The 288358-nt window shown below is 38.9% G+C and overlaps 1 protein-coding gene and 1 long non-coding RNA gene across 5 annotated transcripts; one reads left to right on the top strand and one right to left on the bottom strand.

Moving 5' to 3' along the window:
• The first annotated feature begins 57931 nt into the window (after positions 1-57931).
• On the top strand, positions 57932-285053 carry celf4 (CUGBP, Elav-like family member 4). Of its 4 annotated transcripts, none has more exons than XM_057845934.1 (14): positions 57932-58660; positions 102372-102454; positions 231268-231316; positions 238899-239024; positions 242625-242704; positions 245126-245266; positions 254221-254356; positions 254815-254967; positions 262584-262694; positions 263112-263174; positions 263487-263567; positions 269294-269437; positions 272022-272215; positions 278927-285053. In XM_057845934.1, the coding sequence occupies exons 1-13, from the start codon at positions 58366-58368 to the stop codon at positions 272147-272149; spliced, it is 1590 nt and encodes a 529-aa protein (XP_057701917.1). In that variant the 5' UTR covers positions 57932-58365; the 3' UTR covers positions 272150-272215; positions 278927-285053. The 4 variants fall into 4 exon arrangements, with proteins under 4 accessions (XP_057701917.1, XP_057701916.1, XP_057701918.1 ...); XM_057845933.1 differs by having other exon boundaries at positions 238896-239024; positions 263490-263567; XM_057845935.1 differs by having other exon boundaries at positions 238896-239024; positions 269294-269377.
• Positions 94866-95510, bottom strand: LOC130921715 (uncharacterized). Its single transcript, XR_009064395.1, has 3 exons — positions 95421-95510; positions 95090-95316; positions 94866-95004 (listed from the first exon to the last, which is right to left on the bottom strand). It is a non-coding gene; the product is annotated as an uncharacterized LOC130921715 (long non-coding RNA).
• Positions 285054-288358: the final 3305 nt, after the last annotated feature.

Raw genomic sequence — 288358 nt, 5'->3', positions numbered from 1 at the left:
CTTTTGACCACAATTGTATGTGAAAGGGGCTCTACTGATATGTTCAGAGCACTGGGCCATAATGTTGCACCACTGGCAGGGACCTAATACCTACTGTGTTAAATCGGTATCATATGTTCTGATATTGTCCAACAAATGCAGTCTAGCCATGTACAGTGTATCACAAAAGTGAGTACACCCCTCGCATTTCTGCAGATATTTAAGTACCACATATCTTTTCATGGGACAACACTGACAAAATGACACTTTGACACAACGAAAAGTAGTCAGTGTGCAGCTTATATAATAGAGTTAATTGATTTTCCCCTCAAAATATAGCCATTAATATCTAAACCCCTGGCAACAAAACTGAAAAATGAAAAAACGTACATCCTGAAATGTCAAAATTGAGTACTGCTTGTCATTGTGTCAAGTGTCATTTTGTCAGTGTTGTCCCATGAAAAGATACACTTAAATATCTGCAGAAATGCGAAGAGTGTACTCACTTTTGTGATACACTGTAGCAAGACTTTTTGATGTTGTTGTCTGACAAAATTACTATACCTCAGATTTTGTTGTTATTTAGTTCGTACCGGATCGCAGCTCTCGTATCTAGATATGTATCAAATGGTCCTTATGCCAAAGATTCCCAAGCTGAGTATTCATCTACACCAACATTTTTTAGAACAAAAACAGCTGTTCCGGCATAAGATATGACATGAATTTACATTAAAATGAGTCGTCTTCCTCGGACTCCCAACCAGGCCAACCTGCAGAAATTTGTCTCTATTCGTCTTAGAGCAAATTGTCATTTAACCAGAGAATGTACCTGCACGGGAAATGAAATGACACTTTCAATGTTCATGCCTTGTCATTGTCATAAAGACCAAAATCCCCTCAGCTGTTTCTTAAAGATAAAATAAGCCAACCAATATTACTTGCTATGTATTCTCCATGAAAAGTAAGAAATGTAAATGTTTCTTTGTAGAGAATAAGAAGATACTCATCTGTAATCCAAGTGTTTATCTCGAACAATAAAATATCAAATGCTTGTTCTACAAGGAGAGTGATAGAAAAACACCTGCAATTAGAAGGTGATTGAATGATTAAAATCTACATTCAATTAATTTTCAATGTCTTATTTTGGTTCAGCATGAGAACAAACAAAAACAGATAAAACCTTGGTTTTAAAGTAAAGCAATCACAGATATTTATTCAAATATGACGGACAATAACGAATAATAATAAGCCTACATAATTGTTACCTTAAAAATTAGGGTCTACAAATGATAGACTTAATGCTGAGAACCTTAGATAAAAAGTTAGTACTGATGTAGTTGGCTTTCATTCATTAGGTTTTGACTATATCACTTACACTTTTAATTGCCAGGGCAACCAACCAGCAGAAAGGATGAAAACAAAGCAAATTGTAGTTTGTGCCACTCAAGAGGGGATTTCTGAGATGCTCATACTGGACTGTTATAGTTGTCTGCCAATGAACAGCCCAGCAACAATAGTAACTGGTAATTCCTTGGCTTACCTTCTGTCAATGCTATGCCAAAGATTTTCTAAGATGCACAAAGCAGAGGTGTGCCACAGACTAGAACTAACCAGTATCCACTTGGCTTTCACCATAGTTCAATAGGGGATTTGAATAAGCAAGTTCACTGGTGCAAATGAAAATGGATAAGAGGAGATCAAGATCCTCCAGAGACATTGAAACCATTAACTCCCTATTGGGCATCAGCTTCTGCTAGGAAATCTATTTGCTAACAGTGTCCCCCTCACTCATAGATTAAACTCTATATGCATTCTAAAGTCATTTCAATATAAGTTCACCAATACCGTATTGGCCCGAATATAAGACGGTGTTTTTGCATTGAAATAAAACTGAAAAAGAGGGGGTCATCTTATATTCGCGGTCTAGACATTATACCCATTCATGACGCTAGATGGCGCCAGATATCTTTGAAGCGATGTTCTGTCATGACAGATCTCAGCTACGCTCCCCAATTACGACGCTAGATGGCGCCAGATATTATTGAAGCGATGTTCTGCCATGACAGATCTCTGCTACTCTTTTTAGTTTAACCATTTTGCATTATTTTATTGCAATGTTTTTCCTGATTCAGATTTGTTTCAAGACTACAGTTACAGTTAGACTTCACTTTGATGGTTAATGCAGTTATTGCAATTTTGTTGTTTTATCACAATAGATTGGTTTATTTACATTTCAAAAACCAGAAGCCATTCATTTATGAATGTGATTGCACTTTAGTTTACATATTTAAATGTTCAGATATTAAGATTTGAATGAGGCAAAATAACATGCTTTTTCTCTCAAATATATTGTTATAATCATTTGTTTCGGATGTACTGTAATTATTTTCTGTATAAAAACTAATTTGGTGTTCAAAAAGTCTTTTTCAAACTTGAGTCATGAAAAAGAGGGGGTCGTCTGCTAATCAGGGCCGTCTTATACGGTATACGGTAATATCCATTAAAAAGTTTCCTCCACATGCTGCATTTCCATAAAACCTTTTAATTTGTAAAATCAAACTTGGTTGTTCCAAAGGGATTAAATCAGGAAAACAAATCAGTCAAATACAGTGAAGAAAACAAGTATTTGAACTCCCTGCTATTTAGCAACCCCTCCCACTGAGAAATCATGGAGGGGTCTGAAATTTTCATCGTATGTGCATGTCCACTGCGAGAGAGATCATCTGAAAAGAAAAATCCAGAAATCACAATGCATTATTTTTTTTCACAATTTATTTGTGTGATAGAGCTGCAAATAAGTATTTGAACACCTGTATATCAGCAAGAATTCTGACCCTGAAAGACCTGTTAGTCTGGCTATTAAAAGTCTGCCTCCACTCCGTCTATTATAATGAATCAGATACCCTTGATTGAGGTCGATAAGCATAAAGACACCTGTCCACCCCATACAATCAGTAAGACTCAAACTTGTAACAAGGTTAAGACCAAAAATCTGTCCAAAGACACCAGAGACAAAATTGTTTGCCTCCACATGGCTGGAAAGGGCTACTGAGCAATTGCCAAGCAACTTGGTGAAAAAAGGTCCTATTGGAGCAATCATTAAAAAATGGAAGAAGCTAAACATGACGGTCAATCTCAATTGGGGTGGAGCCCTATGTAAGATATCACCTCGTGGGATCTCAGTAATCCTAAGAAAGGTTGGGAATCAGCCCAGAACTACACGACAGGAGTTGATCAATGACCTGAAAAGAGCTGGGACCACCGTTTCCAAGTTTACTGTTGGTAATACACTAAGATGTCATGGTTTGAAATTATGCATGGCACGGAAGGTTCCCCTGCTTAAACCAGCACGTCAAGGCCCGTCTTAAATTTGCCTATGACCATTTGGATGATGCAGAGTCATGGGAGAAGGTTTTGTGGTCAGATGGGAGTAAGATAAAACTTTTTGGACATAATTCCACTAACCGTGTTTGGAGGAAGAAGAATGATGAGTGCTATCTCAAGAACACCATCCCTACTGTGAAGCATGGGGGTGGTAGCATCATGCTTTGGGGGTGTTTTTCTTTACATGGGACAGGACGAATGCACTGTATTGGAGAGAGGATGACTGGGGACAATGACCCGAAGCACACAGCCAGGAAAACCAAGGAGTGGCTTTGAAAGAAGCATAACCAGGTTCTAGGATGACATAGCCGGTCTTCAGACCTAAACCCATTAAATAAAACTTTAGGAGGGAGCTCAAACTCTGTGTTTCTCAGCGACAGCCCAGACACCTGACTGATGGATGGGCCAAGATCCCTCCTGCAGGGTGTGCAAGCCTGATGAACAACTACAGGATATGTTTGAACTCTATAATTACAAACAAAGGCAATTGTTCCAAATATTAACATTTGTTTTCTCAGGTGTTCAAATAAATGCTCATAAAAATAAAGAGAACACTAACATAAAAAGTTGTAGATCTGAATAAATGAAATATTTTTATTAAAAACTTTTTTCTTTCCATAGTTGAACGTGCTATCAACAAAGTCAGACAAAAATTATCCAGGCAAATGAAATGTATCAACCCATGGAGGTCCGGATTAGGATTTATACTCAAAATGAAAGTGGGAAAACACTACAGGCTGATCCAACTTTGATGTAATGTCCTTTAAACAAGTACAAATGAAGCTCAGTAATGTGTTTGGCCTCTGCATGCTTGTATGACCTCCCTGCAACGCCTGGGTATGCTCCTCATGAGGTGGCGAATGATCCCCTGTGGGATTTCCACCCAGATCTGGACCAGGACATCACTGAGCTCCTGGACAGTTTGAGGAGCAACCTGGCTCTGCCGGATGGACCTAAACACAATGTCCCAGAGGTGTTTTATTGGATTTAGGTCAGGCGAACATGGGGGCCAGTCAATGATATCAATTCCTTCTTCAATCGGGAACTGTTGCATACTACAGCCACATAAAGTTGAGCATTGTCATGGACCAGGAGGAACCCAGGTCCCACTGCACCAGCGTAGTTTATGACAATGAATCCAATGATTTCATACCGATACCTAATAGAAGTCAGGGTGCCATTTTCTAACCTGTAGAGGTCTGTGTGTCCTTCCTGGGATATGCCTCCCCTGACCATCACTGACCCACCACCACACCGGTCATGCAGAATGATGTTGCAGGCAGCATAACGTTCTCCATGGGATCTCCGGACCCTTTCACATCTGTCGAATGTGCTCAGGCTTTCATCGGTGAAGAGCACAGAGCCAGTGGCATAGTTGCAAATTCTGGTGGTCTATGGCAAATGCCTCTTAAACTCTACGGTGATTGGCAGTGAGCACAGGGCTCTCTACAGTATGTCAGGCCCTCAGACCATCTTCATGGAGCCCATTTCTGATTGTTTGGTTAGAAACATTTACACATTTACGGCTAAACGTCACTTTGTAGGGCTCTGGCAGTGTTCATCCTATTCCTCCTTGAACAAAGTAGTGGATACCGATCCTGCTGACGGTTTATGGATCTTCTACGGCCCAGTCCAGCTAATCCTGGAGAAACTACCTGTCTCCTGGAAACTCCTACAGGACGGAGTTCCTAGGAGATTCCCTAGGACACCCTCCGTCGTCTCATTAGCAGCATGCCCAGGCGTTGTAGGGAGGTCATCCAGGCACTTGGAGGCCACACACACTACTATGCCTCATTTTGACTTGTTTACATGAAAGTTGCATCAGCCTGTAGTGTGTTTTTCCACATTCATTTTGAGTATAACTCCAAATCCAGACCTCCATGGGTTGATATATTTTGATTTTCCTCGATAATTTTTATGTGATTTTGTTGTCAGCACATTCAACTCTGGAATGAACAAAGTATTTACCGTATTTGCCTGAATATAAGACCGTGTTTTTTGCATTGAAATAAGACTGAAAAAGAGGGGGTCATCTTATATTCGCGGTCTAGACATTATACCCATTCACGACGCTAGATGGCGCCAGATATCATTGAAGCGATGTTCTGTCATGACAGAGCTCAGCTACTCTGAAGTTTAACCAGTTTGCAGTTTTATTGCCATTTTTTTCTTTATTCAGATTTGTTACAAGACTACAGTTAGAGTTAGACTTCACTTTGATCGTTAATGCAGTTATTGCAATTTTGTTGTTTTATCACAATAGATTGGTTTATTTACATTTCAAAAACCAGAAGCCATTCATTTACGAATGTGATTGCACTTTAGTTTACATATTTAAATGTTCAGATATTAAGATTTGAATGAGGCAAAATAACATGCTTTTTCTTTCAAATATATTGTTATAATCATTTGTTTCGGATGTACTGTAATTATTTTCTGTATAAAAATTAATTTGGTGTTCAAAAAGTCTTTTTCAAACTTGAGTCTTGAAAAAGAGGGGGTCTTCTTATAATCAGGGACGCCTTATATTCAGGCCAATACGGTAATAAAAATATTTCATTAATTTATATCTACAATGTGTTACATTAGTGTTCCCTTTATATTTTTTTAGCAGTATTTTGCAGCTGTATGACACAAATAAATTGTTAAAAAATCATGCATTGTGATTTCTGGATTTTTCTTTTTAGATTATCTCTGTCACAGTGGACGTGCACCTACGATGAAAATTTCAGATCCCTCCATGATTTCTAAGTGAGAGAACTTGCTAAATAGCAGGGTGTTGAAATACTTATTTTCTTCAATGAATGTGTTGTAGAGGCCCGCTATAGGGATACCGACCGAGCCAGGACCTTTTAGAATCCGCCATACAATTGATGGCCCCTAAAAATGATGTAATTAATGATATTGATACTGACATACTGTACATACTCTTGAGAGCAAAAAAATCTGAATTGTTTCGCTTGAACTACTGCTTAAAATCATCGTCATTTTCAGTTTTGATTAAAATTAACAATACTTTTTCTAAAAGAATAACTGTTCTAGGAGGACACCTGTCCTCAAATTTGGATTTGTGGGGTCATCCAACTTATTTGGGGCATTTAGGGAAAATCACTTTTCATACCAGAATTTCTGAGGTGCTGAGTATTGTGGAAGTCCCCTGTTGTGACCAAATTAAAAGATCTTCTTTTGTTTGACAAACTCCACAGGGGAGATCAAGCATAAGCACAAATCCTTTTTTGCCACTGTCTCTAAAATTTCTGTCTTTCTTTCGTGAAAGAAAGGGTGGGAGGCAGAGGCACAGTGAAGATGAGCCCCCTACGAAGAAGCAATTAAATGCTCGGCCTTGTGAAGGTCTCTCAGCAGTGCAACCAGAAAAAGAGCCATGTGGTCGGGCATGGTGGTAAAAGGAAAAGCTTCCAACAGTGGTTTGATGAACGTAGTTTTTCACGAGTTAACCACCATAGCAAGCGAGTTCAGTATGGGGCTCTCTCTCATGAATATTTATAAAATGAATGCAAATCTTCGACATCAAAAACGCTTTGGAAAATTGAGTTTTACTAGTAAGAGTTTATGCAACATGAAGAATAACTCTGCAATCCCAAGACATGAAATCCTTGTGCACCTTTGAGCAATCATTTTGGAAAGGGGAGCCTTTTAAAAGCAGACGTGCGCCTGCCTAGAATGTTGGCCGTGCTTTGCCAGGTTTGGTTTTAAAGGCCCTCTGCAGTTAAATCTGTGCTGCTGATGCAATCCATGGTAATGTTCGTCCACGCTGCATTTTAACTTGTCAGCTCCTTCCCGCATGGAAACGTGCTCTCCTTGGATATCAGTCTCTTTGTTTAATTTGTTTACACATGTTAGCCACAACCAAGAGAGCATGTAACTGTGCTCGCTTTGCTACAGTCATAATATCTACGAATTCCTCAGTACTGTATTGCATGATTTTGCAATGTCATTCACAGTTAAGCCGGAGTTATGCTCCCGCGTTGCGGTGACGGCACAGCGACTACGGCGTCATTCGACATTCGATGGTTCTCCGGCCAGGTGATGCGTTGCTCTGTAATTCACCGCCAAGCCACTAGATGGTTGTTGTGTTATGCTTGTACGGTTTTGGGGCATGCTTGTTGACTTCCTCTTGTCTAGTTTAACGGAGAAAAAATAAACAATGCAAGATAGAACCTTGAATGTGGATCTTCAGCTCATCAACATTGAATAAATGTTGATGTTTTCCGAAATTTCCAGGTTCGCGGTGAATCAGTAACAGGCACACTTTTGCTCAATAGACGATATTTATTGATTTTAGAAAATGCCGAATAAATGAGATTTATTGATCACAATCCCACAAGAGCAAGCAAACATATCAAAAACAAATAAACAAATGGTAACGTGATGCTAGATTTGAGTTTGTCAATCTCAGAATCCTCGCGTTACGTTACAGCACAACTAGTCGTCCCTTAGAAATGAAAATCGCTTACCGTGACAAATGAGTGGGAAGCCAACAACACTCCAGTAAAGCGGCAAAGGGGCAAAAGCCAGGCGATCCGTACGAGGTCTGCCAGCGGGTCACGTACGGATCACCTGGCTTTTGTCCTTTTCACGCTTTACTGGAGTGTTGCTGGCTTCCCACTCACTTGTCACGGTAAGCGATTTTCATTGCTAAAGGGACATTTTGTTTTGCTGTTACGGTTACGCGGGGATTCTGGGGTTGACAAGCTCAAGTCTAGCGTCATCGTTGACATTTGTTGATACTTGTTTGCTTGCTCTTGTGGGATTGTAATCAATAAATATCATTTATTCTGCACTTTCTAATCAATAAATATCATCTATTGAGCAAAAGTGTGCCTGTTACTGATTCACCGCGAACCTGGAAATTTCGGAAAACAGTTGATCATACAAATGTTGAGGTGCAGGCGACGCAGAAGACTGTTTCGAGGCGGTCTGTCCAACTTTTGATGCTAAGTTCTTCTAGCCTCGGATGAAAACAAGCTAGCTGTGGCGGCTAGCTTCAAACTGGCGTCAAGCACTGCGTCCAGCGTTTTGTCCGAGGTCTGCAAAGCTCTCCAACCCGATTTGTTTGCCGTGTCCTACAACCAGCCAGTGGGAAGCCATAGCAGATTTCTGGCGTCCATGGAACATCCCAAACTGCGTTGGAAGCCTTGATGTTAACGTTATCATAAAAAGCACCGAGGCACTCTCAATCAGTGAAGATGTATCATGTGTGAACTGTCTGTTATTGAAAATTAAAGATCAAAACATCTCTTTTGACACCAAACCTGTGCTATATTCTTCATATAGTTGATGTGTGACACGTAAATAAGTCACAGACTCACAGCAAACATATGTACACAATAAATAATGAAGTGCACCAACCAAAAATACGACATAAAGTGATAAAAAGCTGGCAGTTTTTGGCCGACTGGGTCACCGTTTCGTGTGGCCACTCGATTCCGAACACACACGTCTCGGTGGTTCTTCCATGTTTTTATTCAATCGCTGACCTTGCAATTTGTCAAACTTTATGATGTCTTGACGAGACTTGCTCCTCGATTCTCCCGTCGGCTTGGTCCATTTTTGCATCTAGAAAAATCATGTTTTACAATGGCGGTGATTTCGCGCTGAGCGGGAAACAACAGTCTGAGCGAACCAATCACAGTCCATTTCCGCCACGTCATATGCATCGACGTGACGCTAGGGTTTGAAAAATCAATAGGACCGCATCAGGCTACGGTGCAGGGTCGTAAATCGGGTCTTCCTTGACGGCGCAGGTCTGACGCGGAAGTATAACTCGGCCTTTAGGGTTGTCAACTGTCCCTTGAAAAACGGAATCGTTCTGTATTCAGAAATGAAAGTACGCATCCCGTATCGAGCTTTCAAGGAATGCGCTTTAGCCCGTATTATCACGAAACTTGAAAATAGTGTCTTTTTTGTAAATCAATGGAATACTAATATGATGCTTTTCAAGAATATGCAGTGAAACCTCTTGGGTTCTTGTTCAGGTATGAGGGTAGGACGGAGTAGGTGATCGACAGGCAGATCGGTGCAGCGTCTGCAGTGATGCAGACTCCCCATTGGTCCGTAGTGGTGAAGAAGGAGCTGAGCCGAAAGGCGAAGCTCGTAATTTACCAATCAATCTACATTCCTACCTTCACCTATGGTCACGAGCTGTAGGTCGTGACCGATAGGACAAGATCCCGGATACAAGTGGCCGAAATGAGTTTCCTCCGCAGGTTGTCTGGGCTCTCCCTTAGAGGTAGGAGCCGCTACTTCTCCACGTTAAGAGGAGCCAGTTGAGGTGGCTCGGGCATCTGGTTCGGATTCCTCCTGGACGCCTCCCTGGAGAGGTGTTCCGGGCATGTCCCACCGGCGGGAGGCCCCAGGAACAACCCAGGACACAATGGAGAGACTGTTAATTCTGATTTGCGCAGAAATTACGTTGCGGTTACGTCGCCAGCGTAGGAATGGAACCTGCAGTTGATTGCAGTCAGATGCTACATGTTTTAACATAGACTTTATTAGTTAAACTGTCTTTGCTGGATCGGTTGGAACAAAAACCTGCATCCACAGCGGCCCTTAACTCATTTGCTCCCAGAAACATATAAATATGTTCTATTTTTAAATGCTTAATTGTCCCAAAAACGTATTTATATGTCTTTTGCATTTTTTTTGTTTGTTTGTTTTTTTACAAGAACAATCTATAGCTTCCGATCTATCTGAGAAACAAAAAACAAGGCTCCAAATCCATTTTAAAGCAATAAAACTGGCCACTGGAGGGCAGTAGCACATTTTGTAAGATCGGCAACCCGATTCAACAGCAATGACCGGCCGGACAGGACGGTCGGAGAGCCGGCAGCATGATGCCAGGTGGCGTGCCAACTGAACAAAACAACCGAGAGGACGCCTGGGAGGCCCGGCGCTGGACGACCGAGAAAAACGAGTGGGACCCCCATTGCAGTGGCTCGCCGAGCAGACCCCACAGAGACGCAAAAAATAATCCATCTTTGTGAGACAGACAACGATGAGGGAAAAGTTTACACGGCTGACGCGGCGACAACAGCGTGATCTCGGCGACAAAGCGTCATCTCTCAGTAGTCATGCGTAAATAAATTGTTACTTTGCTATCAAAAGCTCTATTTGTCTGGTTGTTTGTGGTATTTTGTAAAAGGAAAACATTATCCAGGGTTCCGGGGTGGCGTGGCTCAGTGGTAGAGTAGTTGTCCCCCATACCAGAGGTTGTGGGTTGGATTCTCCGCCCTGATGAACTCGTCTAAGTGTCCTTGAGCAAGATACTGAACCCCACGTTTCTCCTGGTGCTGCGTCACCAGTAGGTAGATGGCGAGATCGTGTAAAGCGCTTTGAGCGCCTTGAAAGGTGGAAAAGCGCTATACAAGTGTAACACCATAACACCATCCAGATGTTTGGGATGTAACTAATGCAAAAAATAGCTTTGTTGAAGTCAAAGTTATGTTTGAAATGTATGCGTTTACAAAAAGCTCATTTCTCCGTTTTTTCATCAGAAATTGGAAAATTGCTCAAACTAAGCTATTTTCTAATGCTGATTTCTAAAGAATGAAAAAAGACACGATTACTTTTTTTTCTGCTGAAAGAAGAGAGTCTAATCTTTCTTTTGTTGGGTTCCATGTTTATATAGCAATAGAACAGAATTTTCTGTGAGCCTTGCAAAATCAGTCAAAATCCAGAAAAATGGCCGGGAGCGAAGGGCCTTGCTCTGGTGAAAATGACTGGGAGTGAATGACTTAAGAATCAGTTTGAAAACCCCTGACTTAGGTAAAGGAGATTTCGTGCACAAAACTCCAAAGTAAACCATGTCAAACTAATTTTATCCAGAAATGCAGAATACTCTCATTTATCATGCATCCCATCTGTTTTATATAAACATATGATGATTTTTTTTTTTTTTAATCGATGCAAATTCTATCACATAGGATTATATCCCAGTGAAGGCTTTTTTGCATTTTCTTTTGTGGTTTTCAACCTATTCTTGTTGAATTCCCGCCTCAGTTACAACATACTGTATCATATGCCTCAAAGAAAATGCTATGGCGCGGGGAGCAAAATTCACATTACTTTTTTGCGGTCCATGTGTCAAGTCGTTAATGGACGGTGAGTGGAAGTGAAAAGCTGGAGCATTTTCATCTCGCCTTCCTCTGTCTCTTTTACAACGGGCAAAGAAGCAAATGTAAATTGGCTATGAAAGGAGAGGTGGAAAACAATTATGGGAGTGACGCGCCTGAGAGAAATGAGTCTATTGCTTGACCTGTAATGAAGTGGAAAGTTGACAAGCTGGCTTTGTGCGACTCGCAGATTTGAATGCAAGGAAATGACTCGTCTGTACTGTCAACGAACAGGGAAAGATTGCCAATTATAAGTGCTGGCCTTCTAATGCAGCTTAGCAGGCATACTGATGGGCAAGGATGGACATGAATATTCAGTACAAATGAATATTGATGCTAACATTTTATCAGAGTGGCACCAATGAGACCATAACAAACTATTAGTGATTGATTAAACATGAGAAAAAAGCATTAATCATACAAAATATACATGGGGAAATTGATAATTCAAGATTTGTCTTTTACTATTTGTACTCATTCACCTGCCTTTAACAGTTAGCATAAGAGCGCAATTTTACCAACAACATTGTTGCCGTCCTCCCCGAAAACATGCTTAAGTGTCTCCTTGCAAACTTATGGCTTACTCTAAATCTCTCACAGATAGAATGTTAAACTCGGCACACACCGAGTTATTGAACTGCATAATCATAGACAAATTGCAGTCACTGACTGATACTCACACACCTGTCTCAAACACATAACTTGCTGCAACCGCAAAATTGTTACCTTTGACGTTTCTATCTGGAAATTACTGTCTTGGCAGAGTATTCAGATCATGATACAGTATGCTCTGCATTTTAATGTCTTGTCTATTTGCTGACTGATATACAGTCCCAGCCTCAAATATCAACAAATCTTAGCTGCCTCTTACATTCCTAACCGTAAAAAGGGACAAATTCTGCAGCAGTATGGTGTTCCATCGCATACTTCAATCTCTACCTCAAAGTTCCTCAAGGCAAAGAAGATCAAGATCCTCCAGGACTGGCCAGCCCAGTCACCAGACATGAACATCATTGAGCATGTCTGGGGTAGGATGAAAGAGGAAGCATGGAAGACGAAACCCAAGAAGGTTGATGAACTCTGGGAGGCATGCAAGACTACTTTCTTTGATGTTCCTGTTCCGGCAAGGATTCATTCAATTTATTGATGAAGACCATGGAAGTCATACAAAATATTAAATTTGGCTCACACAGCACCACTACTTAATTCGCTTATGTTATGTAACATATGTTTGTATTTGAAGTACATTTTTTGTTCAATTTTCACACTACTTTCTGTAGGCGACAAAACTTTTGTCTTGCCAAAATTTGACATTTCTGTCTTTATTAAATGATACATCTTTTTTCAGTGAAACAAATATATTTTTGTGCATTCAACATAATTTGGTAGGGTCTTAGCTTTCAAATGAGCCATTTCTGAAACCAATTGAATAATTAAAAGCCATGTTATTAGCAATTGTGTCTACAAAATGGATAAGTGACCAGACTTTTGTCAGGGACTGTATTTAAACAGTATGGTAATGGTCAACAAGGTAAAAGTAAATAATTTGTTCAGATAAAATTTAATTGGATATGTTTAGAGACAGTTTGATAGTGGTCTAGTTCTTTTCATATTTACATGATGCTCTATCCATCCATCATCTGCCGCTTAATCCTGGGTCAGGTTGGGGGGGCAGCAGCTTTAGCAGCGAACCCCAGACTTCCCTCTCCCCAGTGACTTCAACCATCTCCTCCAGCGGGATCCCAAGGCCAGCCAAGAGACATGGTCTCTCCAGCGTGTCCTGGGTCGTCCCCGGGGCCTCCCGGCAGTGGGACATGCCCTCTCCAGGGAGGCTTCCAGGAAGCATCCGAACAAGATGCCTGAGCCATCTCAACTAGCTCCTCTCAACGCGGAGGACTAGCAGTTGACACCGAGTCCCTCCTGGATGACCGAGCTTCTCACCTATCTCCAGGGAGAGGTTAGTGTTAGGGTTAATTTAACCCTAACCCGTAAATAAAACCACTGAAAAACCATCATACTGCTTCGGTTGCAATTTTTGTGAGCAAGAGCCCCGCCACACTCCTCTCTGGCACCCCTGAATAGACTTTACCGGGGAGGCTGAGAAGTGAAATCCCTCTATAATTGGAACACACCCTCCGGTCCCCTTTCTTAAAAAAGGGGGACCACCACCCTGGTCTGCCAATCCGAGGCACTGTCCCCGATGTTCATGCGATGTTGTAGGGGCGTGTCGATTTTACATGATGCTCTGCAACCAATTTATTTCATACAGAATTGATCAGGCACATTATTAAGACATATGTACTGTATTTGTTTACCGTATTTTAAGTCGCGTTTTTTTTTTTTTTTTTTTCATAGTTTGGCTGGGGGTGCGACTTATTTGTGAAATTATTAACATATTATGACATCATTTCACATGTTATTTTGGTGTTTTGGAGTGACACTAATGGTTTGGTAAATTTGTTAGCATGTTCTTTATGATAGTTATATGAATAACTCTTAATAGCTATGTTACATTACCATACCGCCCACGTTCGCATTTTGTTGTTCATGCATCATGTAACATTATCATACTGTACACTTATTCAGCATGTTATTTTCTATTGTATTTTTATTTTAAATTGCCTTTATAGATGACATATCTGTTCTATCTGTTGGATTTTATCAAGTAAATTTCCCCCCAAAATGTGACTTATACTCTGGTGCGACTTATGTATATTTTTTTCATTTTATGGCTGGCGCGACTTATACTCAGGTTCGACTTATAGTCCGAAAAATACGGTTATCTGGAATTCTAAATCTAGGATGGATCACCTTCAAATTGCTCATATTCAGTGTTGTCACAGATTACTTAAAAAAGTAATTTAATTACTGATTACACCTCAAAAAAGTAATCTAATTACTTTACAGATTACTTTATTATCAAAGTAACTAAGTTACTTTAAAAGTAACTTATCAGTTACTTTTTACCAATTTTTCTCCTTTTGCTGCCTCAACATAAAAATGACAGCAAAAAAATGTCATCACATGTAATTGAATTTTTCACATAAGGCTTAATCTTTGAGTTAGCGGGGGTTTAATTAGTCGATGGAGTCTATTTCAACCACCATTGACTCACGCTAGCTTAGCCACCCCGGAGCCCTGAAATTAACAAATAACTGACAAACTGCACGGAATTTGTTCAAATCAATTCCAACGACTATATAAACCCCCGCTAACTCCAAGATAAAGCCTGTTGTCAAAAATTGTTAACTTTCCCTTTAAAATAAAGCCCTAGCTGCTAAAATATTGTCTATAAAAGTTGTAAAGCAATAAAACAAACAACAAAAATTAATGAAATGAACAACCTATTTCATAATGGGTCAAAATCATTTTTTGAGCAGATCATTTGACTAGCACCTAAGACACTAGCTTTTGCTTTGCTAAGCCAAAACTACACCTGTGGAGGCAAGATGGATATTTAGAATTACTGTAGACCTAAGCTTTCAAACGCAACCAACAACAACTGAGCTTGAACAGTTTTATATACAGTATATGTATACATACAGTATTGGCCAAAAGTTTGGCGACGCCTCAAAGGTGGATACTTTGAAGAATGTAGAATATAAAACCTGTTTTCAGCTATTTCACTTTTTTGGCCATTCCACATGTTCGTTCATAGTTTTGATGTATTCAGAGAGGATTTGCAATAGTAGTGAAAATATATAAAACGTAAAAACTTGTTACCTGTAGGCTGTTTCGAGTTTTGTGGCGTTGTACTGTAATTCCAAGTGCTTCTTTGTTGATTTAGCGACCGACAGTCATTTTTAGCCAGCGTAAAGTTTGCAACGCACGGAGATATTTAATGTGAAGTAATGGTTGTATTTCCAGTGAGCAAGGGCATCCATTTGGGGTATAAATATCCTGCCTTTCACTGTTAGCCTCGCTGCCTCGTCAGAATGCTATGTTGTTGACCGCCGTGGCAGACAGCGCTCAGCCTCAGACAGCACCTTAATACACATGAACCCCCCCCCCCCGATGAGAAATGCTCTTCGTACATGACTACAGTATTCTTCATTCTACATACATTATGAGGCAAAAAAAAAATAGTAACGCACATGCACTAGGGAAACTAACTTTAATCGGATTACTGGCTTGGAAAAATGAACGCGTTACAATACTCGTTACTGAAGAAAGTAATCAGATTATAGTAACGCTTTACTGACAACACTGCTCATATTGTATATTAAAAGTACAGGTGGTTGCTTGTTAACAGTTGAGAAGAGTATCCTTCAGTCATGCACAGCTGGTGCCACCGCTGCTAACTGGATGTGGCGCTTGCCAAAGTCAACATGAGGCCCATTTTTATATGCCAAATTCCCATCTATGGAGCTCAAGGTAAAGCTTAATGAATGAAATCAAGTTTTAGTTCCTAAGGATATGAAGCTAAAATGTATGCACGACCCGCATTTTGTTGCAGTATCAATTATTGTATCATTTGTGACAGGGATTTTATAAATTAATTGATTGTGCTTTAGTTTCATTTTATTTCCTAACAATGATGTTAATATTCCATGCTGTGAAAATGTTCCAAAACAAAATGGCCTGGTTTTCAGCTTGATTGAAATAATGTGAAGGACATGTGGGTCCTTGCTGTTTGTACACCTCATCATGTGTCATCAGAAAAGTTGCAACATGCTGCCCTACAAGATGAAAGCCTTGTTGTTTCTCTCTGTAATGTGCTTACGCACAAACATTTGTTCAGCTTTAACGAATGTGCTTACTGCACGCTCCTGAGTATATCCTGTGCCCGTGCCACTGTCAGTCTCTCTGGCTGAGTGACTGACAAAAGACCCCGGGACGATGAAAGAATGACAATTGGTCACCCTTGCAGTGTCATTCAGCATAGTACAGAAGCCATTAACTTTTAAAACCAGCAGCAAACCCCATGCCATTTAGCCTCCCTTTCTGTGACACTTCAAATGGCTGTGATGGGCAGGAGTCCAGGCACCTCACCCTTTTTTTGTGAGTGGGGGGAGCGAAGCACCATGGTGTTGTCCCACACTGTGAAACGGTTGGCACAGTTGTTACACTGCCGTGCATGCTTGTCTGTACGTGTCCGTCTGTCAATGAGGTCGACAGAATACACCTTGATTGAAATCTCATCAGGCACAACTTAATGGCACCACCATCAACCAATTAGAAGTCATTAAGGTCCCCAATTGAAAGTGGTTTATAAATAATGTATATCCAGAGTAATACCACATAATCTGGATATCAGAAAGTCAAAGGTGGATGCATTATTAATGGGGCCAAATTGGACTTTAATAACTATTCCACCGAGTCCCACATCGCAGCAGAATTAACTTATGTTAATATGCCTTTATTATTAATGGGCAGGCTTTTTCTAAAATGTTAACTGACTGGGTTGCTCCGGAGGCAGTTGCCAAGATTGACGAGCCTCGCATCTGGGTTGAAGAGGGTGGGAGATGGCAGCGGGGGGTTGCTTATTTATTTATTCACCTACCTGTAGCATGTCAGCCCACATCATTGTGTCAATAATTCCCTGGTAAAGCCATTAGGTGTGATCACAGAGGCCCAATTAGCTCTGCAATGTGTGAGATGACAATCGTATATCATTACCTCCATAATGGCATGCAGGAGAAAAGCCTCTTTAAAAACAAACAACAAGGCTATTACTGGGAATATATGCTGTCGTCAACAGTGTTACCTCAACCGTTCTGACTTGTGCTCGAATGCGCTTTTTATGCACGTCAAGTGTTATGGGACATTAGAGTGAATGTATTCCAATGAACATTTCTGGCTTATTCACAATGAATGCGTCTTCATTTCGGCATATTTGTGACGCTCAATTGTCTCCTTTCAATGACTCCGCCAAACTTTCAGGAGATAATCTTATATGTTACTGTATACAAATGTTGCTGTTTAGATTATGAATCCTCGTTGTTGCAGAAGTGGGAAGAGGACTTTATGTCAAAATGACTGCTATGTCACCCTGATTTATATTCACTCATACCACAGCTCAGTGGCGGCTCACGCTGAGCTTCTGAGACAATTTGGTAGAAGCATCTCTGAGGGTAGCTGATAGACTAGCTAATATGTTCTCTTATGGCATTTGCATAATGTCCATGGTGCATCGCCAGAGCGCTGTTCTGCTCCAGTTCCTCCTTGTAATATATCTGGCAGCATTTCTAAAATGCAGATGTTACTGGCACTGGCTCACAATTCTGACGGTGAAGCTCCATCTGGAATATCAAAGGAAAAATACTTTCAAAGTATTCTCTTTGTTTACAATCTCTTTTAGAAGTCCTGCACAAGGCATGTTGAATAGGTTATTTATGGCGCGTGCAAGTTAGGGTCAGTCTTTTTTCATTGTATCAAATTTAGAAGAAAACCATCTGGCTCAACATAGTCCTATGCAAAACATAGTAGACGATGGGCACGTGTGATGAAGGCAGGAGATACCTGTCGAGACGTCAGGTAAAAAAACAAAACACCTGGACCTGTATGGATTATCCATCTAGATAGTTGGATTGGCATATAATTTATACTTTAAATCTATCCGATAATGGCATTCTCATGGTGGGAAGTCACCTTTCTGGTTTTGAAAGAAAAAAAAAAAAATGGACAATGATATATAAATGGCAGAAAACACTCAGGTAACTCGAAGTTCCGCTCTGAGACACCCAAATTGGCCAACTTTCAAAATTGTCCGATATGCATGTGTGATACATCCTTGGAAAGCGTAAAATCTCAATTTTCTGGGGGAAGAAAAATTTTGAACAGAAGGGCATTTAAAAAAAAAAAAAAATGTTTTTTAAACAGCAAAACCCGAGCACGCGAGAGCAGAATTACAGACGCCCTGACTTTAACGAGATATCATGTACTTACCTTGTTTCGATTCAAAACCTCCATATAGCATGTGTCACTGAGTGTCAAGATACAGCTGTGAATGGCCACAGCTGGATTTTGGTGGATTTTATGGGTGAAACATGGTAATATAACAAGGGTCGCGATGCAGAAATCGCAGACATTAAGGAGTGGTCGAGATTTTTTTTTCATATATTTACCCTTTTACACTTTTTTTTTTTCCAGTTTTTCTTTGTTTGGATCGTTTATTTATAATCTAACATATCGGAGAAAATGCGACAGTAACAAAAAAATACAATTATGCGATAGTTATGAGGTAGATATCCGTGACTTTTTTACAGACGCCATTTTGTTTCATTGTGACATAATTTTTTTCAGTTTAAAATATGTGAGTGAATAAATTTTATAAGTTGTTTGTTTTTGTTTTTTTTTTAAACAAAATATGAGACATCAATTAATGATTCTAAGCTAAAAACGACAGACATTTTGAGTAATAAATATAATTAATTACCTTCATTTTATGACTGGGTTGAAACAAAAGTGTTTGCGCGATGTCTGTAAACAGGGGTTTCTAGGGTAAAACGGACAAATTAAAAATAGTTCTAGGGCTTAATGCGCCATGAATCTGCTATGGCAGCATATAGACATATTGTTCTGTCAAACACAACAGTTGTTTTGGCTTAAAATACAGCAGTTTCTTTTAAACAGAAGTTCAAGAGCAGAAACTTGCTTTTTCCAGTCTTGTCTGTGTTTTCTGCCAGATATATACTGTATATACAGTGCCCTCCATAATTATTGGCACCCCGAAAAAGATGTGTTTTTTAGCTTCTAATATATATATATTTTATTTATTTAAATAATATGGGACCTTAATGGAAAAAAAAGAGAAAAATCCAACCTTCAATACAAGTGCATTCATTCAGTGGGGGAAAAAATCCCACATAAAGAAAAAATTATTTGACATCAAATAATGTGTGTCACAATTATTAGCACCCCTGGTGTTAATACTTTGTACAACCCCCTTTTTCCAACAAAACAAGGCCTGGGGACTGAGATGGCCATGGGAGGAGCTTGATTTTGTGTCTGGTGAACCATTTCTATGTAGATTTGGCCATATGTTTAGGGTCATTGTCTTGCTGAAAGACCCAGTGACGATCCATCTTCAGCTTTCGGGCAGAGGGCAAGAGATTTTGATTTAAAATGTCCTGGTATTTCAAAGCATTCATAATGCCATGCACCCTAACAAGGTTCCCAGGGCCTTTGGAAGCGAAACAGCCCCGCAGCATCACTGACCCACCCCCATATTTCACAGTGGGTATGAGGTGCTTTTCAGCATGCGCATCTTTTGTGGCACGCCAGACCCACTTAGAGTGTTTGTTGCCAAAAAGCTCAATCTTGGTCTCACACAAAAATACACACGGTCCCAGGCTTTAACTGGGACCGTGTGCTTTGGTCAGATGAGACTGAAGAGATTGAAGGTTGGATTTTTCTCTTTTTTTCCATTAAGGTCCCATATTATTTGAATTAAAAAATATATAAGAAGCTAAAAAACACATCTTTTTCAGGGGTGCCAATAATTATGGAGGGCACTGTATAATATTTGTGATTTATGTTCTCCTCATTGTTATCATAAGTAGATTTTGAAAACACTTCTAGAGTGAGAGCTTTTTTCTTCTAAAACAAAGGGAGAACAAATTCTCTCTCCTGACACAGTGACATCACAGATTTTCAATTGGATTTAGGTCTGGACTCTGACGGAGTCACGTTCCGGAGGCAGGTGGCAGGGTCTCCGGGAACTCAAAAATGCAATAATAATAGTTCACTAAACTTGCTGGGAAACTCAGGAACTTCAACCCGAGGGCTATGATGCAGGATTGGACAAAAAAATCGACAATGATGCAACAAGAAAATACAGCACATGGGGAAATTAACCCCTTCAGACCCGCATTTTTTTTTGCTGGGCAAAAAAAAAAATTTTTTTTTAATCTGCACTGATTTTTGCTCCACTCAAACACCAGAACAAATTGCAATTTTTTTGGTTGGGGATATTTAATGCTTTTATTGCTTATTTTTTATGTTAATGTTCATGTGTTTTTAATGCGATATGAGCACTTTAGTTTATCCTTTTTGAAGTGGTTTGTTCAGCCATTTTCAAAGAGCTAAAAATAGAGGGCGTGCTAAACCTCATGATTTGATTTCGATGGATAAAGTTTTATCCACTCATCTCCCAGAAGTGGCAATAGCAACTAAATTCAGTGTATTTATTAGTTTAGAGATGTGAACGTGTCAGCATGTTCAGCATCTTCGGCAGCATGCTTAGGTCTGAAGGGGTTAAATACAGACATGGGGTAACGAGACAATAAGGCACAGGTGGGTGACGCAAGAGACAGCGGATTGGTCAACACACAAAGGAGCAGGCCACAACAGGAGAAATCAATGGGTAATCACAATGACTAGACACACTAGGACACAAACTTAACTGAAACCATGACAGATGGTGCCTTAGGGCCATTAATAAATATATACATTTGGAGATACAATATGCTTTCATAGATACTGAACCCCACATTGCTCCTGGTGCTGCATCACCAGTAGGTAGATGAGGATATAACGTTAAAGCGCATGGAATGCCTTAAGGGTGGAAACGCGTTATACAAGTGTAACTCCATTTACCATTCATGCTAAAAGGGGAAAATTCACTTTAAGGGGTGTGTTTGCCATAGGCCCTTATATGTTATGTATGAACTTTATAATTTTTAAATCAAAGTGCGTTATGTGGAAGTGTCCCTGGAGAATTCATGGTCATGGTTTCAAAAAAGTCCTGCTGCAAAATATTACATAAATCTAGGGAGTTGGAGAGTTTCTTTGCTAAAAACTCATTTTGCCATTTTGCAAGTGTTTACTCATTCAAAAAACTGATGTTTGTGCTGATTCAAAGCAGCTTTAGATGACTGAAATAAAAATAATATAATCAATCATTGAAAAAAAAACTTCCAAACTTTCACAAAAAACAGAAACCTATACTTCTTAATATGGCACTTCATTTTGTTGTGTACTTGATGCTTTTCGACACATTTTGGGCACACAAACTTTCCACAACAGCTTTGTGGACAGCAGTGTTGGGAACAGTGTTGTTAATCTTACTGAAAAAAAGTAATTAATTATAGTTACAAATTACTTCTCCCAAAAAGTAATTGCGTTAGTAACTCAATTACCTGAATGTAAGAGTAATTAGTTACTTGGCAAAGTAATTGGTGATAATTACTTTTTTTTTTTTCCCTCAAAAAAAAAAAAAAAAAAAACATTGGCCACACTATGTGAAGTTTTTTGTGAAGGTTTTTGGTACAATTGGCCCGAGCCCAATTCTTTACCCTAATTTACCCTTTACCCTGAATCAACTGTTAAAAGTTGTTAAAATTGCTCCCATTATTGCATTTGTTCCCTTCTCTCTACTTTCGACATATGAAAGTTTAAAACTGTTCCATCATTTAAAGATAGATTCAAGTCAAGATTTTGCCGATTTAGAAGTATTTTACATAAAAAGTTACTTAGGTTCGCTAGGAAGGTTCTCTACAACAGAGCCATCCTAAAAAGTCTACTGCTTTAAGATGGCGGCTGTCTACTAACGCATTTAGTGCCATGCAGTGTTGTTAATTTTACTTTAAAAAAGTAATTAATTACAGTTACAAATTACTTCTCCCAAAAAGTAATTGCATTAGTAACTCAGTTACCTGAATGTAAGAGTAATTAGTTACTTGGCAAAGTAACTAGTGATTTTTTTTTTTTCTCAAAAAAAAAAAAAAAAAAACAGGTCACACAATGTGAAGCTTAAAGGGTTTGGGGGGAAATTGGCCCAAGCCCAATTCTTTACCCTCCACTTAACTAGACACAAGGGTATTGCGATAACTAGCTAGTAACCTTTGCTATGTGTGGAAGTCATTTAAAGTTGTGAATGAATCGTTAAAGTTGTTAAAATTTCTCCCGTTATTGCATTAGTTCCCTTCTGTCTACTTTAAACATGTGTAAGTTTTAAAACTGTTTCATCATTTAAAGATAGATTTAAGTTAAGATTTTGCCGATTTAGGAGCATTTTAGATTTTAAAAAATTACTTAGGTTCGCTAGGAAGGATCTCTACATCAGGGCCTTCCTGAGAGGTCTACTGCTCTAAGATGGCGGCTGTTTACAAACGCATGTAGTCCTTAAAACATGTTGCAATGCAGCAGTGTCTTTCATATGCATCTAGTTCTATAATATGATATCTACCGTGTCATGTGGGCGTAGTTTGTCGGCTATGGCTGCAGTCAGGTATTATTGGAGCCATCTAGCATCGCGGTTGCAACGGCGTCTTCCCCACTCCTGCTCTGCTCTCGTCCCCGTGAGTCCGTTTCTCTCAGACTTTTTTTTTATTTAACCAACTTAGTAACGCATAGTAACGCACGCCTTTCCCGCCTCAGTAACGGTAACGGCGTTGCCAAGATGAGAAAAGTAATTAATTAGATTACTCATTACTGAAAAAAATAACGCCGTTAGTAACGCCGTTATATTGTAACGCCGTTATTAACAACACTGGTTGGGAATAACGCCATTATAAATAACGCTGTTAAATAACGGCGTTATTTTTTCAATAACAGGGTAATTTAACTGATTATTTTTTCCGCCGTTACAACGCCGTTACCGTTACTGACGGTCAAAAGCTGTGCGTTACTTACTTTGAATAAATTGAAGAAACTACCAGCCGTAGCAAGTCTACTCTGCTCTGTTTATTTGTCATCCAAGACTTGGGGTGCGTTCATTTTCATGGCAATGAAAATAGTAAACACACATAGCCTACCTTCATAATGTGCAGGTCCTGCACCCATCCGCAGCAAAACTGTTCGTAGCTTTGTAGCGATTTGTAATTTCGGAATCGCTGATGTGTTTAGTAACATACACCAAACAATAAATACAGCAGAATGTCCATTTCGCATAATTGTGGAAGTCCGTCGACATGTTTACTCCATTTGTCTTCGGCTTGCTCGTAAGGGTCAAGATTGTTCACATCCTTAAGTATGATCACATATCTGTTCTGTTCTGTTATTGACCTGGCAAGTTCAAGTTTAATGTCCCGCGAGCCAGACCTGCTTCCAATATGGCTGCGTTGTTGTCAAATCTCACGTGACGTTAACGGTCGCGCCTAATAGCGCACGTAGTATTTGATGTTAATAAAGTTTGTTTAAAAAAAAAAAAAAAATTTCAAAAAAAACTTCAGAGCCAGTGTTTTCACACACAAACCGGAACAGCGCGTGCGGCAAACACATACACGCAAAACAGATGCAGAGGGATATGATGGCATAGCATTCAGAGGAAAATTTGTCCTTTACGAGGTGGAGATACAAACACTATTTCAAATTGGTCGAAATTAAAGGAAAGAATGTGCATGTAAAGTGTAATTTATGCCCCGGGGCAAAGCTTTTGTCGACATCTGTGGTAAGCAATTCAAATCTGTTTATTTTTGTTGCACTTCAAGTGTAGGATAAATCTGTTTCTGGTGAGGTGCAATAAATATTACAAGGTTCTATAACACAACTACCTATCTGTTCTTCTCTGTTCAACTGACTCGAATACTGCTCAGAAAATTTCAAATTCTTTGACATACAACAACCTCTTTTTAAAGTAACGGAAATAGTTACTTACCCTGGTAACTAGTTACTTTTACTATAGAGTAATTCAGTTACTAACTCAGTTACTTTGTGGAAGAAGTAGTGAGTAACTATAACTAATTACTTTTTTAAAGTAACGTGCCCAACACTGGTGGACAGTAATTCAATTCTGTTTGAATTCCCATATCAAGCAAGCATGAATACAGGACATCCAACTTTCCTCACCAAGGACGATCTGAACTATGCTTGAAGTATGTTTAGAATAGATGCTCACGCTAACAATGTCTGGTAGCATATCCAAAGAGAAATCCAGCAGCATTTAAACATCAGTGCATTAAATCTCACTCTGTGTGCTCTTCTCAACTTGCTTAGCCCTTAAACCTTGTTTGGTAATGCCTCATGTTTTTCTTCTGGTTGAAAAACAACCACAGCATTTACAAAATAATTGGCATAGCTTTCAATCTCCTCCTCAGTCACTCCCTCTTTATTAGTCATCTTGCCACGGTGCACAGTTGACTTTGTGCGTGCTGTCAATCGAGGCGTCTAATCGTCGAAGGTGGATGTTTTCTGCCTCAGTAATATAAATTTGCAGGCCTTTGGGGAAACAGCCATGGAATTAAATGTGCTGTAGAGATTATGTGTAACAAGGCTTGTGTAAGATAATGCGTTTTCCTAGTTTGTGACATACAGTCAATATATTGACAATGTTTTTTACAACAACGCTTCTTTGGTGGAGCAAGCACAGTGTCATCTCAGCCAGGTGACCTGTCATACTTCGATTCACTGTCACAGTGGATTTGGGAAAGTGACAAACCTAAAGCCTGGGGGGGTGGAAATAGAGATAGCATCTTAGCAGTTGCAAGCACTTTAAACCTTTTGGGTGCTTTCAGATAAAATGAGTGCCTGAAATTTTCAATTGAAAAGAATGTTTATCCTTTAAAGAAAACCCAAATTTATTTTGAGCAGAGATTTAGCATATCTACCCAGAAATTAGACGACCTACATAAACATACACGCACACACTCCTAAAAATAAATAAACAAATAAATAAACAATAAATAAACCATCAGATTAAATGGCAAACAATCTATCAAAATGCCCAACAGACAAGGGCCTTTGGTAAGACAAAAAAGTGGCCTATACCACCAGGAATTCTCCAGCCAGTTCAAAATTACTAAAATTATTGAATGGTCTGGCCAACTCCAAACGCTGTTGTTCAAAGCAGGCACAAAATTGGCTACACCTCTGTGAGAACAAAACCTGTCTTTCCTAATAAAACTACTATATCAAAATATTGTTGCAGATTTCTTATCCAAGAAGGACGAGTTGAGCATCTCTTTATAATCGACTTGATTTTTGCAAGACTAAATCCATCTATTTAACGTAATTTTCAGACTATAAACAGCTATTTTTTTCCTTCATTTTGAATCCTGCAGGTTATAGTCCAGTGTGTCTTATTTGTTGATTTATTTGGGTTAATAGGTAACTCTTTATTTGACACCGGTTATCATGAAACTGTCATAATTATGACATGACACTATCATGGGTATTACTGAATGCTTATTACAGACGTCACTCAGTGTCATCTGGCAAAATATGTCACTAACTCCATTTATGTCCAGCTTGGATCTTCTACTTCCATTCAAAAGTGAGATAATTTGCCGGACAATACTAAATGGCATCTGTTATAAGAATTTATTAATGCTCATGACAGTGTCATGTCACAATTATGACAGTCCTATGGCGCCACTGTTATATAAAGCGTTACCAAATACCATAACAAGCAATTAATGAAACAACTGGAACAGTAACTGAAGAAATAATCAGCACAGAACATGAATTTTGATTGTTATTTACATCTGTAGTGCTGCAATGCATGCTAAGAGGCATGTTGGACAACAACAGTGTTAAAAGCACGTGGCAGCAGAGGTTGACTGTCTCCCCCAAGAGAGCAGTGATGGCCAATGATGGTGGTTCATTTGGTCTAATGACAGTCGTATAATGCTGCTGACAAATAAGTGTTACCGGTTAATATCTTTTGGTGTAAATATCCCATAATACAGTGAGGACATTTGCGGTTTATAGTCCAGTGCGGCGTATCTATGAACAAATGCCGTTTTCGTGCCAAATTTGGTGGGTTGCGGCTTATAGTCAGGTGCACATTATAGTGCGAAAATTACGGTACATCTTTTGCTTAACGCTGTTCTGAGGGTGGGGGGGGGGACACAGCAGTAAACTTGATTCGAGGTTTTGTTTCGGCAATGTTTATTTATTATTTATATATTTTAACAATCAGATTTTACAACAATGAAATGTCATTATACAACGTTATATGATGTGAATTGATAAATAATATTTTGTTATTTATGATAGCGTTTTATTACTTACCGGAAATTGATATCTATCCCAGTGTTCCACAATGAATTTATCTTTTAAAAAGTATATAGATGTTAACTGTTGAACAAATATTTCATTGACATCTATCCCAACAATCGTTTTTAGGCTGAGGCACCCATTTTACATGAGAAAAATCCTTACGCTTCAGCCCCCCCAAAAAATGTAAGAAAAGTATATATACTTTTGCTGCATATATGCAACTGAAATGTATGTAATTTTTGTCATTTGCTTTCAAACCGACATACTCATAGATACTGAAATCTGAAACATTCCATTCGAAAATTAATCTGATAGAATTACAAGAGGCAATAGCCTATTCTCATTTGAGTGAGAACATGTGGCCACAGTTTTATTGAACCTTCTATTCTTCTCAGAAGAGCATTTGATTGTTCTGCCTGTCACTATACATCACTAGCAAAGATAAACAATGATAAATTGATAGTTAATGAATAATAATTTACTGTCAGATTAAAAATAATTTTCACGACACCCCTTGTGTGCCAATAAGCCATCCTGATGGGGAATCACTATTCTTTCTGACTGCAATAACATTAAAAAAAAATGTAAATATGTGGATGGTTGATATTAAAAGAAAGGTTTACATTGTAAAAATAATACAGAAACTGATATGTTTACATAAGGAGGTTGTAAAATAATCTTATTCAGTTAAGTCACTATTCTTTTTATAAGCAGCACCTTTTGCATCTTGCAAAGAAGAGTGTGGGGGAGATGCCAGGTATGTCACTGCAAGAGAAAGGTTGTCTTAGGCACAAGGATCTGTGTGTAGAGTCAATCAGAGCTGTACAAACCCTTGATTGCCATTGACATTTACTGGGGCCCCATTTCCAATTAATCTTCAAGGGCCTCCACCTCTTGACGCCTGATTACGATTCCCCCCCGACAAACTGGCTAATTTGTTTTGAGGCATGTGCCTGGAAGAGGAAGCGATCCTTCGGTGGCGGTACAATTAAGACATAGTGGGAAAGGATTTAAATAAAAGGGCAGCCTTTCTGTAGCCTTAAACAATTATAATGCATCTAGCATATTATTACAAAGCTTACCGTACAGAATACTTGAAAGTTGAAACAGAGGACATTTGTTTTACATGGTATATAGAATACCAAACAACAACCCGTTAACACATGGGTGAATGAAGGATGGAAGTCAATAGATCATCTTTACAACTATTTGTGGATCTACTAGTATAAGTGTAGAGCATATGACATGTCCAATTCAGGTTTACGGTTAGTTCAAATAAACTGAATTGGTACAATGCATTATTAATACAATGTTGCTGTTTGGGCAGACACAATAATAGGTGTGCCTGGTTAGTAATTGAAATACACAACCTTTTGACTAGCCTGAGCAATCAAGTTTATGCATGTTTTTACGCATGCAAACCTTTATGTGTGTTCTAGGCGATACGTACTCAAGCCTGTTTACATACACAAACATCATGTATGGATGTACAATTTATATTATGCATTGTATATATAGTGATGAATTTTGCATTGTATATATAGTGATGAATTTGTATATTTATTACATTATTATATTTTTATTTCAAGAGGAACAGCTTGGTCAAATCAGGAGCCCACTGGTCTCTTTCCCTGTTTTCTTCTGTTTTGTTACCTCACAATTGCAGCTAAACGGCAAGAGAGGGACATGTTTTTCCCAAACTGTCCCCTGGACCAGTTTGATAACACCCACCCTTCCATCATTCTCTCCTGCCATCTCCCTTTACTCCTCCCTCTGCCCCAAGCCTGTGTGCTCTACAGACCAGTGCCCACAGTGAAACCACCCTGGAATATTATCTTCTGGCCAGGCTCAGTCCTGGTGTCTGCCACTCTACTACGTGGATATCTACGTGTGGAGCTGAGTGTTTATTTTGATTTTTTTTCTTTTCTACAATTGTACTAATCAATCTTACAACCAGGGAACACACTATGGGAATTTTCACAGAATTCGAATGTGTATTTTCAAGCCAGCACTGCAGAGATGATTTATGAATATATATATACAGTGGTACCTCAACATACAAAGTTAATTTGTTCCATGAGCTTGTTTGTAAGTCGAAATGGTCGTATGTCGAGCAAGAATTTCCCATAAGGATACATTATAATTCCATTAATTTGTTCCACAGCCCGAAAACCTACACTAAATCCTTAATAAATACTGCTGGTACTATTACAAATGGCAATTACACAAATCAAAACAAATAAATTATAAATAAAAATTAGAATAACAATAATAATACCGCATAATAATAATAATAATGATAATAATTCCTGTAATAATGTAACAACTCTGGTTCTAATGTGGCGGATGTGTTTTGCGCACTGTACCTGAACGCACCGCGTGGCTGACGTGACAGTGAGAAAGGTGCGGTAGAGATATACCATATTGGCCCGAATATAAGACGGCCCTGATTATAAGACGACTCCTTCTTTTTCAAGACTCAAGTTTGAAAAAAAAGACTTTTTGAACACAAAATGAATTTTTATACAGAAAATAATTACAGTACATATGAAACAAATGATTATAACAATATATTTGAGAGAAAAAGCATGTTATTTTGCCTCATTCAAATCTTAATATCTGAACATTTAAATATGTAAACTAAAGTGCAATCACATTCGTAAATGAATGGCTTCTGGTTTTTGAAATGTAAATAAACCAATCTATTGTGATAAAACAAAAAAATTGCAATAACTGCATTAACCATCAAAGTGAAGTCTAACTGTAACTGTAGTCTTAAAACAAATCTGAATAAGGAAACACATTGCAATAAAATAATGCAAACTGGTTAAACTTGAGAGTAGCTGAGATCTGTCATGACAGAACATCGCTTCAATGATATCTGGCGTCATCTAGCGTCGTGAATGGATATAATGTCTAGACCGCAAATGTAAGATGACCCCCACTTTTTTAGTCTTATTTCAATGCCAAAAACACCGTCTTATATTCGGGACAATACGGTACTTTCTCTTTTAATTTTCTGTTGTTGCTGGTGTCAACTGTAGGGGGGACGAGTATTGATAAGAATATGCTTTTTCCCGTCTTCCTTTGTCTGTCATCTGTCTTTTTGGGCAAATTATTCCATATTTTGTGACTGTCAATGATTCTCTTTCTTTGGCCAAACTATCCCACATTTTGTAACTGTCAATGATACCGATGATGATGACAATAAACATTTCATTCATTCATTCATTCATAATGTAATTTTGCAGTATTGAGCACACACATAAAAGCCATGTTTTGTCTGATTTAATTCAAGCCGAGTGCATGAAAACTGAATGCAGGTGCACATTCTGTCATGTTAGGTTTACGCCCTAGTGTGTCTTGTCATGTGATTTCCCATTGATTTCACCTGTTGTGGCCTCTTCCTTGTGTCTTGACCAATCCGCTGCCTCTTGTATCAACCACCTGTGTCTCATTGTCTCGTTACTCCATGTCTGTATTTAAGTACCCCATGTGCTGTCAGTCTTTGTTACGTCATTGTCGTGTTCATGTTTCTCCCAAGGTCTTTTCTCATCTCATGGCTGTCCATGCTCCCATTGTGCCCGTATCCCACAGTTTGTTTCTTACCCAGTCTGTTGTTTGAATTTGGTTTGTACCTAGCTTATTTTGGCCTTTTTTTTGTACTTTGAGTTTTGTCAACCGATATTAAAACATTTTTGGAGTTGATCGCCACCCTGCCTTGCCTCCCTGTTGTTTTCTATGCGTTTGGGTCCTCCATGCTTTGCCACATGTTGACACATCATGCATAACATTTAATGCTCAAAACAGAACCCCAGGAAAATGGTGCTTAATACAGTGCTTCTAAACTAAAAGATTTGGGTTTCTCAATCCTTCAAACTTTTGGTGCACTTAAACCTTACTAAGTACTTTACTGCTGATACAGCTCTATTCTACCTATTGAAAATTTGGATTTATTTTCCATACAAATTAGTTTTTTTCCCCCATACTTTAAAATTAAAATCTAACCTGCACTTATTGAGGTCATTCCCTCAGGTGATTTCCACAGAGGATCACACATGAACATCCATTACTCACAGAGAGCAAATACGGTGAAATACATTGATTTCCACGGTGAAATACATTGATCACCTTGAAATTCCTTAGAAAATGAAAAAAAAAGAGAGCGTGAGAGAGAAATGCCCGACAGCGTCCATTTTCTAGCAATTGACGTGAGTAATAATCAACATCTTCTTCAAAATGCCATTTAAATCCCCTACCATCGACACCTTTGATATTGCTGGCGGCATTGTTAATTTGGTTGAATTTGGTTTGTACTTTGCTTTTTGGGGGGCTTTTGTTTGTACTTTGAGTTTTGTCAACCAATATTAAAACATTTTTTAAGTTGATCGCCAGCCACCTTGCCTTGCCTCCCTGTTGTTTTCTGTGCATTTGGGTCCTCCATGCTTTGCCACATCTTGACACATTATGCATTACATTTAATGCTTAAAACAGAACCCCAGGAAAATGGTGCTTAATACAGGGCTTCTAAACCTTTCTTAAGAGCACCAAGATTTGGTTTTCTCAATCCTTCAAATTTTTGGTGCACTTAAACCTTACTGAGTACTTTACTGCTGATACAGCTATATTCTAACTATTGAAAATTTTGATATATTTTCCATACAAAGTAGGTTTTTTTCACCTTACTTTAAAATTAAAATCTAACCTGCACTTATTGAGGTCATTCCCCTGGTTGACTTCCACAGAGGATCACACATGTACATCCATTACTCACAGACAGCAAATACGGTGAAATACATTGATCACCTTGAAATTCCTTAGAAAATGAAAAGAGAGAGACAGAGAGAGTGAGAGAGAAATGCCCAACAGCGTCCATTTTCCTAGCAATTGACGTGAGTAATAATCGACATCTTCTTCAAAATGCCATTCAAATCTCCTACCATCGACGCCTTTGATATTGCTGGCGGCATTGTTAATTTGTAGTTTCGCTTGTCCGTCATGCTGCAAGTTTCCCGCTACAAGAACACAGATCCCTGCTTACGAACCCCCCCCCCCCACTACCCCCCCCCCCCCCCACACACACACACACACACAAAGATGCATACAATTTGGATGTCTCCCCAATGGACTAAAATGACTATTGACATTTGGGTTTGGATTGGAAAAAATATGGCAGAGTGGGGGAGGTGGGCTTTGAACAGCCCAGTTACCGGACTGTTCTAAAGGGAAATTATATTTTTCCTGATGTTGTGGTTGGTTTACCTTGTGATTGTATTAATATAAAGAACCTAAGGTAAATCATCATTGTGGCAGTTGGCAATGGAGTTCTGCCGTGGTGATTTAGAAGCCTTTGTTTTCTTTTTTTTTTTTTCTTTTCCTTTTAGACTCTGAGTGGTAAACTTTGAGATGCATTCATCATTTGCTTTTCCTGTGTGCCTGCGGGATGAGGAAGGACAGGATTACCTTGTCCTTGTCTCATCTTGTCTGTTTATCTTCGTGATGGAGGTCATTCACATCATTTCTCAATCAAAACAGTGATCCCTAATATCTGCGCGCCCCGAGTTTCACTTCATTTAGCAACGATGATAAAGATTAATGTATATACAATTACACATTCCATGTGACAGGTTTTCACTTCGCTAATGATGTTTTGTTGACTGCATTAGATTGCCTAATTTTACTTTCACTAAATATTAAGGCAAATGGAATATTCATTTTTAACGCCTAATGATCTTGGTGGGGGCATGTTCATTTAATGATACATGAGAAGGTGACATTAAGCGCTTCATCCTAGTCAATTCCCTTGATTATTTTTTATTAAAGAAAGTCCATCACAGTTTTACTGTCAGGATAATTCTCAGTATTTGAAATTTCACAGTATCGAAAGAATGTTTTAATAGCAGAAACATTCCTTGTGGCATGATGGCTAACTATTTAGCATGTTGCTAATAGTTTAATACTTGTTTGCAATTGACTAACAACCAGTGTTGTTAATAACGGCGTTAGAATATAACGGTGTTACTAACAGCGTTATTTTTTTCAGTAGTGAGTAATCTAATTACCGTATTTTTCGGACTACAAGTCGCACCTGAGTATAGGTCGCACCAGCCATAAAATGCCAAACAAAGAGAAAAAAAAACATATATAAGTCGCACCGGTGTATAAGTCGCATTTTGGGGGGAAATTTACTTGATAAAATCCAACACATAGAACAGATATCTCATCTTGAAAGGCAATTTATTATAAAAATACAATAGAGAACAACATGCTGAATAAGTGTACAGTATGATGTTACAACAAAATGCGAATATACTGTCCTCACCAGGACGCTACGGCTCAGTCCTGGCTATACAGTGAGCTAAACTCCCAAATGACGATGCTGGACGTCCGTATAATTCGCTGAATCAATTTCGTCCTCAATACCAAACAGATTCGCATCAACGTAAATAAATGATAATTAGGTGCTATTACAGCAGAGGCACAAACGGTTAGCATGCGTTTGCTAGCATTAGCACATCGTTCAAACAACCACACAACTGGCTCTAAGTGTCCGATCGCGGGTGGAAAACACACAACAACAACAGAAAAGAATGATACACACAGGCGTTGCCTCTGTAGAGATATTTTACAAGCATAAACAATGAACGTAGGTTCGCAGCCGTGTTTCTCTCTCGCTAACTCGCCCACTCACTCAGAGCTGCGTAGCTGTCGGTCTTCTTCTGGCGTGTGAGCGCTCTTCTTCACGTAAACAAGTGTGAGTGTGCCCCCAAGTGGGCGTGAAAGCGCCACAAACTAAAAGCATGCATTTCATTAAAAAAAAGTCAATAATACAATTGAACACACATTGCCAAAGGCAGAACGTGGCCATAGCTACTAAGAGTTATTCAGATAACTATAGCATAAAGAACATGCTACCAAGTTTACCAAACCATCAGTGTCACTCCAAAACACCAAAATAACATGTGCAATGATAGCATAATGTGTTAATAATTTCACACATAAGTCGCTCCTGAGTATAAGTCGCACCCCCAGCCAAACTATGAAAAAAAAACTGCGACTTATAGTCCAAAAAATACGGTAATTACTTTTCTCATCTTGGCAACGCCGTTACCGTTACTAAGGAAGGAAAGGCATGCATTATTGTGCGTTACTATATTGGTTGAATGACTCGAGAAAAGTCTGAGGGAGACGGACTCACCGAGACGACAGAGCAGAGCAGGAGTGGGGAGGAGGCAAAAAAGTTGTGACGCCGAGCAAACGCGATGCTAGGTGGCTCCAATAATACCTGACTGTAGCCGACAGCCTACAAACTACGCCCACATGATATGGTAGATATGGTAGATATCACATATATATAGAACTAGACGCGAAATGACAGACACGGCGGCGTTAGCAAACATGTACAGTATAGGAACTAGATGCGTTAGTAAACAGCCGCCATCTTAAAACAGGAAACTTCTTAGGAAGGCTCTGTTGTAGAGAACCTTCCTAGTGAACCTAAGTAACTTTTTATCTAAAATAAATCGGGAAAATCTTGACTTGAATCTATCTTTTAATGATGAAACAGTTTTAAAACTTCCATATGTCAAGAGTAGACAGAAGGGAACTAATGCAATAATGGGAGCAATTTCAACAACGTTTAACGGTGAAATCAGGGTAAATGGTAAATTAGGGTAAAGAATTGGGCTAGGGCCAATTGTCCCAAAAACCTTTAAACTTCACATAATGTGACCTATGTTTTATTTATTTATTTTATTTTATTTTTATTTATTTAATTTTTTTTTGAGGAAAAAAAAACAAAACATGAAAATTATCACCAGTTACTTTGCCAAGTAACTAATTACTCTTACATTCAGGTAACTGAGTTACTAATGCAATTACTTTTTGGGAGAAGTAATTTGTAACTATAATTAATTACTTTTTAAAAGTAAGATTAACAACACTGCTAACAACCAGTTCAGAAAGGGATAGGCTATAGCATCCATGGACATTATAGTGAGGGGAAAAGTGGACCTAATTACCCAGAGGAGGTATTTTCATTTATAAATGAAAATACAGATTTATAGATGTAATAGTTATTATAGTTTTAATGGTTTTCATTTTTAAATTAATTGGAACTTCATATTAAAACCTATCAAAGACATTTTCTGGCTTCTAGAACACTTACCCTAATTTTCGCACTATAAGGTGCACCTGAGTATAAGTTGCTACCCACCAAATTTGGCACAAAAACAGCATTTGTTCATAGATAAGCCACACTGAACTATAAACTGCTGCTGTCCTCACTGTATTATGGGATATTGCCACCAAAAAGATATTAACCGGTAACACTTTATTTGACAGCGGCATCATACGACTGTCATAACACCAAATGAACCACCATGAACCACCTTTGAACCAATTGGCTGCAAAGCTTCATTGCTTCAAGAAGCTTCATTTGGTCATCACTGCTCCCTTGAGGGAGACAGTCAACCTCTGCTGGCACCTGCTGTCAACGCTCTTGTTGTCCAACATGCCTCCTAGCATGCAATGCAGCGCTAGAGATGCAAATAACAATCAAATATCATGTTTTGTGCTCATTAATTTTTCAGTTACTGTTCCAGTCGTTTCATTAATTGCTAGTTATGGTATTTGGTAGCACTTTATTTGAAAGTGGCGCCATATGGCTGTCATTAGATAATCATATTTATGACATGACACTGACATTAGCATTTATGAATGCTTATAAGAGATGTCATTTAGTGTTTTCTGACAAATTATCTTACTTTTGAATCGATGTAAAAGATCCAAGATGGATATAAATGGATATGTGACATAATTTGCCGGATAACACTCAATGACATAAGCATTCAGTAATGCCTATGATCGTGTCATGTCATAATTATGAGGGTCTTATGACAGTGTTATGACGCTGCTGTTAAATAAAGTGTTACCTATTCACCCAAATATATCAAAAAATAAGCAGCATTGGACTATAAAACGCAGGATTCAAAATGAAGGAAAAAAGTAGTAGCTTATTGTACGAAATTTATGGTATGTTTGGTACCAAAAAAATAAGTAAAGTATAAATACTTTTTTCGGTTTTTGGTTTTGTTTTGTTTTGTTTTTTGCAGTGGAGGCAATGCTTCACAGAAGTATTAACAGGGAGCGCAATTGGAATGCCCCCAAACAGCCAGCAGGTAACAGAATAGCATTGGATGCGCTCAGCTAGTATCAGTTTAAAATAAAAGGAGTTTAAAGGAGCAAGTTATAGGAGGAAGTTGAATGGCACAAACAAAATGGATGAATGAACGTAGTGAGCGTTTGGGTTATGCTGTATACTGGTCGTCAATGGGTCATCCTTGAAGGGTGCACAGAGTTTATATAGGCTAAAACTATGTGTTATAAGGAATTTGCACTCGCCTTCATGCACAAAAACATGCGTTCACAACCCCACACAGAAAGTCATGTATGCACATAATGTACATACGTGACATAGTTCAATTCCAACTTACGTATTTGAGTTCCTAACGTCATCATTTAAAATGGCTCATCGTGTTTTATTTGTAAATCATAGATTTTAATGTCAAAGACTATGTTTTTGTGTTGTTTATGTTGTGGTACAGTAGATAAAGCATTTTTTAGATCAGTGATTCTCAACCTAGGGATCCCAACTCCCAAAGAGGGTCTCCAAAGATCCACGGGTGTCGTGAGGTCCTCTTGATTTTCAGGGGATTAAAAGCCTTATCTGAATAATAACGCTTTTGAGAATATTCTGTTCCGATCAAACCAAACGAGAGGAGTGGTTTATGTCTGTTTATAATCCAATCTGCTCGCATCAAAACACTTATTGCAAAATAAGGGACCAAACCCTCTTTACCTTAAATGTCTGTGACGTCAGTATATGCGTCTCTGTTACTACAGGAAGCTAGACACTGAGCGGAAGAAGACTGAGCTGGTCTGTATCCGAGATGAACACGTTGCCGGGGAAATTAAACAATCTTACGATTGTTGAAAGATCTGATGGTAGAAAAACGTGAACAATGGGTGAAATAACTCTAACGTTTAAAGTAGAAATGGACGGAGTGAAGTTTTGTTGATACGGAAGTCACTACATCGTATTGTTCTACTATTTCCGGTACATTTAGTCAAATCTGCACATGCCTACAAAAATTTGTTCCGACTATCAGCGTGTCAATGCTCTCATTAGCCCTTTTCACACACATATGCATGGAAATTCCCGTGTAAAGTGACGCGGGATTTACTCGCATCATTGCTTTCACGCATGTAGAGATGTCCCGAGAATGACGCAGGTTGGACACCCGCTGGCTTTGTTTTGTTGTCTTATCGGCTCTCTGCCTACCGCTTAGGTTAGTATTTTATTGATCCCCGTCGACCTACTGTCACAGGCCCATTGTGTTTACCCCCTTTTCAGACAGCGATCGCGTGTATTTTGTATTTAATAAACCATTGAACGCTTCCCTCCGTTGTTTTCTGATTTGCAGGGGACGCTAACATCGGAAAGAAAATAAACCACACATTTCCAAAGATGGACGACTGAATCTGTTCCTCGGTTCTACTATCACGGACACATTGTGTAATTCCCCATTTTCAGTCAGCGATAATTTTTGTTTGCGGGGCAGCTGCGGGGAGAGGCTCGCTGTCTCCCCTCGCCTCAAGCGAGTAGGAAGGCGGCCGTGGTGCGCACGGAAGCCTTGCGGGCGGGCTCGACTGGAGCCCTTGGTGGTAGTTGCAAATACTGTATGTTTTTAATAAACCCTTGGACGGATCCCTCCGTTGTTTTCTGCATTGAAATACTGGACTGTGCCGGCTTTCGATTACCAGGTAGCCGGGCGTATCGGGGTATAAAATTGCATTGATGATTCAGTTGTTGTTTATTGCGATCCAGGCGTTTTCAAGCTTGTTCACAATCCAAATAATGGTGAGGGTTTCTTATTGCAAGCCACTTGAGTTTTATAAATGGACATTGGTCATAAGTCGTGGTCGTATGTCTTGTAAGAGTATTAAAAATGTTCAGATGGTTTAGGTGGTCAAAAACTGTGTGGCTACCCCGTACGTGTTCAAAACAAAACTAGCTTCTCACTTCCATTTAAACACACCTGATAGGTGTCAGTTGATTAGTGCACCATTTGCAACTGCCGTTCCATCAACTACAAAATGGGGACGCCATCTTTCCAAAATACAACAAACCAATACCGTGGGTGACCAATACTGAAATATGAACACAACTTTGCTAATGAATAATATGACTCTAACAACCTTGTTTCCAGTAGCAAAAGTAAAGTAGTAGAGGAACTGACGATCGGCCCGCCATGATATTTACGTCATCAGCCCTCGCCTGCTTTGCACACTGCTTCCCGGGAAAGTCCTGGACATTGTACTAAGACACGACCCGTGAAATGAAAACACTCAGGTGACTTGAAGTTCCACTCTGAGATCCCCAATTTGGCCAACTTTCAAAATTGTCCGATATGCATGTGTGATACATCATTGGAAAGCTTGAACTCTCAATTTTCTGGGGGAAGAAAAATTTCGAACAGGAAGGAGTTTTAAATTTTAAAAAACCCTATCTGGAGCTGAGAGCATGCGAGAGCAGAATTACAGACGCCATGACGTTAACGAGATATTATCGCGTACTTACCTTGTTTTGATCCAAAATCTCCATATAGCATGTATCACTGAGTATTAAGACACAGCTGTGAATGGCCACAGCTGGATTTATTTGGGATTTTATGGGTGAAACATGGTAACATAACAAGGGTCACGATGCAGAAATCGCAGACATCAAGGAGTGGTCGAGATTTTCTTTTTCATATATTTACCCTTTTAAACGTTTTTTTTTTTTTTTTTTTTTTTCTTTGTTTGGATCGATTATTTAATCTAACATATCGGAGAAAATGCGACAGTAACAAAAAAAAAAAAAATTACAATTCAGCGATAGTTATGATGTAGATATCGGTGACTTTTTTACATGACATAATTTGTTTAAAAGTTTAAAATATGCGAGTGAATAATTATTTAAAGTCGTTTTTTTTTTTTTTTTTTTATAAACGAAATATGAGACATCAATTAATGATTCTAAGCTAAAAACACAGACATTTTGAATAATAAATATAATCAATTACCTTTTTTTTATGGCCGGGTTGAAACAAAAGCGGTTGCGCGACATCTGTAAACAGGGGTTTTTAGGGTAAAACACACAAATTAAAAATAGTTTGGGGGCTTAATGCGCCTTAATCTGCTACGGCAGCATATAGACACATTGTTCTATCAAACACAACAGTTATTTTGGCTTAAAATACAGGAGTTACTTTTAAAGAGGAGTGCAAGAGCGGAAACTGCTTTTTCATTCTTGTCTGTGTTTTCTGCCATAGACAAAATGTACATCGGGGAAGGGGTTGCCAAAGTTTACAATGATAAAACTATGGGTCCCTGAAAACAAAGGTTGGGAATCACTGGTTTAGAAAGTTGAGCCTTCATAAGTCCCTCTTTTGTTAGTTTTTATATTTATATTTACACATTTATTATTTTTTTATTTTATTTTGCTTATTTTGCTCTTGCGGCTGTTGCACTGTCATCGACAGGGGCCCATTGACATTGACATTGTACATGGTCTACGATTTGGTTCTACGCCCCTGTTAGCATCCCTATGACTCTCGTGCGGGTAAGCAGCACAGATAATGAAGAAACTTTGCCTTATTTGAGAGGTTTTAGTACAGTCTTCCCCCATGTTCTCATGTTTTATGGTAATTTTGTGGAGATACTGTGTCCATACATGGTGAAGGAATCTGACCTTCTAGCCAGATCGCAGGAATCGCGCCAGCCAAACCACAGGACCCGCGCTGGCGCAGATCCAACGAATTGGGCAGGCAGGATCCCAGCAATCCGGCCAGAAGGGCAAACTCAGCACGTTCACCTTAGTCTTACCCCTTTGTACTGACTCCATTTTGAAAGGTTTAAAGAAGGCTCACCGAGAACAAGTTGACAATTTATTCAGGTCGACAGAGATCAAAACGGCAATGCGAAACAGAAACACCCAGGCGGGGAGGCAAGGTCAACCAATGTCAACAAAAGGTTCCTGAAAAAAATGACAACGCTTAGTTAAACATTGTCTTTTGAAAGCTCTTGTGGGGCGGACCGTGGGCAGGAAGAAGGTTATGTTTGGGATTATTTTCTGTTGGTGGATTGGACAGGAGGATTCGGGACTTACTGTTGTCCGGGCAACGAGAGTCGTGGATTTTGCCACCTCAGCGTCAAAGGGGCTCTTGGTTTCTTGTCAGTCGTGTTATCAGTTGGATATCTGGTGTTGTCCTGTGTTCCTTGTGTTAGGACTGACCCTCCCGCCATTTGTTGTGGACTGTCCGGGGGAACTGATTGCAAGACTTGGTGCGTCAATCTTGCTCATGACGCACAAGTTCGGTTTCCGTGATAAGAAGGTGTCTTGTATCTTTTAGGCCCTATATTCTGCTTGTTTTCCTTAAACTCTGGTATAAGTGCCATTTATTTTATAATGGCTGTGTTAGAGTAATACAAACAGTTAGACGGTGCCTACGACAAAAGGCACTATCTCCTTCAATGGAACTGTCCTGAACTTGTCATTTAGATCAACTGGGGCCCATTTGCAATTGTTTTTTCGTCCTGTTGCCATGAATCAGTTTTTTTTATTGTAATAGGCACTGTTGTTTCATATTACTGCAAAATTCAGCATTTAAAAAAATGGTTTGGATCTGTTTTACATTTACATGTTTCTCTTGTGAATATGTGGCTACACCAGCTTATTCCCAGTGGAGGTCAAATGTGCCTGTCCCAAACTAAGATGAATGGAAGATTTGCATAAGGAAGTGCGTCTGATGTATAAACTCATCACATCCTCATATTCCATGGTTAAGATTTTTTTCCCCCCATATACTACATCTCTTTTCATATTTCAATTGAAGTCAGTTTTACAGTTACTGTAAGATATTTTTAAATGAGTTGCAGATATGAATTATCAACCTGATGACATAGCACATTTAACATCCGCCTATTTCCATTTTAGCCTAGCAACATTTAAGAATTGAATTTCCACATGCATCTGCAGGAATTGGACCTCTTTTTTTCTGCTGGAAATAAATGAATGCGAATAGAAGCATCAATTCCAGCACACGCTTCAGAGACATCTGTTCCCTGCAGGCTTTGTGTCAGAGCTGCACTTGCAGGCAGGTGTTTTGCCTTTGTGTTTGAGACAGAGGAGCCAAGTAGTGCAGTGTCGGGGAGATCGATGCACCCTGGGAAGTGTTGTCTCTGCTTCTGCATGACGAGGTTTTACCATTAAGGTAGAGGTTGGCTTGTGTGGTCCGATACTTGTGTCCATTTGTGTGCAGTGGTGCGCTCACGTCCTAGCGCCATGGTTGTAATTATCGGCTCGATCTGGACATTTCTGACCACAAATCAAAAATGTATAGTGTGCTTTACTGTGTATGTTAATGGAATGAACCCTGGCTTAAGGATTTTTTTTAATATTACATCCAGTCTTTCATAACATATTTAATTAGGACTCGTCTATTTCTACTTTAGAGTAATTTGTATCCATGGCAACTTCATTGATCCTGCAATACCTTGGAACTAAATTTACTTTATTAAAAAATGCATCTTCACATCTTGTGACTGAATGAGTTTGAAAGTTGGCGCAGAATGGCAATACTGAACTTATCCACTTATGTGTCTTTCCCTTTGGGCCTACTATATCCAGATTAAAGGAGAGTTCACAGATAGGCAACAGGATCCAGCACCCATATCCAATCAAACGGATCCCTCAGGGCAACCATGTGGTGCACACATATGTGGTCACAACCACACAGCATGACACCCCTTGTCCTCCAGGAGTCCTCCACAAGAATCCTGAGATGTTATACACAAGAGTCAAGCATCATGAAAGAACTAAAATGTATTGGAAGATGAACTGAAGCAAATAAACACAAAAAAGACAAAGAGAAAGCGGTGATTTATTTGCTCGGTGCTGCATTTGCACAAATAGACAAAAAGAGGGGATGCTGCCAAATAGCTTTCGAAAGCCCACACTTGTCAGTGCTTCTCATTCTGCTCAATATGCCATTGTGAAATTCTATTTGTTAAAATGCTTACTTGTTGCCTGAGCCACTTATGGCTACACAATGCTGCTTTTTTAGGGTTTGCAGGAAATATGTGCATGTACTGCATGTTTAATAAAAATGTGGTCGACAGTGTATCATAAAAGTGAGTACTCCCCTCTCATTTCTGCAGATATTTAAGTATATCTTTTCATGGGACAACACTGACAAAATGACACTTTGACACAATGAAAAGTAGTCTTAGTGCAGCTTATATAATATAGTTAATTTATTTTCCCTTTAAAATAACTCACTAAACATAGCCATTAATATCTAAACCCCTGGCAACAAAAGTGAGTACACCCCTATGAAAAAACGTAAATCCTTAAATGTCCAAATTGAGCACTGCTTGTCATTTTCCCTCCAAAATGTCATGTGACTCGTAACAGAGGTGCTGTCAGCATTGCTGGGGTGAAGAGGTGGTTAGTGCTCAGACCATACGACGCACTCTACATCAAATTGGTGTGCATGGCTGTCACCCCAGGAGGAAGCCTCTTCTGAAGACGGTACACTAAAAAAGCCTGCAATTTCTGGAGAAATTACTTCTGGTCTTTGCCGTGTGGAGATACAGATCTTGGCCCCGCCCAGGTTGGTTTGGGGACAATTCGGGAACAATATCAGGTCACTTCCTGTTGATTTGGGCACATTTGGGGGCGTGGCTTGGTCATATCAGGTCATTTGGCAACATTTGGGAGGCGTGGCCTGGTCACATCAGGTCATTTGGGGACATTTAGGGGGCGTGGCCTGGTCATCAGGTCATTTGGGGACATTTGAGGGTGTGGCCTGGTCATATCAGGTCATTTGGGGACATTTGAGGGTGTGGCCTGGTCATATCGGGTCATTTGGGGACATTTGAGGGGCGTGGCCTGGTCATATTGGGTCATTTGGGGACATTTGAGGGTGTGGCCTGGTCATATCAGGTCATTTGGGAACATTTGGGGGCGAGGCCTGGTCATATCAGGTCATTTGGGAACATTTGGGGGGCGTGGCCTGGTCATATCAGGTCATTTGGGGGCGTGTCCTATTGATATCTGGTCATTTTCTGTTGATTTGGGGACATTGTTTTTTTTGCCATTGAAAATGAATGGGAAAAAATTTGGACATCCATGGCCGTTTAAAAAACCCGCCCGTCTCATCAGACCATGGAGATGGTTTCAGTAATCCCTGTGCTTTGTTGGCATGTCTTCAGCAAACTGTTTGCGGCCTTTCTTGTGTACTGTCTTCAGAAGAGGCTAACTCCTGGGGTGACAGCCATGTACACCAATTTGATGTAGAGTGCGCCGTATGGTCTGAGCATTAGCAGGCTGACCCCCCACCTCTTCTATCTCCTCAGCAATGCTGACAGCACTCCTGTAACGAGTCACATGACATTTTGGAGGGAAAATGACAGGCAGTACTCAATTTGGTCATTTAGGGATGTACGTTTTTTCATAGGGGTGTATTCAGTTTTGTTGCCACGGGTTTAGATATTAATGGTTATATTTTGAGTTATTTTGAGGGGAAAATAAATTAACTCTATTATATAAGCTGCACACAGACTACTTTTAATTGTGTCAAAGTGTCATTTTGTCAGTGTTGTCCCATGAAAAGATATACTTAAATATCTGCAGAAATGCGAGGGGTGTACTCACTTTTATGATACACTGTATTCTGTCTATTGTCCAAAATCAGACTGGAAGAAGTAATGCAGCTTTTTAGAAATTTAAGAATTTAATTCTCTATTTCTCAATTCCATAATGAAATATGTCTATTGCAGTACTGTTTCAAGTTCTTCACTGTGTAATATTTAATGAAACACACAATGACACTTGGATCTGGACAATCAAATCACACAGCAGCACTTCCTAAAGCCATCACACTTAATCGGCGTGTGAATGAATCACACGAGGCCACCATTTTCCTCTCATCTACCTTCTAGTCGGCAACAGGAGCAGAACGAAACTTTGGCTCACAATTTCACTGACAAAAGAGATGACAGCGAAGGGACAGTGAAAAGGCTATAATAAATGCTACTCTGAGATACAAGGAAGAGAGTGCAGTGTTTGAAAACGTTAACCTTTTTCAGATGCTGATTTGGTATTCATTATTAATGACCTTTCTATACCTGAGCTAAGCTGTAGCCAGGAAGCCCCTTTGTGTTATAGGCTGCCGTCAGCTAGGGGACAGGCGTGCCAGCCTTGTTCAGACTTGTTGCCTGATGGATTTGTTCATTCAGTATGCGTCTTTTTCAAACACACTGTTTAATTTGTCCTCCTGAGTCCACATGCTGAGTAAAGAATAGTAGGAACATATGTGGGCACAGAGTTAAAGTTCAGAGAAGCACGCTGGAAACAAATTAGGGGTCAGACAAGGAAGATTGGTCTTGTGGTATTTACATTGTCTGTCACTACCTGGCAGGGAAGAAGACGGGCAGACTGGAACACATAGAGCACCCTCCCTCATCCTCACACTCATCTTGTATTCAACATTCTCTCGATCTCATCAGAAGGCATTCTCATGCTAATCGAACTTGAAGACCAACCATGCATACGATGCATTTCCATGCGTGTGTTTGTGAGTTTGAACAATCAACTAAAATGTGCTCATCCATGCTCACTGTTCTATTCACGCTGCTTATACCCTGACATCATCTGAACACAGTGAAAGACATCATGCTAGGAGCATTCAAATTTCAATGCCAGTGAACAAACAGTGTACTGGGTAGGACTAAACAATTATTACTCCACCTGTTTCTTTATCTAGTGATCCCTTCACATCTATTGGTCATCCTTGTGTCTATGTTAGTGATTCTTAAACATTGTACTGGAAAATAATTTCAGTTTTGAATGTAAGCTGCGAGGGCCGGTATGTTACGGATGCTGCACACCGGGCGGATACTGTACTTTTGCGCAATATATGGGGTTGAAACGTTTTTTTATAAATAGCTTATTATTTGGCAGATGGTTTTCCTGGCTTACAAAGTTTGAATTGCGGATATGTAAGGAAACTAGCTAATGAAAATGCACAAAAAACATTCAACCGCTCTAAAAAAAACTCATGTGTTGACCCAAAGTAAACAACAATAATGCCAGCTGCATGTTGGACAGTTGAATGGTTGAAGTAAAGTGGTGCTTATGGTCATACTACTACAGCGATCTGTAGTTTTTCACGGTTAATTGGGTCCGGAACCCGCCGCGATAAGTGAAAAACCGCGAAGTAGCGCTCCCCCCCTGCACTAGAGCAGGGGTCCCCATCTGCCGGGCCGCGGACCGGTACTGGTCCGTGGCGCATTTGCTACCGGGCCGCACAGCAATAATAATTTAATAACGACCACATTCTGGCCGAATTAACCCTGTGCCCCTGCTTAACACACCAATATCCCTGCCAACTTTAGATATAATACTACGGGATAGATTAGAATGTCGTCATAGAAATCCATTGATTGGACTGCTAGCAGTACATCTTGTTTGTGTATATAATATATCTATGTGCGCTTGCCCTCGATAATTACGTATTGCTAGGCCGCGGGCGCAGCACATTTTTTCCCGGAAATAATTAGCCCCCACACGAGCGAAGATGACTGAAAAACAGACGTCTTTGGAGATATTTTTACGGCGAAAAGGGCACCTGACGAGCCTACAACCTCGAAGACCCACGAACTGCGAAGGAGTTTGTTTGTGAATAAACCGAGTAATTCGAGCATGTCTGTGCAACAGGAAGATCAACTTGTAAAGATCGCAAATGACAGCGAACTTATTAAACGTACATTTGAGACAACAACTCTACCGAGGTTCTGGATAAAAGTCATTCTGGAATATCCTGACATCGCTACAAGAACATTGAAAACCTTGCTACAATTTCCAACATCGTATCTTTGTGAAGCTGGCTCCTGTTTAACGACAAGGCGAAGTCGTTAACGGTGAGCGTGGTGTGCAGTTGTGTGCAGCTTACAAGGCAGGATGTATCTGAGGAGAACTTTTCTACAAGTCCTTCCATGATCAAATGTAAGTTAATATTCCTTTCTTTCAAGAAAGTTTGTAGTGTTTACTTTGGAATCGCTGCATTTGCGCATTTTGCGGCTATGTTTAACGTTACGCGCATGCGCAGAACCGCATCGTTGCAATTTTTGATGGGTTGCAAAATTTGTCAGAACACCGGTCCGTGAAAAAAAAAGACCCAAACAACACCGGTCCGTGGTGCAAAAAAAGTTGGGGACCCCTGCACTAGAGGATAGATCTTAAGCCCGAACCCGACTAGGTCGGGCCCAAAATGTTAATTATTTACGTTCGGGTCGGGTCGGGTCGGGCCGGACTTCTCTCTCGCTAACTTTTTTTTAATGAATATATATTAAACTGTATATGTATACTAAACGGTGTATGGATGTTAAACTAAGGAATACTTGTTATAAAAAAATAAATAAATTGGATAATCCCAAAAACATGCATGGTAGGCTGATTGAACACTCTAAATTGTCCGTAGGTATGAGTGTGTGCGTGAATGGTTGTATGTCTCCTTGTGCCCTGCGATTGGCTGGCAACCAGTTCAGGGTGTCCCCTGCCTACTGCCCGTTGTTAGCTGGGATAGGCTCCAGCACCTCCGCGACCCTCGTGAGGAAAAGCGACATAGAAAATGAATGAATGAATGAATGAAAACAGAGAAGGCGCTGTGCATGCCTGTGCACGTGAACGCCGTGGCCCCACCCTCTTTTTAATCTTCCCCTCCTGCCCTGGCGCCCTCCGCGAGTCCGCATCCTGGTATTTCCTTTTCGATATGGAGCAGCTAGAAGTGAAAAACAAACTAAAGAAGGAGGAATTTAAAAGGCAAACATGCACCGGGGATGGGGTATGCAAAGGCTTCAAATTGATTGTTAAACATGCAATACAGAAACCTGTGTTAGCTTCGCTGAATGTAAACTTTTTCAGCATTATTTCGTTGTTTAAATGCATTTATAATGATCATAAAAACATGTAGACTATATAAACATTGACATACACGTTTTTTTTTCTGACAACTCGAAGAGATTAAAATTAATTTCAATTACACTATCCACCTCATAGAGCAGACACACAAATATAAAAGATATAAATATTTATTGAATAGTCATCTTACAGTCTTGCTTAACTGGGAGAATTCGTTACAAAAGACAGGCTTTAATTTGTTATCATTATGCAAAGGCACAAATGTGATCACACAAAACGCAAACACGCATCGCATCTCCGCATTTCCTCCTTCTCCTGAGTCCTCACAAATAAAACATAACATTTCAGGGGGTTTTCGGGCTCGCACCTACAAGTAAAACATAACATTTCGGGTTTTTTCAGGTTCGGGCCTACAAGTTAATTGATCGGGCTCGGGCCGGGTCGGGCTTTAATACCCACGAGCCTGGTCAGGTCTGGCTGGATTTTTTAGGCCCAATCTAACCTGCCTGACCAAGAAAAGCGGAAGGAGTAAGAGTAAGAGACTACGTGATCGTATCGGGACAGCTTTATAAAATACTGTATTTTTTAATTGAAAAAAAATTCACATTGGACTGAGGGCGCGAGGTTTGAAGCATGAAGTAGCGAGGGATCACTATTCTGAGAATGCCTGATCTCATCAACTCTCAAGATATAACAGTTTAGGGAGGGGCTACAAACTGACTTCTGAATGCCCCTTGTATTGGTGATCCATGTTTGACAGGGATGGTAATTTGCTTATATAAAGGCAATTTATAAAATGAATGAATGTGATCAACATTACTGACTGAAACCTCAGGACAACTTAAATAAAAAAGTAAAAATATAGACCACATAAAATGACATAAATGCCACACTTCATCTCTACTCTAGACATTTAGTTTGCCCTGGGGCATACACATATAGTTGAGAACCAGGTGTTGTCACATTCCCTCGTGAGCCCCTATTTCCTCCATGTGGCAATTAATGGCTCCTGGGAGTCAGAAGCTCTGGTCTCAGAATGGCTACCTATCTAGAATGGAGGTGTCACATCACCCTGACAACCAGGTCAAGCCCTTTGAGTATCATCAGTGTGTGCCAACAAAATCGGGAGTCAGAGGTCATCTCACCCTGTGATCTCTCTGTGGGATTGATCCGTTGTAGTGGAAATGGGTTTTTTTGAGCTGCATGATTTAGACAGCAGCCAGACACTTTTTCATTCTTGTCAGACCTGTGTGAGAGGCCACATGGCTCGTGACATGGGACGCACAAAAGAACCGCAGCCTAATTAGGGTAGCTGTCCTTGTTCCCATTTGTGCATGTGTCTCTTTAAGTAACTTGCACTTTTGTTTATGTGCCCTGATGTCTGGGCGATGTGCAGAAAGCCTGTGTTTGTCAAGATGCCTGTGTTTTGTAGGCAGACAGTCAGTGAATGAGAGGAGCTGTCAGCACAGCTGATCTGTACAGCCGGTGCTCGGCACAAGCGGAGACGCCCACCCATGTCAAATGTCACAGCACTAATCTCTTTCCAATGCAGCCCGGCTATAACCGCAGGGGCCAGAGACTGACATAGCTCATTGCTTTGCACGACCAGCTTCCCAGGAAAGTCTTCTATCCCAAACCTACAAGCTTTCCTTAAAGTGCCCAAACATTGGCAATTCTTTAACGGTGCTGGATTTGAAAAACATGTCTGTAGAAAAAGCAATCCCTCCCAAAAAAGACTCATTATAGAATTTAGGATTGTTTTGACAGTTTAGTAATGGCCATATTGTCTTTTAAAAATCCGGAAGCGTGTTATTTACACTAAGGGAATGGTGCTATTCCCAACTGAACTTCACACACTTCATGTTTTTTTTTTTTTTTTTTTTTTTTTTTTTAATCACAGAATTGATTCATTTGAAATGCTTGGGAACAAACGTCTTGACCTTCTTGATTGGTCATTGTTTGTGAAGGAAAAGGAATGGAAACCTTGCTGTTACACGCAGCCGTAGGTGGCGTTGATTCATGCCAGTCAGTTCATATCCTGTTTTATTTTGGTGGGTTCCCTTTTGTTGCTCAGTGTTACCTTTGTCAGTCTTGTCTTGCCTTCCCCTTAATCACCTGAGTTCCCACACCTTTGTATCATTAGCCCTAGCCCTTAAATTCCCCTCTTTTGCCTTGTCTTGTGCCAGTGCGTTTTTCCTTTGATAGAAGCTGTAAGAAGCTAAGACACCATCGTCAGTAAGTTTTGTTCTTGTCATGTTTTGTCCCAAGTCTACATTGCCGAAGATTTTATGTTGTTACTTTGATTGATTTTGTCCCAAGTCTACATTGCCGAAGATTTTATGTTGTTACTTTGGTTTATTTTGAAGCTGGCCTGTGCTACATGCCAGTAAAATAAACTCATTGGAAACTGCGTTCCACCCTTTGTCTCTTGTATTTGAGTCCAGCCGTGTGTGCCCCCCGTGACACTTGCGATTTGGACCGATGAACAGAGTGGGTAAGTGTGCATTTTAATTTTCTTGCTTTTTATGTGCCGGGTTTCATAAACTTGTGCATATCATATACCCATGTCTTTGAAACCTAGTTGGATTAGATTAAAAGTGAGATGCTCTTATGACATTAAAGGCTATTAGGACCCGTGTTGTTAATAACGGCGTTAGGATATAACGGCGTTACTAACGGCGTTACTTTTTTTTTTTTTTTTTGTAGTGAGTAATCTAATTAATTACTTTATCTTGGCACGTTGTTACCGTTACTGAGGTCAGAAAAGGCGTGCGTTATTATGCGTTACTATGTTTGTTGATTGACGCGAGAAAAGAGAGACGGACTTACGGAAACGAGACAGCAGAGCAGGAGTGTGGAGGAGGCAAGGGAGTTGTGACGGCGTTGCAAACGCGATCCTAGGTAGCTCCAATAATAGCTGACTGTAGCAGATAGCCTACAAACTACGCCCACATGATGCTATGGTAGATATCACATATAATACGAACTAGATGCAAATGATAGACACGGCGGCATTATCAACATGTATAAAGAACTAGATGCGCTAGTAAACAGCCGCCATCTTAAAGCAGTAGACTTCTCAGGATGGCTCTGTTGTAGAGAACCTTCCTAGCGAACCTAAGTAACTTTTTATCTAAAATGTTTCTAAACTGGCAAAATCTTGACTTAGAGGCATCTTTAAATGACGAAACTGTATTAAAACTTACAAATGTCGAAAGTAGACAGAAGGGAAGTAATGCAATAACGGGAGCAATTTTAACAACTTTACCGGTTGATTCACAACATTAAATGACTTCCACATATAGCAAAGGTTACTATCTAGTCATCGCAATATCCGCAATACCACTGTGTCTAGTTAAATGTAGGGTAAAAAATTGGGCTAGGTCCAATTGTCTCAAAAACCCTTTAAACTTTACATTGTGTGACATGTTTTTTTTTTTTTTTTTTTTTTGTTATTGTTGTTGTTGTTGTTTTTTTTGTTAAGAAAAAATAAATGAAAATTATCACTAGTTACTTTGTCAAGTAACAAATTATTCTTACATTCAGGTAACTGAGTTACTAACGCAGTTACTTTTGGGGAGAACTAATTTGTAACTGTAATTAACTACTTTTTTAAAGTAAGATTAACAACACTGGTTAGGACCGACATGGACATGGACATCGTCAGATTTGATAGAGAAGCTTGTGCTCGTTCAAGGGAGTGGTGGCTATGTTTTATTCATTGCTGAACTAGTGATTGGACACCATTTTGGGGAACTGCTATATCAGTGTTGATTTGGGTGTGCAACGGTATACTTGCTGCTTGACATGAGTGGCGCTCTGAATAATCGAACAGCACTTTTCAACAACACTCCAAGCTTCTGAAGTTTAGTGTGTAACAAAGTGCATGCATTTCCAACCCACCCTTGGTGAAGAGACCAAGAAGTTACTGAGGCATCTAGTTCATTTCAGATTGCTCCAAAACAGATTGAATTTATTGGGAATTCATGTTACTTTCCTTTTCATGAGAGGAAAATACAGCTTGTTATTTGAAATTTGATATTTTTGATATACCTTTAAATAACAGCCATGACATAAACTGTTGCTTCTTTTATTAAAACATTAGCACAGTGGTTGTGCAATGTAAAACTTAAAAAGTTGGTGAGTGCATGCATTTTTTGTTTGACTTTGTTAGATATTTGTCTTGCTGTACCATGGACAGTCTTGAAATTGACTGCACTTTATTCTCTACATCAGGGGTCGGCCACCCAAAATGTTGAAAGAGTCATATTGGACCCAAAAAAAAAACAAAAAAATAATGTCTAGAGCCGCAAAAAAATAATGTCTAGAGCCGCAAAAAAATAAAAGCCTTATATAAGTCCTATAATGAAGGCGACACATTCTGTAAGTATCTATATTAGCTATATTAGCTTACAATCAAAATGACTGCAAATATACAATACAAATACATTATGTATTTGTAGATTTGTAGTCATGTAGTCAAGCCTTCATGATTAAATGTTTATTTTCCCTGCAGTGCATCCTGTAGAGAATGACCATCACCACGTGACAGCTCTGTTGTACAATGCCACCTCAAGTTTGATTTCAATACAATTTTAATGAATTAGAGGAATATTTGTGTCATGTTTGTCCTACAGAAATCATTTTAAAATCAAAACTATATATTCCCTTCCCCATCTTTTTCCATTTTCAAACATTTTTTAAAACCTCCAGGGAGCCACTAGGGCAGTGTTAAAGAGCCGTGTGCAGCTCTAGAGCCACGGACTGCTGACCCCCACTCTACACCATGCTTATCCAATGCCATTATGTTCTGGAAAAGCATAGATTTGATTACATTTGGATCCCGAGACAGTGGAATCCACATGAGTTAAGTCCAGTGCCATAGATAGCTGAACAGTGAGGGTGTTTTTTTTTTTTTTTCAGAACCATGGACAGACAAATTCATGTGTAGTTCATTCAAGAACCATGGACAGAGGAACATACCTTCTTTATTCCAACACCAAGGATAGAATGTCTTTTCAACATTGAGAGAGAGGCTGTATGTGTTGCTTCCTGGATCCAACAATAGTGCCAATTGTTTACCTGATTCCGCCCCCTTTTCTCATTTAATGCAGGCATATCCTTTTATGGGTATGAAATTATGATAAAAGTCCTAAGTCTTTTTCTTTTTCTTTCGGCTTTTTCCTTCAGGGATTGCCAAAGCGAATCAGTTGACTTCATCTAACCCTGTCCTCTGCAACCTCTGTTCTCACATCAGCTGCCTTCATGTCCACTTTAACTACATCCATAAACCTCCCCTTTGGTCGTCCTCTAGACCTCCTGCCTGGCATATGCAAATCCAGCATCGTTTTGCCAATATGGTCACTATCTCTCCTCTGGACAAGCCCAAACCATCTCAATCTGGCCTCTCTGACTTTCTGTCCAAATCCTCTAACATGTGCTGTCTCTCTGATATGCTCATTCCTGATGTTATCCATCCTGGTCGCTCCCGAAGAGAACCTCAGCATCTTCATCTCTGCCACCTCTAGCTCTGCCTCCTGTCTTTTCCTCAGTGGCGGTCTCCAGATCAAACAATATCGCTGTGGACAACAGTCAATCAGTAAAATATAACAACAGATAACATTTTTTTTTCATAACTACTGGTATGCCTCTGTACTTGAATAGCATGTTTTTAGAGATCAACAAACCTCTTAAGACCAATTCACGTATATATTCCGAATTTGTAAAATGAAAGCTCACACAATCTGTGTAATTCTGTATTGAAAATAAACAAGGTTGTAAAATTTCCCTGTATTTTGTTCAGTATGTGATGCGCTAATAATTTCAGTGAAATTTCATGATTTCAAATGGATTCTACCACCAAACGAAAGCTACATAATGATTAGGCAGTGCGTACATTAAATGAGGTGTGTTCCCATTACGCCACATTGTATGTAAAATATTGCCAATGGGAAGTCAGGCATGAGTGCAGGCCAGTCTGTAGTGCATAGTGAATGGGTAGAGGCCCTGAGGGAAAGCTTGGAGAGCAGAGCACAGTGTCATGCCAAAGAAAGCAAAGTTCCCCCCGCCCCACTGGGCCCGGTCATGCCGTGAAAACGAGATGACATTACCGGGCCATTTAGCTGGCAGAAGAGCAGAAAGAAATAGGTGAGAGAGGCACCTAGTGTATCGCTTTTGTTATATAATGGCTGGCTAATGTGTCATAGAGAAAAAGGAGAAGCCTCATGTTATAAAGAGTAAGAGAGTATCACATATGTACACTTTTCTCATAATTGAACAATGAATCAATGTGTGTGGACTATTTACATTACATTGTGCAATACTGCATAAATATCATTGAGATACATTGCCTCTTCATAGTGAAATGTGGTCCTGTATATGTCACGTTTTTATTCTTGTGAACTGTCACATCGCACAATGTTGCATTTGCTTGAAAACAGAAATTGTACTTATTCAAGTTTCTTTGTCTGATTGCAGATAAAGGTTTTCATTGATTTTTAGATGTGGTGTTATCCAACGCATTGTATTTAGTGAGGAAAAAATACCATGGAGACACGGCTCACAGCAAAGGAGGTAAATATACTGTAATCATTTGACCAAGAACATACTCTGATGTCACTATATACTGTATATTAGTGTGTTATTGAAATGATACGATGACCAGTCAGAGGTGTAGACTGCCTTCCCCCCAGTACAGAATTAACTGTGGAGAGAATGGATGGCCAAAGCAAGGGCGTAGGTTTGGTCTCAACATTGATTAGGGACGCTATAACAGCATAACGTACATGTTCACATTTTGCTGGGGACGGGACATTAATAAGACCAAACAGATTGGGTACATTTCTCAAAAAAAGCTGGTCCCTATGTAGAAATGAAAAAAGTTACAGTAAAATTATTTTCATGGGAGAAAGTAATTTTTCAAAATGGCATGCTTCATATAAAGGAAATTTACAGTGGTTGTGTTTTTGTTCTTTTGGGGGAGGGGGTTTAAAAAAATGTGCATCCGCTGCAAATATATATATATATATTTTTTTTAATGATGTAGAAAATACATTTTAATTTGGGAATAAATGCACAGTTGAATTAACGTTAAAAGTAGAAAAAGTACAGACAGACACGTCTCTAAGCAGCTTTCTACTCGAGTTTTACAGGTTAGCAAGTTCACACAGTTTAATGTTATGCTAACTCTGATGCAGGTCGGACTTTCAGTTGCAAAATTAGTGGTGTGTTCCCCACCTTCACAACATTGACATCTTTTTACATTACTTAAAGTGGCTGCTGCTGGCAGAAAAAAACCTAATATCCCTCCTCTTCAAAGGGGGCGGAGGAGGAGGCATGTCGACATGTATTTCTGTCAGGATTGTTTGAATGTGGTGGTTCTCGTCATCAGCCAATCAAACGTGCGTTTGAGGGGGGGGGGGGAATGGACCAGCACATTCAGTAAGTGAAAAGGGGTAAATGTAAGTCTGAACATAATGTAGGGTCTGTTCGATCCTTACAACTTATGGGAAGACAATCTGAATTACCTATATAACTGAACTTATTATATAATGCAAATAAGGTTGCTTAAAAGTTGGTGCGGACAATTTGAGCATCTTTAAAAGTTGGTGGTGTTATGTCCCTATACCGTCCCTATGCAAACCTCCGCCCTTGGGCTAAAGTAATACTGTAGAACTGTCATTAACCTCAATATATATTGTTACAAAGCTACAATTGTTATAATAATAAATATATCAGGGAGTAAACTCAAAAAAAAAAAAAAAAAAAAGAAACGTGGTTTCACGCAACTGCTTTAAGTAACTGTTAAGTTATGTAGTTAATGAAAAATGCCGAAATGATATAAGTAAGACTTAATAAACTACTTGAACAAGTTAAGCAATTCCTATTCAAACCTTTTAACATGCAAAATGTGTAAGCACCTCATGTTTTCTTACATAGGAGTGTTAATTTTAGATATTAATTGTGATGTTGTTAATGTTCTGGATGAATAGGGAACCCTAGTGCAGAACATGGGCCTAACTGGCAATTGTACCCTACTGTTGCGCTCGCGAGAGGTAACAGAGGGACTTTGCATCCCTTGGGTAAGTACAGAAGTCAGGCTCACTATTATGTGTTTTTTCAACCGAACACACTCCAGCTATTTATAGACAACACTACTTACAGTCGTGGTGTCACTTCACCCACAAGTCTTTGTGGCTGCTTTATTTTCTGACACGTGCATTTGAACTGGGTGTGGCCGATTTAACTCTGCTAGTACATTTAACTCTGCAAGGGGTGTCTGTGTTCAACTCACTTACAGTAATTGACCCCGCGCTTAACACTGTTAGTGTAATAACAACACCCAAATTAACACCAATTAACTCAAAAATAATTTACACTGAAACATCAACTCATTTTGCTATGTATGGCAACCTAAGGGGGACAAAAGTTTGAATTTGTGCAATCATGGTACATATACAGTATATTAAGCAATGTTTTTTCATTAGTGTTTAAATTGACTCTCTTACATGATAAATACATCAATGGGCTCAGTAATTTGTAAAAACACAAACCTAATGTGTATATAAAATGAAAAACACCTATTTAAAATTTTTTATTTTATTTAATCACATTACATACAGTGTTGTTAATCTTACTTTAAAAAAGTAATTAATTACAGTTACAAATTACTTCTCAAAAAAGGTAATTGAGTTAGTAATATAGTTACCTGAATGGATGAGTAATTATTACTTGGCAAAGTAACTGGTGTTACTTGTCATGTTTTGTTTTGTTTTTTTCATTCAAAAAAAAAAAAAAAAAGTCACGTGTATGTGAAATTCAAAGGGTTTTGGGGACAATTGGCCCTAGCCCAATTATTTACCTTAAACCTAACTAGACACAGGGGTATTGCGGATATTGCGATAACAAGAAAGTAACTTTTGCTGTTTGAAAGTCATTATATGTTTTGCATCAACCGTTAAAGTTGTTAAAATTGCTCCTGTTATTGCATTAGTTCCCTTCTGTCTACTTTCGACATGTGTAAATTTTAAAACAGTTTCATCATTTAAAGATAGATTCAAGTCAATATTTTGCCGATTTAGGAGTATGGTAGATTAAAAGTTACTTAGGTTCGCTAGGAAGGTTCTCTACTACAGAGCCTTACTGAGAAGTTTACTGCTTTAAGATGGTGGCTGTTTACCGTAGCATCATGTGGGCGTAGCTTGTAGGCTATTGGCTACAGTCAGGTATTATTGGGGCCACCTAGCATCGTGTTTGCAACGGCGTCACAACTCCCTTCCCTCCTCCCCACTCCTGCTCTGCGCCCTCCGTGAGTCCGTGTCTCTCAGACTTTTCTTGCATCCTTCAACCAACGTGGTAATGCATAGTAACGCATACTTTTACATCCTCAGTAACGGTAACGGCGTTGCCAAGATGAGAAATGTAATTATGTTACTCATGACTGAAAAAAAAAATTACGTCGTTAGAAACGCCGTTATACTCTAACACCGTTGTTAACAACACTGGTTACATATATATTAAGCAATGCTTTTTCATAAGTGTTTTAATTGACTCTCTTACATAATTAATACAACAATGGATTCAGTTGTGTGTAAAAACACAAAGTTAATGTGTATATACAATAAAAAACAAATTTAATAGTTAAAATCACACACGTACTGTATTTTTCAGACAATAAGTCGCAATTTTTTTCATAGTTTGGCCGGGGGTGCGAACTCTACTCTGGAGCGACTTGCGTGTGTAATTATTGACACATTATTATTTCATTTCACATGTTATTTTGGTGTTTTGGGGTGACACTGATGGTTTGGTAAACTTGTTAGCATGTTCTTTATGCCATAGTTATCTGAATAACTCTTAACAGCTGTGTTACGTTAACATACCAACCACGTTCGCATTTCATTGTTCATGCATCATGTAACATTATCATACTGTACACTTATTCACCATGTTGTTCTCTATTTTATTTTTATTTTAAATTGCCATTCAAGATGACATATCTGTTCTATGAGTTGGATTTTATCAAGTAAATTCCAGCCCCGAAATGCAGCTTATACTCAGGTGCGACTTAGATATGTTGTTTTTCCTCTTCGTTGGGCAATTTATGGCTGGTGCGACTTATATACGGTATATATTTAGCTATGCTTATTCCTAAGTGTTTTAACTGACTCTCTTACATGATAAATACAACAATGGATTCAGTAATGTGTAGGAACACAAAACTAATGTGCATATACAATGAAAAACACCTATTTAAAAGTTAGAAAAGTGCATGTGAACTTTTTTTAGTGTACACTAGCCATATGATTATCACCGCTTTCTCAATTGATTGGACTGATTTTGAAGGAAAGCTGTTTTTATCTGCATTAATGCTACATTTTGTTTGGCTATCTATGTCAGACAGATATTAATTGAAAATATATGACGGTTATTGTGGTTGTAGTTTGCAATGGTGTAGAACTGCAGATAATTTTTTTAGTGGCAGTATTTAGAGTCACACCTGTATGATATGCAGGTCTACACAACTGCACACTGTAATTAAACAATGCATTGTTACAGCATATTTTTTATGAAGCCCTCATATTGTGCAGGGTGTTATGTTATCGTCTGTCATTCTATGTCGGTTAGTTTTCTTTAAACAGCTACAGTATTTAAGAATGGATTTCTTTTTAACTCTAGTAGGTTTGACTATGCATTTTCTCATCCACTGGTACTTGATTGTCAACATTTTAAACTTGACTAATTTTCATAGTAGTCTAAACGATGATGATGAAAATTGTTGATGAAAACGACCGTGATGATCACAGTAAAATATAAGCAAAAATGCCATTGTTGAAAGTGAATAGTGTTTCTTTCAATATTCCGACCCACCCTTCTGTGCCCCCTCTGAACGCCACTCGGCGGTGCTCACAGACTTTCCCTTTCTGGGAGCACATGCATCCCGAGCACAAGGTTTCAGTGATAACACATTAAACTTACATAGTGATGTTTCCAAGCTCATCAATTGTGAACAAAGTCTGGGAAAGTTTAGAAGTATGAAAAAGAAAACCATCAATATAAAACAATTTTGTGGACTGTAACATATAGGCTTTTCCGTTCAGCACCGCGGAGCTGTCCGGACTCGACGTAAGTAGATAGATGCACGTGGTCAAACGAGATTTAAAACACAAGCAAATCGCTTGAGACCTTTCAAATTGTCCATCGAATTTAACATAACATTTTTTGACGTGGTATTAATGAACACGCTATATTCTTGTGATTGTGCTGTATTTCTCTGGCTGCGCGGGAGCACAAAGGACCGTTTTTCTCTTTATTTCTCTATTTATAGCCCCTCTCCCCTCAGTGGAGTGTACCATTTGGTCTCCCCGTAAGAAAATAGGGGGGAAATGGAAATGCTGTCTCTCACATCAGCCAAGATCTCAGTGAGTTTTATACTGAAACCTCCCCACCTAAGTAGCAGAGGTTGAGTCAGTCCCGCTCGTTTAAACCGAGAAGACACCCATAGCGACTCAAATGCAAAAAAATAAAAGGGTGCCAAGAAGCTGGGATGAGGGAACGTGGGTGTAAATAGGCAGTGAACACGCTCTCTCTCTTTCCCTCCCTCTCTTCTCTACCTCCCCCTCTCTATCTAGCTCTCTCTCTCTCTAAACTCCCTTCTCTCTCTGTTTCTTCTCTTTTATTATATCAATGAACGACTTTCAGAGTAGGACTTAACATAAGGAACCAAAAGCCTCCGTCGGGACCAAAGCGGCATCACGTTTCTGATATGCGACTTGGCCGCACGCTACATGTGTTTTCACATCAATGTAAATATTGGTTTTAGGACGAGAACCCAATCAGCTCTGGCGCGGCTCAAAATTTGACCAAGACTCGCACTTTGCCTTTTGATTTGCCACTACCACCACCATCGCCGTCTGCTGCTGTTGCAAGCAACCCTCAAGTCGCTGGCCGGTCCGAAAGAAGATGGCAACTTTGACCAACGGGCAGGTGGACGCCGCGGTGCACGGTGTCGGTGCACATGTCGGGGTCGGGGTGGTCTCCGCCAGCACCAACGGGCTAGTGAACGGATTAAGCCACAATCACAGCCCGGCGGGCTGTCCGGCCACCATCCCCATGAAAGATCACGATGCCATCAAACTCTTCATCGGTCAGATCCCTCGCAACCTGGACGAGAAGGACCTGCGACCCCTCTTCGAGGAGTTTGGCAAGATCTACGAGCTCACGGTGCTCAAGGACCGCTTCACGGGCATGCACAAAGGTGGGTGATGCTCCTATGGACCCGTTGGTTTGTCATCTGTCACACATTTTGGGGCGCCACTGACAGAATGACGTGCCAAATAAAGCCACAATGACTTGTCGTTGCTGTACTTCAGCGAATCTTCAATCCTTGGCTTTCTAAGCAAATATATGTCAGCGTAAATAGTGTCACAAAAGCGGAGTCACGACAGCGTGGATGCGTGCCGGCTGCTGTTAGAGGTTGTGTTCATTGTCCGGCTGTTGTAAACTTGCTTTCATTCACTTCACTAAATCTAGCCCATTAAACTCACGTTTTCATGTTGCAAATAGCTGGAGGCTGTTTTTGATTGCCTGCAGCACTATGTTGTGTGTGAGTGTGTGCGTGCGCTCAATGTGGGTCCTCGTGTGCAACTAAAGTAGGTCCATAATTAGCTGTTTGCTGTACACTTTAAAAATAATAATAATAGTAATAATAATAAAAATAATAGTAATAATAATAAATAAATAAATAAAGACACATCTGATACAATTAAAAACTGAATGGATTCACTTAACAACGGTGGCTATTAATTAAGATGGTTTAACTTAATGGCTCATTAAATGATGTCAAATGTATCCAACTGGTTAGACATGGCCTTTAAGATGTAATATTAATGGCCGCCTTTGTTTAGATGCAACAGGAATGATGGTTCCTCCCACTTGCACTTTATTTTCTTCTCTCTTGGGAAGGCAAATCACCATTTAATGAGAGGTCAGTAATTGATCCACTGTACCTGCAGGACATCTCCCAGTGGAGCAAAGTGCATTAGGAAAGAACATCACTTTTCTTAAAGCTGGTTTAAAATTGCCTTGTAAACATTGTTTTACATCCTGAAGTGTTTAGCAAATTAATACATTCAAAATATTTCTGAGGGTCTGTATGCATTGGAGAACAAAGAGACACGGGAGGACATTGTGCGTTGGGGGATATATTTTATTAATGGCACAGCTGTATAGACCCCCTTGTCGGACAGTTAATCACCAGTGGCCCCAGAACTATAGGATTGGCTCAGCAGCTGATTCTAAGAAGTGTCTCCTCACTCCGATATACAGCCATGCTTCTCACTTTCATTAGCGAGTCCCCGCTGCGCTCATATTTTAACTAGCTGGAGGCACTAGCTACTGCTTGACTCACTCACATTCCCCACACAGGCCTGACATCTTAAAGTCACATTTTATATGAGAAGTATTCCAAATCAGCAGAGAGAAAGTACAACTGTCACAAATAAGTGACTCAACGATTGACAGCAAACAAGACCTGAATAATTTTTTTAATGTATTTTATAGCTCTTTGTTTTCTTATCATAAAGTCTTCTACGCGTATATTCCTAATATACTATTTACGTTTGTTCAATTGTACTGTGAAATGTTTTTGTAGATTGCATGGAAATGAAGTTTCCCATTTCCATTTGGTATTTTGGTATTATCATGCTGTCCAAGCCTCTTACCAAAAGTTTGTGCCCTTAAAACACTCAACTATTTTGTTTTAAATCTAATCTGTTCTATTCGTTATTCATCTTTCGTCTTGAGTGTATATACTGTATATTATATACAGTATGAAGCAGAAACTAGATGCATTTGGTGTGCTTCCACTTTGTTCATCCTTTTTCATAAAAAAAAAAAAAAAAAAAAAAGAGGAAAGACTACTTAGTGGTGTCATCACTAACGATGTAGTGCCACACATTGGGATCCTGTTGGCCCCATTTAACTTAACAAGCAGGCACTTTTACAAAGAAATAAGCTCTGTTTCAGCTCACTGATCCAGAGCTTTTTTTCCCTGCTACTGCAGGTAATAAATGTTGCTTATCCTGTTCTACAGTATCAACAAGCCTAAAGAAGCAGCCTTCCCTATGGTAATGCTACCGCTGAAGAAAAAGACCCCTATTATAGCCATTGTCAGCTGTGCCTGTGATACTATTGCCATAACCCTCCCCATAATGACTCCATGTATCACTGGTAATCTAGTCTTTAGGATTCTGTCCCCTTGGAACAGAGGGCTGAGAGAAGGAGGGGTGTGGGGGACAGAGGTCTGCAGAGTCTGGGAGTCGGCGCTGGGACGCCAGTGCAGGCCTACATTCTCTCAATGATTTTATTTCTCTCCCCTCTGCGACCGAGCCATGCTAATAGAGGCCATTTATAATGGTCACCGGCTGCTGCTGCTGCTTCTCCTGCTGCTGCAGCTACCAAGCGCAGCGGGCTGGGAAACACAGTTAGCACGCAGAGGGAGCTTCCAAAGCGTATGCCTCTCTTTGGAAACGAAATGTATTCAACAAGAGAATATGGGGATGTAATTACAACCACCATTCAATCGGATTTTGTGTAAAAATCTCCAATTGATTTGCTGTGATGTCGGCAAAGCGTTGCATTAGTAAAGTCTTGTTGTATCCCGTCACAAACACAACAATCTGCAACTATTAGTTTCTATCTTTGACTGATTGTTTCTAATTTAATGTTTGTTATTGAGCCATAGCAGTAAATGGATGAATAACTGCTGTTTCACGAGCTCATTCGATTGGATTTGCAAAGCTATAGAAGCTAAAGGCTGTTAAGACTTCATTAAATTTGGGGTTATCCACTCAGTGTCGACCTACTGCGTGATGTAAACAAAGTGTCACAGTTTGTTCGCTCAGAAAAAAAAAGTCTCTTACTCAAAGAGTAAAACTGAAAGATAATATCCGCATTTCATGAACTAGGAATACTGCAAATGCATTGTTATAGAAGGCTCCTACAATCATTGCTGATCATAAAGGGAATTGCATATGTACAAATACATATGCCATGTTTTTATATTTTACCCTCTTTAACCCAAATATATCAGAGAAGAAAGCTCAGAACATATTATTAGGCATATCGTGTTTGGTAAGACCAGGAAGTCACGATGCCAAAAACATGAAAGACTCATGCTGTGTTTTATTGCAGGCAATTAGATGTTACAGGCTACCATTAGAGAAGTACCATCTGCAGAAAGGAGGATAAAACCAAATTTGCCTTCGAACAAAAAGTGAGGGTGTGTGTTTGTGTGTGTTTGTGTGAGTGTTTGTCCTGCAGGTCTACGTTAATGCAGCATGCGTTCCGGACGAAAAATTTCACTCCAGTTGCATCATCCTCTCTGTGGGATCCTTTTCTATCTCCTCTTGCATTAGCTTTGAGATCTTTGTGTGTGTTTGGTGGTGGGGCTGGTGGGGGTGCAGGGACTCCTCCCATAATACTACACTCAGCTTCTCTTTCAATGCATGCTCAGACTCCACATTGTGCCCTGTTTCTCTCAAGATGCATCTCTATCGATTTGGGGTGTTTTTGTAGGGAGGACTGCAACATGTGTCACAGAGGTCGTCGCTACTTACAAAAGTACACTTAACCAGCAGCGCCACCCTGCTTTCACTAGGCACACCGTGGAACAGTTTACAAGTGTCAGAAGGGTTAAAAAGGCTGGGACCATAACAGAAATATTTCTAACTCATTTGTAAAGAGGAGACGTATCTCAGGTGTCCAAGCTGGTTGTGGTGAGATAGCCGAGCAGAGAGTCACTTATGTCAATTCAGCAGTTGAAGGGGAAGACAAGTATTAGTATGCAAACAGCAGAAATGGAGACATGAAACTTGCCAGGTAACAGTAACCTTCCTATATCTGTGACCTCCGGTGCTCACTCATTAAAACCACTGAACTTAACATACTTTACACAATCGAGATAATGCAAAGTGATGACAGAGCTCAGAAAAGAAAATACCAAATACAGCGGTACTTCTACTTAAGAATGTCTCTACATATAGAATTTTCAGGTTAAGACACGCCTCAATGGGAAAATATTGCTACTTGTTAAGGAAGAAATTTCAGGATACAAAAGGCAAAAATACAGTATGGGTCGTTCTCGCAGCTCCCAGAGTTGACTAAACGTACCATACTTATAGCTGCTACGCCTAGCATTCCTGGCATGCAATTGGCAAAGACGGACCTCCACTGTATGTGTGTGTTTTTCCCAGCGTCCTCTTCATTCGCCCCTCGTGATCCGACAGCTTTACATGAGGATATTAACTTTGATTCTTTATTCTATTCTTGGTGTTTTACATTATGCACAACTCAGATTTTGTGTTTATTGTGCAATAATCTAATTGTAACATGTATTTTTTACGTTCATTTTTTTAATGCATTTTCATGCATTATAAAAGATTTATGTCTGAATTTTGGGGGGCTTGGAATGGATTAGAGCATTTTATTGGGGGGAAGAAAAAAAAAGAAACTTCTCTAGTTACAGAATTTAAGTTAGGAAACTACATCCAGAACCAGTTAATTTCATACAAAGAGGTACAACTGTACTGCATACGTGTTAGAATAAAATTGAACGAAAACTTTCACCAAGTTTGACAAATTTCATATTCTCTGCAGCTGTCAAAACTGCCGTTTTGTGCTTGGAATAGAATCACTGTATATATATATATATATATATATATATATATATATATATATATATATATATATATATATATATATATATATATATATATATATTAGGGCTGAACAATATTGGAAAAAAAACTTACATTGCAACTTTTTGGGGGTTTGCGATATATATTGCAATATTAAAACTAGAAGAATTTTCACCAGATGAGATGAATAGCCCCGTTTAGGAAGACTTTGGTTTCCCCCTTGTTTTTCTCATTTATCCTTGATATTCTTATTTTTGTTTCTTTATTTTATATTGTTTTAAACAATTTATCATATTCTTCAATATAAAAATAATTTTTAAAAAATCTTTGTTTCTGTAACTTTTTTATTGTTGCATTATTGATTAAAGGTGCTTCAATTTACTTTAATTATATTTATTTATTTATTTATTATTCTTTTATTTAAGAAGGGGCGGCCGTGGCGCAGTTGGTATCTGGAGTTGTCCTTGGACCAAAGGGTCAGTGCTTCGATTCCCGGCTACGACTACCCACTGTCGAAGTGCCCTCGGGCAAGGCACTGTACCCTGATTTGCCTCCAATGGGTTGACAGCGCCTTTCATGGCAGCAGCCCCATTGGTGTGTGAATGGGTAAACGTGTGCTACTGTAAAGCGCTTTGGGCATGGTAACCATGCAGATAAATACGCTATATAAGTACTGTCCATAAGAACTGAAAGTGCAAAAAATTGCAAAACCGCGCTATATGACTGTATTCATATAATACCGTTTAATCCATGCTGTGGACGATCAAGATTGCTGTGTATAAAAGGGATACAGCCATTTCTCTGCACACTTTTTGTTTTTATAAAGCAAACCAAAAGTTTACGTGTTCTAAAAATGATGATAATAATCAAACATCCTGCGATAGGACTATTGCGCATGCACACATCTTGATGGCAATATTCAAACGATATATTGTGCAGGCCTAATATATATTTAATCAAAATACATCCTGCAGTTTTTGTATTAATATAATACAGTCACTGTCATCTATTGTCGATGGATGTGCAAAGCTAAACTGTTGCGGTCTGGTGATGTAGGAGCATCTTCATCTACTAAGGTAGTTAGTCCCAGGCCCACTTTTTTCTAGAACAAAAATTAAAAAAAAATAACAATCATGCCAAAATGTAATGGTTTCTTCCTTGAACTATGTGCTCCTGATTCAAATAGTATGCATGTAGAGTTTGTTTCAAATCGTTAATTTGTGTATAATTTAGTAAACAAGTGTTTTTGTTTTCCATTGTGAAAAAGTGTATGAGGGGCCGTTTACATGTGACTCTCCGAGAATACGAAAAATTTCAAATTTGCATTTGCATTTACGTCTCCATTCGAACAATGTCGCAATTCTGCATGAAAACAATGTAGTATTCATGCCAGGACCTAGGGGGCAGTGTAGATTTACAGGGCGACAGAGAATGATGCACTTTGATCCCACGAAGCTCCCTCAGCCCGGAAAAAAATATGTCCGCCCACACGAAGTAATGTCATTTTTCTTTTGTTCAAAAAGGCACAAAAATGGAAACATTCAACATATTTAATTTAAAAATATTATTAGAACAGTAAATTAAAGCCGACATTCCGCCATATTTGCTGTTTTTAGTGTTTAGTAGCACCGCTGTGCACGGCCAATATGACGTGTACGAGTGCTGACGTTATCGGCACGGTCTCGCGTCGCGGGAGCCTTTGATATGCCTGCCGAGGAAGCCCCCCTCAATCCCCCGCAATCGGATTCTTCCACTTTGGAGGCAGGATTCAGAATTTCATCTGCACCTTCCGTGTTCGCCTTCGTCTTCCTATTCCACCATATGCACGCGAGGCCACTCCGCAACACAGTCATTGCGTCTTCGTGTCGCAGAGTCACCATGTAAACTGTCCCTGTATAAGATACTGTAATAGCTACCCAGAATAGACGTTTTGGGGCTACCTTTCGTTAGTATACTTACCATATTATACGCTGGTATAGTAGTTATTTGATGTTAGACTGCCCAAATCGGTCCGTAGAGATATTTCAACGCAAAAAAATAACATCACAAAATCCCCTTTCACATATGCCTAATCACCGTTAAAACCGCGGGATTTAAACGGGCAGCCCTTGTATGTGAAAGCAATTTCCCGGGTCGACTGGCACGTCATGTTAATGTTCGTTGATCATTTATTTTGCACGACGCCAAGGCATTTATCATTAGAACTACATTTCTTGTAGGTTACAGTGATGTTGTTTCAATGTTGTAATAAGCTGACATTATCTCAATATTCTAACACACATTAACTTAATTCAAATTTCCAACCACCCTAGGGTAAACTGACAGAATTATGCAACTTGGTGTAAACTAATGTTACCTCGTTTCATTTCAAGTTTAAAGATTTAGCTATTGTTACCTTACAGTAGTAGGCCAGTATAAAGACTTAGTGTTCCCATGTTGATGCATTGTAAAGTGTGGCTGTAAGAGGACTCAATTTCAGAATTACATTATCGTTGGAACCCACTTAATTTACCCACAGAAAACATTTAATGTTAACAGTTCAGAGATCACTCAGTGTCCGAGTGTATACTTGTGCATTAGTGTGTACTTAATGTCTCTACTTGGCAAAGGCACAGGTCTCAGTGGATGGCGGTTCTGACCTGTGGAGAAGAGCAGATGCTGATAGATAGAGCCTGTTTTTTTAACTGGTTTATTAGGTTTATATAGTCTACTGTGCAAATGTTATACAGTTTTTATGCTCACCTAAGCTGTTCAACCGATAGCCCAGAGTGGTTTAAAATGAAATCCATGTTTTATCAACATTTGGCCTTTCGTATTCCATATGGCTCCTAGTCTTTATTTCCCATGGTAATGTTAGTTGCATTGGTTGAATCTTTTAGTTGGCAGGAAAAAAACAGCATTTGCAATAAATGCTTCACATGTCAATATGTTCTATTTCCCAAGCTCTTGCATCACATGCACCATATTTTCTTTGCTTTACGTTGAACTTAAAACAACTTGATATCTTAGGTATACATTTTTTTCTTCCTTTGTGATTCTAAATCATGCTTGTCCTGTCTGTCTGCAGTACCGGTGGCCAGTTGTTCAAACGACGCGTGCAATACTTCTGAAATTTGTGAAAGTCTTAGAAGTCGTTTTTCAACTTCACCTTTGTTCTGTGTGATTGCATCTATTTAAGTCTCTATTGCAAATAATGTGAATTGAAACATGCAAAGTATTTAAATTACTTCAGATGATGAAACGTACATTGCAAAAAATATTCACCAAAATTCCTTGGGAACAACTTGAATGCAGTAATTTTGAGTTGTTCTTTCCTTTATGAGTTCCATTCCTGGCATCTGTCCTGTTATCACACTTGTATATGGATAATTTTCTTCATATTCTCTGTGCAGCAGTTAAAACTGTCGTTTTGGTGTGTGTGTCTGTATGTCTGTTTTATTTTCTTATAGTATTTTATTTTACATTTGTCATACATGTTCTCCCACATCTCTTTATATGTATATGCTCTGACTAGAAAGTATGTGTGATTATACCGCAGAGAATAGACCTGTGCAGGGTTCCCATTTAAAAAGGAATGCTCAATTGTAACTGTCTATGTTTAATAGGAATATTAATATTTAACGTGCAAGCGCAGATGGAGCCCTCTCTATGCACATGAATTTAGCACTTGCTGCAACCCTGCACTGCAGAAGCTTTGCATGAGGAAATAGCAGCATGACACAGCAGTAATATGAAAAATAGACCTTAATATTGTCACTGCTAACAGTGTCAGTAGCCCATTAATTCACGTCCAGCGCACAATAATTCTAGTTGTACTTTCTGCCCCGCATGTCGTGCATTTGTTTAGAACCGAATCTAATGGATTCCATTTTTGAATGCATTTATTCTAATAAATCTCCTCGTTTTTCTTTTACATAGTTTTCATGGTGAATTATTCTTGGGACACTCAGATTTTCTTTCAGTAAACCAGAAAGATTTATAATTCCCACAAAATGGCAAAATGTATCTCAAAGTGGTTTTGTATTATCGTGTACAAAATTGAGGATTGCATGTGTTTTGTACAACAAAGTATTTGTCCAGGACTGTATACATGTCATAGACCTCTGTGCATTGCTCAATGTGTTGGCGCAGACTCATATTTAGCCGTCTGTGAATGCATAGTATGCATTTCTGATCCTCTTAACTCAAGCAGTGCCAGATTTAAGACTAATTCAATCTACGTACTTTCTAACCATCTCTCCTTCATGCTTATTTCATGTTTACAATTAAAAATGCACCACATTGACTTGTAAAAGGAAGGTAGGGATGAGGGTTAGGGCTCTCCAAAGATCCCGTTAAATAATTCAAAAACCAAGGGCGATTCAGGATATAGTAGTTGTGTCGTAAGTCACGCAGACGTTCTCGAGGGTTTGGGTTTCAAATGCCATAAAAGATGTTCATCCTTTAGTTTGACATACATTCAGTCAGAATTGAGTCTATTCTCTAAATTAAGATGAAAGGCACTCAAAATATTTATTTAGAACACGTGCTATATAACCACAACTACCATAATTTTGGACTATAAGGCAGACCTGAAAATAAGACGCCACCCACCAAATTTGACACGAAAAAACCATTTGTTCATTGATAAGCCACACTGGACTATAAACCGCAGCTGTCCTCACGGTATTAAGAGATATTTACACCAAAAGATATTAACCGGTAACACTATATTTGACAGCAGCATCATAAGATCAAATGAACCACCATGAAGCTTTGAACCAATTGGCTGAAACGCTTCAAGAAGCTTAATTTGGCCATCACTGCTCCCTTGGAGGAGACAGTCAACCTCTGCTGTCAACACTGTTGTCGTCCGACATTCCTCCTAGCATGCATTGCAGCGCTACAGATATAAATAACAATCAAAATTAATGTTCTGTGCTAATTATTTCTTCAATTACTGTTCCAGTTGTTTCATTAATTCCTAGTTATGGTATTTGGTAACACTTTATTTGACAAAAGCGCCATAAGACTGTCATAAGACCATCATAATGAAATGACACTGCCATGAGCATTAATGGATGCTTATGACAGATGTCATTTTGTGTCATTCGGCAAATGATCTCACTTTTAAATGGATGTAAAAGATCCAAACTGGACATAAATGGAGTTAAATGCATAATGTGCTGGAAGACACTTAATGACATGTCATAAGCAATCATTAAGCAAGCATAAGCAATCACTGCTGTCAAATAAATTGGTTACCTATTAACCCAAGTAAAGCAACAAATAAGCCGCAGTATTTAAAATGAAGGAAAAAAGTAGCGGCTTATAGTCTGAAAATTACGGTAAATCAATTGTAGCCAACAACATTGGGAAAATGTAATATTTCTTTGTAACATGTCTGCAGTCCATCAATGGTGATTGCTTGGCACCATCTATGTATAGCATGTGTGTTCCGGAACTCAACTAAATAGAGATTTGTTGGCTTAAAAGTATATAGTCTTTTTTTATGGACTGTCCCACTCGCTGCAAGTGAGAGCACGTTGCAGATTTTAACTCCCAGAGTCAGCATCCTTCATTTAAAATATGGCCCCTCTTTAGCAGATGCAAAAGGAAAATCTGACGTTAGCAACTCACAACAGCTTTCTAATTCTTGCCTTTCATAACAACAGTAAATTTCCTCATGAGAAATGTGTGATGTTTGGTGCGTACCCAAGTGCTGAATGAGATCCACTTTGAGTGCATTTTTGTTTGTTTTTTTTCAAATCTTCCTTTTTTCTTCTATATTGCAACTATGCCATTCTGTTTAAAAATTGAGCATATTGCAGATCAGATATTATCATTCCAAGCATATTGGTATCCCATTCAGGAAGCGACTTCAAGGCCTTATCCTATTATGCTGGTTGGAGAGCAGATAGAGCAAAACATATCGTTGCACAGGGAGATGGTGCAAGAGCGCGTAAAATGACACAGGAGCTCAAAACGGAGGGAGATGTTGAAACAGGGTGATGTAAGAGAATGCGTGAAAGAGGTGAAGGGAGATCCACAGAAGAGAGTTAGAGAGAGGATAGGTGCGCACAAAGACAGAATATCAAAAGGTAAGGATTCCAAAAGAAAGATGTTCTGGAAGAGGTGCAGCCCAAACCATGGATATTGTACAATGACTGGCGCATAGGAGGGGGGGGGGGGGGGGCTTTGAGGAGGAGGCAAGGAAAGGAGTGAGAAGATTGAGGGAGTCCCAGAGACAGATGTGGCCCCAGCTGATTGATAGCTTCTGGCCTACTTCCATGCCAGGCTCTGACCTCTTTGCCCTCTGCTGTAATTTATAGGGTGAGTTTTGCCAGATTTAAGTGCTATACTCTCTGGCCATTGGTCCAAGAAAGGAAAATGACCTTCTTTGGAAGGGAGCTGAATTAGACCCCCACTGCTCTCAGACACCCCAGGAGCAAAGTGTGCCCTCCATATTAGCAGGATCTTACACAACTCATTAAGCGACACACTTTGGTCATTTTTTCTAGGTCATGAAGTTTTGTGTTAGGATTTAACCTCAACAGGATTTGTTTAATAAATGAAATAGCATTTTGGGGAATAATTAGATAATTTTGGTCGCTTGTGAATCTTTTTTTTTTCCCCTTTGTTTATTTCTTGTTCTGACAAATATATAGCGGAAAACACTCAGGTGACTTGAAGTTCCGCTCTGAGACCCTCAATTTGGCCAAATTTCAAAATTGTCCGATATGCATGTGTGATACATCATTTGAAAGCTTAAAATCTCAATTTTCCGGGGGAAGACAAATTTTCAAAAGGAAGGAATTTTAAGAAAAAAAAAATGTTTTTTAAACAGCAAAACCCTATCTGGAGGTGAGAGCACGCGAGAGCAGAATTACAGACGCAATGACTTTAATGAGATATTATCGCATATTTACATTGTTTCGATCCAAAAACTCCATGTACCATGTATCACTGAGTGTCAAGACACAGCTGTGAATGGCCACAGCTAGATTTCTGGGGGATTTTATGGGTGAAACATGGTAATATAACAAGGGTCGCAATGCAGAAATCGCAGACATCAAGGGGTGGTCGAAATTTTCTTTTTCATATATTTACTTTTTTTAAACATTTTTATTTTCAATTTTTCTTTGTTTGGGTCAATTATCATCTAACATATCGGGGGGAAAGCGACAGTAACAAAAAATACAATTTAGCGATAGTTATGAGGTAGATATCCGTGACTTTTTTACATACGCCATTTTTTCATTGTGAACCTAATTTGTTTAAAAGTTTTAAAATATGCGAGTGAATAATTTTTTTTAAGTCGTTTTATTTTTTTTAGGCAAAATATTAGACATCAATTAATGATTCCAAGCTAAAAATGACAGACATTTTGAATAATAAATATAATTACTTACCTTGCTTTCATGGCTAGGTTGAAACAAAAACGGCTGCGCAACGTCTGAAAACGGGGGTTTCCAGGGTAAAACGGGCAAATAAAAAATAGTTCGGGGGCCAAATGCACCATGAATCTGATATGGCAGCACATAGACATATTGTTCTATCAAACACAACAGTTGTTTTGGCTTAAAATGAAGCAGTTTCTTTTAAAGAGTAGTGCAAGAGCAGAAACTGCTTTTTCAGTCTTGTCTGTGTTTTCTGCCATAAACATTTTAAATTGATGCAGGTCGTACAAAATAATTCACAATCTGCACCATCTCCTGTTTAATATAATAGGAATTGTTCCACAAGATTTCGATCCAGGCTTGCTTTACTTTGGGCCACAGATGAAAGGAAACCATACAATATTTAATTTTGCGCATTTTTATGAAAACAAACAAGGTCTTACACATTTGCATTCTTACTCTGGTGAGCTCATTTAGTTGGTGTGTGGGCTCAGCTGGGTTAGTGCTTGACCATTTGGAGTGCTTGTGCAATGCACAAATCAAGCAGGGAAAGATCTGGACGGAGAGCCATCAGCAAATTATTTGAAAATGTGCAATTTAATAGCTTCAGAGATCTTTCCTCCACGAAGGTTCCCAATGAAGCAAAGTCTATTAGTTTGGTTCTTCAGTCACATAGTAAGGAAGGGGAAATCATGGTTAGACAGTTCAAGCGTGTCACTTGATGTGGAATGATTCCATGAGGTTTATAGAAAGAGGTAGGCATGTGTTTGTGTGTGGGTTCCATCCACATCACTCTGAGCATTCAATATTTGATAAATTTGGTTTCCCCTGGAGCACCAATTTGTGTGTATTTGTGTGCATGTGAGAGAGAGTGATTCCTTTACAGCTTATTCATCAATAAAATGTAGACACACTCATCGCGCAGCACAACAAAATGAGAAAGATGGCTTCCAGCATCATGTTTCAAAATATTACAACCACAGCTGCTGAAATTGAAAAAGAGATAGTTTACACCATCAACTAACAGATCAAATGCACCACAAAATAAGGAAAAGGACTATTTCTACAGTATATTACATTGAGGTGATACATTAAATTTCTGAAAGCAACTCGATGAGTAATTCTGGAGTGATCCCTTTTAATACGGTTCAAAACAACATATAAATTGAATGCTTTGTCACCAGGGCTCTCCCTGAACTTTTTACTTTTAGTCACAGTGTAAAATACAGTGGGGCAAATAAGTATTTAGTCAACCACTAATTGTGCAAGTTCTCTCATTTGAAAATATTAGAGAGACCTGTAATTGTCAACATGTTAACCTCAACCATGAGAGACAGAATGTGGAGAAAAAAAAAACAGAAAATCACATTGTTTGATTTTTTTATTTTTATGGAATTTATTTGCAAATCATGGTGGAAAATAATTATTTGGTCAATACCAAAAGTTCAACTCAATACTTTGTTGTGTACCCTTTGTTGGCAATAACGCAACGTTTTCTGTAACTCTTCACAAGCTTTTCACACATTGTTACTGGTATTTTGGCCCATTCCTCCATGCAGATCTCCTCTATAGCAGTGATGTTTTGGGGCTGTCGTTGGGCAACACGGACTTTCAACTCCCTCCACAGATTTTCTGTGGGGTTGAGATCTGCAGACTGGCTAGGCCACTCCAGGACCTTGAAATGCTTCTTACGAAGCCACTCCTTTGTTGCCCTGGCTGTGTGTTTGGGATCATTGTCATGCTGAAAGACCCAGCCATGTCTCATCTTCAATGCCCTTGCTGATGGAAGGTGATTTTCACTCAAAATCTCTCGATAGATGGCCCCATTCATTCTTTCCTTTACACAGATCAATCGCCCTGGTCCCTTTGCAGAAAAACAGCCCCAAAGCATGATGTTTCCACCCCTATGCTTCACTGTGGGTATGGTGTTCTTCGGATACAATTCAGTATTCTTTCTCTTCCAAACACGACAACCTGTGTTTCTACCAAAGGATTCATCTGACCATAACACATTCTCCCAGTCCTTTTCTGGATCATCCAAATGCTCTCTAGCGAACCGCAGACGGGCCTGGACGTGTACTTTCTTCAGCAGGGGGACACGTCTGGCAGTGCAGGATTTGAGTCCCTGGCGGTGCATTGTGTTACGGATAGCAGCCTTTGTTACTGTGGTCCCAGCTCTCTGTAGGTCATTCAATAGGTCCCCCCATGTGGTTCTGGGATTTTTGCTCACCCTTCTTGTTATCATTTTGACGCCACGGGGTGAGATCTTGCATGGATCCCCAGATCGAGGGAGATTATCTGTGGTCTTGTATGTCTTCCATTTTCTAATAATTGCTCCCACAGTTGATTTCTTTACACCAAGCTTTTTACCTATCTCAGATTCAGTCTTGCCAGCCTGATGCAGGTCTACAATTTTGTCTCTGGTGTCCTTCGACAGCTTTGGTCTTGGCCATACTGGAGTTTGGAGTGTGACTGACTGAGGTTGCGGACAGGTGTCTTTTATACCGATAATGAGTTAAAACAGGTGCCATTAATACAGGTAACGAGTGGAGCCTTGTTAGACCTCGTCAGAGGAAAGTCCGTGTTGCCCAACGACAGCCCCAAAACATCATTGCTCTAGAGGAGATATGCATGGAGGAATGGGCCAAAATACCAGCAACAGTGTGTGAAAAGCTTGTGAAGAGTTACAGAAAACGTTTGGCCTCCGTTATTGCCAACAAAGGGTACATAACAAAGTATTGAGATTAACTTTTGGTATTGACCAATACTTACACCATGATTTGCAAATAAATTATTTAAAAATAAAAAATCAAACAATGTGATTTTCTGTTTTTTTTTTCCCACATGCTGTCTTTCGTGGTTGAGGTTTACCCATGTTGACAATTACAGGCCTCTCTAATCTTTTCAAGTAGGAGAACTTGCACAATTGGTGGTTGACTAAATACTTATTCGCCCCACTTTAAATAAAAACGATAATAGACAGATGTAGGTGTCCTTTTGAAACGTTTCCTCTCTTTTCTCTCTCCCCTGCACCTTTCTGTATTTGTTGGGGTTTTGCCCTGGCCTTGCACCTGCACCAAATACAGCATTGGTGATCACCATTATATGCTGGTTATTTTTAGTAGGTCCTCGTCAATTCCTGATTATCTGTTTTTGGACTCTATTCCTCTTTGTCACGGCGCCTTGACCTGCAGTCGAGACAGACAGCTCCCCTACAACGCGCACACACGCCTAGTCTCACTTCTTTTCAGGATTTCTCCCTTAGAGGCAGTTGAAGGGGCTCCTTTTCCTTTCGTACGTGCTTCAGTGGAGTTCACATGGCTTTCTTTAATGCATGGGGAGCATGGTTCTAAACCTGCATGTGCCTTTAGCTAATTGTCTGATGTAAAGTGGCATTAAATAATACCATTGAATTGACTTAAATGGCAGAGGAATTCTCAGATGCTCAAAAGGTCCATCAAATTGAAATACACTGAAAGCGGTACTCATAAGTTTGTACAAGCATTTCAGAAGAATTTTATCGAGAGCTATACTTAAAAAGTTCCATTTATATGTGTGTGTCTGTGGAACGGCTGGGCAGATTTAGATGAGATTTTACACGGTTGTTCTTTATGTTTTTGGGAGTGTTCTTAGATGGTCTCTTGCGATTGCAATGTCGCAGTTTGCTTTCAAACTTTACTGTTTCATCTACAAATATAAATGTGTTGCGATGATACGGTGCGGTTTGAGTACTATACAGCCCACAAGAAGACGGTGGATTCCAAAAAAAATGGTCAATTTTCCGGAATATTACTAAGGGATTCATTTCGATTGGATAGTCATACTGTACACAGTGATGGAAAAGCGAATTCGCATTAACCCCATTAGGGTGTCATTCTATTATGACTACATTACAGTTGCATCTCTGAGGAAAGTACAGTCCCTGACAAAAGTCTTGTCGCTTATCCATTTTGTAGAAACAATTGCTAAAAACCTGACTTTTAATTATTCAAATGGTTTCAGAAATGGCTCATATGAAAGACCCTCCCAAATGATGTTGAATGTACAAAAATATATTTGTTTCACTGAAAAAAGATTTATCATTTACTGAAGACATAAAGGTCTAATTTTGGCAAGACAAAAGTTCCATGGGCTTGAAGGACTGCATCCATGCGGTTTGGCAAGGATTCATACAATTTATTGATGAAGTCATCAGGAACATAAAAAAAAAGCAGTCTTGCATGCCTCCCAGAGTTCATCAACACTCTTGGGTTTCGTCTTCCATGCTTCCTCTTTCATTCTGTTCATGTCTGGTGACTGGGCTGGCCAGTCCTGGAGGATCCTGATCTTCCTTGCCCTGAAGAACTTTGAGGTAGAGATTGAAGTATGCGATGGAGCACCATCCTGCTGCAGAATTTTTCCCTTTTTATGGTTAGGAATGTAAGAGGCAGCTAAGATATGTTGATATTTTAGACTATTTATGTTTCCTTCCACCCTACAGATCTCTCACACACCCCCATACTGGATGTAACCCCAGACCATGATTTTCCCACCACCAAACTTCACTGTTTTCTGAGTGGATCTCAGATCCATGTAGGCTCCAGTAGGTCTCTTGCAATATTTGCGGCAACTGTGGTGTAATTCAATAGAAGATTCATAGGAAAAACCTTTTGCCACAAAACAGTAATGTACTTACATGCCAGTTTACAATCTAAAAAGTAAAGGTTTGAGTTCAGAGGTGGGTATTAACACGTTACATTTACTTGAGTAACTTTTTGAGAAAAATGTACTTCTTAGAGTAGTTTTACCACAAAATCCTTACTTTTACTTGAGTATATTTATGTAGAAGAAACACTATTCTTACTCCGCTACTTTGGGCTAAACTAAAGTCGTTACATTTTTCCTCTATATTGTTTACCTGGTACACCAGACTCACCGCTGTTCCAGCTATTGAGTCTGGCCACCATTCAGCGAATACAATTTCCAGGGCGGAGCAAGTCACAGCAAACAGACAGCGGAGTGGACCAATCAGCGACGGGCAGACGTGATGTTAGTAAAACGATGAGGGCAGGACGAGGGACTTGCGCGCAGAACTAAACATACGAGGAGAGCGGAGTTTGTTCAACATGGCTAGCGCGAGACAGACTGTTGTCAATGACTCGTGTCGATGTGTTTTTGGTAATTTAAAACTGATTTTACCGTGGATTGGAACATATTCTCGGCTCTCCTGTTCACCATCTGTGTTGTTGTGGAGACGACTTCCGACGCGCAAGAGTGACTTGCTCGTTAAGAACACGTCACGCAAATAAACGAATCTGATTTGTCGATTGATTTTGTACCTGCTCGAGAGGCCGTTAATGGGCTGGTTCCCAGACCTTTCTCTCAGTGTTTGAAAAATACAGGGAGAACAGTCTGGCCGTGCCAGGCAACTATATTGTACATATTGAAATTATTTTTGCCAGAGATGCCGACAGTAGGGCCACCTGTTTCGCCAATGAGATGTCGCAACAATGACACCATCATACCATTCAGAGTTAACAATGTTTTTTTCTCCACTAGTGGTCACTCATGCCCTTTGGACGGGTAATAGGTCATAGTGTTCTGGTCTAAATTTGATGATTTATGTGTGTGACTTTTGGTATAATACGGTCATGTGATTGGCTCAGAAACTCAGCAGGGATCCCGTAACACTACTCTTACTTGAGTAAAATTATTGGCTACTCTACCCCCCTCTGGATGAGTTCTATTATTTACTTCAAACACATTTTCGACAATTAAACATTTTATTCAGATTCTCTGAATTAATAAATCAGGCTGTCTGAGGCTTTATAAGTATGTTATCTCAGGTTTTTGCTAGAGCTGTCAAACAATTAAAAATTTTTAATTGAGTTAATCACAGCTTAAAAATTAATTAATCGTAATTAATCGCAATTCAAACCATCTATAAAATGTGCCATAATTTTCTGTAAATTATTGTTGGAATGGAACGATAAGACACAAGTCGGATATATACATTCAACATACTATACATAAGTACTGTATTTGTTTAACAATAAATCAAAGACATGTCATTAACATGATTAACATTCTGTTAAAGCGATCCATGGATAGAAAGACTTGTAGTTCTTAAAAGGTAAATGTTGGTACAAGTTATAGAAATTTCATATTAAAACCCCTCAATGTTTTCGTTTTAATAAAATTTGTAAGATTTTCAATCAAAAAATAAACTAGTAGCTCGCCATTGTTGATGTCAATAATTACACAATGGTCATTGTGTCGAAACCCATAAAATCAGTCGCACCCAAGCGCCAGCAGAGGGCGTCAAAACACCAAAAAAAACAACTAACAAGTGGACATGACACTGTGCTGTCATTTTAATCCGAGCGGGGCATGTGCGCTAAATGCTACAAATATTTTAACGTGATTTATTTTTTAAAAAATAAATTACCGCCCGTAAACGCGATAATTTTGACAGCCCTAGTTTTTGCACAACCAGTGTAAATTTTTAGGTGTCTCCAAATAGTCTTTCCTCTCTGTATGTCATGTTGTAAATTTATAGGTTAAATATGGTTAGTGTATTGATGATAATTTAAGGCTACTGAACCAATATATGGGCTTTACAAATGTTTTTTCCCCAATGTTTGTTTGTTTCAGACAACAAAAAAGTTTTAATATACTTTCTGGAAAAGTGCAGGTAGCTTTTAGAGTGCTGTCTTCTGCAGCTCTGCCATGATCATCCTGATATGGAATTAGCAACCATTTAATAGGCTCTACTTGGTAATGGCATGTTGGTAAATTATAAAGTGATTCAAGAAATGGCTGGAGTATGGTTTGTTGGTTTTAGCCATTGACACGTTGTAGAGGACGGATAAGCGTGTTTACTCTATGTATGGAAATGCCCGAATGTCTTTCATGTGTCCTTTCTCTATGGCGAGTGACTAGTGGTCCATGTTAGCTTTGCAAACATCCTAATTGTGTTAAATGGGGAAAAGGAGGGGGGGGGAGAAGATTAAAATCCATTAAAGTGTTCTGTGAGGGTATGCTATTCCCGGGATGGTGCTTTTGTTCACTTTGGCAAGGCAGAGTTTCTCCTTGAAACCCTACAAACGTTGTCATTGTGTCTACCTAAAACGTTGTTGCTGTCGCTGGCTCTTGCTCTTTTATTCACTGTCACACTCGCTTTGCTCCTCTTTGCATTTCTTTTCGTGATTGCCTCTCTCCATCCTTCTTACTGTCTTTGTGTGTCACTCCCATTTTCTCTCTGTCTATCGCTCGCCTGCATTCCCTTTGTAGCCCTGTTTCTCTCCATCTCCTCTCTCACTCTCCCTCTGTCTGTCTCAGCGTCAGATAAGCTCACTGGGGGAGACTTTAGAGGACTCTCCATCTGTGTATAAATAGCTCTGGATGAATTATTGAGGGACCCGGGGTTGCTAATAATCCCGCAGGACCCATCTGACAATGACACAGAAGATGGAGGGAAAACAATTACGCAGGATTTCTCCTTCAGAAGAGAAGGAATGGGGGAGGGAAGGAGGAAGCCGGTGGCCTCTGGGAGCCTCTTCGCGGGGCCCAACATCTTGGCTAATAAACCCAATTAAATCTCCGGAATCAATCGGGGCCCCGAGGGCATCGTCTCTCTTCCTCCCCCGGACGGCATGCAACAACAGGAAGTGTAATGATTCATGTTCCCCCTCCTGCGTTTAGATTGTCCTCTCATCTCCATCTTGCACATTGGCAAGGAGGACAGGACAGAACGGGATGTCCGCTGAGGCAGGATAATAGGACATGGAAAGGGAAGGAGAAGACGGGCGGGCCGAGTGGAGAGGCGCACAGAAGAATATTAATGGGAGTGTTTATCCCGTAAGTGTTTTACCCAGGGGACAAGACGTGGGAGCGCTCCCATGCCCCAGACTTTGTGTTCTCTCTGACACATCTGATTCCTCCTCTCACAGACTTTTGAGTAATGGGCCCGACCCTCGACATCCGTTTCTGACATATACCGGGCATACATCTGTTTATCTGCCTCTAATTGGGTCAGAGATGGAAAATCACATTTCAATGTTGTATTATGAACAAGACTTGAAAGCTAAACATCTTTTATTGCTCTAGTTTGTATTATTTTCGAAGCACTGTGTGTTTATAAGCAGCATGGTTGGCCTACAGTATATGCCTCACAATTAGGAGTTCTAGATCTGGTTTGCCTATTCTCCCTGTGGTTTTGTTGGTTTTCTTCCAGTACTATGGTTTCCTTCCATATTCCAAAGTTTTTTTTTAGGCGAATTGAAAATTGGCATTGCCCAAAGCACAAATATGAATTTAACTGCTATTTATCTAATAGTGTTTATGCAGTGATTGACTAGCAACCAGTCTAGGTGTATTCCTTTTGCCCTAAATCAGCTTGGATTGGATTTAATAAAGATGAGAAATGTATCAAATTATATATACTTGGACAACTGTACAGTATTGCAAAGACATGGACCTGATTTTATTTCTACAGTTCTCAACAACGCCCAAAATCAAATTTCGAAACAAACACGGCTTGTTAGACATTCTTTAAAGTGCGTATTTAGTAAAGAGTAAATGTACTTGTACTTGAATACACTTAACGTTATATGTGATGATCATAAATTTACCATAATTAGGGAATCGCTGTGGGGGGAAAAAACATGTCATGTTCTGCTCTGATTAAAGTGTCCTATGTGCAGGGTACGGAATCTGGGTGACAGTCAGTATATTATGTCTTTTAAAAGAGCATAGGTAGCCAGAAATGGCATGCATTTAAGGAGTTGCGCTTTAAAAGGAAGGTTTCTGGTCTTGACACAACCGATAAGTTGTTATGATCTTGTATTGAATCCAGGGCCGGCCCCGGCCATTTCGGGGCCCTAAGCAAAAATAATGCCAGGGGGCCCATATTTTTGGCCCACCACATCGTCACAGTGTACTGTGAAACCCATACATGCCAACCCACACATCCATATTTTGTATATTAATCAGATTTTGTTGCACTGCATACTTCAAACTACTCACCCCAAATGATTGTCAGTACTTACAGTAAATAGCGCCAAACCTTTTTCAAAAAGAGGAAAAGAAAGAAGTTAAGGAAGAACTTTTATTTTTTAAGCTTGAAATTAAGTATCCAAACTCACATAAATCAACTAAAGCAAACTGTAGTAAACAAAATAAAATATAAACAATTCCAGATTGGGGACCCCCTAGTGGTCAGTGGCCCTAAGCAGCTGCATAGTCTGCGTATAGGCTGGGCCGGGCCTGCTGAATCTCATTAGACTGTGCAAGTATATGGCGGAAAACACTCAGGTGACTTGAAGTTCCGCTCTGAGACCCCCAGTTTGGCCAACTTTCAAAATTGTCCGATATGCATGTGTGATTTATCATAGTAAAGCTTAAAGTCTCAATTTCCAGGGGGAAGAAAAATTTTGAACGGGAGGGCTTTTTTTTGTTTTGTTTTGTTTTGTTTAAACAGCAAAACCCTATCTGGAGGTGAGAGCACGTGAGAACAGAATTACAAATGCCATGACTTTAATGAGATATTATCGCGTACTTACCTTGTCTCGATCAAAAACTCCATGTAGCATGTGTCAGAGTGTCAAGACACAGCTGTGAATGGCCACAGATGGATTTTTGGGGGATTTTATGGGTGAAACATGGTCATATAACAAGGGTCGCGATGCAGAAAACGCAGACATCAAGGAGTGGTCGAGATTTTCTTTTGCATATATTTACCCTTTTAATTTTTTTTTTTTTTTTTAGATCGATTATTTATCATCTAACATATCAGACAAAATGTGACTAACAAAAAAAAAATTACAATTAAGCAATAGTTATGAGGCAGATATCTGACTTTTTTTACAGACGCTATTTTTTTCATCGTGACATAATTTGTTTAAAAGTTTAAAATATGTGAGTGAATAATTTTAAAGTCGTTTTTTTTTTTCTTAAACAAAATATGAGACATCAATTAATGATTCTAAGCTGAAAACGACAGACATTTTGAATGATAAATATAATTAATTACCTTTGTTTTATGGCTGGGTTGAAACAAAAGCGGTTGCGCGACATTTGTAAACGGGGGTTTTCGGGGTAAAACGGACAAATTAAAAATAGTTTGGGGGCTTAATGCGCCATTAATCTGCCCTGGCAGCATATAGACATATTGTTCTATCAAACACAACTGTTGTTTTGGCTTAAAATACAGCAGTTTCTTTTAAAGAGCAGTACAAGAGCAGAAACTGCTTGTTCAGTCTTATCTGTGTTTTCTGCCACATACAGTCATAGTAGTAAACATTTCTATTTTACGCTCAAATATTTTTTTATGTACAGTTATATGTACTACAAATACAGTTGTTTGTGTTTTCCGCCATATCTTAAGAAAACTGCAAAGGTTTTATTCAGATGAAAACTTGGCATCATTTTTTTTGTGATCTATTATAGTCCCATTTAGCAGATTCAGGTCATAGGGGGCAGAAAAATACGGCACTATAGAAGGTGTCAAAGTCCAGGTGGTAGCTGAGTCATCACTTTAGTTCAGTAGTTTCTTGAATGAGACAATTGGGGCCATTCAAAACAAAACAAAAAAACAGGGCTTGGAAGGCACATAGACAAAAGCAGCTTGACCAGGAAAGACTGCAGTCATATCTCAACAATTTCTCCATGAGTATGCATAATAAAATCACATTTGTCTTGCATAACTGCATTTGATCTGTGAAATAGAAACAATAAATGTGCATTGGTGATAGTAGACTATTTTCAGTTTGGTGTAATGAAATAATTTGACTTGAATGCATGGCATGCTGAATGAATAGATTTACAGTAAAAAGGCACACTTCCTCCCTAGCTCATAAAAAGTCACATACCTTGACCGTGCCGTGAGCTATGAGTCAGACAACAAAAGAAGCTTGTGAAACGTGTGCAGAGGACAAGGAAAATGAGTGTGCTGTGTGTATCAGTTCTGGAAATAAAATAGAGACACAAAATGTCTTCGTCACACATCTGATTTTAACTTTCTACCATTAAATTAGCAGTTTAGTATTAATACACACTGAAAAATACAATATTGCTTAATAGGCTATAAGTGTCTAATTTTCACTACAATGTATACAGACCATAGCACAAAGTCATTTGAGATCTAAATCATGCCCGCCAACACTAGAACAATGTCATTCATTGTTCTGTGTTTATACTGTGCTATTTTGGTCTTTCTCTATCCCAGCAGGCCTATTGGAGAAATCATTTCCAAATAGGAAGATGATTTATATCTGAGAAGGCAAAGACAGATGTGATCAGTAAAATGTTCCTGTGGGAAATACTAAACAGCTTTAATGAGTTTGGCAGAAAAATTACAAAAGCCCACAAATATCCATGCTGCTTCACGATTGTTGAACTGTTCACTTGTGACCAGGGAGATCAAGGTGGGGAGTTCACCTCAGGAGTCATTTAGAATTTAATTATTCATGGAAAAGCTAAAAATGGGTCACTCAAATATTTCCTGACAAAATGGCTGAGGTAAGATACGGCAATTTGTCCAGCCCTGATATTTGGGACAAACACTCACGTGTGTGTGTGTGCACACACCCACACACACACTGCTACTAAGGAGGCTTTAAACGAGTGTGCATTTATGGGCCAAAGTACCTTTGTCTTCAAGAGCACAACTTTGTGTGTACTGTTGGACTTGACGGTTTAAACCTCACGTACACTTAAGTCCAGTTTGTGTGTTTTCAACCCTCACTGGACGAATACTAGAGGAGAAAGCGGGAGTGAATGGGTTTAGGTTGGCGGTGTGTGTGTGTTTGACACTGTCCTAATGATGCATTTTCTAGTCCATTGATTCCGAGGCTCTGCTCTCCAGTAAATCCTTCACATGCAACACATTAAAGCTCGCCCTTTTTCCTCCTTCGCCAATCGATTAGCACAGCTTAGAGACAGCCTCGCTGGGAAGCAGGGCAAGAGATGCCACTTGTTATCTTCAGGGACACACACGAGCACACATACACGCACCTTTTCAAGGGTCTTATTCTGTCAATGTGAGGTTGGTTGGTTTATTTACGTGCTACTTCCTGTCTACAGTTTTTGATATAGTAACCTGGATTTTATGGCTTATTTTCAAGGATGATTCCATAAAAATTTGCTGAAAATTCACACTGATGTCATTAAATGTATGATTTGGATGCAGTGCTAAAAAGCTGTGATGACACAAACTTAAAGTTATCGATCCATTTATTTTCAACACCGCTTACCCTTGAAAGGGTCCTGGGCTGATGATGGGCTGAGTCCCAGGTGGCATTGGTCGAAAAGCAGTCGACACCCTGGCGCAGTTGCCAGTTAGTCACAGGGCACATACAGAGACAGACAAGCATTCACACTCACATTCAAACCCTGAGCCAAAGTCAGACGAATGTATGTACCACTATGACATCGTTGAAAACAATTTAGACTTACAGTAGATTATATGATTCGAAATCTGCACTTGACAGGTATTTGTGACATACAGTGGGGCAAGTAAGTATTTAGTCAACCACCAATTGTGCAAGTTCTCCTACTTGAAAAGATTTGAGAGGCCAGTAATTGTCAACATGGGTAAACCTCAACCATTAGAGACAGAATGTGGGGAAAAAAAAAAACAGAAAATCACATTGTTTGATTTTTAAAAAATTTATTTCCAAATTAGAGTGGAAAAATAAGTCTTTGGTCGCCTACAAACATGCAGGATTTCTGGCTGTCAAAGAGGTCTAATTTCTTCTAACGAGGTCTAACGAGGCGCTACTCGTTACTTGTATTAATGACACCTGTTTTAACTCATTATCGGTATAAAAGACACATGTCCACAATCTCAGTCAGTCACACTCCAAACTCCACTATGGCCAAGACCAAAGAGCTGTCGAAGGACAACAGAGACAAAATTGTAGACCTGCACCGGGCTGGGAAGACTGAATCTGCAATAGTAAAACGCTTGGCGTAAAGAAATCAACTGTGGGAGCAATTATTAGAAAATGGAAGACATACAAGACCACTGATAATCTCCCTCGATCTGGGGCCCCATGCAAGATGTCACCCTGTGGCGTCAAAATGATAACAAGAAGGGTGAGCAAAAATCCCAGAACCACACTGGGGGACCTAGTGGATGACCTACAGAGAGCTGGGACCACAGTAACAAAGGCTCCTATCAGTAACACAATGCGCCACCAGGAACTCAAATCCTGCACTGCCAGACGTGTCCCCCTGCTGAAGCCAGTACACGTCCAGGCCCGTCTGCAGTTCGCTAGAGAGCATTTGGATGATCCAGAAGATGACTGGGAGAATGTGTTATTGTCAGATGAAACCAAAATAGAACTTTTTGGTAGAAACACAGGTTCTCGTCTTTGGAGAAGAAAGAATGCTGAATTGCATCTGAAGAACACCATACCCACTGTGAAGCATGGGGGTGGAAATGTCATGCTTTGGGGCTGTTTTTCTGCAAAGAGACCAGGATGACTGATCTGTGTAAAGAAAAGAAAGAATGGGGCCATGTATCGAGAGATTTTGAGTGAAACTCTCTTTCCATCAGCAAGGGCATTGAAGATGAGACATGGCTGGGTCTTTCAGCATGACAATGATTCGAAACACACAGCCAGGGCAACAAAGGAGTGGCTTCGTAAAAAGCATGTCAAGGTCCTGGAGTGGCCTTGCCAGTCTTCAGATCTCAACCCCATAGAAAATCTGTGGAGGGAGTTGAAAGTCTGTGTTGCCCAACGACAGCCCCAAAACATCACTGCTCTAGAGGAAATCTGCATGGAGGAATGGGCCAAAATACCAGCAACAGTGTGTGAAAGGCTTGAGAAGAGTTACATAAAACGTTTGGCCTCGGTTATTGCCAACAAAGGGTACATAACAAAGTATTGAGATGAACTTTTGATATTGACCAAATGCTTATTTTCCACCATGATTTGCAAATAAATTCTTTAAAAATTAAACAATGTGATTTTCTGGGTTTTTTTCCACATTCTGTCTCTCATGGTTGAGGTTTATCCATGTTGAAAATTACAGGCCTTTATAATATTTATTGAAAAAAAATCTGCAATGGACTGAGGGTGTGAAGTTTGAAGCGCAAAGTAGCGAGGGCACACTGTATATTATTGTAATCTGCTTTTTTTTCACTTGTGATATAATTGTTCCGATAAGTAAAGCTGGGATATATTCTCACTCAATTCCACATTCACAGCTGTCTAACCCATTTAATTATTTGAGGTAGGACACCTTATCCCACACTGAAAAGACAGAATGCAGATGGATGGAGAATAATATGTAAACGGTAATCTGATTGTTAAAGTAACATACTGTTTAATATAGATTTTGATATAAATTTTATTGCAAACTCCTTCTAACGCCATAGATCTGCCCAGACGTTTTGTAAGAAAATAAACCTGTTCTTCCTGTCCAAGAATACGTACATACAAAGTCTTCTTTATGTTACAGCCGAGTTGCTTCTCTCTTACTACCTCTCTTAGATTCTGACACATTAACGTGCAAGCACACAAATCACACACCCACACACAGTACAACTAGGCCACTTTTGTGAAGGATTACGGAGACTTAAAGGCATTGAATGGGACATCAGCTCCTTGGACAAACTATTACTTTCTATTAATCTGCTGCTAGCTACCTTTAAGCTAATTAAATAGCCATTTCATGGTGATATTTATAAAGAGAAACCCTGACCTTTAAAACCATCAGACTAAATAGAAGTGGTAGAACTGCATATTACAAAACACATTTTTAACAGTCTGTGAGAAACGATGAGCTGGAAATTACAGAATTCATCTTCAAGATTTATTTTCTCTACGATCTTAGATCTCACCAACTACTGTAGATTGATCGATATGGTTGTATTTATTCATTTATTTATTTTAACTGTTTTTTATTTAAATTCACTTACTTATTCCCATATATGCTATGCGTGTATACGAGTATATGCTGTATATACTGCATATACAGTGGTATGACAAAGTATCTGAACCTTTTGGAATTTCTCACATTTCTGCCTAAAATCATGAAAATTTAATCTGATCTTTGTCAAAATCACACAGATGAAAATACAGTGTCTGCTTTAAGTAAAACCACCCAAACATTTTTAGGTTTTCATATTTTAATGAAGATATCATGCAAACAATGACAGAGGGGGGGATAAGTAAGTGAGACTGCCTCAGGAGACTTAAAAAGCATTTGAAACAAATTTTTACCAAATATTTTAAGTCGGCTGTGTGCCCAATAACTTATGAGTGGTTAAAAGCTGCCCTGTACATTATAATATACACACTTGTGGTAAGAATTGTCTTGATGAAGTCAAACGAAAATGTCCAAAGACGTGCGATCAAGGATTGTTGGTTTTGTATCCATTCCCAGCTTTATACAAATCCACCTCTAAAAGTCTGGATGTTCATCAATCGACAGTCAGAGAAGTTATCTAAAAATTGAGAGAGTTTGGCACTGTTGCTTCTATCCCAAGGAGTGGCTGTCCACCAAAGATGATGCCAAGAGTTCAGCGCAGAATACTCAGAGAGGTAAAAAAAAAAAAAAAAAAAAAAAAAGAACCCTATAGTGTCTGCCAGACTGACAGAAATCCCTGGCACAGTCCAATATTTCTGTGCACACATCAACTATATGTAAAACTATGGTCAAGAATTGTGTTCATGGGAGGACTCAACAGAGGAAGTAACAGCTGTCTAAAAAAAAAAAAAAAAAAAAAAAAACATTGTTGATCGTTTAATGTTCGCAAAAAGGCACTTGGACACTCCACAGAAGTTTTAGCAAAATATTTTGTGGACTGATGAAACCAAAGTTGAATTGTTTGGGAGTAACACACAATGTCACATGTGGAGGAAAAATGAAACAGCTCACCAACATCAACACCTCATCCCCACCGTGAAGTATGGTGGCGGGAGCATCATGATTTGAGGCTGTTTGCTGCCTCAGGGCCTGGACAACTTGCAATCATTAATGGAAGAATGAATTCAAAAGTTTATCAGGATGTTTTGTAGGAAAACCTGAGGCCGTCTGTCAGACAGTTGAAGGACAGATGCTGCAACAAGACAATGACCCAAAACACGGAAGTAAATCAACTTCAGAATGGTTTCAGAAGATCAAAATACATGTCTGGAGTGGCCAAGTCAAAGTCCAGACTTGAACCCCTTTGAGATACTGTGGCATGACCTAAAGACAGCGATTCATGCCAGACATCCCAGGAATCTGACTGAACTACCGCAGTTTTGTAGAGAAGAACAGGCCAAGATTAGTCCTGATCGATGTCCCAGACTGATCTGCAGCTACAGGAAGCGTCTGGTTGAAGTTATTGCTGCCAAAGGGGAGGGGCCACAAAATATTAAATGTGATGGTTTACTTATGTTTCCTCTTCTGTCCTTGTTTGCATACTGTACTCATTAAAATACGAAAACCTATAAATGTTTGGGTGGTTTTAGTTAAAGCAGGCAGTTTTTTCATCTGTGTTATTTTGACAAAGATCAGATCACATTTGATGGTTATTTTATGCAAAAATGTGAGAAATTCCAAAACGCTCAGATACTTTTTCATACCACTGTACAGTATGTGTGTGTGCATGTTGGGGTACACCTAATTTCATGCCGCAAAATAGTAATATTTCAATTAATATTATTACAATACTGTAGTAGAGTTGCATCCATCACCTGCATATGAAGGATCATGGTTCTGTCTGACTCACTTCTTGCCTGTAATGAAGTATAAGTAATCTGCATTTAGTCACCTGTTGATGATCTAACTGCTATTACACTTCACCATAAATGTATTCCCCTCCTCTTTCATAATACTGCCCCTTATTTCTGCCCGCCTCGGCTGAAATCATATCATACTGAGGACCAGCGTTCATTAGTCATGAGAGTCGCTCCTGAATATCAAGCCAAGTTTTACACAATAAAACAAAATGTAGTGTGCGCCGAACTGTAATTAAAGTTTTCTTTATTTGGCTTCCCTGTCCACACATACTTTCGTCCAGTGCTCATACTCAAGTTCATATTGCTGGCTTTTAAATTAAGGTTTATTGAATCAGCCTTTTCACCTCACAATTTAAGATTTTCAGATGAAAGAAGGTAGAAGTAGGAATATATTTGTCCCCTGAAATAGCCTCCATCCTCTATATCTATTCACTATTGTGAGTAATGATCTGTGGGGTCAGTATAGGTGAAGGGTATATGAGGAATTGCTGCTCACTTTATTGAATTACTATTCTTCACAGAGGCACTTGTTTTGTTTTTCGGATGATATCAAAGATACCAGGAAGGATATTCAACTCAAATATGTATGCACTTTTAATTAAAGATGAAACCTTAGCATTACAGAAATTAGTTTCTGATATATGTGGTGTGTGTGGATGGCACATACGTATGCATGTACTTGGATATATGTGCGTGCATGACTTTTTTTTTCAGATGGTTTCGTTTTTTGATAGTGTAAACCAGTGGTGTTACCAGGATGCTAGGTATGGGTGGGCATTAGTCTTACCTGGGGGTAAAAAAAAAAAAAAGAAAAGCTACAATGCTCAAGTAAGTCAAAATCCAGAGTAGGGCTATTGCACCTTAAAACATGTTTTGTTTGCTCTTTGAGATAACTGTTGTTGGGATTTGGTCTAAACAAATAAAAGTTGATTAGATTTTATTTGAATTAGAACACATCCATAACTGAACAGTATGGACACGCAGGTGACAATGTTTTTTTTTTTTTTTAAGGTGACATATTGTGGTTCCTCGGTTTTATAAATGAAAATTTTAATCGAGTTAATCACAGCTTAAAAATTAATTAATCGTAATTAATCGCAATTCAAACCATCTATTAAATATGCCATATTTGTCCGTAAATTATTGTTGGAATGGAAAGATAAGACACAACACTGATATATACATTCAACATACTGTACATAAGTACTTTATTTGTTTATTATAACAATAAATCAACAAGATGGCATTAACATTATTAACATTCTCTTAAAGCGATCCATGGATAGAAAGACTTGTAGTTCTTAAAAGATAAATGTTAGTAGAAGTTATAGAAATGTTATATTAAAACCCCTCTTAATGTTTTCCTTTTTTAATAAAAACTATAACATTTTCAATCAAAAAGTAAACTAATAGCTCGCCGTTGTTGATGTCAATAATTACACAATGCTCATGGTGCTTAAAGCCATAAAATAAGTCGCACCAAAGCACCAGCAGAGGGAGACAAAAAACACAAGTAACAAGTGGACGTGACACAGTGCTGTCATTTTAATCTGTTTGAGCCGGGCATGTGCGTTAATTGGGTCAAATATTTTAACGTGATTAATTTTAAAAATTAATTACCACCCGTTAACACGATAATTTGACAGCCCTAATATATATCATTATTCTTTGTTCCGCAGCCCCTTTGAGCTCAATTTGACCCCCTTAGAATGCTTCAAAATGCACCAAAATCTGCAGGCAGGTCAAGACAGGTGCAATCTTTGATACTGTGTAAAGACAAATTCCAAATACACTATGTAGCGCCCCCTAGCAGTCATTCTTTGTCCCGCCGACGCTCTGAGGCCTACTTTGACCTACTTCAAAACTCACCAAACACAACAGCCAGGTGAACACTGGTGAAAAATTGGTGAAAAACTGGTGGAAAAAATAAAATAAAATAAATCCTAACTATGCGTAAATATGTGTGCAGCGCCCCCCTAGGAACAAAACCAACATTTTTTTTTTCTTTTCTTTTTGTTTTTTTTTAAGGCGAAAGAGGAGGTAACAACGCAAAGGTTAAAACTTAGAACACATCAGTATTATTATATGAATGAGATTACCATACACGGTGCCCAGACTGCAGTTAGTACTATATCCAGTTTTCTTTGGGTGGGCAGAGTGTGTCCATGGGTGGGCACTACCTACCCCTGCCACCCCTGGTAGCGCCCCTGGTGTAAACTACACTTCAGCAGTATGGACAATTTAATCACCCCATAATTTTAATATCTTTGCATGCAGAGTTTCAAGTTTTCCTGAATGATAAATGAACTAATTTCTCATGTTTACTGAGCATAAGTCCTATCTTTGGTCAACGCTTTTGAGGAAAAGAAAACAAACTGACATGCGGTGTCAAAATCTGTGCAGACAGATAGAAATTGGACAACATCAAACACAACTCCATGCCAGAAGATTTTCGAGGCAAAGATCCAGGGCCGGCGAGGAGGTGGTTCGGCTGTGCTGGGGATAAAGAGTTTAATGCTATTGACTCTTTTGAGGCTTTTACCAAGATGTTCTGAAATATTTAAATGATCACTGGGAGTTGCTTCCCATCTGTAGCTGGGAATAAAAGGATAGAGTGTGAGGATGGAACTTTTTTATGTCCGCCTTTTTACAATCCATGAATTAATGGGCGCAAGATAATTAGAGAATTCTCAGCAATAACTTGTCCCTTAGCTTTCTAGTCTTGGGTGGCGCAGAGGTGGATTCTACTGGCAAAAAGTAATTCATGTTTCTAGTAAGAGTATGACACTCTAATTCAGGGAGAGATTCATTGGGATTCATCTGACTTATAGAGCAATCCGCATTCCAGGGCCGATATCGCTGTAAAACTGATTTTATCAGCTTTCTATCATTTGAATACATTCAAATAAAAGTATGGAACAAACTTTAATATCACCTCATTTTATCTCAACAGATAAATTCCCCACTGTCATCAAAGTGTTAAGACATTATCTGCTGGTCGGTATCACTTCTCAGTCGTATTTTCCTGTTGTTTGGTGATATAAGGCCTTAAATCCACGGAAATGACATAACAAAGGGGCTGTCTTACAAATCAATATGAATTTTATTTTTAATACTGAGGTGTGATACAGTGCCTGAAAGCAGTCTGTCCAGGACATTGGTCCCTTAAATGTACTAGTGGCTATGGTTGCCATATAACAATCGGAGCACGTATAATCAAGTCCTATGTTACGCTGTATAATGAAGCAGCTATAATACCTAATTATTTTTATTCACATTTGTACTCATTAAATTAAAAAGAAAAATATCGCTAGTCTTCATTGAGGTCGCAACTAACCAGAGCCAGCAATGCACCTTACTCCGCCAATCAATCTTACACACATTTAGACAAACATTGACACAAAATGGAAATTAAGATGGCAGATATGCTTCTTAATTAACCTAAAATGCATGTTTTTGCAACGGGTAAAAAATAGTACCAATAAAAAACGTTTGCAAGCAGTGGCGTAGGTTTGGTCTCAATATTGATATGGGCGATATAACAGCATAACCTGCATGTACAGTTTTTGCTGGGGACGGGACATTAAAAAGAGCAAACAGATTGGGTGATCGGGGGTCAGGGCTACATTTCTCACCAATGTCAACCTAATTCATTGATAGGCTAAATGTTCAATGCCAAATAAATCTGTATTGACCTATACTAACTTTCACACTGCATATTTATAACGTCTTAATCTGATAATTTTTCTTAAATCTAATCAAATAGTTTTCTCCATCTCGTTTTGAGTGTTAAACACTAGATAACATATTAATGGGTCAGATTGTTCCACTTAATTTACCCGAATTTTCGGACTATAAGTCGCAGTTTTTTACATAGTTTGGCTGGGGGTGCGATTTATACTTTGGAGCAATTTATGTGTGAAATTATTATCACAAATTTTTATATCAATTCACATGTTATTTTGGTGCTTTGGAGTGACACTGATGGTTTGGTAAACTTGTTAGCATGTTCTTTATGCTATAGTTATCTGAATAACTTAATAGCTATGTTACGTTAACATAAAGGCCACGTTCGCGTTTCGTTGTTTATGTAACATTAACATACTGTGCAGTTATTCAGCATTTTGTTCTCTATTGTATTTTTATTTTAAATTGCCTTTCAAGATGACATATCTGTTCTATATGTTGGATTTTATCAAGTAAATTTCCCCCAAAAAAATGCGACTTATACTCCGGTGCGACTTATATATGTTTTTTTCCTTGTCGTTGGGCATTTTATGGCTGGTGCAACTTATACTCAGGTGCAACTCATAGTCCGAAAAATACAGTAGGGAAATATTACCATTTTTCTTATTAAGCCCATACAAAAATATATATATCATTTTTCACCTAAATCAAGAAAAATTGCTTTTAAATAATATTTTGAACAATATCAATTCTTGAATTGACATTTCTGACGATAAAAGCGTTGTTTGTTTTTTTTAGATTAAATATACTCACTGTTTGCTTAAAGTGTGTTAAGATTATTTCCAGCTAATTAGTTTTCTTATTTCAAGAAATCTAAGTGAGTAAAATTTACTTTAATTACTTTAAAATGTACTTGAAATTTACTTGAAGCAATGGCAGATAACGTCACTTATTTCTAGTAGATTTACACTGAAAACAAGGGAATTTAACTAGTCGTCAGCTAATCCAATGTGTTTTTGAGGGGGAAAAAATGAGGTAAATGTAAGTCTGAACATAATGAAAGTGCAGTAATTCACTTAATAAAGGTAGGGTCAATTCTATCCTTACAACATATGGGAAGAAAATCTAAATGACCTCGATAACTGAACTGCATGCACAACTGCAGAACTGAGCTGATAACTGAACCTATTGCAAATAAGGTTGCTTAAAAGATTGGTGGGGACAATTTGAGCATCCTGAAAAGTTGCTAGTGTTATGTCCCTATCATCCCTTTGCTAACCTACGCCCCTGCTTGAAAGTATTGTAGATTATGTCAACTACATGCAGAGATTCTGCATCAATACCGCTATTAGACTATAGTGCATCGCACGCTACAAGATATATATATATTTTTTTAAGTACAGTAAATAATTGTTTCACATCTGTTTCATCTGTAATATTGTAGAATTTTTAAAATGAAATTACTGAAAATGATAACGAAGTGTAGTGTTTTCCTAATATGTAGTACGGATGGTTACAGTGCGCCATCTTTTTTAATCTTGCTTCCGTTTTTTTTTTTCCCTCGTTACCTCGATTTACGAGTGCCACAACGTCTTGACTTATGAGCATAGACGATCAATCAGCCTGTTTTTAATAGGGGGAAAAAAACTAATCTGGAAAGGATTAGTGGGATTTAAAACAATTTCAATGGGAAAATACATTTTATGAGTAAATCTAGCTAAGTGATTGATTGCAGAAAATAAATAAAGGTAAGTAAAAGTATCGCTAAATTTTCTGAAAAAAGGGAATACTTCATGGTGAGGGTTTACTACACAGAGATAGAATAAGATATCATCATGTATCATTGGTAGATGTTACAATACTTTATTTCGAGCCTTAAGATACTGCCCAAACATTTTGTGCCTTCTCAGCTATCTGGCAGTAAGCCTAAAAGTGGGAGAGCAAAGACACTAATACTGTAGCTGGGAAGACTTTACTTCTCAACATGTTGAAGGAAGTGAGAAGCTTTGTGGCTTTCGGCTGCCACTATGACATAAATGAATCCATAGTCCGGTACATAATGAAGGACGCAATGAGTACAGGTATAAGGTTGACAGCTGTAATGCGCTTTCTGCATGTGGAGTACATACAACATCAGCATTGCCTTCAAATTGAATGTTTATACCCATAACGAATGTTATATGCGGTTAATATTATGTGCAGTATGTTCAAGAGTATACTTAAAGAAACAGCACAGTGAAAATACCGTATTGGCCTGAATATAAGTGGGGTGGCGTGGCTCAGTGGTAGAGTAGTTGTCCCCCAACCCAGAGGTTGTGGGTTCGATTCTTCACCCTGATGAACTCGCCTAGGTATCCTTGAGCAAGATACTGAACCCCACGTTGCTCCTGGTGCTGTGTCACCAGTAGGTGAATGGCGAGATAGTGTAAAGCGCTTTGAGCGCCTTGAAAGGTGGAAAAGCGCTATATAAGTATAACACCATTTACCATATAAGACGGTGTTTTTTGCAATGAAATAAGACTGAAAAAGAGGGGGTCGTCTTATATTCCCGGTCTAGACATTATACCCATTCACGACGCTAGATGCCGCCAGATATCATTGAAGTGATGTTATGTCATGACAGATCTCTGCTACTCTCAAGTCTAACCAGTTTGCATTATTTTATTGCAATGTTTTTCCTTATTCAGATTTGTTTCAAGACTACATCTACAGTTAGACTTCACTTTGATGGTTAATGCAGTTATTGCAATTTTGTTGTTTTATCACAATAGATTGGCTTCTGGTTTTTGAAATGTAAATAAACCATTCATTTACGAATGTGATTGCACTTTAATTTACATATTTAAATGTTCAGATATTAAGATTTGAATGAGACAAAATAACATGCTTTTTCTTTCAAATATACTGTTATAATCATTTGTTTCCGATTAATTTGGTGTTCAAAAAGTATTTTTTCAAACTTGAGTCTTGAAAAAGAGGGGGTCGTCTTATAATCAGGGCCGTCTTATATTTGGGCCAATACGGTAAATACAGGAAATTCATAAAGCTTTAAAATATGTTAGATAAAAATAGTAATAAAAGTAATTTTAAAAATCCCCACCGTATTTAAACATTTTGCCTATTGCTGGTGTGTTCATCGAGTAGATTCTCAGAAAACCAGAAGGTACATTGCAAGTAAGATGCAGGTCAGACCTCATCATAAATTGCCAGTTTCGACCACCGCTCAGCAATTTCTCCCCATACTTCTCTCATCAGTAAGGATTCATATTATCCAACATTCCCTTGCTTCTCTTTTTCATCCTGTCTTCTTCTGTCCCCTTGTTCCTCTTCTCTGCCGCACCCCCTCCGTGGCTATGTGTCCCTTTGGGGTGTCTGCACCAGTTGAGATAAGCAGCAAGTGTAGGACACATGGGGATGGTGTTCACAGAAGCTAGGTGATCTTATCTCCACTCTTCCCTTCTCTCCCTCTCCCATACCAAGCATCTCTCACAGTTTGGTGCCTCTGTCCCGCTCCAATTTCCCCCTTTCATTTTTCTTCCTCACCCTTTTTTCCTCCATCTCATTTTAGCTCTCAGTTCTCTGTTACTCTCCTTCACAGATATTATACACACATTCGCTGAGACCACCTCAGCACTGCAGTTGATTTGAATTTGATGTGATGGGAAAACAAATTGGCAACATTGACATCAGAAACAAACAGCTTATCTCCCTCTCCTGGGCCAATATTGGTCTAAGTCAGATACTAAAGCCCCTGCCAGCATTGAACTTGTGACAATGATGATAAATTCAATGTTTGTTGATTTTCATGGAGTGTACTGTATACGTGAAACCTGATGAGCATCTAGCATTTTACCACCTTAATGCAGGAAAGTGAGAAGTGGGATAGTTTTTTTCCAATAGTATTTCTACTTAAAGCAACACTTGGTAACTTTTCAGTTATGGTCAATTTTACTGACTCCAGTGAACAAAAGTGGTAGTGTTTTGCCTTAAAGAAGACTGTGTTTCCCATGGAGACCAGTACTGTGTTTCCCATGAGGACCAGCGCACACCCGCATAGTGTCGTAAAATCACGATGGTCACCTGCAGATGGATTAAACAACCCATTTCTGTTCCCAGCGGCTGTGTGAAGGATGAAAAGTGATATTATGATTAAACAATAGCATATGACGACTAGCAACCGTGTGGCTTAGTGTGGCTAATCCACCCCAGCTGAAGTCTTCAGTGCTGATGAGTTCGGTTCGTGGGGGCTTCACAGCAGCGAATGAAAGCCGGGACAATGTTTATTCTGTATGTCCTGGTAGCCTTTCTTTTTCCTCCTCAGTCAAAGCTTTTTGTATCATGTTGCTCTGCCATTTTTGCAAATTTTCGCACGAAAGTGTTAGCATCGACTTCCGTCTTCATCCTTCGTATTGTTTTGGGGTCAGCATTAACCTGTTTTCAAATATTCCGATGCAAAAATCAATAGTACTTTTGACATACTCAAACTTGAAAACGGGTCAATCACACAGTTGATTTCTTTACACCAAGCGTTTTACCTATTGCAGATTGTCTTCCCGGCCTGGTGCCGGTCTATAATTTTGTCTCTGGTGTCCTTCGACAGCTCCTTGGTCTTGGCCATAGTGGAGTTTGGAGTGTGACTGAGGTTGCGGACAGGTGTCTTTTATAACGATAATGAGTTAAAACAGGTGCCATAAATACAGGTAACGAGTGGAGCCTCGTTAGACCTCGTTAGAAGAAGTTAGACCTATTTGACGGCCAGAAATCTTGCCTGTTTGTAGGTGACCAAATACTTATTTTCCACTCTAATTTGGAAATTCTTTAAAAATCAAACAATGTGATTTTCTGGGGGGCGGGTTTTCACATTCTGTCTCTCATGGTTGAGGTTTACCCATGTTGACAATTACAGTTCTCTGTAATCTTTTCAAGTAGGAGAACTTGCACAATTTATGGTTACCTAAATACTTATTTGCTCCACTGTATGATTTTAAAGCCTATTTGTCATATTAGGTGCATAGTCATAAAATTCTAAAGCTTAGTGGGCACGCAACTATTAAAAAACATAATTTAAGAATTAAGGGATCATGAAAAATGTGAATAAATGAATTTCACACACACAAAAAAAATCCACTAAAGTAACAGAAAATGTCAATGACAAAAGATCAATACAGTATCTAAGCTCAATGTAAGCAAAACCAACAAAAGGTGGTGGCGGTAGCCACAGCAAAAAGGAGAAGCCTAATGAAAAACAAATCTCACAATTAGAACTTAATCAGCACAGAGTATGTGATAATATACAATGGAAATTGTAGCTGTACTGAGTAGATTTGCAAAAACAAGCACACTGGAGGATAATACTATACTAAACTCTGAATGCCACAAAGCAACAGCCAGCTACAAAATTGTGTAGATAAGCATTTGGTAAAATCCGATGTCTCTTTTGCCACTACTGAGCCTGAAAGCCAGCAGAAGTAACACAGATGGCTCTACCCATGATCATTTACAATGGATGCTGAGTAACAACACAGAAACTTGAAAACAATATTAGTTGCTGTTTACATGGTGACGCTTCGACTAAAACAACAAACCACGACACATTTTATGTTTGCATTTACATGGATCCATCTTGGTTCCATCTCCGTTCGAAAGATGTCGCAATTCTGTGTGAAAATGATGTAGCATTCATTTCAGGCCCGAAGTGGCAGTGCAGTTTTACAAGGTGACTTCCTTGACAACAACCTCCTCAACATATACGCACACTCGAAGCAATGGCGACCACGCGTTTTTTTGTAAAATGCCGCAAAATCAGAACCATTTGCTTCAACAGACAAAAAAACGCAAGCACACCACACAAAAACAAGCCGACGTTCCGCCATATTTGCTGTTGTGCCCCGCAATCGAACCGTTCGACTTTGAAGACCGGAATTAAAAACTTGCGTCTTCTTCTGAGACCCCCAATTTGGCCGACTTTCAACATTGTCCGATATGCATGTGTGATGCATCATTGGAAAGCTTAAAATCTCAATTTTCTGGGGGAAGAAAAATTTTGAACTGGAGGGCTTTTTTTTTTTTTTTTTTATGTTTTTCAAACAGCAAAACCCTATCTGGAGGTGAGAGCATTCGAGAGCAGAATTACAGACGCCATGACTTTAACGAGATATTATCGGATACTTACCTTGTTTCAATCCAAAAATCGCATGTATCATGTATCACTGAGTCTCAAGACACAGCTGTGAATGGCCACAGCTGGATTTTTGGGAGATTTTATGGGTGAAACATGGTAACATAACAAGGGTCGCGATGCAGAAATCGCAGACATCAAGGAGTGGTCGAGATATTCTTTTTCATTTCTTTGTTTGGATCCATTATTTATCATCTAACATATCAGAGAAAATGTGAAAGTAACAAAAAAAAAAAAAAATACAATTAAGTGACAGTTATGAGGTAGGTTTCCGTGACTTTTTTTACAGACGCCATTTTTTTCATTGTGACATAATTTGTTTAAAAGTTTAAAAATATGTGAGTGAATAATTATTTAAAGTTGTTGTTGTTTTTTCAAACGAAATATTAGACATCAATTAATGATTTTAAGCTAAAAACGACAGATATTTTGAATAATAAATATAATTAATTACCTTCGTTTTATGCCTGGTTTGAAACAAAAGTGGTTGCGCGACGTCTGTAAACGGGGGTTTTCAGGGTAAAACAGACAAATTAAAAATAGTTTGGGGGCTTAATCCGCCATGAATCTGCTATGGCAGCATATAGACATATTGTTCTATCAAACGCGACAGTTCTTTTGGCTTAAAATACAGCAGTTTATTTTAATGAGGAGTGCAAGAGCAGAAACTGCTTTTTCAGTCTTTTCCGTGTTTTCCGCCATATAACAAGAATAAAGTCTATAAAAATGTGAGACGCTTGTCACATGTACTACACAGCCAACACTAGCCAGAGATCTCTTTAGCTTCTTCAACGTTGTTGTCGACCCTAATCAGATTTCTTCACATATCGTCATTAATGTTGGAGGAGCATCCAGTGTCACTATGCCAATATTTTCTCCATTTGATAATGACCATTTTCACTGTGTTCATGTAACAGTGTATACAAGGGTAAGTCAAGTATCTGCAGGGCTTTGCATGCTGTGTTGGCTTTGAGATGGTTCCACCGTTGATGACATGGCAAATGCACATTAGTCATGGTTCTGCATATGAAATCGTGCATAACAAGCTCAACTAAAGCTTAAGGGGCCGTTGTTTCATCACCAATCAACAGGTGAAGTAGGCGGAGCATACGTGGCTTACTGCTCAACCCAAAAGTTTTTTTTCTGAGGGTATGACAAAAAAGATGTCTGTGTAACTTTTTATTGTTGTTGAATCAAATAATAAAAATGGAGTGCAGATACTTATTGACTTGCCTTCATAGGTAATTTGAAAATTATTTTCTACTCCTTTATTGACTTATAAAAAATGATCTTAAGGTGTAAAAATTCACAGGAAATATCAGAATAAATTCTAATGAAGAGCTGAAATTAATGAATTGTGCAGACTCACAATTAAAGGGAACCACGGATAAAAAGACATGTTGTTCTTAAAGATAAATGTTAGTATGAGTAATAATAAAGGTAAATGTTAGTATGAGTAATAATAATTTGATATCAAAACCCCTTTTATTGTTTTCGTTTTAATAAATTTTGTAAAATTTTAAATAAAAAAATTAACTAGTGGCTCGCCATTGTTGTTGACGTCGCAGGGCGGTGACGTCACAGGGCCACCCTGCCGTACTTCACAGTCACTGTAACTATGTAAGGTAGTGCTTTAAATACACCACAAGGTGTCAATGGTGAGTTTCACATTAATAAGACATCAAGCAAATGAGTGCGTTTTGTCCCTCGACTGATGCCGTAGCTCCCAGTTTTTTGTTTTTTTTTTTGTTTTTTTTTGTTTTTTTAGACTGGGTCAATTGTGATTCACTCATTCGAGTGTTGTCTTCACAAGACTCCTGAAAATGGCTCCCAGCATCATAGTTTGTGTATTGTGACTAAATAATTGCCATCCAGTGTATTTGTTGAGCTAAAGGAGTTGTTAAATGTTTACATATAGTTTGACCAAAGTCTCAGTAAGTTTTTATGTGTATTTTGCGCATGTATTTTGATTGTGAATCCCAGTTCTCTTTGCATTGTTGTGGTAACTGTGTGAGAATAGGGCCTCTAATACAGATTGAAGCACTTTTCTTCTTGGTGATATTTTTGAGAGATATCAGTATTAGTTTTGTAGTGTTTTCACTATATGATACTTATGTGTGTTGTGAATGCAATGCAATGCAATATGCCAATAAACGGCGCAGTCCGAGCTACAAATCTGAATGCCTGTGTCCACTCTCGTTTCTCTCTCCAACTGTGGATTTAAGAAACTACAGCATCACCCAAAGGAAAAAACATACTATTGGCTTGATCCCTAATTAATGTAAAACACGCCATTCACATCTTGTGGCGTATTTAAATCACTACCTTACATAATTGAAGAGTGACACGTTTTTTGTTTAATTCTGATCACGGACACTACATCAGTTATAAGAGGTTGTGCAACCGCAGAATATTTGTTTATTTTTACTTCCATGTACACAAAGATTTTTTACAAATCAATTCTATATTACTGTTTGTTTGTTTTTTCAGAGTTATGGTGGAAAAAGTTCAACAATAATTTAAGTCTCATTTTATGGCACAATAACCTGCCGTTTGAACAGCAGTATGTAGGCTTTTAATATTCACCGAAGATCATAAACATTAAGGTAGAGTACAGGCAAGTGAATTAACTGTCATCCAGCACATGCATGTAGAGTTAATATGACAGGCCCAGAGAGGACGAGGAGGTAGATGAGCTGTCAACGGCCAGCTCCCATTTAACTTAATGAGTGAAAGGCCTGTTAATTACAAACACCAACAAGAGCAGCTCCCTCGAGAATTACCATCAGTACGACCTGGGGTTAAAGAGGACGGGTGGACGCAACTTCTACATTCCCTACATAGAGTTGCCCTTGACAACATAGCATTTAGGCGAAAACAGACAAAGGCAACTGGGATGAGCTAATAGAACAATATACCATAATTTTCACATTATAAGGCGCACCTGACTAGAAGCCGCCACCCATCAAATTTGGCACAAAAACGGCATTTGTTTATAGATAAGCTGCACTGGACTATAAGCCGCAGCTGTTCTCACTGTATTATGGGATATTTACACCAAAAGATATTAGCTCATTCACTCCCAGCCATTTTCACCGGAGCAAGGCCCTTCGCTCCCGGCCGTTTTTCTGGATATTGACTAATTTTGCAAGGCGCACAGAAAATTCTGTTCTATTGATATATAAACATAGAACCCACCAAAAGAAAGACTCTTCTTTCAGCAGAAAAAAAGTAAGTTCATATCTTTTCCATTCTTTAGAAATCAGCATTAGAAAATAGCTTAGTTTGAGCAATTTTCCAATTTGTGATGAAAAAAGGAGAAAATGAGCTTTTTGTAAACGCATACATTTCAAACATAACTTTGATTTTAACAAAGCTAATTTTTGCATTAGTTACATCCCAAACATCTGAATAATGTTTTCCTTTTACAAAATACCATGAACAACCAGACAAATAGAGCTTTTGATAGCAAAGTAACAATTTATTTACACATGACTACTGAGAGATGACGCTTTGTCGCCGAGATGACGCCGTTGTAGGGTTGATGCAAATAACCCCTACAGGACCCTTCAGACTATGACTCAACAAGCACGAGATGTTTGGCGCAGATATGTTGTAGAAGTTATGACTGTTCAAAACTTGTGGTGAGACGAAATGGCTTCAGTCATTTTTACTTCTCCTGTTGGACCCTTCTGCTTCAACCAAACCTCAGTATTTTTCATCAGGCACCTGAACACATGTGTTAAGGCTCCCCTGATGCAGGTTTGAGGTGAATAGATTTTTTTTCCTTGGAGGAGGAGCCTGTTTCATAAAAAAAGGCATTTCCTGTTCCCACTAGGGGGCGCTAGGCCTAATGGGTAATATTTCAATGCACTCGTGTTAAGGGTGGAATCCCGCACATATATGCCAGATATGAAAAAGATTGAACGTTGTTTCAAGGAGCTATTAGTCGTTTACTGAAGTCATTTTGCCGAAAAAATGGCCGACTTTGGCACCATGCCCAGGTCAGACCCGTGAATGAAAACGCACCATTTTAAAAACTTAAGATCTCATATGTCTCCTGAACAGTCTCACCAATTTTGAAGATGTTCCAACTAACTCCCTCGGCGAAAAGGTCTCAAATGTGCACCCTGTAAATCGATAAAAATTTCATATTCAATCCAAAATAACTGATTTCCTGTTGGGTTTGGAATATGAGAGTCAATGCTTTTTTGGAGCGGTTTTGGACAAGGTATAGACTCCCCAAATTTCATCGCTCTACGCTGATAGACCCTAATGTTATAGGACAATTTCAAAATTTCAAGGGGGCGCCACTGAGCCATTTTGTTACATTTTTTTGCAACGTTGCAAAATTATCGAAATTTACATTTTTCCGCATCTATGTGCAAATTTTGGTGACTTTTCGTGCATGTTCAGGCCTTCAAACTGGCCGTTTTCATTTGCTCTGAAAAAATTTTTTTAATTAATTAATTAAAAAATAATAATCCTTTGCAAAACAATAGGGCCTTCGCACGCCTAGTGCTCGGGCCCTAATAATGATGACTTTTAGGGATTTCATGTCTAATTAAATCATGTCAACATTGTGTTGTTGCGTTTTTACATGTTTTAGTCATTTGTCATCCACATGACTCATTTCCCCAGATATGGAGATTGACAGTCTGTCAGCCCCCTTATTGTGGCGTGCTCCTCGCTGTCATCATGGGATGGCGAGGGAGAAGCTCACGCATTCCCCACGGCTTCTTCTTCTGCCTCGCCTCCTGCGTCTCCATCTTCCATCCACCCCCACATGTCAGCCCAGGTGGCAACAAACCCGAGGATTGTGGGTTGTCTTGGAACAACATATGGATGCGAGAGTTGGACAAATGAAGAGGAGAAGAGAAAAAGGATTGGGGGGTTGTCAGGGAAAATGTCTATCTGTGTCACAGCAGCCAGAAGTGCGCGATGGCCGAATGGATAACTGGCACCCGGGAAGCTTCGTCACATCTGACATGTTTCTCAGGCAGAGGAGCTCTCACGCAGCATATTGCACAAATCTGCAAGCCAGCAGATATTGGGCTCCTTAATTTCTCAGTGCAGACTTGACTGCGCTCACGCGAATAAGAATGTTCCGCTTGGTCAGTCGCTTTTGTGTTGCTCACCATGCACGGTAAATTCCATATTCCTGATTAGAGTGACGGCGACAGGCAGGCTTTTGGTGTTTCTCTGTTGTTTTTATTTGCTGATGCTTCCTGGAGCAACCTCCCACGTCTCTTTTCCTCTGTCCCCAGCTCATATTATATAATTATGTCTCTCTTTTGTTTTGTTCCAGGCTGTGCCTTCCTCACCTACTGTGCCAGGGAGTCAGCACTGAAAGCCCAGAATGCATTGCACGAGCAGAAGACCCTGCCAGGGGTAAGTCATATACTGTATGTGGAGCACCATGTTGGCCTGGAAGCAAAGACACAGTCAACATATATAGCCGACAAGAAATGTTAGATTCATGGTGGCACTTATATATTCATTTTCCACATACAAATGCATGACATTTATTTCAAATCAAAGGGGACTCACCATCTTTGCCACGCCTGTCACTTTGTGTTTATCACTGGCTGTGCACCAGACGTGAGCATAGCCTTCCTTTCGCTTACCGTCCTCTTGCTCTCCCTCTCTTGTCACTCTGACAGTCACACACACATATAAACCCACAGGGAGAAAACCGCACACAGCATCACATCATAGGCACACTATTTATAGTCCTTTCTCCAGTTTGTGTAAATGAGTGTGCGCCTGTTTGCGTTGGTAAGAAGCAGCCGTGTGTGGGCGAGTGTGTGAGAGAAAGACAGAGAGGGATGAAAAAGCCAGTGGGTGTGCGGATGACGGCTATTTGTACATTTAAGTGCACGCTCTGCATCGTGTACGTCATGGATGTAGCCCGTCTTCTCGTCAGTTGCTCACGTGCGGGATATATTAGCAGTCATGTACGACATCTTTTGAATGTTGAGCTGTCGTTGGCGTGTGAGAATAAAAAGGGATTTTTTTTTTTAAAGGGAGGAGGTAGATATTCAATTCAAAATGTGAGTAGGAATATTTTTAAACAGTATGTGAATCATATACAGCTTTGTATTTCATTGCAGTGATTTCAAGATGTGATTCATTCCCATCACTAAGTACAGTATGTGCCATCTAAGTGCACATGCATGTTTGCGGTTATATGTGAGCGTGCACACTTGCACACGTGTGTGTCAAGGAAGTTTTGATGTGTCTCTGTCAGGCCTGGCTTGCTTTTCTGTGTTCGTTTTTAATGACGCCTCTAGGGAAGCTGACAGTCGCCGTGTTGAGCGCATAGCCTTTGATGTGAGTGATTATGACATCACAGACGTGTAGCGAGAAGAGCGGAGGAGTGGGGATCTGTGCTTTCAGTTGTTGTTTTTTCCACTTCCCAGTGGCATATTATTAAGAAAGAAACAGGGAGGGAGACACATACAGAGAGAGATTATTAAATATTTGGTCAAAAACCAGAATGCAATTTTGTGTTCACACATCGGCTATGACTGATGTTTTTTGCCTTTGCCATCATTGTTTGAGGGGGAAAAATGTGTTTGTAGTTGAGTGCAACGGTAAAAGTAGAAGGATTCATAGACTTGGTGGCATGCTAGATAGCATATAAATGTAAGTGTACCATAGATATACAGTGATTTAAACTCAACTTGGCTCCAATGAGAATTGCTAATTAGCAACGCTTTTGCCAGGAGAGGACACTCTCAAATTTGCAATTGATCGAGGGTGAGTTTAAAGTAAACAAGGGTATGCCTTTAGAGAGACCCAGTGTAGATCTTGAAAGAGAAATGGAGCAGGAAGCAACTGAGAATGCTGAAGACTGCCAAGCCATTTTTTAAATGCTTCTGCTGTTCATAAAAAGGAGAAGTCAGTCCAATTGTTGGTGTTCAACTTGCTATTAATACTTGTCCTCTCTGGTCCTGTAGATAAGTTCGAGTATAGGTATAATGGCCTGGACCAGAGGTTCTCAAAACTTTTACATCAAGGACCATCCCAACAAATAATCTTAACTAAGAATCCATCATGACCATTTTTTTTTTAAATACAGGGGCATAATAAGCCTCAATATTTATGGATAACAGAATGGCAGTTCTATTTTTAAAGTTGGAGTATCACCAAAAAATAGTTTGTGGAAAAACTTCAAATCACACACTAATTATGTGAATACGTTACAGGAAAACGAACGAAGTGTCCAATCTTCCGAAACCTAAAAAGATTAATACAAAAAATATTCAAACAGTTAATAACGGGGGGAATGACTAAAACTAAACAACAATGAAGTTGTTTTATTACATGTAGACAATTGTAATTTAATACCGTACTATAAGTCGCTACTTTTTCCCTCCGCTTTGAACCCTGCAGCTTTTATAGTCCGGTGCGTCTTAAGGGCCGTTTCCACGGGGACTTTCCAAGAATTCGAAAAATGTCAAATGTGCATTAATATGGTTTCATCTCCATTCGAACAATGTCGCAATTCCGCATGAAAACAATGCAGTATTCATGCAGGCCCTTGGAGGCGGTGCAGATTTACAAGGCGACAACGAATGATGTGCTTTGACCCCACCAAGCTCCTCAGCCCGGAAGAAAACATTCCCGCCCAATCCAAGCAATGGCATTTTTCTTTTGCTCCAAAACGCACAAAAATTTGAAACATTCAACATATTTAAATTTAAAAATATTATTAAAACAGTGAATTAAAGCCGACATTCCGCCATTTGCTGTTTTTAACGTTTAATAGCACCGCTGCACACGCCCATGTGACGTGTGTGAGTGCTTACGTCATCGAAGCGAAGGGGTTTCCATTTATATGAATTCGCTGCGACCCCCCGAATCGAATCGTTCCACTTTGGAGGCAGGATTAGGAAATTTGCGTCTTTGCCTTCCGTCTTTGTCGACACCATATGCACGCAAGGCCATTCCGCAACTTAGTCATTGCGTCTTCGTGTCGCAGAGTCGCCATGTAAACTGCCCCTTATATATGGATTTCGCAGGCCAATAAGGTGTACGTCTTTAGTAGGGTTGTTAAAAGTATTGAATTGTATTGAAACTGAAATGTATCGCGATATTTGATTACTTAGGCTACGTTCATACTACAGGTCATAATGCACGAATCCGATTTTTTGTCATATCCGTTTTTTTGGCGTGCCCGTTCAGACTGCTTTTATCCATTGAGACCGTTCAAGTATTACGCATGCGCACTAATTCGCAGTCCGACACGCGCTAAGCAAGAAGACCCGCATGCGCAGAAGCATCAAAACAAATGACACACGTCATCCGTCATTCCAGGGATATCATGTTTTGCTTTTCAAAAGGAGGACACAAATAACAGACATAAATAATCCCCGTTTAGGCTTATATTCAAAGTTTATATGGATCGATAGCATGCACGCACTGTCCGTGCACGTCACACACATATGGGCAGTTTGCCCCGACTCTCTCGGCCGTGTAAGCAATGTTGAAATATTGCTCACTTGTAACAGAGAAAATTGAGCATTCTCAGGCTTATCCTCAACCCATTTTTATTTTTTATGACTGTTGTGAAGCCCAGCCCTTCCCCGAAAGCCGTGTTCACTGCAAGCTAGGCGCTAATAACGCACAGGTGCATCGCTACGGTAACGACTCTCTCGCTATTTGATGACGTAATTGCTGCATGAAATCCGATTTGCGGGACTGGACAGTACAGACCGCCGCAACAGTCTGGAAAAATGTGGCCCAGATCGGATTTAAACCACATACGAAAGTGACCCAGATCGGATTTGAAATGGTCCCGTTCTATGCGACTTGTCACGTTCAGACCGTCAAGTTAATGCCTCACTCGAGTCGGAAAAACACGAAAAAATCGGATTCGTGCATTAAGACCTGTAGTATGAACGTAGCCTTAGTTATCTATTGGTTTTTAGGCTATCAGAGGTTAAGACAATTTTGTTTTCATGCATTAAACTTGATTTTGCACGACTCTTGATAGTAATGGAGGATATTTTTGGATATTCCTTGTTTGTTAACTAATTGGCTGCCGTTGACTGTGCTTGACGTCCAATCCATTTGAAGTGGGAGGGACGCTTGCGAATGAACGTTTTTGAGCCACAAGATTGGTTAACATAGTCCAATGGCACTGAACGAGTTCCTAAAAAAACATTTTTGAGTATCGAGTTGTAAATATTATAGTATCATGACAACAGTAGTCTTTAGGTGTGACTATCTCTGTGGTTTATCTTCCATTGCGGCTTATACATGAACAAATAGGGTTTTTTTTGTGCGCCTTATAGTCGGGTACGGCTTATAGTCTAAAAAATTATGGTACATATTATTTTACAGGAAGAAAATCAAAAACTTTTTTTTTAAATTAACTGGGGATGCACTGAAATCAAATATGAGAAAACTCTGGCTGAAAAACAATTCTTGAAAATATACTGTATATAGTTTTATATTCATATTTCAACAATTATTCTTTACAATTTAATTCATGAATGATTTTTTTTTTTTTTACATGCACTCTCATCATTACAAAATTATTTGTTCTATTATATTTATTTGGTGCTGAGAGTTCAACAATGAATAACATGAAATAAGATTTTTTTTTTTTAAATATTGTTCAAAATGCTAATAATACTCTGCCATTTGTTCTCAGACACACACTTTGTACTGTACTTTATTTTCACAACTTTATTATATTTCGGTCTTCTTTCGCTTGAAATTGTGTGGGGTTTTTTTTTAATTGAAGTGATCGTTTTGAAAATCTTTTCTTGGCATAGCTTTAAATGCAACCTTTAGTTGTGCTTGCTTGCAGTCGAGTCACCTTGAGAGCTTTGCACGTTCGTGGAAATGAGAGCAAAATAATAGTTTTGACAGACAACCTGGTAGCCCCATTTTTAGCTGATCAAAGGAGGGCACGAAGAGAGATGATCTAAAGGTGTGAAGTGAATGTCACGGGTGCATGGTCTACAACAGGAGTGTCAAACTCATTTTGGTTCGCTAGCCATATTATGGCAATTACCGGAAGATCTCATGTGGGCCAGACTAGTTTATTTTTGGCCAAATAAGTTAACTCACTGGTGTTCATTCACCCCTCCTAGTCAAAATGGATTTGACGTCGAGTGCCATCAGTGGCACTGTGCATTCACAGCCAGTCCTTCCAGTATAAGTGAATTGCGTACCGAATGAATGCTATTTTTAGACCGTGAAGTCGCCACCGTAAGGCAGAAGTGGGTCAACATAGACATGCCCTCGCATAAAATCCATGTTATTTCTGCTTGTTTTCTCCAGTAATCTTTCAAAAAAGAACATGCCGAGTAAACACTGCTGCTATGGAACTTGTAGAAACGACTCTAGACATTACGACATATGAAGGATGTTTTCTTCATACGTTTCCCGAAACCAAAAACTCGGGGGGAAAAAATGTGACGAATGGATCAACTTGCACGGACGTCCAAGAGACCAGTTTAACGCCAGCAAGGTGAAGCCATTCACATTTCATATACAGTAAACATTTTGTTGGGGGCCATGGTCCTACAGAGGACGAAGAGGTAAGCCATTTTGATATTTTTACTTATTTTTTAGTGTGGCGTTTTGCCTTGCTGACTTTTACCTTTTCTGTTTAAATAAATTATAGAATTATGATTTGTTATTAATGAAAAAAATTAAGTGTTCGTTGGCTGTCACTAAGTAGCATTTGCGATCGCTACACAAAAATAGCAATGTAAATTACCCCCCAAGAACGGTCAGAGACGTAAGACAACCAGATGATATAATATATGAGAAAGACAGGGCATATGGTGGTAAAGGCTATATTGTTGAAACAGGACATTGTTATTGTCAGTGGCGTAAGGTCAGTGTTGTTAATAACGGCGTTAGAATATAATGGCGTTACTAACAGCGTTATTGTTTTTTTAGTAGTGAGTAATGTAATTAATTACTTTACTCACCTTGGCAACGCCGTTACCGTTACTGAGGCGGGTAAGGCTTGCGTTACTATGCGTTACTATGTTGGCTGAATGACGCGAGAAAAGTCTGAGAGAGACGGACTCACGGAGATGAGAGAGCAGAGCTGGAGTAGGGAGGAGGCAAGGGAGTTGTGACGCTGTTGCAAACGCGATGCTAGGTGGCTCCAATAATACCTGACTGTAGCCGATAGCCTACAAACTACGCGCACATGATGCTACGGTAGATATCACATAATATAGAACTAAATGCAAATGACAGACACGACGACATTAGCAACATGTATAAAGAACTAGATGCGTTAGTAAACAGCCACCATCTTAAAGCAGTAGACCTCTCAGAAAGGCTCTGTTGTAGAGAATCTTCCTAGCGAACCTAAGTGTTTCTATCGAAAATGCTCCTACATCGGCAAAATCTTGACTTAAATCTATCTGTAAATTATGAAACAGTTTTAAAAATTACACATCGCAATAAGACAGAAATTTTTTTTTTTAAAAAGGTGTCGAAAAAGCTACCTCTGGATCAGGTCTGCTCATTTTCTCATCTTTTTCAGCCCATGACACTTTTAAGCCTTCTCTTTAACTGAACATTTGTATGTTCTTCCACATCTTTACCAGCAGGGGCGGACTGGGACTAAAAAGCAGCCCTGGACTTTGACTCAGCCCAGCCCATAAGAATCGCTATACGAAGGGAAACACAGACCCCATAGGGGGGTCCGGGAACATGCCCCTCCCGGGAGAATTTTTTTTTTTTTTTACATTTTATTGTAAAATGCACCAATTTCGTGCACTTTGAGAGAAAAATGAAGAAAATGTGTCTAGACTGTGACTGTCTGACTACGGGCGCTCAAAGTACTGCAAGGCTGAACTGGAGTTGGATTCATTTTCTGTACTAGCTCTATGATCAACCTGAATAAACAAATGAAAGAATTTATTTTTCAAAGCAAGTTTTACGTATCCAATTGATTATAATATATCTCTATAGATCTCTGTCTATAAAATGACTTCATTGTTTATGCCATAATTCAGTGGTCTCCAAACTATTCCACATAGGGCTGCGGCGGGCGCAGGATTTCATTCCAACAAAACAAGACAAAACCTCTGCACCAATCTGGTGTCTTACAAGTGTAATCAGTTGATTGCAGTCAGGTGCTGCTTGTTTTAGCAGAAACTTCATTGGTTAAACTGTCGGTACTCGATCGGTTAAAACAAAAACCAGGCCCCACAGCGGCCCTTGAGGACCGGTTTGGAGACCCCTGCCATAATTAATCTTGCCATACAAATAATAAATTTCAATGAAAATACAATACACATTTCAAGACAAATCCTGTATACATAAACTTCATTGGAAAGTATTAACCAGAAAACAAAACGATATATAAATGATTAATAATGTATATAACATCAATTTAACTACCTAAACTTTAAAGTAAAACCACTCATTTTATTAATATTTTGTTATATTTCTTCTGAATTAATATTGCTATGCTGCGTGTGCATACATTGTTTTACGGCTAAAATATTTTTTCTTAGGAGAGGGATAGTAGGACTAGCATACTGTAACTTGACACGATTGCAAACGGGTACATCGACTAGCTGGCACTAACCCTTTAATTGTCATTTATTTCATTTAAAATGTAGCTACCTGATGGATAACAATTGCCAGTTTACAGAGCAAGTAACCCTCTTCATCCCAATTTACTTGCCCTGCGCTTGTCTGGGGAACTTCCAGCAGTTTATCGTTGCCCCCTCCCTCTTCTTTTCTCTCTCCCAGCACCGTCTGCACGTCAGAGCGGCTGCAGCTCCCTCTCACCATCGCCGGGAGCTGAGCTGTTGTTACCCGACGTGGCCGTTGCAGCCAGACTGCTGCTTGCGAAAATATTTGTCGATTTATGACATTTTAATGCTTCACTCTCCAGTTTCTTTAATTTTTTCTCTCTAACCTTCTCCGCGCCACCCTGCTCTTTTCAGTTTTTTTGCCACCACCATCCATATTGTGCATTAACACTCGTCGCTATTTTGCTTCCACAAGGAAGGAACCAATGAAGGCTACTCTGTGCTTTCGTCGTTCCTAGTCTATCAGATTGGCGGTGAAAAGCCAGGCGCATTGCTGCCACCTGTCGGATTGGATGCGAACTGTAGATAATCAGAGGATAGGGGGGATAAAAACAGTGATGCATAATAATGAATGGCGGCCGCCGGCCGTCCAGGGCACCGGCCGTTCTGTGATCCTCCAGAACCCACAGATTACCAGTCCGCCCCTGTTTACCAGTGAATCATTTTTGGACAGAATTGGTAGGTTTAGTTCAGTAAACATCTCGTTCGTACACTATTTCCATGCATTTACTATTAGGGACAAACAGGAGGTTGACCCGCCTTGCCACAATTGCTGACGTCATGAATATTAATGAGCAAAAGTGAAGTGTTGCTTGCGGTGCACCATTGGACATTTATCATTTTCAGTGGCAGTGAATTAAATTTGTGCCACTTCCGTGTAATTTTAAGATACTTACGAATCGCATCCTGTAAAAATCAATTCCTGTTGATTTTTCCGGCATTTCCGGGCTGCTTCCCGTTGATTTTAGGGAATTTCCAGGTTACTTCCTGTTAATTTGTTGTTACTGCCTGTTGGTTTTGGGGTATTTTGGAGTCATTGCCTTGTTTACTCATTGGCTGCCATTGACAGTGGTAGATGTCCAGTCCGTTTTGACTGAGAGGGGGCGAATGAATGGATGTAACTGCATGCACGAAAGTGAGCAAGGTGCAGTAGTGATAGCACTCAATCACACATATCGCAAATCTACGGTTTTACAGTCTGATTTTGTATTTACAGTATGAACGACCAAATGTAGAACGTACCTGACAGAGAGCTAAACCCCTCGAGCAGGATTGAACTCTATTAAAACATAAATGTTGAAAGTTAAATACAACTGAACTGTACTGGGGCAGCCAATTATTTTTGTACTAGTAATGGCTTGAAAATACATGGACGCCATTAGTGAAATCTAGATTTTGCCAGGGTTAAAAGAAAAAAATCCTGACATACACACGATCAGAAAAATACCCACAGCTATAAAGAAAACTAAGTGCCTCTTTAGTGAAAGTAATAAAATTTGCAATTAAGATTTAGCCACAGAAAGCTCGTAGGAAATTTCACAGCATTTGCTCATACCCAGTTGTGATTCTTCCACCTTGTTTGTTTTCGCTATCCCTTCAGCCTCCATCAATCCTCTTTCTCAGGCCAACAGAACCAAAATCCTGCAAATGAAATCCCTTTCCCTCCTTAAAGCTCTTTCCCCTTCACTTCGTGTCCTGATGCGCTTTTTATCATCAAAGTTGCTTTTCCAACCCTTACATTTAAAAAGTTTTCCAGAGTCTTCCTTCTGTGGCTGCCAGGTGAGCCGAGAGTAGAGGGGATTAGACTACCTAGTGGAAATGCCCTGTAAGCATGGCTGTAGGCTGTTGGTGTAGCGAGTGCCAAGTACTGAAGCGTGTGTGTGTGTGTGGGAAATGGGTGGGGGGTGTTTGCTCTGTGTTTGTCAGTTGACTGAAGGTAAACAAGCGACAACCAAACTGACACTGAACTTTTAATGGCAGATATAAGTTTGAAATCCCTTCATCCATTTTCTGTTGCGTTTGTCTTCATTAGGGTAGCTAGTAAGCTGGAGACTTCCTTTTGAGTCTAAGGGAGAAATGAGGCACACCCTGGATTGGTCTCTTGCCGATCATTGAGTATGAAATACCACTAGAACTGCCTCACCCCAAATCTATCTTACTGATAAATTAGGACTTTATTCTATTTGAGTTTTAAATATTTTGCTTGAAAGAGCAAAGGACTTTGCAGAATTTTAATCAACATACAGTATACTATTCTGTTGGATATCTTTCGAACATTTAAAAAAAAAAAAAATTATCATTGTTTGATAAACCGCTGCGATACAAAGCAAGTCAAGGCAAAATTAATGGAAACTCACAGTTGAAGGCCTCTGGGGCCAAAATCTATTGTATTGCGCCACTTGAGCTTAGTGGCGAATGGTGAGCACTACAACTGGGCCGTCTGCCATCACCAGAGGTGGGTAATAATGCGTTACATGTACTTTGTTACATTTACTTGAGTTTTTGAGAAAAATGTAGTTCTAAGAGTAGTTTTACTAAGCCATAGTTGTTACTTTTCCTTACTTACTGTAAAGAAAAAGCACTACTCTTACTCCGCTACTTTGGGCTACACAAGAGTCATTACATTTTTCCTCTTTATTCTACATACAGTATTAGATTTGGGTTTTTTTTGCCAGCAATGCCAAGAGTAGCTCTACCAATTTCACCAATGAGACATCTCAACATTTATCACATAACTCCATTACACCAGTCCGACGCAAGATTGCTGTTCTATGATCATGCCAGCCTGTTCAATCACTTGGCGTCCTTAAAGCGTCCTAAAAAATGAAGTATTTGACATAGAGCGCTGCCCTCAACATGACTCGAAAACATGGATTTAAACGTCTTTCCCAATTTTTATTTGGCACCAGTTGACCACAGAAAACCGGAGATATGATCCTTTTAATTTCATAATAGTAACTATGAAGGAACTAATCACTATTCAAACTAGGAACTATTTTCTCCACTAGAGGGCACTCATGCTCTTTGGACAAATAATGCTTAATTTCTGTCTTTTTTTTTTTCCTCTTACCAGAATTCAATGTTTTTTTTTTTTTTTTTTGGCTTAATGTGGTCATCTAACGGGTTATTGTAGAGCAGGGTTCTGTAAATCTGGACCTCGGTGCCACTTTTCCTGTCGTGTTTTCCACGTCTCTCTCCCCTAACACTCCTGAATCAAATGATTATGTCATCAGCAACCTCTCCAGAGGCTTGATAATGATCCTGATTATTTTGATTCAGGTGTGTTGGAGGAGGGAGACATGGAAAACACGACAGGAAAAGTGGCACCGAGGTCCGGATTTAGTGAACTCTGTTGTAGAGTATCATTATAACAACAGTTAATATAGATATGTTTTTGCCGAGAGAAAAAAATACCATTGTTTAAAAGAGGGGGGAAAAAATCAAACTAAAGCAGTTACTCACAATGTTATTCATTACTTGATAATTGTTTGCACTGGATACTTTTTTACTTGTACTTGAGTACATTTTTGGATGACTATGTTTAGTTTTACTTGAGTAATATTATTTTGAAGTAACGCTACTCTTACTTGAGTAAAATCTTTGGCAACTCTACCTACCTCTGGCCATCACTGTCAAAAGATATAAATTAAAAAATACATTGTCATGGCAACACCACAAAGAATTGAACATGCACAACTGCAACCCATCATAACATTTGTAAGGCTCAACGATTTTAGAAAACGATCTTACAGCAATTTTCCATCAGAAATTGCATTGGTTAGTGCCCTTAATACGATGTAAATTGATACCAAGCTGCAACAAAATACTGTATATTTGAATGTGAAGAATGACTCACATTTGTTCCATGCTCAGAAAACAAGTGTAGTTTTCATGCATTCATTCAGTGTTATCATGCTGAAGTTCAATTGCTGCACAGAGATTGTGTGTGTGTTATAAAATATTTTTAAAAGCATAATTTTTGACAGTTGCTGAATGCGTTTCTGCTGGATTGCTTTCAGTCCAATCTAAAGTTATGCATTTTGTGGCACTAGGACAAAATCTCTACAAACACTTATTACAAAAAAAACCTTCAACATTTCCCCATGACCACATCAATGATGAATTACACATTCACAGCTAATGTTCACCTCCATATTATACAAAAACTGCCATCATAAACAGGAGAAATGAGACTTATAGTGGCAGCCCAATTTGGATGTGTCATAGTGTCATAACCAAACCAGTGTTGTGATTTTGGGCGTAAGATCCACCCCCACCCCTCTGATACCATCATAAACAGGAGAAATGAGACTTGCAGTGGCAGCCATGTTGGATGTGTCATAACCAAACCAGTGTTGTGATTTTGGGCGCAAGATCCACCCCCACCCCTCTGATATGTGGAACCAATTTGTCTTTCTAGACACATTTTCCTTCATGGCTGTTACTGATACTCTACCGTCTAGGACTTTAGGGTGCCCCGCCTACTTAAGATCAAACGTGATTGGTCGATTCACCCGTTACTCTCGAAACCAACATACATAGCTTGGCCCTCAGAAAATCCTTACTAAGTAATCCTAAATGAGCCATCTTATCATAGAGGCTGACAATTCTGATTGTACAATATGCTTTTAAGATAGAAACCCTTTCGTTGCCTATGTGAACTTGACAATTAGACATAACTTCATCAGAAATAAGAGGAAATGTGTTGATGTACTTATAAAATGTGTACTTGTAAAATTAGTAAAATGTCCAATTTTAACTGATAATATTTTAAATGTATTACTCATTTTATGAATATACTTTTTTTTTTTTGGTCCAGATTTTGTATAGCCTTTCTCTGAAGGCGCAGAAGGCCCTAAGGGATCCCGTCCGCTTGATTTATTACTTCAAAAGTGATTTAAAACTTGACTTCCAAAACTTGTAGAAAGCGGGACTAGTTGCATGTTCACCCATACAAACACACAATTATGTCAGTTAATCACAATGGAATTGTTTATTTTTTTTAGATAATTGGGTACGAACCTTCAGTCTTGCCCCAAACATTTGATATTCAACTGTACTCCTCTATGTATGCTGATTTAAAAAGCCAATGTAATGCTCTGAAAGTGATTGACCCTTTTTTAATTTCCCTGGAGAAGCAAAACATAGATAAGCCTCTGCGCTTAAAATCAAACAAAAACCTTTCAGTAAAAGCCTAAAAGATAAAATAAATAAGCAACAATAACATTTCAAATCTCTCAATATCTTCACATTCAGACAGTCTTTGTTGGTGTTCAGTAAATTATCAAACGGGTCCATTTAAAACTTCTAAAAAGTCTAGGTGTTTACAGACATCATGCTTGAGCTTTTTTTGTTTGTTTGTTTGTTTGTTTGCTTGCTTGTTTTCCCCCAGACGATCAAACAGTCAATTAAATGCACATGCTATACAACAATAATTATGAAGAAGAAACAAAAATGTATTTGTTTATCAAACTGGCAGTTTTAATAAAGCCACACAAAGCTAAATTAAAATAATTTTTTTTTTTTAAAGTTTTACCAAAAAATGTGCTTGCCCTAAACCATTTAGCATGTTAAAGTTTGAGGGATTATGATGACAAACACACCCAATAAGAAAAGAAAAAGCATATTTGTGATCCCTCGATCTGTTTCACAATTGGCCAAAGCATAGCCTCACTTCCAGTAATGGCCACCACATTTGTTCTTCAGATATGAACTGTTGTAAATAGGGGTGTGAAAAATATCAAAATAGTGATATATCGTGATACTTTGCATCCCAAAAGGTTATCGATATGCTCCTGCCAAGAATCGAGATAACCTTTTAAAAAGGTGTCAATGTTAAAAAAAAAAAAGGACCCAACAAGTTGCTATCAAAATCTTCCACTATAATAGTGTCTTAGTTAACTATATGGCTGCCATTGATGGCGCTCGACGCCCAATCCATTTAGACTGGCAGGGTCGAACAAACGTTTATTCATTCGAAACCAGAGCATTCACACAGGGCCGGCCCAGGCTACTTGGGGGCCCTAAGTAAAATAATGCCAAGGGGCCCATATTTTTGGCCCACCATTTCATCGCAGTGTACTGTGAAACCCATACATGCAATCCAACCCATACGTACATATTTTGTATATTAATCAGATTTTTTGTTTCTCTGCTCCAGAAGGATAAATTCTCTTTGACATATTCGTGCATCTATTTTCCAAGCAATTTTGAGCACCAATCATCGCAAAGCAGGTTCAACGTCACTCCCCGGGTTGCCAGATTGTAATGACAAGAAACTGGATGTTTGCATAGATGAATGGCAATGCGCGCCACATTATTCACGATGCTCTATTAAAAACTTATAAAATGAGGTTGCCAGATTGGAGGCCCCCTAGTGGTCAGGGGCCCTAAGCAGCTGCATAGTCTGCGTATAGGCTGGGCCGGCCTTGCAATCACAGACAGTCTTTCTGATTTTCAGGCCATTTACAGGTCAATTTCTGTTCATTTTAGTGCATTTACAGGTCGCTTCCTGTTGAGGTTGAGTCATTTGTAACAGTCACCTCTTTAAGTGGTGTTCCTCCCAACATCCACCACGCGGTGGCGCTGCTTCATTTATGTTGAGTATGTTCTTCTTCTGTTGCTGCTTACTTTTTTATTTTGGAGTTCGTCTGGGAACGCGTGTGTGCGTACCACAGAGCTCCTGAGTGACGAGTGGTAAAGTTGATTTATTTATTTTTGTTAATAAATGTGCATATTGGCAGCTTGTCCCATTTTTGTTACTTTTATGTACGCATCCTACCTACCATGCGTTACACACTGCCTATTCATTTGGGAGCTTCCCGGGCCACTTCCTGTTCTGTAACCCAATATCAACATGAAGTGACTCATAAAATGCCCCGAAATCAACAGGAACTTCAGGAAGTGACTGAAAATCAATAAGGTAATAATCTGAATAGCCCCAAAATTACCTCGTTGCCTAGCATTTGCTGCCACTGATGGCCATAGACGTTCATTCTGAAGTGGGAGGGATGGCAGCGAATGAACTGCCACCCTCCCAGTTCAAATGGATTGGATGTCTACTAGTGGTAAACTAATTCCAATTCACCACAGAAGCTTGTTTTTCTGTTTTTTAGTCGTTTTGTAGAATATCTTAGGTTGATTTCCTGACCAATGTATCGATAATCGTTGCATCGCCATATCGTGAGATCATCGTTATCGTAAGCTTTGTATCGCAAATCGTATCATATCGTGAGGTTCCCACTCCTAGTTGTAAATTTGTGGACATAAAATTCTGGTGTCACTTTTTGCATTATAATGTAGGGTTCTCAATTTATGAAAATTGTTTAGGGAGACGTTCTGAGATCGAGGGTTCTATCCTGGGTTCAGGCGTTCCTGTGTGGCGTTTGGATGTTGTCCTCGTGCCTGTGTGGGTTTCTGCGGGTGTACCCAGTTTTCTCTCTGATCCCAAAAACGTCCATGGTTGCCTGATCGAACACTATAAATTCTCCCTAGGTATGTGTGTGGCAACCGATTCGGGGTATACCCTGCCTACTTCCCATAGTTAGATGGGATAGGCTACAGCACCCCCGCGAGCCTTGTGAGGATATGCAGCTCGGAAAATAGATTAAGGAATGCTTAGTGAGACTGTGTGTGAACGCACATGCACATGTGTGTGTGTGTACAGTACAGTATTTCCTCTGTTTTTTCAGCATATGAGACTCTTCTACACAAATACTGTGAGTGGTATAACAAAGATTCACTTATTAATCATTCATAATTGCTGTGCAGATTTATCTTCTCACATGTGGAGTGGCCATACATACATCATGTTCTGGTATTGATACCTTATATAATTTATATGACGTTACCCATAACAATGTTTTAATGTTATGGCCGAATAAATGTTTTTTTTCACGTAATGGACGTTAAAGTCTCCATTCCAATACGGCCGACGGCTTAAAAAAAAAAAAGTGCTCATGAATTTCAGGTCTTTCAAGTTTCGAGTTGCCCAAAAATCGAAGGCTTATTGAAATTATCTCAGCTGGAGATATGGCATGATGCATAACTGTATATTGTTATCTTATACATGGTGTAATAAGCTCAAAAGATTGCTCAATTTTCAACCAATTTTCTATAGACTTGGTCTATCATTGCAGATGCAGTAATTTTATTGCTAATTTGAGAATATGTTTCTCAAAGCTAGAATCATAGCCATGTGAATACTGTTTATTACAAACCAAATCATTCGTAAAGCTGTAAAGAATTCAGTGAGGTTAGGGATTTTTTTCCCACTAAAATACTTCTAACGTACGACCGTTACAATAGAATCTGCCAGAGAAGTCCCCCAAAGCAAGATGGCTGCCGGTTAGGTACGCCACCAACATCTAGCCTTGTATATGTAGTATCTATGAAGTAGGCCACATTGTCCTGACAGTGCACAGTATGACGGTAGGGCAGCTAATGTAAATGGAAGGATTTTAAGAGCCGGTCACTTAATTTTATTTTTACATTATGACAATGTTCGAGTTATATTTTTATTAGCGTGAGAAGTGTAAGGTGTGGTGTAAGGCATGAGAAAGTGTGAGAAACATGCTCAATGCGTGAGAGTTGAGAAACCTGATAGTGATTGGTTGGCTAACAGCCCAGTTTGTAGCAAACTTATCAATATTATCAACCTCATGCATGCCATAAAAATCTAGGGAAGACAAATTACCTACATTTCAATACTTGTTGATGCTGATTAGAATAGGTTGTTAGTAGTCTAGGACGGGGGGTCGGCAACCCGTGTTTTGAGAGCCGCATGCAGCTCTTTATTTAGCGTTGCCTTAGTGACTCCCTGGAGCATTTTCAAAAATGTTTGAAAATGGAAAAAGATGGGTGAGGTACTGTAAATATATTTTTTGTTTTGACATGGTTTCTGTAGGAGGCCAAAAATGACACAGACATTCTTAACATTTTCCAATGCTGTAAAAATGTGCAGAATAAATATTAAATTTCAACATTTCTGTCAATGAAGATTTGCGTCATAGCCTGCGACACACATTTCTATGAGCAGGGCGGGATGCCAGGCAGGTGGTTTTTATAAACAAACCGGTAGCCGAGTACCCAGTTGGGAGTGAGAGAAAAAGTGTGATTCCATTACTTCTGGAGAATTTAGCTGAGAGCAAATTAGATTAAAGAACTGAATTGCAACGCCAAACTACACTACTGCTGCATGTTTTGTTGCAACTCGGGAGATAATAAAGCATGTAAAACCGTTTACAGATGGTGAGTACATGAAGGAGACATTCATCAACATATCAGAAAATCTATTTGCAGACTTCAAAAACAAAACCGAGATAATAAAGAAAATGAAAGACATTTGCACATATAAGGGGGAAGTTATGCACGTTCCATTTTGGGTTTTTTTTTTCGAAACCTCAAAATAAAAATGACATAAAAAATCGTATTTCTTTATTGCATTTCTTCAATTTCATAAAAGCAAAGAAACAATTCATTAATATTGTGATGAACTTAAAACTTGAGGTGGCATCATGCAACAGAGTAGTCACGTGGTGCGTTGGATGCATAGTAGCAAAAATAAACATTAAATCATGAAGGTTCATTATGTATTTTTAGCTGATTTAGTCATTTTGTTAGTAGCCTAATATAGCTAATACAGATACATACAGCATGTGTTGCCTTCACTATTAGGCTTATTTAACGCTTTTAATTTTTTACGGCTCCAGATATATTTGTTTTTTGGTTCAATATGGCTCTTTCAACATTTTAGGTTGCCGACCCCTTGTCTAGGATATAGCCCACATCTCACCTGGAATAGGTTCCAGCCTACCAAGAGCCCTAATAAGGATGGGCGATGCAGATATGATCGGATGGATGGACAACCCTAACTATATTGCCATACAATGTCCACAAGAGGTGCATACTCGGATTGCAAAGAATACTTTTGTACATTGACACAAAACAGACTGCTGGTGCCAACAACACATGCACTCACTCACACCGCAAATACTTCTCTTGTAACGGTAATACAAATCTCTTGACAAACACTTTCATTGAACAACCTGATACTCCTGGAAAGAGAGTGTATGGAGAGCGAGAGTAATATAGCGCAGATTGACTCATTCTGTATTAGTGGGCCTGATGAAAAAAAAAAAAAAAACAGAACGTTGTGAATCAATGTGTCATTTCAGAACATATATGCGCCCACATGCAATAGAGTACATACTGCTTTCAGTCCAGAAGCAAACAAATACCAGGAAAGAATGAGAAAGCAAATGAATAGCAGGAAAGAGGAAAATGTTGATGAAGCCACGTGGGAAGGAGTGGGAGTAGAGTTGTTGGTGAGTTGTCTCTGTCACAAATTATGTTTCTTTTTCCCACTTCCATCACCACTACCAGAAGCACCATTCCTTCTAGTCAAGATAATGCCAGCGAGAGAAAACATTGATTTCATAACAACTTTTTTTTTTTCAATAAGTCGCTTCTTTTGGACTATACCCGCCAGGCTCACGGGGTAAAGTAGGTGAATAGGTCGGAGGGAAATTTTGGTGGTGCTGGGTTGTGCTTTCCTCAGTAACACACTCCCTTTTGTCAATGTAGATTAGTGGTGCAATGGGCAAGGGTTGTAGCAGTATGTCCACATGAAAAATGCCACAGGCCTCAGAGCTACTGTAAATCATCCCCTTCCTCTCCCCCAACCATCACCCCATCAACCATCCTAATCACCCTTTTCCAAAAGAAAACCGTTTGCTGCATGGAACGCTCCAATTAATACAAGAAAAGCACACAGCCAAAGACGCAGCGTCTCCTCTTTGGCAAGCGTGTGAGTTTTATTAAGAACACAGATCGTTTTAAAAGCCAAAGAGCTGATGGGCAATTTATTGACAGCCAACATTTAGGAGCCCTGCCAAGAGGGAAATAAATAAACAATATCCAGTGTCCAAATAAAATCTGCGTTTTAAGAGGCACTATACAGCTTCTATGTTATGGTCTCCTGTCTGAAATAATGTTAAAACTGCTGGTGTGTTTCAGTGTGTCCCTGAACTACAATAGAAGAGGAGTTTCTATCAAATAAATCTGTGAAAGTTAAAATTTGGAAACATTTTACTAAGATTAAGGGGAATATGAGCTCATTTACAGGAATGAACGACACACTATGGCTGCAGCTTCGATTGCTTTAGTAGTTGACTAATCTATGAATTAGGTAGTTCGAATAATCGCGTAATCAGATTAGGAAAATTTAAAGCGTTGCAGATTATATTTTAGGAGATAAAACAAAGGGTTGCCAAGATTGCACTTTCAAAAAATCATTAAATGCAAATACAAAATAAAATTCCCGAGTGTTTCTTCAAACTACGCGGACTTGCACCTTCATTTAAATATAAATGAAAAAAATCTGAGTTTAGCCTCAAACTGTATAAAAAAAAAATAAAAGAATGAGGATCTAAGTACAACAAAAGAACAATTGGCTAACTTGCATAGCAAAAGTCCGCTAGCTTCAATGCTATAAAATGCTAACGTTTTTTCTAGGGCTGTGGAAATTATCGTGTTAACGGGCGGTAATTAATTTTTTTAAGTAATCACGTTAAAATATTTGACGCATTTAACGCACATGCCCCACTCAAACGGATAAAAATGACAGCACATTGTAATGTCCACTTGTTACTTGTGTTTTTGGGTGTTTTGTCGCCCTCTTCTGGCGCTTGGGTGCGACTGATTTTATGGGTGTCAGCATTATGAGCATTGTGTAATTATTGACATCAACAATGGCAAGCTACTAGTTTATTTTTTGATTGAAAATTTTACAAATTTTATTAAAACGAAAACATTAAGAGGGGTTTAATATATAATTTCTATAACTTGTATTAACGTTTATCTTTTAAGAACTACAAGTCTTTCTATCCATGGATTGCTTTAACAGAATGTTAATAATGTTAATGCCATCTTGTTGATTTATTGTTATAATAAACAAATACATTGCTTATGTACCGTATGTTGAATGTATATATCCGTCTTGTGTCTTATCTTTCCATTTCAACAATAATTTACAGAAAAATATGGCATATTTTATAGATGGTTTGAATTGTGATTAATTACGATTAATTAATTTTTAAGCTGTAATTAACTCGGTTAAAAATTTTATTCGTTTGACAGCCCTAGTTTATTTCACAACTCTCTTAACAAATCATTCAAACAAATATTCCCACAAAAATCAGCTAAATATACCTATAAACTGAATTACGAATGCATTCCCTCAAACAAAAACTTACCTTTTGTTGGTCTTAACAGGGACCATCTGGATTCAGCCATGTTAAATGAGTTATGCCATATTCACAATTGCCCCTAGTGGATAGTGTATCCACCCAAATCGATAAAACTAAATGCAAACACTTTCAAAACAAATCATTACAACGCCACTCTAAACGAATGCACGAAGCAGCAAAATTTGATTCGAAGCTTTTTTCTGTAAATAAAACTGTATTTGGCACACTGAATTTGTATTTGTTATGTCCTATGACAATTATATGTAGATGTTGATGAATTAATTACAGAGCGAGTCAACGGTGGTGTACAGGTACATTGGCCTGGCTTCGGCCCATGCGGCACGGATCAATTCCAGCTCAGTGACGGTGTGAATGGAAGTGCAAATGTTTGTCTTCCTCCATATTTGCCCTAAGACTTACTGTGGCAACCAGTTCGGAGCTGTAGTACCTTGCTACCCTGACTAGCAAAAGCTATTTTTAAAATAGCTGGATGAATGGATAATTGTCGCGCAAACACATTTGGTCCTTCCATATTTCTGCATGAACATCAGACCATGTTGTCGAAGATAAATCAAAGCAATTTCAGCGTAATGGCATTTAAAATATTATACTTGTGATCCAAAAAGCTTACTCAGTACTGTAGTTTTTGTTCCTGTGTGGGTCAGTTCTGTCGTGTAGTGGTTCCCTATTATCTCTTCTGCTGCACTAGAATGGATACATGTGACTAAAGAGCTGATACATGTCAAATGATACCATTGTTTCATCTGGAGATAAGATAAAGTTCTAGACCAGGGGTGTCAAACATACGGCCCGCGGGCCGGAACCGGCCCCCAAGGAGGTTCGATCAGGCCCGCAGGATAATTTGAAAGTGGAAAAAATGCATAAAAAACATGGAATTAATATTTTTAATTTGCTGCAATTCATGGATTATCCGCTAAGGGGCGCGCTCTTTCCATCAGAGTAGAAGACAAGCCGCATCACTGAGACAGACTGAAAACAGCAGACGGTATCAATGCGCCATCTGCTGCTTGTTACGACGTTGTTAATACATTGGTCTCTACCTCTCCGCTACACCCTCATTAGCCAAAATGTCGTTATCCAAACGGAGAAAAGTAGATAAGGAGTGTAGAATTTTCAAAGAAAAATGGACCACGTCCTATTTATTTACAGAGATGCACGGAAAACCTTTGTGCTTGGTGTGTTTGCAACAAGTTTCGGTATTGAAGGAATATAATATTCGACGCCACTACGAGACTCATCACAGCGAAAAATATGACGGCTTGCAAGGACAACTGAGAAGAGATAAGATTAACGAATTGCTGGCGGGTCTGAGGAAACAGCAGTCAACTTTCATCAAGAGCCGAGAAGTCAGTGAAGCAGCGGTAAAAGCCAGCTACCTAATTGCTAGCGAAATAGCATTAGCATCGAAGCCGTATTCCGACGGTGACTTTGTTAAACGATGCATGATGAAGGCGGCTGAACTTGTATGTCCCGAGAAGCGACAAGCTTTTGCCAATATTAGCCTGACGAGGAATACTATAGCAGAGAGGATTTTGGAACTATCGGCAGATTTAGACAGTCAATTGAAACAGAGAGCCAAGTCATTTATTGCATTTTCCGTGGCAATTGACGAGAGCACTGACATCACAGACGTGGCCCAACTGGCCATATTTATTCGAGGAGTTGATGAGACATTGACTGTTACTGAAGAGTTTCTTGAGTTGGTGCCAATGATGGACACCACAACAGCCGAGGACATTTTCGGCTCTGTCGTTGCTGCATTGGACAGAGTTGGAGTGGACTGGTCCCGCGCTGTCAGCCTGGCTACAGACGGCGCACCATCCATGGTCGGAAAGAAAGCAGGTGTCGCGACAAAGTTCAAAGACAAAGTACAAGCCCTTAATGGAGGAGATCGTTTCTGGACATTTCACTGTATTTTGCACCAGGAGGCATTGTGTTGCAAGTCGCTGAAAATGGACCACGTCATGGAGGTGGTTGTTCGCACTGTAAATTTCATCCGGTCCAGAGGTCTGAACCATCGTCAGTTTGACAAACTTCTCAGCGACAGCAACATTACCCACAGCCTGCCATACCACACTGAAGTGAGATGGTTAAGCCGAGGCGCTGTGCTGAGGCATTTCTTTGATCTACGAGAGGAAATCGGACAGTTCATGGAGAAAAAAGGAAAACCGGTGTTGGAATTACAATCTCAGGAATGGCTACGGGACCTTGCATTCTTGGTTGATATTACTGAACACTTGAACAATCTGAACAAAATGTTGCAAGGCCGCAAAAAAATTGTCACACAGTTTTCGGACAACATACATGCATTTAAGTTGAAGCTGACTTTGTGGGAGATGCAACTGGCAAATGGCATCCCTGCTCATTTCCCCCGTCTGAGAGAAGTGTGTGTGACCAGACCTGATGCGGACATGAAACGGTACAAAGACAAAATTGCAGGACTACTGCAGGAGTTTGAGAAACGTTTTCAGGTATTTGGTGAACTTGAGACAGAATTTTCAGTTTTTCGCTCACCTTTCACAGTTAAAGCTTCTGATCTGCCGGTCGAAATTCAGCTAGAGATAATTGATTTGCAATGTGATGCAGATTTGAAGGGCAAATTTGCCTCTGTAGGTCTGGACAGATTTTATCAGTATCTACTACCAGGGTACCCCAAATTAACAACCCTGGCTGCTAAAATTTTGTGCATGTTTGGGACAACCTACCTTTGTGAACAAATTTTCTCAGTGATGAATCTCAATAAAACAAAAATGCGTTCAAGGCTCACAAACAAGCACTTAAATGACATTCTGAAAGTGACAGCTAGTCAGGACATGACACCTGGTGTTGATGCACTTGTACAGGCCAAAAGATGCCAAGTTTCAGGAACAAATACAAGTCCAGACTAGACTAACACCTTTAAAATGCTGCCTTAGATACCGTTTGCATTGAAAGAATACAGCTCTGTGAAGATGAATCCTTACTGTGGTGATTTAAAAAATGTGCACTTTAATGTTAGTCAGCAGCTTCAAAACAAAAGTTGTGTGATGGAATTCTACTGTTCATACAACTCCATACATTTTCAGTATGTATTGTATGTTTCATGTATAAAGTTTACAGATTTACAGGAATTGTATGTTTCATGTATAAAGTTTACAGATTTACAGGAAAGGCGAACACTTTCTTCATTGCACATTTAAAATCACTCTCCTTAGTTTGTAAGGTGTACGCAGGGATTACATTTAGATTTTATATGCGTATGTGTAAGTGGTTTAAAAATTCCTTTCTTTAAAAGTCTCATTTAATCTTAAAGTGCATTACTATATTTTTCAGTACCAATTAAAGTTTTGTGCCTTTGTACAATCAGTGGGATCAGTTGCAATGCATATTTGTGAATGATAAAAGTAAATTGCACATTTGTCTAAGGAAATATGAGGTGTTTCGTGAAATGTTTTGTAAAAGGATAGTTCATTAAATTTCAATATTTTCCTAATGTTCTTGTGCTTCTTTACACCAAAACAAAGGAAACACATGATATTTTGGTTATTTATAGCAGAGTATGGTATAATTTTAATGGTCCGGCCCACTTGACATCTCCCTAGGCCGTATGTGGCCCACGATGCGAAATGAGTTTGACACCCCTGTTCTAGACATTAATAGTAAAAAGTCTGTAGATTGTGGTACGGTGAAAATAGCGGAAATAACGATGAGATGTTTGATGTTGCTTCCCTAGAGACTAGGGAATAGTCTGTGGGGCGGTCAATTCCTTCCTCCTTTTCCATCTTCTGAAGACAGTCTTTGATCTTCTTCTTGTATCCATTGGTAGGATCTTTCTTTAGCCTTTCATATGTCCTGTTATCATCCAGTAAAGCAGCCAGCTTTGCCTTGCAGTCTCTGGTGTTGGGGATAATCCCTTGTCTACTGGTACAATTGTGATGTTGTAGTCTGCCTTCAGGAATGTCACAGTCATTGCTGTTAGTAATATGAGCAAAATAGGGAGAGTTCCTAAGTGATGACAAGATCTGCCAACACTTTTGGTTCAGCTTCAGGTACGGTGATGAGCGACTCTGTTACTGTAATTAGGTATCCACCAAACGGAGATGTCCTGGTGTGTTGTGTCCCCTGGTCGACAACTTTTTCTGAGTGAGAATTATGTTGGATAAATTCTATACCCATCTTTCTTTGTTGATGACAGGAGAGATTTGTTGCCTGGTAGTGTAGATGTCATGACAGGGTGAGTAAATCTTTCTAACCTGAATGGAAGTTTTGGTTTTAGTGTTCCATTTTTTTGTATTGAATAAAGTATTGTCCACCCATTTACTGTATTTTAAAATGACATACAGTAAGAAAAAAAAACAAAAAAACTTTTAACTCATTCACTCCCAGCCATTTTCACCAGAGCAAGGCCCTTCGCTCCCGGCCGTTTTACTGGATTTTGACTGATTTTGCAAGGCCCACAGAAAATTCTGTTCTATTGCTATATAAACATGGAACCCACTAAAAGAAAGATTAGACTCTCTTCCTTCAGCAGAAAAAAAGTAAGTTCATATCTTTTTCCATTCTTTAGAAATCAGCATTAGAAAATAGCTTAGTTTGAGCAATTTTCCAATTTCTGATGAAAAAAACTGAGAAAATGCGCTTTTTGTAAACGCATACATTTCGAACATAACTTTGGCTTTAACAAAGCTATTTTTTGCATTAGTTACATGCCAAACATCTGAATAATGTTTTCCTTTTACAAAATACCGTGAACAACCAGACAAATAGAGATTTTAATTTGAGATGTCCCGAGCCGATATTTGGATCGGATTGGACGCCGATATGGGCAAAAAAATGCGCATCGGTGTCGGATCGGCCAACACGGAAAAATTCCAATCCAGACTTCCGATCCAGTTTTTTTTTTAATCCAGTCCGGGGTTTTCCAGAGCACCAATTTGCATAATCCATTCCAGTTTTTGCTTCGGTTTCCCTAAAATCTGGTCCGCATTTTACGGCACATCTTCAACACACTACATTTACATTACTGTCTCCCAATTTACCGAGAGACTTTATTGGTAAAAATGTCAGCTGTGTGGGATCCTTTCACCTTAAAGGACGACAAAGATGAAGAGGCAGAGTGCAACATACGCCACAATAAAGTCAAGCGTGGTGGTAAAGCTGTAAGAAGTTTTAATACAACCAACCTAATCAAGCACTTAGCGAAATACCACCACAAACAATATAAGAAGTATGTTAAGAAAACCGAAGACAAAAAGAAAGGTCCTACGCAACTAACACTGGCAGAAACTTTTGCTATGCGTGACAATCTGGCACTCGACAGTCCCAAACCCCAGGGAATAACAAGAGTCATTGCTGAAGAATTCATTCTGGATGACGAGCCATTATCTCTCGTGAGTAAAGACGCACCATCCAACACTTAGAACCACGCTACAACATGCCCAGCCGTCATTACATCCTTGAGCGATTCGGCCGTGGAAGATTCGAGAACGATTCACAAACATCCAAATTCTGATTATTGAAATATGTCAAGTAAAGCGGAACTAATACACAGCGCGGTCTTCGGGACGCAATGAGAAACGGACCGCATTGCGTCCCGAGAGTAAACATCATGCTTGTCATAGACCCGGGTAATGCCAATGCTCAACTTACGGCTTTAGCTCAACTCATGCCGCTGGATAAAAAACACAAGAATACCTGACTGCTGCTGACAGCCGCTACAAACTACATCAACATCGTTTTACTGTAGATAATACTGTAGATATCATATGTATATAGAACTAGATGCAACATTGAACTATTGAAAACTAGTTGCATTAGTAAACAGACGCCATCTTAAAGCAGGAGACTTCCCTAGTAGTCTGTTGTGAACCTTCCAAGGGAACCAATTAACTTTTTATCGAAAATACTCCTAAATCGGCAAAATCATGACTTGAATCTATCTTAAAAACAGTTTTAAAACTTTCACATGTCGAAAGTAGACAGGGAAATTATGGAATAACGGGAGCAATTTTAACAACTTTAACAGTTGATTCGCAAAATTAAATGAATTTAATGTAGTTTAAAGCTGCTGATACAGAATGGGGACTTGAGTATTTTATTTACTGTTTTAAAATGTTAACATGATACTGAATAGTCGTTTATTTAAACCTGAGAGGCTTTTTATACATTTTTTGTAACTAATACACGAAACATTAGAAGCATCTAATAGCTTGGGGGGTTTGTGGGATTTTCCACTGAGGTTGTTTGTGTGTTTTGCTTTTTTAAGACAGTTTACAATATTATTTGCACGTTTTACTGACTGACTATGCCATTTCTGTTTGTTATTTATAATGTTTTGTGTTTGTCACTGAATGAACAGCTCAGTTTCTTGTTACCAACTGTTGTGTGTTATTCAAACTCACCTAATTCAGCTGGCTAGTTGTTATCAAGAGTACTAAAACCTTTTTCAACATGAGTCTGACAACTAAGTAAGGAGGCTAAATAACTTTAAACTTTAACACATAGATAGGCCGATATCGGTATCGGCCATTATCGGTATCGGATCGGAAGTGCAAAATAATATCTGTAACGGATCGAAAGTGCAAAACCTGGATCTGGACATCCCTACTTTTAATAGCAAAGTAACAATTTATTTACACATGACTACTGAGAGATGACGCTTTGTTGCCGAGATGACGCCGTTGTCGCCGTGTCAGCCGTGTAAACTTTTCCTTCATCGTTGTCTGTCTCAAAAAGATGGATTATTTTTGCGTCTCTGCGGGGTCTGCTCGGCGAGCCGCTGCACTGGGGGTCCCACTCGTTTCGCTCTGTCGCCCAGCGCCTGGCCTCCCAGGCGTCCTCTCGGTTGTTTTGTTCGGTCGGAGCGCCGCCTGGAATCATGCCACCAGCGCTCTGACCGTGCTGCCCGGCCGTTCATTGCTGTTGAATCGGGTTGCGCTACTGCCCTCCAGTGGCCAGTTTTATTGCTTTAAAATGGGTTTGGAGCCTTGTTTTTTGTTTCTCAGATAGATCGGAAGCTATGGATGCTTATTGTAAAAAAAAAAAAAAAAATTTAAACGCAAAAGGCGTATAAATACGTTTTTGGGACAATGAAGCATTTAAACATAGAACGTATTTATATGTTTCTGGGAGCAAATGAGTTAAGAATTATAGGGAGTCTCAATGACATGCTCGTTGTATTTTTCATCTGTTTTGAGTTATGTGGCATTATGCTAAATAAAGAACATTTCTTTTGTTTCATAGAGCAGTAACCAACCCTCTTTTCACACCAGCTCCATAGCGTCTCAGTTGCCGTTAGATAGCTGTGACCTCTACCTCATACTGCACCTCTGGGAGAATTGAAGCATAGATGAGGAAAGCCCCAAGAAGAGCAACTACAGTTACAATGGTCAATTATGATCTTGTGAGGGGAATACAATAAATCCCTAAAGCCAAACTCATATTCCTGGAGTAAAACCAAGGGCGTAGGTTTGGTCTCAATATTGGTAGGGACGATATAACAGCATAACATGCATGTACATGCATGTACTGGGGACGGGACATTAGTAAGACCAAACATATTGGGTGAACGGGGCTACATTTCTCACCAATATGAACCTAATTAATTGATAGGCTAAATGATTAATGCAAAGTATATCTGTATTGACCTGTACTTTCACACCTCAAATTTATAACATCTTAATCTGATCATTTTTGTTAAATCTAGTCAAATAATTTTCTCCATCTTGTTTTGAGTGTTAAAGGCTAGTTAACAGTTTAATGCGTTAGATTCTTCCACTTACTTTAATATTACTATTTGTTCATATTAAGCCCATACTTATAAAAGTTGGTCATTTTTCACCTCAATTAAGAAAAAATTGCTTTCAAATAATGTTTTGAACAATATTCTTGAATTAAGAACATTTCTGACAAACAAGTTTTTCTATTAAGATTAATAATAAGGGTTGTTCCGATCGTGTTTTTTTGCTCCCGATCCGATCCCGATCGTCTTAGTTTGAGTATCTGCCGATCCCGATATTTCCCGATCCGATTGCTTTTTTTGCTCCCGATTCAATTCCAATCATTCCCGATAGTTTTTCCTGATCTTTTTGGCAATGCATTAAAAAAAAAAAAAAAAGAATAAAACTCGGACGAATATATACATTCAACATACAGTACATGAGGACTGTATTTGTTTATTATGACAATAAATCCTCAAGATGGCATTTACAGTATTAACATTCTTTCTGTGAGAGGGATCCACGGATAGAAAGACTTGTGACTTTGTATATTGTGACTAAATATTGCCATCTAGTGTATTTGTTGAGCTTTCAGCAAATGATACTGTAGCCATGCCCCAATGCATGATGGGAAGTGGAACCATAACTGTGCGTAGTGCTATCAATTGATATATCTTCTCTGCGTTGGGAAATAACTTGAGGTGTTAAGAAAAAGATCATTTGCTACCTTGCTTCCCCACATTGTTTCCCATGATATTTCTAATCGTAGGGAGAGGGATTGTAAGGCTTTAGTCAATTAAAAAAAGGCTCCAAAGGCTGCCAAAATTCACTCTACTCATTTTACACTGCCTTTTATCTCTCTATATAGGTAAAACGGCGCCATTACAGATTGAGCGCAACAATGCGTGGGTGGGTCGTGCAGCGCATGCATTAATTGCGTTAAATATTTTAACGTGATACATTTTTTTAAAAATTAATTACCGCCGTTATCGGGATGAATTTGATAACCCTACCTTAAGCCTAAACTAAAGCCTCCGGATGAGTGTAACATATTATGTTTGTAACGTTAAATACAATTAGAAAAAGATTAAATAAAAAATATATATATATATATATATATATTAAAAAAAGGCATGGCCGATATTTTTTGCCGATTCCGATACTTTGAAAATGACGTGATCGGACCCGATCGATCGGGATGCCGATCGATCGATCGGGACATCTCTATTATTTATACAAACTTTTTGCTTAAAATAAGTCTGTTAAGCTTATTTTCAGCTAGCTCTTATTTCAAGAAATCTGAGTAAAATTGACTTGAAGCACTGCAACAGTAGCAAAACCTCCACAACATTGACGTCTTTTTACATTACTTACAGTGGCTGCTGCTGGCGGAAAAAACTTCTAACATCCCTCGCCTTCAAAGGGGGCAGGGGAGGCGGCATGTTGTATTTCTGTCGGGCTGTGAATGCGTGTGTGGGTGGGGGGTGAAGTCATCAGCCAATCAAATGTGTGTTTGAGTGAAAAAAAAATGGACTGGCACATTCAGCGACTGAAAAGGGGTCAATGTACAATGTAAGTCTGAACATAATACAAAGTATTATAATTTACTTAATAATGGTAGGATCAATGATATCCTTACAACTTATAGGAAGACAGTCTAAATGACCTATATAACTAAAGTCATTATATAACGCAAATAAGTTTGCTTAAAAGTTGGTGGGGATCATTTAAACCTCCTGAAAAATTGGTAGTGTTATGTCCCTACCGTCCCTATGCAAACCTACGCGGCCCATGAGTAAAACTGTAATGATTTTTTTGTTTTAGAGTAGCAACTATGTATCCATTGGTTTATTTGTTGGTTTATTTGTTTAATTTCTTGCTGCACAACCTATAGAACATGCTATCACCATATTTCCCTTCTTGCCTTTCTAAGGTCACAATATACTGTATGCAGTGGTTTAGTTTGGGCTAAACTGGCCCATGCATGAGGAAATTATTGAAGTGATGCAATTGTAGCACAAAAGGTGACTGCAACTGTGAAGTCGACGTCATTTTCTGTCATCTAGCGCCTGAATGGCCTCATTATGGTCGGGCTCTAGGCCTGATGTTACAACCTAGCATTACCAAGTGGAGTTTCTAGCAGATTGTAATGAGGAAAATGAAGAAAGATTCATTCGTCTGGAGGCTACCGTTCTCTTTAATCCAGCGGTACAATTAATTTCAAAAGTGGTGCATTGTACCCTTTAGGCCCATAGATTGATGACCTAAATGCGACATTATACACCTTTACACTACTGGGCCATATTACAGTATGTGTAACGATATAATCTAGACAGTTTGTTTAATCTCATTAGGAGAGGAAAATATGCAGCGTGGGCATGAGATCCCCAGTGTCAATTCTAAATGACCAATTTATTCTCTTTCTTCTGTGGGGACACGTCTACTGCAGTTATTTTTCCTCAGTTCAGGCACTAAAGATAATGTTAAACACATACTGTATATTAATGCATGGTATCTGTTCTTTCTACTGAAAAATACAGTGCAGTACAGTGCAGTCAAGTATATATTTTATCAATATGTTTCTTGTATTATCTTGCATCTATCTGCCTTTTTACATTTCTTGTTTGACTGTGCACAACTGTATGACATTTTCCTTTGATTAGTCATGGTTATACTTCGAAAAGTTTGCACATGGATCTCGCCCTTTACTGTAGATGCCCACACTCAACCAAATGTGGTCAGTACAAAGCACGATGAATATTAATGAGCCATGCTTTGTGGAGGGTGAATCATGACACGCGAAACAGATATTGGTAGAATTTTTTTTTTTTGTTTGTGGTATTTTTTAGCTCAAACTGCTAAATGTTGAAGATACGAGGAAGGGAATAGTGTTTGGTTACATTGTTAGTATACAATGTTCTGTAAACAGGCCGGGTGTATCTCACAGTTTGCATTCAGTCCCGCTCATGTAAAGTTTCAAATTGATATACAGTGATACCTCCACTTACGAAATTAATTGGTTCTGAAAGTAGCTTGTAACCAGAAAATTCTGTGAGTAGAGACATGTTTTCCATGTAAATCTATTCAAATCACTACTGAAACGCCACATTAAATTTTAGAATGGGTGTAAAACGGAATAAAACAACAGCCAAACACATTTGAATCATTCCATATACCTAACCTAACCGTTAATACCTGTAATGAAGTAAATACCAGAGCATAGTGCAAAGGAGAAAGGAAAATATCTGGAGAAAAAACACTCAGGTGACTGTAAATTCCGCTCTGAGACCCCCAATTTAGCCAAGTTTTTTTAATTAAATTTTTTTTTTTTTTTTTTTTTTTTTTTAAACAGCAAAACCCAATCTGGAGGAGAGCAGAATTACAGATGCCATGACTTTAACGAGATATTTTCGCGTCCTTACCTTGTGTCGAGCCAAAAACTCCATGTAGCATGTATCACCAAGTGTCAAGAGACAGTTGTGAATGGGCACAGCTGGATGTTTTGGGGATTTTATGGGTAAATCATGGTAATATAACAAGGGTCGCGCTGACGAAATTGCAGACATCAAGGAGTGGTCAAGTTGTTCTTTTTCGTATATTTACATTTTTAAACGTTTTTTTCCTATTTTTCTTTGTTTGGATTAGGGTTAGGGGTTAGGGTTTCGATTATTTATCATCTAACATATTGGAAAAAATGTGACAGAAACAAAAAATAAATCAAATTAAGCGATAGTTATGAGGTAAATCTCCGTGACTTTTTTTACAGATGCCATTTTTTTTTTCATCGTGACGTAATTTGTTAAAAAGTTTACAATGTGCGAGTGAATAATTTTTTTAAGTCGTTTTTTTTTTTTTTTAAACGAAATATTAAACATCAATTAATGATTCTAAGCTAAAAATGACAGACATTTTGAAAAAGATATATTTAATGACCTTCGTTTTATGACTGGGTTGAAACAAAAGCGGTTGCAGGACGTCTGTAAACGGGGGTGTTCAGGGTAAAACAGGCAAATTAACGGGCTTAATCTGCTATGGCAGCATATAGACATATTCTTCTATCAAACACAACAGTTATAAAAGTGTTACTCCTTTGACGGCTTCCTTCTCTTTCAAGATGGTGCCTATGACACAAAAGCGCGAGGAGACTTGTACTCTAATCTGCTACTAATGTAGTGAACCATGTGTGGGCTTAAAAAAACTCTTCGTGAGACAAACACGCGAGGAGACTTGTCCTCTTTGGCAAAGATGTCGACCCGCCACAACAACAACTCTGTCGCGCCTGTGCACGTCATCATACGGCGACACCGAATTTGTCTTCAACGTTACCAACAATAGGTCAATAGGAGAGCAGAATCGCTTTACCTAAGCATAATGGAAAAGATTATGATTTATAGGGCAGCAGGATCTTATGGCGGGACATTTAAAAGCAGAAAGCAGGAAGTACATACTGTACATTTCTTTTACAGTAATGTACAGTATTTTTGCCTCTCGCTACCTGAAATTTCTTTCTTAACAAGAGGTAATATTTTCCCGTTGAGGCATGTCGTTACCTGAAAATTACATTTGTAGAGATGTTCGTGAATAGTGGTACCACTGCACTACTGTACTGTATATATTATTCTATTTTTGAACCAAATGTTTTTGTTTAATCTAGTAATGAACAAAAATTTACAAAACGCATTATCTGTGTGTATTATGCTGTCAAAACCAAATTCTCATATGTGCCAAATACTGTAGAATTAACAGAAATGTCAAAAAAAAAAAAAAAAAAAGGTAAATATTTTGACGCTGATTATTGATATGTTGTTCCCGATCCCTGTAGGTCAAATTCCAGTTGTTTAAGTATTTTTGTAATGTACAGTGTGTGTTATTTTCATCAATTTCTTAAGCCCTGCCTTTGTAAATAGTCTCCACATTTGTTAATGCTTATTTTGATGGCTATATACAGGTATATTTGTTGAAAAAGTTAGGTATTTCGTTACTGGCACAGTAAAATGAGCATTTTATTGGGGAAGTTATTATAGGTTTTGTCACATAAACCCTTAAAATCTTCGCATAAATTAATCTGTATGAAAGCAGCCAGTGCCCAACTATCCGAAAGTTGGATAGAAGATAGGAAAATTGTATTCCTTTTTTTTAAATTATTGTGCTTCTTTGAATGAATGAATGAATGAAATGTTTATTGTCATCGTCATCGGTATCATTGACAGTTACAAAATGTGGAGTAATTTGGCCAAAGAAAGAGAAGCAATGACAGTCACAAAATATGGAATAATTTGCCCGAAGAGGTTCTCATGGGTCTGATGAATTCACCTGATTCTGACATATTCTATGTTCTCTTTTTTCATGTAGTTGACAGCCACATGTATTATGTTTTTTTTTTTTTGTTTTTTTTTTTTTTAATAATCTTTTTTTACATAACCCAAAGTGCCTTTGTACTTAAAATACATTGCTTTAATATTATTTGTCAATTTAAATTTTCATGTACATTATGAACGAATGTTGAAGAAGAAATAATAGTTATTAGAAAACATTCAAACCTAATATATCACACGCAATATGATATATTACAGTCGTGCTCTGCAGGTTTTTGGGCTATATTGAGTCTACCCTGAAAGCTGTATTTTTCCTCACGGAGGATGATTCACTTCTAACCTCCTTTCTTGTCATCAATACTGGCCAAGGAAAGTTCATTTATGTCATTGTTTATTGGTCGTTAAGTATGAAGCTTGTGGTCCTTTGCATTCCCATCTCTCTTAATCAGCCTAATTACCCTCCAGTTAGGTTTTTTTCACAAGTTTATAAATGAGGGATTGAACGAGAATGGTGCCGTGTGAAATTAAAGTTCAATGAAAGTGGTTAACTATTGGCTTTCTTCCTCCGACAATAGCATAAATAATTAAAATGCAATTGTCTTTAATGTACCTAATTGAGACAATTAACACTAGGTATCTTTTGTTTAACAAAATTGCTTCATAGACTTTTAGAAAAAAAGCAGATGAAGTGTTTTAAATCTGATGATAATGTTGCTTTCTAACACAATTGCTTCGGTTAGACATTCAAAGTCGATTGCAGAGCTTTTTAAGTGCTACGCTAGACAGTCAAGAAAAACGCTGTTCCAGTTTGAGCAAGAGCTTCAAGAATTAGAGCTCCCGAAAGAAAAATGATTGTGTCAGCTCAAAGAAAAATGGCAATTATCATCTATTGCACAGTTTTTTTCCGCCTTCTTTTGCCATAACAGTCATGGCAAACAATCTTCCAATTACAGACATCTGAACTTGTCATGCTATGTGAGCACAGCAATAAGAGTAGTGAGCTGCACTCCTTTGGAACAGGCTTATCTTATGCTGAAACAGAAACCCCAATTGTTTTAAGCCCACAATAAAAAAGTAGCAGAATTCAGTTCACACCTTGTCTCCTGGACCACATTTGCTACATGTCAGGAAAAAGGAAGACAGAGTCAACGAATGGCGCCAGACAAAGTCAACAACAATACAACAAAAGTTAAGTCACTTTGTATTGCTTAGTGACAAAATGCAGGAAGTTGATAAATACATTGCATCTCCGAGAAGAAACAAACTAAACTGAAAAACCCTCATAAATTTGGGCCAGTTTTACAAAATGGTCAAAGGTGTTTTCATTAACTCAGAACTTTTACAAAAAAAAAAAGCTGATACAATTAGGGCTGCAGCTATCGAATATTTTAGTAATCGAGTAATCGACTGAAAATTCTATCGATTAATCGAGTAATCGGATAAAACATTTTTTTTAGGTAAAGAGCAATTATACATATACATGAGAAAAAGGACATTTAATCCAATATTGAACCATTTTCAGTCAATCAATGTCTTTATTTTCGATGTACATACATTGTTGAAAACAGCCAACAATTGCATCTAAGATGTGACTAGAAAAAAATGCTTTCACTCAAAAAACTTCTAGACCTTAGATTATATATATATATATAAACCATATTTTGTACCTAAAGATGTAATTACGCTTGATAACACACTTCACTTGAAAGCTACGTGTTTTTCCCACGTGTTTCAATTTAGTTTCCATTTGTGTCAAGCTATTTTTAAGTTAAGTTTTAAGTTAGTCTAAACTGTAAGTATTGGTAGGATTTTGAGTTTTTGCAGTGTTCAAAATAAATGTATTATACCTGCTGTATTGGAGCACATTTATTCAGCAATGACTACTGAGCTAAAACTGACAGTTAGCTTAATTATGTTTTAATTTTACACCCTCATCACTCTACAGCGCTCTGTTTTTACAGATTAAATAAAGCCTGTATGTAAAACACGTTAGCCACGCATCGACAGTGGTCATAATCAATAGAAACCTAGCCCTCCGAAGGGCTAACGTTACGTGAGCATGTGACAGTAACGTTCTATTTATTAGCGATGAGAAGTCTACTGCTTAAAGATGGCGGCTGTTTATTAACGCTGCCCAGACGCGGCCGAGTCTGTCATTTCGCATCTAGTCCTAAATGCATGCGATATCAATGAGATGCATCGGACACTACCTGCTACCAAACTAGCACCATGCGGGCGTAGTTTTTAGCAACGTCGGCGTAGTTTGTAGCAGCTGTCGGCTGCGGAAGTTTTTTTTTTTTTTTTTTAATTGCTTCTTCCTCTACGCAATGTCAGCGTAAAAGAAGTCCGGGCAAAACGGGATGCTTAGAGCTTCCAAAATTAAACGATTCCTCGAGGTGAATAAAATTACTCGGATCAGTTTTTAACCTCGAGTTACTCGAGTTGCTGGTGTATTCGTTTCAGCTCTAAAGACAATGCAAGCTCACACTAGGCCAACTTTTTAATAAATATATGTGTCAAGAAGTAACTTAAAAATCAACATTTCTGCCACACGTTCAACTTTGGGTTGGAATGATAAAACCTGATCTGCCTTTGTTCCAACGAAAAATGTTTCCAATTTTGTTGACTTTAAATACAGTATTGGATGTTTGAAAATGAAGAAATTGTTCTACTGAGGTCAATTTTCCACATCACTACACTCTCAAAATAATATCAAAAAGCTTTTCCAACTCAAACCCTATTATGCGACCTTTACGGTGTAGCGTTAAATCCATAATAGAAATTCATATTCAGTAATTAGCCGGATAACGAAGGAAATGTTGCTGGAAAATCTTATTCCGAGCTTGGTTGTAGCAGCTGGTGAGCTTGTGGCCAGCAGATGTGATAATGACACAACACGCCAGCAAAACCAGGATAGCGGGCCACGACTCAGGCAGCTTTTAATAATTGATGGCAACCAAGGCCCCACAATGGCCAGTAATTGCATTACAGGTCACTTCTCAATAGCAATTTGGGAAAGTTGTGCTGATGTGTGCTGGGTTGCAATCAATAGAAAATGTTCAGAGATGGTGGCTTTCCTCCCTCATCCTCTCACTACTGTTGTATGATATGTTGCTATTATATACTGAGACTTAAAATATATATATTTGCCTGAAGTAGTAATGTGATTCAGATGTAACATTATTTTTTTATTCTTCAAAAGGGCAAAAATACACTAACCAGTATGAAATGAAAATAACAAACCTTTTTTTAAAAAAAAAAAAATGATAATACCAGTGGGTTTTGCTGAACTCTTACAGTATCATTCCCCTGGAATTAATGCTGGTAGAATAGAGAATGTGAATATCAAAACCGGGCTAATTTATGGCAATTGTGTCAGAGAAATGAGCCAAAATGTTTACAAACCATAATGTGAGACGTTTGTGACAGGATATCGAAACGTTTGACCCAAGCCATACAGTTCAAAGACATTGGGACCGAAATAGTAACGAATCATTTCCAACTTTTAAGAAAGTTATTTTAATTTGTTGAGAAAATATCCCTTTGTTATTTCTCTGGCATTTATCAAATATTTTTGGTTACCAAGGTTTAACCCTAGCCCTAGGATGGCAAGAAGGCAATATTTTTTTTTTTTGAACTTAGAATAGAATAGAATAGAATAGAATAGAATAGAATAGAATAGAATAGAATAGAATAGAATAGAATAGAATAGAATAGCCCTTTATTGTCATTATACAGTTGTACAATGAAATTGTGGAGCATCTCATTTTATAGTGCAGGATAAGTTAAAATCTCAAAAGTGACTTGCAAGTATAAAAGTATAAAATCTAAATAAATATAAAATGTGTATGTTCAGGCAGTGCAAATAATCAAAGTGGAGTAGCAGCAGTTTGACAGTGAAGGCATTGAATATTGCACGTAAATACGTATTGCACATAGAATATGTGTGAATAGAAGTGAAGTAGCAGCAGTTTGACAGTGAAGGCATTAAATATTGCACGTTAATAAGTATTGCACATAGAATATGTGTGAATAGAAGTGAAGTAGCAGCAGTTTGACAGTGAAGGCATTAAATCTTGCACGTTAATAAGTATTGCACATAGAATATTGCATGTAAATGAATGTTGGACTTTGCGTGACAGTTTTGTCTGAATACAAAACCAGCAATAAAAAATTGCAAGTAGCAAAAATACTTTTTCGCATTCTTTTCCAACACCCTCTTTTGAGGCATCAAATGGTTCTCAAGCAATAACTGATCCATCAAAAAAAGCAAAAGAAAAGGCAAAAAATTAATCTTTTGATTCTCTGTGTACGTTGGTTTCATGAACTACAGGGGTTGGACAAAATAATGGAAACAGCTTAAAAACTAATTTAATATGGTATAGGTCCGCTTTTTGCTGTAATTACAGCCTCTATTCTCATGTGAATTGTTTCCAAAGGAATTTTATGTCATTCTTCAGTTAGAATACCTTCTAACTCTTTTAGAGACGATGGCGGTGGAAATCGACGTCTTAATTGAATCCCTAAAACTGACCATAAATGCTCAATAGCGTTGAGGTCTAGAGATTGTGCCGGCCATACGGGATGCTCAACTTCATTAGAATGTCCCTCATGCCATTCTTTCACCATTATGTTCAATGATCATAGTGCCCAAATATTAGGTATTTCCATTATTTTGTCCAACCCCTGTGAATGACTGAAATTTTAATGATTTAGTGGCATCTTTGACTTGACTTCTGAATTATAAAAGTTTAGTTGCTTTTCCGCTATGCACAGCTGTAGTTGATATCTCACCTGCTTTGCCATCTAAACTCTCACCTGCCACATATGCTCTCTTTCTCAACCCTCCTCTCTCTCTTTGCTCCTCCCTTGGTGTCGTATGATAGAGGAGAGTAGAGGAGACAGTAGATTTTACATGCTCCAAATACAGCCTGAACGTGTGTGGGCCGCTGTCATCCAAAGAGAAAAGGGACAGGGAAGTGTTCTATTCTTTTGCGCGAGAGCAGGAATGAGTATGCATGCGCTGCACGTGACCCAATGTGTATTCATTGAGGCAAATGTTGAAAAACTCTCCATCTCGCTCTCTCTTCTGTCCCTCTCTTTCTCTGTCTTCCCTTGCACTTTCTAATACCCCTTTTAGTGTCGCTTTGTCTGGGTTGCCTTTTGTGGTTCTCACTGTAATGTTCTGCCTTTGTGTGCCATCTCTTTTGCTGTATGTGTCGCCTCTTTCGCATGTGCTTGGCGGGGTGTGACAGCATTGAGAAGTCACCAAAGTGGTAAATGATGATAGGCCATCCATCATGCTTTATGGACTCTGTATGGTGCTGCTGTGGCGAGTGGCTGCACTGTGCAGGCTGTAACTCAGGACACTCCATCCCTCCATATAACCTGGCAGGGGCTCTGCTGGGAGACTGTTTATGTGTATGTGAAACACAGGTGGAAGGTTGGTCTGAATTCCCCTCTAGTGTGTGTGTGTGTGTTTGTGTGTGCGCACCACAGAGTGTCATCTATGTGTGAATCTTCACTGCCCTCATGATTCTGGCCTCCATTCTATTATTATTCACCTGTCAAAGAACTGAATGCATAACCACTGTAAATGTACCACATCTTCAACGTTCTTCTGCCTCCTTCATTTTATTGCAAGCAGCCATTTTCCTGAGTATCTCTGTTTATTCGCGAAGCACTTTGAGAAGGTCAGAGTTTAGCATTCTGCTATATAATGAGTTGCATCCAGTGTCATTGTCACACGCCTCAGAGGTAAGCATGACTGAAACAAGTTTCAGTGACTGTTTGGGCTTTCAAGATTGGCTTAGTATGACAAAGCTGGTTTTAGTTTGACCAGTGCAAACTTTCATCAGTTTATTATAGTTTATACAACAAATCTAACATCCATGCTCTCTTTTAATACAGGTTTATACTATTGAATATACATACTTAAAGTAACACTAGGTAACTTTTCAACCTTTGTAAAATATTTTCATAATATTTGTGATAATATGTCGACTGACAACTAGTTGAATACAAGGGCGTTGGTTTGGTCTCAACATTGGTAGGGATGATATTACATGATAACCTGCATGTAAACTTTTTGCTCGGGATGGGACATTCATAATACCAAACAGATTGGGTGAACGGGGGTCAGCGCTACATTTCTCACGAATATGAACCTAATTAATTGATACACGAAATCAGGGGTGCTCATGACGTTGATCACGATCGACCAGTCAATTGCAAAGCTAGTGTGGGTAGCTCGTAAACCCCACCAAAACACTTTTTTAAAAATGTACATAATTAATTATGATTGATGTGTGTGCTACATATGAGGTTATGTAGCACCCCTCTCTCTCTAAGTAGCTTCTTGCTAACGTTATTCTAGTTCCATAGTTGCCAGAAGAAGTTACTACATTTCTCACAGTTTATTTAATGTTAACAGTAGAAAACACAAAGAGACTATTCTGTCGAAGCAGCTTACTACTTGAGTTTTGCAGGTTAGCAAGTTCACACAGTTTAATGTTATGCTAACACTGATGCAGGTCGGACCTACAGTAGCAAAATTAATGGTGTGTTCCCCACTTCCAAAACAATGATGTTTTTTTTTACATTTCTAACAGTGGCTGCTGCTGGCTGAAAAAAAAAAAAAACTTCTCATATCTCTAATATCTAATGTGGGTGTGTGTGAGGGTCAAATCATCAGCCAATTAAATGTGTGTTTAGGAGGAAAAAATGGACCGGCACATTCAGCAAGTGAAAAGATGTACATGTAAATCTAAACATAATAAAAATAATTCACTTAATAATGGTAGGGTCACCTACAATTAAAACATATGGGAAGACAATATAAATAACCTATATAACTGAATTCATTACATAACGCAAATAATGCTGCTTTAAAGTTGGTGTGGACAATTTAAGCATCCTGAAAAGTTGGTAGTGTTTTGTCCCAACCGTCCCTATGCAAACCTACTCCCTTGGTTGAATGACACCTCTTTTATATCTTGAGGGGTTCTGTATCACTTTCACCAGCACTAATTAACTTTGAGGATGGTGGCAGGAACCTTGCAACACAAAAAAACTACAAATGTGCTGACTGCCTTACAGCATACGTCACTTGTAACAGTCACCTCCTTGAGTGGTGCTCCTCCCAACATCCACCACGCGGTGGCGCTGCTTTATTTACACTGAATGTATTCTTCTTCTGTTGCTGCTTACTTTTATGTTGGCGTTTGTCTGGGAACGCGTGTGTGCGTACCGCTGAGCTCCCGAGTGACGAGTGATCGAAGTAGGTTTATTTATTTTTGTTAATAAATGTGCATAAGTGACAGCTTGTCCCCTTTTTGTAACTTTTATGCACGCATCCTACCTACCACGCGTTACACACTTCCCCCTTTCCCCATTCATTATAAAGACGGAAGTGGATGTGAGCGCTTTCGCGCAAATTCTGCAAAGATGGCAGAGCAACAAGAGACAAAAAGTTTTGTCTGAGGAGGGGATAAAAGGGAGGCTACCAACTTATACAGAATAAACATTTGCCTGGCTTTCACTCGCTGGCGTGACGCCCCCTAGCCCCCCTCAACTCAACACATTTCAGGTGGGGCTGGGGGTTTGCCACACTATGTCACCTGGTTGCTAACCATCATGTGCACAACTGGATTCATTACCTTATTACTATTCATCCTTCAAGCAGCTGCTGGAAACAGAAATGTTGTTAATCCATCCGCAGGTGACCGGGAGATTTAATTTTGACCGATTGATGATTTTACGACACTGCGCGGGTGTGCGCTGGTCCTCATGGGAAACGCAGTCTTGCTTAAGGCAAAACACTACCACGTCTCTCCACTGGCTCTGCTAAAATTGACCAAAACTGAAAGCTATCACGTGTTTCAGTAACAGCTACTTGACAATATAGGTTTACATTGGCTTTACTGTACTGTATGTTTCATGCATGTTTAGTGATCTGGTGTGGCATAACAAGACATCACATTGTGCCTCTGCTAAAATCAAGAGTAACTGTGTTCTCGTATAGCATTATTTTCTACAAAAATCTTTCTTGTAAAGTATGAAATTACCCCCAAAATGTGAGTAAATAAAATGATGGGTGAAGGTCCAAAAACTATATTTCGCGCAATATTGTTGCCTTATTTTGTACAGCACACTGTTTAAAATCTTTTTTCAACTTCTTAAACAAAAGAGGAATTATAAACAGTAGCAGTGGCACAGAGGATAAGTGGTTAGCACATCTTTCTCACAGTTCTGAGATCAAGGTTTCAATTCCGGGCTCAGACCTTTCTGCCTGGGTTGTCGTCGGGTTCTCCGGTTACCTCCCACATCCCCAAAACATGTATGCTCGGCTGAGTGAACACTGTAAATTCTCCATAGATTGTGAGCGTGAAAGGCTGTTTGTCTCCTTGTGCCCTGCAATTGGCTGGCAACCACTTTTGTGGGGGTATCACACCTCCTCCCAATGGTTAGCTAGGATAGGCTCTAGCAAATCATGACCTTCGTGAGGATAAACGGTACAGAAGATGAATGAATGAATGAATGAATGAATAAATGAATAACATCTACTGACAACAAATCTTGCCCTTACTATAAGACCTACTATATTGACATTCTGTTTGTTTGAAGCAAATGTAAAACTCGGTTCGTCCTTCCATTTTGTACAACACTTACTTTCTTCAGAAACAACCGACTATACCCTGGTCTGGTAAGTGAATGAGTGGTATTGACACCACACAGTCTGGACGTAAGTCGGCCGAGTAAACCATACTAGAAATTGTCAGACTGCATTTAAAAGTTGTGTTGTTCGATAACACTTGTGGTGCATGATAGCAATTCTGAGTAATAAACATACTGAACAATCGTCACAACCAGCCAGAGCTCAATCATGTCATAATCTTTTAACATACAAGAAAAATCTTGTGGAACATAACATTATACAGGCCACGTTAATCTAATTTTATCATTACACGGAGGACTATATAATCTGAGTATGCTGAATCAGTAATATGCTGCTGATTCTTTCTCATGGTGCCCCTCGTTGCCATACTTTTCTCTTTCACTTTGCCTCTTCTCACTCTTGTATAATGTCCTCCTGTCAGGCACCTTTCCACTCTTTTCTTTTGTCACCTTTACACATGAAAGAACAATTGCTCTGACAGCATTCACTCTATCTCTCTCTCTCTCTCTCCTGCTGCCTACCCTTGCAAACTCTCACCCTGAACCAAATCTGCCACATAAAAAAAGTCAAATAATGTATGTTTAGGGTTGTTTTCTTCTCTACTTCTCTTTTCGACACGTGTGCTTTTTTTTCCCCATATTTGACAATGGCCAGTGAATGTGGGGCTGAAACTTCTAACATTTTGAAAATTAAATCTTGATTTCAGACAGGCAATATTGAGATATTATTTGTTTTTCCGATGGGCTTGCTACTTGTGGACAAGTCAAAAACACCAATCAGTTTCTAAATCTACACAGTAATAGGTCTCGAAATCCATTTGACTATTAAGGGACCATACATTTTATATTTGTTGAATCTTTAATTATATAAAAGAAAAGGAATGAAAGCATTCTCCTCCAAGTGGAAGGGTTTGTTGAGGATAACAGTAACATAAACAAGAGTCCGGAAAGAGTTTTATGTTGCAATTGTAGTATGTTCATTCCAGGGGGAAGTGAACGAAGAGGAGGAGGAAGAGTGTGAAATGTGATTTCATTATTAATGAAGTGGGCGGCACACATTTGTTCTTAATGGCGTTAGAGTATATCAGCGTTATTATTTTCAGTACTGAGTAATGTAATTAATTACTTTTCCCAACTTTGCAACGCCGTTACCATTACTGAGAATGTGAAGGGGCGCGTTACTACTATTTGGTTGCATGAAGCGTGAGTTGTCTGATTTTGCCACGCATCAGCTGCCTCGGAGAGAGCAGAACGGGAGGGGGGAGGAGGGAAGGTTGCAAGCGCGAAGATGATTGGCTAGGTGGGCGGACCATGTCCTGCTTCACTGCACGCTCTGGAAAACACAAAAAGACAGCGGTAATGGCGACGAGCCAGGGAATTTAAAAGGTAGCGCTCTCAAACTTCAATTATTTTCAATGATAATAATGTTACTTTACAGAATGTTTAAAGATAGTGTTCTGCTTATGGTACAGTAAAATACAGTTTCAGAGATTTGCAGTGGTTAGTGGGCAGTTTACATTTGTAATTTCTTAATAGAATAATATATTTGATCTAAATAAATGTATGCTTTAAAATACTGTATAAAGTGTTTTTATTCTTCAATCAAGTAATATAAACATTTTTGCTATGAACGATGTTATAGAATGTATAATGTAATAACGTGGAGAACATGAAAACTAATGTCAGTTACTTTGCTGTGTAACTAATTACTCCTACAATGAGATAATTGAGTTACTAACTCAATTACTTTTTGGGAGAAGTATTTTGTAACTGTAACTAATTACTTTTTTATAGTAAGATTAACAACACTGGCGTTACATTAGATGAGTGATAAGCATGTCTATCTCACAGTTCAGAAATCAAGGGTTCGATCTCGGGCTCCGGCCTACATGTGTGGACATTGCATGTTCTCCAACTTCTCCCCATGCCTGCGTGGGTTTTCCCCAGGTATTCCTGTTTCCTACCACATCCCAGAAAGATGCACGACAGGCTGATTGGTTACTCCAAATTCTGCGCTGGTTTGATTGTGAGTGGGAAAGGTCGTTTGTCTCCTTGTGCCCTGCATTTGGCTGGCAACCCTGCCTCCTGCCCTTAGTTAGCTGGGATAAGCTCCAGCACCCCTGCAACCCTCTTGGGGTTATGTGGTATGGAAGATGAAAGGATAGACGCGTTTTACAGACAAATCAGAAATGTAAAGCAAGGAGAATGAATGAATGCTGTACTTTCTGCCCATTTGAACAGAAAACATTTACATTTTAGATGTTGAATGAGATATGTGGATTGGATTCTGCCTACTCCGATGAAACAATATTAATTTTGGCAGATTGCCCCAAATTCAGCAGTTTTAATCTAAATGCGTGACCGCATTTAAGGACGATGCGTGGAAAGGCCTTTGAGTTCAGTAAATCCAGGAGTAGAAGAGTTAAAAATAAATCAATCACTCAAAGTTTGTCAGTCAATTCAATGGGCCTGGCATCTGTGAAACATCTTAACACACTCTTGGTAGTCTATCTGTATCTAGTCTATTTGTCTTCAACTTGGGCAATACACCTGCACAAGCATCTTTATGAATGTCACACCCGGGAGAGGAAAATGATTACATTTGCAGACAGGGGGGCAAAACAAGTGAGGGCGGGGAAAAGAGGAAATCCCTTTGATGGATTATCCCTGTTTTGAAACAACCTTTATTAAAGTTTTTGGACAGGATTCTAACAAGACTGTTATAGTTATGACTGATTGTTTGGTATCAAATTTTTAATTGTATTTACAAAAAGACTGATGGCCAGAGATGAAAGACCCCAGACATGTTAACTCAGCTTTTCACCATTTCTGGATGTAAAATTATTATTGTACCATTACAATTATTTTTTTAGCTGCACAAATATGACCAAATATTTTTCTTTTATTGGGGCTTTTTATGCATCCAGCTTAGGATCTTTGGGCTCTATTTTTTTTTGCCCCGTGCAAATTTGGCATGATGTGCAACTGTGCGGTGAAGTTAGACCAGTGTGTTGTTCATCTTTTTTGCAGATGTGCGCAAGCCCATAAATTTGAGAATGCGCCGTTGCAAGCTTGAATAAAGCTGACGGCTCACTGCCAATCAAAACCTCTCTTTTTATCCCCTTTAAATATAGCACATGTGATGAGACATCTATTTGCAGAAAAGGACACAGCAATCTCTGCTGATGATAGCATTGTAACTGTACATGATCGGTGTGGCAGAAATGTTGACGTAGTTATGAATCTGTCAGCTTTGAGCTCAAGTTCAGCCAAAATTCCATTAGACCCTCAGAACATTGAAAATTACACATCCTTTGCGGTCATTCAGAGAAACTATTACTAATTTTTCATTCGACAAGGCATATACAGGTAGTCCCCGGGTTACGAACGAGTTCCGTTCCTACGCTGGTGACATAACCAAAATGTCCGCGTACGTCGGAATTAACCCTTTAAGTACCCCTAAATCTCAAAATAACTATCCGCAAGTCCAAAAGTATTGTATTTTGTTTAATTATGGAGGGTACACTGCCTTCTGGTGGCAGCGTTGGGTCTTACTGGACTGTATGACTAAGCAGATTAAGGCTACGTCTACACTAGGACAGAGATAATTTTCTCCAGGGTATTTTGCCGACTATTTTTATACCTGTCCACACTTCGTTTAAGGTGCGTTTAAGGGCCCCCCTGCTTCTGCAAGGTACCCCTGCATTTACGCAAACTACGCATGCGTTAAAAGGAGAAGCCTCATGTGTTACGTCATCGCCCGCGCGGTTTACCTCTGAACCGGAAACTCATTCCTCGCCCGCGGCAAATTTCGAAATTACTACACCTTCTAGACCGTCATTATTTTGTAATCACTGTTTTTTCCGTGATCGCAATCGAACGCATCATGCAGGAGCGAGAGTGGAAGGGAGAGCACGCTCTGCTTTTACGAGCAGGAGCTGAGTTGTGATTGAAATAAATCTTTATAAAACAACGAAAGCCTGACAGCATTACTTGGGATGTTACAATCGATGCTCAGTTGCGCTTTCACCACTTGGAAAATAACAAATAGAAGCATATGTTGTGGCACTGGATATATTTCCTGGAAGCCACAACCAGGCTGCTTGTGCATAAAAGTGGCGATCCTGGAAGTGGCAACAGTTTTGACAGGCAGAAATGTCTTGGGAAAAAAACTGATTGTGCGCCTCTTTGACTGGGGGTACCACGCAGCTCACTTTTCGGGGTTTAATTTTCCTTTATGCATTTTTATATACAGTACTTATGTTCTGTCGGCATTGAGTTGGGAGGGGCCAGCCCCGCAGCTGGCTGATGTGAGACAACTCGGGAAACGAGCTCTTTCAAAAACGCTCATCTCCACCTCGTCCGTGATGGGAGGACCCCAAATGGGAACTGAATTGAAGCATATTATTGAGACGTAGTTTGAAGGTTCAAGAAAAATGTGTGGAAAAGAAAAGAGGAGCAGGAATGCCACGTTGTGATCGTCCGCCTCCATTGTTTACATGTTGTCATGCCGTACTAAAAACAGTGACGGCATGACGTCCCTTCCTGAATATCTGAATGTTGTACGGAGACAGCAGTCCATATTAGGCGGCTCGTAGGCGGTGGGTAACATTACCCGCCTACGTTATCCGTCTAACAACTAATCCGGATAATAGGCATACTAGTGTGGCCGACATGCCGTATAGTCTAACTAATTACACGTTTAAGGCCGTTATCCGTCCTAGTGTAGACGTAGCCTCAGACGTCTGACATTGGATTGCTGCAGTCTTGTTTAGCCCACATAAGGCTGTAAGTTGTTTCAGCTAATACTGTATATGTTTGTACAGTATATGCATTTAAAATTAAGTTAGAACTACAGTTTGTGGAGTTAGGTGTGAGCGAGTTGCTATGAGAATTGCTGCTATGAGAATTGTAAATATGTTAGCATTTGTAGCACTTAAGATAGCGGCCTTTTGCTAGGAAAATTAGGCTCATGTAATCTACTAAATGTACATATTGATCAGCCTAGATTAATGTTTGAACACCCATTGTTTTGTGTCGTGTTTTATTGTTTAAATGTGTGTCATTTTGAACATAAGTGTACATATGTGTGTTACAGCTTTACAAATTGTCAAAAGTAAAGGGAGTAAAAAGCTTCAAAAAGCCCAGTTACCTTGTTTGCTGTTTGTAAAGCTGAACAACTTCAAGCGTAGTGAGGCCAGAACAAGTCATATTAAAAAGGTAAAGTAAAAAGTAAGATATTGTGAGGTACAATAAGGTACTGTTTATGCGACTAAAAAAAACAACAACAAAAAAACAACTGGAGACAAAATAGCGGACGAGACTCTGATGTCGTAAAGTCGAAATCGCGTAAATTGAGTACGTCGTAATCCGGGGACTACCTGTATTAAAACCTCATTATGCCTTAACACCCACCTTGACGCAGAACAATCTGCCAAAATTCATAACATGCAGAAATCCTTCCGGCTGTCCGGAGATAAAAACTGTACTGTTTCATACGCTGCAGCTCATATGTGCCATCTACGAAAATTTTAGCCCAGAGAGTTGTATTACAAAAAAATCTTTTTAAACTCTCGAGTTGGAAATCTTCATCATGCATGGTCAAAAGAAGAAAATTTCAGTTTAATCAAGGATTGGTTCATTTCTTTTCAAGTTAGTTGGAGGTTTTAGGCTGTTAAGATACTCAAATAAGCAATGACAAGCATGTAGTAGAAGTGTCTCCGCAGGATGTTGGAGATGTGATGCATGTGCAGTTGTGTTAGCCCTTAAGCGCATTCAGTCCCAATTAGCAAGCGTGTTCCAAAGCAAGGTTGTCTTTGGCCGAGATCCATGCCGACCAATAATTCATTTACGGTTACACATCTTCCTGAGCAGTAAAGGACTTAAAAGTTCAGCACAGCTCTTACAGGGCCACTTAGTGGAAACATAAGTTGTGTATATTTTCTCTTTTAATGGCTGCTGTGAATAGCTCTCCCTTTGCACACTAATAATTAAAATGTCTGCTTCCTCACCTTGGTACATTCTTAAATTCTAATCTCCACAATTCCTGTTTGTCTTTCTATTGATTCAGGGGACACCTTTAATAGGGTGGGAGTCAATGTTTTTGTATTTTTGGAGTGGATATCCTATTGATCTATATGAATTTGTCCTTGATGCTTCAGATGCGTAAGAGAGACCTTATGTCCAAAAAATATATAAAAGTAATGCAACCAATGACACAAATACTTACCCGGTGGTTGATACAGTTGCTCTATTGTCGCCTCACTTCTAAATCTTTCTTAATTTGTCACGTAATTTAAACAACAAGACTCAATATGGACACTCAGTCCAAATGTGAAACATCTGCATTGCTCAGTCATCATTACAGTTGGAAAAGGCCTGTTAAATCAAGACATCTGCCTTTACAACAAGTGTAATAGTCTCCCTATGGATAATGTCTTCCTATACTTTAAATAAGCTTTCCCTGCAGATGGGCCTCTGTTTTTTATGTGTTCTATCTCGGTGACTGTTGCAACTCAACGCAATCTCCACAGTTGGCCTTTTATTTGTTGTCATCATGAAGTGTGCACCAGAACATTATTTTCCAAGAACTAACAACCCATTCAAATAATAGTCAGGTAATTTGCTATGAGTGCATTACAGTCTATTACAAAAGCAATAGATAACCTTTCATGTGGGCGACAGAGGCTGTTGGAGACTCACTGTAGATCATTCACTGATGTGCTCTTGCTGTGGCTATCTCTGCTAGAGTAAACTAAGTGAGAACAACAGATGTTCAGAAATCAAATCTGTTCATAAATGAATGCCACCATTCTATTTTATGATAACCAGTCACTGGAATTTAGAAGTAACTTTAAAGTCCTCCTCCAGATCCATTTTTTATTCACCTCAAACCAGTGTTGTTTTTAGCAGCCCTTTTAATTTTTGTTTTAGTCTTTTGGACGATAACATATATTAAGGCTGATTGATGCTTCTGCGTTGCGGTGACGGCGGACCTATGCGGTTAAAGCAGACCCGATTTATGACCCTACGCCGTAGCCTGACGTGCACTTCCAAAATATCTTGAGTACCCGTCACGTCAACGCATGGTAACGTGAATGCCAAAGGACTGCGACTGTTCCGCTGAGAAGGTTGTTTCCAGTTCAGCACAAGACCATAGCCATTTTCAAACATTCAAACACCTCCGCAAACGTCTTCTGTGTCACCTATGCCTCACCGTAACATTTGTTGTTCAATATTGATTAGCTGCAGCTCCAAATACACACGTTCCAGCTCCATTGCCATTGCTGTCCATGACCGGAGGAAAACGACAGGAATTCGACAAGAGTCCTTCAAAACAGTACAAAGACAAAGCCACACCCCTCTAGTGTCTTGGCATTGAATTACAGAATAACGCAGAACTTCGAATGCTCAATGACGACCAGGCCCGGAGTGACTAATCGGGAGCTTCTGGACGATTCCCGATGGGCCGGCCGGTCAGATGTTTTTTTTTTTTTCCCAGACGCATCCTCACGTGTGCAGACGAAAAATACAGCATGCAGCTCCGCCCCCTAATTGTAGCCTGTATTGAGCTAAATTAGCTGCTATCTCGGCGCTCGGATGGATAAAAAGGGCAAGGGTGGCGCTGAAAAAATAAAAATTAAAAAGAGAGAAGCACTCGTGAAAGAATCGGCAAAATGTGCAAAAATAGCTCATTTTTGCATGCAACGACCTCACTGCCCCAAACTACAGAGGATTACAACGAAAGTGGTAAGGCCAGATGGCGAATAAAATGCTACTTGCACCGTGTTATACGACAATATGTAATTGTGGAAACTTTGGCTTCTTGTAGCACGTCACAAGGGATATGTAGCAGCAAGCATTAGCCATAATGAACACACCACAGGTGCAGAGCTGGAAGGTAGGATTGCCATGTTGTTCAGTGAGTGAAAATTAGAATTAATATAATCAATTACGTGGCGTTTTTAAAGTGGAAATGGAAAATGGATAATAGTATCATTAGAAGTTGTTACAATGTGCAATACGTATTCTTTATTTTTCATATTGTTATGTTGCTATGTTTGTTTTATCTGTAAGCGCTCATTTTGTTAATATCTGATGTTGCAGAAAAGGTCTTATTTATTAATTTATTTTTCAAATGTATCATTTAATATAGTTTTTTTTTTTTTTTTTTATTTGTTCAATGATGTTGTGTTGCACTTGTTAAAATAAAGCCACCTTGCTAAACAACCATTACCTGCACTGAATTGGAATACACAGAATTACAGTACACGGCTTTAGAGAACTCTGAACTTAACACGTGTATGCATAATTACATTATTTTAAATGAGTGGGCCGGTCTAAGGCATGAAATTCCAGGGCCGAAATCCGGCTCTGATGACGACGTAAGGTCTACGCCGTTGCTCCGCCGTCAACGGAACCCAGAAGCATAAATCAGGCTTTAGTCTACGTCATATTTTAGTCATTTAAAAATGTGTTTGTCTAGTTTTTGTTGACGAAAAGTCAGACTCATTTCCAAAAATAAATGAATTAATAAAGTTTACCAACAATTTCAAATGTACATTGACAGACGGGCACATATTGAGGCGTCTACAACAGGGGTGTCAAACCAGTCCTTAAAGGGCCACAGTGGGTGCTGGATTTCATTCCAACCAAACGAAATAAATGCCTTTTCCCCAATCTATTTTCTTAAAAGCACTTTTGTTTTTGGCAGCCCTTATAATTTTAATTCTTATCTAATTCTTTTGGACAATAATACCTAATAGTCTTCGTCATATTTTAGTCATTTTGTTTCATTTAGTCATGTGTTTGTCTTCATTTAGTTTTTGTTGACAAAAACTCAGGCTAATTTCATCTAGTTTTAATTAACGTTTACTCAAAATGTTTTAGTCCAAAAATAAAATAAATAAAGGTTTCCAACAATTTCGAATGAACATTTACAGACAAACACATATTGGAGCATCTACAACAGTGGTGTCAAACCCGTCCTCAAAGAGCTGCAGTGGGTGCTGGATTTCATAACAACCAATCAAGATGAATTGTCTGTGATGGATCTGTTGGAACAAAGACCAGGACCCGCTGCAGCCCTATGTGGAATTGGCTTGACACCCATGGTCTACAAGGACAATGCCAACTTGGCGAATATTTGAACTCCATAGGAAAACAGTACATTATTTTAAAAAATTATAACCAGTCCTCCACAAACTATGTAAAAATACCATCTTGGCCCGAATATAAGATGGTGTTTTTTGCATTGAAATAACACTGAAACACTGATGGGGTCGTCTTATATTCGTGGTCTATACATTATACCCATTCACGACGCTAGATAGCGCCAGATATCGTTGAAGTGATGTTCTGTCATGACAGATCTCAGCTACTCTTTTTAATTTAACCAGTTTGCATTATTTTAATGCAATGTTCTTCCTTTTTCAGATTTCTTTCAAGACTACAGTTACAGTCAGACTTCACTTTGATGGTTAATGCAGTTATTGCAATTTTGTTGTTTTATCACAATAGATTAGTTTATTTACATTTAAAAAAACAGAAGCCATTAATTTACGAATGTGATTGCACTTAAGTTTACATATTTAAATGTTCAGATATTAAGATTTGAATGAGGCAAAACAACATGCTTTTTCTCTCAAATATATTGTTATAATCATTTGTTTCGGATGTACTGTAATTATTTTCTGTATAAAAAATAATTTGGTGTTCAAAAAGTCTTTTCTCAAACTTGAGTCTTGAAAAAGAGGGGGTCGTCTTATAATCAGGGCCGTCTTATATTCGGGCCAATACGGTAGTTGTCCAAGTGTTTAACTCATTCACACCAAGCCATTTTCACCGGAGCAACCCCCTTTGCTCCCGGCCGTTTTACTGGATTTTTACTGATTTTGCAAGGCCCACAGAAAATTCTGTTCTATTGCTATATTAACATGGAACCCACCAAAAGAAAGATTAGACTCTCTGCTTTCAGCAGGGAAAAAAAAGTAAGTTCATATCTTTTTCCATTCTTTAGATATCCGCATTAGAAAATAGCTTAGTCTGAGCAATTTTCGCATTTCTGATGAAAAAACAGAGAAATTGAGCTTTTTGTAAAGGCATACATTTCAAACATAACTTGGACTTTAACACAGCTATTTTTTTGCTTTTGTGACATCCTAATCATCTGAATAATGTTTTCCTTCTACAAAATTACATAAACGACAAGACCACTAGAGCTTTTGATAGCAAAGTAATAATTTATTTACACGTAACTAAACAATTGAACTGAGAGACGACGCTGTTGCGGCCACGGCTGTATCGGCAGACAGGGTAAATTTTTCCCTCATCACAGCCTGTGTGTCTCATCAAGATAGATTTTTTTTATCTTTCTTTTGTAGTGACTACTACCTCATAACAAATTCTCCTAGGGAACTTGGTGAGGCATGTGCCTTGTGTTTCACATCGTTCTCCACAATTTTCTCACGCTTCTTACTTCTTCCAACTTCTGTTTCATGGCTATTTCTCTTCATTCATTTCCTTTCTTGGTCCGATATGAGTTCTTACCAAATGCGCTACTGCCCTCCAGTGGCCAGTTTTATTGCATTTTATTAAAAAGGATTTTGAGCGTTGTGCTTTGGAGTGAACTTGCATCAGAACCTAGAGATGTCTCTTGTGAAAAAAAACGTAAAAGACGTATAAAAACGTTTGTGGGACACTGAAAAAATCAAAAATAGAACGTATTCATACTTTTTGGGAGCAAACGAGTTAAGAGGACGCTCGTAATTAGCATTAGCCTAATACTAACGCAAAAGTGAATGCTATGCTAAAACTATGAGTTACGTTTAGCGCGTGACGATCACTCAGCACAGAACTTTAAAGGCTAAAGCAACATTGCATATTCTCTCTTGCCAAGATAAGAAAAGAAATCTCACCGTGTTTCAAAACAAGCAAGCCTGAAGAGGGCACTGGACATACTGCAAGTTGTTTCTAATACTTTATCCCTCTTAATTTACAAAATAAAAATGTAAACTATTAGAACTGATTGTCATTATGACAAGGCAAAGTTCTAAACCATTTGTTATGATGTCTCTCTGAGGAAGATGTTTTGTCTTTTATTTTTTTTAAATTTAAAACATAATTTGACATACAATTCTTGCCCTAGATCTCAAGTGCAGGTGCATATAATGTTTTGCCTTGATATGCGTGTAAAACAAGTGTGATAGTAGATACAGTATAATCACTCAAGGAGTATGTAGTCATCAATAATTAGTGTGTGTAACTTCAAACGTGCACTCTATTGGTTTTTTCCTCTCTTCATCTCACCACATGAATTAAAGGGTGAGGTTGTTAAAGTTTCAAAGTACAGAATGTACTCTCAAGTCAACAGCAATGAACAATAAAGACATTTTTGGTCTCAGGCTGCTTCCTCCTGTCATCTCTGTATCTTTTTGTCTCCCGCATCTACTACAGTATATGCATGGCATGCTGGGGACCAGCAGCTGTGTTTCTCAAGAGATGTACCACTGAGTCTTCCTTCCAAGCACAAAGCTGCTATATTCCAACACAGTCTTGATGTAGAGACTTGCAATAGACTCTAGTTTAATGTACTCTTGTTCATTAATTAAGCCCTAACATAGCTATTGAGTTTTTTAACTTTCTGTTGCCTGCACATTTCGGAATGTGGGGGAAATGTTTTTTTCTTTCTTGAGTCTTGGAAATTTCACACAAAGGCGCAAAAGGACGGAAACTGAATCGTGGAGTGGAGTGGAGTGTGTGTTTGTATTGAGATATTAAGATACACCTTTACTTGGACTCATTTAGACTCGTCTGTAGGAATACAATTTGAAGTGAGCTACGTATAGTCACTGTAGCGTCAATGCAAAATATTTTTCAACAACCCCTTAAACTAACAAGGATCACTGTATTTCCTTGAGTTAACTCGGTCAAATTTATTGCTAATATGTCGTCCATTTTCACATTGTCTTGTTATAACTAGATACACATAACATAACACACACGTATCCAGATAGAAATCATCACACGTCATTTTTAGGCTACACAAATGGGTGTGGTGATGAATTACTGATGTGAAATCTGGATATACCACACACTTTCTAATTGCATGCCATCATTACCACATTGAAACGAGTCCCCATGTTCCCTTAATGTAATTACACATCCCTAATTGTCCTGTTATTAGCCTGCTTAATTATTCACAAGAGTTACTCTAATTGGCATAGAACCACCGCGTGCTATCATTTAATCTCTTAAGGAATATTTTGACTTTACATTAGTCAAATGACTTTTTAAAAAAATAATCATAAAACACTAACTTTCAGTCAAACATACAATACATGCAGCATGAATGCCTATTGTCTACTCTAAATAGTGTACTTGAGCCTTCCTCTTGGTAGAGTACGTAAATCCTATTTCTTCATCTGATGCTTGCTGCAAAGTGGGTAATACGTCACAACTGGACAATGATTGACAGTGACATTTGATCAATGTACTCCCTGCGACATGACTTGTAGAGCCAGTATAAGCATTTGGAAACACCTCATACTGTATGTTGTATTGTATGACAAAGTGTAACCCAAGAAAGACATGGGTTCTAGAAAAAGGACATTGGCAAAAATAAAGAGTAAAATTATAACATATTGAAGGCAGGACTTTCTCCAATGCACATCGATCGATGCACTCAACACAGTGTCTACGGTTGTGTACAGTTTTGGCCACAAGCATCACTATTTCATCAATGGGTATTAATAATTCTAAGTTTTAGATGGCACGGAGACTAGGGGTGTGACAAAATATCGAAATGGTGGTATATCGTGATACTTTGTATCCCCAAAGGTTATCGATATGCTCCTGCCAAGAATCGAGATATCGTTTTAAAAAAGGTGTCAGTGTCTAAAATAATAATAAATAAAAAGGAACCAACAAGTTGCTACCAAAATCTTCCACTATAATAGTGTCTCAGTTAACTCTAAAGTTGCATTGACAGTGCTCGACGCCCAATCCATTTAGACTAGAAGCTAGTGTTGTTCCGATCATGTTTTTTTGCTCCCGATTGTTTTAGTTTGAGTATCTGCCGATCCCGATATTTCCCGATCCGATGGCTTTTTTTTGCTCCCGATTCAATTCATTCCCGATATTTTTTCCCGATCATATACATTTTGGCAATGCATTAAGAAAAAAATGAATAAAACTCGGACGAATATATACATTCAACATACAGTACATAAGTACTATATATGTTTATTATGACAATAAATCCTCAAGATGGCATTTACATTATTAACGTTCTTTCTGTGAGCGGGATCCACGGATAGAAAGACTTGTGACTTTGTATATTGTGACTAAATATTGCCATCTAGTGTATTTGTTGAGCTTTCAGTAAATGATACTGCAGCCATTCAACCCAAATGCATGATGATGATGATGCATGAACCTTGACTGTGCGGAGTGCTACCTATTGATATATCTTCTCTGCGTTGGGAAATAACATAAGGTGTTAAGAAAAAGATCAATTGCTACCTTGCTTCCCCACATTGCTTCCCATGATATTTCTAATCATAGGGAGAAGGATTGTAAGGCTTTAGCCTATTAAAAAAAGGCTGCAAAGGCTGCCAAAATTCACTCTACTCATTTTACGCTGCCTTTTATCTCTCTATATAGGTAAAACGGCGCCATTACAGATTGAGCGCGACAATGTGTGAGTGGGTCGTGCAACGCATACATTAATTGTGTTTAATATTTTAACGTGATACATTTTTTTAAAAATTAATTACCGCCGTTATCGGGATAAATTTGATAACCCTACCTTAAGCCTAAACTAAAGACTCTGGATGAGTGTAACATATTATGTCTGTAACGTTAAATACAATTAGAAAATGATTTATTTAAAAATATACAGTATATAATTAAAAAAAAGGTATGGCCGATATTTTTTTGCCGATTCGAATACTTTGAAAATGACGTGATCGGACCCGATCGATCGCATCTCTACTAGAAACGTTCGTTCATTCGACACCAGAGCATTCACAGTCATTCTGTCTGATTTTCAGGGCATTAACAGGTCACTTTCTGTTCATTTTAGGGCATTTACAGGTTATTTCCTGTTGAGTTAGAGTCACTACCTATTCATTTGGTTGATTCCCAGGTCACTTCCTGTTATGTAACTCAAAATAAACAGGAAGTGACCCATAAAATACCGCAAAATTAACAGGAAGTAACTGAAAATCAACAGGTAAATGTCCTTAAATGGCCCAAAATTACCTCATTGCCTGGCATTGGCTGCCACTGACGGCCATAGACGTTCAATCCGTTTGAAGTCGTTCATTCACTGCCATCCCAGTTCAAATGGATTGGACGTCTACTAGTGATAAACGCATTCCAATTCACAGCAGAAGCTTGTTTTTCTATTTATTAATCGTTTGTAGAATACCATTGATTTCCTGACCAATGTATTGTATCGGCATATCAGCAGATCATCGTTATCGTGAGCTTTGTATCGCAAATCGTATCGTATCGTGAGGTGCCAAGAGGTTCCTACTCCTAACGGTGACAGAATGGTTAGCACAACCGCCTCACAGTTCTGAGATTGTTCAATCCCGGCTTTGGCCTCCCCTTGTGGAGTTTGCATCTTCTCCCCATGCCTGTGTGGGTTTTCACTGGTTACTCCGGTTTCCTCCCACGTCCCAAAAACATGCATGGTTGGCAGTGTTAGATGAAGTATTCACTTCTTTACTTAAGTACAAGAACAGATACAGGGGTGAAAAATTACTTTAGTAAAAGTGCAGGTATCTAAGAAAATAATTTACTCAAGTAAAAATACAAAAGTACTTGCTTTAAAGGGATCCACGGATGGAAAGACTTGTACTTCTGAAAAGATAAACGTTATTATAAGTTAAAATAATTAGATTTTAAAACCCCTCTTAATGTTTTTGTTTTTATACAAATTGTAAAATTAGTTGAACTAGCAGGTCGCCATTGTTGTTGACGTAGCAGGGCGGTGATGTCACTGGGTTATGCTGCTAGGCTTCCACACTATGACTCTAGCGACATAAACTTGTCATCTGTTCAACCCTTTCAATTTGAACCCGAGAGGAACATTAATGAGCATGACAGCACTGGCGATATTTCACAAAATGAGCAGCAAAAGCAATACGAACAGGAAAGACGGGATGAGACAACACGAAAGTACGACAAAACTGGTGTTCTGCCAAAATGTGCTACACCAGCTAAACGTCCGACAAGAGGCGAATTCGACAGCCAAAGTGCTACCATGCAGTTTCAGCTTGTTTTGTTGAGATGCATACAGACAGAACATACTACAGATGCCTTGAGAAAATACTTAAACGTAGCAATATCAAATAACAGTGGTTTAAATACGCTTTGTGATAATTTGGTCAACAGATCAACAATCTGCTTTAAAGCTACCGCAAGAAAACACAATGCTTAAAGGTATAAGAGAGAAACACATGCAAAAAGTTTTTTTAAGGCAATGAAAAGATAATGAAAGACTCAATAAAAACACTAATTGTAAGTACTCGCCGCATTTAACCGATGTACGCATGTGTTGGACGTCCCACCGCATTGAAGGAATTGCAGAGCACCTATAGTGTTCGTCTAGTAACAGTGACAAACTACGTCATCACCCCGAGCGTCCATTGTACGCATAAAATATGGCGCCCTCCGTAGGTCAAAACATGTACTAAATATTATAGATTTCTAAATCAATGGCAATGTTTTATGTGTTTCTAATAACATAATTTAGCAAAAGAGAGAACAATTGTGGCTTATTAGAGCCTACAAGTCTTTAAGTCCGAGGTTGCCTTAAAAATTTACTTGTAAAAAGTATAAGTATTTTCTCTTGATGCAAAAATGTGATCTATATATACAGAGATCCGAGCCAATATTCAAAGAAGGAACCAGAAAATGTATTTTATTTAAAATGGAATGGAAATAAACAAGCAATAAAATTGACAGCACTGCAAACAGAAGCTTAAGCTAAAAAAAACTTTTGAGCTTTTTTTGAACATTTAAACTAAATAATACCTCTTGGCAAAATGATTAATGAAAAGCTTAATGGCGGATTGCAAACAGCTATCAAGTACATGCCCCCTCCTGTCATGTGTACGTTCTCAGTTCATTTTTTCTCATTCAGCACCTGATTGAGCCGGATGGGCGGGGCCTTGCGACACACCTGTGGCGCATTAGGAACGCTCAATATTTAGGACGCCTTTCACCATCTGCAAGTCTATTGCTTGCGTACTTGCCTTGCTTACCGCTGCGTGTGCCTCATCATCTTTGTGCTTCCCGACGTTTCTACGATTGTGTCCTAGTTTGATAGTTTTTTTTTTTACTTTTGTGCAATATTGGACTTTGTAATCCAATTTTTTTGTACTTTGTTATAATCGCTTTTTCTGACGTGCTCCCTTAGTTGTACTTTGTTATACTCGCGTTTTTTTGGCGCGCTCCCTCAGTTGCACTTTGTTATACTTGCCTTTTGTTGCGTGCTCCCTTTGTTGTACTTATTCAATACCAACGTTCACTATTCCTGGTCTCCGGTTCTGTGATTGGGATCCACATCAATGGCTTGCCGTTCATGACAGCACCTACTGTACAAGAGTGTGCAGCACCCATCTGAAGGCATGCTGCTCTCACTGTTTTTTTGGGGGGGGGTCAACATCTTGTTCACCTGTCTAATCTTGCTTATACTCACATTGCTGCCTCTATGCTCAATTACAGTATAGTTGCACGGGGCTTATCGATCGCGTCGGAGGTACTAAAATGAAACTATCAATTCCAACAATGAGAAAAACAAGCAAAAAAACAAACAAAAGTAATGTGTAACACATGTCACAATTTGAAAAGTGGAGTAAAAAGTAAAGATACGTGCTGTAAAATGTAGTGAAGTAAAATAAAACGTACAGATACACAAAAAATGTAGTACAGTAACAGAGTACTTTTGCTTTGTTACATTCAACCGCTGATGGAACTCTCCAAATTGTCCTTAGGTGTGTGTGTGAGAGGTTCTTAGTCTCTATGTGCCCTGCAACTGGCTGGCAACCAGTTGAGGGTGTACCCTGCCTCCTGCCCGTTGTTACCCGGGATAGGCTTCAGCGCCCCCGCGACCCTCTTGAGGATAAGTGGTTCAGGAGATGAATGAATGAATTCCAAGTGTTATTTTAAACACCCATATAAAACTCGAAAAAGTCAATTTAGCACATCTAAACAAAGGGCATTTGCTTTTTGATTGGCTAGTTGCTACAACTGTAACTGCAAATCACATTTTAATTTGCAGCAAAGCCATTCAATAAAACAGTCGGCATACCCCACATACTGAGCGACAATTCAATGCTGTTTGGCGGTATTGCTCAATGTGCACCAGCGTTCGGTAAGTTATTTTGAACAATTCTATGCTTCCAACTTCATGGGAGCAGTTTAGGGAAGATACTTTTCTCTCGGAGCATAACTGTGCCCTAGAAATGTCAGGGATAGGCATGCTTGGATGCATTTGGTTGGGAAGAACTCGCGAGTTCTGACATCACTATCAAACACCTTGGGATGAACGATAACAGATCTTCAGCCAACATCAGTACCTCTGACCTCACAAATGTCATTTTGCATGAATGGACGAACAAAAGCACACACATTCTGTTATAAGGTTTGGCAATTGTTTTTTTTTTTGTGTGTTTTTTTACATCGAAAACACACTTCCTAGATGCAGTCCTGTTTCTCTCTGATCCATCTGCAAAATAAGGATTATCATTTATATTTTTTGAGACACCTACTATTTGCTACTTTGATTTCTTTAGAGCCACTACTCCATCACCTTGTAGGAGCTCTTTCGTTATAACTTTCATACATCATAGTAATCCCAGTTCATCCGCTCTTCCACAGTGTTTACTCGTAATTCCTTCTTGTTTCCATCAGACCTTGTTCTTTTTTTCCTTAAAATCTTTCCACTTTATTGCTGCACTGCAACACCCCGGATGGCCTTCCTCTATCTCTCAGCTCTCTTACCATTCGCTCGTCCACCCCACACACCATATCTCTCCGCCTATCCCCCTTCATTCCCCCAACTGTACGTACCCCACCACGTTGCATCCCATCAACAGCTTATCTTTTTCCCCCTCTCTGCATTTGCATCATTCTCACTTTTCCCTCTCTCGAACTCTTTACCGACATGAAATTACCTCTCTCTCTCTCTGTCCCTCTGAGGCATGTTTAATTAAGCGTAGGGCTATGTGTCAGAGAGAGAGAAAGAGAGAAAGCGGAAGACAGACAGAGCGATAGAGAGTTGCTATCTAGAGCAAGCAAAGCAGCCAGTATAGATTCTTGTCCTCTCCTCCTGGTTTTTTTTTCCTTCTCCCCTCCCTTTGGCCTGGGCCAGCCGTAATTACCATGCTCATTAGCAGAGGGAAGACGTGAGGGGGGTGAGAGCAAACAGGGGAGTTGGGGGAGGGCAGGTGAGAAGGTTGGAGGATCATCTAACAGTGAATGCTCACATGGAGAGTGAGTGGATGACTAGGGAGTTGTTGGTGAAGTTCGAGACAGTTCTGGGAAGGTTTGTAGTCATCTAGGGAGGGAGGTAACTTGCTTTTTATGGTGTATTTTTATGTGAATATTATCCCACAATAGACCAAAATTGTTGGTTTTCTGACCATTTTTAGTTAATGTGGAAATGACAAAAGAAAGTTCTTGAGTTTGACAGAGCGTGTTAAATTTAGTTTGAAAAATCCCAATAGTTTTACTAAAATAAGTATGTGAATTGCTAGCAGTTGTTATAATTAAAAAGATAGTATTTGTTACTGTATAATAATAACGAATTAACTTTTAATCTCAAAATGTTAATATGCAATCTTGAGTTCTTACAACAGCAAATAGAAAAATAAACGCTTATTTTCTGAAGATATGTATTCAAGTATAACACCATTTACCATTACCATCATGCTAGGACTATTGCCTGTCCTTTAATCCAGTGTTTTTCATCTGGTGTGTCACGAGAGCTTGTCAGGTGTGCCTCGAGAAATTATCCAATGTCGTTTTTTTTTTTTTTTAAATATATCATCACGGCAGCCCCCGACAGTATTTTGAAGGACACACAGTCTTGTTAACTCATTCACTCCCAGCCATTTTCAACGGTGCAACCCCCTTTGCTCCCAGCCATTTTACTGGATTTTGACTAATTTTGCAAAGCCCACAAAAAATTCTCTTCTATTGTTATATAAACATGGAACCCACCAAAAGAAAGATTAGATTCTCTTCTTTCAGCATGGAAAAAAAGTAAGTTCATACTTTTTTCATTCTTTAGAAATCAGCATTAGAAAATAGCTTAGTTTGAGCAATTTTCTCATTTCTGATGAAAAAAACAGAGAAATTGAGCTTTTTGTGAAAGCATACATTTCAAACATAACTTTGACTTTAACATAGCTATTTTTTGCTCTAGTTACATCCCAAATATCTGAATAATGTTTTCCTTTAACAAAATAACATAAACAACAAGACAAATAGAGCTTTTGATGGCAAAGTAACAATTTATCTACACATAACTAACTGAGAGATGTCGCTGTTGTAGCCGCGACAGCTGGGTAAACCTTTCCCTCATCGCCGCCTGTCTCATAAAAATTGATTTTTTGAGTCTCGGCGGGGTCTGCTCGGCGAGCAGCACGGACTCAACGGCATCGTCCGCTGCACTGGTGGTCCCGGTCGTTCTGCTCGGTTGTCCAGCGCCTGGCATCCCAGGCATCCTCTAGGTCATGGGTGTCCAAACTTTTTCCAAAGGTGGCCTGATTTGACGTAGTAAAAATGTGGGGGGCCGACCTTGGCTGATGTCCTTAACGTAGTACAATATATTTAAGCAAAATTTAGCAAGCCATTCAGCATGTCACATTTGCTTTATTATTTTTTTAATGAATAATTTCAACAATCTCGCAACTAGCCTTTGCGGCGTTCTCTTTCGACTCTCGTGCTCTTGCGAAATACTACTGCTGTGAAATTAAACTAGCTGCGTATCTTCCCTGTAATCTTGTCGTACATGTCAGCGTGTCTTGTTTGGTAATATCGCCTCACATTGAAATCTGCAAATGAGGCAAGACACAGTTGTTGCGTATTTTAGTGAAGAAATAGTCCAATTTCCACCTATCCTTGAAGCGTCGGCCGTCACAGTGACCTTTTTTTTGGTTGATTGTCACCATTTTAGAAAATTGGAAGTAGAGGGTCACACGGAATAATGTTGCTTAGCCCTTAAATACCTGCAACATGAAGCAATTATCAGAGAATCCCAAAATTTGAAAAATAAGGTCCTAATAAATCCTTTTTTTTTTCAAATTTGTGAAAAGTCTAAATGAATAAGTGTAATAAGCGCTGTAATATCTATAACCCATGCTAAATCCTGTTTTTTTCTCATGGAACCTGCAGATGCATGTGTTGACTTGCATCCATCGTTTTTTTTCTCCAAAAAACAAATGTCAAAATTCTAAATTAGTCTGAAAATCATGAAATTTTAGGTGTATCAAATGTGATACATTTGCCAATGAAGGGTTAAAGTGCTGCTGCCTTTTAGTGGGTAAATGAGGAGCAGCATTACGTGTGTACGCTACTTCATATGCTGGTTGCAGTACTGCTGACCAATTTATTAAGTCTGTGTGCGGGTCAGATGTTATTGATTTTAATGACAGAGGCTGGGGGCCGGATGAAATTTGACCACAGGTTGCATTTGGCCACCGGGCCGGACTTTGGACATGTCTGCTCTAGGTTGTTCTCAATTCGGTCGTCTTCCGCCAGCGCCCCCGGCCGTGCGGGCCGGCCGTTCGTTGCTGTTGAATCAGGTTGTTGGTCTTACCAAATGCGCTACTGCCCACCAGTGGCCAGTTTTATTGCTTTAAAATGGATTTTCAGCTTTGTGCTTTGGAGCTAAAGTGAATCAGAACCCAGAGATGTCTCTTGTAAAAAAAATTTTTCAAAAACGTAAAAGACGTATGAATACGTCTTTGGGACACTGAAACAATTAAAAATAGAACGTATTTATACGTTTTGGGGAGCAAATGAGTTAACAGAACGCGGATGTCCTCAGGCGAAGTTGCAGTAGGAAGGAAGGAGAAGGTTGAAGGTTGTCGGTCGTGTGCAGGCAAATGAGTTATCGCTCGTGTCGCGTTCATGGACTGCTCGGATATTTAGCCATCAGCCACCTTGCTGTCCATGACAATATGTTGGAATAAAATGCAGGGAGAGGATTGACAGTCATCACATATGGATAAAATGGAAAGGATACTTTCATGTATATTGACACTTGACGAGTCTAATCAAATGATGTACAGTAGACGTGCTGGGGTCCACATTGTCGCGGACAGCAAGGTGGCTGGGGAGTTCCTGAACGTGATACGAGCAATTTCCTCGCTCGCCTGCACGCCTTCCTTGTGATGCACATGGAAGTCGTGATGGCAATCAGGGATACATTTTTAAAAAGGACAACTTCAAAATCCAAACTGAGCCCAGGATAAGATTCTGACCTAGATGAAAGCCTTAGTATGGTTGTGGTAAAAAAAATAATAAATCTGTTTTAAAAAGGCGAAGATGGAGAGCTTAAAGGCAAAGCAATACAGTGAAAGTAAAAGCTATGTTCCGTTCGGATTTACTTTTACCGGGGATGAGACAAAACCTACTCCATTATGTTTCATGTTTCATCAAACATTCATTCATTTATTCATTTTCCATGCTGCTTATCTTCACGAGGGTCACACTGAATAAGCATAAATATTGACAAATTATATCATAATTAAATATAATGTACAGAAAGTCGTTTTGGAACATTTTTAGTTTGTGGTGTGCCTCAAGATTTTTTCCAATGTAGAAACGTGCCGTGACTGAAAAAAGGTTGAAAAACACAAAGACGAGTTAATGAAATCTTGTTTGGATTACATTTGTACTGGACTACCATGAAATCAGTGTATTTGCCTGTATTGCGACAAAAGACACGTGTACTTTGAGCCTAAGAATATTTGCAAATTACTTGCATAGATTGTCATCACAATGTTACGTGACTGTTTGTAAAAATTGTACATTATTGTGTTCGCCTCCTCCTTTGGTGACACTACAATCTCTTATTAAGCATTTCTTTCATTGATCTTCCAAGAAAAATCTTTAGATGTTGCTAGGATCTATATTGTAAGACAAATTGCTATTCAATAAAGTACTTGCCATTATGAATTGCAAGCTTGATGTTTTTTTTTTTTTTTTAACAACAACAAAAATAACACTACTTTGTGGGCTTAAAAAACTGCAGGTCAATTTATCATCATCATCAGTCGTAGATACACTATCCCATAATGAGACTGGATGGGTGAAGCTTACGGGAAGAAGTGTTCATTAAAGACAGCAGACATGGAAATAGTAAGTAAAAGCAGTTTTACATCCCGAGGTGCTGCGAGCTCCACAACACAAGGTTATCTTTTGAGACCGGATTATTAGTTTTTATGCGTAATGAGTTTGTCTTGCTTGTGGAACACACAACCACAATTTCAGTTCTCTAATTTCTCAGGGAAAATGTTGTGGTGGCAGGCGGGGATGATTCAGTGCTGATCTGCTCCCCTGTGAATAGACTGTTTAATCCTTCAGGTACTTGCTGTTTGTTGACACTTAAGCGTTGTTAATGAGTGCTTGTAGAGAAAGAGGCAAGAGCTGAACGTTGTGTTTGGAATGAGAGGTTCATAGAAAAGTAGGACAGCCTCACTATCATGCAATATTACGTTTGCACATGGCTTGCCAAATGCACATGTAGTCCTGGCTGGTGTCAAGTGTGCTGATGCACACACCTTACAAGCTTGCGCAGGCAACGATCCAAGAGAGCATCTTCATGTGGTGTGAGCTCTTTGGTCCTTTGTTCTCCTGCGGGCTGTGTGGCTCACATTACATCATATTTACTTTTCTTTCCAACAGCTTTTGTTGTTTAAATATGTTGTGACATCCCAGTGAAATGCAGTTTTGTTGATAACGGCATTAGAGTATAACGGTGTTATTTTTTTTTTCAGTAGTGAGTAATCTAATTAATTACTTTTCCCATCTTTACAACGTTACCGGTACTGAAGATGTGAAGGGGCGCGTTACTACAATTTGGCTGAATAAAGCGTGAGTTGTCTGATTTTGTCACACATAACTGCCTGAGAGAGAGCAGGGTGGGGGGAGTAGGGAAGGAGGTGGTGAAGCCGTTGCAAACGCGATGATGATTGGCTGGGTGGCTCGGAGCGTTAGCATAGCATTCGCGTTCTCGTTAGCATTAGCATTTAGCGTGGCGAGCGTGATCACAAACTCTCAGGCAACTGTTTTTCTTACATACAGTTAGTGGCGTCCAAGTGGGTATAATCAATTGAAAATATTGTACTGTTTTCCAGCTGAGTGTGTATTATCATCACCAAGTTGGTGTTGTCTTTGTAGACGCTACTATATAATAATAAGAGAGAGCAGAGCAGGAGGGGGGAGTAGGGAAGGAGGTGGTGACCTCGTTGCAAACGCGATGATGATTGGCTAGGTGGCTCGGCGCTTTAGCATAGCATTCGCGTTCTCGTTAGCATTAGCATTTAGCGTGGCAAGCGTCATCTTAAACTCTCAGGCAACTTTTTCTTGCATACATTTCATGGCATCCAGGTGGGTACAATTAATTGAAAGTAATGTACTGTTTTCCTGCTGAGTGTGTCTTTGGAGACGCTACTATATAATAATAATTCGGGTTTTTACATTATTACCAAAAATAGTCACATGAACCTCATGTAATGTTTTTTAGTCACCTAGACGACACGGTGGCTAAGTGGTTAGTACGTCCGCCTCACAGTTCTGAGATCAAGGGTTCAATCCCCTCCTGTGTGGAAGGTTCCCTCCCAGCATGGTAGGCTGATTGAACACTCTAAATCAGGGCTCTCCAACCTAGTCCTCAAGGCCCACTGTGGGTCCTGGTTTTTGTTCCAGCTGATCCAGCAGAGACAGTTGAACCAATGAGGTTTCTGCTGAAACAAGCCACAACTGACTGCAATCAACTGCTTGCACTTGTAAAACACCAGATTGGGGAAAAAGTGTTGTCATCTTGTTTGGTAGGAATGAAATCCTGCACCCACAGTGGGCCTTTGTGGAATAGGTTGGGGACCCCTGCTCTAAATCACAGGTGTCAAACCGATTCCAGAAAGGGCCAAGTGGGTGCTGGATTTTGTTCCAACCGATAACGCGCAGAGAGTTTAACCAATGAACTTCCTGCTGAAACAAGCAGCACCTGACAAAGTTTAACTGATTACACATGTAAAAGATCTAATTGGTGAAAGGTGTCCTCTTCATTGGTTGGAAAGCAAACCTGCACCCACTTGGCCCTTTCTGGAATCGGTTTGACACCTGTGCTCTAAATTGTCCGTAGCGTAGAGTCAGTAGAGTAGAGTCCGTATGAGTGTGTGCATGAATGGTTATATGTCTCCTTCTGCGATTGGCTGGCAACCAGTTCAGGTGTACCCTGCCTACTGCCCGTAGTTAGCTGGGATAGCTGGGATCATCCAGCACCTCCGTGACCCTTGTGAGGAAAAGTAGCATGGAAAATGAATGAATGAATGGATTGATTAATCGAGCAAAGACAGGAGAGGCAGGACATTCAGAGCCTCACCTGCATATTGAAATTGGAATTAAAAAATCTGTTCAATTCAATCTGTTAACATAAACATCATTTGTGAAAGATGTTACAGAATATATAATGCAATAACATATAGAACATGAAAAGTAACGTCAGTTACTTTGCTGAGTAACAAATTACTAACTCTTACAATGACTTAACTGAGTTACTAACTCTTTTACTTTTTGGGAGAAGTAATTTTTAACTAACTAATTACTTTTTTAAAGTAAGATTAACAACACTGGTGATATGGCAGCAAAATTGTATTCTTTTAAGAGTTGTTGAAATTATTCATTAGAGATCACAGCTCTTGTCTGCAGTTGTTGGATGATTAAGAATTGTTGACTTACATCGGGCCGGAAAGCGTCTCTAAAAGCCTTGATGATCATCAGTCTACGGTAAAATAGATAGTCTATAAATGGAGCAAGTTCAGCACTTCCGCTATTCTCTTCAAGACAGGCAGTTCTATAAAAATGACCCTAAGAGCACAGCACAGAATGCTCATTTAGCGGATGAAAAATGTCTGCATTTGTACTTAAACTGTGAACCCTCCCGTTCTGAAGCCTGAGTCCTTAAAGAGGAGCAACAACAAGGGTTGAGCACTGTTTGAATTTGAACGAATACGGTTCAACATGATTCTCAAATTAAATTGTTTTTCAGCACAAACTCAAAAAAGTTAGATTTCCAAACTGTGGCCATCCATTTTGTTAATGAAATCAATATTTGTCACGGTGCACCGCGTTTACCTGCATAATACTAGAGTGCTTACTATTTATACACCGCATGACATGGTTGGAGAAGAGAGAAAAAAGTTGTCATTTTATACTTGTGTTCACCCAATCACATTTAGTCAGGTTTTCTTTCACACGAGAACATTCTTTTCGAAAACCTTATGAAAATAAATATAAAAGAGTAAAGTTGTCCGATAATGATTTTTTAACCAATAACCGATATCACGTGATCGTCCAACTCCAAAACTTTGATATCGATCTCAAACCACTACCGATATATACGGTCGTGGATTGAAAATATTATGGATAATTGCATTTTAGCGTCCTAGTTTGGAGACATCCAATGGTCAATAAGCATAACTGCTGTGTTAAGCTGTGACCAGCCCTTGTACAAAGGCAGAAGGCTTCCACATTCACTTTGAAGGCACACATGCATATTGGCCCGAAACCAATAATGAAAAAAAACGATGTCAATATTATCCAATAACATTTTAAAATGCTTTTATCGGCCGATATTATCAGCTACCCGATAATATCAGACAACTCTACAAATGAGTGTTTAAAGCTGCAGGTACAGTGGGACAAATAAGTATTTAGTCAACCACCAATTGTGCAAGTTCTCCTACTTTAAAAGATTAGAGAGGCCTGTAATTGTCAACACGGGTAAACCTCAACCATGAGAAACAGAATGTGGAAAATAAACAGAAAATCACATTGTTTGATTTTTAAAGAATTTATTTCCAAATTAGAGTAGAAAATAAGTATTCGGTCACCAATAAACAAGCAAGATTTCTGGCTGTCAAAGAGGTCTAACTTCTTCTAACGAGGTCTAACGAGGCTCCACTCGTTACCTGTATTAATGGCACCTGTTTTAATCTATTATCGGTACAAGAGTCACACTCCAAACTCCACTATGGCCAAGACCAAAGAGCTGTCGAAGGACACCAGAGACAAAATTGTAGACCTGCACCAGGCTGAGAAGACTGAATCTGCAATAGGTAAGACGCTTGGTGTAAAGAAATCAACTGTGGGAGCAATTATTAGAAAATGGAAACATACTGATAATCTCCCTCGATCTGGAGCTCCATGCAAGATCTCAACCCGTGGCGTCAAAATGATAACAAAAACGGTGAGCAAAAATCCCAGAACCACAGAACCTAGTGAATGACCAACAGAGAGCTGGTATCACAGTAAGAAAGGCTACTAACAGTAACACAATGCGCCGCCTGGGACTCAAATCCTGCAGTACCAGACGTGTCCCCCTGCTGAGGAAAATACACGTCCAGACCCATCTGCAGTTCGCTAGAGAGCATTTGGGTGATCCAGAAGACGACTGGGGGAATGTGTTATGGTCAGATGAAACCAAAATAGAACTTTTTGATAGAAACAGAAGTTCTTGTGTTGGGATGAAAAAGAATACTGAATTGAAGAACACCATACCCACTGTGAAGGATGGAGGTGGAAACACCAGGCTTTGGGGCTGTTTTTCTGCAAAGAGACCAGGATGACTGATCTGTGTAAAGGAAAGAATAAATGGGGCCATGTATTGAGAGATTTTGAGTGAAAATCTCAGCAAGGGCATTGAAGATGAGATGTGGCTGGGTCTTTCAGCATGACAATGATCCCAAACACACAGCCAGGGTGTTGAGGTAATTATCGAGGGTTGATTGATTAAATATTTGCTTGTGCTCATATATACCATAAATAATACATATTGCCATATTTTTCTCTTATTGATATAACCAGTAAATGATTATTGCTTGCTATACTAGGTTGTAGTATAATGTTTAAGTGTTACAAAGAGTAAAGAGAGTCGGGATGACAACTGCCTTGCATCATTGCGTAACTAGACCTTCCGAGACATCTTCAGCACCTGGCGTCTGGACTTTCGTCTAGACCTTCGAGGACAATTTTCCATTCGAGGATATCTTGCATAACTGAAGTGTCTGGGTCATTTTGACCGTTGTTTACATGTGCCTTTGCTTACACACGTGTATTTAGTTAGTTCCACCAACATGCTCACACATAGCCAACCAAAATCACATGGGTGTCTCCAGCTTGCTCTCCCCTCCCTCAGGGCGGCACCCTTTCTGTGTTAGGACAAACCCCTAAATAAAAATAGCAAGGAGGGTTTTTTCTTAGATCAATTTTGGGGACTATACAGCGTAATTTAGCATTCCTATGGCTAGTCCCTCTTTTGCTCTCCTTGGCCAAGAAAACTGAGTGTCTTCTCTCCTTTACATATGTCTACCTAAGGATCTATTTTTGAACTTGACACAGGGCAACAAAGGAGTGGCTTCGTAAGAAGCATTTCAAGGTTCTGGAGTGGCCTAGCCAGTCTCCAGGTCTCAACCCCATAGAAAATCTGTGGAGGGAGTTGAAAGTCCGTGTTGGCCAACGACAGCCCCAAAACATCACTGCTCCAAAGGAGATCTGCATGGAGGAATGGGCCAAAATACCAGCAACAGTGTATGAAAAGCTTGTGAAGAGTTACAGAAAACGTTTGGCCTCCGTTATTGCCAACAAAGGGTACATAACAAAGTATTGAGATGAAGTTTTGGTATTGATCAAATACTTATATTCCGCCACGATTTGCAAATAAATTATATTGCAAATAAAGTCTTGAGGTTTACCCATGTTGACAATTGCAGGCCTCTCTAATATTTTGAAGTAGGTGAACTTGCACAATTGGTGGTTGACTAAATACTTATTTGCCCCGCTGTACATAAAACATGAGTTCATGCTGTAGGATTAACACAACATTTGTATATCTGACAACAGTGTATATTGTTTATTTATTTTCTTTTGAGTTGACCCACCTCTAAATTGGTATTAGACGTATTCTATTGTACTCAACCAATTTCGACTTCAGTGCTGTGTGCTGGGACAGGAGGGAGCATTTTAAAGATGGCACTCATTTACTTGTACAACATGTATCCGGAGATCATATCACCTTTTTTAACAGAACATAATGTAATTGCAGGTGTTGGTCTGTGGCTGCGGGTTATTTTGACGAAGTTTATCCACACCGATGTGCACACATCTTTGCTGGTGTTTGAGTATGGTTCACCTTCTCTACTGCCCCACACCATCCTGCAACTTATTTTCCTAAATCTTTCCAAAAACTTTCCTGGCTAAAGCAGCCAACAACATGAACAAAATAACTTTCACAAACAAAAAAAATGCATGACAACACTGTACTTTTCATTAAATAAAGAGAACAAAGCAACCCACTAAAGTATGTGCTCCTGAACTTTAGATTACAAGCAAACTTTCTCCTCTGAGTGAGTTTACGCATTAATGTGTCAACATTTGACGACTTGGGGATTTGTGGTCTGATGCCTTCAAAGTGGACTTGAGCTCTGGGAACCTGCCAAAATATGCATTTACAATGCTGAAATCCTGTGTGGCAACAACAGATAGCAAAACAATACCCAATGAGAAAAATAAACAAGCCCCAAATTATTTATATCTTGGCTAAACTCTAATTAAGTTCATTTTATATTTGTATGGGTATCATTAAGCTGGCCTATGAGTTTGTTTGTTGGTTTGTTTGTTTTTTTCTTTAAAGCCGGAGTCCTCAATTAGAGGACCGCGGTCCACCAACCGACCACGGCATACGTCTTTGCAGAACCACGGACAAACGAAAAAACAAGAAAAAGAAAAAAACTTTTTTCAACATACATCATTTGTATGAATCGCCGATCTATTGCTATGCGCTACTATTGTATCGCTAAATTCTGTTTAATTTTCAGTCAAATATCTTACATGTTCTCACTTCTGTTGTCATCTCTATGACAACGATGCGTTGATTGGCTGAGAGAGCCTGCGTGGATGCGCTGATTGGCTGAAGGAGCGTGCATGGATGCGCTGATTGGCTGAGAGCACCTGCATGCTACTAGCTAGCGTGGACGGACCGCAGCAGTGTCAGCAACCTCAAACACGAGTCGCACCCGGAACTTTGCAATCTGTACATACTGTAGTGTACTTTATTTTTCATTCAAGAACGTGAGTCATACTGTGAGCAAACGTGATATATTTATTTCCCCGTGTTACCCCGGCACTCTCGCTGAATGCCCGCAACGTTCAAGATCACAACGTTAAGCAACGTTCACTAACACCACACATGCCACCAGTAGAAGACCAAATCTAACATAACGGCATGCTCAAAGTTGACCAAGAGAAGAAAAGTGGACAATGAAAATCGCCGTTTCAATAATGAATGGGACGACAAATATGCGTCTATTTTACCAACTGCAGGTACCATACCTATGTGCTTAATATGCTTAAAGACAGTTGCTCTGATATAAAGTGAAAATGTGAGACACCATTATGTTTAAGAGCACAGCTCTTTTGAAGATGTTTCCTCCTAAATCAGAATTGAGAAGGCAAGAAATTAAAAGGTTGAAGCAGTCGTATCAACAATCAAGCAAGGTTATTGTTAAATCTATAACACAACAACAAATTGCAACGGAGTGCTCAGTCAGAGTGTCTGGGTGTTGGCCAAACATAGGAAGTAGTTCTCTGATTGACAAATAATAAAATAGTGTATGACTGAAGTAATGACAGCAATGTTCAAAGGGAAAGAAAAGGAGGAAATGACAACAAAAATCAAACAAATCTCACTCTCAGATTTATCAACCACAAGACACACTGAAGTACTGGCTGATGATGTGAGTAAACAGCTTTGTGACCCCCAAATGCCATTTCTCTCATTGAGCAGTCTTTTACAGTTAAAGTTACTGTCAGTAATTGTTATGTTTGCACCTTAATGACAGATCTTGTCATTTATGTTCTAAACAAGTGAACACGTACTGTTCTACTTGCACATGTTTTCTTTTTTGTCCAGCAGTGTTTTATAGTTACAAAATTTACTGTCAATAGTTATTGTTTGGACCTTAATGACAGAACTTAATGACAGAATGTTTTGTCGTTTTAGTTTTTTTTTAATCAGAATGTACATTGTATTTTTGTTTGGTCAAAAGAAAACCACCTTTACCACCTTCGACCTGCCTTTTACTTGACCGACATTAATAAATGAACCCATGCTTGTATGAAAAAAAATAATTGTGGACCTTCAAGATTTGTATTTGGGGACCCCTGCTTTAAAGGGAACCTCGGACGTAAAGACTTGTAGGCTCTAATAAGCCACGATTTTTCTCTTTTACTAAAATATATTTTTAAAAACACATGTTATTGCCATTGATTTAAAAATCTATAATTTTTAGTACATGTTTTGACCTACGGAGGCTTCCAAACCCTTTAAACTTCACATTGTGTGACCTGTTTTTTTTTGTTTTCTGTTTTTTGTTTTTTTTAAAACAATATATATATATATATATATATATATATATATATATATATATATATATATATATATATATATATATATATATATATATATATATGAAAATTATCACCAGTCACTTTGCCAAGTAACTAATTAGTCTTACATTCAGGTAACTGAGTTACTAACGCAATTACTTTTTGGGAGAAGTAATTTGTAACTGTAATTAATTACTTTTTTAAAGTAAGATTAACAACACAATGCGACCTCCCAGAGCGTTGACAGCGGCTGGTTTTTGACGTTGGTGGCGACCTTCAGTGGCCAGTCAGCGGCGGCCACGATGTCTGCCCATTCGCCAGCCAGCTGGCGGAGACGACGATCAGCTTACTGGAGGCTTCTCAACACCAAAACAACAGTTAAACGGCCAAGGCCGTCACAGTGTTCATTAAACCCGTTTACGCAATTCCTATATTGTTGTCTGCTTGATGTCTGAAGTGAGCTACGTTTTCTAATTCCGTGGTCAAGCCAGCCGCACTTTCGTTTCAGGTGCGTTTTCCTTTCCGGTTTGACCGCACAGACAGAAAAAGCATGTGGGTTGCGATTGCTTTGTAAGGAAAATCATGACTAACATCTTGCGGAAGTGTAGTCCTGTGGTCTACGCGCTCGTCTGTTGCACGGGAACCGCAGGTTTGAATCCTGCCGGAGACCTTCATTTAATTGCTTTTGCTGCTCGTTTTGTGAAATATCGACAGTGCTGTCCCACTGATCACTTTTCCGCTTGGGTTCAAATTGGAAGGGCGGAACCGACGACATGTTTACGTAGCTAATGAGCGACACTGTGGAAGTACAGCAGCTCTGCCCAATGACGTCACCACCCAGAGTGCATTGCGGAGTCAACAAAAATGGCGATGCATTGCGTAGTCAACAACAATGGCGACCTACTGGTTAAACTAATTTTTCAAATTTTATAAAACCAAAAACATTAAGAGGTGTTTGAATCTCAAATTATTATAACTCATAAGAGCATTTATCTTTTAAGAACTACAAGTCTTTTTGTCAGTTGTTCCCTTTAAATTCCTCTTAATTTATTGGATTTTAATAAAGTATCTAAAATGGCTCATTAGTATTTCATACACATAAAATTAAATGTTCACTTTGGCTTCTTATTTGAACAGTGAATCAAATATTTTGGATATAATCAAGTCATTTTTTTTCAGTTTGCTCTAATAATTGAAATATAAAGTTTGTTATTTTTAAGTTCACAATCAGTGTTGAATAGTAATACATCGGTACGTAAAAATATTAGTTGACTTGAGCCTTGCACTTATTTCAGCAACTGTCCCTCGTTTCTGATATAAAACGAGGTAAATAACTCATTAATTACCACTTAATATCACGGAATGATTTATTTCCAACCTAATGAATTATCATCCTAGCCACTGACATTAATGGGCACTGACTATTGCCGTTTGGATGAGAAATTGCAGAAAATGTGTCTTGCAACAGGAAGGAGTATTCCCAGCTCTTTGGTTTTATCGAGCGATGGGTAGAACATAAATCTCCTGCACCATTTACTTAAAGCAGAACAACTGAGAAGACAGTTTTCCTGGCATCACAGGAAAAATGTAGCATAAAAGTATATGGCAGAGTTGTAATATTATCACATATGTAAGATATACAGCATATAAATCACAACCCACAGCTGTAGTATGTACTCCACTTAATAGGATTATACCTGTCCTGGTGTCACAAAGCTATTAACCCCACATCTCTGTTTCCCTCAATATCAGCAAAGCGAAGCAAGACATGGATGCACTTTTTACGAGGATGGTGATTTTAATTAGATTTTGAAGAATTTGGCTTCTGTCTACACAATCAGGTCCTTTGATTTGTAATCTGCGGGAGTTGGCCAGCATTCGATCGGACTCCGTAACCCATCGGAATAGACGGATCTGGTTTGATTTAATGTCTCAGAAAAAAATAAACCCCTGAAAGAATGCTGCACAACAATGTGGTACTGGGAATATTTTTGCCATGCCGCACATCAGTGTTCATCCAAGCCTCTTAGAATTACCATATTTTTCGGACTATAAATCGTATTTTTTTTTTTTTATAATTTGGCTGGGGGTGCAATTTATACTCAGGAGCGACTTATGTGTGAAATTATTAACACATTAAGATATAATTTCACGTGTTATTTTGGTGTTTTGGAGTGACACTGATGGTTTGGTAAACTTGTTAGCATGTTCTTTATGCTATAGTTATCTTAATAACTTAATAGCTATGGCCACGTTCATGTTCTGCCTTTGGCAATGTGTGATCAATTGTATTCTTTACTTTTTTATATTGAAATGCATGCTTTTAGTTTGTGGCGCTTTCACGCCCATGTGGTGGCGCACTCGCACTTGTTTACGCGAAGAAGAGCGCTCACATGCCATAGGAAGACGGACAGCTATGCAGCGTCTCTGAGCGAGTGGGCGAGAGAGACAGAGAGAGACACGGCTGCGAACCTACGTTCATTGTTTATGATTGTAAAATATCTCTACAGAGGCAACGCCTGTGTGGATCATCTTTTCTGTTGTTGTTGTGTGTTTTCCACCCACGATCAGACACTTAGAGCCAGTTGTGTGGTTGTTTGAACGATGTGCTCATGCTAGCGAACGCATGCTAACCGTTTGTGTCATTGCTGTAATCGCACCTAATTATCATTTATTTACGTTGCTGCGAACCTGTTTGGTATCGAGAACGAAATTCATTCAGCAAATTATACGGACGTCCAGCATCGTCATTTGGGAGTTTAAGCTCGCTGTATAGCCAGGACTAAGCCGTAGCCTTAGCGTCCTGGTGAGGACAGTATATTCGCATTTCGTTGTTCATGCACTGTACACTTATTTAGCATGTTGTTCTCTATTGTATTTTTTATGAAATTGCCTTTCAAGATGACATATCTGTTCTATGTGTTCGATTTTATCAAGTAAATTTTCCCCAAAAATGTGACTTATACTCCGGTGCGACTTATATATGTTTTTTTTCTCTTCATTGGGCATTTTATGGTTAGTGCAACTTATACTCAGGTGCGAATCGTAGTCCGAAAAATACTGTATGTGTTTGGATAAAATTCCTCCTTATATCCATTCATTTATCCATTTACTCTATTATCTATAATATAATATCTGTTCTAAAGTCAAGTCCTTCTTGTTATTAGTTCACTCGCCCACCAGAGGACAGTATAGGATTCCCTCATAGTCCTGTGAGAGTAGAGTAACTGAAGTTGTTTTTTTCCTGGTTTAAGAAATGTTACTGCAAAGAGAGGCAGTTGCTCTGCTCATTCAATCCGAACTAGTAACAATTCCCTGTTCTATCCCAAGTTATTGTGTGCGTCCAATACCAAAACCACACATACCTGTATTAACGTGGATGGAATTCAAGTAAACTTGTGATTCTCAACTCCTCTTCTGTGTTCATTTCACCCTAAAGTCTTGGGGGAATACAAGGCTAATATTACATTCTAATAGATGTACATTCTGCGATTATCAAACAGGATCGCCAGTAATCATTCGACAATCCAAAACAAATGGTCCTTCGAGCTCGGATATCGATGATTACAGAGTGATTATGGCTCATAATTATATTCCCCCAAGTGAAGATGTGCGTCCACGACGGCAGATACGTCAACCAGCATGGATGGGTGATTATGATGGCTACATCCTACCGCAAGCAGCAGCTGCGCATGATGCTTCTGGTGCCACTGGGACACATGAGCACGGTGGGACAATAGATAGAGAGGGACCCGTCAAGATGCCCCCCCTCACCCCACAACCCACCGACCTGTATTCCAGATATATCCTAGCGTCAGGTTATGTAAACACACCTCTTCCATTGTCGGCGTACACAAGCACACCTCTCCCAGCACCATATGTGAGCGGATCACAATCATACCCCCCTTCCATGATGGACATACTACAGCACCTCCAAGATGAAAATCAGAAGCTGCAGCTGGAGATGAGGAATATGAGGCATCACATAGACAGTAGAGGCTTGTTTTCTACACCAATCAGCCTAAACACAGCACCTCTTCAACATCCACAAGTTATTCCACGCTATAATGCAAAGCAAGCCAAGGAGCCGCCACCACCAACCCCCGTACGGCCCATCACGCCATACCAGGTGAGGGAACACTACCATCCATCTCCAGCGGTTAGACATACGCAAGATGATGAGTGGCCGCTGCCTCCTCCACCAGTGACCCTCCAGGAGACCCCGCAGGTGCAGCCACTCCCACCACCACATCCTCCAGGTCTGATGGAGGAACTCAGAGAACGGCTGCAACGTCTGGAAGCATGTCTGTCACCAGCTCCATCCGTGACATCTGAGGCTCATCAATATGACAATGTGGCAAGGTCTACTACATCCCTCAGACATATATCAGACCAACTGCAGGCTGTGGCTGACCCTTTCCATCCATTGCAGGGGTCCACTGCACTACATAGCACAGAGAGGATTTACAGAGGTCCAAAACCTTCCATCCCCAAGTTCACGCGAGATGACCCCAGGGAGTTTGCCAGGTTGAGGCTGGCATTGGAGAACATCCTACCTGCAGATGCTACTGAACGATTTAAATACCAAATACTGTGTGACCACTTAAAATTTGAAGATGCTCTTCTAATTGCTGATTCTTACTGCCATTCATCACATCCCTATTCTGATACTATGGCCTCTCTGATTAAGAGCTACGGTCAGCCCCACCAGCTCTCACTACAGCGGATTTCAGAGCTAATGGAGGAGCCCAGCATCAAAGCAGGTGATACGGTGGGATTTAGAAGGTTTGCTCTACGCGTCCGAGCCCTCGTTGGAATGATAGAGCAACTGGGTGAGGAAGGTCGAGTAGAACTGCAGTGCGGGTCCCATGTAGCGAGGCTCCTGAAGAAGCTGCCCCAAGATCTCCGCGCTACCTTCCGCCGGCACCTCTATTCACGGAGAGACGGAGTCCCGACACTGATGGACTTCGCTGAGTGGCTTGAGCATGAGCTGATGATTCAGGAAGGTGGGGAAAGGCTCGACAAGATAGAGGAATGGGAGAAGGAGAGGAGACCAAATAGAAGGACAGCAACCACACTGTATGGATCTTCTCAGGATATGTCCTTACGGTCAAGCTCCGGCGAAGCTGAAGTTCCTCAAGAAGCCACAGAGAAACCCAAGGCTTATTGCCCCTACTGTAGCAACACACTGCACTTCCTCGACCAGTGTTTGAACTTCAAGCAGCTCACCAAGCAGCAGAAGACCACATGGGTAAAGACTAACAACTGTTGCTGGCGCTGTGGACGGCATCATCAGGCTGCTCAGTGTAGACTGAAAATATTGTGCAAGGTATGTAAGGGAAAGCATTTAGAGGCCTTACATGACATCAACCTGCGGACTGCCACCACTGAGGACACAGCATATGAGACAACTTCAGATGAGGTAAAGTCCTCTGCCGACATTCTTTACCTGGATCGGCGTGCAGGCCGGAATCAAGTCCTTCTAAAAGTCTGTAAAGTACTACTAAGAAATGGTGACCACATTCTAGAGACATACGCCATACTAGATGATGGATCAGAGAGGACAATACTCCTACGAGATGCCGCACAGAGGCTGCAGCTCCAGGGACCTCCAGAGAATCTCACCCTAAGGACAGTGCGACAGGACTTGAGGACGCTACATGGTTCGTCAGTGACATTCAAGATCTCGCCAGCTGGTCAACCAAAGAAGACCTTCACCATCAAAGGAGCCTTTACTGCAGACGAACTAGGTCTGGCTGAACATTCTTATCCAGTAGAGAGGCTTCAGCGTAGATACCGCCATCTCAAGAGGCTACCACTACCGCCAATCTTGAACGCTCAGCCACTCCTGTTGATAGGCTCAGACTGCCCGCACCTGGTGACACCCATTGAGCCTGTCCGTCTCGGTCCACCCGGGGGCCCAGCTGCTGTCAAGACCCGGCTGGGTTGGGCCCTACAAGGGCCAGTAAAATCTCTCCAACTGCACGGCCAAAGTCAGTGCCTTTTTCTAGCCACTAACCCCCCAGCAGCCGACCTCTATAGACAGGTAGCGAAGCGCCGACAACTGGACACTTTACCACACAGAAGTGAGAAACTAGTGGCAAGGTCACGGCGAGACCAAGAGGTCATTAAACTATTAGAGGCAAAGACGACAAGGGTAGAAGTAGCAAGGGTACAGAGATACGCCACCCAACTTCTACTAGTAAGTAACATGCCCACACTCACAGCGCTGCCCGAGGCTACCCTTCCCTGCCTACGTAGCACAGAGAAACGTCTCGGTAGGGATCCAGTTAAAGCAGAAGCTTACAAAGCTGAGATCATTTGGCTGGAGAAGGCCAAAATTATCTCCCAGGTGAGCCAGGAGGATGTGAGATGCTCCAAAGAGTCCTGGTTCATCCCTCACCACATGGTGGCCCACAACAGGAAAAACAGAGTGGTGTTCAACTGTTTATTCACTCACCAAGACAAGAACCTGAATGAGCTGCTGCCTTCTGGTCCAAACCTGTGTGCATCGCTCCTTAGGGTCCTGTTATATTTCAGGGAACATTCCACTGCTGTCATCAGATACATAAAGACAATGTTCCATCAGGTAAGACAGCTACCTGAAGACCAGCCTCTGTTGTGCTTCCTGTGGCGTGACCTGCAGCAAGACTCAGCACCCATGGTGTATAAATGGTATGGCCTTCCCTTCGTGACCACCTGTTTACCTTGTCGTGCCATATCAGCGCTCCAGAAACGCGTACGTGAACAGTTCAGCAGTTTCAGAGATCTTCTGGACGCAATTGCGCGGTACTTCCATGGGGCGGCTGCGGACATTGCTCTTCAACTGGTGCGTGTGAGTGGTCGACTGCAGTGGTGCCAAGACCTTGAGAACGACGCAACCCACCCAGAAGTCTTGCACCCTAAGCACGCGGGGACCAAGCTGCTCATCCGACACACCGACAGCGACCTTAAACACCCAGGTATGGAACGGATCTTCGACGAACTGATGAGGAGATTCATATCACGCCGCTGGAAGCCAGCCGAGTTGCTCTCTGATCAGGGCACCAACTTCAAAGGTGGAGACAGTGAGCTCCAAGAGGCCTACAAAGTTCTGCATCCTTCGTTCCAAGCCCAGCTGGCCGAGCAACATATTGAGTTCAGATTCAGCCCACCAAGTCCCCCTCATTTTGCAGGTTTGTGGGAGCGGGAGATCAGGCTCATCAAGTCTGCCGTGACTGTCACTCTGGGCTCACAAGTTGTCAACGGGGTAGTGTTCACCACCATCTTGATAGAAGTCGAGGACATCTTCAACTCTAAGCCTTTAGGCTATGCGTCAGCAGATGTAGCAGACCCTGACCTTGTGACCCCCCAATCTGCTGTTGATGGGGCGGCTCGACCCATCCCTGCCTCAGGTGGTGTACTACGACTCAGAGCCACTTGGCCGACGTCATTGGAGAACCTGCCAAGTATTGTCAGACAGCTTCTGGACACGGTTCCTTCACGACCACCTACACCCACTCCAAACACGATCCAAGAGGCAGGTGGAAACAGCCCCTTTGTAGGGACTGATGGACTGATTCGCACAGCGGAGATTAAGGTCAGAAACCGTACATATGTCCAACCCGTGAGCTGTCTCGTCAGACTCCCTGCTGCCCCAGAATTGTTTGAACAATAATAAAACAGGTACAGCAAATTTGAATGTACAAATTTGGGGGCGGCTGTTCTAAAGTCAAGTCCTTCTTGTTATTAGTTCACTCGCCCACCAGAGGACAGTATAGGATTCCCTCATAGTCCTGTGAGAGTAGAGTAACTGAAGTTGTTTTTTTCCTGGTTTAAGAAATGTTACTGCAAAGAGAGGCAGTTGCTCTGCTCATTCAATCCGAACTAGTAACAATTCCCTGTTCTATCCCAAGTTATTGTGTGCGTCCAATACCAAAACCACACATACCTGTATTAACGTGGATGGAATTCAAGTAAACTTGTGATTCTCAACTCCTCTTCTGTGTTCATTTCACCCTAAAGTCTTGGGGGAATACAAGGCTAATATTACATTCTAATAGATGTACATTCTGCGATTATCAAACAGGATCGCCAGTAATCATTCGACAATCCAAAACAATATCTATAATATAATTTAATCTTCGAGTTAGCAGGGGGCTTCATTAGTCGATGGAGTTGATTTCAACCACAATTGACTCGTGCTAGTTAAAACTGATAAACTGCACGGAATTTGTTGAAATCAACTCCACCGACTAATTAAACCCCTGGTAACTCAAAGATTAAGCCTAATGTCAAAAATTCATATTTTCGGGTTAGGGGTTAGTGTTAACAGCATTTCAGTGCCAATGGAAAACAATACAAATTGACTGCACAATAATCAACAACACACAAATGAATTGTGCAATAAACAGTGCAATAAACACAAAGGTGGGTGCAGGCGCGACTGCGCGTGCACAACCTGCAAGTACGCTGTACACACACGCAGTCAATTTTGCCACAAAACATGGCGGCAACTAAGCACTATACACTCAATCGGACCTACAACACATCACAAAGATGCTAAATGAACACATCGACCTCACAGCATAAATGTGCAACACGAATATGACTTAAATAATGCTTGCCGACTTGGAGCAATGACTACCCGCCGTTGCAATGGCAAAGCTACGAAACAGCCGCTCATGTAACTCTTCAACCTATCGCTGGAACCCTTCAAAATGAAGGAAAAATTCTCACGTTCATTCATGAACGCACACAGATCAACATTCCCTTGATCATCTCAACAGGTGGCTGCACTCGGCTCGAATGTGCACCTCGCATTCGTCATGCCTTTCTCAGTCCCAAAACACTTACCGCATGAGACCAAAACAGGAAGTAACGGTGAGCGGTTACCATTGTAACGAACCTGTAGTGAGAAAATGCGAACCTTTGTAACATTTTCTACTCGAAATGCTCTCTGAACATGACTCCAATAGTCCTCATTCTACATCTATAATGAGGCAATAACAAAATAGTAACGTACTGACACTAAGGAAACTAATCAGATTACTGGTTTGTAAAAATGAACACTTTAGACTGCTCATTACTGAAACAAATTAATCAGATTACAGTAACGCGTTACTTACTAAGGCGTTACTGACAACACTAGTCGCCAGTCAATTACAGGGCGTGTTGTACGCAAGTTGTGCTAGAAAGTTAAATGGCATATAGCCAGTAAACTGTGTTATGGTGCTTAGTCATAGTCAATCACTCACACCCTGTTCCAATCACAAGCTGGGAGCTAAAGATAAAACGAGCGTGCAGGCTGGCTTCAATATGAATAGAATACAGCACATTGCCTGCACTGCAACTAAAGGCAGTGGGGGTCAGTCAGTGCCAAAGGGGGCGCCGCAGTGCTTTTGTGCCCAGACTGCCTCCTCAGGGGAGTTGCAGGCTTTCACCACATGGGCCACCTCAACTTTATTAGATTAGACTCGGTGCCGCCTCTGTTTTGTAACTGCATTTGCCCAATGCTGCACATTTAAGAATAGATCAGGCTTGCTCTCAGGTCTGCCTAATTTCCCAGCAGCCTTGGCTCGAGTAGAAAAAGTTGACTTGACAGCAAGGAGGTAACAGTTAGGGAGAAAATGGAAATGGATTCTGCGCCCTCTTTCCTTTTGTGGAGTTCCTTGTTGTTAGTCACCATTTCTTAAAGTTTTAAATGCACTGGAGTAAGTTCTTTGGGTTGTTGTTTTAATTCCTTGTTTTGGAAAAACAACATCGACAAACAACACAATGTGTCTGTTATCTTGGGACTACTTGGGAGTGGGCGGTGTGACGCACTGTTAATAGGGACTCGTATTTCATTGTGTCCATAATTTATTGAGAGAGTGTTTTTTTCTGGACAATGCACTTACATGGGGGATGCTTGTCATGAACATCCCCTACGAGATGCAAGCAACTGGACAGGGTATAAATCGATGCTGACACATTTCTTTTTGTGTGTCTAAATGCGCCCTCATTTAAACCATCTATATGCATTTGTTTAGGCCTGTCTAAGGATACTTTGCTCAATCTTAAGCAGTGTTGAGCATGTTACTTTAAAAAAGTAATTAGTTATAGTTACTCACTACATCTTCCAAAAAGTAACAGAGTTAGTAACTGAATTACTCTATTGTAAAACTAACTAGTTACCAGGGAAAGTAACTATTTCCATTACTTTAAAAAGAAGTTATTGTTTGTCAAAGAATTTTCTGAGCAGTATTCGGGTCAGTTGAATAGAGAAGAACAGACAGGTAGTTGTGTTATAGAACCTTGTAATATGTATTCCACCTCACCAGCAACAGATTTATCCTACACTTGAAGTGCAACAAAAATAAACAGATTTGAATTGCTTACCACAGATGTCGACAAAAGCTTTGCCCCGGGACATAAATTACACTTTACATGCTCGTTCTTTTCTTTAATTTCGACCAACTTGAAATAGTGTCTATATCTCCACCTCGTAAAGGACAAATTTTCCTCTGAATGCTCTGCCATCATATCCCTCTGCATCTGTTTTGCTTGTGTGTGTGTTTGCCTCACGCGCTGTTCCGGTTTGTGTGTGACAACACCGGCTCTGAAGTACGTGCGCTATTAGGCTCGAGCGTTTACGTCACAGAATGGGGGATCACATGAGATTTGACAACAACGCAGCCATATTGGAAGCAGGTCTGGCTCGCGGGACATTAAACTTTAACTTGCCAGTTCGATAAAGAGACAAACTCGTTACAAAGGCGAAGAACAGATATGTGATCAAACTTAAAGATGTGAACAATGTTGACCCTTACGAGCAAGCCGAAGACAAATGGAGTAAAGATGTCGACGGGCTTCCGAAATGGACATTCTGCTGTATTTATTGTTTGGTATATGTTACTAAACTCATCAGCGATTCCGAAATTATAAATCGCTACAAAGCTACGAACAGTTTTGCTGCGGATGGGTGCAGGACCTGCACATTATGACCGTATCAAACGGCAACTCCATCGTTCTTGCAAAGGTAGGCTATGTGTGTGTACTATTTTCATTGCCATGAACCTGAACGCACCCCAAGTCTTGGATGACAAATAAACAGAGCAGAGTAGACTCGCTACGGCTAGTAGTTTCTTCAATTTATTCAAAGTAAGTAACGCGCCGCTTTTGACCATCTGTAACGGTAACGGCGGGAAAAAATAATGAGTTAGATTACCCCGTTACTGAAAAAATATTATTTATAACGGCGTTATTCCCAACACTGATCTTAAGCACTCCACCTGAGCAATTACAGTATGACTTAGGAGATCTTCAAAAGGACCTACTGTACAGATTGGAACTTGACCTCTTCCTATCCACTTAAGAGAAACAGCAAGCTTTATGTAGCGTGGGACACTGATATTCCTTTGAACTGGGAGTTCAACCAGCCGGAGGTTGTATATCATTCAACACAACCTGTCCGCTAATCACAAATTACAGCCAGCCTTTCCTCGGCCCTGATTCACTTCTCTCCACAGGGAAGCGGGGGCCAAGGAGAAGAATACAAGCCCTTGCCAAGCGGCCACCACTCTCCACTACGGGGTGCTTATAAATCGGCACCCTCACAGATAGGTCAAGGTTTTGATTTGGTCGTGACCTTCGTCCATAAATCTGAATGATGTAGGGTCCTTGGTTAAAAGGCTGCTGGATCAACTCGAAGATGGGACACACTTCCCTTGCTTTCTGTCTCCTTTGCTGACTCTCTCTCTCCTCCACATCCCTTTTTAAGTTCCCGCCGCAGCCTGCGGTCCTCCGAGGCTTTATAACAGGCTGGGAGCGAGCAAGAGTGAGCGAGAAAGAGAGAGAGACGGCAAGGGGGTGAAACAGGCAATCAATAAATCAATATGTTTTGCGCCACTAAGCTAGGGTAAGCTCACTCTCTCAAAGCTGCTAGTGCACATACACACACACACGCGTGCACTCTCACTTACCATTCCATCAAATTTCTCTGAACACGCACATACAAACAAACAAACAAATGAAAGCCCAGGACAGAATGTCCCTTGCCAAAAGACATTTTGTTGTTTTAGGGACTTGCTCTTTTTCTCTCGCTCTCATTCTATTTCCTGTTTTGGATCATTAAGCCATTGATTTTTGTTTCAACTGGTAAGTGGTGGTGCAAACCCCCTGGGAGATGGCTGAAAACCTCAACAAAGGAGTTTCTCTAGTTGTGACAGGCTGGTCCCAAGGGCCACTAAGGTCCTCTTTACCCCCGAACTGGAGGAGATATGACCAGAAAGCTGTCATTTTTGCCTCAGTATTCTTGAGACACTTGGGTAGTCTCTCATCTTGCATAGCTATAGATTTTCTCCTCCCCCTGTCATTGCAGATGGAGAGAATTTTAAATGATCGCAAGGGTACAAATGGTCAGTTCTTATAGCTGCAATGTCGATTTTTTTAAGGCATGTGGGGGTGGAGAGGGTCATGGAAGAGAGAAGGAGAAATATGGTGCGATTCAGTAGCAACTTTCGTTGGCCAAATCTCAGCTGGCCAACAGCCAGTAAGGTATTACAGCCAGATATATCGTAACACAGATGGATGCACTCAGCCTAAAGAGGCTGACATATTGGCTAGCGCTGTCATAAGAATGACATAATACCTATCCTGACAGGTAATGAAAATAAAGGCAGCGCCACTGCTGAGTTGCATAAGCGGTGTAACGTTGCCATACAACCTAAAATATTGGCCCTGACGTGCGGGATATCCTGCATGCGCAAAAATTTCAGAGTGTGAGGATGTTAAACAGTTTTGACATTTGGAAGTGAGCATGAACCCGCATGCATCTCACCAATGGCCTGGGTTATGGTTAATGTTATTCGGGAATATACAATGTGTTTCCATAAAAATGAGTTATTTTCATTGCAGTCAAACTAACCTCAGACATTAGTCTCTGTTGATGTATATATACAATTAAGTGATTAGGTGGCCCAAAAGTCAGTGACTGTCAAATATTCAGTAAAGGAAATACATATTTTTTCAACTTGTAGTTTTTTTAAATGTGAAATATTGATCGTCCGACAGGAAAGTGTTGTTGATTAACACCATTTCTCATTAAACAAATTGAACTCGAGCAATGTGGCACTTTCGTATAGATATGTTACTCTGCATTTCATTTAAATGCCTCTCAGTGATCCGCACTGAATCGATCTGCTCTCCCCTCGGAAAAAAACAGGAATACAAATCCAGCCTGACAAGTTTCCCCGAGAGAAAGAACACAATCATTTAAGCATGGAAACTTGTAATTGTGCCTTTTCTTTGTGTTCATTCTTGAACAAAATTAAGTAAGGAATCATTTGGACTCTATGAGGAAATTACTGTTACATTTCATACATATCAACAAAAGAATGCTACCAATGAGGTCATGAAGTTGCTTGAAATTTTAATTCTTTTACCTTTTAAGACTTATCACCATATTTCTTATACAGTGGTTCCTTGACATATGATCGCCTCAACACACAATCTTTTGGACATTCGACGTAAAATTTGACTCGCCATTTGTTTCTACAACCGACAACACGCTCGAAATACGACGACATGACAGCGCCGCAGACGCGGATTTTCATGCGAGAGAAATCAACACAGGTTCCAAGAAGGTTGGTGCAGGTGGTGAAAGGAAATAGGTGACGCTTCCCCAGAGGGTTCTCCCAGCGACGAAACCCAGAGGCGTAATGAAGGTAAGGGCCGGCTCTTAGCAGCTAACCGCTGGAGAGCTAGCCTGAAAGCCGCAGGGGAAGAGGCCCTAGTCCGCCACGATCGGCGGCCGCACCGGGGGCTAGGGGGCCCCGTCCCTGCGAACCATAGCGCTTTCGGACAATTTATTTCAGAACTTGTGCAACACAACAGGCCTACTGTCTGCTCCAGTTGACGGTAACAACCTTTCTTACTCTGTGACGTCAGTTATGCGGTGCGTTCAGGTACAGCATGCAAAACACGTCCGCCACATAAAATCCGATTCATTACATTACTACAAGAATTATTATTATTATGTTATTCTGATTTTTATTTTTTTTTATTTTTTGTGCTATGTGTAATTGCCATTTGTAATGGTGCCAACAGTATTCATTAAGGATTAAGTGTAGGTTTTCAGGCTGTGGAATGAATTAATGTAATTATAATGTGTTCTTATGGGAAAATCCTGCTTGACATACGACCATTTCGACTTACAAACAAGATCCTGGAACGAATTAACTTCGAATGAAGAGGTACCACTGTATATGCTTGACACGTGATTTTTACTGCGGGCAAATACTTGTATATTGGGCCCTATTTTCATAGACTGCGCAAGGGATAAATACATGTTTTCGTACCAGCACAACCCACACTGAGCTTACTGGAAAGGCATACTGGAACCCAATTCAAATTCCAATCTGCTCTAGAGGTCTGAATCTACTTCTCATACTAAGTACGGATAAAGTCTACCTTCCACTGAGCAAACCAGTTTCTTTTTCTGGAGGAAGAGCAGCACACACACAGAAAAAAAACACTGATGTTTTTAAGGGAATGGGAGAAAGCCTATTTAATGATGAGAAGAGGTTAGCGATGTTCACATCTATAAGCAACCATTTTGCCCTCTTTCCAAAGTGCATGCTTTCATCTGAACATGAAATTACTAAAACATGATCTAAATCAACGTTTTGCAAATATAATACAAATTTTGCCCTTACAAACATAATGTTGCATAGATTGCGGTTTGAAGTTGTATAGAAGGGAAGAAGAGACATTCCTAATATTTAGGTTTCTTCATTTAGCTACCATGTGACATAGATGTGAGACATAGCTTACATAATTAATTAAATACCTACTCGACACTTTTATCTGAGCATTTAGATGTCTGTAGTTCTTTAATTCGGGCTACGTTTTAGACAGTCTTTCATCCCTTCATTTGTATTCATGTCCCAGGTCCCCCTTGAAATTAAATGCAGCAGGTGATCTCATCCAGGTTCAATTTGAAGGAAGTTTTCCTTCATTAATAATGAAATCAAATTTCATCCTCTTCCTCCCCGTTCACTTCCCCCTGGAATGAACCTTGTACAACAGCAACATAAAACTCTTTTCCGACTTTTCTTACCGTTCCTGTTACCCTCAACGAAACCTTCCACTTGGGAGATATGCAGGTCTGGAAGTTTAAACAGGTCTACACAAATAAAAGGAGGACAGGACAAAACATGGAATACGATAAGGGCTTTAAGAATTTACCTTCTTGACCCTAGTAGTTGAGTTCCCTTCAATAACTACCTTGATAGAAAAGCTTCACTGGGGTTTTTTTATTGTTCTTTTCTGCCCTCTGCTCGAAGCCATGTTGTTTCTGTGAAGGTTGGCGAAGGCTAATAAATCACAGAAATACTTACAACTACTCAAAGCTACATTGTACATACAAGTTTTTAGGATTAAATCCCAGCAAAATAAATCACCCAAAAAAAGGATCAATTACGTTTTTTTAATATGTTCCTTAATAACGCAAGTACATGAGCTACAATGAGAGAGAGATGAGAACAAAAGTGGTGAGATTTTTATTTTAAAAGTAGAGATCAATCATAATGAAGCCAATTAATAAAACGTATTGTTAAAATACTTCTTAATCGGTAAAAAGCCTTTTACAGTGGTATGAAAAAGTATCTGAACCTTTTCGAATTTTTCACATTTCTGCATAAAATCACCATCAAATATGATCTGATCTTTGTCAAAATCACACGGAGGAAAAAGCAGTGTCTGCTTCAACTAACACCACCCAAACATTTATAGGTTTTCATATTTTAATGAGGAAAGTATGCCAACAATGACAGAAGAGAATGGAAATAAGTAAGTGAACCATCACTTTTAATATTTTGTGCTCCCCCCCTCCGCCCCCCCACCTTTGGCAGCTATAACTTCAACCAGACACTTCCTGTAGCTGCAGATCTGTCTGGTACATCCATCAGGACTAATCTTGGCCCGTTCGTTCCTCTCTACAAAACTGCTGTAGTTCAATCAGAGTCCTGGGATGTCTGGCATGAATCGCTGTCTTTAGGTCATGCCACAGCATCTCAACTGGATTCAAGTCTGGACTATGACTTGGCCACTCCAGAACATGTATTTTGTTCTTCTGAAACCATTCTGAAGTTGATTTACTTCTGGGTTTTAGATCATTGTCTTGTTGCAGCATCGATCCTCTTTTTAGCTTCAACTGTCTAACAAATGGCCTCGGGTTTTCCTGCAAAACATCCTGATAAACTTTTAAATTAATTTTTCTATGAATGATTGCAAGTTGTCCAGGCCCTGAGGTAGCAAAACAGCCCCAAATCATGACGGTGAGCTGTTCCATTTTTCCTCCAAACATGACGTTGTGTGTTACTCCCAAACAATTCAACTTTGGTTTCACCAGATCACAAAATATTTTGCCAAAACTTCTGTGGAGTGTCCAAGTGCCATTTTGCGAACTTTAAACGAGCATCAATGTTTTTTGTTTTTTTTTTAGACAGCAGTGGCTTCCTCTGTGGCGACCTCCCATGAACACCATCCTTGGCCATAGTTTTACATACAGTTAATGTGTGCACAGAGATATTGGACTGTGCCAGTGATTTCTGTAAGTCTTTAGCAGACACTGTAGGGTTCTTTTTTTACCTCTCCGAGTATTCTACGCTGAACTCTTGGTGTCAACTTTGGTGGATGGCCATTCCTTGGTAGAGAAGCAAGAGTGCAAAACTCTCTCCATTTGTAGACAACTTCTCTGACTGTCGATTGATGAGAATCCAGACTTTTACAGATTGTTTTGTATCCTTCCCAGCTTTATACAAATTAACAACCCTTGATTGCATTTTGACCGAGCCATGATGTACACTAGACAATGCTTCTCATGAAGACAATTTTTACCTGGTGTATGTTTTATAGTGGGCGGGGCAGCTTTAAACAACTCATCAGTGATTGGGCACACACCTGACTTAAAAATTGTTTGGTAAAAATTGGTTTCAATTGGTCTTTAAGTCTCCTTAGACAGAGGGTTCACTTACTTAGTTCCCCCTTTCTGTCATTGTTTGCATGCTATCTTCATTAAAATATGAAAACCTATAAATGTTTGAGTGGTTTTAGTTAAAGCAGGCACTGTTTTTACATCTGTGTGATTTTGACAAAGATCAAATCACATTTGATGGTGATTTTACGCAGAAATGTGAGAAACTCCAAAAGACTCAGATACTTTTTCATACACTGTACTTACTGAAATTTGTCCAGTGTATTGTTAAAAACCGTGGATTTCTTGACACAGGCTTCAAATCCTCAACACAATTTGTCACATCTGTCATCTATTGCTTCAAATCCTATCCCTCTGCACTCCTTTGCCACTCTTCTCCTTATCTTAAATTTGACCCGCATCGTTATAATTAGTGTATTTAATCAAGTAGGCAGTGTTGGTGCATAGTGTTATGGTAAAAATATAAGCAGGCCAGAGGGGGTCCACATTTTCAAGTGTAAGTGTTACTGTCTCTCCTACGGTATATGACGCTCTGTTCTTTTCAAGTCAATTTGAAGACTGAAGAGGAATTTATATTTTTTTGCATTAAAGTAATTGCATGCTAGCACTATGGCTTTGGCACTCTTTCTCTATGTTTTCATGTCAATCTCCAACTCGTTTGCAACAGATTTAGCACGTTCAACTATAACAAAATAAAAAATAAAAAAAAGCAGCCTTGATTTGAATGGGAGCACTGTGTTGACTCAGCGGGGTGCTCTAGGCGAAGGCTCTGCCAAAGCAAGAGACAAGAAATCTTGTGTTATCTTCTGCTGTTTACCTCGCAATCATGGCAACAAAATGCCAAATGTTCTGATGAAGTCACTTGAGTTGAAAAGATTTGTCAACTCTACAGTAGTTAAGATACAACTGTTGTACATACTGTCTAAATGCTTTTTGATTCAGTATAGTGGTTTACCACACTGCAACAGCATAGTACCAGAATTGTTGGTCAATGGCCAATAAGTACTTGATCAGTACTAGTAAGTAGTAGATCAGAACTTGATTAAAGATAAATTGCATGTTTTATCATTCTCATTGCAGCTTTGTATACAGTATTGAGAGCATTGCAGAATATGCTTAGCGGAAACGTGCTGGAATCACTGTTCACTGCTTGTAGTAAACAAAGTTAACATTTGCAGCGTGCAAAGCAGTCACATAGTGCCGGAAGTCAGATTAATGCTATCATATAAACAGCTTAACCCATTTATTTTTCTAATCAAATCAGCTGTTAAGAAAGTCCTTCTATCGCCCCCCCTGGCTGCAGATTTATGCTGCTATGTGATCTTGTCACACTGCTCTGCGCCTTCTTCACTTGATGTGCAATACTATGTTTGGGAGGGGAGTCTTCTCCTTTCCTGCGGTTCTGTTTTGCTTTCACACTACATAGTGATATGTGTATCTGTATTCACCCCATGAAAACGGGTAGCAGGGATACTTAGATTGACACCAAACAAGTCCTCTTGTTACTGCAATACATGAGCCGAGAGAGTGTATTACACATGCATTTATGAATGCAGTTATGCATGGGGAGGGGGGGTTTTAGATCGATAGTACTCATGATTCGGGATGTCACGATCGCAAATTGTAGCACCTGAGTCCGAGTCCACGTCACCTGATTTTGAGAGTCCCGATCCGATACTGGTTTTATTTTTTTATTTTTTGGGGGGGGTGCGGCAAAAGTTACAGTACTTACTGTAGGCATGTGCCGGTATGAGATTCTGACGGTATGACAACCTTAAGCCAAAATATCACGGTTCACATTGTCACAGTATTGCAATTACAGCTCTAAAATGTGTTACTTTGAGATATCTGGGTTTAATAATTTTTTTTAAAAAAAAAACGTTTTTCATTTGAACGGGATTTTTGTTTTTCAAAACATATTAGCAATTCGAACATAAGTATAATGCTAAGTTTAAAAAAAAAATAAACAACAACAAAATATAACTGAAATATTCTAAATAAAACTAAAATGAATGCAGTCCTGTAGGTGAGCCTAAACCCACAGCTCAACATTATTACCATCAGAACAAAAAAAAAATCGTATTATTTTCCATAAAAAGCACGTGTGTATGACTCGTATCAATGTTTACATTACACACACACTGTCATTCTCAACACAGACAGTTGCCAGAGAGGAAAAAAAACCACGTTTTACCACCGCTAGACCAGAGGTGGGTACAGTAGCCAAAAAAATTGTTTTGAAAAAGAGCCTTTTTAATAATATTACTCAAGTAAAAGTAAACATTCAAAAATTTACTCAAGTACAAGTAAAAAAACATACGTTGAAAACAATACTCAAGTCATGAGTGACATTGTGAGTAACTGCTTACAATGTTAGCTTTTTTTTAAATCATGGTATACCGTATTGGCCCGAATACAAGATGGCCCTGATTATAAGACGACCCCCTCTTTTTCAAGACTGAAGTTTGAAAAAAGACTTTTTGAATACCAAATTAATTTTCATACAGAAAATAATTACAGTACATCTGAAACAAATGATTATAACAATAAATTTGAGAGAAAAAGCATGTTATTTGCCTGATTCAAATCTTGATATCTGAACATTTAAGTATGTAAACTAAAGTGCGATCACATTCGTAAATGAATGGCTTCTGGTTTTTGAAATGTAAATAAACCAATCTATTGTGATAAAACAACAAAATTGCTATAACTGCATTAACCATCAAAGTGAAGTCTAACTGTAACTGTAGTCTTGAAACAAATCTGAATAAGGAAAAACATTGCAATAAAAAAATGCAAACTGGTTAAACTTGAGAGTAACTGAGATCTATCATGACAGAACATCGCTTCAATGATATCTAGTGCCATCTAGTGTCGTGAATGGGTATAACGTCTAGACCGTGAATATAAGACGACCCCCACTTTTTCAGTCTTATTTCAATACAAAAACCACTGTCTCTTTTTTTCGGGCCAATACGGTATTTCTTTTCTCAGCACAACTTCATCGATATGAACTGTTATTATTATACTTTATTATGACCTATTACGTGACCATATTAGGCCAAAATGATGACACAAAAATCATCGAATTTTGACCAGAACAACAATATGCGCTATATAAGTATAACACCATTTACCATTTACCATGAAACATCACCCGTCCAAAGAGCATGAGTGCCCTCTAGTGGAGAAAAAAACTGTCAAAGCTGATTGGAGTCATGACTAATGGAGTCATGTGGTTACTGTTTTGATGTCTCATTGGCGAAACTGAGATGGCCACTGTCGGCATCTCTGGCAATAATAAAATCAATATATAAAATAAAGACAAAAAATGTAACAACTCTAATGTAGCCCAAAGTAGTGGAGTAAGAGTAGTCTTTCTTCACAAATCTACTCAAGTAAAAGTAAAAAATATTGCGTGGTAAAACTACTCTAAGAAGCACTTTTTTTTTCCAAATGTAACTCAAGTAAATTTAACTGAGTAAATTTAACGCATTACTACCCACCTCTGTGCTAGACACACTAAACATGCTGGAGTTAGCTCTCGTAGCTGGTGGCAAACGTTCATGACAGTGTTTACTAACCTTTAAGTATAAATCATATTGGAGGTGTTGCCTGCTTGCCTGCTCCGCAAACATGTTTTACTTGGCGGTTGGCCTTCCTCCTCTACGCCGCGGCTGTCTATAACTTTTCTGTTGCCGAAGTATAACCAAACCCGTGATTTCGCTATCTTCGATAAGGGAAAAGTTCAGGAGTTTCACCTCCTCCAGCCATCGTGTAGCACAGCTGACTTACTGACACTGCGCTACAACCGGTGGGGGAGGGTTGAGCCTTGCAGCTGCAAGTGAGGGATTTCGCCCTGCATTTCTGGAAGATAAAAAATAGCTAATACCGCAGATGGTATGATGGAAAATTTTTGCGGTTTTAAAACCGTGACATTTTCATACCATGGTATACCTTGAAACCGGTAATCGGCACATGTCAACTGTACTGTTTACAGTACTTCCTTTTGCGCTTATTCCGGGAGTGTTGCAGAGTATAAAATGTATATATTTTTGTTTCTTTTAGCAATGTCATTGTATTTCTGGATTATCTTGTTACTTTTTTCCCCTTAAAACATTTTTTTTAATTAAATTAAAAACCCAATCCTTTTCACCCGATTCCGATCTGCTGAAAAATGACACAATCAGCCTGATTTCCAATCTCATGATCGGATCGGGGACATCACAACTCGTGTTTCCTTCTAATTTGTTATTTGCATGGCAATAATGTTGTTATTGTGATTTAAGGTGTCTTCCATGATGCACAAACACACATTAAAGCTTTTAGATGACTTTTACGAGACAGTACTGAATTAACACACTTGGTATGATGGGTAAGCTTCTAATCATCTGCGCAACCGAGTGGTGGTCAAGGAAGACAAAAGTTCTTTAAAGCTGCCTCCGCAGTTCAGAATATGACAGTGTTAAACTTGTTTTTCTTTTTTTCCCTTTTTTTTTAATTCATTAGATAAGTGAAAAGCAAAAAGCCAGTGATGGAATGCCGGTAACAGCTATGATTTATGTTGTGTGCTGGAAAGAGAAAAGTAGAATTTATGGCTTTCTCATCTGGTCTAATCTTCACTATATTCTGCAAAGCCGAGGCGATGCAGTGAGCTTAGAGGCTGAAAATTGTCCTCTGCTCTTTCTCTAGTTAGCTTTTCTTTTTTTTTCTTTCTTCCTCTCAATTACTAGCCAACTCTATCACATTTCGTCCTTGTATTTTGTTCCCTTGCAAGTGTACTTACGCTCTAGCACCCATACACACACACGAAGGTGCACACCCTAAAGGTTTCGACTTCTGTAATCACACACATGCAGGTGCGCTTTGCTCACATACACGCACACAAAGTGCGAGCTGCTGAGCCCCTCAGCGACACCTTCATTCTCGCACCAATTTTCTCACACTTTTTCATTCTCTGCGTCTTCGCCTCTTTCTTTCTCTCACCGCCTCGCTCGGCACCTCCGCCCTCATCCGCCTCCACACATAGATCTTTTCTTTTTATAGTCAACGCTATAGGCCGGCAGAGTTGTTGATTGCGAGGTGCTGCACGTCTAATTATGTAACCATCGCGATAGATTGTATTGTTTGTGTGAGTGAGTGAGTGTGTTTGCTCTGCAGCCTATTTGTTTCTCACCCTGCCACTGTCCTCTATTAGCTGTGGTCTCTTCTAGTGTAGCAGGGATCAAGCTATGGTGAGAAAGCACATATATTGTTGTTGTGGCAGAAGTACATCATTGAAAAAGCATGAAAAAGTACATGCCCCCTACTGCAAATTGTCTTTTTTTTTTTTTATTGCTTCTCAATTTGAATGTTCAAGATTATTCAATAAATAAATATCAAAGGTAACCTAAAGAAACATGGAATACATTTTTTTTTGTGGTTAACTTATTTATTAGGGAGGGTGCAACTGTTCAAAGATATGTCTCTGTTGTAAAAATAATTGCTTCCTTAACCTAATACCCTAATTTTCTGACTATAAACCGCTACTTTTTTCCCTCATTTTGAATCCTGCGGCTTATAGTCCAGTGGGGCTTATTTGATGATTTATTTTGGTTAATAGGTAACACTTTGTTTGACAGCGGCATTATAAGACTGTCATAAGAACGTCATAATTATGACATGACCAGTGTTGTTAATAACAGCGTTACAATATAACGGCGTTACTAACGGCGTTATTTTTTTCAGTAGTGGGTAATCTAATTAATTACTTTTCTCATCTTGGCAACGCCGTTACCGTTACTGAGGGCGGAAAGGCATGCGTTACTATGCATTACTATATTGGTCGAAAAGTCTGAGGGAGACGGACTCACCGAGACGACAGAGCAGAGCAGGAGTAGGGAGGAGGCAAGAAAGTTGTGACGCCGAGCAAACGCGATTCTAGGTAGCTCCAATAATAGATGTTGTAGCCGATAGCCTACAAACTACGCCCGCATGTTATGGTAGATATGGTAGACATGGTAGATATCACATGTACTGTATATAGATATAACTAGATGTAAAATGACAGACATGGCACTAAATGCGTTAGTAGACAGTCGCCATCTTAAAGCAGTAGACTTTTTAGGACGGCTCTGTTGTAGAGAACCTTCCTAGCGAACCTAAGTAACTTTTTATCTAAAATACTTCTAAATCGGCAAAATCTTGACTTGAATCTATCTTTAAATGATGAAACAGTTTTAAAACTTTCATATGTCGAAAGTAGAGAGAAGGGAACTAATGCAAAAATGGGAGTGATTTTAACAACTTTTAACAGTTGATTCAGGGTAAAGGGTAAATTAGGGTAAAGAATTGGGCTCGGGCCAATTGTACCAAAAACCTTCACAAAAAACTTCACATAGTGTGGCCAATGTTTTTTTGTTTTTTGTTTTTTTTTTTTGAGGGAAAAAAAAAAGTAATTATCACCAATTACTTTGCCAAGTAACTAATTACTCTTACATTCAGGTAATTGAGTTACTAACGCAATTACTTTTTGGGAGAAGTAATTTGTAACTATAATTAATTACTTTTTTTTTCAGAAAGATTAACAACACTGGACATGACACGACACTATCATGGGCATTACTGAAATATGACAGATGTCAAAATGTGTCATGTTGCATATTATGTCACTAACTCCATTAATGTCCAGCTCAGATCTTTTACGTCCATTCAAAAGTGAGATCATTTGCTAGATGACACTAACCGACATCTATTACAAGCATTCAATAATACCTATGACAGTGTCATGTAATAATTAATGACAGTATTATGACACCACCATCCAAGAAAATGTTACCAAATACCATAACTAGCAATTAATGAAACAACTGGAACAGTAAATGAAGAAATAATTAGGACAGAACATGAATTTTCTGTAGCGCCGCAATGCATGCTAGGAGGAATGTTGGATGACAACAGTGTTGACAGCAGGTGGCAGCAGAGGTTGACTGTCTCCCCCAAGGGAGCAGTGATGGCCAAATGAAGATTTTTAAAACAATAAGGCTTTGCACCAAATTGGTTCAAAGCTTAATGGTGGTTCATTTGGTTTCATGACAGTCTTATGATGCAATTGTCAAATGAAGTGTTACCAGTTAATATCGTTTAATGTAAATATCCCATAATACAATGAGGACAACTGCGGCTTATTGTCCAGTGTAGCTTATCTGTGAACAAACGCCGTTTTCATGTCAAATTTGGTGGCTGGCGGCTTATAGTCAGGTGTACCTTGTAGTCCAGAAATTACGGTAAGTGTTTAGGCCACTATCAGAAGCAACAAATGTAATCAAGTCATTCTCCTTATCTCTTTTGAAATCATGTATTATGGGTCACTCACCTGGACTTTAATGAAGCTACTCCAAACCCTTAAGACCTTAACCTGTGACAGGTTGCTGTTATTATGTCATGCGTGTTCTGTTCAATAAAGTGCCCTTTTTCTTGGGGTTGCGCGGCATATGGGGAACGAGAACAGCAAGTGTTAATTACTAAGATTAGTCTAATTCTTCTCCACGTTGCTCGCCATAATATTTACTTAGCAAATCGATGTAAATTGGGTAAAGGTGTTGAAGAGAGCTCTGGTTATACTACTGATTATTCATTTAACACCAAGCATCAAGAAAACATTAAGCAGCATGTGAAGAGCAGTGTTGTTAATAACGGCGTTACAATATAACGGCGTTACTAATGGCGTTATTTTTTTCAGTAGTGAGTAATCTAATTAATTACTTTTCTCATCTTTGCAACGCCGTTACCGTTACTGAGGCGGGAAAGGCGTGCGTTACTATGCGTTACTAAGTTGGTTGAATAAAAAAGTCAGAGAGACGGACTCACGGAGACGAGAGAGCAGAGCAGGAGTGGGGAAGACGCCGTTGCAAACGCGATGCTAGGTGGCTCTAATAATACCTGACTGTAGCCTACAAACTACGCCCACATGATACGGTAGATATCACATATTATAGAACTAGATGCAAATGTTAGACACGGCTGCATTGGCAACATGCTTAAGGACTACATGCGTTAGTAAACAGCCACCATCTTAAAGCAGTAGACCTCTCAGGAAGGCTCTGTTGTAGAGATCCTTCCTCGCGAACCTACTTTTTTTTTTTAATCTAAAATGGTGCTAAATCGGCAAAATCTTGACTTAAATCTATCTTTAAATGATGAAACAGTTTTAAAACTTACACATGTTGAAAGTAGACAGAAGGGAACTAATGCAATAGCGGGAGCAATTTTAACAACTTTAACGGTTGAATCACAACTTTAAATGACTTCCACACATGGCAAAGGTTATTATCTAGTTATCGCAATACCCTTGTGTCTAGTTAAGTGGAGGGTAAAGAATTGGGCTAGGGCCAATTGTCCCAAAAACCCTTTAAACTTCACATTGTGTGACCGTTTTTTTTTTTTTTTTTTTTTTTTTTTTTTTGAGAAAACAAAACAAAACATGAAAATTATCACTAGTTACTTTGCCAAGTAACTAATTACTCTTAAATTCAGGTAACTGAGTTACTAACGCAATTACTTTTTGGGAGAAGTAATTTGTAACTGTAATTAATTACTTTTTTAAAGTAAAATTAACAACACTGGTCAAGAGCCAATGTCTCTTATGCCCTAAATGCATTGTTGAGCATTTTAAAATAAAGTTTAACTCATTCAAAATATAGTTCATATATTTTTCCATTCTTTATAAATCAGCATAAGAAAATAGCTTAGTTTGAGAAATTTTCCAATTTCTGATGAAAAAAACTGAGTAATTTAGCTTTTTGTGAAAGCATACATTTCAAACATAACTTAGACTTTAACACAACTCTTTTTTGCTTTAGTTACATCCCAAACATCTGAATATTTTTTTTTCCTTTTACAAAATAAAATAAACAACAAGACAAATAGAGCTTTTGATAGCAAAGTAACAATTTATTTACACATAACTAACTGAGAGATGAAGCCGTTGTGGCCGCGACAGCCGGGACAGCCGAGGTAAACTTTTCCCTCATCGCCGCCTGTCTCTGCTCGGCGAGCAGCACGGACTCAACGGCATCATCCGCTGCACTGGTGGTCCCGGTCATTCTGCCCGGTCATCCAGCGCCTGGCCTCCCGGGCGTCCTCCCGGTTGTTTTGCTCGGTCGTCTGCCATCCATTCGGTCATCTTCCGCCGGCGCCCCGGCCGTGCGGCCTGGCCGTTCGTTCCATTGAATCGGGGATGCGGGTCTTACCAAATGCGCTGCTGCCCTCAAGGGGCCAGTTTTATTGCTTTAAAATTGATTTTCAGCGTTGTGCTTTGGAGCTAAGTTGAATCAGAACCCACAGATGTCTCTTGTGAAAAAAAAAACATAAAAGACATATAAATATGTCTTTGGGACACTGAAACAAAAATAGAACGTATTTATACGTTTTTGGGAGCAAATGAGTTAATTCCACTAGTTAATAGTTAAGTTAATCCATTGAGTGTTCTCCCTTCATGTATTTGGAGGTAGGGTCATTACTGTTTGAAAATATGTTATTAATTAACATGTGCTGTTTATATGGTGGAATTATTTCAGGTATAAAAAAATGTTCACCAGCATATGATGAATGAGCAGCACTGAAGCTAACTAAGGTATCAGTGAAAACTGAAAATAAATAAATTACTGTAATCTAATTAACTCAAGTTAATTTGAGTACTGTAAACTCAAACACTTTACTATAATCCAATTATTAAGGTTAATTTGAGTTCTTAAAACTTGAAATAATTAAGTACCGTACTGGCCCAAATACAAGACTGTGTTTTTTGCATTGAAATTAGACTGAAAAAGAGGGGGTCGTCTTATATTTCCAGTCTAGATGTTATACCCATTCACGACACTAGATGGCGCCAGATATCATTGAAGCGATGTTCTGTCATGATAGATCTCAGCTACTCTCACGTTTAACCAGTTTGCATTATTTAATTGCAATGTTTTTCCTTATTCAGATTTGTTTCAAGACTACAGTTACAGTTAGACTTCACTTTGATGGCTAATGCATTTATTGCAATTTTGTTGTTTTATCACAATAGATTGGTTTATTTACATTTCAAAAAACCAGAAGCCATTCATTTACGAATGTGATTGCACTTTAGTTTACATATTTAAATGTTCAGATATTAGGATTTGAATGAGGCAAAATAACATGCTTTTTCTCTCAAATATGTTGTTATAATCATTTGTTTCAGATGTACTGTAATTATTTTCTGTATAAAAATTAATTTGGTGTTCAAAAAGTCTTTTTTCAAACTTGAGTCATGAAAAAGAGGGGGTCGTCTTATAATCAGGGCCGTCCTATATTCGGGCCAGCATGGTAAATTGCATCTAATTAATGTAAGTAACATAAATTACATTATATAAGGCAGCAAGTTTGCCTTTAAAGTAAAGTCAACTTATCATACAGTATTTTACAATGTACCTGTAAAGAAGGAATTTTACTTTCCTATTGCTCTTGCATTGGATCACAACTTTGGATTATAGCCAGGGAACCAATTGTTTGTGTTATGTGTTTATATGCAATCACCATCTGTTGTGATGGTGTAGCACATGTCAAAATGCAAGAACAGGAAGCTTAAGGGTTGTGTCATGGGAGAAAAAAAAATCTGAGGGTGTTGATGTTTTATATTCACTTATAGCATGACAAATATTCCTCACACTCAATTGCAATTGTTGTCTCTATCCATTCATGTTCACACACATTTGATATAAATGACAGTATTCCAAGCAGAAGAGGGGGAAGCAGAGAGAATAATCAGAAGTGGAACAAAGATCGAAAGAAACATAGAAACAGCAGCACATTTGCATTTTAACCCTCATTCAAAACTGCTTGACAGCGTCCCACTAGTAGACATACCAAAGCGCCTTGGCAGTGAAATAAGGAGGAAGCAGAAGGAGATAATGAAGAAGTGGGCCGGTGTGAAATGGATCAAACAATGAATGAGAGAAAAGCATTGCTTTTCTCAACCAACTGGAGGCAAATGAAGCTGAGTTGACGTGTAGGTGTGATAAACTTGCACCTTTTCAAATGACTGTTTCGTTGCTGTTTTTTAACAGATCTTCTGGGGGGGGGAAAACAGAATAGACCTAAATAAATTGAGTCAAAACAAGGAAAGATTTTGGGTTATGTGATTGAGTTGACCTGAAACACAAACTGTTATAATCCCCGAATGTACATTTTAAATTTAAATACAGTGATACCTCAGCTCACGAACATAATTGGTTCCCAGAAAGTGTGTGTAAGGCGAAAAGTTCGTCTTCCGAACATTTATTTCCCATAAGAAACCATTAAAATGAGAATAATCCGTTCCCAGGTCCCCATAAAACATAATTTTCTACTAAATAAGCCTTAAAACTACACAAAAATATACCTTATTTTATGTATAATAAATGTGCTATTGTATTATAATTAAAGAAATAAACTGTACTGTATGATAAAGTCGTTTTATTTACCTTTGTGATGGTAGTTGATGGCTTGATGGAATGGAGTGGGAGGAGGAGGGAGGGAGGGAGTTACTGTTTGGAAGGAGAGTGTTACCGGCAAAGTGCGCAGTTAGCGTAGACTCCACTGCTGTGCCCCCCACATGCTTTTGGTTGTTAATAAAAGTGCCCACAAAAAGCCATCCGACGCCTCTGGGTGTTTGTATGCACGCCGCCACCTTTCTGGAGAGGAAATCGGGCGAACCGAAGACAACCGACGACAACGAGCCAACGTGACTCGCCGGTCCACTTCTCACTACGGTGGGAAGCTGAAAGCACCGCCAATTACCAGTCGAGGGCGAATTGGTAACACGAGTCACCTTCCATAAGGACTGTAGGTAACTCTTTTTCGGTCCCATAATAGCAAAAGTACACTCAATATGGTCCAAAATGTCTATCAAACACAAACCACGTCCGCACTCAACGAAAGTGAGGGGACGAACTGGGACGCCGTGAGCGTGCGTCAGCTTCTCGTGGCGCTTTTCGACCGCGTGAATTGGTTCGTCCGCCGAAAACTAGTTCATCAGCAGAGACTATATGCTCGCGAATTTAATGTTCTTGAGGCGAAAAGTTCGTGAGCTTAAGCGTTCGTGAGCTGAGGTATCACTGTAATTTAAAATATACTGGAATAGAATAATGCCTTATTGACCAGGTGCACGAATATGGTGACCACGGACTAGTGTAGGCACACCTCATTTTAGTCTAAAATGCTGGTAATTTGACAGCCCAAGAAAATTTTGAAGCATTAAAAAGAGACGATATTACTTTCAGTCACATTAAACACTTTAAAAAAAAAAATCCACTTGTCGTGTGTTCTACTGTTAGGTCAGTTACACTAAATGAAGAGACTGGGTTTGTGGAAAAACACTACTGCTGTCACCATAGTGGATACAGCGTAAGCGCCGTCCTTCCATGCCCCAAGTCGAAAATGGTCCACCTTCGGCGGTGGCGATAATGAGAAGTAGTGGCTGGAGACTCTCAAATGTATTTTCTTCCTAAAGTGCCCATCGATATCCCAAAAGGGTCGTCTTGGGCAGGCGGTGGGTTGGTGCCAGTCAACCAGTCTCGCAGGCTCCACATTGGGCTTTTTGGCTATTAAAGATGGAATGTAGGGGTGGTGGTCCCGAAATGTGTTATGTGAATACGTACAGTGGAGAAAATAGGTATTTGAAAACCCTGCTATCTTGAAAGTTCTCCCACTCAGAAATCATGAAGGCGTCTGAAATTTTCATCGGAGGTGCATGTCCGTTGTGAGAGAGATCATCTGAAAAATCCAGAAATCCTGAAAAACCTGTTAGTCCGCCTATTAAAAGTCCACCTCCATTCCATTTTTTATCTTAAATCAGATGCTCTTGTTTGAGGTTGATAGCTGCATAAAGGCACCTGTCCACCCCATACAATCAGTAAGACTCAAACTTGTAACAAGGTTAAGACCAATGACCTGTCCAAAGACACCAGAGACAAAATTGTTCACTTCCACAAGGCTGGAAAGGGCTACGGAGCAATTGCCAAGCAGCTTGGTGAGAATAGGTCAACTGTTGGAGCAATGCAAGCAATGGAGAAAATGGAAGAAGCTAAACATGACGGTCAATCTCAATCAGAGTGGAGCCCCACGTAAGATACTGTATCACCTCGTGGGGTCTCAATGATCCTATGAAAGGTGAGGAATAAGCCCAGAACTACATGACAGGAGTTGGTCAATGACCTGAAAAGACCTGAGACCACCGTTTCCAAGTTCACTGTTGGTAATACAGTAAGACATCATGGTGTGAAATCTTGCATGGCACGGAAGATTCCCCTGCTTAAACCATCACATGTCAAAGCCTGTCTTAAGTTTGCCTATGACCATTTGGATGATGCAGAGGAGTCGAGGGAGCAAGTTTTGTGGTCAGATGAGAGTAATACAGAACTTTTTGGCCATTATTCCATTACTGTGTTTGGAAGATGAAGAAGAATGAGTACTATCTCAAGAACACCATCCCTAATGTGAAGCATTGGGGGAGCTTTAGGGAGATTTAACAGACTCCTTCCTTCAGTAAGAGCATTGAAGATGGGTTGTGTCTGGGTCTTCCAACATGACAATGACCCGAAGCACACAGCCAGAAAAACCAAGGAATGGCTCAGTAACAAGGTTCTAGCATGACCTAGCCGGCCTCCAGACTTAAACACAACAGAAAACCTATGGAGGGAGCTAAAACTCTGTGTTTTTCAGTGACAGCCCAGAAACTGACTGATGGATTGGCCAAGATCACTCCTGCAGTATGTGCAAACCTGGTGAAAAACTACAGGAAACATTTGACTTCTGTAATTGCAAACAAAGGCGACTGTACCAAATATTAACATTTGTTTTTTTCAGGTGTTCAAATACTTATTTGCAGCTGTATCACACAAGTAAATCGTTAAAAATTCGCAGCTGTATCACACAAGTAAATCGTTAAAAATTCATACATTGTGATTTCTGGATTTTTTTTTTTATAGATTATCTCTCTCACAGTGGAAATACACCTACAATGAAAATTTCAGACCCATGCATGATTTTTAAGTGGGAGAACTTGCAAAATAGCAGGGTGTTCAAATACTTATCTTATCAAATACTTTTCTTCACTGTATGTGTGCTGCCCGACACACAGCAATAGTGTTGTTCCCGAACCCAGTCTCTTTATCAAGCCTAACTGACCGAACAGTAGAACACACAAATATTTGAAAAAATGAATATACATGTTATGTTGCACTTTTTACACGTTATATATGAAGATCGAGGTAATTTCCAGACAAAATATAGCACATTTGTATTTTTCTCCCACCTGCCAAGCTATATTTTGGCTGGAATTTTGCAATTTTGTTACAGAACAAATCGCTGAGCGTATGTATTTCATTTCTTAAATTTTCGGATCCCATTCATGTGGAAGCGTATTGCATTCATTAGAAAAACATAACTGTTTTCTGAGTTTTTTTTTTTTTTTTTCAACTCTGTTTTTCTTAGTAACTTATTTTGGGGATTCTGCGTGCCGCATCCGGCCTCAGCTCGCCAGATCCACATAGCAATCACACCCGCTTAACGTCAGTGCGCCAGATGCGGCCGGGATCAGCACCATTACACTCCAAATGATAGGTTACGCACTGTTCCAGGGCGGACCTTGCAGACCGGACGTGCTCAAATTTTTTGTTTTTCTAAATTATTTTTTGGCGTTTTTTTTTTTTTTTTTTTTTTTTAACAATTTGGGGTTGCTTTTCTGTGTATATATATTTTTTGCGTCGTTCACTTTTGTTTCCATTTGGTGTCAAATTGTATCGTTTGGGTCCTTTATATCGTATCGTTGCAGAGGTCCCCAAACTTTTACCTGTGAGGGCCACATAACCTTTTCCTTCTCTGATGAGGGGCCGGGGTCAGTTTGTAACAGAAAAAGTGTGACGATTGCAGGAGTGCCTAAATGTAAAAATGTATTGTTTTTCAGAAAGCCACAATCAAATAACCCTTTCTGGATTCTTCACGGAACAAAAGTAAATAAAATAAAAATAATAACATCATATCATATCATATAATAATAATAATAATAATAATGACTATGAATGAAATAGATAATAACCAAATAACCCTCTCTGGGTTCTTCACAGAAAAAAGCCAGGAAATAAATAACACTATTGAAAGGGAAAAAAATAATAAATCAAAATGCTCTCTGGTATTGTTCAGGGGGCCGGACCAAATGTGGAGGCTGGCCGCAGTTTGGGGACCCCTGCTTGATAGCATTAAAAAAAGATATCCTTTTTGTGTCATATCCCGTGTGTCTAGAGACATATCGAATTGGCCTCTCGCCAAAGATTCCCAACCGTTGAAAGATGGATTTCGGTCTAGAAGGGTCAAAATTTCCTATTTGTTAATGTGTAAAGTTGTCAATCATTCTCTCCTCCCATGTGTTGTTGCACTGCTCGTAAAAGCCATGCTGATGAAGGAATAAGCAATGATCTGAGAGTTAGACAGAAAGACTTGCCTCCTTTTGTGATCTTGCGGTGTTTCCTTTTCATCTGCCTTTGTGGAAACACGCTGATGTGGGACGGCGGAAGCACAGAGCGAGCAGCAGCATATACAAACAGGCCGACAATGGCTTTGGCTGATTTTTTCATTCTCACAGTTGCTCTGTGTGGATCTTCAGGGTTGGAATATGAAGTGAGTCTCTTAATGATTATGTAATTTTTTAGAAGGATATGTTATGGGGGTTTGTGGTAATTTAATACGCTGGAAAAATGTCAGCCAAAAAGTACTGTATCTTGCATAAGTAAAATGGCAAATGACTGAAGATATTGATGTTGGCATATGAACCATGCATATTTGAAGTTTGATGTTAAATATGAGTATTGGCCCCTTGCAGTGTTGTTTTTAGCAGACGTTTTGAATTTTGTCTTATTTAAAAAGTGTTCGTCTTCATCTAATTTTAGTCGACGAAATCTCATACAAATTGAATCTAGTTTTAGTCGACAGTTACTCCAAATGTTTTCGTCTGTGAAATTCAAAAGTTTTAGTCCAAAAATAAATGAAGGTTTCCAACAATTTCCAATGAACATTAACAGAAGAGCACATATTGTAGCGTCAACAAGGATGCTATTTTGGTGATAATAATACAGTACACATTCAGCAGGAAAAAGCAGTAAATAATTTTCAATTAGACCCACCTAGAAGCCACGAATTGTGGGTAATATAAAAAGTTGAGAGTTAAAAGGATGCTCACCACGCTAAAGTGGATGCTAATGCTAACGCAACGAGTTACATATAGTGTGTGATGATCACTGAGGACAGATCTTTAAAGGCTAAAGCAATGTTGCATTTTCTCTCTTGCCAAGATAAAGAAAACAAAAATCTTAGAATGTGCCTACAAATAAGCTAGATGGAGCGCAGCCTAGCTTGAAACACATCCTAAATTCCGGTGAGGAAAGTGAGGCAGAGGCGCAGCACATCTCACATTAGTGACACAACCAGTGTTGTTAATCTTACTTTAAAAAGTAATTAATTACAGTTACAAATTACGTCTCCCAAAAAGTAATTGATATAGTAACTCAGTTACCTAAATCTAAGAGTAATTAGTTGCTTGGAAAGGTAACTGGTGTTAGCTTTCATGTTTTGTTTTGTTTTTTTTTCATTCCAAAAAAAAAAAAAACATGGTAACCTTTGCTATGTTTAGAAATCATTTAATGTTGTGAATCTACCATTAAAATTGTTAAAATTGCTTCCAATTATTGCATTAGTCCGCTTCTGTCTACTTTCAACATGTGAAAGTTTTAAAACTGTTTAAAATTAAACATTTAACTCATTCACTCCCAGCCATTTTCACCGGTGCGACCCCCTTCACTCCCGGCCGTTTTACTGGGTTTTGACTGATTTTGCAAGGCCCACAGAAAATTCTGTTCTATTGGTATATAAACATGGAACCCACCAAAAGAAAGATTAGACTCTCTTCTTTCAGCAGGAAAAAAAAGTACGTTCATCTCTTTTTCCATTCTTTAGAAATCAGCATTAGAAAATAGCTTAGTTTGAGCAATTTTCCAATTTCTGATGAAAAAAAACAGAGAAATTGAGCTTTTTGTGAAAGCATACATTTCAAACATAACTTTAACACAGCTATTTTTTTGCTTTAGTTACATCCCAAACATCTGAATAATGTTTTCCTTTTACAAATAACATAAACAACAAGACAATAGAGCTTTTGATAGCAAAGTAACAATTTATTTACACATAACTAACTGAGAGATGATGCTGTTGTGGCCACGACAGCCGGGTAAACTTTTCCCTCATCGCCGCCTGTCTCATGAAGATGGATTTTTTGAGTCTCTGCGTGGTCTGGTTGGCAAGCAGCACAGACTCAACGGCATCGTCCGCTGCACTGGTGGTCCCAGTCGTTCTGCTCGGTCGTCCTGGCATCCCGGGCGTCCTCTAGGTTGTTCTGCTCGGTCGTCCGCCGCCTGGCATCCTGGACGCCATTCGGTAGTCTTCCGCCAACGCCCCGGCCGTGCAGCCCGGCCGTTCGTTGCCGTTGGATCAGGTTGGGGGTCTTACCAAATGCGCTACTGCCCTCAAGTGGCCAGTTTTATTGCTTTAAAATGGATTTTTAGCTTTGTGCTTTGGAACTAAATTGAATCAGAACCCAGAGATGTCTCTTGTAAAAAAAAAAATTTTTTTTTTAAACGTAAAAGACGTATAAATACGTCTTTGGGACACTGAAACAATTAAAAATAAAACATATTTATACGTTTTTGGGAGCAAATGAGTTAAAGATAGATTCAAGTACAGATTTTGCCGATTTATTTTAGAGAAAAAGTTACTTAGGTTCTCAAGGAAGGTTCTCTAAAACAACCTTTCTGAGAAGTCTCCTGGTTTGAGATGGCGGCTGTTTACTAACACCGGCATGTCGATCATTTTGCATCTAGCTCTCTATACATGTGCTAACGCCGCCACGTTTTTCATTCCGCATCGATTTCTATATACATGTGATATCTATTGTAGCATCATGTGGCCGTAGTTTGTAGGCTATCGGCTACTGTCAGGTATTATTGGAGCCACCTAGCATCATGTTTTCATTCAAAAATTGTTCGTCGACAAAATATTTTTGTATCATCACTGTTGACAAAACAACACTGGCCCCTTTGTGGATTGCATGATGATATTACACACCAACTTATATGACACATGAAACAGCATTTACTTACTTGACTTGATAGACTTTATAGAAAAAACAACAATATATTAATATTAATATTTGAACTAATTTTGACTTTTTTTTTTTCATATTAATCATTAAGTTGGACCACTACCCTAATGCACATTTCGCGTCAAACCACACCATTGTACTACAAGCCCACTTAATGATACATTGTTGCAGACATTGCTTTCTGTGTCAATTCATAATTCATTCAGCTTTGTTAAAGTATTCATCTGGATCTCTACTCATCCGAACATATCATGCAACCATTGAACCATCCCAAAGAACAGGGCCTTTCATGGGGTCCTGTAAAAAAAAAAATTGCCATTCTTTGTCTATCATGACACGAAACGCCCACCTTTGTTTCCTGTATTTTTCTTTTTAATTCATAGTGGCATCTTGCTTCATAGTCGTCTGTCAAAGTGACACTAATCTGTGCTGTATGGTCCACTTTTTCATCACAAGAGAGTTCTGGTGTTTGGCCCGGCGGAAGAAAAGAGGGGAAATGCTGAAAGGTGTAAACATTTGTACAAATAAAAAGTGATGGCTATTCATACATCACTGTTCAAGGCCAGATTGGCAGCCTCCACTAAAAGTTTTCTTAGTTTCTTTACAGTTAAGTTCAAGTCATCGCTGACTAAATCTGGGAACCGTGAAGAGGGAGGATAAGCTATACGTATATTCTCAATAGAACTCTACATTTTAATTGTCACTTATAGGAATGAAAACTCTGGATCTGGTGCGCTCAAAACACTGTTTATTTATCTATTTGAAAATTTTATTGTAAATATATTGAATGACTTCATTGGTGGACGATGTGTCACATCCAGTGCATTTTCACTCCAGCTTGATCCCTTGCTATCATCATCATCATCATCACAATAATTTATTATATTGTGTTACTATCAGAATTGTTCAAGTTACTTTTGAAAATGTACTTATCTGAAAAAGTAACTAATTACTTTACTAGTTACTCAATTATGAAAGTATCTACAGTGATTTGGCATTTTTAACAATAGTGAAAATCCGATAAGTGAAAATCCGCGAAGTAGCGCCCCCAACCCTCCCAAAAAAGCAAAAGAAAATGTTTTTTTTTTTTTGGTTGGGTTTTTTTTGTGTGTGTATGTGTTCAATGTATACAATGAAGAGATACATATAGGACATGTTTTTTCACTATGTATATATATATATATATATTTTTTTTTTTTTACAAATGCTTCTAAACCCTTCAAATGTAATAATTATGATAAGTTTAAAACACATTACTGTCCCACTGAACTATTTTTAAACAAGAATAATGCAGAAAATGCTTGTCTTTATTAAATGCTTCATTGAGTGAGTCCACTCAAATCAGCTCAAGCTGCTCACTTACACGCAATGAGTTGCCACAGCAACCGTTCAACAAGTAAAACGATGATTGACCCATGCGGCCCTTTGAAATTTCAGTTTCCAAAAGTCTTTGGCAAGATCAAATCTTAACGTCTGTCAATCATCATTAACTTTAATAAGCAACTCCAGTGCACTGCCTGATAAAGAAAAGAGGCAGAGGCAAGAAATAAAATAGTCGATTTATTTTATTTTTTTTTTAATTGAAAAAAAATCCGCGATTGACTCAGGGTGCAAAATTTGAAGCACAAAGTAGCGAGGGATCACTGTACTTTAAGTTACGTTACTTTAAATGAAATAATAATATATGAAAAGCTTTTTTTTTATTAAAAAATGTTTGTGTTTCCAACCTGAAAAGCCTCTCCTTTCAGTGTCATGCACCTTGACAGCGGTGTTAATGTTCGTTCGACTGGAGTTTTTTGTATATGCGTGATCTGGGTTTATGTGTCTGTGTTTCATACAGCCATCAATGTTGTCAGTAACGCGTTACTGTAATCTGATTACATGGTGACATCACTCGTAGCTTTTCCTCAGTTTAGCTCCCGCGGCTAATGGAGCGTACTAACTCTCTCAATAATAGGGGGTGTCCTAAAAACTAGCTAGCACCATTTTGCTGTAAATGAGGGGCTTAGCGGGATGTCAGCACTCGAAATTAATATCTCAAGCCCCCAATTTACTGCAAAATGGACCCGAATTTGTGTTATGATCGTGCAAGTTATTATGACACCCCTCTGTTATTGAGAGAGTTGGTACGCGCCATTAGCCGCGGGAGCTAAACTGAGGAGAAGCTACTAGTGATGTCACCACTCGAAATTAATATCTCTATAAAAGCATAATACTGTATCAACAAAACCGTTGCAGCACAAACGTTTGACATCATTTTTATATAAATTTGTGTCTGATGGGGGGGGCAACTTCATGGAGCTCCGTATAGACGGTCACAAAGCACATATAAAGTGGGTAAAGTGTGGGTAAAGTCTTTTACTTCCGGGTCATCCTCTTGCCGTTGTGTTGCGTGATTTTGCTGCTGTGCTGTGAGCCGTTTGCTGTTGTGCTATGAGCTATTTGCTGTCGTGTTGTGGCAGTTGGGATTCGTGCTTTTGCCAAGTTGCAATCGCGCTTTAGGAACTGGGGATCGTGTTGTGACAATTTGCATTCGTGCTACGAGCCATTTGCTGTCGTGTTGTGGCAATTGGGGTTCGTGCTTTTGCCAATTTGTAATCGCGCTTTAGGAATTGGGGATCGTGTTGTGGCAGTTTGCATTCGTGCTTTTTTCTTTTGCAAAGCATTTGCAATTTGGGTTCGTGCTTTTTTCTATTTGCAAAGTGTTTGGACTTTGCATTTCGCCTGACACCTCTCGGCCACCGTAGAGAAAGGCGTGCAACAGCGCGGTTGCACATTCAAGCCGAGTGCAGCCACCCGTTGAGATTTGCGAGGAAATATTGATCTGTGTACGTCCATGAATGAACATATTTTTCCTTCATTCTGGAGGGTTCCAGCAATAGGTTGGAGCCGTTCCGTTGCCAGCCATTTCGTAGCTTTGCTGTGCTACGGGCAGTCATCGCTCCCGCTTGTCCTCGCAATGTCCGCAAGAATTGTTCACATCATATTTGTGTTGCACATTTATGCCGTGAGGTGACGTGTTTGTTTGGCATTTTTGGGATGTGTTGTAAATGGACTGCTTCTGTGTACGGCGTACTTCCGGGATGTGCGCTCGCATTCGCGCCCGCTCCCACATTTGTGTTTTTTGCACTGTGCAATTTATTGGGGTGTTGTTGATTATTGTCAATTTGCAATGTTTTACATTAGCACTGATATACTGTTAACCCAAACCCGAAATTCAGACATTTTGACAATAGGCTCAATGTTCGAGTTAGCAAGGGTTTAATTAGTCGGTGGAATTGATTTCAACAAATTCCATGCAGTTTTTCAGTTATTTGTAAGTTTCAGGGCTCTGGAGTGACCAATCTAGCGCAAGTCAATATTGGTTGAAATCAATTCAATCGATTAATTAAACCCCTGCAAACATGAAGATTTAGCCTTTTGTGTAAAATTCTGATCTTCCCCTATGAATTCAATTATTGGAAAGTCAATTACATGCGATGACATTTTTGTTTTGTCATTCTTATGTTCAGGCAGCAAAGGGAGAAAAAAAATAAATAACTGAAAAAAAAAATTTTTTAAAGTAACTTAGTTACTTTGATAGTTAAGTAATCAGTAAAGTAACTATTACTTTTTTAAGCATAATCAGTAATTACTTTTTCAAGTAATCTGTAACAACACTAACAGCCATATTAGTAAAACCCGCCATACTATGTCAGACTGTCTCTGATTGGCTGACATCTTGCCCTATGTTAGCCAATCAATAACCTCTTCTGGGACGTGCTGTGTTCATGTTAGAGTTAGAAGAACCATGTGGACTCCGAGGCTAGATGTAGAGCACAAAACTGTCAACAGAGAACATCACAGATAGCGTTCTCTCTCACAGAGAGCAGCAGAGACGTCTATAAATAACAGATAGACTCGCGTGCCACGGCGCTGAAGGGGGTGACTTTTCACTTGAATCACATAACATAAATAACTTGGGTAACGCTCGTACAATAACTATAGGGCCATTATTGAATGAAAAAATGTAACGCATTACATTAGAAGTTACAGAAAAAAAAGGAGTTTCGTTATGTAATGCGATAGATACGAATGTCAGGGTGTTAGTTCCGACACTAGTTACTATTAGCAAAAATTCCAGTGCATGCATGCTGCTTAAGTGCTGGTGCTCTGTTTGATAGATTGGAAACAGTGGCCTTCGTACTCCAGAGAAACCTTAGAGGACCTCCACACCATTCATATACTTCATATCATATAATCCTCTTAAGAATCATTTAATTGACAGTATATCTGTACTGTTTAAGAAGGGAGAGCAGCTGCAGTCATCTGCAGCATGTCAAACAGTAAAAGTTGTGACAATAGCGGCGAGGAATATTATGAAGGCAGCCTTCCTTGCTTCCTCGAGAGACTTCCATGGAGTGCTTTCTCACTCTGATAATGAAATGACCCGGCCTGCTCTCTCTTTCTCTCTCTCTCACTCTCTCTCTCACTTTTCTCTCACACATCTGCGCTACAGTGGTTACAATGAGAAAATCCCATCTCCCATCCTGTCGTAAAGCATATTTTCATTTTCTTTTTAAGGGAAAGAAGTGAGTAACTGTGCACTCCAGTGTCATGGTGCAATGTTTCCCAACCAGGGTGCCGCAGCATACCAATGTGCTGTTAAGTTATCATCAATTGTGGCAAATTGTGCAAAAATCTGTATTTGTTTATTTATCTATGCCTGTGACATACACTGACTGGTAAAACTACTAATTTACTTCCATTAGAGGACCTAAAGTACAATAAAACTGAGTATCCACCTGTTGCCATTCATACAACAGTATCAATCTATCAATCATATAGGCAAAGCAGATGAGGCGCCGACACTGTTCAAGTGGGGTTGCCGTATTTTGCTGTCGAAAATAGCGGCCGATCTGCGCATGTGCATGAGATCAGGACGTAAACTTACCTCGTTTTCGTTTTCCGCGTTGTTAGAAACCCTTTTGAGAAGATGGCAAAAAGAAAAAAAGACGAGGAGTATCGTACTTTTCAGCAGGACATAAGGACATAAATGCGGCACCGTTTTTTTCTCTCGCTTTGGAAGTCAATAGACGTAAGCTATTTATCCCAGTTCAGCGTGATTGCAAGGTTTTGACTATGAAAGGGACAACAAGAGGGGAGGATTTATTCAAGTCCTTCACTGAGTTTCGGTGCAAAAAAATGTACTGATAGATAAACTTGATTCGATGTGCACTGATGGTGCTCCGTGCATAAGTTTCTCAACGCCTGCATGAAGCTTAACGCCACCAAGTATCAACCAGACTACAAAGCAATCAGCAAAACCATGCAGCACCAGAAGTCACATTAAATCATTTGCTCCCAAAAACGTATAAATACGTATTATTTTTAATTGTTTCAGTGTCCCAAAGACGTATTTATACGTCTTTTACATTTTTTTTCTAACAAGAGACATCTCTGGGTTCTGATTTCACTTAGCTCCAAAGCACAAAACTGAAAATCCATTTTAAAGCAATAAAACTGGCCATTGGAGGGCAGTAACGCATTTGGTAAGACCCCACAACCCGATTCAACTGAACGAACGGCCGGCCGCACGGCCGGGGCGCCGGCAGAAGACGATCGAATGGACGTCCAGGATAACAGGCGGCAGACGACTGAGCAGAACAACCGGGAGGATGCCCGGGATGCCAGACGCTGGACGACCGAGCAGAACGACCGGGACCACCAGTGCAGTGAACGATACCATTGAGTCCGTGCTTAAAAGACTAAAAAAAAAATCCATCTTTATGAGACAGGCGGCGATGAGGGAAAAGTTTACCCCGGCCATCACGGCCACAACAGTGTCATCTCTCAATTAGTTATGTGTAAATAAATTTTTACTTTGCTATCAAAAGCTCTACTTGTCTTGTTGTTTATGTTATTTTTGAAAAGAAAAACATTATTCAGATGTTTGGGATGTAACTGAATCAAAAAATAGCTGTGTTAAAGTCAAAGTTATGTTTGAAATATATGCGTTTACAAAAAGCTCAATATCTGTTTTTTCATCTGATATTGGAAAATTGCTCAGACTAAGCTATTTTCTAATGCTGATTTCTAAAGAATGGAAAAAGATATGAGCTAACTTTTTTCCTGAAAGAAGAGAGTCTAATCTTTCTTTTGATGGGTTCCATATTTATATAGCAATAGTACAGAATTTTCTGTGGGCCTTGCCAAATCAGTCAAAATCCAGTAAAACTGCCGGGAGCGAAGGGGGTTGCACCGGTGAAAATGGCTGGGAGTGAATGAGTTAATGATAAGAAATACTCCTCATTGATTGGTAACAGCATAACAATGTTATTAAAACGAATTCAGAGACTTATTGTACTTTAAAAGTGTTGAAATAACATAAAATGCACACATTACTTGTATTTTTAGTTTTAAACATATCGTATGACTCTCAAGGAATTACATTTAAAAATACGTGGTGTTCATGGCTCTCTCAGCCAAAAAGCTTCCCGACCCGATCTACATAATCACCCCGAGCCTCCATTGTACACATAAAACATGGCGCCCTCTGTAGGTCAAAACATGTACTAAAAACCGTAATTTCCCGAATATAACGCGCACTTTTTTTCCCCCAAAATCAACTTGTAAAATCATGGTGCACATTATAAACGGGTACAGGGATGGAGACAAAAATATAAATATATATACATAAAGACCGATTTTTTTTTATTGACACGGCCATGTTGTGTTGAAGAAACCTATGCGGCGATCCGTTGCTGACCCTTACGGTACGTGACGTCACCATTTTGTTTCGGTCGTGGCGAGCTAGGGAAAGAGTCGGAGGCGGAGTATCAAACAACGGAGCTAATCCGCGTTGCTTTATTGACATTTAGACTGCAACAAAATACAGTAGCAATGTCTGTCTCACATGCAACTCGCAGAATATAACTATCTTTCCGGCTGTTCCCTCAACAAAATACCACCCCCGGAAACTATACAACGTGCCAGTATGAGTTCAGCCGGTGAATTCTGTTATAACTCGCTACATGGTAATACTTCACTCTGATTGGTCGAATGATTTCGTCTGTGTTAAATTCTGTTTTTTTCACTCTTCATAAAGCACAGAATTTAGTTTCTTGAACTCATTTGAGTCAACATTTATTGCAGCTCCGCAACTCGGACCGTAACAAACGTAACACAACACAGACTTTCTGTGTCCGTCAACTATATCTGTCCCTCGGGAAACTCAAATCCAAATAACAATACTTCCTATTGTTTCAGTCTAGTCAACAGCGATGCGCTCTTCTGATTTCCGACCTAAATCACCACTTTTATTTTATTGTATCAATCCATGAAAGAAACATTTATTCATCATGATGAAACGAGCAAGTTATACAGCAGCCTTTAAAAGAAAAGTCACATCTGTTTTGTTTTCTCCTGGATTCTGGTAAGTTGAAGAAGTTGTCAGATCATATTATTACCATACATATTGTCAGTTTACGGTAATGTTTTAACACTAGAAGTCCCAGAGAATTCTGCTACTCCTAACAGTCCCAAACAATGGCCAATTTGGCCTCTCCTCCAAAAAAACCCAGAGGTGGCCTAAATGACCCAAGTGCTTTTGAATTAGCAAGTCGTTGTCGGACAGACAACAGCCGTTCATATGGAAATGCAACCACTTGTGTTAGTATGCGGCCCAAATGGAGGGGAACACACAACAGTAGTACTATTCATGTAATATTATGTGTCAGTTCAAGTCAAGCTACATTTATGGGGTTTTGCACATTTTAACAATGTGTATTGTTTTACGATTTTACTGTCGGAAAAAATATCTCTGACAGTGTATTTGTGGGGCCTTTATATGCTAGCAATATTTGTTATAACAGTATATTTGTGATGCCTGCAGAAAATAGAACATTGAATCAGTATCAAATGTAAAACTGCAATAAGAGTCTGACAAAATTAATTTTTGTCTTTTCTTCCTGGTATTTATTGATGCACAGGATTCAAACAAGAGTAATCATAGCAAATCAAAACTATCAAGTCAAAACGATGAAATATTATAGAAAACACACATAAATGTACCTCTAATACACCCTCTATCCTCTATACTGGACTTGTTGAAAGGTTATCAAGAATTTTTTTGTTTTCCTGGGACTACTTGGTATACAATGAGGAGCAATTATTTGCACTTCTTGTGATTTTGCAAGTTCACCCACTTTGAAAAGAGGTGGAGGTCTGAAATTTCAATCATAGATGCATTTCCACTCATAGAGACAATCTTAAAAAAATCCAGAAATCACATTGTATGATTTTTTAAATTTATTTGCTATATATTTTTATCTACTGGGGTTCAGTTCATGTATTTGTGCACCTGAGAATCAGCAATAATTATGACACTCAAAGAGTTGTCATTCTACCTTAAAAAAAAGTCCACCTTTACCCCACCCGTTTGAGCTCATCATTGTGACCTGTGCACCCCACAGTCAGTTATAATCCACCCGCTACCATGGGCAATACCAGAGAGATTTCGAAAGGCACCAGATAAAAAAATTGATTAGCTCCACAAAGCTGGAAAAGGCTACGGGACAACTGGAAAGCAGCTTGGTGAGAATAAATCAACAGTTGCAGCAATTGTTAGAAAATGGAAAAGGCTAAACATGACTGATAATCTACCTTGGAATGGGGCTCCATGTAAAATCTCTCCTCGTGGGGCATCACTCATGATGGGAAAAGTGAGGGCTCAGCCTAGAACTACATGGTAGGAGCTGGTCAATGACATGCAGAGAGCTGGATGCACCGTTTCAAAGGCTGCTGAAGCCAGTACATGTAAAGGCCTGTCTGAAGTTTGCAAGGGACCATCTGAATGATGCAGAGGGGTCATGGGAGAAAATCATGTGGTCAGATGAGACCAAAGTAGAACTTTTTGGTGCTAACTTTACTGTCGTTTGTGAAGGGAAAAAAGGCAGAGTACAATCCCAAGAACACCATCCCCATTGTGAAGTATGTAGGTGGAAACCTCATGCTTTTCGGCAAAGGGGACAGGACGACTCTATAAATCAGAGGATGAATGGTGCAATGTATCGTCAGATTTTGGGCCATGACCTCCCTCCCACAGTCAGGGACTTGAAGATAAGTCGTGGCTGGGTCTTCCAACATGACAATGATCCGAATCACACAGCCAAGCTGACCAAGGAGTGGCTGCGTAAAATGCATTTCAAGGTTCTGGAGTGGACTCCAGACATCAATCCAAGAATCCAGAAAATCTTTGGATAGAGCTGAAATTTGGTGTTTCTCAACGACAGCCCCGAAACCTGACTGATCTAGAGAAGATTTGTGTGGAGGAATGGGCCAAAATCTCTGTTTTCATATGGGAAAACCTGGTGAAGAACTACAGAAAGCGTCTGACCTCTGTAATTGCAAACAATGGCTGCTGCACTAAATATTAGCAATGATTTTCTCAAGGGTACAAATACTTATGAACCCCAATAAATTACGAATAAATTATTAAAAAAAAAAAAATCATACAATAAGAGTTCCGGATTGTTTTAAGATTATCACGAGAAGTCAATGGGGTTTTGGTGCTCTCTAATATTACCAAGGGTGTCTCATTTTGATCCGCCCCGAAGCCGAGCCTACCCTACCGCCTACCGCAAGCCGCATCCAATTTCTACCCCTTGGCCCTCTCCTTGGCCTTTCAAACGAAGCAATAAGGGGTAGGGCTTGAAACATCAGCCCTACGAATTGGGACACCTCTTTACACTCACGTACGTCATAAGTCCGTTCGGAAAGTTGTTACGTAACCAAAAGCAATGACAAAAAGTGCACTGAAAAACAAAACAAACATTACAAATGAAGAAACACAATGAACAATGAACTAACATTACAATTAGTGGTGTCGATTTTTTATTTATTATACCCCTAAGTAGTGCAATTTTATCGTGATTAATCTTTTTTTTACTATTACTTTTCTGACTGAAGAAAACGCATTGAGAGTAGATAATACTGGTCATCAGCTGTTAGAATATTGTTTGGATGTATCAAGCTTGTTTCATTTAATTTAAGCAAAGCAAACAAAACAAACACTGGTAACTAACGGAAGGGTCCACAACACATGCACATAGATGTGGAGCACTAGTTCAGTTTAATTTAATTTGGTTTCAAATTCAATGTAATATTTACACCATTGTATGAAACCTGAATGATGGCTTGTTTCTGAACCAAGAGTGGTATTTACTAATCTTGCATATTTTTTTCCCAGCAATTTCATGTGTGGTGCTCTTCATTTCACCACTGTGTCTTGGTGTGCTTAGTTATATTATTTCTAAATATCTATGCACATAAATGTATATCCACAGCAAATTGTTAATTGATCTTTTTGAAATTGTTTTTTTTAAACATATAGAGGGTATTCAAACAAATACATCCGAATGAATTAAAATTATTAAAATACTATTATTAAAATATTCTCAGAAGTTTAGCAGTTTAGTGTCAAGTAAGAAATAAGTGTCTGAGTAAGTCAGGCTACTTTAGCTGAGGCGGGGGTTGGGCGAAAAAGGCTCAAGTCAGGCTACTTTAGCTGAGGCGGGGGGTTGGGCGAAACCTTGCTGAGTGAGGCTGCTTTCTCTTTCGCCCAACCCCCTCCTCAGCTAAAGTAGCCTGACTAGTAGACACTTATTTGTTACTTGCCTACTGTAGGTTGATGAATTTGTAGGTAGATTTGTGTATGTCTTAGTCAATCCAAAAAAAAAAGGTTCCTTCAATCAAAGTATATATTTTCATTCGAAGAGCACCACACATGAAATATATATTATATATACGGTATATATATATGTATATATATATATATTTTATGCAATTGCTATGTTATGACAAAATAAACACCTGATCATTTTACCACCTTAGGAAAGGATCGGCATACATATTGTTCCTTTGTTTTTTGGTGAGACTTATTAATTAGGACTCAAAATAAATAATTGAGGAGGGCGTAGGGACCAGCCCTGAGCAGTTGCTTTTGAACACACTGAAACAATGACTGAATGATGAATTATCAGTCCTACTTATGAAGATGGTATGTCCGGTATCAGAATTTAAACAAATACATATAAAAACAAATTTCCCATTTAGTTTCAATGGCAAGTAATCAAAGTCCCTGTGATTTTTTTACCATTTATCATGACCGCCCAATGAGATTGTATACCACTAACTCTCATATAGGTGAATTTAAAAAAAAAAAAGTAAAAAATCTGACCTACGTTTTTTGGAGGAGGAATGAAAAAATCAATTCAATCAGTTAACATAAACATCTTTGATGTGAAATGTTTTCTATTGTATATTTGTAATAACGTGTAGAACATGAAAAGTAACATGAGTTTTTTTGCTGAGTAACAAATTACTCTTACAATGAGGTAACTGAGTTACTTCTCCCAAAAAGTAATTTAGTTAGTAACTTGTAACTAATTACTTTTTTAAGTAAGATCGACAACACTGTGCAGTATATATTCCCTTCATAATAATTAGGACTATTAGGACATCCAGTCATTGTTTCAGTGTGTCAAAGAAACTGTTCAGGGCCGCTCCCTTCCACCTTCTCATGACACAAATTCTGTTTCTGTTTTTCTCAAAGGTTTTCTACACGTTTTCTCGTACTAACTTCAGACAAAATGGCCACAATTCATGCTCCATTAGATCCAGTCATTCTAAACTATATACATGATCTCGCTTTAAACTCAAATTGCAGTTCTAAAACGTTTTTTTTTGCAAAAACAATGTACACATTTGGGCCATTTTTTTCTGTTTTTCTGTGTGGAGTATAGGAGAATTAAGTTAAAAGTTTGTAAAAAGCGTAAAACTCCATATATAAATGTAAATTAATAAATGTAGCTTGACTTGAACTGACAAAAACTATCACATTAAGTGTGCAACCGTGGTGTGTTCCCCTCCGTTTGGGCCGCATTCTAACACAATGTATGTCTAGTGGTTGCATTTACATATGAATGGTTGCTGTCTGTCGGACAACGACTTGCTAATTCAAAAGCACTTGGGTCATTTGGGCCACCTCTGGGTTTTTTAGAAAGAGAGGCCAAATCGGCCATTGCTTGGGAATATTAGGAATATTTGTCTTGAGGAAGGGCCGAGTCGGCCTCTGCTGGGTTTTCTAGTGTTAAACTGCCAATGTGCTATGCTTGTGTTGTGTTTCACCAGTCAGTAAAATGACATTTCTGTATCTGTACACGAGCTCTGTTTTCTTGTATTCTTCTATTTATTGGTGCTAAAATTAGGGTGCGCGTTATACATGGGTACAAAAATTTTCCTTAATTTTACAAGTAAATTTGGGGTGCGCGTTATACACGGGTGCGCCTTATACGAGGGGCATTCAAAAAGTAATGCATACAGGATTTTACCAATCTTGTTCATACTTGGCACAAACATGATAGGAGACACCTTTTTGCGATTGTTATGTGTTTCTCTTATTTTCAGATTTTTAAAGTTTAAACTAGCTTTCAAAATGGCTGCCCCTCTTGAAGCTCGTCAGAAACAAAGAGCTGTAATCAAATTCCTTGTTGCAGAGAAAGAAACCCCTCTGAAGGTTAGGGTTTGTGGATTTGGTTTGTGGAGTTATACAATGAGACTCTTAGGAAGCTCAAAGCGAGATTTCGACATGTTCGGCCCATCTTGGACATGGTAAACGTGCTCCTCCAGCATGACAATGCACGTCCTCACACAAGCATCAGGACCATGGAGGTCATCACTTCATTTGGATGGACTGTGATACCACATCCGCCATATTCTCCTGATTTGGCACCGTCAGACTACCACCTCTTTGGTCCAATGAAAGAAGGACTCCAGGGCAACCGATATGGCAATGAAGATGAAGTGAAAACTGCTGTCAAGAATTGGCTTAGAGATCAACCGGCTGAGTTCTACAACACTGGTATACATGCCCTCGTTCAAAGGTGGACTGTAGCTCTTGAGAGAGGTGGAGACTATGTGGAGAAGTAAAAATGTAATCCTCATACTTGTACCTTTATTTTGATGTATAATACATGTTGCTATTATAATTTGTTTGTACATAATAAAGTTGGGTGCATTACTTTTTGAATACCCCTCGTATTTGGGAAATTACAGTATTATAGATTTTTAAATCAATGGCAATATTTCATGTGTTTCTAATAAAATATTTTGATAAAAGAGAACAATTGTGGCCTATTAGAGCCTGTAAATCTATAAATACGAGGTTCCCCTTAAATTTGAGAATATCAGAGAAGTTTACTCTCTAAGAATCTGATAAATTCATCATTTGTTGCTGATTTTTGACATAACTCTAGTAGTTTGAACTCACTGAAGTCGATGCAGCTGCAAAACTAAGATCAATGACTTTGAATAATTGCTCCTCATTTCAAGGCAGGACCCATAGTCTCTAATCCCACATTGTTTGGAGTTAATCATCTGGGCCTCGCTGGCCCTACTAGACTGATTCAGAGGAATGACTCACCAGTTTGATACAGTGCAGTCTGCATGCGCACCATGTATTCCCTCAGCTTCTAGTTAGCAGGGAATCTGTGGCAGCACCGAGGCAGAGCACTGTCATTGAGTTACATAATCAACAGAGGAATGAGGCGTGCGCGTGTGCGTTCGTGCATTGGCGGAGCCGCAGTTCTTTTTGTGCTGTCGATCAAGCGCCGCTCCAAGGCCACTCCAACACAAGGCTGCTGAGTTGGACTTTCAGCAACAATGGGGCTCAGCCTGCCTGCCTGTGTGCTTGCATGTGAGCAGCATACTAGGCACATGCATGAATGAATAGGTCATAGAATAAGTATATGAGGGAAAAAGGGAGAATGCATGTGAGGCATGAGCCATACTGCCTGAGAGATGAGCCAATTTTCTTCCGCATATAGAAATATTTACATATTGAATGTTTACATGGATGCTTGGAGGCATGAGCCCATTGTGAATTCCCACTCTTGGCTTATGTGTACAAGCATGCATGTCGTGTAAGCTTCTTTTGCATGTGCACATGTAGGGTACAAATTCTCATGTATTTCCACCCTCACGCGAGCATAAAACTCGCTCGATTCCAGTTGGTTCTGCTGCTCAATGGTGCCATCTGGCTTTGGCAAGCGTCACTGCAGTCCACTTGTGGGAAGGCTAGTCAGCATCCACTTTTAACAACTATTTTGGGATCAGTTGGACAGTGAGCTAGTGCTAATTCACCCCGCATTATGGGCTGGATGATAAAACTGACCTTGAAGCAGTTTATGGTGCTGAGATAATGGGAGCAAGTCCATGAAACACCACTCAGCTTTCAGTTTCAAAAGAAAATAATAGTTTAACCACTTAACATTGTTGTGAACTGTATGTAAAACTTTACGAGCGGAGACTGCAATTGTAGCTGCTCAAGTTAGTAGCAATGATAAATTAAATGGATTCAGTGACCGTACCAGGACGCTAGATTCTGTGGTAAAATGAGTTTTGTCTTTGACAACGAAGAGGGAAAACTTTCCATTTTATAGAGTAGGGTCAGGATCTTATTAACATGATGTGTTGTGTTGAGACCAGCGCTTGTAGTTTAAACCAGTGGAACGCAATTAGGTCAGATTGAGGCCAGGCCATTAGTATGGGTCACGGTAAAAGCACTCATATGTATGCAGGCTTATGGCCCCCCCGGGAGCTCCATGCTGACCTTGTCCCGTACTCTGATCTATGTCCTCATAACTCCCCTTTGTCCTCTCTCCTTATTCCCCTATTGTTCCCTCCTTCCATCACCTCAGCTTTGCTTACAATTAGTTTGATTTCTGCTTTTTATTGGCCCTCTTATTTTCACCTTTGCCATCCAGATCTTTTACACATTACCGTATTGGCCCGAATATAAGACTGCCCTGATTATAAGACGACCCCCTCTTTTTCAAGACTCAAGTTTGAAAAAAGACTTTTTGAACACCAACTTACTTTTTACACAGAAAATAATTACAGTACATCTGAAACAAATGATTATAACAATATATTTGAGAGAAAAAGCATGTTATTTTGCCTCATTCAGATCTTAATATCTGAACATTTAAATATGTAAACTAAAGTGCAATCACGTTCGTAAATGAATGGCTTCTGGTTTTTGAAATGTAAAGAAACCAATCTATTGTGATAAAACAACAAAATTGCAATAACTGCATTAACTATCAAAGTGAAGTCTAACTGTAGCTGTAGTCTTGAAACAAATCTGACTAAGGAAAGACATTGCATTAAAATAATGCAAACTGGTTAAACTAGTAGCTGAGATCTGTCATGACAGAACATTGATTCAATGATATTTGGCGCCATCTAGCGTCGTGAATGGGTATAATGTCTAGACCGCGAATATAAGACGACCCCCTCTTTTTCAATCTTATTTCGATGCAAAAAACACCGTCTCATATTCGGGCCAATACGGTATTTTTTAAAGGTGTAACAGTACATATTGAACCATTTCGGTACGTGGTGCTCGGTTCGGAACGGAGGCGTACCGAACGAGTTTCTGACGTAATGTAACCCTTACTTTTCGAGGCTGTGAGTCGATCAGGTTACAGTTTCTTTGTGTAGATTATATTTACTCCGTCTTCTCTACTATAATGAGGACCAACACGGTAGGACAGTATAACCCAGAAACGTCAACAGCGCGACAATGTGGCCGCCGCGAGAACGCAGTGAAACGCGGGCATTAAAGTCAATCAGCCAATGCACACCAGTCGCAGTGCGGCCGCGTGTTAGACGCGTCCCAGAAGCTGCTCAAAACGACGCACGCGAAAAGAACGGCAGAGTTTATTATTTGACGCGAGACGCAACCCTCCTGCGTCAATACTACTACCGGTAGCTAGGACCGGGCAAACCGGAAGTCACTCGTGTAAAAATTTGGTGGATCCAGTCAATTTTTTAAACTAATATGCAATCGTAACCCACTTTTTGAGTCCATCAGATCTCTTGAGTGGTAGATCGGGGCACACTTGACTTGTCTTTGTTGATTTACTGCTGTCTTCTGTGCTATGATAATAACCAACACGGCCCCGTGTTCAATACAAAACCCTCCTACCACAACAAAACAAGTAGGAACTAATATTCACGTAGGAACTAAAGTTATACAACATAAAATACACAATATAAATGAATACTACATCACATTTGTAAAATATAAACACATAATAAAATAAATAATAGCCCATTTGAATAAAATAAATTGAAATGAGCTAAAACACCTGTAATTAAATAATAAGAATTAGGGTTGTTCCGATCATGTTTTTTTGCTCCCGATCCGATCCCGATCATTTTAGTTTGAGTATCTGCTTATCCCGATATTTCACGATCCGATTGCTTTTTTTTGCTCCCGATTCAATTCCAATCATTCCCGATAATTTTTCCCGCTCATATACATTTTGGCAATGCATTAAGAAAAAAATGAATAAAACTCGGATGAATACATACAGTACATAAGTACTGTATTTGTTTATTATGACAATAAATCCTCAAGATGGCATTTACATTATTAACATTCTTTCTGTGAGAGGGATCCACGGATAGAAAGACTTGTGACTTTGTATATTGTGACTAAATATTGCCATCTAGTGTATTTGTTGAGCTTTCAGTAAATGATACTGAAGGCCATGCCCAAATGCATGATGGGTGGATGTAACACGCCTTTAGCAACTATGACTGTGCGTAGTGCTACCAATTTATATATCTTCTCTGCGTTGGGAAATAACAAGGTGTTAAGAAAAAGATCCATTGCTACCTTGCTTCCCCACATTGCTTCCCATGATATTTCTAATCGTAGGGAGAGGGATTGTAAGGCTTTGGCCAATTAAAAAAAAGGCTCCAAAGGCTGCCAAAATTCACTCTACTCATTTTACGCTGCCTTTTGTCTCTCTATACAGTATAGGTAAAACGGCGCCATTGCAGATTGAGCGCGACATTGCATGAGTGGGTCGTGCAGCGCATGCATTAATTGCGTTAAATATTTTAACGTGATACATTTTTTAAAAAATTAATTATCGCCGTTATTGGGATAAATTTGATAACCCTACCTTAAGCCTAAACTAAAGACTCTGGATAAGTGTAACATATTATGTCTGTAACGTTAAATACAATTAGAAAACAATTTAATTAGAAAATATATATATATATTAAAAAAGGCATGGCTGATATTTTTTTTTTGCTGATTCCGATACTTTGAAAATGACGTGATCGGCAACAATTAAATTTATTAATTCTTGTGTGGCGCTTTAACTTAAGAAAATTCACCAATAAAACTTTTGAAAACCGAAAAAATGATTCATTGAGGCATTTCATTTGTAAAATACATGTTAAAATCTTTGTCATTGGGATTGTTTTTGTCTTTAGCACAGGACTTGTTTTTTTCTTCTTTCTTTCAGAAAGAAAGCTGACCAATACGCGGGGTCTGAAAGGAAAATTGTTGTTGGACTATCTTTAAATACCCGCTACTTTTTGAGCAGAATTCTAGCTTTGTATAGGCTAATGTTCCTCTTGTTGAAAGCACAAAGGTGTGTAATAAACAACTAACACATTTATATTTTGCATTTTGTTTTCATACTGTACCGAAAATGAACCGAACAGTGACCTCAAAACCGAGATTTTTGTGTACCGTTACACCCCTAGTATTTTTTTGTAACTTTCTCACTTCATTCTGGGCCCTCTGTACCCCCTCCTGTTCTTTTTTCATATCAACAGCCAGTCCAATAAATAATGCATCGCAGCACATTAAAAACATTACTAGGGCTCTCTTGGCTGTCAAACAGAGGGAGGAGACGAGGGAGAAGAAGGAATGGCTAACTCTATTTTGAATAAACGTTCTGGTGAGTGATGTGATTTGATATTTGGTCAGAGAATGACGAAAGGAAGGGCCGGAGGTCCGAGCATTAATTGTGTTTGCATCGTGACACTGTGTCCTCCTTGGCCCGAGGCTTTGGCTTTGTTGAATCATCTAAACCATTCATTACAATGATGAGTGTATCAGCAAACTCAAAAGAAAGGATTTAATGACATTTAACAAAACACTGATGCTGCATCACACAGAACCTTGACCTTTCCCTCTTAACGCTTCTCCAGCCCCCCGCCTCCACCCCACTTCTCCGTTTCTGCATCCTCGACTCTGCTCTCTTCTCACCCCACGTCTCCCCGTTTCTCCTGGCGGCATAGCGATTGGCATTATTAAAAATTGATTGGAGGCGAGCGTTTAGCTGGGTGCTGAGGCGGAGGGAATGTCTGACAGGCAGAAGTAAAATGACAGGAGGACCGACACTGTGGAAAGGTCTCACTGGGAAACTGTGGGTGTGTGCCTGTGTCTGTATAATTTGTCAACAGGCAAGAGACGTGCTGTGATGCCCCTCACTGTGTACACTATGTAATATTTTATGCATTCATAACCTTTTATGTGAATGTCCAGTGAAACAAAAATTATTCTGAAAAAGTGAATATCTATTTGTTCACTTGGTATAAAAATGAATAAAATTCAGCATTTTGATTTTGTTTTACATTTTGAAAAATATTCATATGACTGATCTTATTTGATATTTTCTATGGAACTTTTTGCAATATTTATACAAAATAAATTATATAGTCCTCTCTGGCATAATCTATTTTTTCAACTGGTAAGGAAGAACTAGAAAGAGGGTTGCAGACAGGTTGCAAAAGTAGTTAGAGCTGTATTCACTGATAACTTGGATTGTTGTAGAATTATATACTGTATATGTACATACATAATTACTGTAATAAACCAGGTTTTTCCTCAGTGGTTAGTGCCCTGCAGCCATTTGTGGTGGCCTGGGTCCAATCTCTGCTTGTGGGTTATGTCAGTAGGGGCATCCATTGTAAAACTTGTGTGCCAAATCCAGCATACGAATCGACTCTTCTACTACCCCGTGTTTTAAATGCCGCATGCGGCTCTTTAGCGCTTCCCTAGTGGCTCCCTAGAGCATTTTAAAAAATGTTTGAAAATGGAAAAAGATGGGGGAGGAAAACATTTTTTGTTTTGATATCGTTCCCATAGGAGGACAAAAATGACACAAACATTCTTAACGTTTTCCAATGCTGTAAAAATTTGTAAAGAAATACTAAATTTCAACATTTCTGTCAACCAAGATTTTGGGTCACAGCCTGCGACACACGTTTCTATTAGCTAGGTGGGATGCCAGGCAGGTTGTATTGTAAACAAACCGGCGGCCAAGTGATGGGCCATGGATCCGAAAGGGAAAAAGAGAAAAATAACTGAGGAGAACAGAGGATTCAACGTTTCTTGGACCGAATTGCATTCATTGCCAATGTGGAACGAATGGCCGAATTTTTACTCTGTGGCGAGAGGTTGTCAGTGAGAGAAAAAGTGCAATTTTCATGTTCTACACGTTATTACACGATCGATTCTATAACGTCTTTCACATCAAATATGTTTATTGTAACTTATTGAATTGAGCTGTCTTTTCTATTCCAAAAAAAAATGTTGGTCACCTTTTAAAAATTTCACCTATATAAGAGTGTAATCATATACAAACTTTAACTTTCAAATGCTGTGAAGAAAAAAAGCCTTTTTCCTGTTTTACTGAACCGTGACCCTAATATATAGAGATATATTTTTCAATATGGAGGTGAGGCCTGAATCTCTTCCCTCCTCTCTCTTTGCTTTTGTTGTTTTGATTAAAATAAAACACAAGGTTTATGGATACATCCTTCACGAAAAGTTTAGGGCAAGTGAGTATTTTTGGTAATAAAAAACAAAAACAAATTATTTATTGTAGCATCTACAAGGACAACACCCACTTGGTCATGATAATGCATACTAAACAGGAAAACAGTTGAATGCCACAAACTGTATGTAAAACTTTTCCCAAGCGTTTAACATGACGCTCGCCACGCTAAATTCTAATGCTAGCGAAAACGTGAATGCTATGCTAACGCACCAAGCCACCTAGCATCATGTTTTTAAAGGCGTCCAAAAGTGGTATTTGCCATGTGGCAAAATGGATTTTGCCATGTGGCATTTTTTTGCCATGTGGAAAAATGGATTTTGCCATGTGGCAAAATTGATTTTTCATTTGTGACATTTTTTTGCCCTGTGGCAAATGGCAAAAAAATGCCACATGGCAAAATCCAAAAATGGATTTTGGCATATGCCATTTTTTTTGCATGGCAAAATCCATTTGCCACATGGCAAAAAAAAGTCACATGGCAAAATTCAATTTTTCCACATGGCAAAAAAAAATGTCACAAATGAAAGATCTATTTTGCCACACGACAAAATTAATGCAAAAAAAAAAAATGCCCCATGGCAAAATTGATTTTTCCACATGGCCAAAAAAAAAATGCCACATGGCAAAAAAATGCCACATGGCAAAATCCATTTTGCCACATGGCAAAAAAAAATGTCACAAATGAAAGATCAATTTTGCCACATGACAAAATTAATGCAAAAAAAATGCCAAATGGCAAAATCGATTTTTCCACATGGCAAAAAAAAATGCCACATGGCAAAAAAAAATGCCATACGGCAAAATCCATTTTGCCACATTGCAAAAAAAATGCCACATGGCAAATACCACTTTTGGTTCTCGCTGTCTCTCGCTGTCATCCTCTTCCCCTCCTCCCCCCTCCGACGCTACTCTCTCCGTGTCTCTCAGACATTACTCGCGTCATTCAACCAGCGTAGTAACGCATAGTAACGCACGACTTTAGTCCTCAGTAACAGTAACGGCGTTGCAAAGATGTGAGCAGTAATTAATTAGATTACTCTCTACAGACAAAAATAACGCCGTCATACTCTAACGCCATTATTAACAACACTAGTCTTGATGACTATACAGTACGAAAATACAGGTCTCTGTGTCATAACAGTTGATCTTGAAGACCATTCTAATTAACCATGAATCAATGGATCTGCATCTTGGGACATGGACAAAAAGTGTTGAATTTCCTCTGAACTATGCTTATTTACCTAATGAAATATACTTGAAACGTGCTGAGGATAGTGATGTTTTTGTTGTTGTTATCTGTTGTTGAAGTTGCACCTTATACACGGAAGTTGGCAGAAACTTAAAAAATGCTCAACTTCAGACATATACACCTGTGTATGCCTTGATGTTGCCGTTAAGACTCGTGCAGAATGCAGAGAGAACTTAGAAATTATCTCATAAAAAATGGCTATAGCAGGATCTACATCTCAATATAAAAGGATTTTTTTCTTTTGCCTACTTCACTGCAAAGAAATTGGTTTGATAGTTTTTGTGCAGTTCTGCAGAATACAAAATGACAGATAAAACCAAGTGAGAAGCTTTATGGAAGAGGCTTTTATTGGCATCAAAACTGAGTATTTATTCAAAATGCGGAATTTTGGATGTAGCTCTGGTCTTGGATCCCATTCGATTGTGCAGGTGCTGTATATCTAACATTGTGGCTGATGAGTGAACAAGTCCATATTGGCAGAATCCCTCCCAGTGATGATAGTCAGTGCAGTTCTGCTGACAATGAGTTACCACTCCGCTATCCTTCTTGCTAGTCTATCTCTCTCCCTTCATCCCTCTCCTCACTCCTTTTTCCAACCCTCCCCTGCCTTTTATCTCAGATCAAATAATATTTGCAGCCCATATTCCCAACCAACTATTCCCCCAATGGATATAAATGCTACAGCTTTGGAAATTTTTAATACACTTTACCAGCAATTTGGCTGAGTGATTCTTTTTTTTTTTTTTTTTTTTTTTTAATGAAGCTATTTTTAGGTGGCATGGGGTAAAGTGTGTGCCAATACATGAGTTCATACTACTAACTGGTTTATTTTTCTCTCTTTGTGTGCTGCCTATCCCTCTTTTTTTCCCCACAGATGAACAGACCAATCCAAGTGAAGCCAGCAGACAGCGAGAGTCGAGGAGGTATAGTGTATTTTACTTCTCTTCCTTTCTTTGTTACTTTCTGCCTTTATTCTGACCCCACAAACATGCTGCCTGTGCATATCAGCCTCACCATTATTTGTCCCATTACACAATGGCCTGTACCTCAACACAGGCTGACAGTGCAGCCTGGCCAGACCCTCTAGAGTTCAGAACGCATTATGTAAACAGAGCTTGTTCTCACCAATGTTGGCCAGCGTGGCCTTCAGCTCCTCTCGCTGAGTTTCATCATATGCAAGGATGCATGCACAAGCATTCACATATTATGCAAGTCAACATACACAGGCCTAGTTATGCTTGGGGAGGGGGCAGGTCATTTGTTTTTGTTTTCTTTAATCATGCTGTCACCAAATCCTATTTTGAAAATATCATATCTTTGCATCCAGACATGAACCTTTGTGTTTTTGTGACATCTACATTTTGAATTACAGGGACCTACAGTTGATATTAAACAAGAGCAGATATGAACTTTGCAGTTATTACCGTATTGGCCCGAATACAAGACGGCCCTGATTATAAGACGACCCCCTCTTTTTCAAGACTCAAGTTTGAAAAAAGACTTTTTGAACACCAAATTAATTTTTATACAGAAAATAATTACAGTACATCTGAAACAAATGATTATAACAATATATTTGAGAGAAAAAGCATGCTATTTTGCCTCATTCAAATTTTAATATCTGAACATTTAAATATGTAAACTAAAGTGCAATCACATTCGTAAATAAATGGCTTCTGGTTTTTTAAATGTACAGTGGGGCAAATAAGTATTTAGTCAACCACTAATTGTGCAAGTTCTCCCACTTGAAAATATTTGAGAGGCCTGTAATTGTCAACATGGGTAAACCTCAACCATGAGAGACAAAATGTGGGGGAAAAATCCAGAAAATCACACTGTTTGCTTTTTAAAGAATTTATTTGCAAATCATGGTGGAAAATAAGTATTTGGTCAATACCAAAAGTTCATCTCAATACTTTGTTATGTACTCTTTGTTGGCAAAAACGGAGGCCAAACGTTTTCTGTAACTCTTCACAAGCTTTTTACACACTTGTGTTGGTATTTTAGCCCATTCCTCCTTGCAGATCTCCTCTAGAGCAGTGATGCTTTGGGGCTGTCGTTGGGCAACACGGACTTTACACTATTTGCTGTTTTGACTTTCAGCGCGATGCGCTAGTTTTTTTTTTTTTTTTTCTTAATGTCATTGTATAATACTTTCCTGCCTTTTATTTATCATTATCCATGTTTCTTTTTTGTAAAGCACTTTGAGGGCCTTTCTGGTGTCGATTATTGCTTGATTATTGAAGATGAAAAATTTATTATTGCACAAAACAAACAGACAAAAGTGAACAACCACAGCATGTGATGAATTGGAAAATAATGTTGGGCATTCTCTGCTTTTTCATTAGTTGCTTTAACTAAGTTGAAGACTGATCGAGCAGAAGACATTCTTTTACCTAACTGCTCATCTTCAGGCCCCCTGAATCCTCTTAATTGATTTCCTTTGTTTCTCTGTCTTCCTTATTACTCTTCATCCCTGGGATGAATGTAGCCCTAACAATCTCAATCAAGAGTCATCAAATAGCAACAAAAGGTGTCTAATAAAGTTGTTCACATTGATAAAAGACACAATCTACGGTTGTGTGGATGTAAAGAGTAAGGAATGAGGGGTTAAAAAGCAATTCAAGTCCAATTGTAGCTTGTGTTATGTAGATGAAACTATTTGGCTGTTTGGCGATATTGGTAAAGCTAATGCCAGGTGTAACAATGAGTGCTTTTGTCATTCTTGACTGCGTGGTTGTGCTGTAGAGAGAGAGAGAGAGAGAGAGAGCTTTGCATGGAGACTCTTAAGTCTTCCTGCTGTATATTGATTTGCTCTCCGCCCGAATTTGTGTGCGTAAATGTGTGTGAGCGTGTGTTAACAGCCCTTTCCCAAAGAAAGATGTAATGTTTATTGGTGCCTTCCCTGGGGAACTGACGGCTCTGGCCATCAATGGATGTGTGTAGTGTGTGTACGTGGAGGGGGGTGTTCAGGATACGTGTGCATAGGACGTGCGTCTTGCACACCCCGTTCTTGTAAACACCCCCCCCCCCCTCCCCGGTGCAAGGCCAGAGCTCAGATTAGTCTTGTTGACTCGGCAAGGACACCCTGTCAGGCACAGGCTGTGGGGAACGGACCGTGAGCACGTTGGCACGCACACGCACGTACCTGCACGCACGTTAATTTGCAGGACGCACTCAGAGGCAATTGCACCAAGGCTCATTAATTTCCAAACGTATACATCCATTTCCACAAAGCTCGGATTTTAGAACGTTACATGAGAACAGACTGCCTGACACACAACCCATCTGCTAGTGTTGTGTACTAACACACTTTCATCGTCTGCCTCATGACTTCTCTCAAACACTGAGTCATTGGCTTATTCACGTACTTCAGGTGCATCCTGATAAATGCAAAACAACCAATTCTCACATTTTATTTGTCTAAAAACAAATCTATACAGGTTTTAAACACGAGATGTCTTTCGTCGACAGCAAGTTCTGCTAAATGCTGTCAAATTGTATTTTACTCTAAATATAGAAGAATCGAGTCGGAATGTGGAACAGGGTGGCTTCGGTCATGGCTTCGGTCACAAGTAACTTTAAAGTAGGATGCAAGGGCATAGGTTTGCATAGGGGCGGTCAGGACATAACACTACCAACTTTTCAGGATGCTCAAATTGTCCTCACCAACTTTTAAGCAACCTTATTTGCATTATATAATGAGTTCAGTTATATAGGTTGTAAGGATAGAATTGACCCTACCATTAATTTTCATTATAATATGTGTATATTTTCAAAACGATGACTTGCATTTATTTGAAATTTATTGTTTTTTCTACAATATTTATCTTTGAATATTTTATTTTTGCAGCCTATGCAGACATTTTTCCAGATAATCATACATTAATTATAATCGAGGTAAAAAGCTTTCATTTTTTTGTGTTGAGTTTGGCTGTGCTTGTGGACAAAAGCAATAATGTTTTACCTGAAGGAAGGCTTCATTTTTGTTGTTTTTGTTTTGTTTTGTTTTGTTTTGTTTTGTTTTGTTTTGTTTTGTTTTGTTTTGTTTTGTTTTGTTTTGTTTTGTTTTGTTTTGTTTTGTTTTGTTTTGTTTTGTTTTGTTTTGTTTTGTTTTGTTTTGTTTTGTTTTGTTTTGTTTTGTTTTGTTTTGTTATGCCCTGACTAAGAAGTTTTTTCAGTTACCGTAATTTTCGGACTATAAGGTGCACCTGACTATAAGCCACCACCCACCAAATTTGAAACGAAAATGGCATTTGTTTATAGATAACCCGCACTAAACTGTAAGCTGCAGCTGTCCTCACTGTATAATGGGATATTTACACTAAAGGATATTAATCAGTAACAATTTATTTGCCAGGGGCATCATATGACTCTCATAAGACCAATAAACCACCATAAAGCTTTGAACCAATTGGCTGCAAAGCGTCATTGCTTCATTTGGCCATCACTGCTCCCTGCGGGGAGACAGACAACCTCTGCTGCCACCTGCTGTCAACACTGTTGTCATCCAAAATGCCTCCTAGCATGCATTGCAGCACTACAGATGTAAATAACAATCAAAATTCATGTTCTGTGCTAATTATTTCATCCGTTACTGTTCTAGTTGTTTCATTAATTGCTAGTTATGGTATTTGGTAACACTTTATTTGAAAGTGGCGCCATAAGACCATCGTAACTATGACATGACACTGCCATGAACTTTAATGAATGCTTATGACAGATGTTATTTTGTGTCATTCGGCATATTATCTCCCTTTTGAATGGATGTAAAAGATCCGAGCTGGACATAAATGGAGTTAGTGACATAATTTGCCGGATGACACTTAATGACATCAGTCATAAGCATTCATTTATGCCCATGATAGTGTCATGTCATAATTATGACATGACATGTCTTATGGCAGTGTTACAACGCCGCTGTCAAAGTGTTGCCTATTAAGCCAGATAAATCAACAAATAAGCCGCAGGATTCAAAATGAGGGGAAAAAGTAGCGTCTTATAGTCCAAAAATTACAGGTATATTTAATTTACCGTATTGGCCCGAATACAAGACAGTGTTTTTTGCATTCAAATAAGACTGAAAAAGAGGGGGTCGTCTTATATCCGCGGTCTAGACATTCACTACGCTAGGTGGCGCCAGATATCATTGAAGTGATGTTCTGTCATGACAGATCTCAGCTACTCTCAAGTTTAACCACTTTGCATTATTTATTGCAATGTTTTTCCTTATTCAGATTTGTTTCAAGACTACAGTTACAGTTAGACTTCACTTTGATGGTTAATGCAGTTATTGCAATTTTGTCGTTTTATCACAATAAATTGGTTTATTTACATTTCAAAAAACAGAAGCAATTCATTTAAAAATGTGATTCCACTTTAGTTTACATATTTAAATGTTCAGATATTAAGATTTAAACGAGGCAAAATAACATGCTTTTTCTCTCAAATATATTGTTATAATCATTTGTTTCAGATGTACTGTAATTATTTTCTGTATAAAAGATAATTTGGTGTTCTAAAAGTATTTTTTTCAAACTTGAGTCTTGAAAAAGAGGGTGTCGTCTTATAATCAGGGCCGTCTTATTTTCGGGCCAATACGGTATTTAGACAGACGGTGTTGAGTGGTCTTAAGACAAATGTTTTTTGCGTCCTGGATAGTTAAGAGATTATTAACAATTTTGTATTTATTGTACATGCTAATATAATTTAAGTCACGCACAAATGTTGCAATTTGAATTTGCCAATAAAATCCAGACATTCATTCTAGTTATCAAAATGTTTCTTTAGTAGTTTTTGAAAACAAAGGTTTGGATTCTAACGGTGTGTCACTTGAACCAATTAAGTGAAAATTAGTATAAGTCAATACAGATTTATATTGGATTGATCACTTAGTCTTAGCCTATCAATTAATTAGGTTCATATTCATGAGAAATACACAATACACAATATGCTGTTTGTGCGACCCGGGCTGATGGGGTATGGGTTTCCGATAAGCATTTGCTTTTCCCGTCTTCCTTGTCTGTCTTCATCTTTCTTCGGGTAAACAAAAATTCCACACTCTGAAACTGTTAATGATTTTGATGATGATGATGACAATGACAATAAATTCATTCATTTCCAAATGTTGCCCTGACCCCCGTTCACTCAATCTGTTTGGTCTTATTAATGTCCCATCCCCAGCAAAAAGTGTACATGCAGGTTATGCTGTTGTATCGTCCCTACCAATGTTGAGACCAAACCTACACCCTCGGTAGGATGGACCAGTGGTTCTCAAAGTATGGCACGAGCACCATTAGTAACACACAGACTCCCTCTAGTAATACACAAAAGATTGACTGAATTCAATTTTCAAACAGCCATTTTTAATTCATTACCTGCCATTAATGGCAATAGATTTCCAATTCATTTGAACTGGGTGGACTGACAGTGACTGCTCATGTTTTGAGTCAAAATTGACTAGACGTCTAGTGCTGTCAATGGCAGCCAATTAGTTAAGTTGGCCCTGATGGTGGTACTCGGTACCAAGTTTTCTATGAGGTGGTACTTGCAGTAAAATGTTTGAGAACCACTTTTTGCAGTTATTTTTCATATATTTGGCCATAATTGATGTCTTTATTTCCCAGCGCTTGACCACTCATTTACAGCAAACAGTTGCTGGCATCCTGTCTATGCACATTTGACAACCATAATGGGTTGCTCAATATAAATTATTCCCCTGGAAAGGCTAATTTGGAATGTAACTTGAATTTCAATTAAATGTTAATCACATCCTGACCTGAGGATAAACACATCTGGTCATCCTAATGCCAATGTGTAGAGCATTTACACTCTTGCAGCTGTTTGTTTTGTGTTTAAAGCATACCTTCTAATATGTATTACAAACTCATCATCGATTCGATGCCATCACAATTTTCACGCGCAGAAGGCAGCTGTTTTAGGGGACAGTGCTCCCATTGTATATTATACCTGCCCAGATGGAATGCTGTCTCTATAGTCTTGGAAGCACAAAAACTTAATGTCTTACAGAGGAGGCTTCACAAATCTCTCTAAAAGAACCAAAAGTGAATACCCATAAATACTAAAGATGTCCCGATCGATCGGGATCGGGTCCGATCACGTCATTTTCAAAGTATCGGAATCGGCAAAAAAATATCGGACATGCCTTTTTTTAATATATATATATTTTTTTTCAATTAAATCGTTTTCTAATTGTATTCAATGTTACAGACAAAATGTCTTCCACTCATCCAGAGTCTTTAGTTTTGGCTTAAAGTAGGGCTATCAAATTTATCGCTTTAACGGCGTTATTTTATTATTTTTTTAAATTACTCAAGTTAAAATATTTAACGCAATTAACGCACGCGCTGCACGACCCACTCACGCATTGTCGCGTACAATCTATAATGGCGCCGATTTACCTATATATAGAGCTAAAAGGCAGCGTGAAATAAGTAGAGTGAATTTTGGCAGTCTTTGGGACCTTTTTTTAATTGGCTAAAGCCTTAAAATCCCTCTCTCAACAATTAAAAATATCGTGGGAAGGCAATGTGGGGAAGAAAGGTAGTAGTTGATCTTTTTCTTTACACCCTATGTTATTTCCCAACGCAGAGAAGATATATCAATTGGCGCCACTACGCACAGTCTTGTTTGCACTTCCCATCATGCATTTGGGCAGAACAGTTAAATGGCTGCAGTATCATTTACTGAAAGCTCAACAAATACTCTAGATGGCAATATTTAGTCACAATATACAAAGTCACATTTATCCTTTAAGAATTACAAGTCTTTCCGTGGATCCCTCTCACAGAAAGAAAGTTAATAATGTAAATGCCATCTTGAGGATTTATTTTCATAATAAACAAATACAGTACTTATGTACTGTATGTTGAATGTATATATTCATCTGAGTTTTATTCATTTTTTTCTTAATGCATTGCCAAAATGTATATGATCGGGAAAAATTATCGGGAATGATTGGAATTGAATCGGGAGCAAAAAAAAAAAAGCAATCGGATCGGGAAATATCGGGATCGGCAGATACTCAAACTAAAACGATCGGATCGGGAGCAAAAAAACATGATCGGAACAACCCTAATAAATAAATATTCGGATTGATGAGAAGCCATAGAATGTAAATATTTAAAGAGACCAAAATTTACATAGTGAATGAAAGACTTGAAATAAGCATTTTTAAGAAATAATAATTTGCATGCCTCTTTTCAAATGATCACTATGCACTAGTGCTACTGATAGACAATCAGAAAGATTCTGATGATATTTCATGAGCCTTGGCAACAGAAATGCAAATAATTGACCGGAACATGTTGAACCTTTCAAATATTTTCGACCAATGTGAGCACAAAATGACACACATTTTCAAGTGAAGTCCTTCTAAATGTTAAACAAAAGTTCTACATTAAACCATAAAAAATAGAACAAAACATATTCAAGTCAAGATCCCCAATCGCTAGATTGTAAACTATTTGCTTTACCTTTTAGAAGACAGAAAGCTCTTTGTGGGCATGCTCAACAAGCAACAGTCCGAAGATGACGTGCGGCGCCTTTTCGAGTCCTTCGGCGGAATTGAGGAGTGCACCATCCTGCGAGGTCCGGATGGCAACAGCAAAGGTGAGTTTCTAGCTATTTATGACTCTGGGTCAGCAGAGTTTTGTTACAGGCAACTGCGCACCAATGATTTGGCCTTTCAGAGTTTGTGACTTTGCAAAGTTCTTCTCAAACACCCCACGTTATGTCACATCAAAGCAGTGTTGTTTTAGGCAGCCCTTTTAATTTTTGTTTTAGTCAAAGCCTTTTGGACAAAAGTACATTCCGTATTGGCCCGAATATAAGACGGCCCTGATTATAAGACGACCCCCTGTTTTTCAAGACTCAAGTCTGAAAAAATACTTTTTGAACACCAAATTAATTTTTATACAGAAAATAATTACAGTACATCTGAAACAAATGATTATAACAATATATTTGAGAGAAAAAACATGTTATTTTGCCTCATTCAGATCTTAATATCTGAACATTTAAATATGTAAACTAAAGTGCAATCACATTCGTAAATGAATAGCTTCTGGTTTTTGAAATGTAAATAAACCAATCTATTGTGATAAAACAACAAAATTTTAATAACTGCATTAACCATCAAAGCGAAGTCTAACTGTAGCTGTATTCTTGAAACAAATCTGAATAAGGAAAAACATTGCAATAAAATAATGCAAAGTGGTTAAACTTGAGAGTAGCTGAGATCTGTCATAACAGAACATCGCTTCAATGATATCTGGCGCCATCTAGCGTCGTGAATGGGTATAATGTCTAGACCGCAAATATAAGACGACCCCCACTTTTTCAGTCTTATTTCAATGCAAAAAAACACCATCTTATGTTCGGGCAAATACGGTATTAGTCACAATTTTAGTCATTTCAAAATGTGTTTGTCTTCTTTTAGTTTTAGTCGGCGAAATCTCATACAAATTCCGTCTAGTTTTAGTCGACAGCTACTCATAATGTTTTCGTCTGTAAAATTCAAAAGTTTTTGTCCAAAAATAAATAAAGGTTTCCAATAATTTCCAATAAACATAGATAGACGAGCACTTATTGTTGTGTCTACAAGGACAACGCCAACTTGGTGATGATAATACAGTACACACTCAGCAGAAAATGCAGTACATCAGTTTCAATTAGACCCACCTAGAAGCCACGAACTGTGTGTAAAAGAAGGTTGTCCAAGTACTTAAGAGGATGCTCACCACGCTAAAGTTGATGCTAATGTGAATGCTATGCTAATGCAACGAGTTACATTTAGTTTGTGACGATCACTCAACACAGATCTATAAAGGCTAATGCAGCATTTCATATTCTCGCTTGCCATCGTAAAAAAAACAAAACTTAGGGGCCGTTTACATGGTGACTCTCTGAGAATACGAACAATTTCAAATTTGCATTTGCATTTGCGTCTCCATTTGAACAATGTCGCAATTCAGCATGAAAACGATGTAGTATTCATGACAAGCCCTAGGGGGCAGTGCAGATTTACCGGGCGACAGAGAATGATGCACTTTGACCCCACCAAGCTCCCTCAGCCCGGAAAAAAATATGCCCACTCATTCGAAGCGATGTCATTTTTCTTTTGTTCAAAAAGGCACAAAAATTGAAACGTTCAACATATTTAATTTAAAAATATTATTAAAACAGTAAATTAAAGCTGACATTCCGCCATATTTGCTGTTTTTAATGTTTAGTAGCAGCGCTGCGCACGGCCAATGTGACGTGTACGAGTGCTGACGTTAACAGCGCGGTCTCGCGCGGCAGGAGCCTTTGATATGCATGCCGAGGAAGCCTCCCTCAACCCCCCGCAATTGGATTCTTTCACTTTGGAGGCAGGATTCAGAATTTTTTGTTTTCGCCTTCCGTCTTCGCCGGCACCATATGCACGCGAGACGAGTCCGCAACTCAGTCATTGCGTCTTTGTGTCGCAGAGTCGCCATGTAAACTGCCCCTTACCGTGTTTCCAAACAAACAAGATGGTGGGCATCTTAGCTCTAGAGGGAGAGGCGCAGCACATCTCACATGAGTGGCATGACCCAAACACTGCTAAGATGCAAGCTGACATACTCCACGTACAATATGAAATTGTCACACATTATGAACATATAACAGAAACAATGCCGCATTTGTTCTCATCTCGTCAGACGAAAACTTTCATTGGTCTCGTTATGGTCTAGTCTTCCGAGCCAAGTTTTTAGTTTGTCATCATGTCATCGTCATGAAAAAAATAGTGCGGCGACGAAATATTTTCGTTATCGTCGTTGTTGATGAAAACAACACTGCGTATATATTATAATTTTTTCAATAAGGCTGAGCTCATACAGCAGGTCTTAATGCACAAATGCAATTTTTTTGTGTTTTTCTGACTCAAGTCAGGCATTAACTTGACGGTCTCAATGAGACAGGTCGCATAAAAGTGGATCATTTCAAATCCAATCTAGGTCACTTTCGTATGTGGTTAAAATCCGGTCTGGGCCACATTTTTCCAAAATGTGGCTGCGGTCTGAACTGTCAAGTACCACAAATCGGAATTCATGCAGCAATTACGTCTTTGCAGACAAAGCGCTATGTTAGCGATATTCGCTGTGCATTCACTTTAGCGTGTAGCTTGGACGCGGCTTTTAGGGAAGAGGCGAGCTTGACAACAGTCATAAAAAAATAAAATGGGGGAGGTGGGAGGATCTCTGCTCCAAATGAGCAATATTTCAAGATTGTTTACACGGCCAAGAGTCAGGGCAAACTGTCCGTATATGTGTGCGTCATGCACGCACAGTGCATGCATGCTATCAATCCATATAAACTTTGAATATACGACTAAACAGGGATTATTTAAGTCTGTTATTTGTGTCCTCTTTTTGGAAATCAAAATATCATCACTCTAGAATGGCGTTGAGCCAGCATTTGTTTGCGGATGCGAGTCAATTTGCATAGCGCATCTCGGACTGCGAATTAGTGCGCATGCGTGATACTTGAAAAGGCTCAATGGACGAAGGCAGTCTGAACGGGCATGCCCAAAAAAAAAAATATGACAAAAAAATTGGAATTGTGCATTAAGACCAGTGGTATGAACCAAGCCTAAGAGGTTAGATAAGAACGCTGTAAATTTCAAAAGTTGACGTCTTTGTTCACAGGGTATAAAATAATCCAGTCATTTTCAACGAACCCCCCAAAAAACTAAGTAAAGCTCATTATATCAGATCTCAATATCATGCCAGTGAAATGGCATTTGTGTGTTGTCACCAAGCTCGAAGTTATCACGGGGCTTAGCGGCCAACTCTGCGGCCTGTCGATAACTAAGCCTGATGATTACTGTGGGCTTGATGGTTCTGATGTCTCCATGAAGCTCCATTAACAAGACTCCATCAGCCGACATACTCAGCTAAATGGGCTTTAGCTCAATAATTACTGGCAACTTGATCATTCAAATTCATCAACAGGCCTTGTCAATATGAAGCGACATCCAATCGCCTTGGCATTTTAAGCCGCTTCAGAGGATCTCAAAGTTGTCAAAGTGCCATGCTTAGCCTGCCTACTGAGTGCAATTAAACATTGAATATCTTCTGCAAAGAGAGCTTTGCCCATCAGACGCATGACTCGTCCGCAGTAACGGTGCACGATGTTTGTCCTCTGCTCCTATTTAACATGCTCACCTTCTTCTATCTCTTTCTTTAGGCTGCGCATTTGTAAAATACTCGTCACACGCTGAAGCTCAGGCGGCCATCAGTGCACTACACGGCAGCCAGACGATGCCTGTGAGTAGCTTTGCGTGAGAGCTTGTAGATTTATGTGAGTGACAAGAGTCACCGCAGAGGTGAACTGCAACAAGCTTAATTACCTCCTAAAAGTTATAAAGTTATACTTTATTAATCCCTCCGTGGAAAAATGTCTCCTGCCTTTGACCCATGCCAACTACATCGGGGCAAAATACAGCTTTGAAGCTGGTTGGCTTGGCAAAGAAAAATGAATACTTAAAGTAGAAACATCTTCTCTTTACTTTCTATTAGTTTTTCTCATTGTATTGTTGCTCATACAACGAGTCAAGTACAGTGGGGCAAATAAGTATTTAGTCAACCACCAATTTTACAAGTTCTCCTATTTGAAAAGATTAGAGAGGCCTGTAATTGTCAACATGGGTAAATCTCAACCACGAGAGACAGAGTGTGGGGGAAAAAATCACATTGTTTGATTTTTAAAGAATTTATTTCCAAATTAGAGTGGGAAATAAGTATTTGGTCACCTACAAACAAGCAAGATTTCTGGCTGTCAAAGAGGTCTAACTTCTTCTAACGAGGTCTAACGAGGCTCCACTCGTTACCTGTATTAATGGCACCTGTTTTAACTCATTATCGGTATCAAAGACACCTGTCCACAATCTCAGTCAGTCACACTCCAAACTCCACTATGGCCAAGACCAAAGAGCTGTCGAAGGACACTAGAGACAAAATTGTAGACCTGCACCAGGCTGGGAAGACTGAATCTGCAATAGGTAAAACGCTTGGTGTAAAGAAATCAACTGTGGGAGCAATTATTAGAAAATGGAAGACATACAAGACCACTGATAATCCCCCTTGATCTGGGGCTCCATGCAAGATCTCACCCCGTGGCGTCAAAATGATAACAAGAACGGTGAATAAAAATCCCAGAACCACACGGGGGGATCTAGTGAATGACCTACAGAGATCTGGGACCATAGTAACAAAGGCTACTATCAGTAACACAATGTACCGCCAGGGACTCAAATCCTGCACTGCCAGACGTGTCCCCCTGCTGAAGAAAGTACACGTCCAAGCCCGTCTGCGGTTCGCTAGAGAGCATTTGGATGATCCAGAAGAGGACTGGGAGAATGTGTTATGGTCAGATGAAACCAAAATAGAACATTTTGGTAGAAACACAGGTTCTCCTGTTTGGAGGAGAAACAATACTGAATTGCATCCGAAGAACACCATATCCACCGTGAAGCATGGGGGTGGAAACAATCATGCTTTGGGGCTGTTTTTCTGCAAAGGCACCAGGACAACTGATCTGTGTAAAGCAGGGGTCCCCAAACTACGGCCCGCGGGCCGGATACGGCCCAGCTCCACATTTGGTCCAGCCCCCTGAACCAATACCAGAGAGCATTTTGATTTTTTTTTTTTCTCAAGTGTTATTTATTTCCCGGGTTTTTTAATTATTATTTATTATTATTCGGTTATTATCTATTTAATTAATAGTGTCATTATTATATTGTATTATATTATATTATATTATATTGTTATTTTTATTTTATTTACTTTTGTTCTGTGAAGAATCCAGAATGAGTTATTTGATTGTGGCTTTCTGAAAAACTAATTTTTATATTTGGGCACTCCTGCAATCGTCACACTTTTTCTGTAACAAACTGACTCCGGCCCCTCATCCGAGAAGGGAAACATTATGTGGCCCTCACAGGAAAAAGTTTGGGGACCCCTGTTGTAAAGGAAAGAATGAATGGGGCCATGTATCGAGAGATTTTGAGTGAAAATCTCCTTCCATCAGCAAGGGCATTGAAGATGAGACGTGGCTGGGTCTTTCAGCATGACAATGATCCCAAACACACAGCCAGGGCAACAAAGGAGTGGCTCCGTAAGAACCATTTTAAGGTCCTGGAGTGGCCTAGCCAGTCTCCAGATCTCAACCCCATAGAAAATCTGTGGAGGGAGTTGAAAGTCCGTGTTGCCCAATGACAGCCCCAAAACATCACTGCTCTAGAGGAGATCTGCATGGAGGAATGGGCCAAAATACCAGCAACAGTGTGTGAAAAGCTTGTGAAGAGTTACAGAAAACGTTTGGCCTCCTTATTGCCAACAAAGGGTACATAAAAAAGTATTGAGATGAACTTTTGGTATTAGCCAAATACTTATATTCCGCCATGATTTGCAAATAAATTCTTTAAAAATCAAACAATATGATTTTCTGTTGGTTTTTTTTCCAGATTCTGTTTCTCATGGTTGAGGTTTACCCATGTTGACAATTACAGGCCTCTCTAATATTTTCAAGTGGGAGAACTTGCACAATTAGTGGTTGACTAAATACCTATTTGCCCCACTGTATATGCTTTGGGTACAATGGGGGACACAAGGTGATGTCATTCGTCCATCTGTACATACTAACCTACTGCCTGGTGTGTGCGTGCGTGCATGTGTGCAAATGGGCAGGGAGCCTCATCCAGTCTGGTGGTAAAGTTCGCAGACACAGATAAGGAGCGCACCATTCGCCGCATGCAGCAGATGGCTGGTCAGATGGGCATCTTCAACCCTATGGCCCTGCAGTTTGGAGCCTACGGAGCCTACGCTCAGGCAAGGCCTTCCAAAGCATATTTTTGAAACACTTGGGCTGTTCACATTTTTGACAAAATAATGTGGTGGGGGATGGGAGGGTGTTTTAAAGCATGAATGACAAAACATTTTAAAACTGTGTTTCACAGTGAAATCAGTACTCTTTTTATAATCATTACGTTGTTCGTGCCACAACAGAAGACTATTTTGACATTCCTCCAGCAAAGTGTACATTTGCTGCAGCACTACTGCTTCCAATGATACTTTGTCAATAAAGGGTGTTTAAACACCAGGAAAACAAGGAGTTGATGCTTAGATCATTGCTAAGTAATCACAACATTAAACAATAATTCGTCACGATTGAATACTGTACAAAACCCTCAAATCTTTTGTAAGGGAAAAAAAATGATGAAACTCCAGTTTTCTAATTTTTCAAAGATATGATGTAAAACGTCTGTATTCATAAGCTCAGCTGCATATTTTACTATGCACTAGGGTCCCCTTTTGAAGACATTTCCATATACATACACATCATTACGGAGTTAAAGCAACAAAATGCTTTTTTGGGCCAAAAATACTGTACTTTATAACTTGGGAGTGGGAACCTCTTGGTACCTCATGATACAATACGATTTGCGATACAAAGCTCACGATAACGATTATCTGACGATATAGCGATACAACGATTTTCGATACATTGGTCAGGAAATCATTCTAGGATACTCTACAAAAAACTAATAAACAGAAAAACAAGCTTCTGCTGTGAATTGGAATGAGTTTATCATTAGTAGATGTGCAATCCGTTTGAAGTGGGAGGGATGGCAGCGAATGAACGAATGTTCATTTGCTGCCACCCTCCCAGTTCTATGGCTGTCAGTAGCCACGTTTACATGCTGAGTTTTATTCATACTGATTCAAATCATTCCGAATGGAAATTTCAGATGTTGCTATTTACATGTCACTTCATCTATTCCGATCAAGCGTTTACATGTGTCTGCCTTTATTCCGAAAGGACGTTTGACAACTGCCGTCTGACATGCGCAGATTAATCAAAACAAAGCGTCACGTTGCAAAACATGGAGATCGATCGTCAGAGTGCTGCTGTTTTAACTTTAACCCACTTGTTCTGTTTGTGGGGTCGTATCCGCTTCTGCTGTTTTGCTCTTTTGCCTTGTAGTAGCCGATTGTCAGCGTTTTCCACCGGTTTCTAATCTGGTCAACACTCCGGTCTATTCCGGCTTCGTGTAACCTCTCGTGAACTTTTTTAAATAGTTCACTGTTCCTCGTTTTACGCCCGTCTAAGCGAGCAATTATATTCAATTCTTTTAAAGTTTGAATTAAATACAATCTTTCCGCCGGACTCCAATTAGGTGCGCTGTGCTTGGAAGCCATGTTGCAAGTGACGTTACTTACGTCACCAAGTGACGTCACCACGTCAGTACGGAGCATGCGCAGAAAGAACGCAACCAGACACCATTCCGCTTCCCTGTTTACATGATATAATTTTACTTCTAATCGGTTTGGGAAAAGGAATATTCCACCCCTGTGAATCGGAATGAAATTCCATTCGGTTTGGGCCTGTTCATTCCGAATGAGGTGTTTATATGGAACACATTTATTCGGTTTGAACATCTAAACCGATTGTAATTGGAATATTTGGCTCCATGTAAACGTGGCAAGTGGCAGCCAATGCCAGGCAATGAGTAATATTGGGCCATTTCAGGTCATTTACCTGTTGATTTTTTCAGTTACTTCCTGTTGATTGTAGGGGTATTTTATGGGTCACTTGCTGTTTATTTTGAGTTACAGAACAGGAGGTGACCTGGGAACCACCCAAATGAATAGGCAGTGACTCAAACTCTACAAGAAATGACCTGTAGATGCCCCAAAATGAAAAGCAAGTGACCTGTAAATGCCCCGAAAATCAGACCGAATGACTGTGAATGCTCTGGTTTTGAATGAACGAACGTTCCCAGTCTAAATGCATTGGGCGTCGAGCACCGTCAATGGCAGCCTTTTTTTTTTTTTTTTAATTGACACCTTTTTAAAACGATATCTGGATTCTTGACAGGAGCATATCGATAACCTTTTGGAATACAAAGTATCACGATATATCACCATTTCGATATTTTGCCACACCCCTATTATAACTCCTGTACACCCTTTTGTGATGTTCAATACTATACTATGTTTTGCCTGTGACCATGAAAAAGTAACGTAGTTCCTTTCTGATTGTTTGACTTTAAAATCAACTAAGTAAGATTACAATTTCACATTATTAGTATTATTCTGCTGATGCCCACACCACCTCAGCACAGGGCCGGCTCAGGCCATTTGGGGGCCCTAAGCAAAATGATGCCAAGGGGCCCATATTTTTAGCCCACCATTTCGTCACAGTGTACTGTGAAACCCATACATGCAATCCAACCCATACGTCCATATTTTGTATATTAACAGATTTTGTTGCACTGCATACTTCAAACTCTTCACCCCAAATGATTGTCAGTACTTACAGTAAATGGCGCCAAACCTTTTTCTGATTGGCATACTACTTGATAATAATGTCCGATATAAATGAAATGACTATATCTACGCTCTCCAGTCCAAATGCATATTATGCCAATATTTCGTTTTACAACAATCAGCGGAAGCCGTACATTTGCCGTTGCTGACAGGTGACAACTTGCTCGGCTTTACTTGTTTCGGTCCGGACCTTCGCTCTGCAGCTAATGGCAATTACTAGTACAACATAGTGACAAGCTCAGCTGACAACAACGTTCAAGTGTCTTGCACAACAACAACAACAACATGCTCTATTACCTTGATACTGCTGTTTCTTTTCTTCTAAGATTTTCTTCTTCTTACGTTTCTCTGCTCCAGAAGGATAAATTCTCTTCGACATATTCGTGCATCTATTTTCCAAGCAAGTTTGAGTACCAATCATCGCAAAGCAGGTTCAACGTCATTCCCCAGGTTGCCAGATTGTAATGACAAAAAAATGGATGTTTGTATAGATAAACGGCAATACGCACCACATCATTCACGACGCCCTATTAACAACGTATGAAATTAGGTTTCCAGATTGGGGGCCCCCTAGTGGTCAGGGGCCCTAAGCAGCTGCATCGTCTACGTATAGGCTGGGCCGGCCTTGCCTCAGCATAAAAAAGGCAACTGTTTTTATGCCAATTCTTTATTAGAAGTCATTCAAAAAAAGAAATGTATAAAAAAAACTTTGAATTTATCTAGTTCATTTTTAAGTGATCAATTAAAACCAAAAGCTACACTGTAAAATATTAAAAGTTGACTTTACTAAAAAAATATATGCAAACTTGCTGCCTTAAAAAAAATAATTTATGTTGACTTAGATGAATTAGATTTGATTAACTTAATTATTGTGAGTTGGCAGTACTCAAATTAACTTAAAAAATTTGGATTATAGTCACTTGTTTTTATTGAGTTGGCAGTACTCAAACTAACTAAAATAACTGGTTTACAGTAACTTGTTTATTTTGAGTGCACAGTACTCCCATCATATTCAGGTCAACTTAATTTTCTTGACCTAAAAGAATTCCACAATAGAAATTACATCTGCACATACTAATTTCATTAAAAACACATTATCTAACAGTAATGACCCCCAAAACACAATAAATGGAGAACACTCATTGGATTAATTCAATGGAATTAAAATTTACTTTAAAATGCTCAAAAGTGCATTTAATGAGAGACACTGGCTCCTGGCAGGCTGAACGGTGTTTGGTTAATGCTCAGTATCAATGAACAATCAGTGGATTAATTATAAACCTACTTTTGCAAACATTTTGCACCTCATACAAAGTATAAGTACCTAAAATAACCTTTTGCTACAGAAATTACTGAATAATACCTGAACTGCATCAATGTCCACTCCTATCCTGTAATTTCCAAAGACTAACAGGCGAGATCCTATTATCATAATTTCAGGACATTAACTCAGCATTGAAGACATGGCGTCAAACTAGTTTCCCATTACAACATGAGCTTGAGCTCTGGTAAAGCTAACAGTTCTGATTTCTCCAACAATATTAGTGATCAAAACTGGAACTACAATCAACATTGTGCCATGGTTTAAACTGTGCAGCAGTGATAAAAAAACATAAAAATACAGAACTCTTTTTAAAACACACAACTCAGTTCAAATTCAAATTTCACTTTAACACCTGATACAGTAAACAAGATACTTGTTTTTTTTCACATCACTAAAAGAGTAAATGCAAAACGTGTACTGGAGTTATACACCTGAGAAACCTAAAATCTTACCAAGAATATGTGTCTTATTTTTATTCAAATTCTAATTTCATATTAAGCTTTTTCCTCAAAAAAAAAAAAAAAAAAAAGTAATTTCTATTCAAAAATATTTCATTAGTATATATATATTATTATTTTTTTAATCAAAGAAAAAGTCATGTCAATCAAAAAAAATTGTTTGAATGCAAAAATAAATTTGTAAGTCAAAAAATATGTTTGAAAACTATTTTTCTTTGAATTTTTTTTTTTTAAATTTAATTCTTTTTTTTTTTATTGAAACAACTTTTTTGATTGATGTAATTCTGCGTTTGGACCACATTTTGGCTAGGACATTTGTGTCTTTATTATTCAATCCAAAAATAAGTTGCTTCAAACAAAAAATGTATATTTTCAAAATAAAATCACTTCAATTAAAAAAAAAAAAAAAAAAAAAAAAAACAATTGTAGAAAAAAAGGTTTGAATGTGAAAAAATATTTGAGACTCAGAAATTTACGCTTTATTTTTCATTGAAACTGTTTTCTTTGATCGAAGCAATCCTTTTTGTTTTTGAGCCATATTATGGGTAGGACATTTGTGCCCAAATTATTCAATCCCAATAAAAGTTGCTTCAATCAAAAAACTGTTTTTAACCAAAGAAAAAAAAAACTTTTGCAAAAATATTTTTTTGAAAAAAAATTTTTTTTTTTAATTTTTATTTTTTAATTGACGTGTCACTTTTTTTTGAAAAGCAAAAAGTTTTAAACTTTTTTTTTTTTTTTTTTTAAAGGTGGAAAAAGTTTTGAAGGCACTTTTTTTTTTTGAAGTGGAAAAAGTTTTGAAGGCACTTTTTTTCGGTTGAATCATTTAGACACGAAGATCCAACTTCAACGCTACTTCTGACATGTTTGAGTGGCAGGTGATTACGCCAATGGCATAAAAGCAGGAAGCAAAAATAATGGCCACCAGGGCTCCATCCAGCCATCGGACTCTGCTCGAGTCCAAGCCGAAAATAGGGCACCGGTACGGGGGTGTGACATCGGCATCTCACCGGTGTGCCGGCGATGGTACGGTGCCCTGTTGCGGCACACTGGCGGACCCCGATATCACTACCCCGGCGCGGAGGCCGGCTGTTGAGTAGACGGCCCGCGACTGACACGACACTCATTCAAAGCTGAAGCGACGGGGCTCCCGGCGCGGGCTACTGGGCAGGCTAGTGTCGGGCCACTCGTCGGCCACTCCCATACCGGCGCGTCGCGACACTGCGGTTGGACCCCGATTGCCAACCGTCACGTCAGGGCAGTGGGTGAAGTTCCCCTCTTGAATCACATTAAGCAGCAGCGCACCATACCAGCGCGGGCACTCCGGTGAGATGCCGATGTCACCCCCCCGTACCAGTGCCCTATTTTCGGCTTGGACTCGAGCAGAGTCCGATGGCTCGATGGAGCCCTGGTGGCCATTAGTCATTCTTTTATGCCATTGGTGTAGTCACCTGCCACTCAAACATGTCGGAAGTAGCGTTGAAGTCGTATCTTTGTGTCAAAATGATTCAATCGAAAAAAAAGTGCCTTTAAAACCTTTTCCACTTCAAAAAGAAAAAAAGAAATGCGTTCAAAACTTTTTCCACTTTAAAAAAAAAGTTTTAAACTTTTTCCTTTAAAAAAAAGTGACACGTCAATAAAAAAAATATATATTTAAAAATATATATATTTTCAAAAAAATATATTTTTGCAAAAGGTTCTTTTTCTTTGATTAAAAATAAGTTTTTTTTTTATTAAAGCAACTTTTATTGGGATTGAATGATTTAGACACAAATGTCCTACCCACACTATGGCTCAAACACATTTCACATTTCTTTGCTTTTGTGTGCAGTGAAGGTCGAATAAATACTGCTCTGAAAGTTAGTCTTGATATGGGCAAGTAACCATTTGCCTCAGCTTAAGATGTCCTCGCAAATGGGTAAAGAAGTCTGCTTCTGAGCAGGGCTCCACAAAGTTGCACAACTGACGGTCAAATGCAGTTTCTCCACTTTTGCCTGCATCTTTTTGAGAGTGCCATGTCGATAGGTGTACTTTGAGTGCATTAAAAGATTTAAATGTGCAGAGGCAGTCCTTATGAAGACATGGGAGTAGGGATGTCCGAGTGTGGTATCCATGTTTTAAGCGGTAATGCTTAAGCAAGTAGGCTCTTTTCAGCAGAAAATGTGCAGTACTTGCAAGTCCACTGCATTAGAGAATACTGCTTTGGTTGACCTGAAAAGACATGATAATTTCAGCATTGAGAACTTGTTAGAAAAAAAAAAAGTTACATTTTTTCTTAACAGTCACAAATTAAAATGTCCAATTATTTTTAATCACAAATTAAAATCTGCAATAAATTATTTTAATATTCACAAACTAAAATGTTTAACAATGAGTTATTTTTAAATTAACGTAATTGATTATTTTTGAACATTCAAATTGAGATGTACAATTAATTTCTTAATCCATCTGTAAAAACATTCATGCATGTTTGTTATCCCAACCCATGAAACAAATACAAATATTAAATGATTCATTGATCAGTGTATGAAACATACCTGTAATTGCTGAGACTGAGGTATGTGTGGACTTTTGACCATTTGCTTCAGCCTGATTGGGGGATGGTGAAAAAGAACACAAAATTAAGGCAACAATTTCAAAATATAGGCACATAAATGACCAACCTTAAACACACCAGGTTGTTATGGCGTCGAGTGTGATCTCTGCACTCTTTCTATCTGTATTCCTATATTAGGTTAGACCAAAGTTAAAGTGGTGAAATAACTGGGGGAAATGTGATCTAGTCCTCCGATTTTTGCGATTAATGCATTTTAAAACAATTTCAAATTATCAGTGCAGTTTGATCAAACATGGAGGGGGAGCACTGCACATGAAGAAAAGCAAATGGAAGGGCAGATGACAAACACTCTAAAGCAGGGGTCCCCAAACCTTTTCCTGTGAAGGCCACATGACTTTTCCCTTCTCTGATGAGGGGCCGGGTCAGTTTGTAACAGAAAAAGTGTGACGATTGCAGCAGTGCCTAAATGTAAAAAAATTATTGTTTTTCAGAAAGCCATAATTAAATAACCCTTTCTGAATTCTTCTTGGAACAAAATAAAATAAAAATAATTATAACATAATATAATATCATATAATAATGAATAATAATAACACAATTAATTAAATAGATAATAACCAAATAACCCTGTCTGGGTTCTTCACAGAAAAAAGCCAGGAAATAATAACACTATTGGGGGGGGGGGGGGGGGGGGGGTTTCAGGGGGCCGGACCAATTGTGGAGGCGGGCCGTATCCGGCCGGCCCGCGGGCCGTAGTTTCGGGACCCCTGCTCCAACGCAAGAACCGATTACGTTGGCGCACATAAGGTCTGACTGTGCATTTAGCTCTTACCTGAGCCGAAATAGACAGGCTGAAGCTGACTTAATTCTAGCACTAACTCTGTAAATAAATCACTTTATCGACATTTCTAACATTTTTACGTGAGAAAGTAGCCGTTTAGATCCACAACGTGCAAATTCGGCGCTACTCAAGCTAGCCGTAGTGATTAAGGCACTTCCTGTTAGTTTCACAAAATAAAACACCCGCTAACGATAGAATTAGTGTTTTTATTTTTAAAACAGGAAGCGAACCTCCCCTCGGTCTACCTAACTTAAAACCGCTCGGTAACTGTTTTAAATCGGTTTTAAAAACCTCTCCCATCGCCTAAAAACGTTACGAGCCCCGTCTGTCAAGAATTCAAAACGCCGGCCGGCATAAAATGGGAGTCTACCATAAACTGTAGTCTACATTTGTTTCTGAAAATGATGAGGTTCCTGTCACGGTCATATAGCATGCTTGCTAGCGGTGATATTTGATGTAATTGACACTTCTCCTCCCTGGCAGCACACAGGCTACTACACTACAACAAGACAAATCGACGGTTTACAAAAGAGTAAAATATGTACTTACCAAATCAGTGTGCTGAGGACAAGTAAACCCACAATGGCGAAAATAACTGAGAAAGGTGTTGGAAAGAGCGCGAAAGTGGGCAGGGCAGATCTGCGCATGTCTGATAGAACGCCCAAAGGACACTGGGTACAAGAAATTATTTTTTCTAATTTGACTTAACTGGGATATATCAAGTTAAGCAAGTTCTCCAACCCCAAATTACTACTTACTTATTTAAAAGTAGTGTTCACAACAGGTTGATGAAAATTGAGTTTAGTTCACTTATCACATTTAATTAATTTGAATGTTAGCATTTACAGTGTACAATATGTACAGTGGTATGAAAAAGTATCTGAACCTTTTGGAATCTCTCAAATTTCTGCTTAAAATCACCATCAAATGTGATCACACAGATCGAAAAACAGTGTCTGCTACATTTATAGGTTTTCATATATTAATGAGGATAGCATACAAACATTGACAGAAGGAGGAGAATGCGTAAGTGAACCCTCTGCCAAAAGAGACTTAAAGAGCAATTGAAACCAGTTTTTACCTAAAAATATTAAGTCAGGTGTGTATCCCTTGTTTTAACATCAGGAGTTACTGTTTATTAATGGCAGGTATTAACTGGTGAATCTGGGTCCCTGCGAAATCATCATCCTGCCCTTGAACTTACCAAAGATTCTTTTAACTGATGTTAATTTTAGAGTCAATTCAATTATTGGACACTCCTCCTCCCCGTAGGTGCAGCAGCAGGCTGCATTGATGGCATCTGTTGGCCAGGGGGGCTACCTCAGTCCGATGGCCGCTTTTGCTGCCCAGATGCAGCACATGGCCACCATCAACGGCCTCCCCGGTGCACCGCTCACGCCCACGTCAGGTAACAGCGGTAAAAAGAAATACCATAATTAAATCCATTGGAGATAAAAATGTGATTTGAAAATTTGAATGCAGAACATAGTGAAGAATAAGCTCTGAGTACTAGCATGACTTTCTCAATGAACATTTATGACAACACATTTTTGTGGGATAATGACATTGCTAAAATGCATTACAAATCAGATATTATACTGTGTACGTGACTGTTACTATTAGCTGTTTGCTTTTCTCGACATCAAAGATCTATATCCACTCATGTAATACACAAAGGATTATAGTGAGCTAGGAAATCTGCTTTGACATTTAATGTCTTCACTGGAACACTGGACCGCCCCCTCTGACATTTGCAAGAGTTACTTGGTGGCCAGTCAAAGTAAAACTTTCCATAATGTCTCTAGGGGGAAATACAGACAATTACTCACTGTTACCTTCTCTGATTTTACTCCTTCCTGGTTGCAGGCGGTAGCACTCCTCCAGGCATCAGCGCCCCCACAGTGACCAGCATTCCTTCTCCTATTAGTGTCAATGGTTTTACTAGCATGCCGCCCCCTCAAGCAAATGGACAGCCACCTGCAGAGGCTGTCTTCACCAATGGGATACACCATTACCCTGGTAAATCCATAAAACTACCTTTTATTTAATAAAAATTGAAGCAGTTACATTTAAACAATTTTCCAACACCACACTGCACTGGCATGGGGGTGTTACATTTTTACATGATTTAAAATGGAGTTTTCTTTAAGTGAGAGCAATAATTCTTTGGCGTGTTATCACATGTGCCACAAAAAGTTATCAACACCCACACATAAAGTTCGGTTGTATATGACTTTTTGTGCAATGCATGTTTTTTTTTGTTTGTTTGTTTGTTTTTTTGGGAAAACTTAGATTTAAGTACACTTTTATGTAGATAAATTGTATTTTATATAGGGCTGTCAAACGATTAAAATTTTTAATCGAGTTAATTACAGCTTAAAAATTAATTAATCGCAATTAATCGCAATTCAAACCGTCTATAAAATATGCCATATTTTTCTGAAAATTATTGTTGGAATGGAAAGATAAGACACAAGATGGATATATACATTCAACATACGGTACATCAGGACTTTATTTGTTTATTATAACAATAAATCAACAAGATGGCATTAACATTATTAACATTCTGTTAAAGCGATCCATGGATAGAAAGACTTGTAGTTCTTAAAAGAAAAATGTTAGTACAAGTTATAGAAATGTTATATTAAAACTCCTCTTAATGTTTTCATTTTAATAAAATTTGTAAAATTTTCAATCAAAAAATAAACTAGTAGCCCGCCATTGTTGATGTCAATAATTACTTACACAATGCTCATGGGTGCTGAAGCCAGTAATATCAGTCGCACCCAAGCGCCAGCAGAGGGCGACAAAACTCCCAAAAACATAACAGGTACACATTTCACTGTGCTGTCATTTTACTCTGTTTGAGCGGGGCATTTGTGCGTTAATTGCGTCAAATATTTTAACGTGATTAATTTTAAAAAATTAATTACCGCCCGTTAACGCGATAATTTTGACAGCCCTAATTTTTACATGACTTAAAATGCAGTTTTCTTTAAGTGAGAGCAATAATTCTTTGGCGTGTTATCACATGTGCCACAAAGGTTATCAACACCCACACATAAAGTTCGGTTGTGTTTGACTTTTTGTGCAATACGTGTTTTTTTTTTTTTTGGTTTTGTTTTTTTTTATTAAACTTAGATTTAAATACACTTTTATGTAGATAAATTGTATTTTATTCATTGCTGATTTTTTTTATATTCAAGCGTGGTGTTGATTTTCATATTGTAACAGTTCAGAGGTACAACAATTACCGTATTTTTCGGACTACAAGTTGCACCTGAGTATAAGTCGCACCAGCCATAAAATGCCAAACGAGGGGAAAAATATATGTATAAGTCGCACCGGAGTATAAGTCACATTTTTGGGGGAAATTTACTTGATAAAATCCAACACATAGAACAGATATGTCATCTTGAAAGGCAATTTAATATAAAAATACATTAGGGAACAACATGCGGAATAAGTGTACAGTGTACAATGCATGAATAATGAAATGCGAATATGTCCTCACCAGGACACTACGGCTCGGTCCTGGCTATACAGCGAGCTAAAATCCCAAATGACAATGCTGGACGTCCGTATAATTTGCTGAATCAATTTCGTCCTCGATACCAAACAGGTTCGCATCAACGTAAATAAGTGATAATTAGGTGCTATTACAGCAATGACACAAATGGTTAGCATGCGTTCGCTAGCATTAGCACATCGTTCAAACAACCACACAACTGGCTCTAAGTGTCCGATCGCGGGTGGAAAACACACAACAACAACAGAAAAGATGATGCACACAGGCATTGCCTCTGTAGAGATACTTTACAAGCATAAACAATGAACATAGGTTCGCAGCCGTGTCTCTCTCTATCTCTATCTCTCTCTCGCCCACTCGCTCATTGACGCTGCATAGCTGTCCGTCTTCTTCTGGAGTGTGAGCGCTCTTCTTCGCATAAACAAGTGCGAGTGCGCCCCCATGTGGGTGTGAAAGCGCCACAACCTAAAAGCATGCATTTCAATATAAAAAAGTCAATCATACAATTGAACACACATTGCTAAAGGCAGAACGCTATTAAGCTATTAAAAGTTATTCAGATAACTACAGCATAAAGAACATGTTAACAAGTTTACCAAACCATCAGTGTCACTCCAAAACACCAAAATAACATGTGAAATGATATCATAATGTGTTAATAATTTCACACATAAGTCGCTCCTGAGTATAAGTTGCACTCCCAAACTATGAAAAAAATTGCGACCTATAGTCCGAAAAATACGGCAATCAGTTAATCGACAACTAATCGATTAGCAAATTAATCGATAACTATTTTGATCATTAATTGACTGTTAAGGACCTGCTTCACCCTAAATTTGTCTTGACAACAATTCAAATGTTTGCCAATTTTTGGACATTTTACTGTCTTAACTAGGTTCTTAATAAGGCTGCAACAACTACCGTAATTTTCGGATAATAAACCGCTACTTTTTACCTCATAATGCTGCGTTTTATAGTCCAGTGCATCTTATTTGTTTATTGGGTTAGTTGGTAACACTTTATTTGAAAGCGGCGTCATATGACTGCCATAAGACCGTCATAAGTATGACATGACACTATCATGCGCATTAATGAATGCATATGACATATGTCATTAAGTGTCATCCGGAAAATTATGCCACTAACTCCATCTATGTCCAGCTCAGATCTTCTACATCCATTAAAGAGTGAGATCATTTACCGGATGACACAAAATGATACCTTTCATAAGCATTTATTAATGCACATAGCAGTGATATGTCATAATTAGGATGGTCTTATGATAGTCTTATTGTGCTATTGTCAAATAAAGTGTTACCAAATACCATAACTAGCAATTAAGGGACGCAACTGGAACAGTAACTCAAAAAATAATGAGCACAGAACATGAATTTTGATTATTTACATCTGTAGCGCTGCAGTGCATGCTAGGAGGCATGTTAGACGACAACAGTGTTGACAGAAGGTGGCAGCAGAGGTTGACTGTCTCCCTCAAGGGAGCAGTGATGGCCAGATTAAGCTTCTTGAAGCTTAATTAATGCGGCTTCATTTGGTCTTAGGACCGTCTTATGATGCGGCTGTCAAATAAAATGTTACCAGTTAATAACTTTTGTGTAAATATCCCATAATACAGTGCGGACAGCTGCGTTTTATAATCCAGTGCGGTTTATCAATGAACAAATGTGTTTTTGTGTCAAATTCAGTGGGTGGCGGCTTAGTCAGGTGCGCCTCATAGTCCAATTACTGCCAAAATAATTACTGCCAAAGAATTTGATACTCAAAACAGTTGTAGATTACGGTTAAGTCAGGGAGCTGTAATAAAATATCATTTTTGAGAGAAATAGTGATCCATTTTGTCTTCAATTTTACTTACAACATGGCTAAAACAACTTCATGGTAAATTGTGAAAAAAGTGACATTTATTCAGTTAATCATTTAATTAATCGTACAATTAATCGATTATGAAAATAATCGTTATTTGCAGCCCTATGACAATTGCTTGCAATATTATTAAATGTATTGTTCATAAACAAAACCAAAAAACACTCCTACTAATCTTCTGCATTTTAATGTTGGTCATGCTGATAAAATGACATGTAAAGGAAAAAAAATGCAAACCAGTTTTTAAATCGGCCATACTAAAATCACATTTACTTCTCCACTCCAGCTATGCATTAGAAATAACGTGTTGAGCTAAAACGCAGTCCTATACGCTTGAAGTACATTTATTGAAACAAGTAAATTAAATGATTGCTATTTTAGAACTGAGGGAGTTGTCGTCACGTTTATCCAATGTTTTTAAAGTTTAAAATACAAGAGGAAAAAGTGTATTACGACGAATAAAGTGCAATGGTTTTCACATAAACAACAAGTAATTAGGAATACAGAATTTGCAGGCGAAACAAATTTAATCATATGCTCCTATCACTGCACTGTTTTGTTCAACTACAATTTATTTTATGATGAAAGAGGGATTGTTTTTTTTTTTTAATAGTTGAAAAAGTTCTTTGTCCAACTAAGTAGAGCTTATTTGTTTTCTTCTGTATGAACATGAACCAATCTCAGAGGTACAGGAAGTTTGGTCTTCATACATTAGGTACACCATTATGATGAGCTATGATGCAAATTTACTCAGGGGGAAGTCCATTTATTGCAGAGAGGGGCAATGTACGCACAGCAGCTGATATTTTGCCATAATTTCAATGCAGTTAGCGAGTTGAGTTTTAAAGCTTATTATTCTCATGAGATTAATAAATAACATCAAAATACTTTTTAAAAGAAACTTTTCTAGATCAGAAAGTATGTGAATTCAAATAATTCCAATTAATATAATGAAAATATATTCTTTCTATGCATTAAAAAAGATGTTTAAATAAGAAGAGAGTTTAAAAAACATTAATCATAAAAATGATCCATAGACTTCACTATCAGTATATAGTGTAATATAGTATAATATATTTAAAACCAAAGCCACTAGCGAACTAAAACCAAAATAGGCACCTCCCTTAGGCATATCGTTCTCCATGAGCAGCGACATCGAAAAATTCAAAGTCGTTCCCTAATGAAATCCCGATTATTTTTTTACACAAGTACAACCAAACTTAAAATGGTTATAAATTATAAATTACAAATTCTCAAATTATACGCTAGATGCACAAAAATCACCAAATGCAGAGATAATCACTTGTATTTTCACGATCAATAGCAATATAGCCCAAAATAGCAACTTAACTTTTTTTTATTTAATGCTAGTTTTCAACAGCTAATAAATCACTGTTTTCACATCAGAAACTTAATACTTGAGGAAAGCATGCAGAATCATCTAAATTTTACTCAACAAAAGCTAAATTTACATTTTTCTTGATACAATCACAGCTTAACTAGGTTGAAGTCCGCTATTGTGTAGAGATACAAAATCCAACATGGCGGCAGTCACAAAAAAAGAGATTTTTAAATTGAAAATTCTTGTAAATAGATGAGTAAATCATGGAATTTCCATAGATATGAATGTAAAACAGTCTAGATTCTTGGTTAAAAGCAAAAAAACGAAGTCGTTCATTTTACGTAAATATTTCAAGCAAAAGTTACGGTATTGTGTAATCCAACATGGCTGCCGTCACGAAACAGAGCTTTTAAGTTGAAAATTCTTGTAAATAAATGCTTAAATTGCGGAATTTCCAAAGATATGAACGTAAAACAGTCTAGATTCTTGGTTATGAGCAAAAAAACGGACAGTCGTTCATTTTACGTAAATATTTCAAGCAAAAGTTATGGTATTGTGTAATCCAACAAGGCGGCCGTCACGAAACAAAGAGCTTTTTACGTGGAAAATTCTTGTAAATAAATACTTAAATCGCGGCATTTCTAGAGATATGAACGTAAAACAGTCTAGATTCTTGGTTAAAAGCAAAAAACGGGCAGTTATCATTCATTTTACGTAAATATTTCAAGCAAAAGTTACAGTATTGTGTAATCCAACATGGCTGCCGTCACGAAACAGAGATTTTAAGTGGAAAATTCTTGTAAATAAATGCTTAAATCATGGAATTTCTATAGATATGAATGTATAACAGTGTAGATTCTTGGTTAAAAGCAAAAAACGGGCAGTTATCATTCATTTTACGTAAATATTTCAAGCAAAAGTTACAGTATTGTGTAATCCAACATGGCTGCCGTCACGAAACAGCTTTTAAGTGGAAAATTTTTGTAGATAAATGCTTAAATCGCGGAATTTCTATAGACATGAATGTATAACAGTCTAGATTCTTGGTTAAAAGCAAAAAACGGGCAGTTATCACTCATTTTCAGTAAATATTTAAAGGCCAAATTTACACTAATATATCCATTCATTTTTTTCACATTTCAAAGTGTATGCAAGGTGCTATTTAATATAATAATTACCTTGAATCCTGAGACACTCCTCCCTGCTTGAATGCAGTAAAACCTTCGTCCTATTTCCACCTAAATCCGGCGTTAGAACGCAGAGTGTGTTTGAGTTTATCACAGTAAAAGCCAACTCAACGATCTGCCTGGGTCGGGCCCCTATTGGAGGCGTGGTGCAACGTCTGTGGGAGCTGTCTTGTCAACTGATGGTGGAGTCTATAAATGATCATAAACAGCACATTTTGAAATCATTTTAGAGCACTTCCATATTATATTCATGACAATGACTTATACAAGCAAAAAGCTTTTAAAAGAAATCCAAACGTTGTAAATATTTTAGTAACTAATATATTTTATACAGTGGGGCAAATAAGTATGTAGTTAACCACGAATTGTGCACGTTCTCCCACTAAGAATTTATTTGCAAATCATGGTGGAAAATAAGTATTTGGTCAATACCAAAAGTTCATCTCAATACTTTGTTATGTACCCTTTGTTGGCAATAACGGAGGCCAAACGTTTTTTGTAACTCTTCACAAGCTTTTCACACACTGTTGCTGGTATTTTGGCCCATTCCTCCATGCGGATCTCCTCTAGAACAGTGATGTTTTGGGGCTGTCGTTGGGCAGCACGGACTTCCAACTCCCTCCACAGATTTTCTATGAGGTTGAGATCTGGAGACTGACTAGGCCACTCCAGGACCTTGAAATGCTTCTTATGAAGCCTTATGAAGCATTTTCTAATAATTGCTCCCACCGTTGATTTCTTTACACCAAGCGTTTTACCTATTGAAGATTCAGTCTTCCCAGCCTGGTGCAGGTCTACAATTTTGTCTCTGGTGTCCTTCGAAAGATTTTTGGTCTTGGCCATAGTGGAGTTTGGAGTGTGACTGACTGAGATTGTGGACAGGTGTCTTTTATACCGATAATGAGTTAAAACAGGTGCCATTAATACAGGTAACGAGTGGAGCCATTAGAAGAAGTTAGACCTCTTTGACAGCCAGAAATCTTGCTTGTCTTTAGGTGACCAAATACTTATTTTCCACTCTAATTTGGAAATCAATTATTTAAAAATCAAACAATGTGATTTTCTGTTGGGGTTTTTTCCACATTCTGTCTCTCATGGTTGAGGTTTACTCGTGTTGACAATTACAGGCCTCTCTAATCTTTTCAAGTCGAAAAACTTGCACAATTGGTTGTTGACTAAATACTTATTTGCCCCCCTGTATTACTTGAAATTTCTACATTATTTTGGGAACAGGATCGACTTCCATATTCTTAAACATCAACAAGTAAAATGAATTGCTCTGTCATCATTCTCCAGTAACAATCATGTATTGATGCAGTACATCAAATGTTGAGATTTATTTGTACATTCACAACAGTGAATCCACTTTATGATTGAGATCAAAGTTAAAAAAAAATAAAAATAAAAAAAAAAAAGGACACACGTTGTAGATAAATGCTTATCAGAGCCACACAGAGCCTTGATTCATATTTACTCAGAGGAAAACACATTTGTCGCAACATGACAATAACCATTCAACAGGCATACATAGACAGGCAGAGGCCCAAAACAGAAAGATTAAGGATATGCATGTCTGGCGAAAGGACTGGACCTAAAGTCACATCCTGTGGTTTTTGCCTCACTTGTATGTTTTCTGATTTGGAAGAAGAAAAAAAACAATTACATTGGGTTGCTTTCTGTTTTGTCTCCCCAGTATTGCAAGAAGTGGTTTTTAGGGAGGACTCTGAGAAAAATGGCCTGGGTGTAGCTCCAAGGAGTTGTTTTGGAGTTCAGGGTGGCTGCTTTCTCTCTTCTCTATCTGAAGGTAGTGCTCTTAGTCTAATCTGCTGTGCTTTCTCTCCACGCCTTCATCCCTCTTAGTGCCAATCGCAGTGTTGTCTCGTTTTTTTTCTTGCATGTGAACTTGATATTGTGTTCAACTTTAGTTCTAACATCTTTCTCCCTCAAACATTTGGCAATTTTCATTCTTTTGAGGAAACTATTAAGCTTATGAGCTAACCTCTTTCGTCTCTTCCCTTCCATTTCCCTTGTGTTTTAACCTCGCTTTTTCCCACTATTACTACCTATTACTCTTGCCTTCCTTCTGCGTCCGCCTCTCTTCTCCATCTACATTCCTGCTCTGTCTCACTTTCTTCGCCTTTCTTTACCCTGGTACACACCCTCTCCTCTATCCATCCATCCGTGCTGCCCTCCACCTCCTTCCTCATCTCTTCTGGAGCAGCTCAAAGTCCCACTGCAGCTGATCCTCTCCAGCAGGCGTACACGGGAGTTCAGCAGTATGCAGGTGTGTGTGTGCGTATGTAAAAGGGAGGGAGCCAGGGATGGAGATAACGATTTTTCTTTGTTTGCATTTGCATTTTTTGAATTTTCACCAAGTAACCAAAAGACACGCCTGTACAACATCAATTTATTCTCTTTTTATAGCATGTGTGTCTAAGTGTGAAACATGTACACTCTGTTGTCTGTTATCTGATCGATTGGCTGCTGTACCCCAGTGTATATCATGTTGTTTGTATGCGTGCGAGCGTGGCAATGTGCTCTCGTCACGACTGTTATCTGATCAGTACGTGTGCGTTTGTATGTGTGTGTGCCTTAGCAGCCTACCCAGCCGCATACGGCCAGATCAGCCAGGCCTTCCCCCACCCTCCAACCATTATTCCACAGCAGCAACGAGAAGGTAAAACAATGCAATATTTGACTAAGTAGTCAAATATTTAATATTTAACATCTGGTACCTCTGTTTGACACATTTTTGTCTCGCAAACATTTACATAATTATGCATGCACTTGCTTACATTCTGTTCTCGATAAAGAGGTAACACATTTTTGGGAAAAGTTCAAAATCATCATGCTATTATTTACTTCATTTGTGAATTAGTGTTTATGAATGTGACCTGTAACTGAAAGTTCACTGGCTCGATAACCCTGCCTGACATTGGCATACCCTCGGATTGTGCTTAAAATACAGGTCAGCTTGTCTTTATTCATGTATGCAACTTTTTGAGATTTTTTTTATTTAAAAATTGAAATTATTAGAAGCTATATGTGATAACTAACCACAGAATACCAGTTATTCAGCAGGTTGAAATTTGAGGAGCAAAATCACATTCAGGACTGTGGCCTTGCTGCCCTCTTGTGGAACATAAACAAGACAATACACCCTATTGACAGAAATACCCACCTTACTTTTTAAAATATATTACCTAATAATTAGGGCTGCAGCTTTCGAATATTTTAGAAATCGAGTGTTCTACTGAAAATTCCATCAATTAATCGAGTAATCGGATGAACCATTTTTTAGGTGAAGAACAATAATTGAATATACATAAGAAAACAAGACATTTCACTTAATATTCAACCATTTTTAGACAATCAATGTCTTTATTTTAGATGTACATTGTTGAAAACAGCCAACGATTGCATCTCAGATCTCATCTCAGACAAATTCATTGTCTTCAGTCAAAAAACTTAAAATCTTATAAAATAAAATAAAATAAAAAGACTTATTTCTTACTTAAAAATGTCATTACGCTTGAAAACACACATCACTTAAAGAGCATACAACAGGAGAAAAAAAGTCTTAAATAGCATTATTATGTGAATTGGAATCATATTTTGAGACGATTCGACTATATACAACAATTTAGCAAAGCGCGGATGACGAGAAATTAGTCTTTTAATCTACCAGTTAGCCACGCCTACCATTATAGAGCTCTAGTGTCCCCAACAGGTGGATGACGTCAACGGGTGACTGGGCTCATCGGTTTTACTATTCAGCCCATTGAGGGGGAATTATTCAGAACAAGGAAAAGGCGACGAAGAGAGCCGCAAAATGTCATTGTTTCAGTCTCTCTACTCAAATATTTTTACAAGATATTCTTTTTATCCAAGTGTTTTTCCCCAATAGCTAAATAAATGGCTTGAGAAGGACCAGTCAGCCTGTCGAGGGGGAACTATTCACAACGAGGAAAACGCGACAAAGAGAGCTGCAAAATGTCATTGTTTCTGTCTCTTTACTTCAATATTTTTAAAGGATATTCTTTTTATCCAAGTATTTTCCCCAATTGCTAAATAAATGGCATTGTCATGACAAATAACAGTCTTGTGCTAAATGGAATATGAAATAATAAAAATGCACTTATTCAGGACGACATGGCAAAATTACTCCATAATGGTCAAAACTGTCGACTTCACCTTTACTGTCGCACCTCCCAAACGATATTTTATGACACCTAAATCGGACATATGTCATATTTCCCTTCCCCAGCTTCGGAGAATGTAAACAAACCAAGAAGCGTGACGGCTAGCTGACATGCTAACCCGAACCAAGTGATGTTTCAAAGTCTTCGAAGCGGAAAATCACACATAACTAGCCCGGATTATTTGACATGACGACTGGGTTGTCAATTGTCTTCGCGGATCGGCAAACCGCCCGGAGAGCAATTTACAGTTCATTCCCCAGAGGAGGGCGGCTGCAGTTGTTGTGCAGCTAACGTTCAGCTAATGTGCACGAGGAGAGCTTTTTATATGCCAATCAATGATCAAACGTAAGCAGTCCTTTATTTAAAGAAAGTTTGTAGTGTTTACTTTGTAATTGCTGTATTCGTATTTGACATAATACAAAACAAGATATTACTCACTTCCTCGTAAGTCCAATGGTCCCACAGTAGGCTTGTTTTTGCCAATATCCACAGTGAATGGGAACCTTTTGAAACTCCAAAAAGGCGCACACGCCTCTCCCTCATAAAGCAAGATTTTTCTGCAGCCGTTTGGCTGGTGTGATGCGAAAAATAAACGAATTAATCCGCAAAATCAGCTGAATCCTTAGTCCTCATACACAACAGTACGGCTGTTTAGTGAAGAGGACGCCTTCACCCGTACACGTCACAGCGCCCTCCTCCTCAATGCAAGACCGAAGCCGGAAGTCACTCATTTTCATGGCGCAGGATTAAAAAAACTAAATAAATATAGCGATCGCTTCCACACACATCTAAGCGGTCCATATCATTCAGGAGCATAAAATACCGCGTGTATTATGAAATAAACATGCTTTTTTGAGTCACATGCACTTTAAAGTTAGGTGTTTTTCTCACGTGTTTCAATTGAATTTCCATTTGTGTCAAGCTCATTTTTAATTGGAGTTAAGTTTTATGTTAGTTTAAATTGTAGGTCCTTATAAGATTCTGAGTTTTTGCAGTGTTCAAAATATATGTATGATACAGCAATGGGTAGAGTAGCCAAAAATTTTACTCAAGTAAGAGTAGCGTTACTTCAAAATAAGATTACTCAAGTAAAAGTAGCCATCCAAAAAAAATGTTCTCAAGTACAAGTAAAAAAGTGTTTGGTGAAAAGAATACTCAAGTAATGAGTAACATTGGGAGTAACTGCTTATATTTTTAGTTGGATTTTTTCTGAGCACAGTTATCTATATGAACTGTTGTTATAATGATAGTGTACAATAACCCATTGCATAACTGCATTAAGCCAAAGAAATACATTATAAAAAAAAAAAAATCATTGAATTCCGACGAGAAAAAAAAAAACATAAATGAACCATTAATCATCCAAAGAGCATGAGTGCCCTCTGGTGGAGAAAAGAGTTCATAATTTGAATAGTGAAGAGTTCTTTCATAATTACCATTTTGAAATTACAAGGACCATATCTCCAGTTTACCATGGTCACTCGGCGCCAAATAAAAACTGGGAGAGAGGATAAAATCCGTGCTTTTAGGTCATGGTGAGGACAGCACTCTATATCAAATAATTCCTTTTTTACGGTGCTTTAAAGTTTAAAGACACCACATGATTGAACAAGCTTTTGTCTGATTGGTATAAAGGAGTCATGTGATTATTGTTGCGACGTCTTATTGGTGAAAACGGTACAGCTACTTGGTACAACTACAGCTGCTACAGCTATAATAAATATAATATGTAGAATAAAGAGGAAAAATGTAACGATTCTTGTGTAGCCCAAAGTAGTGGATTACGAGTTGCGTTTTTTTTCTTAACAAATATACTCAAGGAAAAGTAAAAAGTATAGCTTAGGAAGACTACTCTTAGAAGTACATTTTTCTTAAAAAGTTAATCAAGTAAATGTAACGGAGGACATGTTACGCGTTACTACCCACCTCTGGTATGATAGATGCTGTATTGGAGCACATTAGGCACCAGTGCTACTTGGTGTTTTATCCATCAATGACTACTGAGCTAAACTTGACAGTTAGCTTTATTATGTTTTTATTTTACACCCTCATCACTCTTCAGCGCTGTGTTTTTACAGATTAATTAAATAAAGCCTGTATGAAAGACGCGTTAGCCATGCATGAACAGTAGTTGTAATTAATAGAAACCTAGGCCTCCGCAGAGCTAACGTTACGTTAGCAAGGTACAGTACCATTAATTTTATTTATTTTCGCTATGTTAACCTAATTTTACTTTGTCCTGAGTATCGCTCCTCCGCTCTCGGGGTAAATGGGGTGCCTTCGGTGGAGCTGCATCATTTAAGTCATGCTCTTGTGTTACACAAGCGATGTCTTATAGTGAATACATGAAACAGTGTTCGCCTTGATATCCAGCTTGAAAAGCTCCCACAATTTTGACATTTTCTGCTTTTTCTTGGTGCCTTTCTCTTCACTTTTGTCTGCTACTTCGTCGTTACCTCTATGTTCATGCATGGTTGAAATCAAATATATCCGCCGCCTCTGTCTTCTTCCTGTAAGTGACGTCAGTGCGTTGTGCGTTCTTTGTTAAAAGTAGTCCGGGCAAAACATGCTTCGAGCTGGCGAAAATAAACGATTCCTCAAGGCGGAGAAAATTTCTTGATCAATTTTTTAAATCAGGTTACTTGAAATATCCGAGTAGTCGTTTCGGCTCTAGTAATAATGTGATTACAAACTTTTATTGCATGACTGTCAATTACGTGAATTTACTTTAGCAATTAATCTTGTGCCCGTACGTTCTTAAGTGTTACTTTGCCAATTTGGAATCTTGGTCATTTCGGCTGAATACAAAGCTATTAGTCTGTTATAAAAGGCAACATTTGTTCTGCTTGTCATCATACATCACTAGCATAGACAGATAATCAAAGATATGTGCAGGACATGAATAAGAATTATAAGACCAATTAAAAAATTTGATTATTTCAGGAGCTGCACCCTGGTTGGGAAGTCTGAAAAACAATAGCATCTACCTACTGTACTGTCACATTAATATACCATAATTTTCGGACTATAAGCAGCTACTTTTTTTCCTCATTTTGAATCCCGAGGCGTATAATCCAGTGTGTCTTATTTCTTGAATTGTTTGAGTTAATAGTTAACACTTTATTTAAATGCAGCATCTTAGGACTCATAAAACGGTCATAATTATGACATGATATTGTCATGGGCATTAATGAATGCTTATGACGGATGTCATCAAGTGTCATCTGGCAAATTTTGTCACGAACTCCATTAATGTCCAGTCAGGATTTTTACATTCATTCAAAAGTGAGAATTGTACAGACCTTCATTTGCTCAAAATATTTTAAATGTGCAAAAAGCAAACTTATTTGACCTCTCACAATGGAGACCATATTGTTTAAATACAAAAAAAAGCTTAGAAAAGTAGCCATTTTGTGACATCAGTTTTACAAACAAGTATAGACTACTGGTGCATGTGATAATGAGTATTAATGATGTCACAAGGATGGAATGGCAGTCTGTGAGTACTAGTAATGATAATATGTCTGCCCCCATGTTGGGTGGCTCCTTCCTGCATATGAATATCATTACCAGTGGCGTTGCTAGGGTCTCTTTTTGTTTTGTCACAATTTTTTTTCACTACTTCCAGTTCGGATCTTATACATCCATTCAAAAGTGAGATAATTTGCCAGATGACACTTCATGACACCTGTCATAAACATTCATTAATGCTCATGACAGTGTCATTTCATAATTATGACGGTCTTATGGCAGTCCTATGATGCCGTTGTGAAATAAAGTGTTACCATTTATTATCTTTTGGTGTAAATATCCCATAATAGAGTGAGGACAGCTGCGGTTTATAGTCCAGTGCGGTTTATAATCCAAAAATTACGGTACTTCAAACCGAAAACACTCGGCTTCAAAGTTTTGCAAAATTGAAATCTCTGAGATCCATGTGGGAAAATGTGTTTCAGTTCGACAAAATGAAGGTTGAACTTTCATGATTTGTACACCTACAAGAACAGCTGAATATCAGCACTGCATGAAATGGTCAAAGGTGTCACTGTGACTGCTAACTTCTGGACGTAGTATTATCTTTTTGTTCATAAAGCGCTCATATTGATCTTCTGTATTAATTGTCATGTCCTGCCCTCGCTCTTTCTCACTGTTTTGTGTCTCTCTGCACCTCTCTGTCTGTCTCTGTGTCTCCCATGTACAGGACCAGAGGGTTGTAACCTGTTCATCTACCACCTCCCTCAGGAGTTTGGAGATGGCGAACTGATGCAGATGTTCCTGCCATTCGGTAATGTCATCTCCTCCAAAGTGTTTGTGGATCGAGCGACAAACCAAAGTAAATGCTTTGGTGGGTAAAAATTAACAGAACCAGAAGATTATTGATTATTTATTCTGATTATATTCATTTTTACTAATCACCTTCTTTACTGCAGCCCCTTGCTAACCTCCCAGATCCTCCCTTTTTCAAAGAAAATGAAAGAAGTGATTTTTTTTTTTTTTTTTTTAGTATTTATTTATATAGAATTGTGTAACAACTTGTGACTAACTTGATTACTTATGATTGAGTTGTTCAAGTCAGGCTTAGTGACAGACAGAAATGCAGCTTGTCTGCTATCATGGCTGTACCTGTGCCAGTCAAATTTTTAAATAACATGCTTTGTTTACAGAGGTGGGTACAGTAGCCAAAAATTTTACTTAAGTAAGAGTAGCGTTACTTACAAATAATTTTACTCAAGTACAAGTAAAAAAGTATTTGGAGAAAAGAATACTCAAGTAATGAGTAACATTGTGAGTAACTGCTTATATTTTTGTTGGATTTTTTTTTTTTTTTTTTTTTAAACAAAAAACAATTTCTGGGCGCAAAGTTATCTATATGAACTGTTGTTATATTGATACTGTACAATAACCTATTACTAGGGCTGTCAAACGATTACAATTTTTAATCGAGTTAATAATCACAGCTTAAAAATAATCATAATTAATCGCAATTCAAACCATCTATAAAATATGCCATATTTTTCTGTAAGTTATTGTTGGAATAGAAAGATAAGACACAAGACCGATATATGCATTCAACATACTGTACATAAGTACTGTATTTGTTTATTATAACAATAAATCAACAAGATGGCATTAGCATTAACATTCTGTTAAAGCGATCCATGGATAGAAAGACTTGTAGTTCTTAAAAGATAAATGTTAGTACAAGTTATAGAAATTTTATATTAAAACCCCTCTTAATGTTTTGGTTTTAATAAAATTTGTAAAATTTTCAATCAAAAAATAAACTAGTAGCTCGCCATTGTTGATGTCAATAATTACAGAATGCTCATTGTGTCAAAACCTATAAAATCAGTCGCACCCAAGCGCCAGCAGAGGGCGAAAAAACACCAAAAAACTCAAGTAACAAGTGGACATGACACTGTGCTGTCATTTTAGTCTGTTTAAGCGGGGCATGTGCGTTGATTGCGTCAAATATTTTCACTTGATTAATTTTAAAAAATAATTACCGCCCGTTAACGCGATAATTTTGACAGCCCTACCTATTACATAATTATATTAAGCCAAAGTGATACAAAAAATATATAAAAGAATTCCGATGAGAGGAAAGAAAAATACATAAATGAAGCATTATTCGTCCAAAGACGATGAGTGCCCTCTGGTGGAGAAAATAGTTCCTAGTTTGAATATTGACGAGTTCCTTCATAATTACTATTTTGAAATTAAAAGGATCATATCGCCGGTTTTCCGTGGTCAATCGGTGCCAAATAAATACAGAGAGTCATGCTGAGGGAAGCGCTCTATACCAAATACTTCATTTTTTACGGTGCTTTAAAGACACTACGTAATTGAACAGGCTGGCGTGAAGATAGAACGGCAAGCTTGCATCTGATTGGTATAATGGAGTCATGTGATTATTGTTGCGACGTCTCATTGGTGAAATCGGTAGAGCTATTCTTTGCATCGCTGGCTAAAAAAAGAATAAATCTAATATGTATAATAAAGAGGAAAAATGTAACGACTCTTGTGTAGCCCAAAGTAGCAGAGTAAGAGTAGCGTTTTTTCTTCACAAATCTACTGGAGTAATAGTAAAAAGTATAGCCTAGTAAAACTACTCATAGAAGTACATTTTTCTCAAAAAGTTACTCAAGTAAATGTAACGGAGTACATGTAACATGTTACCACACACCCCTGTGTGATTATGAATTAACATTGGAAAGCAACTGATTACTTAATAGAGATTTGTTAAGGTAACTCTTGAATGAACACATTAGTGCCTAATGAGCATGCATTAACCAGCATTAGGTACACATGCATAATCTAATTATTTCCTTTACAAAGCAGTGCTAAAGAGTCTGCCTAAGAGAAAAGTACTAAAATTTTTTTTTTTTTTAATTAACAGATATGTATTCATTTAACAATGTTTATTCAGTTTGTAATATTTTGGTTACCCGAGTCAGCTTCTTGAAAGGATAAAATTACAAGAGCATTATTGTCCTTTCAAATGTTTCATATGGCTCTTGGATTGGCTCCTATTAAAGCTCATTCACTGTCAACATGGAAGTCAAATATCCATGTCAAGTGGGAAAGATTGCAGTGATTGTTTAAGTGTTGCTTTAATTTGCGATTATATAGTGAAAACAACTGTGTCAATATTTTGGTTTTAAACCCCATCACTTCATATTGTGATTTTGGTTGCATGCTACTCCTATTATTGTGAACCCTGTTGTTGTTGTTTTAGTTGTTGAAATATTAGTTATATAGCTTACTTCTTAAAGCATTATGTTAGCATTATGCTGTTTATTTGTAAAATCCAAAGATTTCTGCAGCTACTAAAGTGATTCATCAGTGAATCTCATACGCACATTTTTGCAAGGATGAATCATCCAATTTCAAACTAACCTGTGCTCCTCTCGTTCCCCTTTCCCCAGGCTTCGTAAGCTTCGATAACCCAGGCAGTGCCCAAGCTGCCATCCAGTCAATGAACGGCTTCCAGATCGGCATGAAAAGACTTAAAGTACAGCTGAAGAGGCCAAAAGATGCAAACCGCCCTTACTAGCCCCGGCCCATGCCAGCCGCTGCCATCCTTGGCGGCCGGGGTAGCTGTCGCACATGGAGAAGACAGGTGAGACCCCCAGCTCGCTGGAGAAACATTTGTGAACGCAAGCGTTGATGGGTGATTAAACGCGCCACTGTATGCACAACTGACACACATCATATTGACGGATGCTCAAATGGCAAGCATGTTTATGAAAGAGCCTGATGTGGTTTCACTAACCTTTTAGAAATGCCGTAAAACACTTGCAGATGCCTAATAAAAAGCGGATCATCTGCAAATTGCTTGTAAAGAACAGTGATGCAGCATCACTGAGAGTTCAAGCAGCCGTTTTTAAATGTTAATTTCACCGTCGTCATTTGGACTGATGACTGTGTAAGCTACAGCAGTCCCCTGATAAGCCACATCTGGTAGCTGTTGGTAAATTACGTTTAAAAGCATCACAAGTACACGATATCGACAAAAGTATTGAGACACATACTTTTTCAATCTTTAGAGCTGTTCGATGATGACTTTTTAACCGATATCCCGATATTGTCCAACCCAAAAAATCCGACACTGATATAAAAGCGATACCGATATATGCGGTCATAGAATTCACCATCAGTTGACTAGACAGCTCCTACAAACATTGCGCCACGCCTTCCCGTAGGGGGCCTGGCCTGGCAGAGCGTCGTGTACCCTTCACTGCTATGAACTCAAACACAAGCTGCGTTCAAACGCCAGATTTAGGTGGCAAAGGACAAATGTTTTACTGAATACAAACAGGCAGGAGTGTCTCAAGAGTGATTTAGTCAAGGATTCAAGGTAATTATTATATAAAATAGCACCATGCATGCACTTTGTAACGTTGTGAAAAAATGAATGAGAAAAAATTGTACCTAACTGTAATAACTGTAGCATGAAATATTCACGCAAAATGAATGACAACTGCCCGTTTTTTTGCTTTTAACCAAGAATCTAGACTGTTTTACATTCATAGCTATGGAAATTCTGGGATTTACGCATTTATTTACAAGAACCTTCAATTTAATAAGCTCTTTGTTTTGTGACGGCCGCCATTTTGGATTACACAATAGCTTAACTTTAGCTTGACATATTTAAGTAAAATGAATGATAACTGCCCGGTTTTTGTTGTTGTTGTTTTTTTTGCTTTTAACCAAGAATCTAGACTGTTTTATGTTCATATCTATAGAAATTCCAGGCTGTACGCATTTATTTACAAGAATTTTCAACTTAAAAAGCTCTTTGTTTTGTGATGGCTGCCATGCACATCCATGCCATCCATTACAAAGTAGCGTAACATTACATTCAAATGATCAGGATTTTCGGACAACTGCCTGTTTTTTGGCAAAAAAAAAATCGGGTAATTTTCTGTGTCTATACAAAAAAAAAATCGCATTTTATATGTTTCGGAATTAAACCTAAAAGAGTTGTGATTTTATATAGAAAAATGCTAATTTTGCTTTTGTTGAGTGAAAGTAAGATGATTCTGCATGCTTTCCTCAATTATTAAGTTTCTAATGGGAAAATTGAATGATTTATTAGCTGTTGAAAATTTTAAAAAAAATAAAAATAAAAAAAGAACTTTAAGTCGCTATTTCAGGCAAAAACGTATATATGTAAAATATTGCTATTGATCCTGAAAATATAGGTGATTATCTCTGCACTTAGTGATTTTTGTGCATCTAGCGTAAAATTTGAGAATTTTATAGCCATTTTAAGTTTTGTTATACAAAAAAGAAATATAAAATATAAAAATAAAAAATAATTAGAATTTTTAATAGGGAACGACTTTGAATTTTTTGATGTCGCTGCTCACGGAGACTCATACATGCCTAAGGGAGGTGCCTGTTTTGGTTTTCGGTCGCTAGCGGCTTTGGTTTTGAAAATATTTGAATTTTAAGTTTTTGAAAATAGGGCACCTACGGATCATCCTGGAGCCCCGTCCCGTCAACTGATAGTGAAGTCTATGATGCGGTCGTGGACTTAACATATTATTGCTAATAGTATTATGATGCCCCACTTGATCCTTCAATAATGATGAATGTAACACTTCAAGGTTTTCCAAATAAACATTCTGTGAAAAATAAGAACAACTTCAACTGAAGTTATGGAAAAAGTGTCAGCTTGCAAGCGATGAATTAATGTAACCACATTTTACCACAAATGCAAACAAAATGAAATATACACATCTCCAATATACTACACAACGCTCATGAATATAAAACAAAGGAAAAATATAACTTACAAGCGATGCATGTATAAGGCACAAACAACGTGATGAGATAGCAAGAACTGCTATGGTAAACTCGCTGCAGACGTTAGCTCGTCAATATAGATCTTTCTATTCGCAATGAGCTCGCATCAACATATGATGCCATCAGCAGAAAGTGCTGGAACTTTTCAAAACCAAGCGCCAGCAGGGGGCATCAGAACATCAGAAACACAGGCCGGCAATAAGTGGACTTGACAACACTTGCTATATGCATAGTGGTCCAAAACTGATAATGAAAAACTGATGTCGACATTATCCGATATCATTTTAAAATGCTTTTATCGGCCGATATTATTGGCTACCTGATAATATCGGACAACTCTACTTTAGAGTAAACATTACTGGTAATGTGCATGCAAAATAGGGAACTATATCACCTATGTTACATCAAATCTCACAGATGTGCAAAACTACAAATACTCTCCTTGTTCTTTTTAATCAAGCTTGATGCTTAACCATACACCTGCTGTGCGTATAAAACAAAACGGTATCCTTATGTAATGAAACAATGCTTTATGACACTTGGTTCAACAACATTTCAGAGAGTGACCCAGCGTGTTCCACTGTAGGTAACAGATAGTAGGTAAATGTGTCAGCATGTTTTAGAGAGAAGAAATTGCCTCCAATGGAAAAGGCATTTATTACTCCGAAGGCGAGTAATTGTGCCGTTCCTCTTTGTCTCCTCCCTTCATCTGCATGATGGAGAGTTCAGACTGTGCCGTTCATTCACTGCTGATGACTTAATTCAAGGGCAACTTATCACCCACTCACAAACTAACTGATCCATATAAAGACCGTGTCCTGAGGCAAGGAAAAAAAATATGGCAAATTCATATGAATGTGCCACCGTTCCTTGCCATAGAAAAAAATTATTCCATATGAACTGTCAGCTAAAATAGTAAATTAGTGTATATTACACATTAATCTTTGCTTGTCATTCTGAATTTTACTATAAGTGTGTGCAATTGATCAAAAGCACAGTTTTTGAGACAAAAGAAAATGAGTGAATACAAGTTGTTTGGTATAATTTGCTTTTTAAAATTATATTCTGTAAAACATGATGAAATGTTAATAGGATGTTTCTTGGTGTAAGGCTCAGCTGCTTGAAAGGGAACATCGGACTTAATGACTTGTAGGCTCTAATAAGCCACAATTGTTCTCTTTTACTAAAATATTATTAGAAACACAAAAAATATTGCCATTGATTTAAAAATCTAATATTTAGTACATGTTTTGACCTACGGAGGGCACAATGTTTTAAGCGCGCAATGGACACTTGGGGTAACGTAGATTGTCACTGTCACTTGACGAATACTACCATGTTACAGCAATTCCTTCTACGCAGCACGACGTCCAACACTTGCGCTCATCGGTTAAAAGCGGCGAGTACTTACTATTTGTGTTTTTATTGAGTCTTTCATTACGTTTTCCATAGACTCCACATTATATTGACGGGACACGGAGCGCAGGGCCGATTAATAGGGGGCCTATCTCCGTCAAATCTGACGGAGTGGAAACACAAAGAGCTTTTTACGTTGAAAATTCTGGTGAATAAATGCTTAAGTCCCTGAATTCTTTATTGATACGGAAGTAAAACAGTCTCGATTCTTCGTTAAAAGCAAAAAAACCAGGCAGTTAGCATTTATTTTACGTAAATATGTCGAATCTGCTGCTAGTCTTTAAGCCACTGTGGCGCCGCTTAATTACCACAAAGAGCTTTTTCCGTTGAAAATTCTTGTGAATAAATGCTTAAATCCCTGAATTCTTTATAGATATGGATGTAAAACAGTCTCGTTTCTTGGTTAAAAGCAAAAAAACAGGCAGTTAACATTTATTTTATGTAAATATGTCGAATATGCTGCTACTCTTTAAGCTACTGTGGCGCCGCTTTATCACCACAAAGAGCTTTTTTACGTTGAAAATTCTTTCGAATGAATGCTTAAATCCCTGAATTCTTTACAGATATGGATGTAAAACAGTCATGTTTCTTGGTTAAAAGCAAAAAACCAGCCAGTTAGCATTTTTTTTTTTTTTTTAATTTAAATATGTCAAATGTGCTGCTAGTCTTTAAGCTACAGTGGCGCCGCCTTATCACCACAAAGAGCTTTTTACATTGAAAAATCTTGTGAATAAATACTTAAATCCCTGAATTCTTTATAGATATGGACGTAAAACAGTCTCGTTTCTTGGTTAAAAGCAAAAAAAAAAACAAAAAAAAAAACGGGCAGTTAGCATTTATTTTACCTAAATATTGTGAATTATGACGCCAATAACGTAGCGGTTATTTTCTCCCATTGATTTTTTTCATGTTTCAAAATGCATGTATGGTACAAAAAATATAATAATTACCTTGAATCCTCGAGCAAATCACTACTGAAACAATCCTTCCTGTTTGTATGCGGTACAGCTTTTGTACTTTTTCAACCTAAATCCGGTGTTGCATTGGTTTTAAGAATTACTGCGAGAGACTGTAAAGCATTATTTAGCCTTAACTGAAGCTGAGTGTGTGCAGGCCCCCAATTGTAGGTCTGGTGCAGGGTCTGGCGGAAATGTCATGTCAATATATAATGAAGTCTATGCCTTTTTATTGCCTCAAAATACTTTTTGCATGTGTTTCCCTCACATACTTTTAAGCATTGTCCTGTGGTAGCTTTAAAGCAGATTGTTGATCTGTTTACCCACATTACTCACATAGCATACTTAAACCACCCTTATTTGATATTACTACAGTTAAGTATTTTTTTAAGATATCTTTAGTATGATCTGTCTGTGTGCATCTAAACAAAACAAGCTGAAAGCGCACAATAGTACTTTTGGTGTCAAATTCGCCTCTTGTAGGACGTTTCGCCGGTGGAGCACATTTTGGCAGAACACAATTTTTTTCCCCCTACTCTCGTCTCGTCTCATCCCGTCTTTCCTGTTCATTTTGCTTTTGCTGCTCGTTTTGTGAAATATCCACAGTGCTGTCATGCTCATTAATGTTCCTCTCGGGTTCAAATTGAAATGGTTGAACAGATGACATGTTTATATCGCTACAGTCATATTCTGGAAGTCCGGAAGTGTAACCATGTGACGTCACTGACCCGCGACGTCAACCACAATGGCGACCTACAAGTTAAACTAATTTTACAAATTGAGAAAAACAAAAACATCAAGAGGGGTTTCAATATCAAATTATTTTAACTTATAATAACGTTCATCTTTTAAGTCTTTCTATCTGTGGATCCCTTGAAGGTTGTGCTGTGCCCTGACATGTGGACGTATGCATTCTTTTCTTGAAAATTATCAATACTGTATCACATAGTACTAAGATAAGAACCAAGATTAACTCATTTGCCTTCAAAAACATAAATACATTCTATTTTTAATTGTTTCAGTGTCCCAAAAACATAATTATGTGTCTTTTACGTTTTTTTTTTTTTTTTTTTTTTTTTTGGCAAGAGGCATCTCTAGGTTCCGTTGCACATAAACTGCAATGCACAATGCTTAAAACTCATTTTAAAGCAATAAAACTGGCCACTGGAGGGCAGTAGCGCATTTTGTAAGAACTAATCTCAGGCCAAGAAGGATCTTGTGGAGACGCGTGAGAATTTGAGAGAAATGTGGAGAACGATCGGGGGAAAAAAGGCAAACGACACTGGAGGAGTGTTTTGAAAAGAAAAAGAAACCATCGTCAAAGAAGGATTTTTTAAAAATCCATCTTGATGAGACAGATGGTGACGGCCACAACAGCGTCAGGTTACACCCGCGTTCTGCGGAGCTCACATTGCGTTACTCCTAAACCCGAGGTTGAAACCAACGATGAAGATGATGAAAAAAGTGAGACTGATCTTGATCCGGACCCATCAGATTACTGGGAGCCACCTCATTCAACCGGGAACAGCCGAGAGCCTTCCCTGTTGTTATGTGCGCAAATAGTTCAACAGTTCAATAGTTTAGTTATGTGTAAATAAATTGTTACTTTGCGATCAAAAGCTCTATTTGTCTTGTTGTTTATGTTATTTTGTAGAACGAAAACATTATTCAGATGTATGGGGTGTCACAAAAGCGAAAAATAGCTGCGTTAAAGTCAAAGTTATGTTTGAAATGTACGCTTTTACAAAAAGCTCAATTTCTGTTTTTTCATCAGAAATTGGAAAATTGCTCAAACTAAGCTATTTTCTAATGCTGATTTTTAAAGAAAGATATGAACTAACTTTTTTTCTGCTGAAAGAAGAGAGTCTAATCTTTCTTTTGGTGGGTTCCATGTTTATATAGCAATAGAACAGAATTTTCTGTAGGCCTTGCAAAATCAGTCAAAATCCAGTAAAACAGCCGGGAGCGAAGGGCCTTGCTCCGGTGAAAATGGCTGGGAGTGAATGAGTTAAGCTATTTTTTTTTTAATGCAAATTATTGACAAGGGTATTCACCAAGTCTTATTTTGTTAAGTACAGTGGATAAAAGTTGAATTCAACTATATTGACGCGATATAACTGACTTTTTTTCCCTATTGTGTTTTCCAGGTTTTGTAGAGCTGAATTATATGTTGACTATTTGCGACCCACTGTCGAATGCAAACTCAGCATCTGGAACACTGGGGCTGCTTCAGAAGAAGAGGACATCGAGGCAGAGAGAAAGCTCCTGTATGTCAGTTTTGGAAAATTCCTTTTGGATGTACTAAAAACTTTGGAACTCAGTGAGAATTTGTACCACCTCGGTTTGCCCTTGGACCTCGTCTTCAGCACATACAGAATACACACACATCCTTCCACTCAGAACCCTGCTTGAATGACAGCTACCTTTTTGGACCACAATAACTTTTACTTGAACAATGCTGGGGGGAAAGTAAAAGACAAAACAAAAACAAACAACAACAAAAAAACTGATCAACCCCAATAAACTCTTAAAGAGAACAAAGGCTGTCAAAAGTCCAACAAGAACAAAACAAACTTTTTAGGAACTGAAAAGAGGATTGCTGAAGGAGGTGTTTTTTGTCCAGTTTGTGTTTGGGCCAATTGACGTGATACGCAAAGGAACAAATTCCAGAAGAGAGACCGTAAGTAGGGATTGTGAAATTTTCAGGACAAAAATTGGCTTGGATTTGGGATGACTGTCTTTAGCTTTGGAGTGCCTGTCCATTTCCAGGGGATACCATTGCCAAGGAGAACCATAGCAACGGTCTCCAGGGAGTCCTACCTGTCATTCCTTAGTTGTTTTAGGGACCAAAAGACCAAACATTTTTATTGCTGAGGACTTGTAGCTCTAATATACTTGGACCACTGCATCTCTTTCAGTCAGTGTCAACTGGCTCAAGAGTTGTACTAAAAAATAAGTGTACGACTAATATATATACATACACACAAAAACAAACAACACCTGTGTATATATACATATTTATTGCCGTTAGCTTTTGGAATACAGGCAAAACTATTTCAGACGACCAAAATGAGGTCTTTCACTTTGTTAGTTTACAATCACTCAAAATGTTTTTTTTTCTAATCATTTTGTCTTGGGAGGGATGGAGAGTGCATGGGAGGGGCTGCTCCGCATCACAGCCTTATCTTTTTTAACTTAACATCCTAACCTCATAGATAGAGTAACATCAGAAAACCTTTGAGCTATATGAACTTTATATTTGCAGTACATAAATGTGTATAACAAGCATTGAAGAAAATGTATTCATATATACACCATATATGGATTAACAGATATTAATCACGAGCAAATACATATGTACTTATATGCACATATTTGATATATGTGTGTGTGTATATAGATCAGCTTCTGACTATGTTGAGCTGTAATTGTTATTTACAGTATTTTAACGTGGGGTAAGATTTTAGCTGGAGCTTGAAACATTGCTCTGCTTGGGATGAATCGCAAATCTGGCAGCTGCCAAAAACTGCAGGCATTCCTTTTTCTGATTACCTATATGCCGACATCCAGTATACAGCACTGCTAATGGATACATACAGTATGTGGGACTGCACATAATGGTGTAAATAGTTTCTGAAAATGCAAAAAAAAAGCCACATCTCAGTAGCAGGCTTCAAGAAAAATCAGGCAGAAGTATTCAAGAGGAAAAGGACAATTATCTTCGACTCTATTCCAAACATATCTTATGCTTTGCACGCGCGAGCACAACGCCCCACACAAAACTTCTTTTTGAAACTTCAACCAAAATGAATATGTCTTGCAAACCTTGCTCTCTCCTGCATTCAGTATTTAAAAAAAGTGCATGTAGCGTATGGGCTTGTCACCATGTCAGGGTGTGCCTTGTCACCTGCGGAATCTGCCATCAAAACACTGTGCTCTCCCCAAAATGAAAAGAATAAATATCACACACATTTCTGCAAGCAGCCAGCGCAATATTATGATGTCAAAACTCCAGCCAGTTCCATATCAGTTGTCAACTGTGTAGAGAGGTTCAGTGCATGTCCACAGTTGATGTCTTTGAGCTTTTAAAATGTATGTATACGCACACTTCACGCTTCAGATAAAAAGTGTGCATTATCAAACTTTCCAGCCCAGATACTATCAAAGCTGCTGCCAAGGCACCTGTGACGAAGTCAAAAATGGGCTTAATGCGAGTTTATAAGTGTAGACAATAAATGGCTTTCAGTAGTTAAGCAGGAACAATGCTCGGCATGAAGCATATCCTTTAGTGCAGAGGTCCCTTACAGATCAATACACATCCATTGTGCTATTACAATTAAAAAGGTACAAACTGTTAAAGGGAACCACGGAGTTACAGACATGTAGGCTCTAATAAGCCACAATTGTTCTCCGTTACTAAAATATGTCATTCAAAACACATAAAATATTGCCACTGATTCAAAACTATCATTTTTAGTCCAGGTTTTGACCTACAGATGGCGCCATGTTTTATGCGCGCAATGGACGCTCGGAGTGATGACGTAGTTTGTCACTGTCACTAGACGAACACTACCGGTGTTCTGCAATTGATTCATACACGGTGAGACGTCCAAGACATGCGCACATCGGTTAAAAGCGGCAAGTACTTACTATCTGTGTTTTTAATGAGTCTTTTATTACCTTTTCATTGCCTCAAGATACTTTTTGCATGTGTTTCCCTCTCATAATTTTAAGCATTGTGTTTTTTTGGGGGAGCTTTAAAGCAGATTGTTGATCTGTTGACCACATTAGTTACGTGGTATATTTAAACCACCTTTATTTGATAATACTACGTTTAAGTAGCCTGGTACACCAGACTCCCCGCTGTTCCAGCTATTGAGTCTGGCCACCATTCAGCGGATAAAATTCCAAGGCGGAGCAAGCTACAGCAAACAGACAGCGGAGTGCACTAATCAGCGACGGGCGGACATGACGTTAGTAAAGCGACGAGGGACTTGCACGCCGAAGTAAACATACGAAGAGAGCTGAGTATATTCAACATGGCTAGCGCGAGACAGATTATTGTCAATGACTTGTGTCGATGTGTTTTTGGTAATCTATAACTGATTTTACCGTGGATTGAAACATATTCTCAGCTCTCGTGTTCGCCATCTGTGTTGTTGTGGAGACGACTTCCGACGCGGAAGAGTGACGTTGCTCGTTAAGAACACGTCACGCAAATAAACGAATCTGATTGGACGGTTGATTTTGTTCTTGCTCGAGAGCCGTTAATGGGCTGGGTCCCAGACTATTCTTACAGTGTTTGAAAAATACAGGGAGAACAGTCTGGCCATGCCAGGCAAACGTTTAAGTATTTTCTTTAGGCATTATTAGCATGTTCTGGCTGTATGCATCGAAACAAAATAAGCTCAAAGTCCAAGGTAGTACTTTGGGCGTCAAATTCGCCCCTTGTAGACGTTTCGTTGGTGTAGCACATTTTGGCAGAACACCGTTTTTTTTCCCCCCACACTCTCCTCACGTCTCATCCCGTCTTTCCTGTTCGTTTTGCTTTTGCTGCTCGTTTTGTGATATATCCATAGTGCTGTCATGCTCATTCATGTTCCTATCTTGTTCAAATTAACAGGGCTGAACAGATGACATGTTTATGTCGCTAGAGTCATACTCTGGAAACCCGGCAGCGTGACCCAGTGACGTCACCGCTAAAGGAATGCGAAATTTCCGAGTAAACATCATGCTCAACTCTTGCAGCTAGATAAAAAACTAATAATACCTGACTGCTGCAGACAGCCGCTACAAACTACGCTCACATAATGCTACGTTAGATATCACATGTATATAGAACTAGATGTGACATGACAGGCTCGGTGGCATTAGCACATGTAGAGAAAACTAGTTGCAGAATGTCAGAATCGCCGGCGTTGGTAAACAGCCGCCATCTTAAAGCAGTAGACTTCGCTGGAAGGCTGTTTTTTTTTTTTTTTTTTTTTTTTTACTTATTTACTAATTAAATACTCCTAATTCGGCAAAATCTTGACTTGTATCTATCTTTAAATGATGAAACAGTTTTAAAAGTTTCCCATGTTGAAAGTAGATAGAAGGGAAATTATGGAATAACGGGAGCAATTTTAACAACTTTAATGGTTGATTCACAACATTAAATAATTGAATGTAGTTTTAAACTGCTGATACAGAATGGGGACTTGAGTATTTTATTTACGGGTTTAACTGTTAACTTGATACTGAAATAGTAGTTTATTTAAGCCTGAGAGGATTTTTGAATAATTTTTGTAACTAATGTACGAAACATTAAAAGCAGCTAATAGCTGGGGGGAGGGTGCATCAATAATGGATTTATAATCGAATCGTAGCTTCTGTATCGTAATCGAATCATTAGGTGCCCCAAGATTCCCACCTCTAGTCACTGCCCTGCGACGTCAACAACGACCTACTAGTTCAACTAATTTTAAAAATTGTATAAAAAAGAAAACATCAAGAGGGGTTTTAATATCAAATTATTTTAACTCATAATAACGTTTATCTTTTAAGAACTTCAAGTCTTTCCATCCGTGGTTCCCTTTAATCACCAATCAATGAAACTAGTGAGATTGTAGTAATGACAACTTATAGTTGGAACTTTTTTAATGGGGACAGTCAGGGGGAGAAAAGCGGTGACAATTCTAAGGGCCCTTGACTGTCAGAATAGTATTTTCACTCTGTGCCATATTTGCTTTAAAGGTGCCCCTTTTGGCTTTTTTTCTTAAAAAAAACTCTGGTATGAGAAACCTTTCTAAAATTATTCTTCAAAAAGCTGTATATTTGAAAATGTACCCACACTAATAGCCCTTTCGTTTATTTGAAAAAAAAAAGTTTCTGGTTATTCTTATTTTACTCTGGAAGCAGTTCATATATTAACTAATTGGGTGTTATTGACGGCGATAGAAATCCAATCCATTTGAACAGGGAGAACCCAGCTAAAGGCAGTGAGCGGAAAAATATTTTGACTTCCGAGGATGCCTGTGCACGGTGCACGCATAATATCGTCCCGAGCATGGCAAACATTGCTAACACCATTGTGACCAGCACTAACAGCTTAAAATCAACTGAATGTGTGGTGAACCTGCTTTGACTGCAATGCAAAAAAAAAGATATGGTCTCGACTTGGATTTGTTTGAGTTACAGGTGATTTATCTTCATTCGCCCACAACTGTAAGCTACAAGTTTACATAAGGAAAAAAAAGTCCACTGAATTTAAATGCCGTCAGAAAGAGAAGTCTGAATATAAATATATATATATAGATATGTAAACATGAACTGATGAATATACTGTAAATGTTTTCTTTTTTTGCTCTGTTCTCCTCTGTACATAGGTTTGCATATTTTATAGGACTTTTACTTCTATCTACAAGGACTGGATAAAGTACTTTAAATACTCAAAAAAATATATATATGAATGAAAACATGATAATGCTCATTAAAACCAGGTACACAAAAAAGTTGCTAGGATACAGTGCGAAATGTAGGACCTGACCAAGGCATTTATCCAGAAAACAGTCAGGGAGAGCATTGACCTCAGTTAGAGCTTAGACACGCGTTGACCTATTTTATAACAGAAATACTTTGATAGGTTCTATTCATTTCTGTATTTATTTAGAAGTCATGTCTGAGATGATATGCATGCTTTCATGGCATTATTTTTCTATGAGTTGGTACGTGACCAAATAGTTTTTATATGACATGCATGGGCCACTGTTGTGGTCCGCAGATGATCATTGTTCCTGTCTTAAGGATCATGCCTTCAGCACTTCTTAGATGGAGAAAACAGCTCCTATTGACCAAGTGATGTCAAAGACAGATTTTAATATTTGCTTATCTGTATTTATTTGTCAATGTATATTTATTTATTTATGTATTTATTTATGCCGTTTGACTCAAGATCTGAGCTCTATTATTGCCACCGAGGGGTCTTGCTTAAAAGTGCCACTTTGTATCACCATCACATTACCTCTTCACATGTTGGAAATCTCAAAAACAATTCTGACAATTCAATTTCCTCTTTCTGATAAACATTTGAAAGCAGTCAGCAACTGTTTCTAAGCCTTTGTACATTTCTGTTCATAACTTGTTCAAGCTAGTTGGTTTAAGGGGAACTACGATGATTTAGACTACTTATGCAGTATATTGTAAATAATAGGACAGTATCATGCATATCAAACCTGGTTTTCCAGCGTACCCAAATTTAAAAAAAAAAAAAAAAAAAACTAAAATACAATAGAATCACACATATACTTATGATACTTTCCTTTTGAAAATGTGTACTGAAAAAGTTTTTTCTCACCATTTCTTTCCCCCTATTATTATTATTATTATTAAATATATAGGGGTCATGTTTAGTGCTCCCTCATTAACTAAAAGTACAATCAGACATTTGCCTCGGGGTAGCAGTGAGCTAAATTCATAGAAGATACATTAATAAAAAATAGGAGGGTGGGTGTTATCGAATCTAATAACATTTTAGTTATAAAACTTCTAAAGACTTCCCTCCTTCATTTTTACACATTTTGCTTTGTACTGTCTGGCTGAGCTCTGATCTTGTTCAACCAATGTGTTAAACCAAGAGCAAAAGTTGCTGAAAACTGCACTATTTCATCAAAACAAAACTGACTTTCATTTTATGTGCTGTGATTTTTTTTTCTTCTAAACTCTACAGTGACTGGAAAGACATCATGTGGTTTAAAAGTTACTACTATGGCGATGTATTTCCCAATTTCAGCACACATAGAGCGTGGGGGAACGAATGTTGCTTAACTAAGCTTTGCCAGGTTCCTGAAGAACTAAGCTTCTGATAGGCCAATGCGCTTTAGGCTACCGCCCCTGACTCTCAAAGACTGCACCAATTTCTTGTTCCCTTGACTCCTTCTTTTTTTGGGTTTTGTTTTGTTTTTTGGTAATTTTAAAATGAATGATGCGTCTCAGCTTAGGCCAATAATAAAGCACAGTCTAGAATAAAAGTGTCTTGTGTGGTGTCATTACTTTATACACTTTTTTCTCCTCGGATCTACAGTGGGGACAACAAGTATTTGATACACTGCTAATGGAACCCATTGGCAGTGTATCAAATACTTGTTCTCCCCACTGTACGTGATTCAGAAGAATGACCCATTTTGATTTCAAAATGGCGAAATTTCGCCAAAGGTGGCAAGTTTGCATGCCTGTATATGGAATCATGAGAAACAAACAAAGAAATAACAATCAAAACACATCTCTACTATTTAGTTGGACCACCTCTAGCTTTTATGACAGCTTGCAGTCTCTGAGGCATGGACTTGATGAGTGACAAACAGTATTCTTTATCAATTTGGTGCCAACTCTCTTAGATTGCAGTTGCCAGATCATCCTTGCAGGTCGGAGCCTTGCTGTGGACCATTTTTTTCCCGATTTCCACCACAGGTTTTCAATACGGTTGAGATCTGGGCTATTTTCAGGCCATGACATTGACTGGATGAGTCTTTCTCCAAGGAATGCTTTAACAGTTTTAGCTCTGTGGCATGATGCATTGTCATCTTGGAAAATAATTTAATTATCCCCAAACAAATTTTCAATTGAAGGCATAAGAAAGCTTTCTAAAATTGCAATGTAAACTTGTGCATTTGTTGAAGATATATCCACAGCCATCTCCCCCGTGCCTTTGCCCGATATGCAGCCCCATATCATCAAGGACTGAGGGAATTTTGATGTTTTCTTAACAGTCATCTTTATAAATCTCATTGGAACGGCACCAAACAAAAGTTCCAGATTCATCACCTTGTCCAATGCAGATTCTTGACTCATCACTGAAAAAAACTTTCATCCAGTCATTCACGGTCCATGATTGCCTCTCCTTAGCCCATTGCAGTCTTGTTCTATTCTGTTTGCGTCAATGATGGTTTCCTTTTAGCTTTCCTGTATGAAAATCCTATTTCCTTTCCACGATTTTGCACGGTTCTGTCACATACAGTACCTTGCCTCCAGCTTCCTCCCATTTCTTCATTTGTCTTGTTGTACATCTTCTGTTTTCAAGACATATGGCCTTTAGTTGTTAGTCATGACGTTTGGATGTCTTCCTCAGCCTAGCAGTACGCTTAACTTTAACAAACTTGCCAGACTGTTTGAACTTGGTCCAGATTTTTGATATGACTGTGAACAGCCCACATCTTTGGCCACCACACATGTAGCGTTACCTTCTTCAAGTAGTTTGATAATCCTCCCCTTGGTCTCAAGGGACATCGCTCTTGTTGCAGCCATGATTCTTGTGAATCCACTTGGTCCAGCAGCTCTCCAAGGTGTGGTAACTACATTGTTTTTAACTGCTGACTAACGAGCAGATCTAATCTGAGGCAGGGACCCAATTAAGGAAAGAAAATTGACTGAGTGTGTCTGTATTTTCTACTCAAAATGGAGTGATTCCATATTTTTTTCTTCAGAATGGAGTGATTCTATATTTATTTCCCTGCACTTGCTCTATAAAAGCAACATTTACTGACCACAACAATGTTTTTTATTCATTTCTTTTAGTGTTTCTGTATGCCAAGGAGTTGCACTTTTGAACTAATTCATTATTTTTACAAGCTTTTTATCTGAGGATGTTCTGCATAATAAAATGTCTGAGGTGCAGTTTACATGGCGACTCTGCGACACGAAGACGCAATGAATGTGTTGCGGAGTGGCCTCGCGATCGTATGGTGTCGGCGAAGAAGGAAGGCAAAGACGCATTCCTTGGAATCCTGCCTCCAAAGTGGAAGAATTCGATTGCGGGGGCTTGAGGGGGGCTTGCGCTGCATGCATATCAAAAGCTCCCGCGGCGCGGGACCGCGCCAATAACGTCCGCACTCGTACACGTCACATTGGGCGTGCGCAGCGGTGCTACTAAACATTAAAAACAGCAAATATGGCGGAACGTCGGCTTTAATTTACTGTTTTTATTATCTTTTGGATTTAAATATGGTAAATGTTTCCATTTTTTTGTGCGTTTTTGAACAAGAGAAAATGCCATTGCTTGGAGTGGGCAGGCATGTTGTCTTCCGGGCTGAGGTCCAAGTGCATCATTCGCTGTCGCCTTGTAAATCTGCACTGCCCCCTAGGGCCTGGCATGAATACTACATCGTTTTCATGTGGAATTGCGACATTGTTCGAATGGAGACGGAACCATATAAATGCAAACATGAAATTTTTCGTCTTCTCGGAGAGTTACCAAGTAAACAGTCCCTGAGTGAGTGCTCGTCCGAGACTGGTGATTCCATACTTTTTGCTAGGAGCTGTAGTATTGAGAATTTCAAGTCTGATCTGAGAAACGTACTAAAGCAATTGAGGAAAAACTGTAACATAATATAAACAAATCATGCGCTTGTTATGAATGATTCCTTTTTACTCTTTCTGGTGTGCGTGACTTGGCCACTGGGAAGCAGTGTAATGCTGTCATTATGAAGACAAAACCAAATCTACAACTATTGTGAGTTGACTGCTAAATGTGTGTTTTCCTTAGAGGATAAAGAAAATGTGGCCTTAAGTCTTGTGTTGATGCAAAGTTTGTGTTCAAATATCCA

Source organism: Corythoichthys intestinalis, chromosome 9, assembly GCF_030265065.1.
Source record: "Corythoichthys intestinalis isolate RoL2023-P3 chromosome 9, ASM3026506v1, whole genome shotgun sequence".
Lineage (NCBI taxonomy): Eukaryota > Metazoa > Chordata > Actinopteri > Syngnathiformes > Syngnathidae > Corythoichthys > Corythoichthys intestinalis.
The sequence above is the reverse complement of the archived record's forward strand: the minus strand, read 5'-3'. Positions and strand labels throughout refer to the sequence as shown.

What these genes read in the sequence shown, in the direction of transcription:
- celf4 (XM_057845931.1), top strand. Translation starts at nt 58,366, where the DNA reads ATGGCAACTTTGACCAACGGGCAGGTGGACGCCGCGGTGCACGGTGTC. An exon ending in ACGGCAGCCAGACGATGCCT is followed by an intron (nt 242,705 to 245,125) that starts GTGAGTAGCTTT and finishes GCAAATGGGCAG; the next exon opens with GGAGCCTCATCCAGTCTGGT. An exon ending in AAACCAAAGTAAATGCTTTG is followed by an intron (nt 269,438 to 272,021) that starts GTGGGTAAAAAT and finishes CCCTTTCCCCAG; the next exon opens with GCTTCGTAAGCTTCGATAAC.